The sequence below is a fragment of the Chlorocebus sabaeus genome, chromosome 5 (assembly GCF_047675955.1).
Source record: "Chlorocebus sabaeus isolate Y175 chromosome 5, mChlSab1.0.hap1, whole genome shotgun sequence".
Lineage (NCBI taxonomy): Eukaryota > Metazoa > Chordata > Mammalia > Primates > Cercopithecidae > Chlorocebus > Chlorocebus sabaeus.
This window is the reverse complement of record NC_132908.1, coordinates 1,095,162-1,310,067: the sequence shown is the minus strand read 5'-3', so window position 1 is coordinate 1,310,067 and position 214,906 is coordinate 1,095,162. Positions and strand designations below refer to the sequence as shown.

At 60.7% G+C, this 214,906-nt stretch overlaps 11 protein-coding genes and 2 long non-coding RNA genes across 28 annotated transcripts in view; 9 read left to right on the top strand and 4 right to left on the bottom strand.

The window, feature by feature from the left end:
• Positions 1-7,771: 7,771 nt before the first annotated feature.
• On the bottom strand, positions 7,772-23,521 carry UBE2I (ubiquitin conjugating enzyme E2 I). Of its 5 annotated transcripts, none has more exons than XM_073014994.1 (7): positions 23,392-23,521; positions 18,672-18,748; positions 18,398-18,481; positions 17,075-17,147; positions 12,619-12,728; positions 12,383-12,462; positions 7,772-8,381 (listed from the first exon to the last, which is right to left on the bottom strand). In XM_073014994.1, the coding sequence occupies exons 2-7, from the start codon at positions 18,735-18,737 to the stop codon at positions 8,318-8,320; spliced, it is 477 nt and encodes a 158-aa protein (XP_072871095.1). In that variant the 5' UTR covers positions 18,738-18,748; positions 23,392-23,521; the 3' UTR covers positions 7,772-8,317. The 5 variants fall into 5 exon arrangements, with proteins under 5 accessions (XP_072871095.1, XP_037845995.1, XP_072871097.1 ...); XM_037990067.2 differs by lacking the exon at positions 23,392-23,521 and adding an exon at positions 22,890-23,045; XM_073014996.1 differs by lacking the exon at positions 23,392-23,521 and adding an exon at positions 22,356-22,649.
• Positions 23,522-46,056: 22,535 nt separating this feature from the next.
• Positions 46,057-48,701, top strand: LOC119621151 (mastin-like). Its single transcript, XM_037989597.2, has 4 exons — positions 46,057-46,234; positions 46,386-46,660; positions 48,165-48,337; positions 48,432-48,701. The coding sequence occupies exons 1-4, from the start codon at positions 46,149-46,151 to the stop codon at positions 48,615-48,617; spliced, it is 720 nt and encodes a 239-aa protein (XP_037845525.1). The 5' UTR covers positions 46,057-46,148; the 3' UTR covers positions 48,618-48,701.
• A 10,415-nt stretch (positions 48,702-59,116) lies between these two features.
• Positions 59,117-61,380, top strand: LOC103225960 (mastin-like). The gene is made up of 5 exons (XM_037989603.2): positions 59,117-59,286; positions 59,461-59,641; positions 59,793-60,067; positions 60,599-60,759; positions 60,860-61,380. The coding sequence occupies exons 1-5, from the start codon at positions 59,226-59,228 to the stop codon at positions 61,028-61,030; spliced, it is 849 nt and encodes a 282-aa protein (XP_037845531.1). The 5' UTR covers positions 59,117-59,225; the 3' UTR covers positions 61,031-61,380.
• Positions 61,381-65,371: 3,991 nt separating this feature from the next.
• On the top strand, positions 65,372-68,894 carry LOC103225949 (mastin-like). The gene is made up of 5 exons (XM_007981179.3): positions 65,372-65,581; positions 65,781-65,961; positions 66,183-66,448; positions 68,367-68,530; positions 68,623-68,894. Exons 1-5 carry the CDS (start codon positions 65,434-65,436, stop codon positions 68,785-68,787), a joined length of 924 nt encoding a protein of 307 aa, XP_007979370.2. The 5' UTR covers positions 65,372-65,433; the 3' UTR covers positions 68,788-68,894.
• A 2,459-nt stretch (positions 68,895-71,353) lies between these two features.
• On the top strand, positions 71,354-75,459 carry LOC103225938 (putative serine protease 29). The gene is made up of 6 exons (XM_037989598.2): positions 71,354-71,383; positions 72,748-72,808; positions 72,973-73,153; positions 73,247-73,512; positions 74,934-75,097; positions 75,212-75,459. The coding sequence occupies exons 1-6, from the start codon at positions 71,354-71,356 to the stop codon at positions 75,365-75,367; spliced, it is 858 nt and encodes a 285-aa protein (XP_037845526.2). The 3' UTR covers positions 75,368-75,459.
• Positions 75,460-78,257: 2,798 nt separating this feature from the next.
• LOC140711726 (putative serine protease 29) lies at positions 78,258-88,183 on the top strand. Its single transcript, XM_073015695.1, has 7 exons — positions 78,258-78,412; positions 82,886-82,974; positions 85,867-85,977; positions 86,114-86,294; positions 86,388-86,653; positions 87,729-87,892; positions 88,019-88,183. The coding sequence occupies exons 1-7, from the start codon at positions 78,258-78,260 to the stop codon at positions 88,181-88,183; spliced, it is 1,131 nt and encodes a 376-aa protein (XP_072871796.1).
• Positions 88,184-89,111: 928 nt separating this feature from the next.
• On the bottom strand, positions 89,112-94,835 carry LOC103225920 (uncharacterized). The gene is made up of 2 exons (XR_494596.3): positions 94,733-94,835; positions 89,112-92,268 (listed from the first exon to the last, which is right to left on the bottom strand). It is a non-coding gene; the product is annotated as an uncharacterized lncRNA (long non-coding RNA).
• On the top strand, positions 92,278-96,377 carry LOC103225927 (putative serine protease 29). The gene is made up of 6 exons (XM_007981163.3): positions 92,278-93,720; positions 94,209-94,269; positions 94,434-94,614; positions 94,708-94,973; positions 95,746-95,909; positions 95,992-96,377. The coding sequence occupies exons 2-6, from the start codon at positions 94,209-94,211 to the stop codon at positions 96,154-96,156; spliced, it is 837 nt and encodes a 278-aa protein (XP_007979354.3). The 5' UTR covers positions 92,278-93,720; the 3' UTR covers positions 96,157-96,377.
• A 2,045-nt stretch (positions 96,378-98,422) lies between these two features.
• On the bottom strand, positions 98,423-101,172 carry LOC103225859 (tryptase delta). The gene is made up of 5 exons (XM_007981152.3): positions 100,997-101,172; positions 100,672-100,843; positions 100,297-100,562; positions 98,817-98,980; positions 98,423-98,746 (listed from the first exon to the last, which is right to left on the bottom strand). Exons 1-5 carry the CDS (start codon positions 101,076-101,078, stop codon positions 98,582-98,584), a joined length of 849 nt encoding a protein of 282 aa, XP_007979343.3. The 5' UTR covers positions 101,079-101,172; the 3' UTR covers positions 98,423-98,581.
• An 8,598-nt stretch (positions 101,173-109,770) lies between these two features.
• LOC103225829 (tryptase alpha/beta-1) lies at positions 109,771-117,261 on the top strand. 3 transcript variants are annotated; one of them, XM_007981114.3, is made up of 6 exons: positions 115,476-115,484; positions 115,670-115,730; positions 115,884-116,055; positions 116,165-116,430; positions 116,558-116,721; positions 116,805-117,261. In XM_007981114.3, the coding sequence occupies exons 2-6, from the start codon at positions 115,670-115,672 to the stop codon at positions 116,967-116,969; spliced, it is 828 nt and encodes a 275-aa protein (XP_007979305.2). In that variant the 5' UTR covers positions 115,476-115,484; the 3' UTR covers positions 116,970-117,261. The 3 variants fall into 3 exon arrangements, with proteins under 3 accessions (XP_072871093.1, XP_007979302.2, XP_007979305.2); XM_007981111.3 differs by having other exon boundaries at positions 109,775-115,730; XM_073014992.1 differs by having other exon boundaries at positions 109,771-116,055.
• A 3,105-nt stretch (positions 117,262-120,366) lies between these two features.
• TPSG1 (tryptase gamma 1) lies at positions 120,367-123,775 on the top strand. The gene is given in 6 exon segments (XM_073015694.1): positions 120,367-120,412; positions 121,547-122,108; positions 122,631-122,896; positions 123,207-123,352; positions 123,436-123,738; positions 123,740-123,775. Coding segments are annotated over 6 exon segments (1,359 nt in total).
• On the bottom strand, positions 123,764-191,156 carry CACNA1H (calcium voltage-gated channel subunit alpha1 H). 8 transcript variants are annotated; one of them, XM_073014985.1, is made up of 35 exons: positions 190,899-191,156; positions 190,334-190,649; positions 150,568-150,680; positions 150,159-150,292; positions 149,700-149,797; positions 146,977-147,136; positions 144,895-145,210; positions 144,659-144,751; positions 143,010-143,799; positions 140,990-141,432; positions 140,482-140,633; positions 139,428-139,613; positions 138,603-138,720; positions 138,290-138,445; positions 137,821-137,911; positions 137,461-137,669; positions 136,267-136,647; positions 135,523-135,623; positions 135,173-135,296; positions 135,016-135,084; positions 134,702-134,886; positions 134,374-134,500; positions 134,084-134,209; positions 133,884-133,973; positions 133,553-133,745; positions 133,170-133,187; positions 131,844-131,995; positions 130,591-130,700; positions 130,298-130,494; positions 130,097-130,167; positions 128,691-128,769; positions 127,627-127,748; positions 127,013-127,457; positions 126,391-126,551; positions 123,764-125,553 (listed from the first exon to the last, which is right to left on the bottom strand). In XM_073014985.1, the coding sequence occupies exons 2-35, from the start codon at positions 190,629-190,631 to the stop codon at positions 124,540-124,542; spliced, it is 7,122 nt and encodes a 2,373-aa protein (XP_072871086.1). In that variant the 5' UTR covers positions 190,632-190,649; positions 190,899-191,156; the 3' UTR covers positions 123,764-124,539. The 8 variants fall into 8 exon arrangements, with proteins under 8 accessions (XP_072871086.1, XP_072871090.1, XP_072871085.1 ...); XM_073014989.1 differs by having other exon boundaries at positions 130,298-130,431; positions 190,899-191,155; XM_073014984.1 differs by lacking the exon at positions 133,170-133,187 and having other exon boundaries at positions 133,526-133,745.
• Positions 191,157-211,070: 19,914 nt separating this feature from the next.
• Positions 211,071-214,906, top strand: part of LOC103225786 (uncharacterized) — an 8,499-nt gene continuing 4,663 nt past the window's right edge. For 2 of the 3 annotated variants that reach the window (XR_005237775.2, XR_005237777.2), the window contains exon 1: positions 211,071-213,502. This is a non-coding gene — a long non-coding RNA (uncharacterized lncRNA). Of the gene's footprint in view, positions 213,503-214,193 lie in introns of those variants that run through there. The other variant, XR_012092883.1, reaches the window with a different exon arrangement.

Genomic DNA, 214,906 nt, shown 5'->3' with positions numbered 1-214,906 from the left:
CTCGGGACCCCGCCTGGCCGCGCGCGCCCTCCCTGTGGCACGTGGGGTCTGGGAGGGGTTGGTCGGCAGGGTCTCCTCCGCGGACCCCAGGGAAGCCAGAGTCACCAAGACCGGCAGCGCCGCAGACCTTTCTGGAAGGGCCTGGCTTAGGGACCCCTTGAGGGCCCCGCCGCTCTCTTCTCGGAGCAGGGGTGCGTCCTGCAGGAATCCACTCGGGACGCCCCACGCGCACGCGGACGGCCTGTGGGGCGATCGTCCCTGAGGCTCTGGTGAGGGCCCAGTTGGCGCTTGTGGGGTCACAGCCGGCCGGAGCCCCTGGGGTCTGAACTGGATCCGGCCAGCCCCTCCCGGGCAGCTCCCCACTCTCCCTCCGCCGCGCTGACCTGGAACCCCAGCGGGCCCGCGGTCTCCTGCAGGGTTTGTTAAGGCATTGATGGGTCCCGTTCCCAACCCGCTGGTTCCCAAAGTCTGGGCGGGGGCGCGATCTGCGTTTTTTCCCTTCTTCTGAGACAGGGTCTCAAAAAAGCTCTCAAAGCTCTCAACCAGGATGGAGCGCAGGGGCACCATCTCGGCTCGCTGCAGCCTGGAACTCCAGCTCAAGCGATCCTCCCGCTTCAGCCTCCCCAGTAGCTGGCACCTCCCGCAGGCTATTTTTTGGGGGGGGGTTATTTTGTGGAGATGGGGGTCTCCCTATGTTGCCCAGGCTGGTCTCCATCTCCCGGGCTCAAGGGGTCCCCCTTCCCTCCCTCCTAAGTCGCTGAGATCACAGGCGCGGCCCCCGCGCCAGCCAGTGCCTGCAATTCCCAGCTCCAGTCTGCTGCCGCAGGTCTGAGGACCACACTTGGAGAAGTCTGTGCTAAGCACCGCCCTGGGGGGTCCTGAGGCTCTGGGACTTGCCAAGAGCGCAGCGCCCCGGCCCCACCTGCGCTTGGCCGAATATAGCTGGACCCTCATAGCCCTTTGGGGATGGGGGGTGCGGGGTGTCAGACTTTGGAGTTTTCACCCGAAAGGGCACCAGGGCAGCCCAAGGCAAGACGGGCTTCCAGAACACCGCTCCTCAAAGGGAGGGGGCCCGTCTGCCAACAACTGTTTTTTTTTTTTTTTTGAGATGGAGTCTCACTCTGTCGCCCAGGCTGGAGTGCAATGGCTGGATCTCAGCTCACTGCAAGCTCTGCCTCCCGGGTTCAAGTGATTCTCCTGCCTCAGCCTCCCGAGTAGCTGGGACAACAGGCGCCCATTACCTCGCCCGGCTAGTTTTTTGTATTTTTTAGTAGAGACGGGGTTTCACTGTGTTAGCCAGGATGGTCTCGATCTCCTGACCTCGTGATCCGCCCGTCTCGGCCTCCCAAAGTGCTGGCATTACAGGCTTGAGCCACCGCGCCCGGCCAACAACTGTTTTGACTTCTGGATCCCAACTCACTCCCATCCATGCCCGCCCCGCACCTGTCTGTGCAGCATAGGGGGCAGGACCATTGGGTGGGCTCTCCTTCCAGACGCTGGGCCCCAGGCTCTGCCCGATCCAGACCCAGCACAGCCAGGCTAGTGGGGGAGCTTGCCGGAAATGCAGGGACTGCCTGGGACAGAGACGTGGCGGGGGAAGCACGGTGGGGGGCCTGGGCCCCGAGTTCCCTTTGCAGCAGCCTCCCTCCTGAGGGGCTGGCGGGCCTGGAGCCAGGGTCTGGGAGCGATGCCCCTGCCTCTGCAGTCTTGCACCAGGTTCTGCCCACCTGTTGGAACAAACACGGGCTGGTTGCCATGGTAATCACACTGGCTTTGAGTGAAGGGACAGGCTCTGCAGCCACAGTAAACAGGAAGTTGGGAGGGGCAGCTGCTGCTCAGCCCCCACGAGGGCACCAGCCCTCAAACCAACGCTGCAGTCTGTCGGGGCGGAAGCACGCTTGGAGACCTCTCCCCACTCTTTTCTAGGTAGGGAGACTGAAGTCCAGAGATGGGAAAGGACTTTTCCAGGGCTACGGAGCGACAAGCTGAGTCCCAAACCAGCCCTGGGCCTCCATTTCCCCAGGATAGGATGGTCGCTAGGACCGTCGCCTCCACAAACGTTCGGTGCAGAGTCACAGAATGAACGAGCCGAGTGAAGACCCACTCAGTGACTGACGCTTTCATTCTCCAACTTGTTCTGAGACTGAAGACAGGCTGACCTGGATCAAAGTCCCAGCACCCTGCTCACCCCTGCCTGAAGGCGACCCTCCAGTGCCTGGGCCTCAGTTTCCCTCTTCTGTAAAGTGGGGACAACAGCAGCACCCACCTTGGGTGCAGCTGGGGACCTCGGTGAGCCAATCTCAACTCACAGCAGGTCAGCTTCAGTCCCAGCTGGTGGGGTGGGAACTGTGGCCACCTAGCCAGAACTCTGGCCCTCTAGTGACCCAATTTACCTTTCCATAGCTCGGGGCTGGAAGCCCATTCTTGTGTGAGTCCCCTCCCACTAAGAGAGAGGGCCACCCACCCTCCCCACAGCTGAGCCCCAGACCTCACTCCGAAGGGGCTACCCTGGCGTCTGCCCTCGGACCCGAGTGCAGACAGCTGCCGTGCTCTGGGGACAGTGAGGGGATGGCGCAGGTGCAGGAACACCTCCTGGCGATGTGTCAGGACACAAGACCCCCTGCCCAGATGGGATCAGAGCTTGAGGAGGCTGCTGGGGCACCAGGGCTGCTTGTGTAAAGCTGAGAAGAGCCATTTTTCAAGCCTGGCTCTTTTCGCATTCTCAGGACTTTGTGCTGGAAAGGGGGTTGGCAGCCAGGAAGAGTAGCTTTTCCTCCTTAGGGTGGGGGAAAACACCAGGCTCTGGATACGCAGGCACCAAAGCCGCTGAAGCACACAGGTGAGGCCTTGGCAGAGTCAGACACCCGCTCCTGTTCCACACTCAGGAGCACCGCGCAGGGCCCTGTGCTACCACCCTCTGGTGGCAGCCCTAGAAATTGCAGGCACAGCCTCCCAGAAGCCACTCCCAACTTCCCTCTGAGGAACCAAGCAAGGAAAGGCAGGGCCCTTGGAGAGCTCGTGGGGTCAGAACCCAGGGACTCTGGTCAGGGACCCTGCCTGTCCTGGAGGACCCTGAAGACACTGCCAGAACGTGTTCCTTGCCCACACTTGCCCTGGGGTAGAAGTGCCCCATCAAGAGAGGGGCTCTGGGTGGGAGGGCCTTGGCCCAGGTCTGGCCTTATGCCTAAGATGCTGGTCTCCAGAGCCCACACCAGCAGCTCCGGGAGTCCTGCTGCCAGGTGTGCACAGGTGGAGCCAGCTGGAGGTGACCGCCCGGTGCCACGTTGGAGTTTTCTCAGGCCTCCATGTTGCTACAGCATCTGTGAGGCATCCAGGGCGGGGTGGTGACAAAGAAGTGGGCCCAAGACACCATGCCTGGCCAGTGTGGGCAAGGAACATGTTCTGGCAGTGTCTTCAGGGTCCTCCAGCTCCGGGACAGGCAGGGTCCCTGGCCAGAGTCCCCGGACTCTGACCCCACGAGCTCTCCAAGGGCCCTGCCTTTCGTTGCTTGGTTCCTCAGGGGGAAGTTAGGGGCAGCTTCTGGGAGGCCGTGCCTGCAAGCTCCCAAACAAAGGCCACTCGTGTGCCAGAGCCCAGCAGGCAGGACAGCCCCTGCTGCAGTGAGCCTTGCATGGCAGGGAGGATGGCGCCCTATACCTTGGCCAGGCTTCCCACCAGCCTGAGGGTGGGGGTGTCAGAGGCCCTTTCCCAGCGAGGTGGGCATCCGTGCTCACTGTGGTGAGGGAACCAGCAGGGAGAGGCCAGGCCCTCAGTGTGCATCGTTCTACACAGAGCTGGGGGTGGGAGGCGACTCCTCCCAGCTCTGGGGGCTTCAGAGTCCCTCCTTTTCTTTCTTTCTTTCTTTCTTTTTTTTTTTGAGACAGAGTCTTGCCCTGTTGCCCAGGCTGGAGTGCAGTGGTGTGATTTCAGCTGTAACCTCTGCCTCCTGGGTTCAAGCGATTCTCCTGCCTCAGTCTCCCAAGTAGCTGGGATTACAGACGCCCGCCACCATGCCTGGCTAATTTTTGTATTTTTTTTTAACTGGTAATCAATTTATTAAAATAGTTGACTTAAGCATCTGCAATGGTGACTTCCACTTCAACTCCACTTCATTACTGATGGAAGTCATCTGTGGAACAATCTCAGAAGAACTGTGCAAGTCAATGAGTCACTTGTAGGTTTTCATCTGGAGTTTTTCTTGTAGTGATTCTCAAAGTCTTGATCGTCGGATTCAAACTGGTCCTTTCCCACTGAGATTCTTTTCCTTTGCGCCTCTGATCAAGTCAGCACACACCTTTTCCAGGGATTTACCCTGCGGCTCGCTAGAGCGATTTGAATTTGTTGAATTTTAGTGCATTGCCATCTCCGGCTCCATGGGAGTTCTTGCAGTAATCTTAAAAGCCATAGCTGCTACGCGGCTTCCTGACCAACTTGTTCCTCTGTGAGAGCGAACAGCGGTGAGTCAGGAGCAGGAGCGTGCGGATCAGCGATCCACAGCACCTACCACTGCGTCTTCCTCAAAGACCTAATTTTTGTATTTTTACTAGAGACAGGGTTTCACTATATTGGTCAGGCTGGTCTTGAACTCCTGACCTTGTGATCCATCCGCCTAGGCCTCCCAAAGTGCTAGGATTACAGGCATGAGCCACCGTGCCCGGCCTAATTTTTGTATTTTTAATGGAGATGGGCATTTGCCGTGTTGGCCAGGCTGGTCTTGAACTCCTGACCTCAGGTGATCTCCCACCTTGGCCTTCCAAAGTGCTGAGATTACAGGCGTGAGCCACCGTGCCCAGCCTCAGAGTCCCTCCTTAAAGGCACAGCCCAGGCTTGGGAGGCTGAGGCAGAATTGCTTGAACCTGGGAGGTGGAGGTTGCAGTGAACCGAGATTGCGCCACTGCACTCCAGCCTGGGTGACAGAGTGAGACTCCATCTCTAAATCAGTAAATAAATAAATAAGGCACAGTCCGCATCTAGGAGTGGGAACTTGCCTTATTCGGTGAAGGGCGTCCTGGAGGAAGGGCAGAGGCCCAGGGAAGGAAGAGCCCAGGCCACATGTGCCCGGTGGTTTTCTTGAGCCCATTCCTATTTTGTCCTAAGAGCTGGATAATCTCCTGGCAGGTGCAGGAGCCTTTGGGCCAGGCTGGGCCGGAGACAGGCAGGGTGGATGGGACCATTTGTCCCAGCCCCTTCCCACCCAATGGGTTGAAGCCAGGAGCCCCCACCCCAACTGGGCCCAATGGCTTCCTCAGACCAGGGGGTGCCTGGGGGCTCTCAGGCTGCCTCTCCTGAGCAGGTGCTTCAGGGCGCCCCCACACCCAGAATCAGGGTCAGCTGGGGATGGATCCCAAACCCAGCACTCCCAGGCCCCTCCCTGCTGGAGCTGGCTCAAACCAGTTCCAGCCAGTCTGAGTCAGTGCAAGGCCCTCCAACCTGGCAACTTGTTGTCATGGTAACCACAAGGGAGGCTTCCCATCAGTGGCACCCGGGGAGTGATGGCGGGGCCGGGCCTCAGGTCCAGGAAGGTGACGGACGGGACCTGGGGACCAGCAGCCTGGCCAGCAGCCTGTGTCCCCGGAGGCAGTGGCCAGCATGATGGCCAAGTTTCCTAGCCTCCTCCAGCCCAGCCAGACCCAAGTCCCAAGGGACCTGAGAGGCGGAGGGCACGTGCGGCCAGCCCGACCGCCAAAGTCAAGGGAGGGCTCCCCAAGTGCCAGCTCAGGCCTGGCTAGCCCATCCCACAGGGGCTGGGGTTCCTGCACCTGTGCACCGGACTCCTACCTGGTGGCTCTAGCCAGCCCTGGATCGGCCCTGTGAGGAGAGCTCTGGGCACCTGGGGTCCCTGCTCCCCAAGGAAGTCCCCTGCCAGGGGCAGCAAGAGCAGCCTCAAGTCCCAGGGAGGAGTCCCCTAGAGCAGGCCAGGGAGGTGCAGGCGAAGAGACCCTGAGCCTGGGGGTCACCTTGGCTAGAGGGGATATCACCCGGAGGGTAAGGGCCGGAGGCAGGACCGGAAGGAAACCCTGGGGTATAGGGCTGGACCTCCGGATGGGGGGGAGTGGCCCTGTGGCCCCAGTGGGCTCCCACCCCCACAGCCAGGGGAGCTGGGGACAGGGCAGAAAAAGACACACCCGGCAGGCCGCAGTCTGTGCAAATGCTTTAATTGGTGGATTCTTAGATACAGTGGTAAACCCATCGCCCACAATTCTTTCTTAATTCCGAGGCACCTCATGCCGGGAACACACTCTCCCTTCCGCTAAACAAAGGTGACCGCGTTTCAGAGCTCTCCCGTTACAAGGTTCACGTCCTTCGTTAGGCTGAGGACTGTGGTACCACAAAAAGAACATTTCATTAGCTGAAGTCACTACGATTGGCTAGAAACATCCGTTACTTTAGAATACGTTAACTACAAAATATACTGAATTTCCATATGTATTAACCATATACATGTGTAACTATTACTAAATGTAGTTCCGTCGTTACAAAATAAGACATTCTGGGAACGGGCTACAAATATTCAAACCAGCTGAATTCCCCAGGTAAGGCCCCCTGCATTATCAACAAACCACACACATCAGACCGAGAGCGCAGTGACTGCAGGGCACGGAACCCGGAGAGCGAACAAGGCACTGGCACCGCAGAGCTGCCGGTGGGGGCGGGGGGCACTGCCGGCTCAGGGGGGCCTTCGGAAGTCACCTCTAACTTCGATTCCCAGCCCACAGCAGCCACGCTCCCCTTCCCAGGGCCCTGGGCCGCCCTCCCTGCATTCTTGGCTCCTTTGGGGAGCACCCGCCCCGCCCCCTTGGAACCCTGCACTTGGGCCACCGGGACCCAGCTCCAGCTGCCGGGGCGCACCAGGGCAGCAGGGCCAGCTCCAGCCCCAGGGCTTGAAACGAGACTGAGGAGGGCCAAGCTCACTAGGATGCGGAGACTGGGTGGTGGGTCGGAGGCTGGAGGGCTGGGAGCGTCGGGCTGTGTCCCCCAGGGCTTCCCATCTCTGTCCACTGCACCTTCCTGCTGGGAGGTGACTGGCACCCAACTTCCCAGCCAGGCCACTTCTTACAGTGGTTCAGCCACGGCTCAGGCAGCCCCCAAGAGGCCTGGCCGGCCCAGCCTTTGCAGAGGGCTCAGCATCAGGGCGGCTTCTGAGTGGCACAGCCTCCCCAGGAGAGGCCACGCTCAGGTAACCTCAGGACGAAGAATTCCAGACACAGGCCGCCCAGGGCCCTCCACCTGGCGCTCCCTGGAGGGGCCATGGCTGTGGGCTCTCCTGGAGAAAGCACCCCGTGTTTGCCAGGGGTGGTAGCAGGGCTGCCTCCTGAGGACGTGAGACACAGACACCCGAGGTGGCACCCTGTGCACAGCACGGCTCCATCCCTGTGACCCAGCCACTGAGGGGCACCCCCGCCAGCAGGCTGCCTGGATAGGAGTCCTCACACAGCCTCCAGCCCTGGCCTGGACCTGGCCCTGTGGCCCTCTAGACAGCTGGCACCGGTGCACACTTGCCAGGGTCTCAACGCCAATCCCGACCTATGCAGATCTTAGCTGCCCAGCGCTCTACAGCCCGAAGATCCTGGGAGCACAGAAGCCTCAGCAGCACTTTGTACACAGCCCTGTTGACAAAGATCCAGGGCAAGACGGAGCCACACAGCCTGGGCACATCCAAAGCAGATGGGAGAGCCTGGTCCTGGCCCACGGTGGGGCTGCAGTCAGGTGGGGAGGGCGGGACACTCGGAGGCCGCCTCCTCACACTTTCAATAATGATGCAACCAAAACCTTTATATAAACAGTTTATTTACTCTAAACAGCAACACAGACAAAACGCCATATAAACACAAAGGAAGTGGCGCAGAACCGAGATGCTGACCTGGGGTCTGAGGCTCAAAAGCAGCACAGCCCAGGTTCTAGAGAGGAGCGGCAGGAGGGAGGGTGCGCTTCCATACAGCCAGCCGGGGCCACGTGCAGCTCTGCACGGTGAGAAGCATGCCTGCATCCCGGAGCGGGGACTCGCTGCTGCGGGACTCACCCAAGTATAAAAGTTTATAATTTTACAGCAGTTGAAATACTGACATCAATATTAAAATAAAAGCGAGTTTTACATAACAATCAAAAATACAAAAGACCGAAGGAAGAGACCCTGTATGGAAACGGGCAATTCAGCGAATTGAGACCGCGCACCCACGGCGGCAATGGAAGATGGCGCCCGCCCAACCCCCCCAGGTGACTCGCCATTGTACGGAGCAACTTTAGATTCGCAAAAATGTTGTAAACAAGTTCTTGCCAAACCAATCCCTTCCTTTTGACGATGCCACAAGGTCGCTGCTTATGAGGGCGCAAACTTCTTGGCTTGTGCTCGGACCCTTTTCTCGTACTCCACTCTGTTTTGGCTGAGGAGGTCAAAAGACAACACAGTGTTAGGGGGCTGAGCAGCCTGGCCCACACGCCGGCCCCGGAGCGGAGCGAGCTCGGCAGACCAGGCTGCAGGAGGGGACCTCCTGGGTGAGGGCAGTGTGGAGCCCGTGACAGTAACAGAAGCAAGAAGCCCGGAGAAGCAGGGAGGCCTGCGTGGTGGGGAGCCCAGGCTGGCTCTGACCTGGCTGAGACTGTCCTGTGGTCTGAGGGAGGCAGAAGGGCAGGGAGGAGAGGAACCCATGCTGGGTGGATGTGGTGTCAGAGGACAGAGGGGCCCCGCAGGGCTGCGAGGAGGGCTCAGGCCCCAGGGGACCCACGCCAGGGGGCCTGCAACATCGTCACCAGTGCCGAAAGTCTGGTCCTAACTAGCAATCAGCAGCTTCTCTTTTCTGTAAGTCTAGGGCCAGCGCTAATAAACTGAAAACACTGATTGCTTGCCACTGTTCTTCGCCAACTCCCCAAAACAGACAGAAACTTCTGGAGGGTTTTTCCATGAGGCTCTCAGCCCCAGGAGCAAAGATGTGGGAAGGCACGCCTGGTTCGGAAGGGGGTGGTGCCCCAGCTGGGCAGTGCAGGCGTTATCAGGGAACAGGTCCGGAGCTGGGCAGAGTGAGGTTCAGCCTGCAAACAGCTGCCCAGGCTGCACCTAGAAGCTGATGGGACACGGGGCAGTGTGACCTTGAGGATGGGGGAACACTGTGACATTCATGGAGGTGGTTCCTGAGGTAGCAGTCCTGGCAGTCTCGCCAGGATTGGACCTGATTTGAGACACTGAGCCAAGCCAGGCATGGCGCAGAGTGAAGGCCAACAGCCCAGGACGGCAGCAGTGCAGGTGCCACTCCCACCCAGGCCAAGGGCCTGGACTGCACCCCAGACCCCAGCGCCCTCCTTGGACCACCAGCCGGCCCCAGGGCAGAGCAGCTCAGCTGGGTGGGCGTGGAAGGAACCAGAGGCAGTGGCCACATGTCCCGGCTCTGCCTTTACCAAGCAGGGGCCCCGAGAAAAGGCACCTGCCAGGGCAAGAACACGGCCCAAGGCCTCCAAGAAACCCAGGAAAAAGGATTGAAACCTGCAAACATGCTTCATAAAGGGTGCTTTTCAAGTGGATGTTTGCAGGAGAAAGAACGTTTGTTTACGTGAACACAAGTGTACAGTGTAGCCCAGCAGGCACCAAGCCCAGGAGACACAGGGGAGAGTCACACAGGGCGGGGGACTGCGACCGTGCCTGGCCCATGCGGCAAGTGGGAGCCACAGCCCAGCTCCAGAGATGGCCGGCAAATGGGGTGCAGGCCAGACAGAGCTCACGCCCACACCATGCTCCGGATGGCAGACCAACTAAGGGCTAGGCAGGAAAACATTCGCTTTTTTTCTGAGACGGAGTCTCGCTCTGTCGCCCAGGCTGGAGTGCAGCGGCATGATCTCGGCTCACTGCAAGTTCAGCCTCCTGGGTTCATGTCATTCTCCTGCCTCAGCCTCCCGAGTAGCTGGGACTACAGCTACTGGGACCACCATACCCAGCTAATTTTTTGTATTTTCACTAGAGACGGGGTTTCACCATGTTAGCCAGGATGATCTCGATCTCCTGACCTCATGATCTGCCCAACTAAGTCTCCCAAAGTGCTGGGATTACAGGCGTGAGCCACCGTGCCCGGCCTGCTTTCTTTTTTTTGAGACGGGGTCTTGCTTTGTCACCCAGGCTGGAGTGCAGTGCTGCAATCTCAGCTCACTGCAGCATCAACCTCCTGGGCTTTGCGATCCTCTCACCTCAGCCTCCCAAACAGCTGGGACTACAGGCGTGCACCACCATGCCTGGCTTAACATTTTTTTTTTTTTTTTGAGAGGCGGTCTTGCCTTGCTGCCCAGGCTCATCTCCAACTCCCAGGCTCAGGCAACCCTCCTGCAGTGGCCTTGCAAAGCACTGGGATTACAGGCGTGAGCCACCACACCTGGCAAATTTTAAATTTTTTGTAGAGATGGGGTCTTGCTATGTTGCCCAATCTGGTCGTGAACTCCTGGGTTCAACCGATCAGCCCACCTTGGCTTCCCAAAGTGCCGGGATTACAGGCGTGAGCCACCACACTTGGCCTGGAAAACATTTTCCAGGCACGGTGGCTCACGCCTGTAATCCCGGCACTTTGGGAGGCGAGGAGGGTGGATCACCTGAGGTCAGGAGTTCAAGATCAGCCTGGACAACACGGTGAAACCCTGTCTTTACTAAAAATACAAAAATTAGCCAAGTGTGGTGGTGCGCACCTGTAATCCCAGCTACTTGGGAGGCTGAGGCAGGAGAATCACTTGAACCCAGGAGGCAGAGGTTGCAGTGAGCCGAGATCACACCACTGCACTCCAGCCTGGGTGACAGAGTGAGACTCTGTTTCAAAAAAAAAAAGAAAACATTTTCTACTTCAAGCGCCACGTGGACACTGGTGAGGGCTGTGGCTTCCTGCCCAGTGGAAGGCGTTTCATGGAACTCCTAGGGCACAGCAGGCCAACACACAAACCCAGGTCACGCCACATCCCACGAGCCAGTTCCAGCAATGGCTCGGCCGACTGAGCGTCTGTGAGGTGTGCAGGGGAGCCAGGCTGAGGCTGGGGTGGCTGCTGACACTTGCTCCCTGCCTGGGGCCTCTGTGCCACCCTCAGCCAGCAGGGAGGGCACCTTGCAGACACCTGGGCTGGGCCTGCATCCAGGGAGAAACATCTCTCTCCAAAACCAGGTGCTTTCTGTTTTTTGAGATGGCATCCTGCCCTGCTGCCAGGCTGGAGTGCAGTGGCTCCATCTCAGCTCACTGCAACCTCCGCCTCCTGGGTTCAAGCGATTCTCCTGCCTCAGTCTCCCGAGTAGCTGGGATTACAGGCACCCAGCACTACGCCCAATTAACTTTTTGTGTTTTTTAGTAGGGATGGGTTTTCACTATGTTGGTCAGGCTGGTCTCGAACTCCTGACCTTGTGATTCGCCCACCTTGGCCTCCCAAAGCGCTGGGATTACAGGCATGAGCTACTGTGCCCGGCCAAAACCAGGTGCTTTTCCTCACAACCTGTGCGGGCTGGGCTTAGGGCAACGGTGACCCCTCAGCCTCCCACTCCCGACCAGGAGATGCCCCCTTGAGGGAGCGGGCCTCCGATGCCCATGGTGGCAGGCACGTGTGGGGTGGCTGCAGGGTGAGCCTCCTGGGTCCCCGGCCACTGGGGCCCCCGAGACCCCCTCAGAGGTGTGGGGACCCACGATGAGATGGGGCTGGGTTTCTCAACGCTGCAGGTGCAGCAGTGGGGGTCGGAGCCCCCGACCCACCTTCTTATGGACCTGCCCAGAGCAGCTGCAGAGGAGGCCCCCAGGGCTGGGGACAGGACAGGCAGGTGCGTGGTATCTGCTCAGGGCAGGGTCCTCCCTGCTGTCCCCAGCACTGTTTGGTTGTCGTCTGCATCCTAACTCACACCAGGCCCTCCTCAGTGCAGACAGTGACCCCAAGACCACGGGAACCCTTATAGACACAGCAGTACCTCACAGGGACAGGGTGGGAGCCCAGGGCCTATGTGACAGCATCACATCACTGAGCCCTGCTGGGCTGGGCCCCCCAACAGGAGGAGCCAAGTATAGGGGGGTGGGGATCAGCAGCAGGGGCAGTGCAGGAGGCTGGGGTCCACAGGAGGCTGAGCTGGTGGACAGGCCCCTCAGCATGGCCTCCTCCGGCACCCACGGCCAGGTCCTTCCCCTCCTAGTAGGGGCCCAAGACAGTCCCCGTCACTTGGCCTGCTCCCCCCCCACAGACAGGGCTCCGGCACCGTCCACGCCCACGGCAGACCGTGTATGTCGGTGCCTGCTGCCCACAGGGTTTATGCCCCCCGACCTTCCCCTGGAGATGCAGACCCTGGCTGTCTCTAGGGTGAGCCTGTGTGCTCCACTCCCCTCCTGGCAGGCGGCCTTGGCTGGGATGGAGAGAAGCTGCCAGCAGCGGGGCGAGGGCTGCCACTAACCAGTAAATCGTGTAGGCCTCTGCTTGCGCTGGATCTTGGATATTTGGTTCATTTAGAAGTTCCTGTATTCCTAATAGGATCTGTGCCAGAAACAAAAACACAAGACAGGGGTGTGAGCAGTCTGAAAGGGAGACACGGTGAGACTCGGCCTCAGCCACTGAGAATGACTGCAGACCCGCGCGTCCGGAGGGGAGACTAAGGCAGCCCTGCCCGTATGCGTGGTGGAGGCCCCGTACCTGTTTGATTGTGATGGCTGGCCTCCAGTCCTTGTCCTCCTCTAAGATGGACAGGCACACTGTCCCCGAGGGGTACACATTCGGGTGAAATAACGGTGGTTCGAATTTACCTGGAGGACGAGGAGGAAAGGAAGCGCTTTTTGCAGGCAGGCACTGTCCCCCAGTCATGTCCTCCCCCCACCACCCCCTCCCAACACTGGGCCACTGGGTTGGTAGCCAGGTTATATCCACCCTTGCACGCAGGGGACAGAGCCTTGGGGACACGGCCGCAGGCCAGAGACGAAGCTGTGTCTCTCCCAGGACAGAACTCCCGGCACAGCCAGGCAGTCTGGGAACACAGGTCCCCGGGTGGCCACTTAACCTGTGGCCCCCACGTCCTTCTCAGCCGGGCCAGACTCAGGGGAGAGAGGAGGAGCTGCGGGAGATGTCCAGGGACACAGCCAAGGCCCTTCCAGAGTCGGCAGTTCCGACGCAGACCCTCTGCTTCCAGGACACAGGGGCTTTTAGGACCCTGTGTTATTTCTTTACAACAAAGCAAAGAAGTTCCCCACCATTAGCCCCATCGGGGCCATCGCCGTTGATATTCTAGGCTATTTCCCGGGCATTCTCCCTCAGTGCTATGGAGGACACACGGTGCGGCAAGTCCAGCGCAGCCTGAGGAATTCTCTCAAAGCCGACGCGCCACCAACACCTACAGCTTCCCGAACACTCGCTCCTACCGACCACTGCGTCTGCCCCGTAATCCCAACTCCAACGCCCACGGGCAGCTTCCTGGACTTCAGGCACCACAGACACGCACAGGGCACGCGTCCTGGAGAATGCAGTGAGGACACCACCGCAGACCGCCCCACGCTGCGACCATCCCACACGGCGGACCATCCCACGCTGCAGAAGCCCATCAGCAGCTGCGTGGCCATCCTGAGTGTGAACACTGGCGTGAGTGCATTGCTGTGCAATGTGGGGTCACGGCATCGGCCCTCAAGCCGTGCTGCTTCCAGGCTGCTCACGCGGGCTGTCGCTGGTGGATTCCAGCCACTGGGTGAGGTGCACAGTGGCCACTCTGTGGTGCTACACTGCATCTGCTGGTGACCACGGAGCGCCCCTTTCAGCCCGGACTGCTTCCTGGCGACTGCTTCGGAGTTCTTCAAGTGACACGTACAGGCCTCTTCTCCTGCTTGGGGGTTTAGTTTTTGCTTTTAAAATTTTTCGAGATGGAGTTTCATTCTGTTGCGTGGGCTGGAGTGACGGGATATGATCTCAGCTCACTGCAGCCTTCGCCTCCCAGGTTCAAGTCATTCTCCCGCCTCACCTTAGCCTCCAGGGTAGCTGAGATTACAGGCACCCACCATCAAACTTGGCTAATTTTTCTATTTTATTAGAGAAGGGGTTTCTCCATGTTGGTCAGGCTGGTCTCAAACTCCTGACCTTAAGCGATTCACTGGCCTCGGACTCCCAAAGTGCTGGGATTACAGGTGTAAGCCATTGTGCCCAGCCCTACTTTTTACTCTTCTAAGAGAATCTTTTGGCAAACACAAGTGCCTAATTTCAATTTAATCTGATTTCTCAATCTCGTTTCTTCTACCAATCACAACTTACCCACAGAAAGGCAGAGATGCCAGACGCCAGCACCGCCAGGCCCTCCCAAGGCGGAGGCTGCCTTCTCCTTCCTCATGGCCTCCAGCTTGGAGGTTGCCACGCTTCGCAGAAGGAAGAGAAAGGGGGTGCCCTCCTGTCTGGACTGCCTGCCAGGTGTCATGAGGCCTCTTCACTCTTCCCCATCTGTCATCCTAGGATGTCTGGGCTGCGGCAAGTGGGGGTGACACCGGCACCCATCTGTGCCTCTGGTGGACACACGCGTGTGTTTCTGTGAATCTTGGTTGACTCGAGTGAACAGCCAGGCCCTACAGCATGAGCTCGGCTTCCACCAGCGCGGCAGGCAGCGTCCAGGGGAAACGTTCAGAACATCTGCCCTCTCCAGCGGTGGTTCGGGCTCCCGCTGCCCTGTGCCGCGGCCGTCTGCTCCCCTGAGCGCTACGACAGATCCCACTGCGGAGGCTTCCACTCTTTGGCAAAGCCAGGCATCCCTGCCGCATTTGCTGGCTGGGTAGAGGCCTCACGGCTGTCTGCCTTCTTACAGATTCCCAGGAGCTCTTGGTAGATTCAGGGCGAGGGCTGAGATACGTACATACGCTACGGTGTGCCCACCTGCCTGGCGCCAACTGCACTCTTTAGTATAGAGATTCTTCATTTCCATTTACTCAACTCGTCGGTCTCCCCCTGGCCAGCACTTTAGTGCATCCCTGGTGAAGAGATCCCTGCCTGCCCAGGGCTCGCGCGATGCCCTCCTGGGTCTTCCTCTCCACGCTGTTCTGCTTGGGTACCACAGTCCTTCCGGAAGCTGTTTCTCTACGGTGGGAGGCAGGGCTCGTCTCTCCTGCTGGGACATCCCTTAGGACTGGTCCTGTCACAGCCCAAGCCACCACCAGCGTTGCCTCAACTCCTCGCTCCGTCCGCAGGCCTGCCTGCCTGTCTTCTCAGCAATCCCGCAGTTTCATCACCGCGTCCCGTGGCAGATCTGGCGGAGATGGCGGGGTGGGGGGGTGTGCCATGCACCACAGCCTCAGCCGGGGTCTTGCCACCCCTACTGAGAAGCCAAGGCCTCTGCATTTCTGCATTTCCAGAGTCCGCGGGGCAGTTTCCATCAAGATGTGCTTGACTCGGCCGGGATCACACGGAATCCACAGATGGGCCTGGAGAGAAGGGCCGCCTGTGCAGCATCGTGTCTTCCCCTCCACACGCAAAGCAGAGCTCAGTTACTGCTCAGGCCAGCCTCGGCTTCCCTTGGAATATTCTACAGTTTTCAGTAGAGAAGTCCTGAACCAATCTTTTGTTGTATTCCAACGTATTTCAAGCTGCTATAAATGGCATAGTTTTAAATCCTTGGTCATTGAAATGATGTAAGAGCAAGTTTGTGTATATCTCAATCTCTATTTTATTTTCATATTTATTTAGTTTTGTTTCCTTCACCATGTCCTAAGCTATTTTTCTTTTTTTGAGACAGGGTCTCGCGCTGCTGCCCAGGCTGGAGTGCAGTGGTGTGAACTCGGCTTACTGCAACTTAGCCTCCTGGGTTCAAGCACTTCTCCTGCCTCAGCCTCCCAAGTAGCTGGGATTACATGCGCCCACCACCACACCTGCTAATTTTTGTATTTTTTTTTAGTAGAGACGGGGTTTCTCCACGTTGACCAGGCTGGTCTTCATCTCAGGTGATCCTCCCACCTCGGCCTCCCAAAGTGCTGGGATTCCAGGCGTGAGCCACCGCGCCCAGCCTTGCTTGCACCTCAGCTTTAGTGAGCTATTGTCCTGCCCTTCCTCACCACCTCTTCCATTGTGACTTCTTTTTCTCATCTTGCTGCATTTGCTTGGAATTCCAATAAATGGTTGAACAGAATAAGTGAAAGCAACTATTCTGTCCCATTCTTGTATTTTTCTTAATTAAAATAAATCATCTTAATATCCACTCATGGTTTTAAAAAAAAAAAAAAAATCAAACAGCAAAGGACAATCCAAAACGAAGCAAGTCTCAGCCGGGTGGTGCTGTCAGCAGCCCTTGAGCTCCTCCGGTCGGTGCCACTGTGGAAAACACTTGTGTGTCTTGAGCGAGTCGCAGGGGAAGCTTTTACACACAGCTCTCGCCGCGCCGTGGCCAGGCACTCTCTAGATGCTGGGTGCGTGTTAACGCGTGGAACTCACCACAGACAGGGCCCGCCGATTTCCAGCTACGGGAGGGCAGGGACGCGGCGGCCCTCTCCCTCCTCTCCTGAGTTTTGCCGAACTGACTGAGATCATTAACTTAGCTGTAGGCTCGATTTTGAACCCAGCCTCAGCCCTTTCTTCCCATGCCTTCTCTGCTGTTCACCTACTCGATGCCTGCCCAGGCTGCAGACACAGCCACGGTTGGGAGAGCACGTGAGAGACCACAGGAAGAGCACTAAGAAGGTGGAGCAAGATAAATCCTCAGAGGGTGAGACTCTGAGTGATGGACCTTCTGCACATCCATCCCGGCCAGGGCCGGGGTCTTGTGGGCACCAAATCCTGTCTTCATCACCAACAACCACTGAGAGTCCAGGTACTCCTAGCCCAGGAGCTCCAGCCTGGATCTCACAGCCCCTCCCTCCACAGGACTCTGAAGCTTCACAGCCAATTAGCTGGGACGAGAGACTAAGTCTATTACGTGCACTGCCCACCCCCGGAGCTGGAAACAGACTCGAATCTGCAGCCTGAGCCGGGGATCAGGGATCAAAGCCGACCTCCAGGTCTGTGATCTTCCTCCCAACTCCACGTGGATTGCCTGGCCCGGGCGCCACGGCCACAGCCTGGGGCCTCTTTGGAGAGGACTCCGATCCCCACAGGAACAGGCTGACTTCCAGGACACTCTCAACAGTGAGCTACTCACATTTTGGTGGTGAAGACGGATAATCATCTTTGAAAAGCATCCGTAGTTTAAACAAGCCTCCTTCCCACGGAGTCTGTGGGGAAATAAACTGTGGTGAGATGGGCTGCTTGCCTGCCTCAGGCCAGCCCAGGAGGAAGGGGCTCGCTTCTAGGACACAACTCCCAGGACTGCCAAGACACCGGGGCCAGAGGCCCGACAGAGGCGGTCCCCAAACCAGCCTAAAGCCTGGACCGGCCCCACCAAGGGGACTGTCAGGACCTCTGCTGTGCCCAGAGAGTAAGTCGGAAAGGTCCTCCTAGAAAGGAGACGAGACGGGGTTCGGGGGCTGGGCCGGGGTGGCGGGTGCCGCACACTGGGGCGGCAGCACCAAGAGCGCAGCCTTCACCCCAGGGGTTCTGCAAGCCCCGCCCCAGATTCTGCCTGGATGAGGCGCCTTTGCCACCCCACAATCCGACACCACTCCCGTCTTCCTTGGGGCCGCACACCTGCGTCGCCATTACATGAAGAGCAAGGGACATTCTCAGCAGAGCCTCAGACAAGCAACAAACCCAAGTGACACCATGTCTCAGGCAAAGCTGAGACCTGCTGGGACTGCTCAGCCCGGGGGGACCGAAGCTGCTTTGAGTTTCAGAGTGAAACCCAGAGGGTGGCATGGGCCGGAGGGAACAAGGCCTCGGGCAGGACCAACACCTCAGGGCTCTCTCCTTCCTTCAGGGTTCACCAGCATGAACCTTATGTGCATGCCAGCCTGGAGTCCCCGGCCAAGTGCTTCACGGGAGCCGGGCAAAGACGACAGGCACATGGGCCGCCCTGCTCCCCACAGACACACAGGGGGTCCCAAGCAGGCATCCTAGGCTGCTGTCGCCAGTCCCTGTGCCCCAGGAGGTTCTCCAGGAGGCGGCTTTACACCGGGGTGGCTCTCCGGCAAACCCAGCTCCCGTGACCTGAGCCACACCTGGAAGGACACAGCAGAATCCCGGGTTCCAGGCTGCAAAGGCTGCCCGCCCTCAGGCCTGCTCCCAACACACGCCAGAGCCCCTCCCCTCCGCCACAGCTCAGCCCTGTGCCCAGCCTGCTTCCTTCTCAACCAGAAATGCCCTCGGCGGGGACACAGCTGTCACCCCAACCTTGCCAGCACCACCTTCTGAGCTCAAGTCTGCACGGGGCGGGGGCCAGGCCACAGCTGGGGATGACCTGTTGTCCGCAGCCCGTGACAAGGGCGGCCGTCACAGACGGCAAGGATCTGAGCAGTTTCCCCGTGGCGCTGCCACACGAATCTGTTGAGCCCCGACAGGCAGGAGGCTAGCAGCGCGCGCCTCTTACCCCTTTCTTTCCTGGAATGGCGCACTCCCAGTTCATGAGGTTCATCGTGCCATCGGGATTTTTTGTTGGGACAGCCACGAAACCCTGAGAGAAAACAACCACAAAAGCACATCAGTGCAGTGGCATCTCGTTTGACCAAAACCACCGAGAAACAGCCCGCGAGCCCCACCAGCGCGACCCAGGCACGCGGCCAGCTCCTCCCAGTGGGGAGGGCACCGTTTCAGCCCAGGGGGGCCGCCTGCAGCACTGCACACGGAAACGAAGCCCTCCTTACAAACGGGTGGTCTTTCCTCCATGCTTTCCTCTCCTGGGCGAGTCTGCTGAGGGCGATCCCCGACATGTTCAGAGTCCCTGGAACACAGGAGGCAGAGCACGGGGTCAGGACAGGCGAGCGGGCTCCTGCCGCCCCACCACGTGCACACAGCCCGCAGTGGGCAGTCTTGCTCCTACCAGGCGCCAGGCCAGCAGAGACTCTCCTCCTGCAAGCCATCGTCCAACCCTGGGGTCTACCAGGGGAGGCCCCATGAGTGGCTCCCAGATCACCGGGGGTGGGGGGGGCAGGTAGGACCCCTTCCCCATGGCCCCCCAGAGTCCTGGTCTGCGACACATGCCACGGCCTCTGCTCCACGGTGGAGACGGATGTTCAGAGGCCGGGCTGCTGTGGCTGGGCGGTAGCTGCCACCCTGTGGTGGCTGGCGTGGCAGGGTCCTCACTGAACCGTCAGGTGGGGACTAGGCAGGGCTGGGTCCCTGCCTTACTATCAGGCGCTCAGAACTGAGATTCAAGCCGGGCCAGGGGGACACCTAATATTGTTTTTTTTTTTTTTTTTGAGATGGAGCCTCACTCTGTACCTCAGGCTGGAGTGCAGTGGGACTATCTTGGCTCATTGCAACCTCCGTTTCTTGAGTTCAAGCAATTCTCCTGCCTCAGCCTCCCGGGTACCTGGGACTACAGGCGCCCGCCACCATGCCTGGCTAATTTTTGTATTTTTAGTAGAGATAGAGTTTCACCATGTTGAAGACAGATTGGAACAAGTACCACAGGGCAGAGGCTCAGCCTCGCTGAAAGAGGAGCCCCCCACAGGGCCACCCTTCCCGGACTCTGCAGCCGCTAGTATGTCCCTGTAGCTTCAGGGGACAGACAGGTCCTGTGGGGCAGGGCAGGAGCATGGGGTACAGGACCAGGTCCCTGGTCAGAGGCAGTGGCACACACGCCAGATTCCAGCTCCACACTTCTGCACGGGACCTCAGGGGCTTGGCACCTTCGCCTTCTGGTTCCCAGCGGGAGCCTGTCGGCCCGCACTGTCCCCGGGGACACCAGGCAGACAGGGCCAGCAGCCTCGACACCACCCTCACCTGTCACCCTACTGGTGGTCACCTTTACCATGAAAAACAGCACTCAGGGCACAAAACCTGCCAGAGAATTCAAACCCAAGTGTGTGCTGGTTTTCAAAGCCCATGGGAGCACTGAAGCTGCCTCCAAGTTTGGTATCTCAACGCCAAACAAGGGCCCCCTCGACAAAGCTGGGGGGCTGCGCCAGGCCTTCCAAACCGTGAGGAGCCGTCCCTACGAGGGCTCTGGTGACCTGGATGGCGCCCGCACCTGTGCAGGCCCACAAACCTCACACACCTCACAGCTGCAGGAAGGGGCCAGGTCAGCAGCTCCACCTGGGCGGAGCCGCCGCAGCCTCACCTGGCACTAGTTAGGGAGGCAAGGCCCAGTCCCCAGCAGACTCATTGAGGAAGGAGCTCCGAGAGGCCCACATTCAGGTTTTGGGCGGCACAATGACTTCCCGAGGCAGCAAAGCAGAAATCAGGGGTGGGACTGGGATCAAGGAACCCCAGGCGGGTTCAGTGTCGCCAGGGAACCAGGGTGCTGGAAGCCAGGCGGGGCTGCTAGAGCCGCCTGCCCTGCAGGTGGATTTGGCTCCTTTTTACCAAACATGGATCCTCAGGGCAGCCTGAGAAAAATCAGGCAAAGGAACCTGGGTCCTCCAGTCAGTAGGTGCTGGCATCACAGCGAGAGGGTGACAGGGGCCATCCGGGCACTGGCCTCCAGCTACATGACTAAGTCCAAGACAGGTAGCCCCAGACTGCGCCCCACTGGGATGTCCCTCCCCATGCCCTCCTCATGGGGATGCAGAGGAGCCCGCAGGCCGCCTGCCCTCTGGACAATTTGCCCGGCCCCATGCCCTTCTCTAAGTGGGGGTGGGGGGAAGCCAGGGGCCAGAAAGGGAGACAGTGGGGGACACAGCTGCGCTCAGCACTGGGCAGGCAGGCTTCGAGCCCAGGGTGGAGTGGAGCTCCCGCCAACCACGGTTTCAAGGCTCTCTCTGCACGTGTCTCCACCCTCCACTTCTACATGGAACAGCCCAGCTGTGGCTTGAGGACTCACAGCTCTCGCTTCCCCAGCCCCAGGGTGGGCTTCATGAGTGGCCACAGCCTGTGCCTGGTGCAGTGCAAAGCAGCCTGGTGAACGGCCATTTTGAGGAGCCACGACCTCCCAGGTGCCCGGGGTCAGAGCGGGGCCAGGAATCAAGCAGGTTGCTGAAACCCAGGCCAGTGCTCAGACACTGAAGGACCATGGGCAACACGGTCCTCACAGCCAGGCAAGGCCAGGCCACAGAGAGGCCAGCCAGGCCTAGGACCCTGCCACAGGCAGCCCTCCTGCTGAGGACCGGACAGAGCCGCCTAGAGGGCCCCGTCCCAGCACCTGGCTATTGTTGTCTCAGATGTGAGAAGTCGTGAGGGTGCTCCTGTGAGACCTCCTGCCAAGGTCTGGCTGATGCTGCTGTATTCTCTGCCCCAAAGCACTGAGCACCACGGGGTGGTCTCACAGGAAACTTCACCACAGGTCAAGGAGCCACAGGTGCACACCCACTCTGTCCTAGGCAGAAGCCAGGCCCCTCCCCCTGCTCCCCCTCCCACTGGCCTCCTGGAGAAAGTGGCCAATCTGTTACAATGTAATCACAACACAGACCAAGCATTCAAAATCCCGCTGAAAATCGGAATTTGCCCTTCCAAATTAACAGATAAGCACTAAGAGAATGGCCAGCAGTTACTAGACCCTTCAGAGCAGGGAACTTTTATGACGCAAAGACAAAAACAACCCTCATCTATCAGAGCCAAGCAGGGCCCAGACACTGCAGCAACCGGGACAGGGCCAAGCACTCCAAGAGCGGCCCGAAGGTCTGCCTTCTGTCCTGCTGGGCCCCCCGCCACCGGCTGAGCTTTAGCTTCTCGGATCACCACCTTACTCTGCTGGTTGACAGCACCGACTTCCGAGCAACTTCCTGGCTGAGGGTGAGCAAAGCACTCACCTCCCACAACTCCACCGCACTCATCTCTACAACGGGTGGTCGCCACGACGGCTGGCACAAGAAGCCTGTAAAGGTCCTCCTGCACCCAAACGCAAACTCTCCCAGGCTTGGGGAGGTATTCCCTTCTGCAAGACCCAAGCACCTGCAGTCAGGAGACGCTCATCTGGCCGCACCTGATCTGCCCCAGGCCCCCAGGATGTTTCTGAAGCAAGATCCCAAACCCTGACACACCACACAAGCGCACACCTGCAACCACCCAGTGGTCTAGGGAAGGGACCTCTGAAGGAGCAATCACGACAAACTTAGGATCCGTCCTGTCTTCCGCTGCACAGCTTCTCTACCCAAAAGCAATGTTTCTTGTTCTTCAAGAAACAGTGGGGGTAGGTCCTATAAGAGGAAACAAACCGAACTCCCCAAAGACAGGCCCTTTGCAAACAGAGAAACTAAGCGTAACTTCCAATTATATAAACGAAACCACTTCATTCTGCGATTCAAGCGTGACTACAGGCCACGATCACAAGCCCAGCTAATCACTCCCTTACCTTCCTCCCACGCACGTTAACTACCAGAGCCAACCACTATTCGACCGGTAAAAACCCATCCCCAAAACAATAAAACTCCCTCCAGCGAGGCTCTCACGTTCAGGGCCCCAGCAAGCGCCAGGGCAGCATCTTCAGAGGCGCAGGAAAACTTAGACTTGTTTTGGTTTTAAGGCACCGAAAACAAGCCCGCTCGCCGGCCCCCACCCCCGCGAGCCAGCGATGTTGCAATCAAGACTCTCCCCCGCGGCCCATCCCCTCCGTCCGCGGGGCGACAGTGACCCCGGAAGCCGCTCCCCGCGCAGGAGGAAGGCGCGGCCTCGCGGGGCCCCGGCTGCAGGTGGCTGCCCCGGCCCCGCGCCAGGAGCACCTCGGGGGCGAAGTGGGGGAGCCCCGGCCCCCAAGGCCTGCGGTGGCCGGGGCGCTCAGGCCGCAGTCCCGCGGCGCCAGCAGCGCGGACCGAGCCGGCGCCGAGCGTGGGGCCTCTCGGGCTCCCCGGGAAGCTCGGCCGCGGCGCGGGGCCCGGCTCGGCGGGGCGGGGCGCGGGGCAGCCGGGGGCCCGGGCCCGACAGGAGTAGAGGCCTCGGCCCGACCCCCGCCCCGCGGCCCCGGCCCGGCCCCCGCCCGCGCTCACCCCGGGCGGCCGCGGCCCCGGCGAGCGTCGCGGACAGGTGGAAGACCGAGCGGGGCGGCGGCGGCGGCGCTTCCCTTTGTCTCGGGACTTCCCTCCGGAGCCCGCTCCGCGCGCAGCCCGAGCAGCTCCGAGGACCCTGGCGCGGGCGGGGCGCGCGGGGCGGGGCCTGGTGCAGGGCTGCCCTCTGCACGCCTGCCTCGCGCGCCGCCACCGCCGCCCGGCCCCGAGCGCCGCCCGCGCCGCCGCGCGCCCCCCGCTGCCCGTGCCCCGCCGCCGCGCGCCCGCGCCCCGGGTCCGCCCCAGGAGCCCGGCCGGGGAGTGACTTTTCAGTCAGGCGGCGCCCTGGACACCTACGCCCTTAAAGGAGCCGCGTCCCCGATGTGAGGGAGCGTCTGTAAACTCCCCTTCGGGGTGCCCGCGTCCACCCGAGGACACGCCGGCGAGCAGCGGGGGATAAAGGAGGCCGAGATCTCCAAAAGCTCCACGGATGCCCGGCGGTTACCTCTCCAGGCACAGGTCCCCGAGGTTTCCTTGGGGTCAGAGCCTGGGGCCGGGGGGCAAAGACCACTGAGGCCTAAGGATCCCCTGAAGCGTCGCAGGACGGTGACGCTCCCGCGAGTTCAGCGCCCTGTGAAACCTCTTGCAATTGGCCATTTCCGGGGGGTGGGCGGAGAGACCTTCTCATCTGCCCAATGAGCTGACCCCGTACAAAAGGCCGAATGCGAGCATGACCGACGGGAGGAGAAGTGTGGATGCTCCCTAATCCGGGGGCGGGCCCTGGGCGGGGGCGGGGCGTGGGGGGGACTGCGAGCGGCGGGGGCGGGGCGAGCCCTTGGGGGAGGGGCGCTTCCGGGCACCCCCCCCCCGCCCACGCAACTCCCGGGACGGGTCGAGAGGGCCCCAGCCCCGCGAGCGCGCGGGACACTCCGTTCGCCAACGCGCGGTCGTGCTGGCCCCGGGGCTCTCCCGGTCCCCCCGCCCCCCATTTCGCCGACGGCGGGGCCGCCGCCAAGGTCACGGTGTCCGGGTGCTTGGGGACCGCAGGGAGTGACCGCATTCATTCATTCCCTCCCTCACTCATTCATTCATTCCCTCCCTCACTCATTCATTCATTCCCTCCCCCACTCATTCATTCATTCCCTCCCCCACTCACTCATTCCCTCTCTCTCTCACTCATTCCCTGCCTGACTCATTCATTCAATCCCTCCATCACTCAATCATTCCTTCCCTCCCTCAGTCATTCCCACCCTCACTCATTCCCACCCTCATTCATTCCCTCTCCCACTCATTCCCTCCCTTACTCCTTCATTCATTCCCTCCCCCACTCACTCATTCCCTCTCTCTCTCACTCATTCCTTGCCTGACTCATTCATTCAATCCTTCAATCACTCAATCATTCCTTCCCTCCCTCACTCATTCCCACCCTCATTCATTCCCGCCCTCATTCATTCCCTCTCGCACTCATTCCCTCCCTTACTCCGTCATTCATTCCTTCTCTCCCTCACTCATTCCCTCCTTCATTAATTCCCACCCTCCCTCATTCCCTCTATCACTCATTTATTCCTTCCCTCACTCATTTCCTCCCTCATTCATTCGTTCCTTCTCTTCCTTACTCATTCCCTCCCTCACTCATTCATTCCCTCCCTCCCTCATTCCCTCCATCACTCATTCATTCCCTCCCTCACTCATTCCCTCCCTCATTCCCTCCCTCACTCATTTCCTCCCTCATTCATTCGTTCCTTCTCTCCCTTACTCATTCCCTCCCTCACTCATTCATTCCCTCCCTCCCTCATTCCCTCCCTCACTCATTCATTCCCTCCCTCCCTCATTCCCTCCCTCCCTCATTCCCTCCCTCACTCATTTCCTCCCTCACTCATTTCCTCCCTTCTTTTTTTTTTTTTTTTTTTTTTTTTTTTTGAGACGGAGTCTCGCTCAGTCGCCCAGGCTGGAGTGCAGTGGCGCGATCTCAGCTCACTGCAAGCTCCGCCTCCCGGGTTCACGCCATTCTCCTGCCTCAGCCTCCCGGGTAGCCGGGACTACAGGCGCCCGCCACCACGCCCGGCTAATTTTTTTTGCATTTTTAGTAGAGACGGGGTTTCACCGTGTTAGCCAGCATGGTCTCGATCTCCTGACCTCGTGATCCGCCCGCCTCGGCCTCCCAAAGTGCTGGGATTACAGGCGTGAGCCACCGCGCCCGGCCATTTCCTCCCTTCTTCACTCATTCCCTCCCTCCCTCATTCCCTCCCTCACTCATTCATTCCCTCCCTCACTCATTCCCTCCCTCACTCATTCCCTCCCTCACTCATTTCCTCCCTCCTTCACTCATTCCTTCCCTCACTCGCGCATTCCTCCCTCCTTCACTCATTCCCTCCCTCACTCATTTCCTCCCTCACTCATTCCTTCCCTCATTCATTCATTCCTTCCCTCCCTCACTCATTCCCTCCCTCCCTCATTCATTCCCTCCCTCACTCACTCATTCCCTCCCTCCCTCATTCATTCCCTCCCTCACACACTCATTCCCTCCCTCACTTATTCATTCCTTCCCTCGCTCATTCATTCCCTCCCTCCCTCATTCCCTCTCTCCCTCATTCATTCCATTGCTCACTCATTTATTCATTCCTTCCCTCACTCATTCTCGCCCTCACTCATTCCTTCCCTCACTCATTCCTTCCCTCACTCATTCATTCCTTCCCTCTGTCACTCATTTCCTCCCTCATTCATTCATTCCTTCCCTCTCTCACTCATTCCCTCCCTCCCTCATTCCCTCCCTCCCTCATTCCCTCCCTCCCTCATTCCCTCCCTCACTCATTCCCTCCCTCCTTCACTCATTCACTCCCTCCCTCACTCATTCCCTCCCTCCTTCACTCATTCACTCCGTCCCTCACTCATTCCCTCCCTCCTTCACTCATTCACTCCCTCCCTCACTCATTCCCTCCCTCCTTCACTCATTCACTCCCTCCCTCACTCATTCCCTCCCTCCCTCATTCCCTCCCTCCCTCACTCATTCCGTCACTCATTCCCTCCCTCACTCATTCCTTCCCTCACTCATTCATTCCTTCCCTCACTCATTCCCTCCCTCCCTCATTCATTCCCTCCCTCCCTCATTCATTCCCTCCCTCACTCACTCATTTCCTCCCTCACTTATTCATTCCTTCCCTCGCTCATTCATTCCCTCCCTCCCTCATTCCCTCCCTCCCTCATTCATTCCATCACTCACTCATTTATTCATTCCTTCCTTCCCTCACTCATTCCCGCCCTCACTCATTCCTTCCCTCACTCACTCATTCCTTCCCTCACTCATTCATTCCTTCCCTCCGTCACTCATTTCTTCCCTCCGTCACTCATTTCCTCCCTCATTCATTCCTTCCTTCCCTCTCTCACTCATTCCCTCCCTCCCTCATTTCCTCCCTCCCTCATTCATTCCCTCCCTCACTCATTCCCTCCCTCACTCATTCCCTCCCTCCCTCATTCATTTCCTCCCTCACTTACTCATTCCCTCTCTCACTCATTCATTAATTCCCTCCCTCACTCACTCATTCCCTCCCTCCCTCACTTATTCCCCCCACCGCCTCCCACAGGGTCCCCAGCAGGCACTCCCCTGGCAGGGACCCGCAGCAGGAGGGGCGGCCACGCACCCTGGGTCCGCCTGCCCAGGAGGCGTAGCCGCAGGGGTGGGGGTCCAGGGCAGCAGGGGCAGCCTCCCCCAGACTCCAGGCCCTGGAAGCTGCACACAGCCCTGTCCCACCAAGACCAGCACGGGCCTGGCCTGGCTGTGCATCCCAGGCTCAGAGTCACCGTGGCCTGTCTAGACACCTGTTCTCCCGGCCCCCAGCCTTGAGGTCCTGGGAATCTGCTTTTTTTTTTTTTTTTTTGTGAGATGGAGTCTCACTGTGTTGCCCAGGCTCGAGTGCAGTGGCACCATCTTGGCTCACTGCAACCTCCACCTCCCGGGTTCAAGCGATCCTCCTTCCTCAGCCTCCCGAGTAGATGGGATTACAGGCGTGCAGCAGCACACCTGGCTTATTTTTGTATTTTTATTAGAGATGGGGTTTCACCATGTTGGTCAGGTTGGTCTCAAAACTCCTGACCTGAAGTGATCCTCCCGCCTCAGCCTCCCAAAGTGCTGGGATCGTAGGTATGAGCCACACCGCGCCTGGTTGAAATCTGCATTCTTTTTTTTTTTTTTTGAGACGGAGTCTCGCTCTGTCGTCCAGGCTGGAGTGCAGTGGCACGATCTCGGCTCACTGCAAGCTCCGCCTCCCGGGTTCACGCCATTCTCCTGCCTCAGCCTCCTGAGTAGCTGGGACTACAGGCGCCAGCCGCCACGCCTGGCTAATTTTTTGCATTTTTTAGTAGAGACGGGGTTTCACCATGTTAGCCAGGATGGTCTCGATCTCCTGACCTCGTGATCCGCCCGCCTCAGCCTCCCAAAGTGCTGGGATTACAGGCGTGAGCCACCGCGCCCGGCCGAAATCTGCATTCTTAACCAGCTCCCTGGGGAAGCCTGGCGGAGGAATATGGCCCTTTGGCTTCCTGGCATGGGCTAAGTTTCCAATGCCATCTTTCTGGCGAAGATGCCGGCACAGGGCTGTGTGGGGAGCTGTCAGCCAGTAAAGACCATGGTCGAAGGAAAGCAAGGAGAGCCATGGGCCTGGGCGGATCCCGCTCCAGTCTCAGGGACAGAGAGGGCAGGGCTGGCGAGGTGGGGGGTTTGTCATGAGTGGGGCTTGAGGAGACTGACTGGATGTGGTGTGTGGCTGGGGAGGGCCTGGGCCTGAACCTGTGGGCCATGGGAGCCATAGAAGGTTATGGAACAGGAGAAGCAAGACAAGGCCCTGGTTCCCTGTTTGTCTGTGGTGAGGGATTGAGGAGACATGGCTCAGGCGCTCAGAGAATTCTTGTCCTGGTGGGAAGTAGTGCCGGGAGGGGCTGGGGTTTGGGGAGGCTGTGGCAGGTGGGGGCGAGGGGGGCATGAAGCAGGCGGGGGGCGGGGGACATGGAGCAGGTGGGGGAGGGGGATATGGAGCAGGTGGGGGAGGGGGACATGGAGCAGGTGGGGGAGGGGGACATGGAGCAGGTGGGGGAGGGGGATATGGAGCAGGCGGGGGCAAGGGGCATGGAGCAGGCGGGGGCGGGGGACATGGAGCAGGCGGGGGAGGGGGACATGGAGCAGGCGGGGGCGGGGGACATGGAGCAGGTGGGGGAGGGGGACATGGAGCAGGTGGGGGAGGGGGATATGGAGCAGGTGGGGGAGGGGGACATGGAGCAGGTGGGGGAGGGGGACATGGAGCAGGTGGGGGAGGGGGATATGGAGCAGGTGGGGGCAAGGGGCATGGAGCAGGCGGGGCGGGGGACATGGAGCAGGTGGGGGAGGGGGACATGGAGCAGGCGGGGGCGGGGGACATGGAGCAGGTGGGGGAGGGGGACATGGAGCAGGTGGGGGAGGGGGACATGGAGCAGGTGGGGGAGGGGGATATGGAGCAGGCGGGGGCGGGGGACATGGAGCAGGTGGGGGAGGGGGACATGGAGCAGGTGGGGGAGGGGGACATGGAGCAGGTGGGGGAGGGGGACATGGAGCAGGTGGGGGAGGGGGATATGGAGCAGGTGGGGGAGGGGGACATGGAGCAGGTGGGGGAGGGGGATATGGAGCAGGTGGGGGAGGGGGACATGGAGCAGGTGGGGGAGGGGGACATGGAGCAGGCGGGGGAGGGGGGCATGAAGCAGGCGGGGGCGGGGGACATGGAGCAGGCGGGGGAGGGGGACATGGAGCAGGCGGGGGAGGGGGACATGGAGCAGGTGGGGGAGGGGGGCATGGAGCAGGTGGGGGAGGGGGGCATGGAGCAGGTGGGGGTGAGGGGGACATGGAGCAGGCGGGGGAGGGGGACATGGAGCAGGCAGGGGTGAGGGGGACATGGAGCAGGCGGGGGAGGGGGGCATGGAGCAGGTGGGGGAGGGGGACATGGAGCAGGCGGGGGAGGGGGACATGGAGCAGGTGGGGGAGGGGGGCATGGAGCAGGCGGGGGCGGGGGGCATGGAGCAGGTGGGGGAGGGGGACATGGAGCAGGCGGGGGAGGTGGACATGGAGCAGGTGGGGGAGGGGGGCATGGAGCAGGCGGGGGAGGGGGACATGGAGCAGGCAGGGGTGAGGGGGACATGGAGCAGGCGGGGGAGGGGGGCATGGAGCAGGTGGGGGAGGGGGACATGGAGCAGGCGGGGGAGGTGGACATGGAGCAGGTGGGGGAGGGGGGCATGGAGCAGGCGGGGGCGGGGGGCATGGAGCAGATGGGGAGGGAAGAGGCTCCCTCAGTTGTGCATCCTCAGCCCAGAAGTGTTCTTTGAGCAGCCTGCACTTGGCACACGTGTTTTCAAAGAGAGGGGACCTGTTGGGTCCAGCTTCCTAGGTACAAAAGAGAAACCGAGGCTTGGAGAGCGTGGGGGGTTTGAATCAGTAACTATATGATCCCGGGCAAGGCTTGTGGCTGACTGTGCCAGGCACGCGCCCACCTTTGCCGCGGTCCCCTTGGGAGGGGAGCGGGAAGTGTGATGAGGACCTCCAGTGTCCTGGGTGCCCCCTCTGGGGCCTGCTGGGGCCAGGCTCTGCACACAGGGGTTTGAGAGCAGAGGCCACTTCTCCCAAAGGAAGAGGGGCCTCTGCAGTAGAGTGAAGGTGGACCCTTACCCCGGAGCAAGCACAAAAACCAGCTCAGAAGTCAGCCTAGGACCAGGCGCGGTGGCTCACGCCTGTAATCTCAGGTCTTTGGGAGGCTAAGGTGGGCGGATCGCTAGAGCTCAGGAGTTTGAGACAAGCCTGGCCAACATGGTGAAACTCCGTCTGTACTAAAAATACAAAAATTAGCCGGGTGTGGTGGTGCACACCTGTAATTCCAGCTACTTGGGAGGTTGAAGGAGGAGAATCTCCTGAACATGGGAGGCAGAGGTTGCAATGAGCCGGGATGGTGCCACGGCACTCCAGCCTGGGTGACACAGCGAGACTCCCTTTAAAAAATTAAAAAAAAAAAAAAATCACACATCTGAGAAGGAGTTAATATCCAGGATAATAGGCCAGGTGGGGTGGCTTACGCCTGTAATGCCAGCACTTTGGGAGGCTAAGGCGGGCGGATCACTTGAGGTCAGGAGTTCCAGACCAGCCTGGACAACATGGTGAAACCCTGTCTTTACTAAAAAATACAAAAGTTAGCTGGGTATGGTGGTGTACACCACCCCAGCTCCTGGGGAGGCCAAGGCACGAGAATCGCTTGAACTCGGGAGGCGGAGGTTGCAGTGAACTGAGATCGAGCCACTGCACTCCAACCTGGGCGACAGAACGAGCTCCGTCTCAAAAAAAAAAAAAAAAAAAAAAAAAAAATCTGGGCTATAGAAAACCCCTATATCAATAAGAAAATGGCTCTGAAGGGCTGCGTGTGGAGGCTCACGCCTACAATCCCAGCACTTTGGGAGGCCTAGGTGGGCGGATCACCTGAGGTCAGGAGTTCAAGACCAGCCTGGCCAACATAGTAGAACCCCGTCTCTATTAAAAATATAAAAGTTGGCCGGGCGCGGTGGCTCAAGCCTGTAATCCCAGCACTTTGGGAGGCCGAGACGGGCGGATCACGAGGTCAGGAGATCGAGACCATCCTGGCTAACACAGTGAAACCCTGTCTCTACTAAAAAATACAAAAAACTAGCCGGGCGAGGTGGCGGGCGCCTGTAGTCCCAGCTACTCCGGAGGCTGAGGCAGGAGAATGGAGTAAATCCGGGAGGCGGAGCTTGCAGTGAGCCGAGATCTGGCCACTGCACTCCAGCCTGGGTGACAGAGCGAGACTGCCTCAAAAAAAAAAAAAAAAAAAAAAAAAAAAAAAAAAAATATATATATATATATATATAAAAAAGTTAGCTGAGCATGGTGGCAGGCATCTGTAATCCCAGCTACTCGGGAGGCTGAGGCAGGAGAATCACTTGAATCCAGGAGGTGGAGGTTGCGGTGAGCTGAGATCATGCCATTGCACTCCAGCCTGAGCGACAGAGCGAGACAGCGTCTCGAAAAAAACAAAACAAGGCCGGGCACAGTGGCTCACACTTGTAATCCCAGCACTTTGGGAGGCCGAGGCAGGCGGATCACGAGGTCAGGAGATCGAGACCATCCTGGCTAACATGGTGAAACTAAAAATACAAAAAATTAGCCAGGCGTGGTGGTGGGCGTCTGTGGTCCCAGCTACTCAGGAGGCTGAGGCAGAACGGTGTGAACCTGGGAGTTGGAGCTTGCAGGGACCTGAGATTGCACCACTGCACTCCAGCCTGGAAGACAGAGCGAGACTCGTCTCAAAAAAAAAAAAAAAAGGCAAAGGAAAAAATCACTCTGGTTCCTGCACCTCCAGCCAGCCCGGATGTACCCCACTTCCTCCTCCAACTGAGGACATGTCCTTGACTCTCTGGGGGTCTCCCCTGCAGCTCAACCAGCCAGGATGAGGGTTACAGAAGATACTGCTCAGAGACTGTGACCCGATCCTACCGTGTTCTGCAGGGCTCCTCCCGAGCTCCCTGAGGGAACCCCCTAACCACAGAGGCCTGGGCCCTCAGCCTCTGACTGGCCCCAGAGAGTCTAGGGGTGTCTTGGTGTCTTCTCGTCTCAAATTCCCCAGGCTGGGAGGCTGGGTGGGGAGAAGGTGCAAAGCCCGCTCCCTCCCTCCTGACCGTGCTGCTTCCTGGGTGGCGGTCACCACGCTCACAGGTCCTCATCCGCTAGAAGAGTGGTGCGGGGGGAGCAAAGTCTGGGCCGTTTCCGTTTCCCTGTGCCGTGACCTACAGCTTTGATTTTCTGCGCTCCCAAAGAGGTGGGCCTCAGTGAATGCCTGTCACTGCTAATCCCCAAATGGATCACCTCTGTCAGCGAAGACAGAGGCCGGGACCAGACTGGGGTGAGAGATGGGTCTGCAGTCCTGCTCCTGGCCGGCACAGTTGGAATGACTGGCGTGAGCGCTGCAGAGAATAAAGAGTGCGCCCGGTGCAGTTGCGGCAGCCCCGGGAAACCCGGGCAGGGAGAGTCCGGCCAGGAGCCAGGGCCATTTTGGCCCCCAACCCTCTGAACCAGACGGAAAAGCCCACAGACCGGGGTGCGTGGGCGTGACCTTCCCTCCTCCCACTTGGCCCTGCGTGCAGCATTCTTGTCCTGGTGCACGTGGGCGCGTCAGATACCCTCCTCTCTCTCCCCGACTGCAGCCTGTTCTGCCTCTGATAGATGCTGCTGAGACCAGGACCCCTTGGACGGGGCAGGAGTGGCCTGCCCGTGCTGTGTTCCCTCCACGTCGTCCCTCTGCCCCAGCCTCACTCCTGCACACCTGTGCTGCTTCCTGCCTCCAGGCCTCTCCCTGAGCAGTGCCCCACCCGCATGCCCCGCCCTCCCACCCCAGCCACCCCGTGGCTCTTTCCAGCATCCTCTAAATTGCAGCCCTTGGCTGGACACAGTGGCTCACGCCTGTAATCCCAGCACTTTGGGAAGCCAAGGTGGGTGGATCACTTGAGGTCAGGAGTTCAAGACCAGCCTGACCAACATAATGAAAACCCACCTTTACGAAAAATACAAAACTTAGCTGGGTGTGGTGGTGGGCATCTGTAATCCCAGCTACTCAGGAGGCTGAGGCAGGAGAATCGCTTGAACCCGCTGGGTGGAGGTTGCAGTGAGCTGAGATCACACCACTGCACTCCAGCCTACGTGACAGAGAGAGATTCCGTCTCAAAAATAAATAAATACTAGATTTAGAGACAGGGTCTCCCTGTGTTGCCCCAGCTGGTCTCAAATTCCTGGGCCCAAGGGACCCTCCTGCCTCGGTCTCCCAAAGTGCTGGAATTAGAGGTGTGAGCCACTATGCATGGCTAATTTAATATAATTTGACTTAATTTTAAGAGAGTCTCACTCTGCCTCCCAGGCTAGAGTGCAGTGGTGCAATCCTGGCTCACTGGAGCCTTGACCTCCCCAGTCTCGAGTGATCCTCCCACCTCAGCCTCATGAGTAGCTGGGACTACAGACGTGAACCATCACACCCCACTAATCTACACCCCGCCAATTTTTGTACCTTTTGTAGAGACTGGATTTTACCACGTTGCCCAGGCTGGTCTCAAACTCCTGGGCTCAAGCGATCGTCCCACTTCGGCTTCCCAAAGTGCCGGGATTGCAGCATGAGCCACTGCGCCTGGCCCACTCTATAATTCAACATTTTTATTATTGTTTTAGTTTTTTTTTTTGAGACGGAGTCTTGCTCTGTCTCCCAGGCTGGAGTGCAGTGGCGCGATCTCGGCTCACTGCAAGCTCCACCTCCCGAGTTCCTGCCATTCTCCTGCCTCAGCCTCCCAAGTAGCTGGGACTATAGGCACCTGCCACCATGCCCGGCTAATTGTTTGTATTTTTAGCAGAGACAGGGTTTCACCGTGTCAGCCAGGATGGTCTCGATCTCCTGACCTCTTGATCCACCCGCCTTGGCCTCCCAAAGTGCTGGGATTATAGGCGTGAGCCACTGTGCCCAGCCTAATTTTTGTATTTTCGTAAAGACGGGGTTTCACCATGTTGGCCAGGCTGGTCTCGAACTCCTAACCTCAGGTGATCCACCTACCTCGGCCTCCCAAAGTGCTGGGATTACAGACATGAGCCACCGCACCCGGCCCAACTTCATGTTTACTCTCTGTTCTTTTCAAGACAACAGAGGCTCCCCGAATGTGTTTATGCTGGGCCAGCACCGTGCTGGGGTAAAGGAGGATCCGTTCCTGCCACCACCTCCGTTCCGGGCTGACAGGCTGCTGGGGAGATGGTCGGCAAGGTGGGAGTTGCTGCAGAGCCAGAGCTACACTATTGTGAGGACGGTGGAAAAGGCCCCAGCACGCTCACAGGTCCGGGCAGGCTTCCCGGAGGAGGTGGCGTTGAGGTGGGCGTGAAGGTTCCAGGACGCAGCAGTGAAGGGTGCGGTCAGAGAGAGTGGGCCAGGGGGTGCTTTGGAATGGCCAGGCTGAGGGCTCAGGGGGTGGAGCTGCCTGAATCGAGCCCAGCAAGGAATTCAGACTCTCGCCTGCGGGCAGAGGGGCACCAGAGTAGGGTCTTCATAACACGAGTGATTCGCGTTCTGCTTGGGTCAGAGCTGTGGAGCAGCTGGGAGGGGCGGGACCCCTGGGGGAGCCTGTCAGCCGCACTCCTGTAGAAATGTGGGGTGTGGGGGCTCGGTGGTGTGGACAGGGCCGCGCAGAGAGGTGGAGGGAGGGGTACCTGGGACTCAGACGTGCGGGGAGCGGGAGGGCAGGGGGAGTCCAGGGTGACCTCCTGGCTTAGTGTTTGGGTGGCTGGGGGATGCCAGGTCTGCAGGTCTGGGTGGCTGGGGGTCGGGTGGGGAGCTCAGGTTGGGTCCTGTTGGGCTCCAGGAGCCTGGGACCCGGTGCAGTGTAGACTGTCCCCGCTGTGCAGGTGCGTGAAGCCCCATGGGGGAGGCAGCCAGGGAGGGGGCGGGCAGAGGCAAGAAGGCTGTGCGGGGACCCAAGCGACGGCAGCAGGGGTCAGCAGAGGGGCCTGCAGCGGGGTGGACGCTGGAGCAGGAGACCAGGGGAGGTTGGTCAACAGGGCTGAACAGACAGCCAGCGGGGCAGAGAGAACTGCGGGAGGTCCGGTGGGACCCAGCGCATCGTGTCCGCCCAGGCGGGGCACTGAGTCAGTCGGCCTCCCGGGCTGCCTGCCGCCCCCTGGTGGCCCTGCCGGGAAACGCTGGTGCCTCAGGGGACACAGCCATGGCCCTGGAGTGGGGGTGTCAGTGTAGGGCTACCCCGGGGAAGGGCTCAGCGCCGAGCCTGTCGGGACCCCTCCAGGGACGTCGGATGCCTGAGCCCAGACCCCGCCTGCCAAGTGGGCTGTGCTTGTGTTGGGGCACAAAGGACACACTTTGGCCAAGACAGTGGGGCACTGACTGGTGTCTGAGATGTCTGAGGCAGGGCAGACAGACCTGCAGTCACTCCTCTACAGAGTCACACACGGGGCATCTGGTCTCTCAGCCCTCACCCCACCCAGCAGGAGGGGCATGGGGAGGCGGGGCAGCAGGTTGGACCAGGTCTCCTGACATGGGGCTGCAGCCAGGCGGGGCTGGGCTCCTGGGATTCCCATGTGCGTGGACGGTCGGTTGGATGCTGCAGCCGCCATCTGAAGCCAGCTTGGGAAACTCCAGCTTCTTAGCAAGGAAGCCTGACACTTTTTTTTTTTTTTTTTTTTTTGAGACTGAGTTTCGGTCTTGTTGCCCAGGCTGGAGTGCAATGGCGCGATCTCGGCTCACTGCAATCTCTGCCTCCTGGGTTCAAGTGATTCTCCTGCCTCAGCCTCCCATGTAGCTGGGATTACAGGCGTGCAGAACCATGCCTGGCTCGTTTTTGTAGTTTTAGTAGAGATGGGGTTTTGCCATGTTGGCCAGAGCTGGTCTCCATCTCCTGACATCAGGTGATCTGCCCACCTCAGCCTCCCAAAGTGTTGGGATTACAGACGTGAGCCACCGTGCCCGACACTCCCCGCTCCGCCCCGGGCACTGTTAATTTTTTTTTTTTTTTTTAAACAAACTTCAGCTTCTTCGATGGGCTTTCAGGGCTACAGAAATCGCTCACATTTACACCCGCTTATGTACGTGTGTGTGCTGGAGCAGATGTACACAGATGCGCTCACTTGGTGCAGGCATTTCGGGGTGTATTAGCTACACAGCATTTCTTAACCTTTTGGAGGCTCGGGTAATGTGGCTCTGAAACGTGTTCCCTGGGTCGTGCCCTCTTGTGGATCCAGGAGAGCAGGGACATTTGCCTGTGCGTTCACTGCTGTATTCTTGGTGTCTGGAGCAGTGCCTGACCTGTGGTGGGTGCTTAGTGAGTTATCCGTGGAATGAATGAATGAATGAATGATGAACCAGCCAGAACCATGGTGGCCGTTGACTGGAAATGTCTGGATTCCGTTGGCTGAATCAAACAGACTTAGAGCTTGAGAGGGAAAAATTATTTCACTTGGTAAATAAAAGTCCTCTCTGCAGGACTAGACATGAAAGGAAAAATAAAGAAAAAAGTTCTACCTTTGCCCCCGCGGTTCTCAGGTTTCACCTACCGCGGTGAAATACGCTGCAGGTCACACTCGTAGGTTTGGCCACTGGCCATCCAGTAGTCCTCCCACCCGGGGACACAGGGGTGCGGTGGGGGGGGACCCAGTGAAGGAGGCAGGGAGCTGGGGCAGCCTGCTGTGCTGGGGGAGAAGAGGAGGGAGCCCTGGGGGACAGACAGAAGGACCATCGAAGGAGAAACCCTGCTGGCCTTGGGACCTGGAGGAAAAACCAAGGCCCATGCTCCTGGTGCCGGGATCAGGCAATTGGACGGAACCTCTCGGATTCCCCGGTGCTGTGAAATCCACTTGGGGCCATCACACCCTTCGTTGCCGTGTCCCCTGGCAGGACTTGAATGCAGGGTGAGCTGGGCACCTTTCCCAGGGTTTGCTCTGGGTCCTGGTCTCCCGTCAGTTCCCCTGGAGCAGAGCCCGTGGCAAGGATTCTTGTTCGGGGGTGTCTTCCTGTCCCTCAGCACCGAGCTTACCCGGTCTGTGGCCTCCTCCCACCCCATCTCCGGATACACTCCTGTTCAAATGGTACCTGGTCTTCTTCTGTGTGAGAAATTTCTCTGGGCAGTCTGCCCAGGAGGGGACACAAGTACCCCTAATGTCACTAAGTGTGGCTAAATTATCTTCCAAGGTGTTGGTACACTCTTGTCCCCTCCTCAGTAGTGGCTCCCCAAAGATATGTCCATGTCCGAGTTCCCGGAACCTTTGTGTCTCATGTGGCACATGATGTGATTCAGTTAAGGGTGCTGAGAGGAGATTATCCAGGTGGGCCCTGAATGGGATCTTATACGTCTTTTCAATAAGAGGGGCTCGCCGGGTGCGGGGGCTCATGCCTGTCATCTCAGCACTGGGAGGCCAAGACGGGCAGATCGTGTGAGGTCTGGAGTTTGGGACTAGCCTGGGTCACATGGTGAAACCCCGTCTCTGCTAAAACTACAAAAATCAGCCAAGCGTGGTGACCTGGAATCCCAGCTACTTGGGAGGCTGAGGGTCAAGAATTGCTAGAACCTGGGGGGCGGAGATCATGCCATTGCACTCCAGCCTGGGTGACACAGCGAAACTCCATCTGGAAAAAAAAAAAAAAAAAAGGGTTCCACAGAGGGGACGCAAACAGGAGGGGACAGCGTGGCCATGGAGGCAGCAGGGAGTGGCACAGCCATCATGCCAAGAAGACAGGATAGGACATAAACACATAAATAACTTCCATTGTTTTAAGCCACCATGTTTGTGGTAATGTGTTACAGCAGTGGCAGGAAATTAATACATCCACACAAGGGTTCCCCTTTCTCAGGCTAGACACGACGGCTCACACCTAGAATTCCAGCACTTTGAGAGGCCCAGGTGGGAGGATCATTTGCACCCAGGAGTTCGAGACCAGCTTGGGAAACAGTGAGATCCCATCTCTACAAAAAACTAAAAAGAGGCCAGGTCTCCGTCTCAAAAAACAAAACAAAACAAAACAAAACAAAACAAAAACTATTTTGAAATGGCCCTGCAAAGTCATCTTTTGTGGGGGGATATATGCATCTGTAAAGAAAAGGCTGGGCGCGGTGGCTCACGCCTGTAATCCCAACATTTTGGGAGGCCGAAGTGGGTGGATCACGAGGTCAGGAGATTGAGACCATCCTGGTTAACACGGTGAAACCCCGTCTCTACTAAAAATACAAAAAAATTAGCCGGGCGTGGTGGCGGGCGCCTGTAGTCCCAGCTACTCGGGAGGCTGAGGCAGGAGAATGGCGTGAACCCGGGAAGTGGAGCTTTCAGTGAGCAGAGATTGCGCCACTGCACACCAGCCTGGACGACAGAGCGAGACTCCGTCTCAGAAAAAAAAAAAAAAAAAAGAATTTTAGGCTAGGTGCGGTGGCTCACGCCTGTAGTCCCAGCACTTTGGGAGGCCGAGGCGGGCGGATCACGAGGTCAAGAGATTGAGACCATCCTCATCCTGGCCAACATGGTGAAACCCCATCTCTACTAAAAATACAAATACTAGCTGGGCGTGGTAGCGGGCACCTGTAACCCCAGCTACTCAGGAGACTGAGGTAGGAGAATCACTTGAACCTAGGAGGCGGAGGTTGCAGTGAGCCGAGACCATGCCACTGTACTGCAGCCTGGGCGACAGAGCAAGACTCCATCTTAAAAAAAATAAATAAATAAAACAAAACCCTTCTCTGCTACAGCACTTCAGCCCTTGGGATTGGCACACTGACCTGCCAGGCATCGGACTGTGGCTACCCACAGGTTACCCACGATTTCTGTCTGACCTGGCTACAAATAGGCCATTCCCAGGATCCCCTTCTTGGGTCCAACGATTTGCTAGAGTGGCTCACGGAACTCAAGGAAATGCTTTATTTACTATCACAGATTTATTACAAATGACATGTAAGCCAAGAAGTATTCGAGATAGGTCTCAATCAGTTTAGAAGCTTTTTTTGCCAAGGTTAAGGATTTGGCCGTGACACAGCCTCAGGATGTCTTGAGAACGTGTGAAGGTGGCTGGGCTGCAGCTGGGTTTTTTGTTTTTTGTTTTTTCTGGAGAGAGTCTTGCCCTGCCGCCACCTGGGGTGCAGCGAGGCCATCTCAGCTCACTGTGTTAAATACCGTGAACTCCGAGTTTCTCTTCAAAGCATCAGCATGTGAGCTGGTTCAGCTCTTTTATTCTTTGATTCTCCATTTTAAAGTTGAACTTCCTGGTTCTCTTCGCCCCTTTGCCTCTAGTTTCAGTAAACAACTTTCCCACCAGTTCTAATCAGTAACTCACATCTCTTCCCCTGGTCACCTGCTCCACCCTGACTCATCCTGAGTCACCTGTTCTGTAACCATCCTTCCCGCCAGACTACTCACTCTGCCACTGCAGCTCGTACCCCTGCTCTCTTTAAAATAGCAAGCTGGAATTAGCTTAGACTGTGCAGCCCAACCCCAGCCGATAGGGGAGCGACACAGCAGTAGGGGTTACCTGTGTCAGGGCTAAGAACCCCTTTACCTCCCTTGTTCAGGTGTGCTCTCACCATTGCTCCATCCATGACACGCACCCTTCTAGAGAAGTAAATTGTCTTGAGGCCGGGCGCGGTGGCTCAAGCCTATATTCCCAACATTTTGGGAGGCTGAGGCAGGCGGATCACCTGAGGTCGGGAGTTTGAGACCAGCCTGACCAACATGGAGAAACCCCGTTTCTACTAAAAATACAAAATTAGCTGGGCGTGGTGGCGGGCGCCTGTATTCCCAGCTACTCGGGAGGCTGAGGCAGGAGAATTGCTTGAACCTGGGAGGCAGAGGTTGTGGTGAGCCAAGATCAGGCCAAGATGGGCAGATTACTTGAGATCAGGAGTTTGAGACCAGCCTGGGCAACATGGCAAGACCCTATCTCTACTAAAAATACAAAAATTAGCCGGGCGTGATGGTGGGCACCTGTAATCCCAGCTACTTAGGAGGCTGAGGCATGAGAATTGCTTGAACCCGGGAGGCGGAGGTTGCAGTGAGCCAAGATCATGCCACTGCACTCCAGCCTGGGCAACAGAGTGAGATTCCCTCTAAAAAAAAAAAAAAAAGATCTCTGTTTTAATGTTAAGGCTACTCAGCAGTGCCTGAATCCCAAAGCGAGGCGGGTGTAATGAGGCGTTTCCAATCCCCCTTCCCAGCATGGCCTGAACTAGTGTTTTGAGCCGCTTCAGAATCCCCTTGGAGGAGAGGAGAGGTCCGTTTTGCTGGTTGAGGGCTTATAATTTTATTTTTGCTTTGCAGATGTCTTAGAGGATAAAAATGAGCGGGCAGATGAAGAGATACTCAGGGTGAGGTTTGGAAAGGTGCACCGAACCCACCTCATGGATGTGAGAAAGAAAAGTAGCTCAGAGCAGCCTGGGAAACGTGAGGTCTGTGACCTGGGTCAGGCCCAGAGAGGCCTGAGCAGGAGGCGTGTGAAGTCCCCGCACGGTGCCAGGAGGGAAACTGTTTCAGGGCATTTGCGTTTCTTTCCCTGTAGTTTCAGGCTAGCTGATAAATTACCTACAATGTTGCCACAAGACGCACAATGTAACCGTCACTCATTATCTTCATGTTCCTGGAATTTTTTTTTTTTTTTTTTTAAGAGATAGAGTGTAGCCCTGTCGGCCAGGCTGGAGTGTAGTGGTGCCATCATGGCTCAGGGCAGCCTCAACCTCCTGGGCTCAAGCTGTCAGAGGCGTGTGAACCAGAGCAACTCCATCTTGAATGGGGCTGGGTGAAATGAGGCTGGGACCTATGGGGCCGCGTTCCCAGACAGTTATGGCATTCTGAGTCACAGGGTGAGACAGGAGGTCGGCACAAGATACGGGTCATAAAGACCTTGCTGATAAGACAGGTTGCAGCAAAGAAGCCACCCAAATCCCACCAAAACCAAGATGGTGACGAGAGTGACCTCTGGTTGTCCTCACTGCCACACTCCCACCAGCGCCATGGCAATGTCAGGAAGCCACCATACACGGTCTAAAAAGGGGAGGTATGAATCATCCACCCCTCATTTCGCAGATCATCAAGAGATAACCACAAAAACAGAGAACCAGTGGTCCTCCGGGCTGCTTTGTCTGTGGAGTACCCATTGTTTTTTTTTTTTGGAGATGGAGTCTTGCACTGTCGCCCAGGCTGGAGTGCAGTGGAATGATCTCAGCTCACTGCAACCTCTGCCTCCCGGGTTCTCGGCATCTGCCTGCCTCAGCCTAGCTGAATAGCTGGGCTTACAGGCGCCCGCCACCACGCCCGGCTAATTTTTTGTATTTTTAGTAGAGCCAGGGTTTCACTGTGTTAGCCGGGCTGATCTCGAACTCCTGACCTCATGACCTGCCTGCCTCAGCCTCCCAAAGTGCCAGGATTACAGGCACGAGCCACCACGCCTGGCCAGAGTAACCATTCTTTACTCCTTTACTTTCCTAATAAACTTGTTTTCACTTTACTCCATGGACTTGCCCTGAATTCTTTCTTGTGAGAGATCCAAGAACCCTCTCTTTGGGTCTGGATTGGAACCCCTTTCCTGTAACAAAGCCATTCTCTCACCTCAGCCTCCCAAGTAGCTAAGACCATGGGTGCGTGCCACCGAGCTTAATTATATATATATATATATATTTTTTTTTTTTGGAGACAGAGTCTGGCTCTGTCGCCCAGGCTGGAGTGCAGTGGCCGGATCTCAGCTCACTGCAAGCTCTGCCTCCCGGGTTTACGCCATTCTCCTGCCTCAGCCTCTCGAGTAGCTGGGACTATAGGCACCCGCCACCTCGCCCGGCTAGTTTTTTGTATTTTTTTTAGTAGAGACGGGGTTTCACCGTGTTAGCCAGGATGGTCTCGATCTCCTGACCTCGTGATCTGCCCGTCTCGGCCTCCCAAAGTGCTGGGATTACAGGCTTGAGCCACCGCGCCCGGCCTAATTTATATTTTTAAGAGAGAGGGTCTCCAGCCTGACCAACATGGTGAAACCCTGTCTCTACTAAAAATACAAACAATGAGCCTGGCGTGGTGGCGGGCACCTGTAGTCCCAGCTACTCGGGAGACTGAGGCAGGAAATTTGATTGAACCTGGGAGACGGAGGTTGCAGGGAGCCGAGATCGCGCCATTGCACTGCAGCCTGGGCGACAGTGAGACTCTGTCTCAAAAAAAAAAAAAAAAAAAAAAAAAAAAAAAAAAAAAAGATGAGGTCTCACTGTGCAGCCCAGGCTGATCTCAAACTCCTGACCTCAAGCAATCCTCTTGCTTCAGCCTCCTGAAGTGCTGGGATTACAGGCATGAGCCACCACACCTGGCCCACCGTGCAGGCAGTGACTCACACCTGTAATCCCAGTACTTTGGAGGCCGAGGTGGGAGAATCTTGAGCTGAGGAGTTTGAGACCAGCCTGGGTGACACAGTGAAACCCTGTCTTTGCTAAAAATAAGAAACTTAGCTGGGTGTGGCTGGGCACAGTGGCCCATGCCTGTAATCCCAGCACTTTGGGAGGCTAAGGCAGGTGGATCACGAGGTCAGGAGATTGAGACCATCCTGGCTAACACGGTGAAACCCTGTCTCTACTAAAAATACAACAAATTAGCCGGGCGTGGTGGTAGGCGCCTGTAATCCCAGCTACTCGGGAGGCTGAGGCAGGAGAATGGCGTGAACCCAGGAGGCGGAGCTTGCAGTGAGCAGAGATTGCACCACTGCACTCCAGCCTGGGCGACAGAGTGAGACTCCGCCTCAAAAAAAAAAAAAGAAAAGAAAATTAGCTGGGCGTGGTGGTGCACGCCTGTAGTCCCAGCTACTCTGGAGGTTGAGGACAGGATGGCTTGCGCCTGGGAGGTAGAGATTGAATGAGCTGAGATCATGTCCCTGGGTGACAGAGCAATAGCCTGGGAAAAGGAAAGGAGAGGAGAAAGGAAAGTCAGGCTGGGCACAGTGGCTCACGCCTGTAATCTCGGCACTTTGGGAGGCCGAGGTGGGCGGATCACTTGAGGTCGGGAGTTTGAGACCAGCCTGGCCAACAGGGTGAAACCCCGGTTTCTACTAAAAATACAAAATTAGCCAGGTGTGGTGGTGTGTGCCTGTAATCCCAGCTACTCCAGAGGCTGAGGCAGGAGAATCACTTGAACCCAGGAGGCAGAGGCTGCAGTGAGCTGAGATCGCGCCACTGCACTCCGGCCTGGGCAACAGAGCGAGACTCCATCTCAAAAAAAGAGAAAAGCAGAGGGAACAGAGGCTTGTAGTTCTGCAGGCTGCACGGGCATGGCGTCAGTATCTGCTTGGCCTCTGGGGAGGCCTTGGGAACTTCCCATGGTGGCGGAAGGCCAACGGGGAGCCAGGGTATCCCACGGTGAGGGAGGAAGCAAGAGAGAAGGACTGGGAGGGACCGAGAGCCAGACCAGGGGGCTGAGCGGCGCCCACCCAGGTTTCCAGAGGAAGGAGATTTTTGGTGGGAAACAAACTTCACCGGGCGTGGCTGTTCATCACAGGAGCGTGTCCTGCTGGTCACTTACGATTGCTGGGCGTGTGACAGCGGCAGCCGGTCAGGCACGGGCAGGGCAGGAGAGGGCTCCCCTCCCACACACCAGGATGTCGGGCGACCTTCGGGCGATGGTCAGGTGGTTGTTAACTGCCTCGCTAAATAATACTTGTTGCAGCTGGCACCAGGGAACGGCAGGCTCCCAGCAGAGAGCAAACACCTGAAACGTGATCAGCAGCTTCCCAGTTCGATCGCCGGAGCTGGGCGAGCGGGCCGGAGCAGGCCCATTAAGAAGCAAAATGGCGGAATTTAACTGGTCTGTGGCCTTCAAGCGACCTGCGGCTGGTCATGAAGAGCGTCTCAAGTGAGCACAAGCACAGCTCCAGCCAACGCACCACACACGCTCCCGTCCTGAGCGCCAGCAGACCACGGCATACGCGGACAGCCCACCCATGGGAGGAATCAGAGAAGGGACGCAAGACTCCGGAAGCACGCCTGTCATCCCAGCACTGTGGGAGGCCAAGGCGGGTGGATCACAAGGTCAGGAGTTCAAGACCAGCCTGGCCAACATGGTGAAACGTCGTCTCTACTAAAAATATAAAAAATAGCCTGGTGTGGTGGCGCATGTCTGTAATCCCAGCTAGTTATGAGGCTGAGGCAGGAGAATCATTTGAACCCAGCAGGTGGAGCTTGCAGTGAGCTGAGATCGCGCCACTGCGTTCCAGCCTGGGTGACAGAGCGAGACTCCGTCTCAAAAAAACAAACAACCCCAAGTCAAAGGTCGAACTGCACACTAGTCTTTCGAGTTGCCTGCTTGAGCCTTTTCCAAGTGTACTTGCCTTCATTTTGTTCCTACTCTAAAGCTGCTCACTTTTCTTTCTTTATTATTATTATTATTTTGAGACAGATTCGCACTGTGTCACCCAAGCTGGAATGCAGTGATGCAATCTTGGCTCACTGCAACCTCCGCCTCCCAGTTTCAAGCAATTCTCCTGCCTCAGCCTCCCAAGTAGCTGGGATTACAGGCACGCACCACCACGCCCAGCTAATTTTTGTATTTTTAGTAGAGGCAGGATTTCACCACCTTGGCCAGGCTGGTCTCGAACTCCTGGCCTCAAGTGATCTTCCCACCTTGGCCTCTCACAGTGCTGGGATTACAGGCGTGAGCCACCACGCCCGGCCTCTAAAGCATTTTAATAAACTGTCACTCCTGCTCTAAAACTTGCCTCAGTCTCTCCTTCTGACGTCTGCCCCTCAGTCGAATTTTTATTCTGAGGAGGCAAGAACTGAGGTTGCAGCAGATCCGCGTGCATTTGCTGTCGCTCCCAGACCTGGAGGATGCTACCGTGGCCGTGGGACACAGAGAGCTGGAGCAGGCTGCTGGCTGTGCGGGTGGGGAGGGAAGAGAGCGGGGAGAGGGCTGTGGGCAGCGCTGCAGCCTCTCTCTGCGTTTCTAGGGCTGGTCTCTAACCGAGCTCAAACTCCCCATCCTAACACAGCCCTGCAGGCCGGGGGAGGGCACCAGAGACCTGACCCAGAGGAGGGAGACCAGGCCCAGGGGAGGGAGACCTGGCCCGGAAGAGGGAGACCAGGCCTGGAAGAGGGAGACCTGGCCCGGAAGAGGGAGACCTGACCCAGGGGAGGGAGACCAGGCCCGGGGGAGGGAAACCAAGCCCGGAGGAGGGAGACCTGGCCCAGGGGAGGGAGACCAGGCTCCTGCTCTGTCCAGGGTCCGGCACTGGGTTCTCTCCCTGTATCTCAGGCTACGTCGTCCCCACCGCGTCTTCCTCTGGGGGCTGCGGCTCCTCGGGTCGGCTATGATGCAACGTGGGTGGGGGACGGGGGCTGGGGGTCAGGTTGGGTAATGCCTGCGGCTCCCTCTGCCTCCTTCATCTCTGTCTGCAGCTCTGTGTCCAGCAGGGCCAAGAAGGGCATTGGGTAGGCTGAGAGCGGCCAGGTGGGGTCTCCACAGGGGAACCAGCACTGGGACAGTCACCTCCAGCAGCATCCTGATGTTCTGGGGACACTGGTGCTGGGGGTTCGGCGGGGAAGGGCTCCTGGGTCCTCATGACCCTCTCCCATGGGTGAGCTTTGGGGTCTTGGAAACAGATTACAGGGCTGTCAAGTCCTCATTCCTCGGAGCTGCTGACAAGGCCAGACTGGGTCCGGTTTTCTTGCTCCCACCCCAGCACCTCCGGGCAGCGGAAGGTCCAGAGAGAGGTCGGGGACCGGGGCTGTTCAGTGCGCCCTGGGCTTGTCCCCGTCTCCCCCTGGCTGGTGAATTGCACTGTCCTGGAGCTGGTTCTCGCAGCCCGAGGCCCTCGTGAGGTAGGAGCACTAAGGGTTATTTTGGGGAGGCGGATATTTTGGGCCAAAGAGGAGAACGGGCTCCAGGCACCAGGAAGTGAATCCTTCATTCCCAAGGACGGTGGGCGTCCCAGGTGTGGGTGAGGGAGGGGACCTGGCCAGAGAACAGGAACGGGCTATCCTTTAACACGCACACCCCTCCCTCCCTGGCTGGGGTGTCGCTGCTGCTTCTCTGTGAGGCGTTGACCATTTCTCAGACCTCCCCCCGCCACCGGGGGTGCCTCCCACCCCTGCAGCTGCGATGGCCACGGTTCACACACTGCATTTCTGTGCCCTGGACCCAGGCCCACCCAGTGGAACCCAGCACCTGGCCCCGCCTGCTCTCAGCATTGTGAATGTGCCCAGGAGGCGCTGCCCTGCCCACCCACTTCCTCTGTAGGAGAGATAAATGGGCTCCCAGAGATGCCAGGGAGGAGGCAGAGAGACTGGGGGCACGGGTATGCCGCCCACTCCGAACGCCCCTCTCTGTTCCCAGACCCCAGCTGGGGCTCAGATCTCCTCACCCCAAGCCTGGCTTTCTCCCCACAGATGCTGTGGCTGCTGCTCCTGACCCTCCCCTGCCTGGGGGGCTCCGTGCCCGGGAACCCAGGCGAGTCCACCCCATCCAATGCCCCCGCTGCCCAGGACCCCTCCCTGCCCTGGGCTTACAGCACCAGCCCTGCCGGGGGCATGGAGACTGTCTGATTGCCCGTCTTTCCTGGTGCCCCTGAACCCTGGGAAGTCCCTCATCCGGCCCCCTCACGCCCCTCCCTTGCCTCCCCAGAGCCCGGCGCGGGGCGTGAGCTGGTGGGCATCGTCGGGGGCTGCGACGTCTCGGCCAGGAGGTACCCCTGGCAGGTCAGCTTGAGGTTCTACAGCATGGAGAAGGGCCTGTGGGAGCACATCTGCGGGGGCTCCCTCATCCACCCAGAGTGGGTGCTGACCGCCGCCCACTGCCTCGAGCCGTGAGTGGAGCCTGCCGTCCCCTCGGTGGGTGGGAGTGGGGGTGGGGACGGGCAGGTGTCCTGTGTGCCGGGGGCCCCTCCCGGGATTCAGGGAAAGCCCCGGTCCTGAGCATCCAGCCTTGCTCTGAGAGGTGCCCGTTCCTCTCTCCAGGGAGGAGCTGGAGGCCTGTGCGTTCAGGGTGCAGGTCGGGCAGCTGAGGCTCTATGAGGACGACCAGCCGACGAAGGTGGTTGAGATCATCCGTCATCCCCGGTACAACAAGAGCCTGTCTGCCCGGGGCGGTGCGGACATCGCCCTGCTGAAGCTGGAGGCCCCAGTGCCGCTGTCTGAGCTCGTCCACCCCGTCTCTCTCCCACCTGCCTCCCTGGACGTGCCCTCGGGCAAGACCTGCTGGGTGACCGGCTGGGGTGACATTGGACATGGAGGTCAGGAACAGGGCCCCTTGGGAGGGATGTGGGGAGATGGCCTGGAATGTCGGTGCGGGCCTGGGCTCCAGATGCACCCGGACGGCTTCCTGCCGTTGCTGAGACGGGTGACCACAGGCCAGGTGGTTCAGAGCAGCAGGAATTGTTTATCTCACGGCTCTGGAGGTGAAACGTCCAAACTCCAGGCGTGGGCAGGGCTGGTTCCTTTCAGAGGGCCCGAGGGAGAGTCCATTCCATGCCTTCCCGGCTTCTGGGGCCTCTGCCCATCCCGGTGCCCCTGGGCTTGTGGCCGTGTTTCTCCAGGCTCCCCTTTCCCTTCTCCTGTATGGACACTGGGTGCTGTATTTAGGGTGTCTCTAATTTAACATGACCTCATCTTAATTCTATCTGCAAAGGTCTTTTTCCAAATAAGGTCAGTAGCAAGTTCTAAGGTTGTGACATGGGGGTGCTCCTGCCCACCTCCCAGCAGGCATTTTGTGAGCTAACTCCATCCTCAGCGTCACACTCAGTTGCCTGCTCTTCCTTTGCAGCAAATAAACCATGAGCTACAGGAAGCGGGAGACTCGCCCTGGGCCCCGCAGCGCGTCAGCCCCTGGAGCAGACTGCCTCATTCCCACCACAACACAGTCCAGGGGGAGTCCCGGTCCCATGCTTTTCCCAAACAGTTTCTTTTTAAAAATTTTTTTATTTAAAAACTTGTTTTTGAGGCAGGGTTATGCTGGGCTGCCCAGGCTGGAGTGCAATGGTGCAATCATAGCTCACTACAGCCTCGAACTCCCAGGCTCAAGTGATCCTCCCACCTCAGTCTCCCAAGTAGCTGGAACCACAGGCGTGAGCTACCACACCTGGCTGACTTTGTTTCTTTTTGTAGGGACGGGGTTTCATCTTGTTGCCTAGGCCGGTCTCGAACTCCTGGGCTCAAGTGATCCTCCCACCTCAGCCCTCCAAGTGTTGAATAGCTGGGACTACTGGTGTGCACCACCAGGCCTGGCTTATTTTATTTTATTTTATTTTATTTTTACTTTATTTTATTTGAGACAGAGTCTCTCTCTGTCGTCCAGGCTGGAGTGCAGTGGTATGATCTCGACTCACTGCAACCTCCGCCTTCTGGGTTCAAGTGATTCTCTTGCCTCAGCCCCCTGAGTAGCTGGGATTACAGGTGTCAGCCACCACCCTCGGCTAATTTTTGTAGTTTTAGTAGAGATGCGGTTTCACCATGTTGGCCAGGCTGGTCTTGAACTCCTGGGCTCAAGTGATCCTCCCATCTTGGCCTCCCAAAGTGCTAGGGTTATAGGCGTGGGCCAAAGCGACCAGCCCCTAGTCATTTCTAAGAGTGAGTCCTGTGGTTCCGGGCTCCTGTACCCAGGACCGCAGCCTTGGGGCTCACCCCCGGCCAGGGAAGGCCCAGCTCTGAGAGAATAGTATGCCTCAGCTCTGGACAAAACGAGAAGCTACAGCCTTGTCCCCGCCAGGCCCCTGAGCCTCACCACGCCTCTCCTTGCAGAACCACTGCCCTGGCCCCTCAGCTTGCGGGAGGTGAGGGTGAAGGTCAGGAGCAACGTCCTCTGTAACCAGATCTATTGCCGCCGCTTTCCTTCCAACCACACTGAGCCGTCTGAGCAGCTCATCAAGGACAACATGCTGTGTGCGGGGGACGGGAACCACGGCTCCTGCCTGGTGAGAACCCAGACCCACCTGTCTGTCCCCTCCTGGGGAGGACACGTGGGGAGGCACATGGGGAGCCCTTGCTGAGTGCCGTCTCTCCCCACAGGGCGACACCGGGGGCCCCCTGGTGTGCAGGTGGAACTGCACCTGGGTCCAGGTGGGGGTGGTGAGCTGGGGCACCTTCTGTGGTCACAGCGACGTCCCCAGCGTGTACGCCCGCGTGATGAGTTACATGTCCTGGATCCACCAGCACGTCCGTCCCTTCCCTGGGGCTGCAGGGGCGTTCACGTGACGGAGGAGACCCCGCCTTCCTTGTGGACACCCTCCGCCCCTCCCCAGTTCCAGCCTCACTATCCTGGCACCCAGTGGTCCTCCGCCTGGGACCCACATTTCTGCTGCCCTTTCCTGCCTCTCATCCACGTCCCGTCCTTCTCGAGGGAGAGGCCTGGGCGCCTCTGCAGGCTGGTGTCTCCAGGAAGGCGGGTGTGCGTGGGAAGCAGAGGCCCCGGCTCTCCTGCCTCCTACCCGGCCTGGCCCTTGACTCTGATTAAACTGTGCGTAAAGCAGCCTCCATGTGTCCCAGTGCATTTGTCCACGGGGGTGGGGAGGCTTTCCTTGGGGTCTCTAAGCTCAGGCCCTTCCTCGGGGCAGCATGGAGCTGGGTGTGGGCAGTGGGGGTTCCAGGGTGCTGTGGGGGCTCATCCTGGCTGGCACTTCCCTGCTCCTTCCCTCCCCTCTCCCCTCTCCCTCCTCGTTGGCAATAGTCTGCCCTGGGCCAGGCCTTAGGTTCCAGTTGGATGAGGTGCTGGTTTCCACAGCGGGAGGGAGGGAGCTGTGTCCACAGACTGCGCGGGCGCGGTGTCGCCGGCAGTGGGGACAGCTGTAGGGTGCACTGGAACAGCCTGGGAGTGAGGTCCCGGGTGTCCCTGGACCAGCTGAGGGGCTTAACCAGTGGGAGCTGCTTGGGCTGGACGGTGACGCTGAGGCTGGCTCCCCCGGGGGGCAGAGAAATGACAGGGTCACAGGGATGTGCCCAGGTTCCAGCGTCAAGCGCCTCACCTGCGTTCCTGCCTGCAAGAGGGTCAGGGCCACCTGGGGGGCGGGGCTGGGTTCTGCTCCCATCTCCCTGGAAATTGGCTCAGGGCTCCCACCCCTACAATCTGCAGTCCAGGCTGTGGGCTGCGGCATTTGCTCTGGGAGCCCTTTCAAGCTCCGGTCCTGGGATTCAGAGGCCACGGTGGTGCTCTCTCTGCCCCGGGGGGCCTGATGTACACGATCCTTGGGGGAGGGCCCACACCTGCACCTCCACAGGGTCGGAGTCAGAAAGGACAGATGCCCCCTTGCAGGGAGTGGGGGCCCAGGCCCACCAGAGACAGGCCCCTTCCCTTCAGAGTGGGTCAGCATGGGTCAGGGCTGCTGGCCGGGCTGGGCCAGGTGTCCACCTGTGGCCCACAGCCCCACCTGAGTGGCACCCTGCTCATTTCCCGTCCACTCTCAGCCAGCGTGTGCGCAGGCCTCAGGCTGAAACTATCCGACTGTGGGGTCTGCCAGGTGCTGAGTTGTCCTGGGAAGGGGCGATTCTTCTGAGGGGACCCTGAATCCCTCTGCCCTTCCCTGGGCTTGGGGCCCAGCTGTGCTGTCTGTGGATTGCCCACAGCACTGACCAAAGGCCCCCTCTGGTACCTCTTGCTGGAAAACCAGGTTCTGGGGTGGCTCTGGTGATAGGAAGCGGTGAGCCAACCTGCTGGGGTGTGGGGGAGAGGACTGGGGGGCCGCACCCTTTCTCTGCATTTCTGGGGCTGGTCTCTAACTGACCTCAAACTCCCCATCCTAATGCAGCCCTGCAGGCCCGGGGAGGGCGGGAGACCTGACCTGGAGGAGGGAGACCTGACCCGGAGGAGGGAGACCAGGCTCCTGCTCTGTCCGTTGGGCACGGGATTCTCTGCCCGTATCTCAGGCTGTGTCGGCCCCACCGCATCTTCCTCTGGGGGCTGTGTCGGCTCCTCGGATGGGCTGTGATGCAACGTGGGCGGGGTGGGGCTGCAGCTTGGGTTGGGTAAGGCCCGCGGTTCCCACTGTCTCCTTCATCTCTGTCTGCAGCTCTGTGTCCAGCAGGGCCGAGGAGGGCACTGGGTGAGTCCCTGGCCGCTCAGGGGGGTTCTCCACCGGGAGACTCAGCAGAGTCTGGGGGTCAAGGCCTCTGGAGATGTTGGTGCTGGGAGCCGTGAATATCTCCTCAGTCACCGTCTCTTGGATGAGCAAAGCAGTCACGCTGCCCCGTGTTCTCCACATCACAGAAAATCGCCCTACACGTTAGCGAGCGTTTCCATCTCAGTGTTTTTAGGGGTTTCTCACATCACGCAGGGCACCGTGAACAAAGCCTCCACAGAGCGAGACATTTCAGAACACCCACCGAGTCTGCAGTCCACTGCAGCTGTGCTGACGTGCCCTGGTCTGCACCCACGTGAGTGCTTCACTTCCACCCCTAGAGAGGACAAGACTCTCCCAGAGGCCGGGTTTCTCCACCTTTCATCAGGCATCACTTGACCCTTTCTGGTTCTTGGAGAGAAGACAAACGTCCCCTCCCAGCCAGGTGTCACTCCCTTTCATCCTAAGAACAACTGTGACCCCCAAGACGGGGAGGGAGACAGAGAAATGGGACCTGCATGTTCTGGGATTAGAGAATACAAGTCTTTAAAATAATCTTGGCCGGGCGCAGTGGCTCATGCCCGTCATCTCCGCACTTTGGGAGGCCAAGGTGGGCAGATCACCTGAGGTCAGGAGTTCAAGACCAGCCTGGCCAACATGGCAAAACCCCGTCTCTACTAAAAATACAAAAATTAGCCGGGTGTGGTGGCTGACTCCTGTAATCCCAGCTACTCGGGAGGCTGAGGCAGGAGAATCACTTGAATCCGGGAGGTGGAGGCTGCAGTGAGCCAGATCGTGCCACTGCCCTCCAGCCTGGGTGAGAGAGAAAGACTGTCTAAAAAAATCTGCCAGGTGTTTTAAAGACTGAGCTCAACAGACATTTGTTGATTGACTGAAAGACGGTACTAGCACCAGCTCCAGCAAGAGGAGACCCGCCATGCCCCCCACAGGCTTTATTTCAGGAGAGCCGTCAAGCTTCACACAGGACAACAGAGGCTCCCAGGGAGGAAACCATGTACTCAACATCACGGTGCCGAGTTGCTGATTTAGAACGAGGTCATTCTCCTGCCTCAGCCTCCCGAGTAGCTGGGACCACAGGTGCCCACCACCACGCCCGGCTAATTTTTTGTATTTTCAGTAGAGACGGGGTTTCACCATGTTAGCCAGGATGGTCTTGATCTGCTGACCTCGTGATCCGCCCACCTCGACCTCCCAAAGTTCTGGGATTACAGGTGTGAGCCACCGTGCCCAGCTGTTCAAATCTTTTAAATCTTTTTAAAAAGCGTGTCTGTTTTCTCATTCTGGAGTTTTGAGAATTCTTTACACCTCCTGGATACAAACATTGTATCTTTAATAAATATTTTCTCCCTGTCTGTAACTTTGTTTTCATTTTCTTAGGAGTATTTTTCGATAAAGGTTTTTCATTTTGATAAAATCTAGCTAATAAAACTATTTTTTTAAATGGGCCAGGCGCACTGGCTCACACCTGTCATCTCAGCACTTGGGAGGCTGAGGCAGGAGGATCCCTCGAGGCCAGGAGGTCAGCACCAGCCTGGGCAACATAGTGAGACCCCGTCTCTATTTTTAAAAATGAATTATGCCATCTTTCAGCTAGTAGTCTACTGTAATATCTTTTCCCATTGTTTTACTTTCAACTTTTTCTCTCTCCTGTAAACAGTATATGTCTGGATTTGTTTTTTACATCCATCATGAATATTTGTATTTTTTTTTTTTTTTAAGATGGAGTCCCACTCTGTCGCCCAGGCTGGAATGCAGTGGGGAGATCTCGGCTCACTGCAAACTCCACCTCCCAGGTTCAAGCGATTCTCCTGCCTCAACCTCCCGAGCAACTGGGACTACAGGCACCTGCCACCACGCCCGGCTAATTTTTTTATTTTTAGTAGAGACTGGGTTTCTCCATGTTGGTTAGGCTAGTCTCAAACGCCTGACCTCAGGTGATCCACCGGCCTCAGCCTTCCAAAGTGCTGGGATGATAGGTGTGAGCCACCGCGCCTGGCCATGCTTGTATTTTTTAATTTCCTCTTTTTTTAATTTTTTTTTTTTTTTTTTTGCTAACAGTGGTTAATATTTTAACTGGTAAGTTCACTCTTTCATATTTACTAGAATCATTGATTTACTCATACTGGTTCCTATTATCTTATTATTTTATAAATTCAGTTATTTTTTCTCCTTTTTTTCCCTTCTTATCTTTCTGAAACAGATAGCTATGTGTACCCTCAATCAGATAAGAAGTTTATCAGCCTCTCATATCCCCTGGTCTTTCTTCATCCCCTAAATCCAGCATGTTGATACCATCTGGACTGTTAATTCTGGGTTATTGTGGATGTATTTTCTCTTTTTCTTCAGTGTTATCTATTTTTAAAAGATAGCATTAAACTTTATCACACTATTTGATTTCCTTTGCTGAATGCATCTCTTGCAACATTTTCTGTAATTGTCTTTCCTTTTATTAAAGAATTGTATATAGACTGTTTTAAATGATATAAAAAGTTCAAGATGCACTGTGCCTGAAAATGCATTTATATTGCCCTCAGCCTTGGGTGGCAGTTTTCTTGGATAGCATGTTCTGGGTTCTAAGTTATTTATTTATTATTATTATTTTTTGAGATGGAGTCTTGCTCTGTTGCCAGGCTGGAGTGCAGTGGTGCAAACTCAGCTCACTGTAACCTCCACCTCTTGGGTTCAAGAGATTCTCCTGCCTCAGCCTCCCAAGTAACCGGAATTACAGGTGCCGCCTACCACGCTTGGCTAATTTTTGTATTTTTAGTAGAGATGGGGTTTCACCATATTGGCCAGGCTGGTCTTGAACTCCTGACCTCGTGATCCACCCGCCTCAGCCTCCCAAAGTGCTGGGATGACAGGTGTGCGCCACCGCGCCCACCAAAGTTCAGAGCTATTTTCTTGGGCACCTTAGAATGTTACTTTATTGTCAACTTGCCTCTACTCTTGCTGTTGGAAAATCTGACACAACCTGGTCTTTCATGTTTCTTCAGATGATTACAATGATTAATGATTTCTCACAACGCTAATAAATGCAGGATCCGGCCCTCACTGCACCCACTCTAGTCCAGACCCGCCTCTCTTTAGGACGCTGAACGCTTAGTGTGGACCCTGAGACCGGGGCTCAGGTGTGAGCAGTGCGTGTGGGAGGCGTACGTGTCAAAGGGCAGGGAATGCTGACAGGGAAGAGACAGCAGCGCGTCCGCCGTGTGCGCCGTGGGACACGTTTCCACCCTGGGCACTTGGAGCTTGGTGCTGCTGGGGGCTCACTGGAGCCCTGGGAGCCTCCGAAACACACCTGGGTGTTCTCTCTCCTGGGGATTGGGAGCAGAGGCCTGTGACATCCAGCCTCTGTTGGCCACGGCAACTCCCAGGAAATGCCGCCCTGCTGGGTGCGAGAACAGAGCTGGGAAAAGTGACACAGGTAAACCCTGAAATTGGGGCTCAGCCAGTGGGGGTTCTTGGCTTCACCCATGAAAGAATTTAAGAGTGAACCAACAGTGAAAGAAAGTAAGTTTCTCAGAGCAACCACAGGCTGCTGGCCATGTTTATACCTACTCTTAATTATACGCTAATCAAGGGTCAGGTTATTAGGAATTTTCTAGAAAAGGGGCAGGGCATTCCTGGAACTCTGTAAGGTAGCTTCCCGGTTGTTGCCGTGGCATTTGTAAACTGTCATGGCACTGATTAATGAGCGGTGAGGGCTAGAGGTGGTTTCCCCATCAGCTTCTGGTCTCTGCAGGTTTCCAGCGAGGTCCTGATCAAGTCCTGCTGGTCTCCTGCCTCAGAGGAAGGCAGGTGCTGGCCAGGTGGCATGGCACAGTTACACCAACTCTTAGACCCAGTGTGGTGGGGGACAGTTTGCTAGGATCTGCTTCAGGCACTGAATGCTTTTTTTTAAAAAGTTAATTTTAGGTCGGGTATGGTGGCTCGGGCCTGTAATCCCAGCACTTTGGGAGGCTGAAGCGGGCAGATCACAAGACCAGCCCGGCCAACATGGTGAAACCCTGTCTCTACTAAAAGTACAAAAACTAGCCAGGCGTGGTGGCAGGTGCCTGTAATCCCAGCTACTCAGGAGGCTGAGGCAGGAGAATCGCTTGAACCCAGGAAGCAGAGCTTGCAGTGAACTGAGATAGCGCCACTGTACTCCAGCCTGGGTGACAGAGCAACACTTTGTCTCAAAAGAAAAAAAAAAGAAAGAAAGAAAATAAAAGAAAAGCAGACAGACTTGTTTACAGAAGCAGCCAGAGTCAAGGACCTGGACACTGACCACCCTCCTCGGTCACTGTGGACGGGATATTTAAACATTCACAAGGAGCCACTTTGTGCCTCTCAGCTTGAAGAGAACTAAAAAGCATGGTGCTGGGGGAGACCCGGGGAGATCGGCACTCTCAGAGCTGAGGGCAGGATGGAAATGGCTCCAGCCTCCCCACAGGGCAAGCTGGCTGCAATCCAGGATGGGCCGAGCCATTTCCACCCTGTGTGAGCCGAGGAAAAACAGGCCCCAGAAGACTCTTTAAACGGTAGTGCTGTTTGCCGGGTGCGGTGCCTCACGCCTGTAATCCCAGCACTTCGGGAGTCTGAGGTGGGTGGATCACCTGAAATCAGGAGTTCAAGACCAGCCTGGCCAACATGGTGAAACCCCGTCTCTACTAAAAATACAAAAATTAGCCGGGCTTGGTGGCGCGTGCCTGTAATCCCAGCTACTCAGGACACTGAGGCAAGAGAATTGCTTGAACCTGGGAGGCAGAGGCTGCAGTGAGCCAAGATCATGCCATTGCACTCGAGCCTGGGCAACAGAGTGAGACTCTATCTCAAAAAAATAAATAAATAAATAAAGGTAGTACTGTTTATGTTTGTGGTGGCAAGAACCTGGAAATAAAAACTACAAACTCTTCAATTGAAATGAACGAATCCACTGTGTAACCGTATCGAGATCCACACCGCAAGGGGTAAAATGTGCGGACCAGCCATGCTGGTATCAGTGTAGACGACGGCAGACACGCCGACGCCGGGGAGAAACGGAACGCTGTGGTGACGGAATGGCCGTCTGGGTCCCCTTGGAGGTACAGAAGTAGCCCTCCCTCCCTGCACGTGGGTGGACCACACGGGGATGGCGACCCTTCCCCCGAGGGCCGTGGTCAGCCCTTTAGTGTCTGAGGCCCAGAAAGACGAGCAGCTGCCTGGGTGGGCAGGGGTTGGGGTAAGAACAGATCTGGGGTGTTCCTGGGACTGTCCATCTGACTCTGAATGAAGTCCCCTTGCGGGAACCTGCCTGCTGCGGGCTATTGTCAGGGTGAAACACGTAGCAGGGCACAGACGCTCCCCAGGCCTGAAGCGTTTATGGCTCTCCCTGGACGGAAGCTGTGACTCTGTGAGCAGCCGTAAGGGATGGAAGATGGAAGCAGGCCGGGCACGGTAACCCTAGCACTGTGGAACGCCGAGGCAGGCGGATCACCTGAGGTCGGGAGTTTGAGAACAGCCTGGCCAACATGGTGAAACCCCGTCTCTATTGAAAATACAGGACCGGGCGCGGTGGCTCAAGCCTGTAATCCCAGCACTTTGGGAGGCCGAGACGGGCAGATCACGAGGTCAGGAGATCGAGTCCATCCTGGCTAACACAGTGAAACCCCGTCTCTACTAAAAAATACAAAAAAATAGCCGGGCGAGGTGGCGGGCGCCTGTAGTCCCAGCTACTCGGGCGGCTGAGGCAGGAGAATGGCGTAAACCCGGGAGGCGGAGCTTGCAGTGAGCCGAGATCGCGCCACTGCACTCCAGCCTGGGCGACAGAGTGAGACTCCGTCACAATAAAAAAAAAAAAAAAAAAAAAAAATACAAAATTAGCCGGGCGTAGTGGTAGGCGCCTATAATCCCAGCTAGCTACTCGGGAGGCTGAGGCAGGAGAATCGCTTGAGCCTGGGAGGCAGAGGTTGCAGTGAACCAAGATTTCACCACTGCACTCCAGTCTGGCCAATAAAATGAGACCCTGTCTCAGAAAAAGAGAAAGAAAGAAAGAAAAAAAAAAGAGATGGAAGCGGGGATCGGGGCTACTGGCCGGCGTGTGGGAGGAAACTGGGAGACCCCCAGATAGGTGGCTTCTGTCTTCACCTTGATTGTTCTCTAAGTGACCCCAGCTCCATGCCCAAACCTAGGTCTGCAGACCAGTGGCAGGCACTGAAGGCCTGGCAGAGGGGAGGAGAATGGGTCCTGCTCAGTGCCGGAGAGACGCCCGTGCAGGCTCCCGCCCTCGGTTGGCCTGGGGGCATCCGCACCCTGCAGGGTGGTGCTTGGGCTGGGGCCCTGCAGTGAGAGATAGGGGTGGGGCGGCAGCACCTGCCGTTACTGTCCTCCGACCTCTTCCTGAAACTCTGTGGGCGGAAAGGAGTGCTGGCCACGGCTGAGGCAGCAAGAGTGAGGTTCCAGGAGGAACCCACCCTGGGCCGAGGGTCCAGGCACGAGGGCGTCACATCATCCTGAGGACCCTGGTGCTGGGGACCCGAGAGGTCCTGAAAGCTCCTCCCCGTGGTGAGCAAGGAGAGCCACGGCGCCTCGCATGAAATAAAAATGAAGTATACAAATTAGGGCGTGGTGGCAGGCGCCTGTCATCCCAGCAACTTGGGAGGCTGAGGCAGGAGAATCACTTCAACCCAGTGAGCCGAGATCGCGCCACTGCACTCCAGCCTGGGTGACAGAGCGAGACTCTGCCTCAAAAATAAAACAACGAATGTAGGAATGGGGGGTCACACTCCAGGCCATAACAAGGACCCCCTCCTCGCCGAACCCACAGGCCCTGTCCTCTTCCTAAGGGGATGGGAGACACCTGCTCCCTCCCTTCCTCCCACCCAGGTCGGGCTGTCTTCTCTCAAACACACACGCCTCTTCCAACACTTAGCAAAACGTTCTCAAACCCTCAGATCCCCTGGAAGCCGGGCCCAAGCCGTCTTTAAGCAGCACTGTGTGGGCTGCTGGGGTGACAGTGGCTTGTTAGGAAGGGAAGACGCAGAGAAACGTCCACTGTTGTCTGCTGATTCTTTCACAACAACGAAATCACAGTCTAGCAGTGACCTGCCGGCCGCACAGGGATCCACAGCCGTGTCCTGGCCTCAGAGGCTCTCGACCGGAGTCACGCGGGATGCAGGGTGGCCGGGAAAGGCATGGAGTTGGGGCACAGATGCTTGTCCTCACTTGGGGCCAGCGCTCCGTTCCTTCCAGGTTTATGGATTCCCACCTTGGGTGCCTCGCAGGGGAGGGGCCTCTCCAGCCCCAGGCAGTGCCCTTCCCACCTCCCCCCACGTGGGTGCCGTCCGTGACCCAGATCAACCAATCGGGAGGATCCAGCTGTACCAGGAGCCAGAGGGTCTGAGAAGCAGGGACAGGTGCTTCACTGGTTGGGCTGGAGGGTCTGTGGTATCTGAGTCATTGCTGCAGTGGGGGCAGCTGTGATGTGGACCCCACCCCGGGTCCTGAACAGGTGACCACACCAAATGACAGCTTGGTCCTCCTCTTCCCTCACCCTGGAGATTCACTGGAGGGGACGGTCATGTCCCTGGGACCCCCGTAGTGCCCTGACCCTTCCTTCTCTCCACCTGCTTGGAGGACTCTGCTGTGTCCATTGGAGCACAGTGGACCTGAGATCCCGGGCGACGTTCCTGGGCCTCTCACCCCAAGCAGGGCGTTACAGTGGACGGCGTGGTCCATTCTGGCTGTTCTGGGTAACAGTATGTTCCTGGAAAGGCCGGGTCCGCACCAGTCCCGTGGCCTCTGACAGCCTTCTCCTTTGGCCTGGGTTCTGGGCTTCCTGGAGCCTAATTCGGGTAACTACATGTCCTTTGGGGCCGTGCTGGAGCCTTTTTCTGGTGGTTTGGGGTGTCCAGACCCTTGGGGCACTTGGTACCCAGAGAAGCAGGACTCCTGAGGGCGGGGCCAGGGCTCAGGGCCCCGGCTGCAGGCCCTCCAGTGGCTCTCGGAGACGCTTCCCTCTGTCACAGGCTCCAGAACCACCCTGAACGGGCCTTATCTTCTCTCACCGTCAGCCTCTCCAAACTCTCCTTCACTGACAGGACAGGCCCGTGGAGGGCGGTACACGGCCCGTGTCCATCTGCACCTCCCGCCCCGCCCCTGCCCCGTGGAGGAACGTGGGGTCCGTGCTTCCTCTGGTCTATCAGGCCCCACAGCCGCAGTCAAGGGAGCAGATTTTTTTTTTTTTTTTTTGAGACGGAGTCTCGCTGTGTCGCCCAGGCTGGAGCGCAGTGGCACCATCTTGACTCACTGCAAGCTCCGCCTCCCAGGCTCCCGCCATTCTCCTGCCTCAGCCTCCTGAGTAGCTGAGACTACAGGTGCCCGCCACCACACCCGGCTAATTTTTTGTATTTTTAGTAGAGACAGGGTTTCACCGTGATAGCCAGGATAGTCTTGATCTCCTGACCTCGTGATCCGCCCGCCTCGGCCTTCCAAAGTGCTGGGATTACAGGCCTGAGCCACCGTGCCCGGCTGAGGGAGGAGATCTCTTTGGGCCCATCTTGAACCCATGAAGTGGGACTGCCCAGCCTCCGCCCACTTCCTGTGACGGAAGGATAAAGGGAGCCCTGAGCGAGACGGCCCCGGGAGGGGTGCGTGTGGAGGCCAGTGTGGCAGGGAGCTGCTCCTGTCAGAGCTGAATCCCTGAGCTCAACCTCCGTCCCCAGAAGCTGGTGTTTGGGGGTCCTCCTCCCCGCTGCAGGCCTCTTCACAGATGCTGTGGCTGCTGGTCCTGACCCTCCCCTGCCTGGGGGGCTCCATGCCCAGGAACCCAGGCGAGTCCACCCCACCCAATGCCCCCTCTCCTCAGGACCCCCTCCCTGCCCTGGACTTACAGCACCAGCCCTGCCGGGGGCATGGGACCGTCTGATTGCCGGTCTTTGCTGGTGCCCCTGAGCCCTGGGAAGTCCCTCGTCCGGCCCCCTCACGCCCCTCCCTTGCCTCCCCAGAGCCCGGCGCGGGGCGTGAGCTGGTGGGCATCGTCGGGGGCTGTGACGTCTCGGCCAGGAGGTACCCCTGGCAGGTCAGCTTGAGGTTCTACAGCATGGAGATGGGCCTGTGGGAGCACATCTGCGGGGGCTCCCTCATCCACCCAGAGTGGGTGCTGACCGCCGCCCACTGCCTCGAGCCGTGAGTGGAGCCTGCCGTCCCCTCGGTGGGTGGGAGTGGGGGTGGGGACGGGCAGGTGTCCTGTGTGCTGGGGGCCCCTCCCGGGATTCAGGGAAAGCCCCGGTCCTGAGCATCCAGCCTTGCTCTGAGAGGTGCCCGTTCTTCTCTCCAGGGAGGAGCTGGAGGCCTGTGCGTTCAGGGTGCAGGTCGGGCAGCTGAGGCTCTATGAGGATGACCAGCCGACGAAGGTGGTTGAGATTGTCCGTCATCCCCGGTACAACAAGAGCCTGTCTGTCTGGGGCGGTGCGGACATCGCCCTGCTGAAGCTGGAGGCCCCAGTGCCGCTGTCTGAGCTCGTCCACCCGGTCTCGCTCCCACCTGCCTCCCTGGACGTGCCCTCGGGGAAGACCTGCTGGGTGACCGGCTGGGGTGACATTACATACAACGGTGGGTAGCAGCGAGGCTCTCTGGGGAGGACGAGGGGCTGGGTGTTGCGGAAAATCCCTCGCTCTGTGGCTTCTGGGACCCCCTTTGCAAGCCCAGGTTTTGGATAGGACGGACCTTTCTGTGACACACATCAGGAACGGGGACTTGCTCTGGGGAGGTAGTTTTGGCCGCCGCTCCAGACCTAGTGTTTCCCAGCTCCACTCTGCCAATGGAAGCCGAGGCCGGGCTCCTCCACTGTGGACGGAGGGTTGGTCCAGGGTCCTGAGTCCTGCGGCTTTGCCCCTGCTTCCAAGAGGAGCCCTGTGTCCTGGTGCTGGGCTGGAGTCCAGACCCTCAGATGTCATGTGGTCAGATCCTGACTATAGTGGACTTGGGGAAACTGAGTCACTGGGTCAGGATTCATGGGTGGGGGCTCCCCTGTGCTCTCTGCTGAAGGTCGGGGAGGCCCCGCATGGGGTGGAGTGAGGTCTTTGTTTTAAGGAAGAAGCAGGGCCCCCCCCGTCCAGGTTCAGCTCCATGTTCTCCCCACAGAGCCACTGCCCCCACCCTACCAGCTGCAGGAGGTGGACGTCCCCATCATGGGGAACAGGGAATGTAAGCAGCAGTACCAGAACGAGTCCTCAGGCAGCGACGACAGGGTCATCCAAGACGACATGCTCTGTGCTGGGAGTGAGGGCCGGGACTCCTGCCAGGTGGGACCCCAGCCCCACCCTGCCTCCTCCTGCCCCTGCCCACCAGCCCCGTCGCTGTGGGTGCACGCACGGGCTTTGCTGAGCATCTCTCTCCCCACAGCGTGACTCTGGAGGCCCCTTGGTGTGCAGGTGGAACTGCACCTGGGTCCAGGTGGGGGTAGTGAGCTGGGGCAAATTCTGCGGCCTTCGTGACTACCCCGGCGTGTACGCCCGCGTGACGAGCTACGTGTCCTGGATCCGCCAGTACGTCCCTCCGTTCCCCAGACCCTAGCTGGGGTGCAGTGGGGTCTGCATGATCCAGGAGGCCCCGTCTTCCTTGTGGACACCCCTGCTGCTCCCCAGTCCCAGCCTCACCCTCCCGCGGGTCTCTGCCCCGAGACCCTTCTGCTCCTCTCAGCCTCTCAAGGCTCTGTGTTTTCCCGCCGGCAGGGGGCTCAGGGAGCAGGGGAGGGGCCCTCAGAGATGAGTTGGGAGTGGGAACAGAATCCCAGAAATCCTAGATGGCTTCTTGTGACTTGACTCCATTAAACAGTGTGGAAACCGCTCCGGGTCTGCAGTGTGTGTCTGGACTGTGGGAGCAGCTGGGGGTTACCGAGTGGGGTGGCCAGGCTTGGCTGCAGAGCCCGGGTCCTGGCACTGTCAGGCCAGGCAGGAGAAGAGGGATGGGCCCCAGGGCTGGGAGGGGATGGCTTCCTTTCTGCTGCACCCCCTCCCCCACCGCGCACAGGTCTGTCAGGGCCATTGACATTGGAGCGTCAGTCCCAGGCTGACGGACTTCTTCCCTCCGCTTTCCAGAGCCACCTCCTCCTAGAACCCCCGGGCCCTGACCCACCACCAGGGTCCTCCTGGTCCCACAACATGTGGCCCTGAGAGCAGCTGGCACGGTGCAGGGTCCTGGTGCCCATGGGGCCCTGTTCTTTCTCCTAGTGCTCCAGGCCCCTCCACCCCCAGAGAGCATTTCCGGCCGACTCTAGACTTTCTCCTCCTTTTCTGGCACAAACTCCTCTTTTTTGGATTTCAAATGTCCTAAGTCAAGATTCTCTGGTTTGTGTTCTGCCAATGTGACCCCAGAGCCCCAACCCCAGACACGCTTCCTAGAGGGCTCTGTGGGCCCGCGGGTTCCCATGACAACCACAGCTGCCCTGGGAAGCAGGAGTCCGCTGGGCACCTCTGGATTTTCTGGCTGTGACACATCCTGCTGGTCACCCTGGACACCTGGCCTGGGGCACAGGAAGGTGCCTCTGAACGCCCAGAGCCTGAGATTCTTGGGGGGTGCCGGTGGAAGTAGAGGGCCCTGGGGTGGCGGACAGCACAGTGGGGAGGGGTGGACAGCTCAGGGCCCCCATCTGTAATCTGCCCGGTTTCTACCAGACTGCAGGCCCCACACCGGCCCCGCGTCCCTCGGGAACTTCTGGGACAAATGACTTTAGTGGAAAGAGCCTGCTGTCTGTCCTGGATCGGCCATGGGGTCCTGTCCCTCTGTCTGGGGCTGCATCGGCCTCAGGCTGTGTGGGGTTGGTTGCGTCTCCTTGGCTCTGTGGTGATGCAGCATGGCGGCCGGTGCAGTTGATGGCGCTCTGATTAATCTCTGTTTGAACCCAGAGCTCAGAAGCGGGTGCTGGGGCTGCTGAGCCGGCAGAGCAAGGGTGTCCAGAAAGGCAGGCGAGGGGCCACGTCAGGGCCGGAGAGCCACTCCCTGCCCGCTCACCGTCTGTGCGCGGCCTGCGGGAGGTCAGCCCCACAGAGCTGGCGTTCCCTGCGGGCATCCTGGGCTGCCCTTCTGTGCAGGCCCCAGAATCTCAGGCAGAGCTCAGCTTGGGGGGACCTGCCCCGATACTTCAGTCCCTCCCATCAGTGCCCAGTGTCACTTTGGGAGCCACGTGGCAATTCAAAATCTGAAGGCTTGAGAGCTGATCTCCCTCCCGTGTCGTGGATAAATCTTGGAGACAGCTGGTGCTTCTGTCCAGAGTCAGCTCCCAGGGGCTCTCAGGCCATTTCCTCCCCAGCCCCACACGCCATCCCTGCCAGATGCAGCGGGAAGAGGTGGGTCGTGGAGGGGCACAGACAGCCCCCGGACCCCGGGCATGGGAGAAAGGGAGCCCCTTCCTCACTCCTGGAGGCCCCTCAGCTCAGACCCCTGCTCTGGTCTGAAGATTTGTGGTCCTGCAGATCCAGATGTTGAAGCCCTAACCCCTGGGGCGATGGGATCGGGAGGGGGTGCTTTGGAGGTAAACAGGGCGTTTGTGCCCTTAGAGAAGGAACCCCAGAGAGCTCACTCCTCCCTCCCAGCCTTGAGCACCCAGAGAGAAGGCACCGTTTATGAACCAGGAGGTGGGTCCTCCCCAGACCCCGGCCACGCCAGCTCTCTGACCGCGGACCTCCATCCTCCGGGGTCACTGGGAATGAATCCCTACTGTGAGTAAACCGCCAGGCTGTGGCCTGTTGCAGCCGCCGGCAGAGTCCCTCTGGGCACGGGTGACCCAGGCCTCCTCACAGGCCAGGCGAGGGGTCTCCAGGAGGTCTTTGCTGACACGAAGGCCTACGGCTGAGCCTGCGGCTGAGCCGGCTTCCCGAGGTGGGGGAGGGCACCAAGCAGGGGAAGGACCCGAAATTCTCCCGTCCACTCTGAGAGGGGAGCTGGGCACCACAGCCACAGGTCGAGAGAGCAGGGAGATCCAAAGAGGAGCCGGGCACCGCGGCCACAGGTGGAGAGAACAGGGAGATCTGTAGTGGCGGACGGAAGGTTCGTGGGGCCCGGGGGAGGGGTGACAGGGATAGGAAGCGACGGCCACCAGAAGGGTGTGGGCTTTTCAGGGCAATAAAAATGTCGTACAATTGGGAACGGCGACAGCCGCGTGCCTCCGAATGCGTGAAAATCGATGGAGTTGCACCCTGTAAATGGGTGAATTGTAGGTTTTTGTGAACTCAATCTCAATAACTGTTTAAAAAAAAAAAAAAAAGAAAACCCAGATAAACATAAAAAACTAAAAAGATGTCAGGAACAGTGTCTCACACCTGTCATCTCAGCACTCAGGGAGGCTGAGGCGGGCGGATCACCCGAAGTCGGGAGTTCAAGACCAGCCTGGCCAACATGGAAAAACCCCATCTCTACTAAAAATACAAAATTAGCTGGGTGCGGTGGCGGTCGCCTGTAGTCCCAGCTACTCAGGAGGCTGAGGCACCCGGGAGGCGGAGGTTGCAGTGAGCCGAGATCGCCACCACTGCACTCCAGCGTGGGCAACAAGAGCAAAACTCAGTCTCAAAAAAATAAAATAAGTCGTCTTCATTTCCCCAATTCTTTCACAACGGCAAAGCCGCAACATGAGCGCCTGAGGGGCCTCCTCGTCATACGGGCCCACACACGGCCCCAGCCTTCCAGGCACCCCGCCCTGCACGTCGGGCATCACCAGGGCCCTGTCCTCCCGAGGCAGGGTCTGCGACAGGACCACCCTGGGCGTGTGCGGTTATTGGAGTGCGGGGAGTCCCTCTGCGGGGTCTTGGCAGGGGTGGAGTCTCTCTCTTCAGGCGGTCACTGGTTTGGGTGGGGCCCAGCAGCAGCGGCACAGGGCTCACAGGTGGTGGCCAGGACACAGCGCCCACCGGTGTCCTCCACCCTGATCCCTCGCCTCCCAGGTTCTGTGCTGATTGGAGGCCTCTCCCAGGAACAGGGAACTCCTTCCAGTCATAGTGACAGTCTCTCTTTTTTTTTTTTTGAGACGGAACTTTGCTCTGTCACCAGATTGGAGTGCAGTGGTGTGATCTCAGCTCACTGCAACTTCCGTCCCCCAGGTTCAAGCGATTCTCCTGCCTCAGCCTCCCAAGCAGCTGGGATGACAGGCACGCACCACCACACCTGGCTAAATTTTGTATTTTTAGTAGAGACGAAGTTTCACTGTACTGGCCAGGCTGGTCTCAAACTCCTGTCCTCGGCTGATCCCCCGACCTCGGCCTCCCAAAGTGCTGGGATCACAGACGTGAGCCACTGCACCCAACCAACCGTCCCTTCTTGTTTCCTCTCTGGCTGGGGGAGGCCAAGGTGAAGCGTCCCCACCTCAGAGATCTCACCAGTCCTGGAGCTTCGGCTCTGGGGGCTGACTGCTGAGGAAGCCGGGGAGCCTTCTCCTCCAGGACCCATGGACTCCCGGTGCCTCGGAAAGAGGCAGGAAGAGGATGGGAGGCCCCGTCCCCTCCCAGTCCTGCCTGCAGACTCTCCCACCGAGGAGTCCTGTCTGCCCCTTGGCTGCCTCCGCTTCCCACTCAGTCCGCCCCGGAGCTCTCCCAGGTGGGTGGGAACTGGGGGCTCTGCGCCAGGCCCACTGGAGGAGGCAGCGGCCCATGCCCGGACCCCACCTCCCAGGGAGGGCGGTGACCGTGAACCCCTGGGCTGGAGCCCAGGCCAGGCCCTGGCTGTGCTGGGGCGGCTCCTGCGGGGAGAGGCCTTTCCTGAGCATTGGCGGCCTGGCCCAGCCCGAGCATCCCCATTCAGTGCCAAAGCCACCACCTCCACCGGGGGCCTTCCCCCGGGCCTGGTGCAGATCCCGGCTGACATGTTGATGGGCTGACTTCGGAGGAGGGAAGCCCCGCCCACAGGCGGCACAGGCCCCACCCACTATCTGTGCTGAGACGATAAAGGGGGCTCGGAGGCGCCCAGAGGCAGAGGGCAGAGAGACCACGATGGTGAGGCCCAGGTTCCTCTCGAGTCCACCCAGATCCAGGATCCAGCTTTGCTCACCCAGCCATGCCCTCCCCCTAACCCTGCAGATGCTGTGGCTGCTGTTCCTGACCCTGCCTGGCTTGGGGGGCTCCGTGCCTGTGTTCCCGGGTGAGTCCTTATCCAATGCTCCCACTGTCCTGGGAACCGCCCCGACCCCAGACCTGCGCTGGCTCTGGTGGGGCGGGTGCTGAGCACCCCCTGGAAGCCGCTGGCTCATCCTGGGCTCTGGGGAACTGTGTGTGGGAGGCCATGCTGGCCCCGGGCAGGGCACCTGGGCCTCTCACAGCCCCTCTCACCGTGTCCCCAGATCTCAGCCCAGGGACTGAGTGGGCGCACGTCGTAGGGGGCCACAGTGCCCCTCCCGGGAAGTGGCCGTGGCAGGTCAGCCTCAGGACCTTCAACAAGGAGCAGGACCAGTGGGGGCACAGCTGCGGGGGCTCCCTCATCCACCCCCAGTGGGTGCTGACCGCGGCCCACTGCGTGGCACTGTGAGTGGCTCACCCGAAGGCCTGTAGTGGGAGATGCGGGCGGGAGGAAGCTGAGGGGCCCCGCAGTGTGGCGTGGGGGTGTCCTGGGGCAGGAGGAGGCTCAGGTTCCCGGTGGTATTGAGCCTGTGGAACAGGAGGTCCCAGCTTTGAGCCCCTGAACGTTATTTCTGCTGCACTGGGGGCCGGGGACCCCGCCCTGAGAAGCAGCTGGTCTCTCCCAGGGCCGCATGGGAGCCACAGATATACAAGGTCCAAACTGGACAAGTGATGCTCTATCGCCATGACCAGCTGACGAAGGTGGCCCAGATCATCCTGCACCCCAAGTTCAACATGAGCCTGTTGGCCTGGGGAGGCGCAGACATCGCCCTGCTGAAGCTGGAGACCCCCGTGACGCTGTCCGAGCTCGTCCACCCGGTCTCGCTGGCCCCCGACTCACTAATGCTCCTCCCGGGGATGAAGTGCTGGGTGACTGGCTGGGGGACCCTCGGTAAGATCAGAGGAGGGGGCCGGGGAAGGACTGGGCAGAACTCAGGCAGGGTGCATGGGGACGGCAGGGGTGTGCCCAGGCCATAGGTGGGCTGCAGGACCTCTGACCATCTGCTCCCAGCCTCCCCACCAGGAGGCATCTTTAGCTCTTGTTTAAACTTTGGAGACAGACAGCTGGAGGAGCTGGACACCGTTTCTCGGTTTGCAATTGTCTTTTTTTTTTTTTTGAGGCGGAGTCTTGCTCTGTCCCCAAGACTGGAGTGCAGTGGCGCAGTCTCGGCTCACTGCAACCTCTGCCTCCCGGGTTCAAGCGATTCTCCTGCCTCAGCCTCCCAAGTAGCTGGGACCACAGGTGCGCACCACCACACCCGGCTAATTTTTTGTATTTTTAGTAGACACGGTGTTTTGCCATGTTGGCCAGGCTGGTCTCGAACTCCTGACCTCAGGTAATCCACCTGCCTTGGCCTCCCAACGTGCTGGGATGATAGACATGAGCCACTGTGCCTGGCCACGGTTTGCAGTTGTCAAAGCGAGTGACGCATCTGGATGGCAGGACTCCCAGGGGCTGGCCGAGGATTCGTACCCAGGGCCGTGGCCTTCAGCCCATGGCTCTCTGGCCTCGCTGCCCAGGCACGGTCTGTGTCTGTACTTTTCCAATGGAAGATCCTAGGTGGACAGTGGGCTCCTGTTTCACTTCCTGGCCCTGTGCTCTCGGGCTGCTCATCTCTAGATTCCGTACTTGTTCTGAGAACTCCCTTTGTCCACACACCCGGCGTTAAGGTGGGGAAACAGGCTGGGGAGGGGGAAGGGCATGTCCGGGATCACAGAGCCACGCTGTGCTTCTCAGAGAGGCTCCCCTCAGCCTTGGCGCCCGGGCCTGCTGTTGCCGACCTGGCCTGTGTCATTGGCTGCTCGTGGTTCCGACCCTGGTAACCGCAGGGGAATCGTGTGCTGGACTCGGTGGCCCCTCGGTCCTCCCTGAAGAGCCGGCGTTCTGAGCGTTTTCCTCTGGGACTTACGTAGGATGATGACAACTTCACGATGTGGTTTCTCTTCCCCAAAACCCTCTTTATGGCAGTTGTCAAAGACAGGCCACCGCACCTCGCTGCTCCCCAGAATCACAAGACCCCGCCACAGCCAGTGCCGGCTTAATCTCTCAACGCCATCTGGCAGCCAGGTGCACTGGTTCACACTCACAATCCCAGCGCTTTGGGAGGTCCAGACAGGAGGATAACTCGAGCTCAGGAGTTCCAGACCAGCCTGAGCAACATAGCAAGACCCTGTCTCAAAAAAAAAAAAAAAAAAAAAAAAAAAAAAAAAAAAAAATTAGCAGGGTGTAGTGGGAGCGCCTGTATTCCTAGTCAGTGGGGAGGCTGAGGTGGGAGGATCGCTTGAGCCCAGGTGGTCAAGGCTGCAGAAAGCTGTGATCACGCCACTGCACTCCAGCCTGGGCAAGAGCGAGACCCCGCCTCAAAAAAAAAAAAAAAAAAAAAAAAAAGGTCTGGGTTTGAGCCTCCCTTCCAGGAGGCCTTCCCGGCTGCAGGTGCCTCACCGGCTGTCTCCAGGTCCAGAATGTTGCAACTTTTCTTCTTGACTGGTAATAAAGTAGCGAGATCTTCCAAAAGCCAGAAGGCGCAGATCTCAGGGTGACTCACGGCTTCAGTGTGGCTGTTGCTTATTTTCTAGATGGCTTTTTCTCTTACTTGTTGGCGCTCTGGTCTTTAACTTTGGGAAAGTCATGTTCTATAGCACCGAAGCCCTGCGCTTCCCTCCCAGCTTCCGTTGGAGCTTCAGTGTGTTGTTTCTACTGAGCGGGAACATGAGCCCAAAAGAGGCTGCCAGGCCCAGGCTCCCTGGCACATGGATAGAGGGCCCGAGCCCCCCAGGACCAGCCATGCTCACCCAGTCCCTCCCCACAGCGCCGCTGCCCCCAGCCCCCCACCTGCAGGAGGCTGAGGTCCCCATCGTGAGGACCCGAGCTTGCGAGAGGATGTATCACAAAGGCCCCGTTGCCCACGGCCAGGGCACCGTCATCAAGGCTGACATGCTGTGTGCAGGGAGAAAGGGGCAGGGCTACTGCCAGGTGAGACCCCGGCCCCGCCCTCTGCCCTCAGCGTCGGCCGTGGGAGCTGCCTTGCTGTGGGGCCGTCCCCTGACTGTGTCCTCCCCATACAGGGCGATGCTGGGGGCCCCCTGGTCTGTTACTGGCTGGACACCTGGCTCCAGGTGGGCGTGCTGAGCTGGGGCGTGGCCTCCAGGCATGGGGACTACCCTGGTGTCTACACCCGGGTGATGACCTATTCCTCCTGGGTCCGCCAGCATGTCCCGCTGGAGCATTGAGGAGGCTTTGAGAGCTGGGGAGCCCACCTGGCCTCCCCGCTGGGCCTCCCCTCCGCTCCCTTTCCCGCCTCCAGGCCCTGTTCCTGTCCACCCCGCCTGGCCCTCGAAATACCCCGTCCTTCCCTGACCTGGGGGTGAGGACACAGCGGCAGGGGAGGCTCAGCAGCTGGTGTCCCGTGAATGTGGGGGAGGGGAGGACGCACCCAGGGACCTTGGCTCCTGCCTGGGTCTACCATGCTATTAAACTGTGTGAACAGCAGCCTCCGAGTCTCCGATTCTCTGATGCGTCCTGGGCCGTGGTGGGACTTCCTGGTACACATCCCCAGGTTCTGGAGGGCTCGTGGCCAACCTGGAGTGACCGCACCTTCGGGCCAGGCTGGGGGCCCACGGGAAGGGTGTGTGGTTCCTGCGCCATTCTGGGAGGGCTGTGCTTCCCAGAGGCGGTACCTGGGCTCCCTGAGCGGCTCAGCCTTCCCCACAGGTTCCCACAGCTCAGGGATGAGCTCCCTGTTCTCTCCCCAACACCCACCCCTGGCTGGGACAGCTGTTTGCTCCTTCCCCTCATTCCCCCAAATCTGTGACGTCAAACCCAGCCTCGCTGCACCCCAGTTCCGACATGGAGCCGCACTGCGGGGCCAGCAGCCTGAGCCTGCTGCCTCGGCCAGGCCTCCTCCTTGGACCTCCCGGAGTCTCGGGGTCAGCTGAGGACACAGACTCCCTGATCTGTGGGGTCTCTGCGGAGCTGGCTGCCCTGGAATTTGGGGGACCCCAGCTCTGCCCCTGAGCAGCTGCTCCCTCACCCCTCCTCTCCAGGCAGAGGAGCCGCTGTGGGTGTGGGTCCCCATGGTTGCCCTTAAGACCCCGAACAGGACACAGTGGCCCCGTCACAGCCACAGCCACAGCCACAGCCTGGGCACCACGAGGCCATGTGGTCCCAAAGCCCCTGCTGGTGAGCTGTGGCCACTCCCACTTATCTGGGACCAACACTGTCCATCCCCAACTCTGGGGGAGACGGGAGCACCCCACCACGTGGACTTCCTGGAGCCAAAGGGAGGCCCTGCCTCCGCCCTGCTGAGCCCCTCCTGCTTCCCGGGCCCCTCCGAAGCAGGGGATCCACACCCCTTCCCAGGATCTCCTCCACGATAGGGGCCTGAGGACAGCTTCCTCGGGGGTCTCTCTGCACCCCCTCCTAGCCCCACCAGGATTCCAGATTCTTCCCAGAGCCCAGGCTTCCTGGGACCCCGGGGGGCCTGCATGGGCCACAGGGCCCTTGACCCTGGGTGGACCTGAATGTCTCCAGACTGGGCATCAGATCGGGTTTCTGTTATCAGGGGTCTGCGGGGAAACGGCTGAGAAAGTTCAGTGAAGAAACGCCGGGAAAACACCGTGGCGCCTTCTCTCCAGCTCTGGGTGGTTCGCTGCCTCGTCAGCTCCCCCCGCCGGCCCCCAGGCTGGGGCAGGACGGCCTCGCCCTGAGATGGATGGGGCAGGGGGTGCCGAGAGTGGCTGCCTCCGCCCCCGGGCCTCAGCAAGAGGGTCCCCCTGGGTGCCTGACGCTCTCAGCCACCCTGCCGTGGCTGTGACCATCAGATGGGATCGTCTGTCCATCCGCCTGACAGGCAAGGGGCCGGGGGACATCTGACCTCCTCACCTCTGGCCGAGGAACTTCTGGCTTTTAGTGCCAACTGCCCACCCCAACTACACGCACCTCCAACTTGGGAAGCCCGAGGTGTGCTGCAGGGATGGGGGCCACACAGAGATTGGGGAGGGGCTTAAGACAGGAGAAAGGGATTTAGCAAGAAGTTGGGGAGCAGGTGGGGGTCCAGTCCACAGAGGGAGGGAGGGAAGAGTAGGGACCGTGGGGCCTCAAGGAGCCTGGGGGTCAGGCTCCCTACACTCTGGGCAGGATGTGAGCCCCCGAGGCCCCTTCATTAGCTCTGACTGGGGTCCCAGCACCCGCTGGAGGAGGGAGGGGCCTGGAGCCGCCAGGCCTTTCTCACGGTGCCTGTGACCTCTTGGTGGGGGGGTCCCAGAGGAGGAACAGCTTTCACCGAGTCTGGGGACAGATGGCCCGGGCTGCAGGATGTGGGGTACCCCGAGTCCTCCAACACTGGACAGCCGCATACCACTCTCCTCTCGGGTCCTCCCTCCCTCTTCCCTGTCTCTCTCCTCTCTATTCCTTCCCTCCCTGCCTTTCCGGTGGCCTCTGTGGTTGCTGGCCCTGGCTGTCCTCGAAGCCCCATACTCCTTGGGAGAACCACGGCTCTGGCGCCACCACACCTCCGAAGCTCTTGCTCGAGACCCATGGTGCAGCTGCGGCACGTCCAGGGCAGCATTTCTGCCCCTGGGCCCCTCCGGTCAGCACTGCAGGGGTCTCTCTCCTGTCTCTGGGGTATAGTGCTCTGCTGGTCCCAGCTCCTTGGGAGAGCTGAGTGGGAGGATTGCTTGAGCCCAGGAAGTGCAGGCTGCAGTGGGCTGGGTTCACGCCACTACACTCCAGCCTGGGCGACAGAGCCAGACCCTGACTCAATTGTGTCCCGAAGGCCTCTCCCCAACCACACCCACCATGGAGGTGTCTCCACATGCAGACCCCAGGGTGAGTCGGCTAGAGGACATCTGGCCAGAGTGGGCTTGGCCAGTTGCGTTGGGCACCGTCACAGTGGGCACCTTCCTTGGACAGTCTGCTGGGCCTGTGGCCCCTGTCCTGGGAGCGAGCCGCACCTCCACTCGGGGCCACCCCTCGCCTTCACGGGGTGCTGCAGCACATGAACTGCTGGCAACTGTCCTGGGGACCCCATGGTGGGAGGCAGAGCCTTGCCGCTACCTCGGGCTCCTTCCTGAGCTCGAGACCTGAGTTTTTTCCAAGGGCCTGGCCCTGTGAACCAGCCCCGTGATGCTGTGGCGTCCTCTTGGAGGAACAGGCAGACCAGAGGGCCCCAGCACTGCCCCAGCTGCACTCTGCCCTCACCCTCTCCTCCTACCCGGTCCTGCCAGCACAGGCTGCGGGGTGGGTGGAGACTTGGAGTGTGGGTGGGAGACAGAGAGGAGGAGAGGGTGAAGAGACGCCTCTTGGACCTGAGGCCACCACAGGGCCCCACCCTCCCGCTGCCCTCCTCCTGTGGCTTAGGATAAAGAGGCTCCGAGGGGCCAGGGAAGAGAGCTGCTGAGTCCCAGCATGGTAAGGGCGCCGTCTCCTCCCCGATGCCTGCAGGCGGTTCCTGGCCCCCAGGCCACACCCCACACCCTCTCCCCTGATCCCGGGTCTGAGCCCCCAGCCTGCACCCCACACCCTCCACCCCTGACCCCGAGTCTGAGCCCCCAGCCCACACCCCACACCCTCCACCCCTGACCCCGAATCTGAGTCCCCAGCCCACACCCGACACCCTACACCCTCCATCCCTGATCCCAGGTCTGAGCCCCCAGCCCACACCCCATGCCCTCTACCCTGATCCCAGGTCTGAGCCCCCAGCCCGTACCCCATACCCATTCCCCTGACCCCGGGTCTGAGTCCCCAGCCCACACCCCACGCCCTCCACCCCAATCCCGGGTCTGAGCCCCCAGCCTGCACCCCACGCCCTCCACCCCAATCCCGGGTCTGAGCCCCCAGCCTGCACCCCACGCCCTCCACCCCTGACCCCGAGTCTGAGCCCCCAGCCCACACCCCACGTCCACTCCCCTGATCCCGGGTCTGAGCCCCCAGCCCATACCCCACACCCTCCACCCCGATCCCAGGTCTGAGCCCCTAGCCCGTACCCCACACCCATTCCCCTGACCCTGGGTCTGAGTCCCCAGCCCACACCCCACGCCCTCCACCCCTGATCCCAGGTCTGACCCCCAGCCCCTGCACCCCACACCCTCCACCCCTGACCCCGGGTCTGAGTCCGCAGCCCCCAGCCCACACCCTCTCCCCTGACCCTGGGTCTGAGCCCCCAGCCCACACCCCACGCACTCACCCCGCAGATGCTGCTGGTGCTGTTCCTGGCCGTCTCCTCCCTGGGGAGCTGCAGCGCGGAGAGCCCAGGTGAGCCCCGACCCCACACAGCCCTCCCTTCCCAGGGGCTCTGCCACCCCTGTCCCCAGGATCCAGGGCACACATGCACAGACCGGCTTCTGCCCAAGGGCAGGTGTGGGGTGAGGCTTGGGTGGCAGAGGCTGGGTTCCCTGACCCCCTCCTGGTGCTCCCAGTGCCCGTTCCCGAGAATGACCTGGTGGGCATCGTGGGGGGCCACAACGCCCCCCAGGGGAAGTGGCCGTGGCAGGTCAGCCTGAGGATCTACAGCTACCACTGGGCCTCCTGGGTGCACATCTGCGGGGGCTCCCTCATCCACCCCCAGTGGGTGCTGACCGCCGCCCACTGCATTTACCGGTGAGTCCCGGGCCGGGGACCCCAGCGAGGGGAGGTGGGAGTGGGGCCGCCGCAGACCAGGCCCCCTGAGCAGCCCGGTCCGTCCTCCCCCAGGAGGGACACCGACCCGTCCACCTACCGGATCCACGCCGGGGACGTGTATCTGTACGGGGGCCGGGGTCTGCTGAACGTCAGCCGGATCATCGTCCACCCCAGCTACTCTGTCTTCTTCCTGGGGGCAGACATCGCCCTGCTGAAGCTGGCCACCAGTGTGAGGAAAACACACACTCTTGCACCGGTGGCCCTGCCGTCACAGTCTCTGGAGTTCACTGACAGTGACAACTGCTGGACCACAGGCTGGGGCTGTGTCAGCTTGTTCGGTGAGAACCAGAGGGACGCAGAACGGGCACACGTGGGGGTCCTGGGAGGCTCATGAAAGATTAGCTCTTGGTTTGCACATTCTGGGGTGTCTCTTGCTAGGGTTGGGGGGGCAGGGTTCAGGTGAGCTGCCCTAGGGATACAAGCTCATAAAACAGAGGGAGGAAAGAAAATGAGCCTTTGGGGTGGGTGGGAGGAGGCAGCGACCATGCTGTGCGTGTGTGTATAGAACACGTATTTTATGCATATTCTCATTGCAAGACATTTTCTTCATTTTGTGGAAAAGAAAATGGGTTCAAAGAGGGCACGAATTTAGCCATCTGTCCATCCCTCCACTGAAGGTTTCAGAGACCCTGAGGCTTTCTTCACTTCCTGCCTAGGGCCTCTGTTCTTTGAAAGGCAATACCTGGTGCTGTTCTAGAGCACATAGGTCCCATCTCCCTTCTCCAGAGTGCGCGCGTGGGTCCCGCCTCCCTTTGCTAGAGCGCGCGCGTGGGTCCCGCCTCCCTTTGCTAGAGCGCGCGCGTGGGTCCCGCCTCCCTTTGCTAGTGTGCGCGTGGGTCCCGCCTCCCTTTGCTAGAATATGTGTGTAGGGTCCCATCTCCCTCTTCTCCCGATTTAAGAGGTATTGGTGGATGGGGGTGGTAGGGTGGTCGGGGGTGGGAGTGGGCGCGGTGACTCACGTCTGTAATCTCAGCACTTTGGGAGGCCAAGGTAGGAGGATCACTTGAGCCTAGGAGTTCAAGACCAGCCTGGATAACACAGGGAGACCCCATCTCTACAAAGAATTAAGAAAACTATATATTGGCCGGGCGCAGTGTTTCACGCCTGTAATCCCAGCACTTTGGGAGGCCGAGGCAGGTGGATCACCTGAGGTCAGGAGTTTGAGACCAGCCTGAACAACATGGTGAAACCCTGACTCTACTAAAAGCACAAAAAGTAGCTAGGCATGGTCGTGGGCACCTGTAATCCCAGCTACTCAGGAGGCTGAGGCAGGAGAATCGCTTGAGCCTGGGAGGCAAAGATTGCCGTGAGCTGAGATTGCACCCCTGCACTCCAGCCTGGGTGACAGGGCGAGACTCCATCTTAAAAAAAAAAAAAAAAAAAATTAGCGGGGCATAGTGGTGCATGCCTGTGGTCCCAGCTACTTGGAAGGCTGAGGCTGGAGGATCGCTTGAGCGTTGCTGGAGCCTGGGAGGCGGAGGCTGCAAGGAGCTATGATTATGCCGCTGTACTCCATTCTGGCATTTCCATTCTGAGTTGTTGCAGCTTTAGAGGTTCTCCTCTTTGACTCCGCCTTAGACCGTGCAGGCTGAGCATCCGAGGTCCTGAGCTGAGGCTTGGGGCAGGGAGGGGTCCTGCCACGGTGCTGGCTGGGGGCCCCTCCTGAGCCGCTCCTGACACCCATGGTTGGTTTCCGCAGATATGCTGCCGCCTCCTTACCGCCTGCAGCAGGTGAAGGTCCCCACACTGAGCAACGCAGACTGTGAGCAGCAGATCCACGATGCTTTTCCTGATGCTGGAGACAGAAAGTTCATCCAGGACGACATGATCTGTGCCGGCCGCACGGGCCGCCGCACCTGGAAGGTGACACCTGGCGCCTCTCTCCTGCCATCTCTTTTCCTGTCTGCGGTTCTGAGGCTGGACCGGGATGCGCAGGGTCCTGGGTCTCTGGTCAAGCTGGGCCTTCCTTCTCCACAGGGTGACTCTGGCGGCCCCCTGGTCTGCAAGAAGAAAGGTACCTGGCTCCAGGCAGGAGTGGTGAGCTGGGGATTTTACAGTAATCGGCCCAGCATTGGCGTCTACACACGAGTCCAGACCTATGTGCCCTGGATCCTGCAGCAAATGCGCCTCTAAGCCCCAGGCCCCTCCCAGCTCCCTAAAATCCAGCTCATTCCTCGTCTTGGTCACTCCGCTCCCTGCTTCTTCCAGCACCCACCTTCTCTGCTCCTCCATCCCACGTGGTCCTCACTTCCCTCCGCCTTTTCAGACCTGCACCTTCCTCCCTCACACTGGGAGGAGGAGGCATGGAAGGTGCTTTGAATGGGAGTGAGGTTAGGGATGAAAGTCCTGGAGCCAGTTTGCAGTGTCGTCTCATTAAACGGTTAGCAAAGCAAACCAGAAAGTGGCCAGTGTGTTCCTGAGTGTGGGTGTGGCTAGCCGGGCGGGGACTGGAGCTTCCTGATGCGGGTGCATCTGCTCTGGACGGTTGCGCTGTAGAAATGGCTGCTCCAAGCCAGGCATTCATTGGTGGTGGGGGGAAATGATGGATGGGTGGCAAGAGCAGGGGAAATATTCTCAGTGATGACTCTTCTCTTGGGGCCCAGCTCCCAGCCCAGTCCTCCACTAAAAGTACAGGTCAGCCTCATCACCAAATTTCATCCATCTACCATCTATCTACCCACTAAATCCACCTACTCATCCAACCATGAATTCATCCATTCATCCATCCACCCACCCACCCACTAATCCATCCATCCATCCATCCATCCATCCATCCATCCATCCATCCACCCACCCACCCATCTACCTATTGATCTATCCATTCACCCATCCACCCACCCATCTACTAATCCATCCATCTGTCCATCCATCCACTCATTCATCCACGTATCTATTGATCTATCCATCCACCCATCCACCCATCCATACCCACCAATCCACTAATCCATCCATCTGTCCATCCATCCACTCATTCATCCATGTATCTATTGATCTATCCATCCGCCCATCCACCCACCATCCACTAATCCATCCATCCATCCATCCATCCATCCATCCACCCACCCACCCACCCACCCATCTACCTATTGATCTATCCATTCACCCAACCACCCACCCATCTACTAATCCATCCATCTGTCCATCCATCCACTCATTCATCCACGTATCTATTGATCTATCCATCCACCCATCCACCCATCCATACCCACCAATCCACTAATCCATCCATCTGTCCATCCATCTACTCATTCATCCATGTATCTATTGATCTATCCATCCACCCATCCATCCACCCATCCACTAATTAATCCATCCATCCATCCACCCACCCACCCATCTACCTATTGATCTATCCATTCACCCAACCACCTACCCATCTACTAATCCATCCATCTGTCCATCCATCCACTCATTCATCCATGTATCTATTGATCTATCCATCCACCCATCCACCCATCCATACCCACCAATCCATCCATCCATCCATCCATCCATCCATCCATCCATCCATCCGTCCACCTATCTATTGATCTATCCATCCAGCCATCCACCCACCCATCTACTAATCCATCCATCCATCCATCCATCCATCCATCCATCCATCCATCCATCCACTCATCCATCCACCTATCTATTTATCTATCCATCCACCCATCCACCCACTAATCTATCCACTTGTCCATCTGTCCATCTGTCCGTCCACCCACCCATCTAATGCACCCCTCCCTCCCTCTCTCCCCCCTCCCTTTTTCTAGGTCCATGCCATTATTGCAGGGATTTGGGGTGCCTGGTCTGGGGCAGATTCCCTTCCCTCAGATAAGCAGCAGATAAAGCAAAGTCCACCCCTACAACCTCCCCCCGTCCCCACCCAGGGTTGCTCATCCCAGACCCTGCTGTGGCCCCAGGGCTGCCTTGCTGCTTCCTGGGATGCCCCGCTGATCCCTTGGGTTCTTTTATTGGAGGGGGGGTGCTTCTGTAAGTTCCTTCTCAGTCCCCTCCCATTCGAGATCTTCTGAACCCCTGGGCAACTCCTCCACCGCTGAGAGAAATAACTGGGACCTGCAGCCCTGCCCAGCCCTGTCCAGTGCCCACCTGCAGCCCTGCCCAGGCCAGCCCAGTGCCCACGGCATCTCCAGGGTGCCACAGGGGAGGCTTCTGGGGAAACCCAAGCAAGGTTGACATCCGTAGTTGCCGGGCCACTGTTTGCCCAGGGGCATTGGAGCATTTAGCACTGAGACTTCCCATATGGCCGCCCTGTGCCCGCCTCGCAGAAGCTCTGGGACTGGCGCTGGGTCAGGGAGGCTGCTGGGCTGTGACAGGGCACCAGGCATCCTCAACCTGAGATGGGGAAGTCTTCATTCTCCTTTCTCTTGTACCCCCCCACCCCCAAGGTGAGGGCCAGGTGAGGCTGAGGAGGCCCCTGAGCACCCAAAGGGGCAGCCACACTCTCCTGCTGGAGAAAGGGGCTTCACGGAGAAGCCGGCCCGGGAGCGGGTCTGGGTCTGGTGCCTTCTGGCTTCACACTGTGAACAAAGCAGCAGGGATCTTGTCTCTCCTGGCAGGTTTCTCCCACCACACCCGGAGAGAACCACGCAGGGCAAGGGCTGGAAGCCTGGGCTCCCCGACAGAGAGGAGGGGGCCTCTGTATTCAGACAGTGGGGTGCGGGGGACAGATCAGGGACGGATCAGAACTGTGGTGAGGGCCCCGTGCCTAAGGCAGGATGCAGGCTGGACAACGGCACAGAACCCACTACCCACAGGTCCTTTTGCAACATTGCAGTGGGAGCCAGAACCAGGTGGGTGCTGTGGCAGTTGGCAGTGTGCCAACCGTCCAGAGGCCCAAAGACCTGGGCCAGGGCCAGGAGTGGGTCTGCAGGCTCTTCACCCACATCACCTGCCACACAATGGCTGTCCTCAGGCCTTCACTCACATCACCTGCTACACAATGGCTGTCCTCAGGCCTTAACTCACATCACCTGCTACACGATGGCCGTCCCCAGCACCCTCACCCGTCACCTGCTACATGAGGGCTGACCCCAGCACCCTCACCCACGTCACCTGCTACACGATGGCCGTCCCCGGCACCCTCACCCATGTCACCTGCTACACGATGGCCGTCCCCAGCACCCTCACCCACGTCACCTGCTACATGATGGCCATCCCCGGCACCCTCACCACGTCACCTGCTACACGATGGCCGTCCCCAGCACCCTCACCCACGTCACCTGCTACACGATGGCTGTTCCCGGGCCCTGCCACAGGGACAAAGGGGCCACCCTGATGAGGGACGGGAATCTCACTGATGTTGTCCCCCCTGCTCATAAAGGATGCAGGCCCACGGAGGTGTCCTGTGCCTGTCCCTGGGTCATCTCAACGCTGTGACCCACCCTCTGCTGGGTCTGACAGCCTCTGGACAGCCTCTGGGCAGAGCCACGCCCCACAGGGACAGGCCGAGGGTGTCTGCCACTGCATTCTTCCCACTGCTCTGCAGGGAAGGCCCGGGATCCGTCTGCTCCCCATGTCCACCACGTGTGCCCCGAGCCTCATCTCACGACGCTCTGGGCCACACCGCCATGTCCAGCTAATATTTAAATTTTTGGTAGAGACTGGGTCTCACTATGTTGCTCAGGCTGGTCTCATACTTCTCAGTTCAGGCAATCGTCGCACACTCGGCCTCCCAGCGATTGGAATCACAGGTGTGAGCCACTGTACCTGGCCAATTCTTTCAACTTTTTTATTTTTAAATTTTTGTGGGTACATAGCTGTGTATATATCTATCTTGCATGGTTTTATGTGAGACTTATACTAAATCTTCAAGGGACAAATAATCCCCATTTCAAACAAACTCTTCCAGAGACTAGAAAAAAGAGGCCAGTGTCCTGACTGATCAGATTTGATGAGTGTCGCCTGCGGGACAAGCCTGGACTAATAGAACACAGGAAAACTTCAGGCCAAATTCACTTATGAACACTGATTCAAACATCCCCCCAATTCATCAACAAGCTGACTCAGAAAGCGTACTCAGAATTACAGGAAAACCTAATCAGGTCTAAATCAGGTTGGTTTAACGCTTGGGAAATCTAACCGTCTAATTTGCCAGTTAACAGAGCAGAGATAAACCACCTTTGATAATCTAATCGATAAGCATCTGATTCTTTTGGTTGATAAATTCAACCACCAACTGCAATAAAACTCTTAGCAAATTTAGGGGGATCGCATCCAAGCCCACAGCAAACGTCCTACTTAACAGTGGACCGCAGGAAGCCCCTCCTGTGAGTGAGGGACAGGTAGGGACCACCACCCCTCCTTCTGCCCAGCTCAGTGCAGGCAGACCCAGGCAGCACATACGTGAAGAGAAACAGGCTGGACGCAGCGCCTCATGCCTGTCATCCCAGCTACTCGGCAGGCCGAGGCAGGCAGATCACCTGAGGTCAGGGGTTCGAGATCAGCCTGGCCAACATAGTAAAACCCTGCCTCTACTAAAAATATGAAAATTAGACAGGCTTGGTTGCACATGCCTGTAATCCCAGCTACTTGGGAGGCTGAGGCAGGAGAATTGCTTGAACCCGGTGGAGTGGAGGTTACCGTGAGCCAAGATCGTGCCACTGCATTCCAGCCTGGGTGTGAAGAGTGAGACTCTGTCTCAAAGAAACAAAAACAGAAAAACAAAATGAAACAAAAACCGAAGAGAAAGGAACAAGCAGTGTCAGGACTGGAAAGGAAGGGAAGGGGCTGCAGTGTCTGCCCGCAATGCGGTGGTCTTCATAGACCATCCAAGGTCACCTGCAGACAGTGTCAGGGGCACAAGCGCAGCGAGGCAGCGGACTCACGTCAGTGCAAGACCAACAGCTGGCGATACACAGGGCTTCCCGGCCGGGTGCTGTGGTCACGCCTGTAATCCCAGCACTTTGGGAGGCAGAGGCAGGAGCATGGATGGAGCCAAAGCATTCAAGACCAGCCTGGGCAACATAGTGAGTCTATCTCTATAAAAACATTTGTTCTGGCCGGGCGCAGTGGCTCAAGCCTGTAATCCCAGCACTTTGGGAGGCCGAGACGGGCGGATCACGAGGTCAGGAGATCGAGACCATCCTGGCTAACACGGTGAAACCCTGTCTCTACTAAAAAATACAAAAAACTAGCTGGGCGAGGTGGCGGGGCGCCTGTAGTCCCAGCTACTCGGGAGGCTGAGGCAGGAGCATGGCGGGAACCCGGGAGGCGGAGCTTGCAGTGAGCCGAGATCGTGCCACTGCACTCCAGCCTGGGCGACAGAGCGAGACTCCGTCTCAAAAAACAAAAACAAAAAAACAACAAAAAAACACATTTGTTTTAAGCCATGCAGAGCCTGGGCAACACAGCAAGACCCCATCTCTACAAAAAATACAAAAATGAGCCAGGCGTGGTGGCGTGCACCTGTAGTCCCAGTTACTCAGGAGGCTGAGGCAGGAGGATCATTTGAGCCTAGGAATTTCAGGCTGTAGTGAGCCAAGATCTTGCCATTGCACTCCAGCCTGGGCAACAGAGCAAAGCTCTGTGTCAAAAAAAAAACAAAAAAAAAACAAAAAAAAAAGGTTTTATCAATAATTGTATTGGCTCCAATGTCTGTTGAAGAAAATTGCTTTTGTTCATTTAAAGCCCTAAGCAAAACTTGTCATCAGAAACGAAATTTACCCACTAACTTCTGAAGATTCACCTACTGACCATCCTCGTGGACCTCCTACACGTGAGCCCCGTGACGGGAGTGTCCTCTACACACACACAAATCATCTTGCTGGCCGGGAAGACACCAAAAGCCTTGGTTTAGTTTTCCCTCCACACCAGCTGCGGTGGTGAAAGACAGACAGAGATTTTGTGGGATTTAAGTTGAAAGCACAATATGAAGTCTCCTGATTTCAGAAGAGAAAGCGCCACCGTATCCAAGACCATAAGGGGAAAAAATAACAAGGAAGACAACCCCGCCCACCAGAAACGGCGACGAATCTGTCATTGGCCCAGGGACAGAAAACGACTCCCAGGCTGGTCCCCACATTCCACCTGCCCCAACCCCAGAACCAGCTCCTCACTGGGCACCACTGTGGTTCCCGGGGGCTCGATTCCAGCCCATCCCTATTTCCAGTGATGTGTATTATTATTGTGAGACGGAGTCTTGCTCTGTCACCCAGGCTGGAGTGCAGTGGTGTGGTCATAGCTCCCTGCTCAACTTCCTGGGATCAAGTGATCCTCCTGCCTCAGCTTCCCCAGTAACTGGGACTAGAGGCGCATACCCCCACACCCTGCCAATTTTATTGATTTTTCTGTAGAGATGGAGTCTCACTTTGCTACCCAGGCTGGTCTTGAACTCCTGGGCTCAAGTGATTCTCCTGCCTCAGCCTCCCAAAGTGCTGGGATTACAGGCGTGAGCCACTGCGTCCAGCTGCCGACAGTAAGTGTTACTGACATCTTTCCACTCGGTCTTTTCTTTTTTTTTTTGGAGACGGAGTCTTGCTCTGCTGCCCAGGCTGGAGTGCAATGGACGATCTTAGCTCACTGCACCCTCCACCTCCCAGGTTCAAGCGATTCTCCTGCCTCAGCCTCCCAAGTAGCTGGGATTACAGGTGCACGCCACCGTGCTCAGGTAATTTTTTTATTTTTAGTAGAGACGGGGTTTCGCCATGTTGGGGCAGACTGGTCTCAAACTGCTGACCTCAAGTTATCTGCCTGCCTCAGCTTCCCAAATTGCTGAGATGACAGGCATGAGCCACAGTGAGCAGCCTGCACCCCACCTCTCGTCACCTGTATCACTGTCCTGGGGCTGCTGCACAAAGTGCTGCAGACTGAGGGGCAGAGTCTTATTCTCTCTCAATCCTGGAGTGTCAGCAGGGCTGCTTGCTCCAGAGGCGTGGAGGGAGGGGCCGCTCCGTGCCTGTCTCCCCGTGTCCGGCGTTGCTGGCTGTCCTTGGCTTGTGGCCACATCACTCCCATCCCTGCCTGTCTTCCCCGGCCTTCCTCCACCACCCTAGGTCTCAACCCCCTTCTCCTTTCTCTTACGAGGATGCCTGTCATTGGATTTAGGGCCCATCCTAATTCCAGGATGATCTCATCTTGACATCCTTAATTACATAATTAATTACATCTGCAAAAACCAATTTCCCTATAAAGTCACGTACACAGGTCCCGGGCCTCAGGCTTGAATGTGTGTTTTCGGCAAATGCAGTTCACCTTACCACGGCACCCGGCTCCCGCCCCCAGAGGTATTTCCCTCCTTCACCTGCGCGTCCTGTAGGAGCCTCTCTGTGCAGACACAGCACTGGGCAACTTCTAGAACCTTCTCCACACAACAATGCCCAACTTTCGTCGACCTCACACCTGATTCCAAGTATAAAGCACCGAATAAAAGATAAAAGGAAAGTGTCACCTGCATCTAGTGAGAATGCGACGTTCCGGCCTCTGCACAGGGCGAGCTTGGCTCACCCAGTCTGGACTCAGCGGGACCCCAAGGGCTCCTGGGCCTCTCCCAGGCGAGCTTGGCTCACCCAGCCCGAACTCAGCGGGGCCCCGAGGGCTCCTGGGCCTCTCCCAGGTGAGCTTGGCTCACCCAGCCCGGACTCAGCGGGGCCCCGAGGGCTCCTGGGCCTCTCCCGCCTATCCCCCGCAGCCCAGGATCCCTGTCTGCAGGCTCCAGGTCTTCCTGGAGGCCCTGGCCATGCTTGCCCCGCGGCCCTCAGACTGGCTGCGCTTTGCAGATCTTGGCTGGTTCGGGGCTGGTGCCGTCCCCGCCTTACCTGGGCCTCCTGGACCCTGCCTCCCGGTAGCTGGGTGGGGGCCCAGGAGGGTCCTGCACTGTGATGCAGCTGCCACATTATCCTGGTGTCCTGGGAGGGAGAGGAATCACCAAGAAAGCTCCCGGGCTAAGCAGCCATCCTCTGTTCTCCTCGGCCCGCTGGGTCTAAACACGGAACCCAGGTGATCCAGACCTTAGCTTCCCTCCCATCAGCCTCTCCTGGCCTCACCTGGCCAGGCTTCCCAGGCCTCCCGTCCTCAGCTGCTCTCCTGTCTTCTTGAGTCTTCAGGTGGAGCTGCCTGTTCCATGGGCCTCGGTAGCACCTTGAAGTGGGCGTGGGTCAAGCGCTCTGGGAGTGAGGGGTGCGACTGCTACCAAGACTCAGAAGCAGAGGTCCTGGGCCATGACCGGTGAACGCGGCCAGGAGTGAGGGGCACAGGCGGCTGAGAGCCCATCCCAGGCAGCCTGGGGCTTCTCTCCTTCCCATGCGGGGAGGTCCAGGGCTGGGCATGCAGGCCGAAGTCTGGCTGCAGAGGATTTCACAGCTGCAGGCCCAGCCTCGGGGACCCACTCCCTCAGCATCCGGGGAATCCTGAGGCATCACCAGGAAGCTGCTGGTAGCACGGAGAGGGCTGGGTTTTCTCCAGCTGGAGGACACACACACACACTCATTCATACTCACATGCACGCACACACTCATACACACAGACACACACACACTCATTCATACTCACATGCACGCACACACTCATACACACAGACACACACACTCATACTCACATGCACGCATACACTCATACACACAGACACACACTCATACACGCAGACACACACACACATTCATACTCACATGCACGCACACACTCATACACACAGGCACACACACGGGCTTACATGCACACATGGTGGCAACCACACAGTCATACACACTCACATGCACACATACATGCATGCACACACGTACACGCACACACCCACATACACACAGACACACATGCACACACTGATACACACACACATTCACACACACTCACACGCATGCACACACCCACACATGCTCACATGACTTGTACATGCATGCACACACATGCACACATACACACAGGCACACACACATGCACACACTTATACACATGCACACACACTCATACACGCAAAGCACACATACATGCAGGCACACATGCAAGCACACACACTCAAACTCACATGCATGCATACTTACATACTTACATGCACATATGTATGCACACACATACACACACGCACACATGCACTCACATGCATGCACACACACGCACACACTCTCATACATGCAGGCACACACACTAACACACGTGCATGCACTCACATTTTCGCACACACGCACACATACTCGCATGCACACATGCACACACACTCATAGGTATGCACACACACATACATGCATGCACACACACGCAAGACACATGCATGCATACACACAAACGCATGCACACACAATGCACTCACACATGCACACACTCACGCACACATGCTTACACACATGCACACACACATACACTCACACATGGACGCACATGCACACACACTCATACATCATGCACACATATGCTCACACATGCTCACACAAGCATACACACACACGCATGCTCACTCACAAGCTCACACACATGCACACACATACACATGCACACACACACATGCACACACATACATGAACACACTCAGGCATGCATCTACCCCACGCCCACACATGTATGCACACACGCATGCACCGGCATGCACACACACCCACATCCACATGTGCACACACACAGGCACACACCCCCACCCATTGACAGTGCTCCCTTGTGTTCCCACACCCCCACGATCACCCCCGTTACAATCTCATGGCAAAGCAAGACTCCTGGAGGAGAAGCTGTAGGGTTGGGCCTTGGCCTCTGCTGCCCCTGTCGGCCCCAGAACGTGTCTGCCACCTGGGCTGAAACAGGCATTTGCTGTCGGGGCCCCGAGGCACAGCAGTGGGAGGCTGGGGCCTAGGGGGCTGGGCCCTGGCCTGAGAATGCAACTTCCCACCCTCTGAGAATCCCAGTAGGTGATGGCCCCTCTCCCAGAGCAGGGTGTGCCCCTCCTGCAATCTGAGGTTTGTATCGGATTAAAATAGGTTCCTGGAGCCCATCCAGAAGCTTTGCCTGTGTGGACTCTGCAAACTCCCTACAAGGGCTGGAACCTGAGCCTGGGGCGGCCACCATGGAGCAGGCGGGTCCCCTGGCCCTAGGTCCAAGCGCCTCTGATGGGCCCTCTGGCTGATGCTTTTGCACCCGTGGAGGTGGGTACAAGTGCCCATCCTGTCCTGGGTGGCAGGAGAGGCTGAGGGAGAGCCAGTTACCAGGCAGTTTCTCCTCTGAGGCCCAGGTGCTTCCTTGGCCTCTGGAGCACTGGCCATGAGAATGGGCAGCATGGCAACAACCCGGGCACTGTGGGCATTTGGGGCCAGGGATCCTCTGCAGTGGGGCCGTCCTGTGCACTGTGGACATTTAGCCCCCCAAGCCCGGCCTCTTCCCACTAAATATGGGTGGTATCCCCATACCCCTGACAGCCATAATGTGCCCAGTGGGAGCCACTGGTGTAGACAGGGAACTCGGGTGCGGGGCCCTTGTTGGCCCAGCAGAGGGGATGCGAGGGGCTGAGGGTGGCCCCTGTCCTCATGGTCAGCCTGGTCACAGCCTGGGCTTGGAGCTACTGCTCCTACCCCGGAGGGGAGGAAGGTGTGACCGAGCCCCACCTACTTCCTTTGCAAGGAAGATAAAGCAGCTCCGGGTGGGTCCAGGAGGGCAGCTGTGGCCACAGACCACGGTGAGGACACTGACCACCGGCAGCCATCTGTGGCCTCCAGACCCGGGTCCCGCCCGGCTGTTCCCACCCAGCCCTCTCCTCCCTGCGCAGATGCTGTGGCTGCTGTTCCTGGTCCTCCCCTGCCTGGGGGGCTCCATGCCCGAGACCCCGGGTGAGTCCAGGCCCCACCCCACACTGGACCTCAGTGACTGGGCTAGGACACAGAGCTGACCCACTCGTCGAGCAGGGCCTGGGAGCTCCTGGCATTGCAGGAGGGTGGCTACCTGACCTCCTTCGGTTGTTCCCAGAGCCCGTCCCTGAGAATGACCTGGTGGGCATCGTGGGGGGCCACAACGCCCCCCAGGGGAAGTGGCCGTGGCAGGTCAGCCTGAGGATCTACAGCTACCACTGGGCCTCCTGGGTGCACATCTGCGGGGGCTCCCTCATCCACCCCCAGTGGGTGCTGACCGCCGCCCACTGCATTTTCCGGTGAGTCCCGGGCCGGGGACCCCAGCGAGGGGAGGTGGGAGTGGGGCCGCCGCAGACCAGGCCCCCTGAGCAGCCCGGTCCGTCCTCCCCCAGGAGGGACACCGACCCGTCCACCTACCGGATCCACGCCGGGGACGTGTATCTGTACGGGGGCCGGGGTCTGCTGAACGTCAGCCGGATCATCGTCCACCCCAGCTACGTCGCTGCCCACCTCGGATTCGACCTGGCCTTGCTGCGGCTGGCCACCCGCGTGGGCGCAGCAAGCAACGTTCAGCCGGTCACCCTGCCGCCCGAGGCCCTGAACTTCACCCCGGAGGACGAGTGCTGGCTGACCGGCTGGGGCAGGACGTCCTACTACGGTGAGAAGGGCTGGGGGGCGAGGGTCCTGGAGGAGCGTGGGGAAGTTCCCCAGTTTTCCCCTCCATGCCCATTCCTGGAGGCTGGTCCCTCGGGGGCTGGTTCACAAGCTCGGAAATAAATGGGACGGGGAAGGAAAGCAGCGTCCTGCAGCTCCCAGCTGTCCCCCCGGTGCGGCCTCTCAGCCCCCCGTGGCCGCCCTGATGCTCTGATATTCATTTTAGATTAAAGACGGTAAAGGGCGTTTGACAGCTCTCCGGGTCTGCCAGCGGCGGGGATGGAATCGGTTCAAGTCCCCGGGTCCGCAGCCTGCTGCCCTCACACTCTGCTGTGTGCGGGTTTTTGGGGTGGGGGTGGGAGGAAGAATCTGGTTGTTTTTTGATGGGGGAAGTCACGCTTCTTCCTGTGTTCTGGGACCTTTGGGCTGCAGGCCCCCGGGTGCCCCCCGTGTGTGTGTCCTGGGGCTATGACAAGACACACACCCTGGGTACTTCACACCACGGAGATGTGTTCTCCCGAGGTCCAGGTGTGGGCAGGGCCCTGCTCCCGCTCCGATTCTAGGGGAGGGCCCCTCCTGGCCTCTCCCAGCCTCTGGTGGCCCTGGTGTCCCGGGGCTCATGACCACATGGCTCCCATCTCCGCCTGGGTCTCCATGTCACCTTCTCCTCTGGGCTGGGGCCGCTCCTGTTCTGCCTCTATTAGGGCACCTGTCTTGGAATTAGGGCCGTTCCTAACCCAGCATGGCCTCATCCCACCTTAATCAATCTGCCAAGAATCTATTTGTAAATAAGACCCCATCCTGAAGCTTTGGAGGGACGGGTCTGTCTGTGGAATCTGAGCCCGTCTATCACGGCATGGGCTGAGGTCACACTCCTACCCAGGACAGATGGGGAAACTGAGGCTCAGGCTGGCTCCAGGTCGGAGTGACAAGAGCAGGACCAGAGCCCCAGGCCCAGGCGTCACAGGCAGTTTGGGACCCCTCCCCGTGGCCGCCTTGGCTGTGGCGGGTGTGAACGAATCCAACGTGTCGGGGACACAGCCCCCTGCTGCTTCCTGACTCCCCTCCTCCACCCCCAGCGCCACTACACCCACCCTACCGCCTGCAGCAGGTGCACATCCCACTGGAAGACCATGAGGCCTGTGAGGAGGGCTACAGGGAGTATCTGCACGCCAGTGCCGACAGGACGGTCATCCCGGAAGACATGCTGTGTGCCGGCAGCCTGGGCCGTGGCCCCTGCATGGTAAGATGTGTGGGTTCTGCCTTGCCCCAGGGGGCTCCTCCTGGTCTGGGCCTCTCGAGGCTGGACAAGGAGTCCCGTTGTGCCAAGGCCCCTGGCGAGACGTGTGACTGTCCCCTCTCCCTGCAGGGGGACTCCGGAGGGCCCCTGGTCTGCAGGAAGGGAGGCTCCTGGGTCCAGGTGGGCGTGGTCAGCTGGGGGATAGGCTGCTCCACGATCCAGCTGCCGGCCGTCTTCACAAGCGTCCAGAGCCATGTCGCCTGGATCCGCCGGGAAATCAGGAAGTGTGGGTGAGCCCCGGGTGGGCCCGAGGATCCTTGGAGGAGGCGGCAGCTTTGTCCCGACTTTCCCTGGTGGGGCTTTCTGATCCCCTCCACCCACACCTCCCGCCCACTTCCCCGTGCTTCAGCCCTGCTCCCATCCCCCTCTTCCTCCCCTCTCCTTCCCCGCCAGTCCCGAGAGGAGGGCGGAGGCCCCTGTGGAGCCGGGGTGCCATGCGGCTGTGATCATCTCATTAAACAACTGTCTGAGTCAATGGGCTGGCGGTCAGAGTGGTCTTTGGGGCTGCAGAGTGGGTGGTCCAGCTCTCCCGTTTGGAATCCCTCAGTGCTGGGGGAACGGAGCAGGCCTGGCTTGGGCAGGTGGAGTTCAGGTGAGTGAGAGGCTCAGAGCCTCTCCTCCAACCTTGGGGCCATCACTCCCTATTGTGGTTTTTTGTTGTTGTTTTATGGAGTCTCGCTCTGTCGCCCAGGCTGGAGTGCGGTGGCGCAATCTCCACTCACTGCAAGCTCCGCCTCCCGGGTTCACGCCATTCTCCTGCCTCAGCCTCCCGTGTGGCTGGGACTACAGACGCCCGCCACCGCGCCCGGCTAATTTTTGTATTTTTAGTAGAGACGGGGTTTCACCGTGTTAGTCAGGATGGTCTCGATCTCCTGACCTCGTGATCCGCCCATCTCGGCCTCCCAAAGTGCTGGGATTACAGGCGTGAGCCACCGCGCCCGGCCCATTTTTGTATTTTTAGTAGAGACGGGGTTTCACCATGTTGGCCAGGCTGGTCTCCAACACCTGACCTCAGGTGATTCACCCACCTCGGCCTCCCAAAGTGCTGGGATTACAGGCCACTGCACCTCACCCCTATTGCGTTTTACATGCCGTGTACCCCGTCACAAAGCAAGGGTGTTGGCAGGTTCACCCACAATTCAGAGTCATTTTCAAGATCTCATTCATTCATGCCATTCATTTATTCATTCGTTCTACCGATGTCACTAGGTGGCATGTCCTGGGCTATAGGGGAATAACCTTGTCCTACCTCGATCTCAGGTGGACAAAAGGTGGGTGGTGGGTGTGTGACGGGGATTTGAAATGCAGCAGAAGGTCGTGTCATAGACAGAAGAGTCCACAGGAGAACAAGAGGCCGCTCCCCTGGGTGTCAGGTTTAGCCGGGAAGGGAAGCCTGAGTGGTCCCCGGAGGCATCAGGTGCGGCTTGGTTGCAAGGATGAGCCTACAGGCTGGACAGAGGGCGGTACCAGTTGGAAAAACCGCTTGCACCTGCGGGAGAAGCCTGGACACTCTTGCATCTCACTGCATCGTTAGAGCAGTGATAGCAAACGTGCACTGTGCACATAAAGGGAACAATAAAGTTATTTTCACTGTGAGGAAAGAAATTTAACCATTTCAGACTCTGCTACTGGGTGGGGTTCATCCTTCTAAATCACCAGCCCCCAGCTCTGTCCCCGGGGAATTTGGGTAGGACGGGGCTGAGCAAGGCTGGCCTGCACACACTTGGAGAAGTCCTCCCCCAGCTCTGGACCCACACCTCTCCCCTCAACTCACCCCAAGAGAAGCACAACTGGGAAAGGCTGGGGTGGCGTGTCTCGTCCAGATAATTGGAATAGATGGTGAAGTATGTGAATAAGTCATAATGAGTGACTAGTTGGAGGAGAGAGGGAGGGATGGGAAGATCGGAGAATGGATGGATGGGTGGGTGGATCGAGGGATAGAAGAATAGATGGATGGAGGCCGGGTGCGGTGGCTCATGCCTGGAATCTCAGCACTTTGGGAGGCCAAGGTGGGCAGATCACTTGAGGTTAGGAGTTCGAGATCAGTCTGGCCAACATGGTGAAACCTCGACTCTACTAAAATTACAAAAATTTGCCGGGCATGGTGGCACACACCTGTGGTCCCAGCTACTTGGGAGGCTGAGGGATGAGGATCGCTTGAACCCGGGAGGTGGAGGTTGCAGTGAGCCAAGATCGCACCACTGCACTCCAGCCTGGGACACAGAGTGAGACTCTGTCTCCAAAAAAAAAAAAAAAAAAAGATGGATGAGTGGGTGAGTGAATGAATGTGTGGATGGGTGAATGGATGAGTGAGTGGGTGGATTGGTGAGTGAGTGGATGGATGGGTGGGTAGATGGGTGGATGGGTGATTGTGTGTGTGGTTGAGAGGATGGATGAACAGATGGGTGAGTTGGTGAATGGATGGATGAGTGGACGGCTGGATGGGTAAGTGGATGGATGGGCGCATGGTTGAGTGGATGGATGGGTGGATGGGTGAGTGGGTGTGTGGTTAGGAAGGTGGGTGAATGGATGGGTGAGTTGGCGGATAGATGGTAAGTGGATGGCTGGATGGGTGAGTGGGTGGATTGATGGGCGGATGGGTAAGTGGATGGATCTCAATGGCTCAGTGATCTCAGTTTGGGTATCATTTTGGACTCAGACACACCTGACTGAGCATTATGCACTGTGCGTAATTAACTGGGACAAGCATACATCTTCTGTACATGCAAGAACATTCATATTATTATTATTTTGAGACAGAGTCTCGCTTTGTTGCCCGGGCTGGAGTGCAGTGGTGCGATCTGGGCTTACTGCAACTTCTGTCTCCTGGGTTCAAGCAATTCTTCTGCCTCTGTCTCCCGAGTAGCTGGGATGACCGGTGTGTGCCACCACACTTGTTTAATTTTTTTTTTTGCACTTTTGTTAGAGATGGGATTTTGCTCTGTTGGCCAGGCTGGTCTTGAACTCCTGGCCTTGTGATCTGCCCACCTGGACCTCCCAAAGTGCTGGGACTACAGGCGTGAGCCACCGCACCCGGCCCCTCCCATTATTGTTTATAACAGCAAATTGTTGGAAACTGCCTAAATGTCCATGGAGAACGGGTGAAATAAGTTTCCCTAAATTCATACAGCCGGGTACGACATGCCATTAAGCACGACGTTTCTCCTGAAGGTCCTTAGCAGGGAGGGAAGTGTTCACAGCACCGTCACCGCACAGCTGTCTCTCGTGAACACACGTGTGTACGCCGGGGAAGTGACAGCGGACGGCGAGAGCGGGGACTGCAAGGTTTAGAATTATGCAGAACTTCTACTTCAAAAACGTATTTTGGCCTGGGTCTTTTACCTTAAAAACTATTTCACATTGGAAGAAGATAATGTTTTCTGGTTTTTCAAGTCATATCAATGCGGGTTTTAAGCTCATCACAAACTAAATGGCTCCATTAAAACGCCTTTGGGAAACGGTCTCCCAACCCAGGAAGTGCAGCTCAGCGGCCTCGTCACAAAGGGGTGCCCAGTGTGAGCAGAGGGCACCCGGTGTACAGGGCGTTGCAGGTCTGTGAGAGCTGACTCCACACCAGGGAAGCCAGACTGATGGACACCAGGGTTCCATTTGTACACAAAGGCTGAGTGACCGTGGGACATGGAAGAATCGTGGTCATGAGCCCTTCATCTCCCAGGTCCCAGTGACCTCGGGCGCTGCACACTCTGTTCTGAGGCCCCTGGGCCCCTGAGCTGGGACCCTCTGCCTGGTGTTTTCTTCAGCCCAACCCTTTTGCAACACTGGCCTGAAGCAACCACATCCTTTGCCTAATGATGTCCCTGGGCTCGGGCGCCCTGGCCGCAGGCCTGAACTTGACCCTATCATTGGCCAGGGCCTCTGACCCCAGTCTTAACGGTTGCACGGCCCCCAGTCCTTCCTCTGATCCTATCACCAAACGCTCTCATGGTGGTCTGGTCCCGACCCTATCAGGACAAACAGGTATCGTGTTCCCAGGTGCCATTGCCCAACAGCCGCAGCCAGGACCGTCTGTGAGGGATGGGCCCGCACCTCCGTGGTCAGCACAGAAAGTAGGACACAGGGTGTTTCAAGAGCTGGCCCTCGTCCCGCCCCTGTGTCCCTCGCTGTGCCGTGGCGGCCTTCCCAGGAGTGAGCTCCAAGCCGAGGTGGGGGCATGAGGACGTCAGCCTTGCCGTCTCCATTCTCCTTCTCACCCGAGGGCCGCTGCCTGCTCGCCCTGGCGGAAGAGGCTGGGACATCTTGCCCTCCCTCCAGGTCTCTCCTGGGCTGTTTCTCCAGGTGCCTCCTGGCTCTTCCCAGGCCTGGGAAGCAAAGCGTTCTCTGATTGGCCATGGGGCTCGGCCCTGCCTGGGCTGTCCCAAAGCCTCCCGGGTTCAGACTCCCAGTCCTAAATCCCAGCAGCTCCTGGCCACTCCACCCACCGACACTCCGCCACGCCCAGAGTGGGCTGCCCCAGAGCCAAGCGCCCTGGCTATCCCATGCCCCGCTCCGGGCCCTCTGGCTCCCTCTGTCCACTCCAATGCCATCTGCCCAGGCCCCCTGGACAGGCAGGGCTGAGGACAGACAGGACAGCCTGGCTTGGGATCCCTGAAGCAGAGCTCAGGGCCTGCCCCCCACTCCCTGGCCGGAGGCGGCTCCAGGCCTGGGTGTGCTGTCTCCCCAGCCACCTTCCTAGTGGTTCCCAAGGCACAGCCAGCCCCGAGGACTCAGTCACTGTCACCACTGGCATCACCAGCCACCCAGAGGCCACTCAGAGCTGGGAGCTCAGTGGGCAGGGGCCTGAGCTGGGGTTAGAGGTGCTTTCCTGAGTCACCAAGGAGAGGCTGTTCCTGGTGGATGAGGAAGGGGACGGAGGGTGGGGCTGGCGGCGAGCTGGGGGCTCCAGCCAGGAGAAGGAGACTCTGCTACCTCTGGCTGAGCTGCTCGGCCTACCCAGAGTTGGGGCGAATTCCATTATGGAGCCCTGGGTGGAGTCTGGGGAGGGGCCCCTCGAGCCCCCGGCAGTGATGTCCACACTGCACCTGCCAGGACGTCCCAATGGGCCAGTGTCACAGGTGTCTCTGTGAGGAAGAGAACTGTCTGCCCTGGCCACCAGCGGAGAAGAGCTAGGCCCAGGGTTGGGCCGCTGCGTGGACCTGGGATGACAGAGCCTGGGGTTGGCCATGGGGCCCCGGGTGCTGGGTTCCATGGCCAGCACTTGGCTCCTCTGGGCCCCGTTTCCACCTGTGCAGTGATGATTTGGCCTCAGGTCATGGGCCCAGGCCTTGGTGAAGCCCCACTGCTTTCGGTCTCTGTGCACTGATCTGCCTGTGGGCAGTGGTTCTGGAAGCTGGGAGCCCACCGTGCAGCCCCGGGGCAGGAACTCTGCCCACGTTGTCAACATTGTCACCACCTGCCCTGGGCATTGAGGAATCTTGGCCGCCTGACTCTGAGCATCGCCGGGGGCGGCTTAAGGTGGGGACGCCATTTGACCTGCCTCGCCCGCATTCCGGGAACCTGCTGGTGCTTCTGCAGTCGCAGCTGAGACACCCTTCTCTCCCCTAACCCTGCTGGCTCTACTCTGGCTGGCGATGCCGTGGGAACAGCGACCCAGTGGCTGAACGAGAGGCCACTCCCCCACTGCCCCTCCTCTGAGGACAGGACTGACCAGGCAGCTGCCCACTTCCTGCGGTTGAGGATAAAGGGGCTCCGAGGGGCTGGGGGAGAGAGCTGCCGAGTGCCTGCCGGGGAGAGAGCTGCTGAGTGCCCGCACGGTAAGGGCACCATCCCCTCCCTGATGCCTGCAGGCGGCTCCTGGCCCCCATCCCTGACGCCGGGTCTGAGCCCCCAGCCCCTGCACCCCACACCCTCCACCCCTGACCCCGGGTCTGAGTCCCCAGCCCTCAGCCCACACCCTCTCCCCTGACCCTGGGTCTGAGCCCCCAGCCCACACCCCACGTCCTCTCCCCTGATCCCGGGTCTGAGCCCCCAGCCCCTGCACCCCACACCCTCCACCCCTGACCCTGGGTCTGAGCCCCCAGTCCCTGCACCCCACACCCTCCACCCCTGACGCCGGGTCTGAGCCCCCAGTCCCTGCACCCCACACCCTCCACCCCTGACGCCGGGTCTGAGCCCCCAGCCCCTGCACCCCACACCCTCCACCCCTGACCCCAGGTCTGAGTCCGCAGCCCCCAGCCCACACCCTCCACCCCTGACCCTGGGTCTGAGCCCCCAGCCCACACCCCACGCACTCTCCCCGCAGATGCTGCTGCTGCTGTTCCTGGCCGTCTCCTCCCTGGGGAGCTGCAGCGCGGGGAGCCCAGGTGAGCCCCGACCCCACACAGCCCTCCCTTCCCAGGGGCTCTGCCACCCCTGTCCCCAGGATCCAGGGCACACGTGCACAGACCGGCTTCTGCCCGAGGGCAGGTGTGGGGTGAGGCTTGGGTGGCAGAGGCTGGGTTCCCTGACCCCCTCCTGGTGCTCCCAGTGCCCGTTCCCGAGAATGACCTGGTGGGCATCGTGGGGGGCCACAACGCCCCCCAGGGGAAGTGGCCGTGGCAGGTCAGCCTGAGGATCTACAGCTACCACTGGGCCTCCTGGGTGCACATCTGCGGGGGCTCCCTCATCCACCCCCAGTGGGTGCTGACTGCCGCCCACTGCATTTTCCAGTGAGTCCCGGGCCGGGAACCCCAGCGAGGGGAGGTGGGAGTGGGGCCGCCGCAGACCAGGCCCCCTGAGCAGCCCGGTCTGTCCTCCGGCAGGAAGGACACCGACCCGTCCACCTACCGGATCCACGCCGGGGACGTGTATCTGTACGGGGGCCGGGGTCTGCTGAACGTCAGCCGGATCATCGTCCACCCCAACTACGTCACCGCGGGGCTGGGTGCAGACGTGGCCCTGCTTCAGCTGGCGAACCCCGTAATCTGTGCCGCTGACATCAGGACGGTCAAGCTCTCCCCGGTCTCGCTGGAGCTCACCCCGAGGGACAAGTGCTGGGTGACCGGCTGGGGCGCGATCAAGATGTTCGGTGCGTGTTGTGTGGGGGCTGGGGAAGGACTCAGGCTGTGGGCCCAAAACGCCTCATTCCAGGGCTCTGGGGGGGCGGGGCCGGGGGCGGGGGGATGAGTTCCAGAAAGGGAAGAGACGGAGCTGCTCATGGCTGTGCTAGCACCTCCGGCTGCTTTACCTACAGCTCTGTGCTGCCCGGGCCCAGAGACTCGGGGGTCCCGTGACTGCCGATGGCCAGACCAAGCCCCAGACTCAATATTCAGAGGGGAAAATACTTCCCATTTTTTTCTACTTAAGAAAGGCTTTTACTCTTTTTTTTTGGGGGGGGGTCTTGGTGGCTCATGCCTGTAATCCCAGCACTTTGGGAGGCAGAGGCAGGAGGATTGCTTGAGCCCAGGAGTTTGAGGCCAGCCTGGCCAACATAGCAAGACCCCATCTCTAAAAAGGAAAAAAAAAAAAAAGAAGAAGAAGAACCCATCACAAATGAAAACACCTCAAAACCAAAAGGCATTTTTTGGAGGGGGAAAAAAAAACAAAACAGAAAAACTCATCCCTCCACTTTTCTCTGGTCCGTCCAACTGTGAGCCCTGGGAGTTTGGAGGGAGACATGAGCCCTCACACCTCCTGGGGTCCCACACACCATGCTCAGGCTGGGAGCCTGAGACCCAGGGACGAGGGGCCTTTCGCAGCAGGGGAGCCACCTTCCCTCCCACCCAGGGGAGGCACTGGGGCTGCTGGGTGGATGGCAGGGGCGTCTCCGCTGTGCCAGCCCAGGTCACCTCTCCCCCTAGAGTCGCTGCCGCCGCCCTACCGCCTGCAGCAGGTGAGTGTGCAGGTGCTGGAGAACACCGTCTGTGACCAGCGGTACCGCAATGCCTCCGGGCATACTGGCGACCAGCAGCTCATCCTGGATGACATGCTGTGTGCCGGCAGCGAGGGCCGTGACTCCTGCTATGTGAGTGCCCCAGGCCTGCCCTGCCTACCTACCCTGCTCCCGTCGCAGAGATCAGTGGTGACCCCTTTCCTCCCTTCCTCAGGGCGACTCCGGCGGCCCTCTGGTCTGCAGGGTGCGAAGGTCCTGGCGCCTGGTGGGGGTAGTCAGCTGGGGCTACGGCTGTGCCCTGCGGGACTTTCCCGGCGTCTACGCCCGTGTCCAGACCTACGTGCCCTGGATCCTGCAGCAAGTCGGTGAATTGCCCTGAGCAGGCCGGGCTGGGCTCCCATCTGGGTCCGCTGAGGAGGGACCGGGACCTTCTTTCTCCCAGCGATCTCCGCTTCGGCCGCTGCTGCAGGCCACCAGCTTGAGCCCGGCTTCTCTGGCTCCTCAGCACCCAGGACTCCCTGATGCCGGGGTGGGGAAGGTGCCGGGGAAGGGAGGGCAGGGCCTCCCTGCGTCTCTGTCTGATTAAAGAGCTGAGAAAGGGCAGAGTGTGCGGCGTCTCTGTGGGGCGGATTTGCGTTCCGAGCTGTAGCAGGACGGTTTGCTCAGCCACCTCCTGCTGGAGGCCTCCACATTTCAGCTATGGTAACAGAGATGCTGAGAACATTCATGGTCCGGGCCCTGCGCGGACGTGCGTCTCCGGGCCCTGCGTGGACATGCGTCTCCCATCCTCTGGGGGAGATACTCATGGGTGCTGCTTCAATGCCAGCTTCCAGATGAGGAAACCGAGGCAAGAAACTCACCGGAGGTGGAGGCGCGGTGGGTGGGGGCTTGGGGGATCCAGGCCCGCGCACTGCACGCCCCTCCTGTGCTGGGGCCTCTGTGTCCCTGGGCCCTGGCCTCCCAGGGCAGTGGTTAGGTTTAGGCTCCTGCCCCGACTCCGTCTTGTACCAGGCGTCGGGTCCCAGAGCTCAGACACTGCCATGCAGGGCAAGACGGGAGTGGACGGCGGCAAAAGGCCGAGCCTCCACAGGGTGTGGCTTCCTGGGCCGCTTCCTCTAAGGGCCACGCCAGTGTGGGCAGGGAGAGCAGTGCTCTGAGGGACAGGTGATGCCCAGAGCGGCCCTGTCACTCCTCCCGCCCTGTTCATTCTGCACCTGGACCAGGCAGACTCAGCGCCCAGACCCCAGGCTGCAGGTCAATGTCTGGTTCCGCAATCAGCTCCCCAAACCGGGGGCTTCCTGCTCTGCCCCTGTGTTTCCAGGACCTCCGCAGGGCAGAGAAGAGGTGGAAGGCCAAAAGGGAGGGTCTGGTGCGGGGGGGCGCTCCCAGCTCCTCGGCAGAAGTTTCTGCAGGTGAGCGGCTGGGGGACTGGCCTTCACCCTCCCACCTGCCCTCACCTGCCCTGCCTGTCACTCCTGGGGGTGAGGGTGGGGTGGACCCCCACAGGGCAAGGGCTTCAGGGCAAACCCAGGCTCTGAGCCTCCGTGCAGAAACCACATCTGGGTTTACATTTTCTCCCACGTCCCTGGTCTTTCCGGAGTGGGGCAGAGCAGAGCAGGTAGGGGCACCCCGGCCGGGGGAGTCACCGCGCTCCAAGGCAGTGGGGAAAGGCTCCCGGGGTGTGAACGGGTAGGGCACTGCCCTTTCTTTCCCGGGGATGTGGCTGCCTCCTACGCTCCCCACACTTCCCTTCCTGGGAGAAAGCGGGGAGCCCCAGGCCAGGTTGCCGGTTGCTCTAAACCCAAGGTGAGACCTGCCGGACACAGCCCGGGGCCTCAGGGGACGTGGCCACTGCCCGCGTCCCAGGGCGCCCTCAGCTGGGGTCCGGGGTCCAGGGTCCAGCTGTACCCACCACTTCCCGGGGGCTCCTAGGCCTCCCACACTGCCCTGGCTCCTGGGCTTTCTAAGACAGGCAGGGGGCAGTGATAAGTGCCATTCCCAAGTCCTCCGAGCCACGTCCCTGCCCAGCCGGACCCCACTGGACCCTGCTCTGCCCTCGCAGCGTTCAGAGTCCCTCCCTTGCAGCCCCTGATCTGTGCAACTCACAGGACACCAAGACCCAGACGGGAAGCCGAGGACTTACACCCTCAGTGTGGCCGCGGCAGGCTTCCGTGTTCGAGGGAGAAATCGCCTCCCTCTGCCGCAAGGAGACTGAAATTAATTGCTCCTCCTCCAAACCGGGAGCCACCAGCGCCCCGACTCACCGACCAGGGCTGCTGAGGAGGCCCCGCTCCACAGTGCCTTGGGAACCAGGACCCTGCAGCTCCCGAAGCTGCCCCAGGCCACGCCTGGACCCTTCCTCCCACGTGACACCCACGGCCAGAAACTCAGTGACGGCCACACCTGCTTTTCATCATGCACTTTAATGGGAGGCAGCACTCGGGAGGATTGGCGTCCACCACCTGCTACCTGGGCGGGGGAGGGCTGGAGGGGCAGGGGGGCCTGGGGTGGGCTCAGGATGGGGGAGGGGCTCAGGATGGGGGAGGGGCTTAGGGGAGGAGGGGGCTCAGGATGGGGGAGGGGCTTAGGGGAGGGGAGGGGGCTCAGGATGCGGGCGGGGCTTAGGGGAGGGGAGGGGGCTCAGGATGGGGGAGGGGCTTAGGGGAGGGGAGGGGGCTCAGGATGCGGGCGGGGGCTCAGGATGGGGGAAGGTGTTGGGGGGCAGTCACCACCTGGGTCGGAAGCAGTGGTGTTTTGGGCAGGAGGGGCTGGCCCTCCGCTGACCCGGGTGACACAGGCCTGGCTCAGGGCTTCTCGGGGACGTAGCGGTGGATCCAGTCCAAGTAGTAGGTGACACGGGTGTAGATTCCAGGCCGGTTGGGCAGGGCACAGCCCTCGCCCCAGCTGACCACGCCCGCCTGCAGCCAGGTGCCATTCACCTTGCAGACCAGGGGCCCTCCGGAGTCGCCCTGTGAAGGGCAGGGGTCAGCGCTCGCCGGCCAGGCTCCGGGGATCGGGGTGAGGGACACGAGGACCCACCTGGCAGGAGTCGTGCTTTTCGCTCCCTGCACACAGCATGTCGTCGCGGACGATTCGAAAGCTGTCTCCCGTGTGGAGGCCGGTGTGATACTCCGCATCGCAAAGGTGGTTTTCCACTATGGGGACTTCCACCTCCTTCAGTGGGTACGGCGGCGGCAGGCGCACTGTGGGCAGAGCGGGAGGTGGAGCCGGGCCTGGGGCCGGATGACTGCTGCGGCGTGGACTTGGCGGCCGAGTCATGGGCCGGGGGAGACAGCGCCAAGTGGCCAGCACTGTTCTGTGCCTGCGGCCCCCAGGAAGGGCGGTGAGTGCGGGCCGGGCCCCTCCCCTGAGGCTGGTCCTGGGTCCCAGCCTCATTCAAGCCCCATCTGGGGAAGGGAGGGGAGGGCCCTGGAGGTTGCCAGGCTGGGCTCCATGGCACAGGAGTGCAGGGCCTGGGCCCCTGTCTCCCCCTGGGCTCAGCTGACTTTGGTCTGGGCTGGGCCCACGGTCCACGGTCAGACCCACAGTGGAGGGGAACACAGGGCCCTGGGCTCAGCTTCTCCTCTGTGTGGGGTGGAAGAGCAGTGCAGGGGCCTTTGAAAACAGTATGCTGAGAATAGATAGGGCTCAAGGACAGTAGCTCCAACTGAACTTTTAATGAACTCCCGTAGGCGCCAAGAAGGCGGGTAGATAACTAAGAATATAGAAACAAGGTACTGAGTAGAAGGTTACATGTGGGAAAAGAAAGTTTGTTTTGCATTACATTCTTTCTGCTGACGTGAAATTTATGGAGTATAAATAAAGTGAGGCGAAGGCTCTGAGTGCGGCCGCCATGTTCTCTGTGTGTCTTTGTCTTTGTGTGTGTTCTTTCATTCTCCACCACCCCCGGTGCGGCCCCCAACAGAGCAGGACTGTGGCTCCCCCCCATCTGAGTGACCCCGAGGTCACAGCCCAGGGCCGCTGCTCAGGCCCCAAAGCTTTGCTCTGAATTGTGGATAAAAAGGGGACAAGACCTACTAGAAGTGAAAATGTGCCTCATGGAGGCTCAGAGTGAGCTTTGTCCAGCCCCCCACATCACCTGCCACGACCTCAAGTCCCAGGCCCCTGAGCTGACCGTGGCACAGGGAGGGAGGGCAGGCCGGTCTCATCCCAGCACCCGTCTCTCTCCTTCCAGCAAGACCCCCTTGTGATTTCCCTCTCCACGTAGCAAGTCCGCGACGTACGAACTTTCGATGCACCCTTTCAGGCTAGGGGAAACCGAGGCACGGAGGTGCTAAGGGACTTGCCCAAGCCCTGGGATTGGGGGGCGCCCAGGCCTGTTGGACTCACCGTCTCTGCTCAGGGCACCGGCTGCCTCTCGCCACTGCCCCCTCCATTCATCCTGGCCTTCAGAATCCCCCTCCCTGAGCCGCCCTGAGGGACCCCATCACCCCAGGGGCTGGCCCGTGACTGTGACCTGGTGCCCACCTGGCCCAGCCTCCCGCTGTCCTGGACCCACCATCATTGTCCACGTCGCCCCAGCCGGTGACCCAGCACGGTGTCCCCGGGGGGAAAGTCTCCGAGGCAGGGGGCAGGGTGACCGTGTGGACGTGGCTGGAGACATTCACGGGCTCCTCCAGCTCCAGCAGGGCAATGTCCGCCCCGGTCTGGACAGTGTAGAACTGCGGGTGCATGATGATCCTGCTGACCGGCAGCAGCTGGTCCTGGTAGTAGAGGTGCTGCTCCCGCAGCTGCACCCTGAGGTCGGCCAGATCCTTGACGTCCCTGGCCAGCGGAGGCTCCTATTCAGGGCCCTGGGCAGCCTCCAGGAGCACCCGGGAGCCAGGGCACACATCCGGCCCTCGCCCACCCCACCAGGCCCCGGGAGACTCACGGTCCCACGCAGTGTGCTGCGGTCAGCACCCACTGGGGGTGGATGAGGGAGCCCCCACAGAAGTGCATCCAGTACTGGCCGTGGAGTCTCAGGCTCACCTGCCAGGGCCACTTGCTCCTGGGGGCCTCCTGCCCCCCGACGATGCCCGCTCGCTGCAGGGCCTGGCCTGGGGCTGGGGCAGGAGCCAGTTCAGGACCAGGAAGCAGCCCCACGCCTGGGCCCAGCCCTTCCCTGTGTGGGGGCCAGCCCAGCCTCCCCAGAACCCACCCAGGCCCTGGCCTGTGGAATGTGGTGAGGGGCAGGGTGGACCCCGGCTGGGACTCACCAGGGGCCGCGTGGGCCGGGCTCACCAGGACGGGCAGCGCCAGCAGCAGCAGGCTCAGCATCTGGGGAGCAAGGAGGGGCATCGTGGGCCTGGCCGGGGCTCACGGGGCAGGGCTGGGGGCTGCAGATTATGGGGTGAAGAATGGAGCTGGGACGGGGGGCCTGGGTCTTGGTGCTCTGCGTGTGAGGCTGGGCCACTCTGCTCCAGGTGGCGCTGATGTCAGGGTCTCTGAGAGTGGGGACTTACCCTGGCCGCTCGCTGTTCCTTCTACCCAGCAGGCTTTCCCCTCCCCATTTATCCTTCCAGATCAGGACGGCGTGGAGGAGGGGCGCTGCGCCCTCCCATCCAGATACGGAGGAAGTGGGTGACTCAGACCCCGGTCCCCCATGTAACACGTGCCCCCGCCACCCTGATGCCCTCTGTGTGTGGGGCTGCCAGGCAGGCCCTGCCGAGGGCTGAGCACTGGAGGCTCACAGCTCCGCCTGTCAGCTGGTGGATCCCAGCACCGGAACGCACCACCTTCCCGCTGGTGGGATCAGCTGCCCTGTCCCGGTGCCAGGAGGCCTTCAGGCACAGCTGCACCCAGGCGGCCTGGCTGCCCCATGCTACAAGACCAGTTGCCCTGTAACCTGTTTCCCCAAGAGGGACACGGGATGGGGAACTCATGACCACGGGCCACCCTCCGAGAGACAGGAAGGTGCCCACAAGGTGGGGACATGACAGGTGTCACCTCTCCTACGGACTCCGAATCCACGGGGGTGGGGCCAGCCCTCCCCGACTCACTTGGTGGGGGGCTCACAAGAGATCCCCTTGTCAGATGAGAAAACAGCCTTGAGAGGGGACAGCACGGAGTGTCCTCAGCCAGGAAGGGGCCCTGCTCCCTGTAAGAATTAAAGAAAGAGGAGAGAAACACGAAGGGTGGCCTCACAGTCAACAGGGACAGGTTTATTTTAAGCAAACCGGAGAGGGACGGCTGGCTGAGTCAGGTCAGAGCCACACGCTCTCAGAGACTAAGAGTTTTTTTTGTTTTGTTTTGTTTTGTTTTGTTTTTTTTGAGACGGAGTCTTGCTCTGTCGCCCAGGCTGGAGTGCAGTGGCCGGATCTCGGCTCACTGCAAGCTCTGCCTCCCGGGTTCACGCCATTCTCCTGCCTCAGTCTCCCGAGTAGCTGGGACTACAGGCGCCTGCCACCTCGCCCAGCTAGTTTTTTTGTATTTTTTAGTAGAGACGGGGTTTCACCGTGTTAGCCAGGATGGTCTCGATCGCCTGACCTCGTGATCCGCCCATCTCGGCCTCCCAAAGTGCTGGGATTACAGGCTTGAGCCCCCGCGCCCGGCCTGAGACTAAGCATTTCAAGGATTGAGGGCAGGAGAGCTTATCAGAGACTTGCAGTGCTTCTGTGACTCTTCGCTGCGCTTCTCTGGGAGGGATAGTTGTGTGTCTGTTCCCATACATCTTCCTGCAGCTGCAGGGATACGGCGTACCCCGTCTGCCTTGAGCTTCCCTGTGTTGGTGCACCTGAAGGGAAAGGAAGGTGTTAGTAAGGCCCACTGTTTTACTGGGGCCCGTTGTATGAGGGCGAAGTTTGGCAGTTACCCAAAAGACTTTCCCTCCACCTCCCTCTGTGCTCAGCCTGCCTTATCTGCTTTTTGGCTGCTTGTAGTTAGAAGAGAAGTGATGTCCTTGAAATGCAGGAGGCTGGAAAGGGAGCTGGAACTGAAAGTGGCAGTGTTTGTCCGAGATGAGGGTGCTCCTGTTCCATCACTCCCACTCCCCGTATGAGACTCAAGTCCTCCTACGAGTCCTCAATGTCCACATCTGGGGCTGTCTGTGCAGGTCCCCTGGTCTGCAGGTGCCTCGTTATCGTGGAATCTGAGTTTCATCCGCAGAGGGAGGAGCAGACGAGAGTGCGGGTGTGACCTCAGGAGACCCAGCCCAGCTCCCCACGGACTCACCCCAGCCCCAACCCAGCTCCCCATGGTCTCACCCCCAGTCCCAGCTCCCTGTGCTCTCCGTCCATCCAGCACTGACACTGTCCCTGCAGGTCCGTCCACCCCACCTCCCGACTCCCCTGGACCTGCTGGTCACTGAGGCCTCCAGCCCACCTCCTCCCCTTCTGAGCCCCAGAACCCCCTGCCTGTCCCCCGACTGCCAACACAAGGGGTCGACCCCCAACAGCCACTCCAGGGCTCCCCCTGCCCCCACCCTGCCTGGGACCAGCCTGGTTTGGGGCTGACTCTGCACACCGAGGCCATATCCACCTGAACTCCTTCCAGGCAGCATCCCCAGGGAACAGGCAGGGGTGGCCCAGACCGCTCCTGCTCACGACCCTGCTCCTCATCCATTCTCTGGACAGACTCCCCACAGGCCTACACCTGCCCCGTCTTGGTTCCATGAACGAGGACCACAAGATGGGAACCTCAGGAGCCCAGGAAGTGAGGGGATGGGGTGATGGGGGACACCAGGAAAGAGGGTGAGGCAGGAACACGGGAGACACCAGGGTTGACAGTGAAGAAGAGACTCAGGGGACACAAGGGACGCCAGGGCTGGGAGAACCCAGGGACACACGGGACTGTGGCTGGGAGAACCCAGGGACACACGGGACGCCAGGGCTGGGGGAACCCGGGGACACACGGGACTGTGGCTGGGGGAACCCAGGGACACACGGGACGCCAGGACTGGGAGAACCCGGGGACACACGGGGCTGTGGCTGGGAGAACCCAGGGACACACGGGACACCAGGGCTGGGGGAACCCAGGGACACATGGGACACCAGGGCTGGGGGAACCCAGGGACACACGGGACGCCAGGGCTGGGGGAACCTGGGACACACGAGACACCAGGGCTGGGGTGTGCAGAGGGCTCTGGCACCCCCGCGTCAGGGGCTCTGGTCCCTCCTCCTAGGAACACTCCGATAGGGTCAGGCCTGGGATGCGGACCAGTCAGCACCGTGGGGATGTGAGTGCTTTGATTGGCTAACACTGGGCCCATCAGGGCAAGTCCTGGGCACTCTGCCCCATCCCCGGCCCCTCACCTGGGGTGCTGCAGAGCTGGGTCCCAGGGGAGGTGGATGGACCTGTGGGGCCTGCCCCGGAGCCTCTCGGGAAGCACCACATCCTACCTCTGCCGTCCAGCAGCAAAAAGTTGAACTCTAGTCATGCCCAACCAGCAACACATAGAAACGATGCCAGAACCCACAATTCAGGAAAACAGTGGAAAGGATCCTCTGTGCTCAAGAAGGTTCCATCCAGTTCAGAATGAAAATGCAAAATAAACCCGGCGATCATTTGGTGACTCCAGTTTACGGGGGTTTCTGAGACGCGGGAGCCGGCATCGCAGGGCGCTGGTGTCCTGGGGGTTTGGAGGGGATGCTGTGGCCGGGGTGTCCGTTGAGGGCCCTAAGACGGTGCCCTTCGACCTCGCGGAGATTCTGCCTCGGAATGTGGAGTGAGCAAGCGAGGGCCAGCGGGGCTTCCTGGCCTCTGTGGAGGTTCCTAGCTGGGGCCTCGGGAAGCAGGGGGAAGGACCCTGTGCCAGACCGCCGTGCTGTCCAGCCCTGGTCAGCGGGCACAGAGCTGTGTTCTGGGTCCTGTCCTGCCAGCGTGTGGTGGAGCCCGGGTACTGGGGTCACTTCTTCATGGCACTGCAGGTCCCTCTCCTAGAGCAGGACCCCAAATGAGAAGGATCAGGAGACCTCGGAGGCGCCCTGGTGATGTCCAGAGAGCCTCTACCAGGCAGAGCCAGCCCCTGGTGGGGCACCGGGTGGAGAGAGGGGCTGGCCGCCCCTGGTGGGTGCACTGCCCTGAACGAAAGGCCGGACCAGAGGGTGGGCCTCTGGGACATCGTGTGCGTACAGGTTTCTGGTCACCGTCTCCTGGTGGGTGGTCAGGCAACTCTCCCCCCATGCCTCAGTTTCCCCACATCAAAGAGGAGATCCCTGACCTAGAGGGTCTCAGCTGGACCCTCCAGCCTGGCCTGTGATTTGGATCTGGGGAAGGGGGGCAGGAAAGTACCGGGCACTGCCTAGGGCCCCTAATCAGCTGGGTCATCAGGCTAGGGTGGCCAGGACGGTTAGGAAGGGCCAGTCCAGGCTGGGCCAGGAGACGGTCCCCATCTGATCTGCCGAGCGAGCACGGGACCTGCGGCCGGATGTGGAGACAGGGACGTCTCAAAGGGTGGCTGTCACGGGAGCCTGAGCGGTCTCCACAGGGCTGCTGGGCCTGGAAGCATTTCTGTGTCTTTTCTTTCTTTAAAACACACTTATTATTTTAGAACAGGTTTAGATTTATGGAAAAGTTTCGAAGATAGTATAAAAGTGCCATCCGCGTGCCCCGGGCCCACTTCCCATTCGTCCTCAGGAAAAGGCTCATTGGCCATAATGAACGAGCCAGCACGATTCGTTATGGTAACTAAAGCCCAGAGCTTACTTGGATTTCCTTACTCCCCTAACCTCCCGTTCCTGTCCCAGGGCCTCGCCCCGGATCCTCCTGTCTCCTCCGGCTCCTCTTGGCTGCGACAATTCTCTGGCTTCCCTTGCTTTCGATGACCTTGACCGTTGTGAGGAGGGTTGGTCAGCGATTTTGTGGAGTGCCCATCAGTGGGGATTTGTCTGACGTTTCTCTCATGCTTAGCCTGAGGTGGTTGTGGGTTTTGGGAGGAAGAGCACAGAGGTGAAGTGCCTTCCTGCCCCTGTCGTGGGGCCGCGTGGAGTCGCGTGGGGTCGGGAGTCGTCAACCTGATTCACCGCCGGCTCAGGCATAGCTGGTTCCTCACCGTGCGGCGCCTCCATGTCGGCCTCAGTGCTGCCGTGTTTGGAAGGAAGTCCCCTGAACAGCCAGGTGGGGGTTGGGGGCTCTGCTGTGCTCCCCCTCCGTGAGAGAGGAGGCCTGTGACATTATTTTGAACTCTGCATGGAAATTTGTCTCCTCCCCCCATTTTATTTATTTATTTATTTATTTATTTTTGAGACAGAGTCTTGCTCTGTTGCCCAGGCTGGAGTGCAGTGGAGCGATCTCAGCTCACTGCAAGCTGCGCCTCCCGGGTTCACGCCATTCTCCTGCCTCAGCCTCCCGTGTAGCTGAAACTACAGGTGCCCGCCACCACGCCCGGCTAGTTTTTTGTATTTTTAGTAGAGATGGGGTTTCACCATGTTAGCCAGGATGGTCTCAATCTCCTGACCTCGTGATCCGCCCACGTTGGCCTCCCAAAGTGCTGGGATTACAGGCTTGAGCCACTGCGCCTGGCCTCTTCCCCCCACTGTTTACTTGTTCAACTATTTATTTATATCAGCATTGACTCATGGATATTTATTTTTTATTTATCTATCTTATTTTATTTATTTTTTGAGACAGAGTCTCACACTGTTGCCCAGGTTGGAGTGCGGTGGCGTGATCTCAGCTCACTGCAACATCCACCTTCTGGATTCAAGTGATTCTCCTGCCTCAGCCCCCCAGGTAGCTGGGAATAGAGGCATGAGCCAACATGCCCAGCTAATTTTTGTATTTTTTGCAGAGATGGGGATTCACCACGTTGGCCAGGATAGTCTTGAACTCCTGACCTCAGGTGATCCACCCACCTTGGCCTCCCAAAGTGCTGGGATTACTGGCATGAGTCACTGTGCCCAGCCATAATTCAGTAATAATTTATTTTTATTTTTCTTAGAGACAGGGTCTCGCTCTGTCGCCCAGGCTGGAGCGCGGTGGCACGATCTCGGCTCACTGCAGCTTCAACCTCTTGGGTGAGAGGATTGCTTGATTCCAGGAGGTCAAGGCTGCAGTGAGCCCTTGACTCACAGCCAAGGCTGGAGTGAGTAAGACTCAGTCAAAAAAAGAAAAGAAAGAGAGAGAGAGAGAGAGAGAGAGAGAGAGAAAGAGAGAGAGAGAAAGGAAGGAAGGAAGGAAGGAAAGAAAGAAAGAAAACAGAAAAGAAAAAAAGAAGGAAGGAGAGAAAGAGAGAAAGAGAAAGGAAGGAAGGAAAGAAGGAAGGAGGGAGTGAAGGAGGGAGGGAAAGAAGGAAGAAAAGAAGGAAAGAGAGAGAGAGAAAGAAGAAGGAAGGAGGGAGGGAGGTAGAGAGGGAGAGAGGGAGGGAAGGAAGGAAGCAAGAGGCATTTTCCCGTAGCTCCACCGTACAGCCAGCAAGCCCTGAGGTAGCTATGGGCATCCTACTGACATGTAATTCTCAATTGCCAAATCCAAGTCCATCAAGTCTCCCAATAATGTCCTTGGATCGAAAGGGTCCCGCCTGGGATTAGGAGGCACGCTGGGCTCTGGAACGGGTCCTCGGTCTTTCCTCAGCTCCTCCGGCCCTGAGACCCTTGAAGATTTCCGGCCATCATTCTGTGGAGCATTCCTCAAGCCCGGCTGGTATTTTTTCACGGTCAGATTGAGGGGATACCCATTTGGCAGGAACATCACGGACCCGGCTCTGAGGTCTGCCTCCTGTCGAGGGCATGTACGGTCGACTCCTCCAGTTGCTGGGACATCCCCTCTCATCTCCTGAGTGAGGGGCGTCTGCCCGGCTTCTCCCCGGGAGGCTGCTCCTTCCCCTTAGTGATGACTGCGTGTTTCGTGGGGAGACTCCTTGAGACCCTGTAACCAGCCGAGTTCTCATCAGACTCTCTATGTATTCATTTGCTTATTTATAACTGTGTGGATTCATGGTCTCCTGTTTTATTCAATTATTTTACTTTCTTTTTTTCTAATCATTTTATAATATGCAAACTCGCCCTGATGCGGACACTGGGAGCTCCTGCGAGCTGGCTTCTGCGTCGTCTGATACGTCTCCGTCTCTGAACTTTTCCTCCCACAAGATTTTTACAGGCTCCTCTCGCATCCACCTCTGTGCCAGGCACGCCTCCAGGAAGCCCAGCTCCTGTCGGTGGCAAATCGTATTTAGAGACCACGATCTAGGTGAAGGGGTTGCCCATTGCTCTTGGGTGCCACTGCTCGCAGCCCTTCTCAGGGGACAGAGCCAGGTAATACATGTATGTGTGCACACGTACACTCACACACATGCACACGCATGCACACACTTAATCCAGGCACACTCACACATACACACACGCACACTCACGCATATGTAATGCGTGCACACACTTGATCTATGCACACACACATGCAAACACATGCACACTCACACACACATGCAAACACATGCACACTCACACACGCATGCACACACTTGATCCATGCACACTTACACATGCATGCATACGCACACACACGTGTGCACACACATGCACACACACGCACATACTAGATCCATGTACACTCACACATGCACTCACATGCACGCACATGTGTACACACACACTCACATATACATGCACATATGCACACACGAATGCTCACACGCAAACAAGGACACACACATTCACACTCACACATGTACATACACTTGTGCGTGCACGCACATATGCCCACACATGCATGTACTTGGTCCGTGCACACTCACATGTGCACTCACGCACACACGTGTGCACACTCACATGCACATATACACACACAGAAATGTTCACATGCACACACACATGCACACATTCACACTCACACATGCACACACATACACACGTATGCACACCCTCACACATGCACACTCACTGACACACACACACTCCCACGTACACATCTACACGGTCATCTCTATAATGAAAACCATGAGCTCTCGAAGTGCCTCAGCTGTGGTTCCACCCCACAGGGCTTACTCTGCATTTCTCTTCTCCCATCAGGCTGCCTTCTCCAGCAGTGGGGAGCTGGTTTCACCCCCAATTCATTGATCTCATCAATGCCCCGTGTGCCCCCCACTCTGGGCCAGTGTGGCTGTGGCGCCCCAGGTCCACCCTGGGACCCGCCCCACGCGAGGCTTTAGGACCGACTCTATCGAATCCATCGGAGGGAAAGGGAAGCGGGGGGGCGGAGATGTGAGCAGAACTTGACTGTTCAGAAAACTTCTGGCCATTTCCGTGGGTGTGTGGGGGGCACTCCCTGAGGTCTCACTCTGGTTCCCCAACGAAAGCCACCTGGTGAGCCAGGGTGGGCACGGAGCGTGGGGGTGCTGGAGCCCAGAAACCGGACCCCCTACCTGCTAGTCCTCGCCTTCTCTGCCCTCAGGGTGACCCGGGAGGGCCTCCGGCCTGCCAGGTGCATGGTTCCTGAGGGCAGGTTGGTGTCCAGCTTCCCGGACTGGCCAGGGGTCTACACCCTCCTCTCTGCCTGTGTGAGCCGGCCCCAGCATTGGGGGCTCAGGCGGCTCCCCAGGCTCCCCTTCCAGGGGGCTTCTTCCTCCTCCTCCAACTCGTCCACCTCTTGGCTGTCTCCTGCGTCTGGTGGCTAAGCGATCTCTGGGCCAGCCTCAGTGGCTCTGCCTCCTGCGACCTCTGACCCTTGGCCCCTGACCTGCATGAGCCCCTGCAGCTCCCTCCTCCCAGGGGAGTGGAGGACAATGGCCACAGGCTAAGCCTGGAGGGAGACCCCGCTCCAGGCCTGCAGAGCCTGGGCTCGCACCCCAGTGCAGTCTCTTCCCCCCGTGGGGAAACTGAGGCAGAGAGGGTGCAGTTACCTGCTACGGTCACACGCAGGGCCTATTCCAGCGCTGGAAGTTCCCCTCGCTCACTGCACCTGCCCGGCCCCCTCCCTGCCCTCGCACCGCCCTCCCACAAACGCCCCGGCTTCCTCCCAGCGCCTGCCTCGGCCGCGCCCGGGCTCCGCTTTGCATGGTCAGGGGCGCCCTCTGGTGGAGACTCGGGGAAGTGCAGCGCTCCGGAGGGAGAAGTCTCCATCGCTGCATAGAAAATCCAGGTTTCACACACCCTGGAATAATGGACTTAGCGGGGCTGCGAGGTACAAAACCAATACGCAAAAGTATTATTTTATTTCTAAATGCCAGCCATGAATATTGGAAGATTAACGCGAACATCAATACCCTTTACTACACAATAAAAAAATCAAACACCAGGAATACAGTTAATAGAAGGCATGCAAGATCTCTGCACCAAAAAGGACAAACCTTGCTGGAAGGAAATTTCAAAGCCCTCCGTAGATGGAGCGACAGGAACACGGGCCATTTGCATCACCCTAGAGTGTTTCCTCACCTCTCGGTCACCTGCCTGAAGGGGCGGGGAGCAGACACCCTAGGGTGATACATCTTGCTTTGGGCCATGGTTACACAGGTGTGGAATCATCACAATTTATTGAACTGGACATTTCAGGTCTGTGAATTCTGTTTATTTAATTTTCTCTCAATAGAAAAAATATCTATACATTCAGTTCCCACTGGGACATACAAAGGGATTGGAAGTCATCAAGCCCACCCTCACAACCACATCGGAAATGCTGGGCAAAATGAAACGCAGCTGAACAGCCATCTGAGAACTGGGCTCACAGGGCAAAGCACTGCCCCCAAACCGGACAGACGGGTGGCCACTCGGGAGGCTGAGGTGGGAGGATCGCTTGAGCCTGGAAGGTTGAAGCTTCAGTGAGCTAGAATTGCACCGCTGCACTCCAGCCTGGGCAACAGAGCAAGATCCCATCTCAAAATAAATAAATAAATAAAAACCTCTGCTCTAAAGAAACATTGTTAAGAGGATGAAAAGACAAACCACAGACTGGGAGAATATCTTTGCAAAACTCATATCTGATCAAAGGATGATTATCCAGAACATACCAAGAACTCTTTTTTTTTTTTTTGAGACGGAGTCTCGCTCTGTCGCCCAGGCTGGAGTGCAATGGCGCAATCTCAGCTCACTGCAAGCTCCGCCTCCCGGGTTCACGCCATTCTCCTGCCTCAGCCTCCCGAGTAGCTGGGACTACAGGCGCCCGCCACTGCGCCCGGCTAATTTTTTCTATTTTTAGTAGAGACGGGGTTTCACCATGGTCTCGATCTCCTGACCTTGTGATCCGCCCGCCTCGGCCTCCCAAAGTGCTGGGATTACAGGCTCGTGAGCCACCGCGCCCGGCCACCAAGAACTCTTAAAGTCAACATTAAAGAGAACAAGCAACCTGGCCGGGCGCGTAGTCACACCGGTCATCCCAGCACGGTTGGAGGCTGAGGCGGGCGGATCACGAGGTCGAGGTCAGGAGATCGAGACCAGCCTGGCCAACATGGTGAAACCCTGTCTCTACCAAAAACATAAAAATTAGCTGGGCATGGTGGCGCATGCCTGTAATCCCAGCTACTCGGGAGGCTGAGGCAGGAGGATCACTTGAACCAGGGAGTTGGAGGTTGTGGTGAGCCAAGATCGTGCCACTGCACTCCAGCCTGGTGACAGAGCAAGACTCCGTCTCTAAATAAATAAATAAATAAATAAATAAAAGCAATGAGCTATCGAGCCTTGAAAAGACATAGAGGGGTCTTAACTGTGAAAAAAGTGAAAAAAGCCAGTTGGAAAAAGTTAACAGTGTATCATCTATGGTGGATAAATCAAAACTTCAGAGACAATGAAAATATCCATAGTTTCCAGAGATTGTGGAGGGGGAGAGGCAATGGAGCACGAGATTTTGAGGGGAGTGGATGTATTCTGCGTAATACAGTAACAGTGGACACATGACTTGTGCAATTGCCATGCACGACCCTCAGAACACAATGTACAACAGAGAGAGTAAACCCTCATGTAAACTGTGGACGTTAGTTAGTAATAATGTATCAATATTGCTCATCAGCTGTAGCAATGCACCACACTAATACAAAATGTTCATCACAGGAAACTCTGTGTGTGTGTCGGGGGGCGTGGGGGTTATACTATCTGTACTATCTGCCTAGTTGCCTGTAAACTTAAGACAGCTTTAAAAAATAAAGTGTATGGGCCGGGTGCGGTGGCTCACGCCTGTAATCCCAGCACTTTGGGAGGCCGAGGCAGGTGGATCATGAGGTCAGGAGATCGAGACCATCCTGGCTAACACGGTCAAACCCCGTCTCTACCAAAAATACAAAAAATTAGCCGGGTGAGGTGGCGGGCGCCTGTAGTCCCAGCTACTCGGGAGGCTGAGGCAGGAGACTGGCATGAACCTGGGAGGCAGAGCTTGCAGTGAGCCAAGATGGCGCCATTGCACTCCAGCCTGGGCGACAGAGCGAGACTCTGTCTTAATAATAATAATAATAATAATAATAATAATAATAAAAAAATAAAAAATAAAGTATATGAATTCCAAAACACCATACAACTTCATGTGCAATTTCACCTTGGGACAACCTGATTTTAGTCTCCCCTGAAACCTTCTGTTACTGTAGCACACATCACACCTGTGTGTATTCCATAAACCACACAATACCTGCACTTGCTTTACTGTTGTTGCTTCAAACTGTCAATTCTCTTTCCAATATTTTTTTAGAGAGAAAACTGTCTTACACAGTCACAGCTGTTTCCATTTCCAGAGCTTGTCTTCCCTTAGTTTAAGTCTAGATTTTCATCTCTTATCTTCTTTGTGCAGAATTTCCTTTCACTTTTTTTTTTTTTTTTTTTTTTGAGATGGAGTCTCGCTCTGTCCCCCAGGCTGGAGTGCAGTGGCGCGATCTCATGCCCGGCTAATTTTTTGTATTTTCAGTAGAGATGGGGTTTGACCGTGTTAGCCAGGATGGTCTCGATCTCCTGACCTTGTGATCCGCCCACCTCAGCCTCCCAAAGTGCTAGGATTACAGGTGTGAGCCACCATGCCTGGCCATGACTGATTTTCTTATTGGAGGGTCAATCTTTTTCATGCCTACTTTTTTTTTTTTTTTTTTTTTCTTTTTTAAGACAGAGTCTCGCTTTGTTGCCAGACTAGAGTGCAGTGGCACAATCTCGGTTCACTGCAGCCTCTGACTCCCTGGTTCAAGCGATTCTCCTGCCTCAGTCTCCCGAGTAGCTGGGATTACATGCATGTGCCACCATGCCTGGCTAATTTTTATGTTTTTAGTAGAGACGGGGTTTCACCATGTGGGCCAGGATAGTCTCGATCTCCTGACCTCATGATCTGCCCTCCCAAAGTGGTGGGATTACAGGCGTGAGCCACTGCACACGGCCACCTGCTTGTTTTTGAGTAGCCCCCACGTCTCGTGAATACTCTGGAGTGTTCTGTTCCATGCTGGATTGTGTTATATTCCTTGACATCATTTTGGATGTGTTCTCACAGGCAGTTAAGTTACTTGCAATCATTTGGATCCGTCTGCGGTTTGCTTTTCAGCTTTGTGAGGGTGGGTCCAGAGAAGCCTTTGGTTTCAGGAAAATTTTCTCCCCTAGTACCCTTCGATACCCTTCTGAGGACTCTCCAATGACTGCCTCTGACAAGGTTTCTACACTTCGCTGGTGGGGACACGCAGTATTGCCCGCTCTGCAGGCACTCCCGGACTCCTCTGCCCACCTTCTTTGGTGGCTCTTGTTTCTGACGTGACTTCTGCGTCTCTGCATCTCCGGCACTGGGCCAAGGACGCCAGGGGACCCCCCTGCGGATGCCTCCGGGCATCTGTACAGTTCTCTCCTCTCCAGTTTTCTGTCTCATGAGTCCTTGCTGCCTGGGCCTCTCCACATGCCAAGGTCCATCTCTCCAGCCCACAAGCTCCTGGGACAGAGCTTCCCGTTGCTGCACTGAGTCCCGACATGGTCACTGTCATCTAACTCGGCTCCCCACCCTTCTCTCGGGGACATTGCCCCGTGTGGCCTCTTTCCCAATGTCTGTCAATGGCCTGGGACCCAGCCCTGCAGCACCCCAGGTGAGGGGCCGGGATCGGGGCAGGATGCCCAGGACTCGCCCTGATGGGCCCAGTGTTAGCCAAAGCCCTCGCATCCCCATGGTGCTGATTGGTCCGCATCCCAGGCCTGACCCAATCCGAGCGTTCCTAGGAGGAGGGACCAGAGGCCCTGACGCGGGGGTGCCAGAGCCCTCTGCACACCCCAGCCCTGGCGTCCCGCGTGTCCCCGGGTTCCCCCAGCCCTGGCGTCCCGTGTGTCCCTGGGTTCCCCCAGCCCTAGGGTCCCCTGAGTCTCTTCTTCACTGTCAACCCTGGTGTCTCCCGTGTCCCTGCCCCAACCTTATCCCTGGTGTCCCCCATCACCCCATCCCCTCACTTCCTGGGCTCCTGAGGGTCCCATCTTGCGGGCCTCGTTCATGGAACCAGGACGGGGCAGGTGGAAGCCTCTGGGGAGTCTGTCCAGAGAATGGATGAGGAGCAGGGTCGTGAGCAGGAGCGGTCTGGGCCACCCCTGCCTGTCCCCTGGGGATGCTGCCTGGAAGGAGTTCAGGTGGATATGGCCTCGGTGTGCAGCGTCAGCCCCAAACCAGGCTGGTCCCAGGCAGGGTGGGGGCAGGGGGAGCCCTGGAGTGGCCCTGTGTTGGCAGTTGGGGGACAGGTAGGGGGTCCTGGGGCTCAGAAGGGGAGGAGGTGGGCTGGAGGCCTCAGTGACCAGCAGGCCCAGGGGAGTTGGGAGGTGGGGTGGACGGACCTGTAGGGACAGTGTCAGTGCTGGATGGACGGAGAGCACAGGGAGCGGAGACCGGGGGTGAGACCATGGGGAGCTGGGTCTGGGCTGGAGGTGAGTCCGTGAGGAGCTGGGCTGGGTCTCCTGGGGTGAGTCCGTGGGGAGCTGGGTCTGGGCTGGAGGTGAGTACACAAAGAGCTGGGGCTGGGGCTGGGGTGAGTTCGTGGGGAGCTGGGCTGGGGCTGGGGTGAGTCCGTGGGGAGCCAGGCTGGGTCTCCTGGGGGTGAGTCCGTGAGGAGCTGGGCTGGGTCTCCTGGGGTCGCACCCCACTCCCGTCTGCTCCTCCCTCTGCGGATGAAGCGCAGATCCCATGATAATGAGGCACCTGCAGACCAGGGAACCTGCACGGACAGCCCCAGAGGTGGACATTGAGGACTTGTAGGAGGACTTGGGTCTCATACCGAGGGTGGAGAGCAGGGCCCCTTCCTGGCTGAAGACACTCCGTGCTGTCCCCTCTCAAGGCTGCTTCCTCATCTGACAAGATCTCTTGTGAGCCCCCCACCAAGTGAGTCGAGGAGGGCTGGCCCCACCCCTGTGGATTCGGAGTCCGTAGGAGAGGTGACACCTGTCATGTCCCCACCCCGTGGGCACCTTCCCATGTTTTGGAGGGTGGCCCATGGTCATGAGTTCCCCATCCCGTGTCCCTCTTGGGGAAACAGGTTTCGGGGCAACTGGTCTTGTAGCATGGGGCAGCCAGGCCGCCTGGGTGCAGCTGTGCCTGAAGGCCTCCTGGCACCGGGACAGGGCAGCTGATCCCACCAGCGGGAAGGTGGTGCGTTCCGGTGCTGGGATCCACCAGCTGACAGGCGGAGCTTCGAGCCTCCAGTGCTCAGCCCTCGGCAGGGCCTGCCTGGCAGCCCCACACACAGAGGGCATCAGGGTGGCGGGGGCACGTGTTACATGGGGGACCTGGGTCTGAGTCACCCACTTCCTCCGTATCTGGATGGGAGGGCGCAGCGCCCCTCCTCCACGCCATCCTGATCTGGAAGGATAAATGGGGAGGGGAAAGCCTGCTGGGTAGAAGGAACAGCGAGCGGCCAGGGTAAGTCCCCACTCTCAGAGACCCTGACATCAGCGCCACCTGGAGCAGAGTGGCCCAGCCTCACACTCAGAGCACCAAGACCCAGGCCCCCCGTCCCAGCTCCATTCTTCACCCCATAATCTGCAGCCCCCAGCCCTGCCCCGTGAGCCCCGGCCAGGCCCACGATGCCCCTCCTTGCTCCCCAGATGCTGAGCCTGCTGCTGCTGGCGCTGCCCGTCCTGGTGAGCCCGGCCCACGCGGCCCCTGGTGAGTCCCAGCCGGGGTCCACCCTGCCCCTCACCACATTCCACAGGCCAGGGCCTGGGTGGGTTCTGGGGAGGCTGGGCTGGCCCCCACACAGGGAAGGGCTGGGCCCAGGCGTGGGGCTGCTTCCTGGTCCTGAACTGGCTCCTGCCCCAGCCCCAGGCCAGGCCCTGCAGCGAGCGGGCATCGTCGGGGGGAAGGAGGCCCCCAGGAGCAAGTGGCCCTGGCAGGTGAGCCTGAGACTCCACGGCCAGTACTGGATGCACTTCTGTGGGGGCTCCCTCATCCACCCCCAGTGGGTGCTGACCGCAGCACACTGCGTGGGACCGTGAGTCTCCCGGGGCCTGGTGGGGTGGGCGAGGGCCGGATGTGTGCCCTGGCTCCCGGGTGCTCCTGGAGGCTGCCCAGGGCCCTGAATGGGAACCTCCGCTGGCCAGGGACGTCAAGGATCTGGCCGACCTCAGGGTGCAGCTGCGAGAGCAGCGCCTCTACTACCAGGACCAGCTGCTGCCGGTCAGCAGGATCATCATGCACCCGCAGTTCTACACTGTCCAGACCGGGGCGGACATTGCCCTGCTGGAGCTGGAGGAGCCTGTGAACGTCTCCAGCCATGTCCACATGGTCACCCTGCCCCCTGCCTCGGAGACTTTCCCCCCGGGGACACCGTGCTGGGTCACCGGCTGGGGTGACGTGGACAATGATGGTGGGGCTGGGGACAGTGGGAAGTGGGTGCTGGGTCTTAGCCACAGCCCAGCCCCTGGGCTCCCTCTGGCTCCGGGTGGTGGTTGCCGGGCCCCCTCCTGAGTCTGCATCCTCTTCCCCACCCGCAGTGCCCCTCCCACCGCCATTTCCCCTGAAGCAGGTGAGGGTCCCCATAATGGAAAACCACATTTGTGATGCGAAATACCACTCTGGCCTCTACACGGGAGACGACGTTCGCATCATCCGCGACGACATGCTGTGTGCCGGGAACAGCCGGAGGGACTCCTGCCAGGTGGGCCCTGCGTGCTCCCCGCCCCACACCACAGCCCCCATGCCCGGGCCTGGCCGGTGAGCACTGACCCCTGCCCTTCGCAGGGCGACTCCGGAGGGCCCCTGGTCTGCAAGGTGAATGGCACCTGGCTGCAGGCTGGTGTGGTCAGCTGGGACGAGGGCTGTGCCCAGCCCAACCGGCCCGGAATCTACACCCGCGTCACCTACTACTTGGACTGGATCCACCGCTACGTCCCCGAGAAGCCTTGAGCCAGGCCTGTGTCACCCGGGTCAGCGGAGGGCCAGCCCCTCCTGTCCAAAACACCACTGCTTCCGACCTAGGTGGCTACTGTCCCCCACACCTTCCCTGCCCCGTCCCAAGTGCCCCGTCCTGTCCTGAGCCCCCTGCTCTGTCCCGAGCCCCTTCCCCTGTCCTGAGCCCCCTCCCCTGTCCTGAACCTGACCCCTGCACGGGGCCCTCCGGCCCTGCCCTGCCCAGCTAGCTGGTGGTGGGTGCTAATCCTTCTGAGCGCTGGACCTCATTAAAGTGCATGAAAATCAATGGTGTGGGTTGCTGTTTCTGGTTGTGGATGTCACTGGGGGAGGCGGCGTCCACGTGTGCTGGGGACAGCTGCCAGGGCTGCGAGTTCCCAGCACCCAAGGCACAGCCATTCACTGTGGGATGGGGTCTCCTGGGCAGCCCTGGTCCCTGGGGATGACTTCTCCCCACACAATGCATCCAGCATTCAGGTCACACAGAGCCACTCCGGCAATTTAAAGATGATTGTAAAGGACAGCCAGGTCCTCATAACTGGGTCAAGAGAGAGCATGGTCACCGGGAGCCCTGGGGCTGCCCATCACGAGCCCCTACCCCGCGCTTCTCACAAGGTCTTCTCCCTGCCCCTCCGTCCAACGCTTTCGCTTTGCCCAGTTGTTTGCTTTGAGACAGGATCTTACTCTGTCATCCAGGCTGAAGTGCAGTGGTGTGATCAGGACTCACTGCAGCCTTGAACTCCTGGGCTCAAGCGATCCTCCCATCTTGGCCTCCTGTGCAGCTGGGATTACAGACGCCCGCCACCATGCCCGGCTAATTTTTGTTATTTTCAGGAGAGATGGGGTTTCACCATGTTGGCCAGGCTGGTCTTGAACTCCGGATCTCAAAGTGATCCGCCTGCCTCGGCCTCCCAAAGTGCCAGGATGACAGGCGTGAGCCACCGCACCTGGCCTGAGTTTCAGATTTTCAAATGCATTTTGAGGTCTTTCTCTACATCAGTACGTGAGCCCTTTGCGTCTGGCGAGTGTTGCATTTTATCCCAGGCTCTTGTTTGCGTTTTATATTTGAACATGATTATACTCATAAATGAAATGTGGGGCTGGGCTATTCTGGTTGAAAAAAACTCTCTAAAAAAAATTCACTCTTTCCTTCCAACTGTCAGATGCAGAGATGTGCATTCCGTCGGCCGGATCTCTGCAAATGACCTCTGTCCTCGAAAGGGGTGGACTCGACTCCCATTGCCCTGTTCAGTCCCACGTGACCTCTGTCTCTCCAGCCCCTGGAGGGCGCGGGCAGAGGGGCACCAGGAGCCCATCCCTCGGCTCCTGTCCCGCAGGCCCAGCGTCTTGTTTATGAAGATCCATCTGGAACTCCGGCCCTCCTTCCTCCCTTTGGCCCATCCCACCTTCCAGGGATCACAGGGACAGCACGGGGTGACTCCCAGTGAGCACTGAGCCCCTAGAAGCACTTCCACACGCCAGCGACGGTTTTGTGGGGTGGGAGTCGGAGGCATGAGACCCCGAAGGGAAGCAACACGGCCCCTCAGGACGGGGTTTCCAGTGTAAGGGAAGGTGGACAGCAGGGGTCGGCCACTAGGTGGAGGGGGCAGGGCAGGCTCCAGTCCCAGAGCTTCCCAAATTAGATCCAAGATTCTCGGGAAGCTCACCGAAGCTCAGCCCGGTGACACTGGCGGAAGTGAGCGTCAGCTTCAGCAGGAAGGGTCTCTCAGGACGTGGCAGGCAGGTCGCTGGCCAGGGCTGCAGCCACCTGCGTTTTGACTGGGACGGGGAGACCTGCTCCAAGGTCACCCACGTGGCTGCTGGCAGGAGGCCCTGGTTCCCTGTCCCCTGGGGTATGAGGGGGAGGGTGGGGGGGGGGACAGGGTTCCTACTGAGGGGACAGCACCCAGGTGGCCAGGTTACTGCAGACAGAAGCAACCCCAGGTCTCCCAGGGTCCTGGGCTACAGGACCCCACCATGCTGGGGGCCACTGCCAGGGCCAGGCCCCCTCCCTGTTCCTCAGTTTGCTCTCCTGACAGTGGGGGAAGGCACCACGTCACAGGAATGTGGGGCTCACGGGATGGTGTGTGGAGCTTCCTTCTCCCCAGCAGGCCTGGAATCTGGGTGGTGTGGAACACCCTGCTGGGAGCGGTGTGCTGGGCCACAGGCAGAGAGACGGGGTCCCCAGGGCTGCAGGTGAATTGACTTGGGACAGGTGAGGGCCCTGAAGTCCCCGCCTGTGGGGACCTGGGGACAGCCCTCGAGGTCAGGACTAGAGGACCTGGTTCCATGAAGACCCTGCCCCTCAGGCTCCCTCCCCACTGGATGACATTGCCCTGGGTAGGGGTGCCCTGGGCCAGGGACTGGTGGCTCAGACCCTGCTCCCTTGTGTGGGGTGGGACTGTCCTGCCTCCCTCAAGGCAACCCCTCCAGGTGTGCCCCTGCCGTCAGGTGTGCAGCCGCCGTGAGGGAGGAGGGTGCCCAGTCGTGGGTGCACTGCTGGCCCCGCATGCGAAGGGAGAGGATGGTGTCCTTATTCGTCACCAGGAAAAACACTGAACCTACAGTTCGGAGCCTTGGCTGCCCCGTGCTGGCGTGCAGGAGGCCAGATGCTGGTGCGTGGTCAGGCAACTCCACCCCCGTGCCTCAGTTTCCCCACATCAAAGAGGGGATCCCTGACCTCGAGGGTCTCAGGCGGACCCTCCAGCCTGGCCTGTGATTTGGATCTGGGAGGGGGGGCAGAAAAGTCCTGGGCACTGCCCAGGGCCCCTAATCAGCTGGGTCATCAGGCTGGGGCGGCCAGGACGGTTAGGAAGGGCCAGTCCAGGCTGGGCCGCGAAACGGCGCCCATCTGATCTGCCGAGCGAGCACGGGACCTGCTGCCGGATGTGGGGACAGGACTTCTCAAAGGCTGGTTGTCACGAGGGCCTGAGCTGTCTCCATGGGGCTGCTGGGCCTTGATTGGGACCCTCCTGAGGAACCCCGAGGACTGGGCTCCCAGAGGATGAAGGAGAGGGGGCCAGTGTGCCCTGAGGGAACCGGGGAGGGCTTCTTGGAGGGGGCAGCACTGATAGGAACTTACCTCTCCCTCAGCCCTGGCCCCGCAGCAGACATAGGGTGAGAAGTGGTGCTTGCTTTCTGTCCTTCACCACTGTGCCCTTGGGCCTTGCCGGCCACTTAGTGCCAGGGCTGTGGCATCCACATGCGGATAAATGGAGGTGACGACCCTTCTTAGATGTGCAGAAAGAACAGGTGGGGCCATCTGTGGAGCTCCCGCCTCCTCCGTCCTCCCGCCCTGCCTGACAGCAGGTGTGTGGCCACCCCTACTCCCCACGCCCAGCAGGTCCAAGGGTCAGGCGGGCCCTCCTTCTTCTCCCTACAGTGGGCAGACACCATGGCCCTCGGGGCCCGTGGCCTCCTGCTGCTCCTGGCTGTGCCCGGTGGGTGTCCTGGTCTGGGTATGAGGATGGGGGGGCATCTGCTTCCTGCCTGGACCCCTGGTGGGGGTGAAGCTGGGGGCTGGCCTGAGGGAGGGAGGAACACGCTGAGCCCCCACTCTGTGGGGCCCCATGTCTCCTCTGAGAAGACTGCACCCCTGGCTGGAGGCCCGGCTGTCCGTGCCTGGGGACAGAGGCAGGAGGGAGGTGTGGGTGGGAGTTGGTGGTGTCGGGAGTCCCAGGACCCAGAATACTGGTGATTTCTCTCCTGAGCAGGACCTGGAGGGTAGGGAGGAGGCCCAGGCCTGAGGCCAAACTCCCGGCCTCCAGCTGCCGTTTATGGCCTGCGGCTGGTTCCACCCAGCCCTGGGCCAGCGAGACAGCGGCTGACCCAGCCTCTCCAGGCCGGGCCCCTCCGCTCAGGGCCAGGGCCCACCCCAGTGTCACCCTGAGGCCTGGCAGGTGTCTGGCAGGGGCCTCTGGAGCCTGCACACCCCTCCCCTCGGCAGCCCCCCTCCATCCTGGGCCCTCCGTCTCTTTCCTGCAGGTGTGTCCCTCAGGGCTTTGCAGCCAGGTACATCTCCAACAGGTGTGCGGTGTGGGGGTGGGTGCAGGCAAGGCCTGGCAGGGGGGCCTTGGAGACGACCCTCTCCTTCCCTGGGAGTCCCACTGGGGAGGCCATAGTTTGTGAGGTGGTTTCCGCTCACATCTCTCGGTTGAGGGAGGCTGGCCGGGGTCTGCTGCCGGGGCTGTCTCCCCCACCACTGCGGTCAGTTTGTGCCTTGGGAGATGCTTTGAGGCCGTGAAAACCACCTGGCCCTCCTTGAACTTCCTCCCCGCAGGGTCCCCACTGTGGCCCAGGACCCAGCTGGGGGCTCTGCTGTGCAGGAGAGCCCATGCCCCACGCCCAGACCCACTCCCTATCTATAAATCGCTACGTCTGTCTACAGCCCAGCTTCCCTTCCATTCAGCCGAGTGGCCACACTCCATTGCCAGCAAAATTATCCAGCTCAGGCGGCCCCAGGTGCGGCCGGTGGGCCTCAAGCCGACTTCCTCTTAATTTCTTTCTAATTTACTGAGGTGAAGTTCACAGAAGATAAAGTTACATTATCAAGCGTCCAATTCAGAGACCCTGAGCACCTTGGACAGTGTCGTGTACCCCCCAGTTCTATCCAGCTCCGAACATCTCCACCTCCCCTGAAGGAAAACTGCCCACCAGGCAGCCACTCCTGGCATCCCGGGCCTTCTCAGGGGCTCCACCGTTCTCTGAGCCCCTTTCTAGCTGCCCGGGAGCCCTGGTTAGTTTGTGGAGCACGGCACTTACAAACCGCAGCCTGTGCACCAGGCACGCTCACGGCTGCTGGCTGTCATTTCTGCTGCACCCGCGATGCTTGTGGGGAAGGCCGGCACACAGGGGAGCTGAAGAGGAAAGTCCCCAAGAAGGCAGGTGTGGTCAGGGAAGGCTTCCTGGAGGAAGCACAGTGGGCTTCTTGGGATCCCCACCCGCCACCCCTTCCTCCGACTTAGGGTGTGGCCAGCCGCAGCATTCGGGTGCAGGAGGCCGGATCGTGGGGGGCCATGCTGCCCGGGCTGGCGCATGGCCATGGCAGGCCAGCCTCCGCCTGCGGAGGGTGCACGTGTGTGGCGGGTCCCTGCTCAGCCCCCAGTGGGTGCTCACAGCTGCCCACTGCTTCTCCGGGTGAGTGTCTGGCTGGGCAGGGGCAGTCTGAACGTCCAGGCCTGAGTGGGGCCTATGCCAGCGCACAGGCCTCCACTGAGTCTTGACTCACTCTGAGGCTTGGGAACTCTGAGCCTGTTCCCTTCCAGTGGAAAGGGAGGAGCCGGCTGCCCACTCTCTGTGAGGTTCTGCCGTCTCTGCTCACCTCTAGGGACCGACAGTGCCCTCCCGCGCCCCCGCCGCTGTCTCTTCATGTGAAACTGAGCTTGCAGTCTGTCTCCTGACCAGCCCCTGCTGCTCTCGGGTGTGCTGCTGGCTTTTCCGGGCACTGGCAGGAACCCCAAGGTGCTGCCGTGGTCCTTGGACCCTGGAGGGCGAGGCCACTGCCCAGGATTTGTGTGTCCCGAGCCCAGGAAGGAAGAGCTGGGCTTCAGATGCCCGCAGGGGTGGGGTCTGGGCAGGGCCAATGCTGACCTCCGGCCTCTGCAGCCGGCCCCTCTCAGGACACTGATGCCCGCAACACCCACCCACCTTCCCTCCCAGGTCCCTGAACTCTTCCGATTACCAGGTGCACCTGGGGGAGCTGGAGATCACTCTGTCTCCCCACTTCTCCACCGTGAGGCAGATCATCCTGCACTCCAGCCCCTCAGGACCGCCGGGGTCCAGCGGGGACATCGCCCTGGTGCAACTCAGTGTCCCCGTGACCCTCTCCAGCCGGATCCTGCCCGTCTGCCTCCCGGAGGCCTCAGATGACTTCTGCCCTGGGAGCCGGTGCTGGGTGACTGGCTGGGGCCACACGCGGGAGGGAGGTGAGGAGCCTGCGTGGGGATGCTGGGATGGAGGGAGGCAAGGGCAGCTGGAAGAGAGCTGGCTTGAGGGACGCTGATGCCACCACTTGCTCCTGGTGGTCTCCACACCCGGCCAAGGCCGCCCCCATCGGCTGTCCCTTTTCAAAGCCTATCGTGAGGGTTCAGAGCAGCTGCCAAACATCAGATCACAACCCACGTGCCATGACGAGGGTCACAGTTGTATTGGACTTGTGTCTGGCAAGGTCTCCCATCCCCCCAGGGCAAGGCCTGGTGCTCCAACCTTCCCTGAAGCCTGTCTCCCCCACCCCAGAGCCTCTGCCACCCCCGTACAGCCTTCAGGAGGTGGAAGTCTCCGTGGTGGACACAGAGACCTGCCGCCGGGACTACCCTGGCCCTGGGGGCAGCATCCTTCAGCCTGACATGTTGTGCACCCAGGGCCCCGGGGATGCCTGCCAGGTGAGCCCGCCAGGCCGTGACAGAGGATGGGGGTGGGTGCAGCCCAGGGAGGGGCTCCCCATGCTCGCCTTCTCTGTCCTCAGGATGACTCCGGGGGGCCCCTGGTCTGCCAGGTGAACGGTACCTGGGTGCAGGCTGGCATCGTGAGCTGGGGTGAGGGCTGCGGCCGCCCCAACAGGCCAGGAGTCTACACCCGTGTCCCTGCCTACGTGAGCTGGATCCGCCGCCACACCACAGCCTCAGGGGGCCCAGGGTCTGGGTACCCCAGGCTCCCCCTCCTGGCTGGCTTCTTCCTCCCCAGCCTCTTCCTTCTGCTAGTCTCCTGTGTTCTGCTGGCCAAGTGCCTGCTGTGCCCGTCTGGGGATGGCGCTCCCTTCCCCGCCCCTGACTGCCGGCAGGAATCCAAGCGCATTTCTTAAATAAGTTACTATTTATTCCGCTCCGCCCCCTCCCTCTCCCTTGAGAAGCTGAGTCTTCCGCATCAGATTATTGCAACATTTAACCTGAATTTAAAAGCACACAAAACAAACGTGTCAACGGGAATCTCACGGCCAAAGCCCCCAGATGGAGGGGAGGCCCGATTTGCGTTGGCGCCGGGCGCGTTACTCGACGGAGTCGGCTCCTTAGTGATGTGATGTCACCATCTCCCAGAGTCACAGGACGCTTCCGGGAAGGCCCGAGCGGAACGGAAAGGGTGGTGGCTGGAAGGGGAGGGTGGTGAGGGCGTGACAGGCGGACAAGAACTCAGACTGTGAGTGAAGGTGGCCTTGGGCTGCGGTGGCCGCACCTGCTGCCGGCAAGGGCCCAGGCCCCCAGTGAGTGTCCTGTAACAATGCGTGGCCTGAGAGGACGCAGCCGGGTACCTTCCCCTCTCTGGCGGGTGCCTGGTCTTCGTCCCACAAACACAGCTTCTCTCACGACGGGACGCTGACCCAGCCGCCCGCACAGCCTCGGCTGGCAGCAAAACTCCAAGAAGCCCGAACCAGAACGGACGGGGGCTCGCGGGGCCCAGCAGCCACTCCTGCTTCACTGGGCAGAGAACCAGGGCCTGGACTGTCATCCTCCCCGGGCCTCTCTGCTCACGATGGGACCCAAGTCAGGGTCCACGCACGGCTCCGCCTGGGCCACCACCCCAGCGGGGCCCCCAGACCCCAGTGCCAAAGCGCTGTGCGGCACCAAGCCCCGAGCTACACGGGGTCATCTGTACCATCCCCTGGGGCAGGGGTGGCTGAGGGGGACCCTGGTTTCTCCAGAGGACACTGGGGGACTGTGAGGTACAGCCCCCGCCTCTTCTCTGGGGGGTCACTGAGAGGCATGAGAGGCTCTGTTTCTGGGGGTTCCAGGGGCACTATGGCCCCTGAAGAGGAAGCTCTGGGTTCGGGGGTCACGCTGTGGCTACCATCCAAGAAAGGGTCTCCACTGGGGCCCCCGAGGTCCAGTGGCTCGAAGGCAAAGCTGGGGACGGTCAGGTGCTCGGCCCGGCAGGAGGCCTGGCCCCAGCGCTCCCCCTTGGCTGCAGGGTCCCCTCCGGTGCCTGAGCCCTCTGTGGGCTCCAGGGAGTCCCTGTGAGGGGTGGCCTCACAGGACGGGGTTCTGCGCCTCAGGGTGGTGCTGCCGCCCTCCGCTGCAGGGGGCCGCGCGGAGCCCTCATCCTCCGCAGGGGGTTCCACCGAGATGCAGGGGGGGCTCATCTTCTTCTTTCTGCGCGCACCCAGAGCGGGCTCGGCCTCGGGGCCCCAGGCCTTGGCCTCCCCAGGCTCCCCGCTGCCCAGCTCCGCTGAGGGCCGCCACTGCTCGTCCGCCCGGCCCGGCTTGTCCAGGAAGCCCTGAGCGTCCACGCTGTAGAGCCTGCGCAGGTCCCGCTCGCTGCCGGCCACTGGAGAGGCTTCGGGGCCCTGGGGCTCAGCCGTGGGCTGCCAGGGGCAGGCAGAGCTGGTGATGTGGCTGACCTCCTCGTCGGCTGGGTCCGAGGCCTCGGCCTCCTCTCCGCCTGGAGCTGCCGTCCGGCTGGAGACGCAGCGCTGTCCAGAGGTGTGCTTCCGGGTGCGGATGCTGGCAGGCCGTGGGGAGCGTGGGGGAGACTGCAGGGAGCCCCCCTGGGACACCGGCCTCACCAGGGTTTTCTCGCCAGTCTCCACAGGGTCCAGGGTGTCCCTAGGGCCGTCAATCTGCCCTTCCAAGGAATCAGCGCGCACGGCCTCCTGTAGGATGTGGAGGCAAAGTGAGGAGCACGAACCTGGGAGAGCCCTATCGGTGGCCAGGGCCCGGGGACCCCTCACCATCCAGGTCCTAGAGAGGCCAACGTGGGCAGGTCCCCTGGGTGGCTCCTGACCCTCGAGATGGGGCTGGAAGCCACTGGTGTGGACAGCCCAGTCTCACTCCTGACCTATAAGGCTCCTGGGGAAAGCCTGTACCCGCTACTCTGCAGGCAAAGATGCCACGGCCCCCAGGGGCACAGAGCTGAGGCTGAGGCCACCTCCCCACCCCGGGACACCAGCAGCCCAGCTGGGCACCCCCAGGATGGGGCTCTCCTAACTGCTCCATGCGGTACGGGGGTCTCGCACTGGGGGGTCTCGCACTGGGCAGCAAGAGGCAGGGAGAGGCAGGAAGAGGAGCTGAGGCTGCAAGTGGGTGAGGCTAGGACATCTGAGCACAAGCCAGGACCGGAGAAGCTGCTGTCTGCCCACCATGGGACATATGCCCACATGGGGCCTGGGAAATTGCTGTCTGCCTGTCGGGGGGGGCCTGAGAAACTGCTGTCTGCCCACCCTGGGGCCTGAGGCTGTGGGTCCAAGAAGATTCGGGTCCCCGTAGCCAGCAGCTCTGTAGCCACAGACAGGCTCACAGGCCTGAAGACCCACCTAGGCCCAATGCTCCGAGATCCACCAAGCAGCAGGCAGAAAACTTTAGAGCCCCAAGGACCCAGTGCCACCCTCCCTGGGCCTTGTCCTCATCTGCTGGTCCTTCAGATGAGAGAGGGCATCCCTGTAAGCCCCCGACCCCCGCCAGCCTCCACTGCAGGCAACAGCTTCTCCTACCTGTCTGCAGAGCAGCCGGCTGAGGCTGGGGGAGCGGGCTGTGCCCCGAGGGGACAGGGTGTGGAGGGTCTCGCTGCTCCTGGCTGGGGATGACACAGCCAATGGGATCTGGAGGGAGGCACAGGACTCCTCGGGCGGCGAGTGTGCAGAGGCCACAGAGCCTGGGGCAGGGGAGAATCTAAGCTGGCAGCTCTGCCCCTGCTTTCCTGTCCAGCTTCCACCCACCCCGTCCTCCCCCAACCTGCCCCCATCCTCCTTCCCGCCCAGCTTCCACCCACCCCGTCCTCCCCCAACCTGCCCCCATCCTCCTTCCCGCCCAGCTTCCACCCACCCCGTCCTCCCCCAACCTGCCACCATCCTCCTTCCTGGCCAGCCCCAGCCCAACCCGTCCTCCCTCTCACCCGCCCACCCAGTCCTCCCCTCATCTGCCCACACCTGGCCTCCCCGACCTGGCCTCCATCCTCCCTCCTGCCTGCCCCCATCCTCCTTCCTGCCCACCCTCCCTCCTGCCCCACCCTGGCCTGCCCCATCCTCCTCCCTATCCGGCCATCCTCCCTCTCACTGCCCTGTCCTGCTTCCCACCCAGCCCGCGTCTTCCCGCTGGCCCCACCGGCTGCCGTACCCAGGGGGGTGCTGGCCCCATAGGTCTCCATCTCCACCTCCTGCAGCGGGCGGGGGTGGGGCGCCGAGGCAGGCACCACAGGCCGGAACATGTAGCTGTCGTTGGGCAGCGAGAGCATCCTGGACACGGACACCTTGCGTGCGACAAGGAGGTTTGGGGTGTCTCTGGTGCCCGGACTCTCCTGGGGCGAGGGAGGCCTGTCTGCATCCACCTGGCGTGCACCCCCAGGGCCCTGCGCTAGCTCCAGCTCGATCTCGGCGTCCAACTCTGCATCCTCGCGTGCCTCCTTGTTGCTCTCCTCCAGGTGCTTCATGAGCACGGCCACCACCACGTTCACCAGCACGAACTGGGCCACCAGCACAAAGGTCACGAAGTAGACGGGCGACAGCGCTGGCAGGTAGCTCAGGCAGTGCTTGTCCTCACGGGTGCACTCGCGCAGCGTGTCCTGCGGCGGGGGACAGCTGCAGGCTGGGGTCCACACCCACCTGTGGGCACTGCCCTGGGAGTGCCATCCCCTTCCCCCTGCCCGGCAAGGATGGACCCAGCGCAGTCCTGGGAAAACCTGAAACACCGCTGGGGCTGCCAGGTGCCAGAGTCACGGCCATGGCAGGTACCTTCATGATCCCGTTCCAGTTGTCCCCCGTGGACACTCGGAACAGTGTGAGGAAGGCCATGCCGAAGTTGCTGAAGGTGGCGTGCCTGCTCAGGCCCTCACAGGGGTTGTCTTCACTGCACTCTGAAGGGAGGGACACCCCGCCCGGTCAGCTGCGCCTGCTCTGGGTGGAGGCGGGACACACACCCAGCCTCCACATGCCCCCTGGGGAGCCCAGAGGCAGGGTCAGCCCAGAGGATGTGGATGAGGAGGCCCCGGTGGTTCGACCTGCCCAGCAGAGGCTGACCCTGGGTGTGACCTCCGGCCTCTGCTGCCGCACCTTGGCTGGGACTCATCAGGCCTGACGGCTGCGACCCCAAACCACGGAAGAAACATCATTGTCTGTGTCTGGGACTGTGCATGGTGGGGGGCAAGTGGGGGACTGTGCGTGGTGGGGGGCAAGCTTGCCCGGTGGACAGATGCTGGACTGTGACAATGTCACACCCGTCAGAACGGGGCTCGGGGGAGGGACCTGGCAGGGACTGGGCTGTCTGAAGTGGGACCCGGTACGGGCAGGGCTGGGCCATCTAAGGGGAGTCCCCCCTGCCCCGCCCAGCCTGGCCTAAGGAGGGTCCCCGCCTGTCCCGCCCAGCCTGGGCCGAGGCTGAGGCCTGGGTGGAGGCCTCAGGAGGCTACAGCCACCAGGTGAGGGGACACACCCAGCATTCGTCTCCAGGGACCACATGGCATTAGGGATGGCGGCGTGTGTTTCCAGATGTTTGTGTGTGCACGTCTTCACGTGTACTCGCTTCCCCTCGTGTGTGGCAGGCATCCGTGTCTGTGTTCCTGTGTGCACGTCCGCATACGTGTCACAAGCCTGGCTGCAGGCCTCTACGTCAACACAGGAGCCTCGGCCTCGTGCAGAAAAGGCTCGGACGCAGGCCCGGGTGAGGACGCCCAGTGGCTGTGTGGCCCCCGTCAGGCCCCGCACTGTTCGCAGGCATGTGACTGCGTTGTGAGTGGACGGGCACGGGGTGCCTGTCAGGACCCCGTGTGTGCCAGGAGGAGGGCGCAGGGGCCACTCACCCAGCCTCCCGAACAGCTCCACTCCCAGTGCAGCATAGATAAAAAACAGGAGCATGAAAAGAAGGCCCAGGTTGCCCACCTACATGAGAGAGAAGCAGAGCCGGGTCAGGCAGGCGGGCAGGGAGGCCCCAGCCCATGCTGCAGGGCATTCGGCGCCTCAGCCATCAGGCCCCACCTGCCCACCCTCTTCCAGGCGCTCCCAGCCCAAGCCAAGTGGAAGCAAGTTCCCAGAGCTGGGCGGGGAGCCCCGCTCCTCAGCCCCACGCCCCTTTTGGGGCTCCATGGCCTCACCAGGTAGACAGATACAACCTACCCCTCCGTGCTCGCCCACACTGGCTTCTCTCTTCCTCTGCCCTCCCCCTGAGCATCAGCCTCTGGCCCGGAGCCCACTCCACACTCTCTGCCCAGCAGGTTCCCCCAGGGCTCTGGCCCACCCTGTTCAGGGGCTACCTCAGAGATTCCATGGTGGGACCCAGACAAACGCGCAGCTGACTGAGGGGTCCTGGCAGGTGGCCTGGGCCTCACCCCTCCCCTGCCACAGCTCTCCTGGGAACCACCCCACCAGCCCAAGCATCTGCACACACTGCCCCGCCGGGCGGCGCACCCTCCAAGGCTGGCCAGGCCTGCCCTACTCCACGTCCCTCCTCTGCACAGCTGAGCACCTGGTGAAGCGGCACCGGGCCCTCGGGAGTGTTACTCGGACGAAGCTAGGCACGCCGCTGAGGACAGGGTGAGTGGGGATGGCTGAGGTGGGAGGCAGAAGACAGGCAGGGGGCAACTGACAGATGGCGCAGGGACGGGAAATGACTGAGAAGAGGAGGTGCCGGGTGCATGGGCAGCCGTGGGCGTGGAGGGTGGCTGGGAACGTGGCTGGGCTGGTGGATGGATGGACACGAGGGTTGGACGGGTAGACTAGAGGCTACAGATAGGACACTGCATTGGGTCTCTTGGCCGTGGAGGCCAGAAAAGATCTGGGCAGGGGCCAGGGGCACAGGAAGCAGGGAGGCTGGGCCCATATGGGGTCTGAGGGGCACCCAGGCCTGCGGCTGACACCTGCATCCTGGGTGTGGTCCTGGGCGCGCACACACCCACCCTGGCCACCTGCTGCACTCTGCCTGGATCCCTCCAGCTCTCCACAGCCCCTGCCTCTGGAAGTGCACTGGGCAGGTGGCCCCAGTTATGAGTCTTGCCCAGAGGACTGAGGCCAGAGGGCAGCAGCTGGATCCACCTCTGCCAGCCCAGCCAAGCCATGCACTGCACACAGCAGGGACACGGCTTCAGTTGTCGCACAACCGAGGGACCACAGAGACAAATGAGGGAGAGCGGCGGTGGCGAGGCCCTCCCTGCAACCTCGTCTTTCAGGGGCGTGTGGGGCCTGTGCTGAGGATGATGCGGGCTCCACCTACCTGGGGCAGGGCTTGCACGACGGTGTCCAGCAGGGCGCGCATGCCCGTGGCCATTTTCAGCAGCTTCAGCACTAGGGCCGGGAGCTGAGCGTCAGCAGGGCTGGGCTAGGGACCCTGGTCGCACCTACCCTCACTCCCACCTAAGGCCGAGCCCCCACCCTCCACCCGCAGAGGGCACCTGGCGGGCGTGCGGGCACCTACCCCGGGCGATGCGGAGCACACGCATGATGCGGATGATGGTGGGGTTGATGGGCAGCGCAGCGCTCATCTCTATCTCCTCCAGTGTGATGCCCATGAGTGACAGCAGCACGATGGCCAGGTCCAGCTGGTTCCACCTGGGAGGCCACAGGCTCGGAGCACACGCCCGGGGTCCCCGCCTCGGCTCAGCAGCATCACTTCTGCCAACCCCCGTGGAAAAGCCTGTGGCCGCACCTGCCCCAGTCCCTAGAGCCCTGAGGGGCCCCCAGAACCCGAGACGGCCCTGCCCCACACACCTGTCCTTGAAGAACCGACGGAACCCAAATGCCACCAGCTTCAGTGCAGCCTCGAAGACAAACACGATGGTGAACACGTAGTTGCAGTACTTGAGGGCCTCGTCCAGCGACTGGGGGTGGAGGGTCGGGCTGGCTGAGGTGGGGCTGGGGCCACCCCTCTTCCCCTGGCTCCCACTCTGCACGCCTGTGAGTGACCCCGGGGGCCGGCCCTGGAGGCTCCCAGATCAGCTCAGCAGCTCCTTCCTGGGCACTGGGAGCCTCTTCGGCCCTCCTCCAGCCCAGCATACAGGCAGTGCTCCGAAGCGTCTGACCAGGTGAATGAGTGAAAGCTACTCTCCCAGCATCCACAGGCCCAGCTGAACGCCACGGTCTCTGGTCCGGGAAGCCACCGTGAGCTGCCCGCCCACTTCACACGTGCAGCCATCTGTGCGCCCCGGCGGCAGTGTCCTGGCCTCCCAACTGTCCCCTACCGACCTGAGCACCTCGGGGGCATGGGGCTCACAGGGCCCAACTCTGAGCACCTATGGTATGCAGCCTGCGCTGGGCTGGGAGGCACTGCCCAGATGGACCCTGGAGCCCCCCCACCCTCTGAGGACGAACCTCTGGGGAGGGAAGACCCTGCCCCTCCCAGCCCATGCTCCTGGTTTCTGGCCACGGCCATCCTCAGCTCCACACAAAATGCTTTCCACAGAGCTGAGTCCGCTCAGCCTCAAAGGCTTACTGCTACCCAGAGACTACCTCCTTCCTCTGGAAGGCTGGGAGGACCATGTCCTTCCACTGAGGAGAGGACAGGATACAGGGGGACCTGAGTAAAAAGAAACTCCGCCTCACGCCCTCAGGCCTGCCTGTCTCCTGCCAGCCTCCTCACGGTGGGACATGCACGGCCTGCCAGCCCCTCCTCACGGTGGGACGCGCACGGCCAGGCTGGGGAGGGGCCTCCAGGGCAGGGGGAAGGGAGTTTCAATCAATGTTAAAAGACAGACTTGTTTTCACACAAAATCTCCACATCCCCCATGCAAACCCCAGTAAGGGCTCAGTGGAGCGCCAGTTCTGGGTTGTACGTGCTGTTAGCTGCCCCACTGGGGGTGCCCCAGCCCCAGGGCCCCCTCACCGCCCTGATGTGGGGGAAGAAAGGGCCCCCTTGCCACCCTGATGTGGGGGAAGGAAGGGCCCCCTCGCCGCCCTGATGTGGGGGAAGGAAGGGCCCCCTCGCCACCCTGGTCTGCGGGAAGGAAGGGCCCTCTCGCACCCACCTTCGGTTGGTTATAGTGCTCCATGGACATAGTGATGACGTTGACGCAGATAATGAAGGTGATGAAGAGGTCGAGATAGTGGCTGGTGCACAGCGAGTGAATGGAGCGGCGGGTGGGCGAGTAGTCAGCATAGTAGGGCCGGCGCTGGGCCTCTGCAGGGAGGGCGGCCGTGAGCGCCAGGCGGGAGGGCTGCCCCAGGCTCCTGCAGACCCCATTCTCTTCCCAGGTGGCCAAGTGTAGGGGAGAAGTGGGGGCCCAGGCTCAGATGTGAAGATGGGGCTGGCCCTGCCTCCTGGCAGGGCTCACGTCAGACTGGAAGAGGGGGACTCACTCAGGGAAGGGACCCTGTTCTAGGTGAGATGCAGCTCCTTGGGAAGCTGGCCAGGCCAGGAGGCCTGGGCTGGAGCAGGTCTTGGGGGCAGGCCGCTGACTAACCTCCTCCTCAGCAACGTGGCCGCATCCTGGGCAGGCCCCAAGAGTGGGTCCAAAGCTGAGACGGCTTCCCCACATCCCACCTGGCTGCCTGGCACACCCCGCCCTCCTGGAGCTCCCAGACTGGCACACCACATGGCTGGGCCCCTCTCTGAGACCCAGGCCCACAAGGCCTCACTGGAGCAGAGATGAGAGTGTGACATGCCCTCTGGCCACCAGCCCAAGTCCCTCCCCTCCCCATCATCCAAGGGGCCATGGGCTGTGGTCTAGGGTCTGCCAGACTCCAGACCATCTGAAGTCGGTGCCCACCATCTGCGTGTGTCTCCCAGGCAGGTGTGCACTGAACGCTTGGCCTCCAGGGCCCCTCCACGCACAAGGAGGAGCTCCCGCAGATGAAGGCGTGAGCTGCCACCACCCCCCAGCACCCGCCTCGGCCACAGAACCACACATGGGTGGGGACCACCGGCCCAGGGCCTGGAGAGCAGGATACACCCCCCGCCCGACCCTCATGCTCTGCGGGCCAGCATGCAGTCACTGAGGCACTCAGTGCAGCCTGGGCAGCCAGAGGGGGCCAGCAGACAGTTGGGCTGGACCAGCAAGGACACAGGACAGCCACAGGCCTGCAGGGGTGTGGGTGGCCCCTCGTTGCTCTGGGTGTCCTGGTGCTCGGTAGAGAGGCAGGCAGACTGTGAGTCGGGCACAGCCACACGCATGCATGCACACAGCAGCCCAGGTACCAGCGGGCGAGTGCAGCCCGTCCCCGCGCCACACACCCAGCACCTCCAGCTGCCTGTGCCCGCCCTGCGGAGGACCCCAGCAGGCCTGGGATGCCCGCCCTTCCCCGAGCAGCGGCCGCAGGAGCGGGGCCTGAGGCATGCAGGGCAGGGCCGGTACCTGGGCTGGGGAAAGTGCCTGGAAAGACAAGGAGATGGTCTGAGGGCTAAGGGCGTGGGGGCACTCGGGCCTGGAGCCCTCCCTGCTCTCCCTCAGGCCGCGTGTTTCGGGGGCTGTGCTGGTTCCTTGTGGAGTAAGGACTCGGTGGGGAACCTGCCCCTTGGGCACTGGGGATGGGGTGGGGGGTGCCTCCTCTCCTGCTGTGGCGGGCTCCCCAGCGGCCCTCTCCGGCCAGCCCCTCCAAGGCCCGGCCCCCATGCAGGCCCAGGCAAGGCGGGTGGCGTGCAGAGCCATTCGGGGAGGCTGGGGCTGGAGCGGGCAGGGCTGGAGGGCCCGGTGGGCACACAGGTACCGACCCGCCACCGCCACCGGGAGCGCCTTACTCCTGCGCCTCCTCTCCAGGCGCCGTAGCCGCTTCTCCTCACGCCGCCGCGCCTCCTCCGCCTCCTGGTGCTGCCGGCACTTGTGGAAGTTCTCGACCACGACACCCACGAACATGTTGAGCACGAAGAAGCTGACGATGAGCAGGAAGGAGATGAAGTACAGCAGCATCCAGGGGTTGTGGTTCTGCACGGGCTGCGGCACAGAGCTGGTGGGTCCCCGCCCAACTGCCCCACCAGGTGCCCTGCCCAGGACGGCCCCACGAGTTCCCAGAAGCCAAGACAGCCACTCGGGGGAGACCCTGAGGTGACCCGGCCACCCGCCTCTGCACACCTGCTGGTCCACACCGACAGCGTCCAGCCCGTCGTACATGATGTTCACCCAGCCGTCCTTGGACGACAGCACGAACAGCGACATCAGGGCCTGAGGGCCAGAGCCAGGGTCCCTGAGGAGGGCTGGAGCTGGGGTCGCCGGCCCTCTCGCTCCAGGGGGTCCTGGAGACCCCCCCCCGCCTCCTGCCGCCGCCTGCCCACCTGGCCCAGGTTGTCGAAGTTGTACTTGCGCCTCACCCAGCGGTAGTGGGCGGCCCGGCACTGCGCCTTGGTGGAGATGTTCCTGGTGTCGCCGCCCTCGCAGTAGTAGAACTTTCCTTTGAAGAGCTGACGGGTGCGGCGGTCACCACGGAGGGCCCGGCCTGTGCCCCACCCCACACAGGGCCTCCTGGGGCGCGAGTGAGGCCTGAGCTGTCCCTCCCCGTCCCACAGCAGCACTGCTGGGAGCCACACTGGGAAGACAGACCCTGGGGCACGTGGGGGCCACACACCTGCACACCCAAGATGCCAAAAATGATGAAGAAGGCGCAGCAGATGAGGACGATGTTTCCGATGGGCCTGAGTGACGAGATCAGCGTCTCCACCACCAGCTTGAGGCCTGGGGCCCGGCTGATGACCCTGGAAGAGAGTGAAGGATAAACTGCAGTCATCCATGTCAGCAGCTGCCAGGCGCTGGCACAGCTTGGCAAAGGCCCCAAGGTGGGGCTGACTGGGCAGCCTGTGAACAGCCCAGGACTGCGAGAGCAGTGATGGATACTGGCGCCAGGGGACTGTGCTTCCAGGTTGCCCCAGGAGTCCAGGGGTGCCCCTGGTCCCCACCTTAGAGGCCGCAAGGTCCGCAGCAGACGCAGCACGCGCAGAACGCCCAGGATCTTGGCGCCACCAGCTGAGGCCATGGCCACGACAATGTCGACCAGGGACACCAGCACCAGCAGCCCGTCCAGCAGGTTCCAGCTGCTCTGGAGGTAGGCGTGCTCGCCCGAGAGCAGCCCCAGGGCCACCACCTGGGGAGGGCCAATGGCACTGACCTCAGGCTCAGGCCTGGGGGATCTGGGAAGCTGGCACGAAACTGGTGGGGATGAGGGCAGAATGGGGGCCTGGGATCGAGGGGCAGTCCCCGGGCCCTGCGGTACCTTCACCATCATCTCCGCCACGAAGATGGCCGTGAAGATGTAATTGGAGACGCTGAGGAAGACCCGCTCCTGCCGGGAGAGGACGGTGGGGGCTGTGTCCACTCCGTCCCTCCCTGGGGGTCGTGGTGGCCTGGGATGATGGGGTTGGCCGACTCACGGTGCTGCCGGGGTCAATGTCAGGCCTCTCCAGGGCGATGGTGACACAGTTGAGGAAGATGAAGACGAGGACCACGTGATCAAACATCTTGTGCGTGATGATCTTCTGGCAGGAGACGCGGAACCTGGGTGGGCGGGAGCGGGTGAGGGGTGGGGCACAGACGGCAGAGTGGATGGGGGTCACGGGACAGCCCTGGCCAGGTCTCCACTTCAGCCCCGGTCCCTGTGGTCTGAGAAGGGGTACCCACCCAGAAATATCCTCCAAGTGCCAGCCCCACCCAGTGGGGACCTGGGGGCGGGGGTCCCGTGGGCTGGAACGAGCCATGTAGCCTCCTGACCCGGCCTCCTCACCGGTTCTGTGGGGAGAAGAGGTAGAGGGCCCAGGCCTCCCGGCTCCGGCACCACTGGGGCTTGTAGGGCTCCAGAACTTTGTGTAGGCGGAAGCAGCAGCTCTGGGGGATGAGAAGTCGCGTTCTCAGAGCCCTGTGCCTGCTTGCCTGGCCCCCCACCAGGGCCCTCTGCGCTCAGCTCGGCCACTCCTCCCAGCCCTCCTCCCGGCACCTTCTCAGCCTTGTCCATCCTCACTCCTCACCCACTGGCCTTTGGGCTCTGGCTTTCTGGCGTCCGGGGCCCATACCACAGAACCGCCTCCTTCTCTACCCTGGTGATGGCAGAGTGACCCATGCTGGGAGTCCACGGGGCCAGGTAAGTGGGTGCTCTTGGGCCCCTGGCTCTGGCTCTGGGGAGTGGTCCTTGACCCACGGGAGCCTGAGAGTCTAGTGGATGCCTGGCCCTGCCTCGGCAGCAGCTCGCAGTCAGTGGCTGACCCACGGTGCAGGGCGCAGCCCCCGTATGCAGGCTGTACATGGACCATTTAGGACACGGCCCCCAGACGGCAGTGGGGGGACTCTGGGATCCGCTGTGGCTGAATCCCTGAATGCTGCTGGATTCCTCCGTGGCCTGGCCTGCTTCTCTCCCCTTCTGAACCTCCCCAGTTAACACCATGCTCTGAATCCCATCTCAAATCCCACTTCAGGGAACCTGCTCCAGACAGAGGGAGGCGAGACGGCTGTGGGCCCAGGGCCACGCACTCACATCCTCCAAGTCGTCGTCAAGCTCGGCCGCATCCTCCCGGTGGCTGTCGACGCGTAGGAAGAACTCGCTGGGCAGGGCCACCATCTGCCCGTTGCAGTCGCGACACTTGGTAGCTGGGAGGGGGGCCGGCCGGAGGGGCCGTGGGTCCAGGGACTCGGCCCGCCGCAGTGGGGTGGCACGGGGCCCGGGTGTGGCCCTGCCGTCCTCGGCTTCATCGTCAGTACTGCCCTTGCCCTCGCCGGACAGCAAGGACTCACGCTCCCCGCACTGGCTGCGGCGCTTGAGGCTGGGGGCACGGCCCAGGCTGCTCCAGCTGGAACGCCGGCTGCTCCAGGCGCCATTGGGGCCCCAGGGGGCGCAGGGAGAACTTCGGAGGCTGGCCTGGGGGGTGGCAGGAGTCAGTGGCCAGACGGCACCACTATTAACACCAACTGCTGGCATTTATGGAGCACCTACTGTGTGCAAACCATATGTGGATCATTTAATGCATAGACAGCCCTGCCAGGGAAGCACGGTGGAGGCTGTGATTTTAGAGGCCCACCCAGCCAACCATAGGCACAGTTCATGAGAGTCACGGTGCCCGCCTCGCGGGGGTGAGGCCCTGGGCTCTGCTGGGTCAGGGGCCAGAACCAGTGCAGGACCAGAAAAAGTGCGGGTGGCCCCAGCGTCCCCAGGAGCTGGGCCTGTGGCTCAGCCTCACATCTGCCCTGCTTCCTCCCCTGCTAGGGCGTCTGCCTCACTCCCGTGATCCGTGACTGTTGCGGGTGGTACTGCCTGGAGTTTGTTTCAAAACTGCTCCCCTCCAGGTCCCTGGACCCAGAGAGATGCCCTGGCTGTGAAGGGAACTGGGCTGCTTCTCGTGGCAGCGGAACCCCCGGCTTGGCCTGCCGTCTGTTTCCCGGGCACGCATCTGCCCCCAGCTGCCTTGGGTCTTCCCGTGCTGTGCGCTGTGCACTCTGCTAGACTGTTGGGTGCACAGAGCTTCCACATCCGCCCCTTCACACTGGCCTCGAGGAACAGCAGCCCCGGCTTCCATTTACAGAAACCAGAACACTCTTTCTCAGTCTCTGCACAGGGTTGGGACTTTATGGGCATGTAGGGAGGGACCCTCACTTGTGTTTGGGGAAGGCCATAAGGAGCCAGGTGGGGAAAACCTGAAAGGGCCTAAGGGCTGGGGCAGGAGATGGTCCCTACCGGAGGCTTCTGGTCTCCCGGGGGCGGGTCTCCGGAGCTGCTGCTGCCACGTCGAGAGTCTGGGAGGCTGGGGGCTGCGTCCAGGTATGGTGAGCTCTTGGGAGTAGGCATGGGTGTGGCCGCCGTGCACATGATGAGGGGAGGGGACAGGCTGCCTCGTCCCTCCAGGTGCCCGTTGGGGGTCACGGCCAGGGAGCACATCTTCAGCTCTGCACAACAGAGAGAGAAACAGGCCCCTAAAGCTGCCAGGCTCCCAGGATCAGGAATCCTCCCACCTAGGACTTGCCCTTGGGGGCCCTGCCCAGCCAGCCCGGCGTACTCCACCCACCAGAACCCGGACCACCCACTGACCACACGCACCTGTAGTCTGGAGCTCTCTGAGCTTGTGGAAGTCCTCCTCGAAGTGGACCGATGTCTTGTCCTCGTCCGTGTCGGATCTGTTGGCGTCACCCTGTACCCCGCAAAGCACAAGGCAGGGATGAGGGCCCTGTGAGTGGGGACCCCTCATGCCAGAAGGAAGGCTGGGCCGGCCTGGGAGGTGGGGTGTAGACAGAAGAACCCAGAGGATGATCTCACTGCCAAGGTGGGGGCAGGTAGGTGAGGAATCTGCCTCTCCAGACCAATCCCTGCCCACCCCACTGGGCTCCTGGCCTCCCCGTTCCTTCTGGAAGGCCCCCCTCCTCGTGGAAGCCAGCTTCCCTTCTCTATCCCTCACCTCCTGGCAGGGCCCCCACACCCCTCCCCTCGACCTAAAGCCCTTTTTGCTTCTCATCGCCCTCCTCCTGGCAGCAGCCCCTTCTCCTGGAAGCCCCTCTCCCTGCCTCCTCACCTCCGCCTGAAAGCCCTCCACAAGGATGGCCACCAGCAGGTTGAAGAGCACGTAGTTGCCAAAGGTCATGAGGGCCACGAAGTAGAGGGCGGCCCAGGAGGAGGTGGAGGCCATGCCGTTGTACAGGACCACGTTCCAGTCCTCCTGGGTCAGGATCTGGGGGACAGCAGGGGGACCGGGGTGGTCAGCCCAGCCCCAAAACGCCAGCAAGTCCTTGGGATGGAGGCAGCTCTGGGCACGCAGGACGGCACATCCACCTCTCTGGGGACCAGACTCGGCAGCCAGCACTGCTGCGGGCACCCCTGGGCACTACCTGGAACACGGTGACGATGGCCCACAGCAAGGAGTCAAAGTTCTTTCTGTCGGGCACGGTGTCTCCGGTGTCTGTCTTCAGGCTGAACTTGCAACCGAAAAGGTGCATGCCCAGGATGCTGGGGGCGGGGACAGGGGCGTGTTGAGGGTGGAAGCAGGGGTGTGCTGAGGGGAAGAAGGTGGGGGAGGGGAGAAGAGTGGGAGGAGGGAGGGGCAGGGCTGGCTCTGGCCCTCTGGGCTCTCCTGGCCCCCCACCCTCCCTGGGCGCCCGAGCTCTCTGGCTTAGAAGGGACTTCCTACCCCCACAACTCAGTAATGTCCATTCTACAGGTGAGAGGACCAAGATCAGAGGCGGGACAGACGTCCGGAGACCACTCTGGCTTCGGGCGGCAACTGGGACCTGGGACACCTGCCTCATTCAGCCCCTCTGGACCGTGAGAACCCCGCCTGCTTGGCTTCTTACCCTCCAGCTGACCCTGACCCTGAGCTCCAGGCTCGACTGGCACCCAGCGGGCGCTCAGAACAGCCCAGTTGGAGCCTGGTGCCCGCCCCCACCCCCAGCACTCTACCCTTATTTGAGTAAGTCCCCAGCTTGTCCACCTGGCAACCCATATCTGAACCCCGCCATCTGACTCTTCCCGTGTCTGGTTCGTGGCACACAGTAGGTGCCCCATCAGTGCTTCTCGAATGAAGGCAGCAGAGGCTGCAGGAGTGTCTGCAGATGCCCTGGGGCTGGTGGTGGGGGGGCTCCTTCTCTTTGGGGGTGCCCTGGGCCTGTGCTCCCGGCTGCCCCGGGGTGAGACGCTGGGCGGGCTGGGGGGCCCACCTGAAGATGAAAATGAAGAGCATGAGCAGCGTGCAGAAGGTGGCCACGTTGTCCATGGTCTTCACCAGTACCACAAGCTGGCGCCGCAGTGCTGGCAGGAAGCGCACCAGCTTCAGCACACGCAGCAGCCGGAAGGTGCGCAGCACAGACAGACCGCCGTCCGCCTGCCCCACGATCTCCCAGACGCTGTGGATGGGTGGGGGCGATGGTCAGCAGGGCCATGGTCCCCGACCCCAGCCCTCCTCCAGCAGGATTAGCAGCCAAGGAGCCACAGTGGCCCGTGTGCTGCATCCCACAGACGGGAGCAAGTCTGGCTGCAGCGAGGGGCATGAGCAGCTGCGGACACACCTCAAAAGCCTCTTGACCTGCTGACAGCCCCAGCGGCTGTCTGGCCCCCAGCACCCCCAGGAAAGCAGAAGCCTGGCTCTGGCCAGGTCGAGGAAGCTCCTTCGCCGAGGACGCTCTCCTGTCCCGAGACTTCCAAAGCCAGACCTGGCTTGTCCGTTCTGCTCACCCGCTCCCTGCCCCGGGGTGTGAGACCCCTCACCCGTCTCTACTCTCAAAGGATGAGCTTCCTTCCAGGGGAAGACGGGCGGCGTTTCCCCTCAAATTTTCCCAATCCTTTCTGGTTTAATTTTGTTGCAGCAAATGCTTCCCCCAGCGGCAAACATGTTTCAGCCTTTTAAGCTGGTCTTTCTCGCCGGGTCTGACCCTAAACAGCTCAGCCCTGAGGCCACTGCACACCTGCATTGTTCCTGCAGGGAACAGCTCTGCTAGTTTCCAGAAACATCCTTCTGAGATGTAGCTAACCTAACAGGTGTGTACCCAGTAGTGCCTGCAGGGAAGCATAGGGTCTGGGGAGGGGACTCTGCCCAGGACAGTCCCCTGGGGCACTGGGGACACCAAGCACCTGCTTCCCACAGCTTGTCATAAGGAGCTGTGTCGCTGTCAGCACTTCCTCCTGTGCTCAGGGTTTTGCTCTACAGGTGGGTTCTTTGCCAGACAGTGGAGCTTCCCGGGCCCCTGTGGCATGGGGAGCTGGGGGGGGACCCACCTAATGACCACGATGATGCCATCGAAGATGTTGTACGGGTTCCGGATGTAACCCAAAGGGCCACAGGCCAGCAGTTTCAGCAACATCTCCAAGGCGAACATGCTGGTGAACACAATGTTGCTGATCTCCAGGGCGTGAGTCAGTTCCTCGGGCTGCAGGCAGAGGTGGGGACAATCAGGTGACCCCATCCATGGCTCCCAACCCTCCTCAGCATTTATCTAGGAGCAGGTTTGGCTGCATCAAGACCCAAGGGATCAGGAGGGCTGCAGCAGCATCTCAGGAGCCTAATCAGTTGCTATCTAGAGGGGAGGCCAGGACCCCAAGGAGGTTCCCTCCAGCAGAGGCTCAGCATACCTAGTCTCCTATCCTCACCATCCCCGGCTTTCTGGGGCCCTGCCTGACTGTCCTACCATCAGGTCAGGCACTGGGGCTGCTGGAAGCCTCTTGAGACTCCCCAGGCCCTGCAAGCATGACAGGGAGCCAGCCCCGTGCCCAGGCCGGCCCGCACCTGCTCATGGTACTCCACGCCCATGCTCAGCGTGTTGACGAGGATGGCCATCATGATGCCGCGGCTGAAGTACTTGCTGTCCACGATGCGGCGCAGCTTGCCGCTGAAGGTAGCCCAGAGGTGGCCCAGTTTGCCTGGCTCGCCCGGGGATGCCCTCTGCTGTGCCCGCCGCGGGGGGCTGCCTGGGCCTGGTGTGTCCGTCGCAGGGGGTGGTTGCATGGGATCCCGGCGGTCACCGTGCCGGACGTCCTGCGTGAATTCGTAGATGCCATGGCCATCTGAGTCTCCACTCTCTGAGCCACTGAGCTCCCCCTCCGGGTCCTCCAGGGCACGGGTGCAGTATGGGCAGCTCTTCAGCTCACAGGTCAGCGTGCCTGCTGGGGGGCTGGGCAGGGGGCAGGGCACGCTGAGGCCTGACAGATGGCCAGGGGCCTGGCCCAGTCCTGTGGGAGAGGGCACAGACAAAGGCAGGCCCACTCAGTGGTGCTGCCACAAGGGCCCGGGAACCCACACACACAGGAGCGGTAGGGTGAACGTGTCCCCCACAAAAAGATCCATCCAGAGTCCAACCTCCAGAACCTGCAAATGGACTTCACAGAAAGTAGGATCTTTGCAGGTGTCATGAGTTAAAATGAAGAATGAGGAATGAGGCTATCCTGGAGTAGGGAGGGCCCTGAGCCACGACTGTTCCAAGAAGAAAACAAACAGCCACGTGAAGACAGACAGAGACCGCAGGGACGTGTCGACAAGCCGGGGATTGGCAAAACCAGAACGTCGGAGAGATGAGGAGAGTCCTCCCCCAGAGCCTCCAGAGAAAGAACCCCTGCAACGCCCGGATTTTGGACCACCAGCCTCCACTGCTGAGAGTGAGTTTCCACTGTTCCAAGCCCGCTAGTTCGTGGTGACGGCAGCCACAGACATCAGAAAAGCCATACATTCGGGCCCACACTGGGCACATTCACACACACACCTGGGCACACAGGCCCAACCCCCACAGCCGAATTCCTGCTCACCTACTGGGACAGAGACACACTTAGGTGCAGAGACGTTTGCCTGCCTTAGGCTGTGCCATCTGCAGAAATATAATACCAGCCACTTCCCAGCAGCCGCAGTACACAGGCGAAGTTAGCTACGGGATTCTGTTTGACTCCATGCAAGCAAACCACGATCACTCCAACACGAAACTGACATAAAAATGACCAGCAAGCTGTCCTGTGATGTTTTCATGCTGTCTTTGGAACCCGTGTGCCTCTCATGATGCACAGTGGCTGGACTCCCACAATTCAAGGGCTAGAAGCACATGCCCCTGACACTGTTGCCTGCATGCCCTGGGTACCAGTGTATGAGGGCACACCCCATCCTGGCACCCTCAGCTGCACCCATCGTGGCCACGGGGAACACACCCCTGCCCGTGTCTCTACATCTGTGTACAGAACCAGGAAGGACCCCCAGGCCTGTGTGGAACTCTACTATCTGGGGGTCCTGGAGTCTCCCATTCACCTGGTCAACGGAGGCCCAGGCCCCGGGTAGGAGAACCCTGCACCAGCCTCTCTCTTCCTGACTGGCTGACTCTGTGACGGTACCTCCCCCACACTCCCCCGCTCGGTGTCCCCACCTAGAAGGGGGGCCAGCCTCAATGACCACGAAGGGTGCTGCAAGTCCTCCAGGGAAGTGTCCAGTCTGTGGACACAAGCGTATGGTCCCTCTCGGAGCCGGGCAGGGGCAACGGATGCTGGCCCAGGAGGGTCTGACAGGCCTTGTCAGGTTCAGAATCCCACCTCCGTGGCCACCACACCTGCTGTGAGATGTGGGCCACGGGGGGCTTGCTTTGGCACTGACGGGGGCAGGACCTCCCTCTTTTCCCTTCTTATGGGTTCCAGAGGCACGGCTGGTCTGTTCCACAAATCAAAGATGGGTTCATAAGAGTGCTCAGAGTGGGTGCAGGAACGACACACTGGAGACCCTGCCCGCCCTGCCTAGGTCCCACCGCCTCCTCCATGGGGTGGGGCTGGGTCCTCACCATGCTCCCCGACCACATGCTGGATCTTCTCGTAGGGATCGGGGCTATTCAAGCTCAAGGGGCTGTGCCCCCCAGTGCCTGGTGGCCCACTGGCCCACTTCCCCTTGGGTCCGGGGCTGGTGCTGCCTCTGCCGCTGCCCATCCCTGAGGGCAGGATGGTGGGGTAGTTCATGGTGCCCAGCCCTGTGGCCAGTTTGAGGCTGGCGGCAGCGGTGGCGGCGGCACGTGCCACCTGGGCCCTCTCCTGCGGTCCCTCTATGTGGCAGTCGGCATGGTAGATGCTGTGCACAGACTCTGCGTCGGGTGCTCTGCTGCCTGGGGAGGGTGGTGAGGGGGGCGCACCGGCCCGCACCAGCCTGGTGTCGCAGGCGCCTGGCTCAGGGCCGGGCCTGCGGGGGCTGCTGTGGCTGAAATGGTAGTGGTGGTGGTGGTGGTGGTGGTGGTGGTAGACCAGGTGGTGCACCGAGGCTGTGTGCCTGCCCGCCCGGTGCTGGCGGTGCCCGGGACCCTGGCCTTGCACAGCGCTAGGGTCCACCTTCTTGCGCCAGCGGCTCTGCCAGCGGGCATAGAGGCGCAAGCCGCGCCGCTTGACCTTGCGGAATATGTGGCCCACATACTTCAGCAGCTCTTCGTAGCAGCTGCCAGGCTCGGAGAAGCTGGCCAGTGTGCTGTCGTTGGATAGGTGGCGCGCCCGCTGCTCCCGCATCAGCTGGCTCTCCCGCTGCTTTGTCTCTGAGAACTGCGTGGCAATCACCACCAGGCACAGGTTGATCATGAAGAAGGAACCCACCTGTGACAGGGGCGGGCAGGTAGGTGGCAGTGAGTGAGTGAGTCTCTGATTCACCACTGAGCCCTACTGCGCGCTGCCTATCCGAGGGAGGGCCACGCCATAAGCACAGTGGGCGGGGTGCCCTGCTATGGGCAGGTTACTGCGGTGTTCACTGCTGAGTCCCCACATCTGCAGCAGGCGGCACACAGTAGCTGCTTTATGCCTATTTGGACAAAAGACCTGGAATCCTCTTTCCTGTCTCTCCATGTGGCTCAGCTCCTCCTTCGCCTGCAGGTCTGCCCTTGAGGTGACCCTCTCAACGGTGGCCACTCTTCCCTCCCCAGCACCCCAGGTGTGTTTCCTCCTTAGCACCAGCCAGTGTGCAGCAAATCTCTGCTCGTTCTCCTCGCTTGCTCTCTGAGAACAAGCTGGGGATGTCTGTCTGCTTCTGTTACCTGCTGGGTCCTTGCAGGGTGGTTCTAAGTACACCCAGGACCCCACAGATGTCTGCAGCCTGATTAACCCAACTCTGCTGGGACCCCACGGGGCCTGTGAGAGGACCAGGTGAGGAGCACACCTGGGGCCACACGCGCTGTGGAAAGCTGCGCTGGGGGGCTGTGTACTCTCCAGAGGTGTTCCTGGCTTTTCAGCCCTGAGCCAGCACCCACAGGCCTGGACCCTGTCTAGGTGATGGCATGGCCTCTTGAGGTCCCCAACCCCATCTCCCCACCCCTGCAAGCTCTGCCTCCCTCCCCTATGTGCTCCCTTCAGCTGGAGGCCAGACAGAAGCCCCTGTGACCATCCAGGTACCCCACCCCACCCCACCTCCAGCCAGCTAACACCAGGGCCCATCATGGCGAACGCTGCCGCCCACACTCACGATGATGAGCAAGATGAAATAGATGAAATTGTAGAACGAGTGGGCGTCCATGACGTAGTACATGATGTCCACCCAGCCTTCCAGCGTGATCACCTGGGGGGGCGGTGGCTGGACTTGGGCCCGCATGACCCCTCCTCCTCCTCCCCGTGCCCCCTGGGGTCTCGGCTGGGCAGTGAGTCCTGCACCCGCTCCCCTGCCGTGCCCCAGGGTCCCCGTCCCACCTTCTTGCCGCCCACCTGGAAGATGGCGATCCAGGCGTAGCCAATGTTGTCGAAGTTGATGGCACCGTTGTGGGGGTTGGAGTCGCCCGAGCGGCAAACGTTGTAGTACTGGTTCCAGTTGATGCAGGCATTGCGTGTGGCGCCCACCCCCTCGGCCTGTGGCTGCACGTAGGCCTCCCAGCCCAGCGTGCAGGGCACGCGCAGCTCACGGCGGCTGGGGATGTGCGAGCACTTCTGCATGCCATTGTCTCGGCGCGAGGAGCAGATGAACGGGTTCTCCTCGCCCTCCTCCGTCTGGTAGTACGGCCGCAGGAAGGTCAGATTGTTGTTCCTGGGGATGGGCACAGCCAGGGCCAAGAGGTACAATCAGCGTCAGGGACGGTCAGGGTCGGGGGCACGATCAGGGTCAGGACCAGGGGACACACTTAGGGTCAGGGGGCGTGATAGGACCGGGGTCACGACCCAGAACCAGAGTCAAGGACACACTGGTGCTGCAGAAACCACAGCCTCCTCAGCCCAAATCCATAGAAAGACAAAGACACAAAGGAACAGCGATAGACAGAGAAACTGACAAAGAAGAGCACAGAGAAACAGGGAGGACCCAGGAGCCAGAAACCCAGGCTCAGACCTCAGCTCCTCCTGGAAGGGGATGAGGGGGGAGGGGCAAGGGACTAGCGGAGGGAACCCTGGGGTGAGGGAGGGGAGGCAGCCCTGGGGTGAGGGCTGAGGGGAGACCCCGGGGTGAGGGAGGGGAGGCAGCCCTGGGGTGAGGGCTGAGGGGAGACCCCGGGGTGAGGGCCGAGGGGAGACCCCGGGGAGAGGGCCGAGGGGAGACCCCGGGGTGAGGGCCGAGGGGAGACCCCGGGGAGAGGGCTGAGGGGAGACCCCGGGTGAGGGCCGACGGGAGACCCTGGGGTGAGGGCTGAGGGCCGAGGAGCGACTTCGAGGTGAAGGCTGAGAGGAGACCCCAGGGAGAAGGTTGAGGGGAGACCCCAGGGAGAGGGCTGAGGAGAGACCCCAGGTGAGGGCTGAGGGGAGACCCCGGGGAGAGGGCTGAGGGGAGACCCTGGGGTGAGGGCTGAGGGGAGACCTTGAGGTAAGGGCTGAGGGGCCCCCGGGGGTGAGGGCTGAGATCCCAGGTGAGGGCTGAGGGGAGACCCCAGGGTGAAGGCTGAGGGGAGACCTTGAGGGAGGGCTGAGAGGAGACCTTGAGGAGAGGGTCGAGGGGAGACCTTGAGGGAGGGCTGAGGGGAGACCTTGAGGGAGGGCTGAGGGGAGACCCCAAGGTGAGGTCTAAGGGGAGACCTTGAGATGAGGGCTGAGGGGAGACCTTGAGGGAGGGCTGAGGGGAGACCTTGAGAGTGGGCTGAGGGGAGACCCCGGGGTGAGGGCTGAGGGGAGACCTTGATGGGAGAACTGAGAGGAGACCCTGGGGAGAGGACTGAGGGGAGACCGTGAGGGGAGACCTTGAGGGGAGGGCTGAAGGGAGACCTTCAGGGGAGGGCTGAGGGGACCCCGGGGTAAGGGGTGAGGAGACCCTGCAGTGAGGAAAGGGGACGGAGTGTGGGGACTAACGTGTCCTGGGGGCTGAGAAAAAGCGGCACTGGGGGCGGGGCCTATGGTGTGGTTGGGCGGGGCCAGCGACTGCACGTGGGCGGAGCCATGTGAGGCGGGGACTTGACTGCAAGGTGGGCGGAGCCATGTGAGGCGGGGACTTGATTGCATGGTGGGCGGAGCCAATGTGAGGTGGTGACTGCATGGTGGGAGGAGTCATGACAGGGGTGGGGGGGTGCAGGTGACTGCATGGTGGGTGAAGACTATATGGTGGGCAGAACCATATAGTGCATGGGGGGGGGCGGGAGGGACGGATGACTGCATGGTGGGCGGAGCCATGATGGGGGCGGGGGGGAGGGGGTGCAGGAGGAACAGGTGACTGCATGGTGGGCGGAGTCATGACGAAGGCGGGGGTGGAGGGCGGGTGACTGCATGATGGGCAGAGCCACGTGGGGCGGTAACTGTGTTGGGTGGAGCCACATGGTGTGTTATATGCATGGCGGGCGGGGCCTCACAGGGGTCACAGGGGTGGGGCCTGGGCACCTGACAAAGGCACTGTCCAGGAAGCAGCGGTTCCGCAGGAGGCCAGCCCAGAGCTGGACACCAACGATGCCGAAAATGAAGAAGACGAAGAAGCAGAGCAGAAGGACGTTCCCGAGCATGGGCAGCGTGTCCAGCAGCAGAGTGACCAGGATTCGCATGCCTGTGGGCAGCAGGACCAGGATTGGCACTCCTAAGCCCTGCAGGAGTGTCCTCGGGGCTACAGCCTCTCCTGGCTCCGCTGAGCCCCATCCACTGTTCACAGCGGGTGTCCACGCCCACCACACACTGACTCAGGCCACCCCCTGGTGACTTTCCTGCACCCCTAGGGTGATCAGGGCTCCCCTCCTACCACCGCCAGCCTCCGGGGACACTGACACCCTGGGGTCTGACACACATCCAGAGGTGTGCCAGGTCTCCACCTCCAACCATCCCAGGATGGCAGGTCTGCTGCTTTTGGAGGGCTGCGGTGTGGAGGGGTGGGAGCGGAGGCAGGGGACTGCCCGCAGCAGGTCTGACCATGTGGCATCTCAGGGGCTCAAGATGACCAGGTGGAGCCCAGTGGCCCTCCAGGCTTGTCCAGCGGCACCCTAAAGTTGCCATCGAGGCAGCAGCGGCCTCGGGAGCCCCAGAACCTCAGGTGGTGGGCTGCCTCAGGGGGTCTCTGCAGCAGGTCTGGCATCCTGAAACCTTTCTGATGCCCAGTGAGAACCCTGCCAGAGCAGAGCCCCACCTCAGAGAGGCTGCTGGAGGCGGTGGGGAGGACAGGCAGTGGTTTTTCAAGAGGTAGCACTGAAGCCATTGGTCCGGGGTGCTATGAGCTATGTGAACTCCAGATTAATCCAGTAAGGGGGTCAGCCAAGCCCCATGCGCCCCTTGCTCCATCCTGGGCCTGCTCCCCCAAGACGTCTTTTTCCCCAAATTTAAGCAAAGGCCAGACTGAGGCAGCAGGTAGAGCCCTGGGCCAGGAGCCCGGGGACGCTAAGGTCTCACCCAGCACCCAGGGGTATCAATGGCAAAACAGGCCCCTCAGGTCACAGGGTGAGTCAGAGCCAGGAGGGGCACTGAAGTGTCAAAAGAGCCGACAGGAGCAGACAATCGGTGAGCACTGCCCTGGCCAGCCCGCACTGCCTCAAAGATCACAGATGATCCAAGGGTCAGAGTGGACTCCAGGCCAACAGAATGGGATGCAGCCCTGAACGTGCCCTCATTATCAGGAATGTTATTACGCAGTCTGGAAGAGTTCCCTAATTCCCTCGAGACAGGAGCAGGTCCCCAGGAGGCCAGGCTGCTGGCGACAATTAGGGCCACTGTGGGAATTTAACCTGAAAAGTAAACATCCGTGGAATTCCAGGGGGCTGTGTATGCTGGGTTACTTCATGCTCCAACAGGTGGGGCCAGGCCGGTGTGCAGACTGAGCATACAGTGGGTGCCGGGCAAAGGGCCAAGAGCCACACGTGCGTCCACTCACCGCAGGCTCAGCCACCCTTGGGGTCATGGGTACCCCTGTACGCCACTATTCCAGGAGAAACTGAGGTTCAGGCTCTGTTAATCAGTGTCACACAGTATTCAAGCCCTATCTGAGCTGCACAGTTGAGCCAAGGCAGGCAGGAGGAAGGCAGGCTCGGGGAAGAGCGGCTCGGGGACAAGTGGCACCTGCCTTTTGGGAAGCTAGAGGCTCCAGGGGAAGGAGAGCCTAGCTCCGGGGATCTGTGACTTTGGGGGGGGTGCTGCAGGTCAAGCCCTGAGTGCCAAGGCCACCAGGACCCTGGTTAGGTAGCCAGAAAGGTTGTGTTACACCGACATGTGCACACATGGGGCCACTCCTACACAGAGCGTGCACTCGGGCCTCTTACGGCCTCGTGGGGGCTGCACCCACCCCCAGGAGCCAGAGCAGCTGAATGTAGCCCTGAGGGCTTTAAAGAACGATCCCACCCCATCCCCTGACGCGGGTGGGTGGCCCGGGTTTGACCGGATCTTTCCCAAACAAGCAGGCATGTGACTTCCCGGGAAGCTCTTCCTCTGCCTCCCCTCATCCCCAGCGCACAGCAGACACACAGCAGCTCCTCTCCACCAGGCTCCCTCCTCACACCTGCTGGCCAAGTCCTGAAGGGTTTCCAGCCTTCCTTCTAGAAAATCAGCTGCTCAGCAGGGGACACGGAGGCCCAGCCCTGGCCAGCCAGCTTCCCCTCTTCCTTTGGGTGGGGCTCCTGGCAGGAGGGTGAGGGCCAGAAGCAGTGGCGGATAGGGAGGGTGAGCTGTCCAAAGGACAGGTGTCAGGCTCTCCCCTCGCCTGTGTGGGAGTGAAGGGGGTGCTGCACAGAGCCCCCAGGTGAGCTGAGCTGCACTCACAAGGGTGTCTCCACCAGCCATGAGCCACACTAGGATGCGCCAGACAGCAAATCCACCATGGATCTGCTTGGCCCCCAGCCTTGCCCCAGATGCCACGCAGAGGAGGAACCCGAGGTTGTCACTCGGCCATGTGGGAGCCAGGGACCCTGTGAATGCTGATTGCCCACCACACCCCAGCTTGATTCTCCCCAGACCTGCAGGGTCCATAGATAGTGGCAGGGGCCCCCCCAGTGCTGGGGTCTGGGCTGGGGTCTGAGTGCCTGGGAACCTTCACCTCCTAGTCCTGTGCTCCTGTGAGCCCTTCTGAGCGCTCTGCAGGGCTGGCAGACACGCAAGCCTGTCGGTCTCAAGCCCAGGTGGGGCTGGTCACTTACTCGGCACGCGATTGATGGCACGGAGGGGCCGCAGCACCCGCACGGTCCTGATAGCCGAGAGGCTCACGTTGTGTCCATCCAACGAGTACTCCATCATGCTGGGGGTGGGGCCGAGAGGGAGCAGCTCAGCGAGGGGCCCAGGCGGCCAGGGGTGGGGCTGGGGTGCAGAGCAAGGCGGGCAGGCACAGAGTCGGCCAGCCTGGCACCCGGAGCGCCTTGAATAGGCCAGAATAGGCCCCAAGGTAGCAGGAGCACGACCCTTGGTCACACCAGGAGGCCACCTCCCTCACCTGTGCCCAGGAAGGAGGATCTCCGGAGTCCCAGACAGGGTCCTTGGTTCTACCTGGATCCCTCCAGAACACACCTCCCATCTTTCTTTACAGGTGGGACACAGGGATCCCTGTGGGGTGGGGCGGGGCCCCTTCGCCAGCGCTGTGGTCTCTCCGAGGCGGGACCTACCCCGCCACGACGATGAAGAAATCCAGCCTGTTCCATGTGTCACCCAGGTAACACTTCTGCCCGAACAGCCCCAAGGCCACCATCTTGATGACCATCTCCACCGCGAAAAAGGCGAAAATGAAGGCGTCAAAGGCCTGCGGGAGGAGCAATCAGGAGAGCCCATGGAACCGCTCGGCTCAGCTCAGCCCACTCCCCTCAAGCCTCAGCCCCGCCCCAGCCTGAGCCCCGCCCCCACCCGACGCCCCGCCCCGAACCTCACCCCGCTCCTAGCCCCGCCACACCGAGCCCCGCCCCCACGCTCCGCCCCACCTTGAACCTCACCCCACCCCCAACCCTGCCCCACCCCGAGCCACACCCCCGCCCCACCCCGAACCACGCCCCCTCCCCACCCCCGAGCCACGCCCCTCACCTCCAAGATGTTGCAGCGCTCAGACCCGCACTCAACGTCCTCACAGGGCCGGAACATGCCCAGGGTCACGCAGTTGAGCATGATCACCAGCATGCTCACGTGCTCGAACCACGTGTCGCCGCGGGTTAAGGAGCACGCCGGCGCAGCCCGGGACCCGCCCCACGGGGCCCTCCAAGTGTCCACCCGGTCACCCGATGCCCCGCCATGGGTGTGCGCGCGTGGGGGCGTCCAGGATGGGGACCTGCAGGGCCCACGGACAGTCCTCAAAGCAGCCACCAGGTGGCGCCGGGAGCCTGCGCCTGGCCGGGCTCTGCGCCGTGGGGGTCGCCGTCCCAGGCCCGGCCCCCAGGCCCCCGGCGTTGGCTCATTAAGAAAGCGGGAAGCAGGAGCCCTCGGGGGGCTGGCCGCGTCAGGAGTGAGGCCCCAATGAGGACCACTCAGACTCCCAGAGCCTAGCTGCCCACGTGGGGCCCAGGCGGCCTAGGGCTCCCTCGCTGGGGGGCTGCGTGCCGGGCACCCTGTGCAACTGGGAGGGCCCCAGGGGATGTCCGGGTACCGCCATGTGACCCACCGGGACAGGGCTCCCCGTCCCACCCTCCAGGCCTGGGCGGCCGCACACTTGGGGCAGGCTTTCCTGGCCCTCCATCCCAGGGCTGCAGGGCCCCACTCTGACCAGGGAACCAGAGGAAGGAGGAAGGGGCAATCCGGTGGATGACTGTGGACCCGGAGGGACCTTCCTTAAGGCACACAGAAGTCGGCATTTGGAAAACGCCAACTTGTCAACAAACAGCCTCGGGAAGTCCCCCAGCTCTGCCAGCCCCTGCCAGCCCCAACACGTGGGAACTGAGGAGGGGATGGAACTGGGCATCCACTCACAGCTAGTTCGGGGGTGGCCTGGTGGCCATCACCACCCTTGGCTCTGGACTTGGGCCTGTGCTTGACTCTCAGTGGCCGCCCTTCCTGGCACCCACCTCGCGCAGACCACAGGCCTCAGCGCCCAGGGCTCCCCCTCACCCCTGGCAGACTTGCTTGGGACCCGGATGATGGTAGCAGCAGCGCCCCCTGCCCAACACGGGCCATGCTCACTACAGCGGAGATCCCGGGTGCTGCGTGCAGCACTGAGGTCAGGGTCTGAGTGTCTGAAACTCTCAGGGATGACAGGAAGGGCAGCTGCCACAGTAGGAGGGGAAGAGGCTCGGTGACGAGGACCTTCCCTGCCTTCGCCTGTCAGTCCAGCCAGAAGCCCCTCCCTCAGGGACCCCAGCAGCCCATCCCGGAACCCTCCCTCCCACAAAGCCAGGGCCCCAGCCTCCTGGCAGGTCAGCATTTGATGCCAGTGCCACGGCTACCAGGCCACCAATGTAATTACGCATTCCCACCAAGAGGGCAGTAATTACACTTAATGGGTTCAGCAGTAACAGACCCTCTGCTGTAACACGGCTGCAAGAAGCCGAAATCAGCCTCCCGCCAAGGCAGCTGGCATGCTGGCACGGCCACGCTGTTGTCCCGTAGGTGGGCGAGGCCACAGCACGCACTGCCGCCTACCGGAGACGCACCCAGTGCAAGCCCAGCGGCCAGTGTGTGAGCGCGCTCACAGCAAGCCTCGGAACACGGTCCTTGCTGGACGAGGTGGGGGTGGGCGTGTTGTGTGACTTGCTCAAGGTGGTGGGGGCAGGAGCCGAGGCCCCGCTGTGGAAGCCGTGCCAGGCCCCTTGGCCTCTCCCGGCCTCCTGACCCAATGGCAGTGCAAGGGAATGACGGTGGATGGCGGCTCTGCCCCCCGCCTCGGGCACCTTTGTCCCCTAACTGCTGCAGATAGCACCTTTCTGCGGGGCTGGCTGGGGACTGCCTTTGTGCGTCTCTGAGGGCCGTCATTTCCCGGGGGGAGGGGTTTTCGTGGGTCAATGGAACAGGCTGGTGGGGAGGAGCTCGAAGGCACCCAGTCAGGACAGGACACAGCAGAAGCAGGTGGGAATGGTGCTCCCTGACCTGAGCCCCCACTGCACTCCACTCCAGCCTGGCTGAGCCATGGGTCTTGTAGATGGCACTGCCTCTCCCTGGGCACAGGGCATCCCAGGCCTCAGTTTACCCATCCACCCAATGGGGGCAGTCAGACTGTCCCATGGGTGCCTGAGGCTACCTCTCTGTCCCCTCTCTCCACACTCTCCTTTAAATTGGGCCCCCAACCAGCACACACACATTCCACTATGAAAGCAGGCAGTTTCCAGCCACCCCTGGACACCAGGACTCAGGGCCGAGACCCGCCTCCAGATGTCTCCAGCCGTTGCCCGATTTCTCCCAGGCCTGCTCTGAAATCACCCTGGAGATTCCCCAGACACGTCCAGGCTGAAGCGGGGGGTGCCCTAAGCTAGGGAGCTACCTGGACACAAGGCCCTTCACACCCTCCCTGCACCCGGGCTGGCCCCCAGCCACTTGCCTGACCCTGGCAGTTCCTGCCACCCCAGCCAGCTCAGGACTTAGAGCTAAAGGTACGGCATGGCCTCCCCAGCACTGAGGGGAATGCCGACTTCTGGACCCGGCCCAGACCCTGAGGCGGAGAGGCCAATGGGGACAGAAGGGAAGGGGCCAGCACCTCTGACCAGCCATCTCTAGGCCTGTCCGGCCGGCAGAGTAGAGTGGATGGTGTCAGAGCCCAGGACCAGTCAGTGCCAGTCACCACGAGAGCTGCCCCCATGGCACAGAGGGCCTGGCAGGGGTGGGTGGGATCCAATGCTTAGTCACTCCTCAAAGACGGCCAGCTACGGGTCCCCAAGCCAGGGTCCTACCTGGACACCTTTGCCCCTTCTACCATGCCACTGAGATCCACCCCAAGCCTCTGTGACTGGCTGTGCAGGAAGCCATAAGGGGGCCTGGGTGCCCCTCCCCAACCTCTCAGACCATCTGGTTTAGTGGGGGATGGGGCACTGTCTTTTCCAAGCAGGGGTGAGCCCCTCTCATCCAGTGAGCCCCTCTCATCCAGGCGCATGCCCCCCCAAAATCACACACACAGCTGAAGGCCTTAGAGGGACAAAGCTGGGCCTGCAGGCACCCCAACTGCAGATGGCCTCCTGAGCTATGCCTGGCGACAATGGCAACCCCAAATCTCCTGGACCCATGGTGCTGCACAGGTGCTGGCTCGCAGAGACCCCGAGCGCGCCTGAGGCCACACAGCCAGGCCGGCCTCCCGGGCTCACAGAGACCCCGAGCGCGCCTGAGGCCACACAGCCAGGCCGGCCTCCCGGGCTCGCAGAGACCCCGAGTGTGCCTGAGGCCACACAGCCAGGCCAGCCTCTCGGTTCGCAGGTCTTGGGTCTGCAGGGCCCCTATCCAGCGTAGATCCTCTGCCTCCCCTTCCCCCAGCACTCACCCTGAAATTAGCCCCACAATCCCAGAGAGCTCCTCCAATGCCAAGGACCCCACCCCTGTGCCTGTGGCGCAGCTCTGGGGGGAACGGTGGTGTAGCAGGGTCCGGGGGACCCCAAGGAGGCCTCTCACAACAGAGGAGGTGACAGGCAGGCATGTTGGGCACCTCCCAACCGGGTCACACCCCAGCCACCAGCCCTCCCTGCCCTGGAGAGGAACTGCCAGATGTACCAGGTCCCAGTGCCCCCTGGAACTTTGCCTAGAGAGGGGAGCAGCCAGTCCACGTCCCACGTCCCACGTCCCGCATAGGCCAGCAGGGGCTCGGGCAGCTCCGGGCTGAGCAGGCTGGCCCTCATGTGTCACGCCGTCCCGGCCACACTTCTGTGGCCAGCTGAGGACACGCAGTATCTGCCGGCTGCCTCGCACGGAGCCCGGTGACTTCCAGAGCCTTAATTACACAGATGGATTTTTTGGGTTTTAATTAAAAATTCTTTTAGGTTTCAAATCAACTTCTACAAATTAGAATCAATTTCCACTGCGGGTGGAAGGAAGGCGGGCCAGCGTGGCCGGGAGCAGCCCTGGGACAGGGCCTGGTGGCTGCAGGGCGACCGAACAGTCAGGGAACCCAGCCAGGGAAAGGCCAGGCAGCCAAGGGCAGCAGCGCAGTGAGACGGTCTCAGCTACGGGGTCTCCCTCAGGCAGGGAGCAGACCCTGAGGCCCGGCCAGTGGCAACGCACCCACCAACCCTTGCTCCTTCACCTCCCTGGGCCAAGCCCCAGGACCTCAGTGACTCTCCTCTTTTCTGACAGACCAAGGTTGGGGGGGACCACAGGAGCCTTCTCCAGCCCCTGGAGTCTGGCCTGGGTGACATGTTCCCCAGGCGGCCCCTGCTGGGCTGGGCTCACTTGCCCCACAATGCAGGCCAGAGGCTCATAAAGGAGAAACCCCCCCAGAGAGAGGCTTGAACAGGGGTACACGGCTGAAGACCCCCTCCGCGGTGGGGTCCTGATGAAAGACCCCTCAAGCACAGAACCCATCCTGTCCCTCAGTCCCACACTCTAAAATCAGTGCTCTCGGGCTGGGCGCAGTGGTTCACACCTGTCATTCCAGCACTTTGGGAGGCTGAGGCAGGAGGATCACTTGAACTCAGGAGTCTAAGACCAGCCTGGACAATGTAGTGAGACCTCACCGCTACAAAAATAGTTAACAAAAAAATAAGCTGAGTGTGGTGTCAGCTACTCAGGAGGCTGAGGTGGAAGGATTGCCTGACCCCAGGAAGTGGAAGCTGCGGTGAGCCACAATCACGCCACTGCACTCTAGGCTGGGTGACGGAGCAAGACTCCATGTTAAAAAAAAAAAAAAAAAAAAAAAAAGGATACTCTTCAGGGCACCTGCCAGGTCCAGCAGACCCTGGCCACCTCCCCTTCCTCAGGTCTCCAGGCCTGTGCACTTCTGAGGGGCTGGGCAGGTGTGAAGCCCCCTTCCTACTCCTGCAGCCCTGCCTGGGGCCAGGCCTCCCCAGCTGGCACCCACGAAGAAAACCAGTCCTGCCCAGGATGCTTCAGGGACACCAGCTCCTCCGTCTCTGGGAGAAGAACTGCTTTTTCTCACCCCCGCAGGCTTCCTGTTGCAGACCGCTGCTTACCTCAGGACCCTGGAACAAAGATGGCCCCCAGCCTCCTTTCTGTGGTGCTAAGTGCTCCCCTTCCCACACGGGCACCACCTGTGGCCACGGCAGCCCACACCAAGGTCCACAGGAGCCCCCTCAGCTCTCAGGACCCAGGGGATCCTCCGAGGGGCCCAGCTCCAGCACACCCCCAATGCCAGCCTCTGGCGGGTCAGGAGGCACGGACGCAGGGCAGGCAGTGGTGTGGCGGCTGCTGTCCATGGTGCTGAAGCGGCCGCCTCGCCTGGGCCTGTCCTGGGTGTACCCGAGCCGGGAGGGCTGGGGTTAGGTGTGGGGGCCAGGAAGTGGCCTCCTGGCCGGAAACGCACAGCTTCACTGGAGCTGCTCCACTGATCCCCGCTTTCTCCTCCGCGGGGAGTCGAGGAGGAAAGACTCCCAAACTCTTCTTCCCAGCTTGAAAGCGCACAGCTCTGAAGGTGCCGTTTTCTCCTGGCCCCTGGGCGTGGGCGTGGGCAGCCCCAGAAGTACTTCCTGTTGTGTGGGGGGCAGCAAGGCCCGCATTCCCCGCTGCTGGGTGAGGGGGAGTGTCTGGGAGTGGGGGGAACCCTGGCAGCTGCTATCTCTGCACTGAAGATGCTGGAGACCTGGGATTCTTGGGGGCCAGGAACCAGTCTCAGGGTCACTCAGCAAAGGTCGGGGTTGCCAGACCCCCAAACAGTGCCAGCTGAGCCCTGAGGTGCCATGGGACCCCTCTCCCCAGAGCCAGCAGTCTCCAAGGTCCTGGGTAGGGACAAGGGGTCCTCAGAAGCCCACGTGCTCTGGGACCAGCATGGCTCAAAGAGTGGTCCTGGACCACCCCAACCCAAAACATCAGCTAACATCAGCTCCCAGGCTCACCCAGACCTGCTGGCTCAGGTATCCTGGGGCCAGGGCCTCCCTGCCCCTGCCCCGTGACTAATCCTCAGGCCAGGGCCGTGGCACAAGAGCCTGACCCCAATTCTACCTCCACCTGCACCTCCCCCTTTCTAAGCCTCAGCGTCCCCATCTGTACAAACGGGCTATTTCATCTTTCTGGCACTGACAGGTTTTATGCAGATCCTCCTGCAAAACAAGATCCTCCTGCAAAACAAGACCCTCCATCTGCCCTCCGGACACAGCTCGGCCTGGCTCCTGCTGGCTCTGGAGGACACGTTTTCACCACACCAAGGCCTCCACGTTAGCCGGAGCAAGGTCAGGACAGACATTTCTACAGAGGGATGGAGGCGGGGCTGTGTGCCCCTCCTCAAGAGATGGTTAAGGCATCAAAGCCATGGGCCAGCCTCAGCTCCTCAGACCACAGGGGAGTGCCACCCCTGTGAAGGGACGGATGTCTCCAGGTGCAGCTGCTGCCTGGTCCCTCCTCTATGGTCAGAGTGGCCCCCAAGCAAGGCTGTGGCTTCGAGGGATCCCAGTGGGGCTCCCTGCTGGGCTGCATCCTGACATCAGTGCGGGGGCCGCAGGGCTCTGCAGCTGTGAGGATCGGGAGGCTGAGCCGCTCCCTCCCCGCACGCTGTCCCCAGAGCAATCTGCTCAGCCAGCTGAGCCCCATTAGGCCAAATCCGCAACAGCTGGGCACCAGCGGCCCGCGCCAGGGGCAGGGGTGTGGGCGGGGAAGGCACCCAGAGCAGGAAGGGGAAGCCCACGGTGAGGTGGGCCACAGCCCCCCACTCAAGACCCCACGCCCCGCAGGGCACAGACTGCAGCTGGGGTCACAGGCAGCCAGGACTCCCAGCCGCATGCTCCCCTCTCTGCACCCATCCCTGGCTGGGCAAACCCTTCCTGCCCTGGGCAGAGGATGCCAAGGCTGAGGCCGCTCCCTCCTGCCCGCTCTGCCCACGGCCCCACGCCGTGCTGGCTGCCTCCTCCCCTCCTGGCCCTCATTCTCAGGAGCGCTCAACCTCACTTTTCCAATTTGTTTAAGGAGAAGCCCTTTGTCTACTCAGGGGGGAAGCCCATGCCCGCAAGAGCCATCAGCCCGCAGCGTGGAGGGGACGGTCGTGTGCTCTGAGGGACTCTGTCCCCTTTGCTGCAGGGGAAGCAACAGCTTTGGTCCCACATCGAGAGACCCAGGAGGGGCTGGGCCAGCCGCAGACCCTGGGAGTCAGTGAGTGGCACAGGAGATCCCCGGGAACCGGCCGCCTGGTCAGAACAAAACGACGCATTTCCCACCTTCGCAGAACTTCGACCCTCCGGCCCTGTATCTGTGTCCACCCCCACTCAGAACCGCGGCAGCTCCAAAGGACCCTCGAGGCCACGGGGGTGGAACCGACCGCCCTGAAGTCTGCCGGCCACAGTGGTGGTCACGGCCCTGAGAGCCAGGGCGCACTGCTTGTATCGACAAGAGCTGGAAGAGCAGAATATCTCCACTGACACGGCACATTCACCCGGTCAGGAAGCGTTACGTGGCCACCCGAAAGGTGGCAGTGGTGCCGTGGGCATCGGTACCGAGCCAGGTCCAAGGTACACAGGGTGGGAGGAGTGAGTCACGGAGGGCACGTGACCCCATTCACGACAGAAGCCACAGTGCAGGCCACCTCGAGGAGCGTGTGTGCGCGCACGTGTGCGCAGACGCACACAGAAGTTCTCAGGGAATCGCTAGAGGATCAGAACACCATGGGGAGGGACAAGACGGGGCACTCAGGACACGGGCAGACTCCACAGTGACCCTTGGACATTCGCCCCCCGCCACGGCATCGTCTGGCTTTCTGCACGGCGAATCCAGGCCCTGCGTGTGCAATTACAAAAACGAAATGTCCGGGAGTCCCGGCCTGTGCAGTCACAGCAGGGTGGGCCCCGGCCTTCCGGGATCCCTGGGCCCAGCTTCTGAACAGCCCTGCTGGGACTCCCCAAGGGAGCCGCGCATTTTTATTCAAAACACCGTGAAGAAGACCCCATTGAGCAGCCCCGGGAGGACCAGTGTGGTACACCCTGGCCCCCCACACATCCCACCTCCAGCCCCTACACACGCCGACTGGCTACTCACCTGCTGTGGACCCCCGTGCCCCACTAGATTTTTTTTTTTTTTTTTTTTTTTTTTACACGGAGTCTGTCTTTGTTCCCCAGGTTGGAGTGCAGGGGCACAATCTTGGCTCACTGCAAGCTCTGCCTCCCGGGTTCCCGCCATTCTCCTGCCTCAGCCTCCCGAGTGGCTGGGACTACAGGCGCCGCCACCACGCCCGGATAACTTTTTGTATTTTTAGTAGAGACGGGGTTTCGCCGTGTGAGCCAGGATGGTCTCCATCTCCTGACCTCATGATCCGCCCGTCTCGGCCTCCCAAAGTGCTGGGATTACAGGCGTGAGCCACCGCGCCCGGCCCCATAGGCTTTCTGAGCATCTCCGGGGTTCCCCAGAAGGGCAGACTTAGGGGAGGCCTCTGCAGATGGCTGGGTCCACATGGGAGTCTGGCTGCTGCTGGCAGGACCCACAGACAGCATCCAGGAGTCCAGCTCCCACCCAGGGCATGTCTAATCCTGTTCCAGATAACCGGTGGGTGAGGCCATGAAGGCCAATCCTGCCTACACCAGGGACAAGGGAAACAGGCACTCACGACAGACGGGTCCACGCGTGTCCGCGGCAGCACTGACCCTGACAGCCTGTGATGGAAACAGCCTGGGGTCCAACAGACCCATGAATGGACGGAACGCAGTCTGGCCACAGGGCGGAATATTACCCAACCATAAAAAAGAAGGAAGCTCGACATGCCACAACGCGGGTGAAGCCGGGGACGTGATGCCAGGAGGAGCTGGGCACAGAAGGACCACATGTCACAAGGAAAGTCCTGCACAGGCAAACCCAGAGACAAAGCAAGGTAGAGACCGCCAGGGCTGGGCAGCGAGGGCTGACGGGGACGCGGTTTCCCTCTGGGGCGAGGGAAACATTCCGGAACTAGGCAGAGGTGATGGTTCAACAATGCGAAAGTCGCTGACCGTGCGCTTTAAAATGTTAATTCCTTAAAATCAGCTGATCGTCAAATAAATAAGTAAATAAAATGGCCAACCCCATGAAATAAAACGGCCAACCCCATGGAACGAAACGGCCAACCCCGTGGTACGCAAACCTCACTTCAGGCATCACCACAGCCTGCGTTTCCAGCTTTCCCTCTAAATGGCAGCCTCGCTGGAGCCCTGTGCCTGTCTGCAGTCGCCACTCTGAGCGCCCTTTGGACCGGGAATTGAGACCCGGCACCTGGGAAGGCAGGGTGTGGTAGGGGGTGTCTCCTCCTCCTGCCATGTGGCTTCCACTCTCGCTGGGCAGAAGGCCCCCACATGCCCTGGGCCCACCCGGCCACGTGACGACTCCTGGTGCCCTCCAGCGCCTTGAGACCTGCCTTCCACCAGGGGGTCCGGATGCCCAGGAGAGGGCAAGGGCGCTCGGAGACTCACGTGGCATCTGTGCCTCCTCCCAGGCTCACAGAGGATGAGGCTGAGGGCCGGGAGACGAGCAGTCCCTGGCAGCAGGTGAGGAGCCCTCCCCATGCATGTCCGTCGAAGGCAGGACAGCTGCTGTGCGCAGGTGCCCAGGCCAAGCCGCCTGGAGTCCTCTGGGGCTGGTGGCCCCATTCACCGGAGCCTCGGTCCCACACTTGCCGGCCTCCACAGTTCAGCCTCTGCTTCAGGCAGTAAGGCCCAAAGCTGTCAAGGACTCAGTGCGCCGGAGCCTTGGCCAGGGTCTGCTCCCTGATCTCAGGGCTCGCGGAGGAGCCCTGTCCATGCGACAGGCTGGGCCTGACCATTCCTGAAGCGCCGGAAGCCTCCGTGGGCAGGAGTGACGCCCTGGAGTCTGGCCTACATCCTGTGGAGTGGGCTGGTGTCCCATCTGCCCTACCAGCTCCACCTAGGCCTGAGGGGCCAGGCACAGTCCAGCTGGCCTTGACTCTTCTGGTCCCTGGCGTCCGATGAAACACTGGAGCAGCCGCGGCCGCCCAGGCAGACACCCCTTCCCCAGGCGGCATGGACACGGCTCCAGAGTACCTGTGGTTAATTAACTGATCCAGGAGGGAATTAATTAATTCAGTCTCCCTCTGCAGTGAGGACATTCTAGAGCCGGATGTTGGCAGACTTTGGAGTCTCCCAGCAGGTGGGATGGGACAGACCCCACTGGGGGAGCAACATACCAGGTCACGTGCACACCCGTGTACATGCATGTGCTCTCGCACGCTCCCCCCAGGGTCGCCCCACAGCCTCACAGGGGAGACGACAGAAAATACATGAAACCTGCAGGACGGGACGGTGCCCAGGGAGCTCCAGAGCCTGCCCTGAGCACAGCGCCTCTGCCGGACCCATGACCCCAACGCCACGACAGACAAGTGTCCTGTTCTCCAGCGGGGCCTGTTAGGGGGAGGGGATTGGCTGGGAAGAGGGAGGGCAAGGCAGCCACGCGATCCAGGATCAGGGATGCCAGTGATGCGCTGATTGAAGGAGGTTCTCTTCCTTCCCTGGAGGCCGTTGCCATGGAGACAACGGAGGAGGAAACCCGGTCAGGGCTGGGGGGAGGGGCTGGGCGGGATCCCCAGTTCCACGCTGAGGGCGGCCCCCACGCCCATCTCCTTCCTCGGGAGAAGCCACTGCAGGGTTTTAACTCGGGTGGGGTCCTGAGGACCCCTCTGTGCTGGGGAAAAGAGGGGGACGCAGTGCCATCAGACCCAACAGAACCTGTCAGGGGTCCTGGGGAGGCCGGCTCCCGAGGGCAGCCCCAGGATTCCCATAGCCGCACGGGGCTGGAGGGTACCGGGTTCCCAGGCTCCAGGCCTGACACAGAACTTCCCGGAAACAGCCACCCGGGGCCCCACCATGTCCCACCCCAATCCCTGCTGCTGGGGGAGTCACGGTGGGTGTCCTGGAGGGTGGGGGGTGGGGGTGGTGGGTGTCACAGTAGGTGGGGGCGGGGGTGGTGTGTGGGGCCCAGGCCTCCTTCACAGGCACCGGTACCAGCCCTGGAGACTGACCTGTCCAGAGATGGGACAGTTGCCCTCCTGAGAACCTGCAGTGCCCATGGACCCCGTGGCCGACTCCCACCCCGGAAGCTCTCAGGCTGGGGCCAGGACTCAGGACTCAGCTCCACGGAGATCACCTGCCCCCCATCCCTGGCAGGGAACGGAGGATCTGGGCAACGTCAAGAGGGGGGTTGAGGTGGGGGTCCCTGCTACACTGACCAACTGTCTCATCAGGGGGCTGCAAGTTCTCCTGGCCTCGTCCTGGTCCTCACCCCTAGCCTCTCCCAGCCGCCCCCAGTCTGCTCTGAGTCTCAAAGTGCAGCCTACCCTGAGCTTCCACCCCAGCCAGGCCCCCGATGTGGGAGTCCCTCTCCCCCGTGGCCTGGCCAGGGGAATGTGGCCGGAGCCAGCCGCCTGTACTTGCGTGACTCACACGGGCGGTGGGGGTGGGGAGCCCGGGCAGCAGTCAAACATGGAGTGTTTGTCTCCAGCCGGCGCCGCGGGTCACAGGAGGGCACAGGGGCTGGGCTGCCCGTGGGAGCGCGCCACCCCCAGCGCAGGGGTGCGGGGAGCCCATGCCCACCACAGGCTACCACCTGGGGGACTGAAGTCACCGCTCCATGAGTGGACGGCTCACTCCCGGCTGCCGGAACATTCCGTCTCAACAGAGCTCCTCCCTGCACAGTGGCCTCAGGAGACTCGGGCCCCACAGGGAGCAGCCCTGGCCTCCGCCTCTATGTCCACGGGGCTGCACCCAGGCGGGGTGAGGTCCGCCTCCCCCACCCCACAGAGCCTCCCACCCACCACCCACCGGAGGAGCCGAAATGATCCCATAGCCTGAGCTGTCTTAGGCACGGACCCCGCCCCGCCACGGCCCAGGGAACCACCAGGCTCACCTGGGCGGCCACTCACCCTGGGGAGCGTCGCGCCTATCGGTGTCGGGGACAGGGAGGGCGGGAAGCACACAGCAGCCAGGACCAGGCGGCAGAGTGGGCCTGTGCGCAGGCGTGTGCGAGGGGCGTGTGAGAGGGGCGTGTGCGGGGGGCGCATGCAGTGTGAGGACAGCGTGGGGACCTGAGGCATGTGTCCGGGTGTGCGTGTGCAACGTGTAGCTGCCTGTGTGCATGGACCGGGCTCACCCCACACACGAGTGGAGAACACACACACAGCCCTCTTCAGGCCTGACACAAGGGCGGGTCCCCCACCTCCAGGGACGAAAGGAGAGGTCGGTTCGCAGCACATGCGGACAGCTCCCTCTAACTTCGTACGATTTAAAAAGTCATGCTAATTAGGAAGAGACCTAAGAGAGAAATATAATGTATCTATCTATCTCTAACAAAGAGCTTGATTCACGAACTTTTCAAGGCATAATTAAGTGCAAAAGTGCCTGATCCCAGCCCTCATCTGGGCGCCTGTGGGAAGCACGGCTGTGCGGGCCGAGAAACCTGAGGCCCTGCCAGCCACTTGGTGGCAGCGTGTAGCAATGCCAGCAAGCACCTTGGGTGCACGACCGTCCAGGATGTTCTGCCTGAAAGTGGAGCAGACCCCAAGACACTCCTGGCTGACACAGGCATCAAAGTGCTGTCTCAGCTCCCACCACTGCCAAGGGCTCAGCAGCTGCCCCAAGTCAGGGCCACCTGGTCAGGCAGGCTTTGTCCTGGCAGCGGGAGGTGGAGGGGCCGGCCGTGCCGGGTGAGAGCTCCTCCTCTCTGGCCTTACCCCTGCCCATCCTGGTCCCCATATGAGGGTGCTGCATGCCCCCAAGCTTGGAAAGAAAAGGCGTGGGCAGCAAAAACCCAACCAGGAGGGGACCCTGGGGAAGACGACCGCCCGCCCCTGGGACCGGCCCGTGGGGCCTGCTCCGGGCTGGATTTCTCCAGGCCAGAAATAACTGCCTGAGTGCCACTGCACAGCTGCCGAGGCCCGAATTAGAGACCACCCCAGGGGACCAGGCGCTCCCTCCATGGGAACGTGGCCTGGAGCTCCAGCCTTGAGTCTGGCCGGGAAGCTGGCGGAAGCAGTCCCGCCAAGGCTCTTTCCCGCGGGAAGACGGGATGAGTCCCTGCCAAAGCGGCCCAGTGGGTCTGTCCTCAGCACACTGGCGGCCAGGTCAGGTGCTGGCCCGGGGAGTCCAGGGCAGGGGTGGCCGTGGACCAGGGCTGACCTCACTCTGGTCCTCTTCCCCTAAGGGGCCTCCCTGTGGGAGCCACAGGCTCCCATTCGGCGGCATCCCGGCCCCCGCTGCGCACCGTGAGCTCTCTCCCCAGCCTGCATCTCATCTCTGCCTGCCCCACCCGCCCTACCCAGGCCCCTCCCGCCCTACCCAGGCCCCTCCCTACCTGCGTCCTACTCCACGCGGTGGCCGAGGGGACCCCTGCCCCAGGAAAGCCAAGGCCAGCCAGGCCACTCCCCAGCGCTACGGAGAGCAGACCCTCCCTGGCTCCCCCAAGCCCTGGCTGTGACTGCGGGTCCTGCTCAGGACCCAGAGACTGCGACTGTACCTCAGAGGGAGTATGGGGACGCCGGGGATGCCAGGACACAGGCCCACCCTCTACGCCGCAGGGCACTTCCAGTCTCACCACTGGGGATCTCCCTTAAGACCTCGGGCCTCCCCAGACCTGGGGTTCAGACACCTGGGGAACCCCCTCCTTACCCAGCCTGCCCCTGCTCTGCCCCCCAGTTATGGGACCCTCCTCCCCAGCTCACGGTGGCCCGAGTCCCTCTCGCCTCTACATGCTCTGTGAGTGACGTAGTGGTCTCAATCTGTGTGAAAACCCAGCTCAGGCCTGCAACATCCAGTGTTTTGCAACACAGACACACACCACACACCTGCGTACACACAGGAACCGGCTCGTCCGGTATGCAGGGAGGGGGACCCACCCGGGGCACACGCAGAAGCCGGCTCGCCCGGCATACAGGGATGGGGACCCACGCCTGTGCACACGCAGGAGCCAGCACGCCTGGTATGCAGGGACGGGGACCCACCCGGGGCACACGCAGGAGCCGGCTCGCCCGGCATACAGGGATGGGGACCCACGCCTGTGCACACGCAGGAGCCGGCTCACCTGGTATGCAGGGACGGGGACCCACCCGGGGCACATGCAGGAGCTGGCTCGCCCGGCATACAGGGATGGGAACCCACGCCTGTGCACACGCAGGAGCCGGCTCGCCTGGTATGCAGGGACGGGGACCCACCCGGGGCACACGCAGAAGCCGGCTCGCCCGGCATACAGGGATGGGGACCCACGCCTGTGCACACGCAGGAGCCGGCTCGCCCGGTATGCAGGGACGGGGATCCACCCAGGGCACCCAATGGGCTGGCCGTCCATCCACATGACACCCCTCAGCCCTGTCCCTGCAGAGCCCGGTCTCCTCAGTATCACCTGGCAACCAGATACATATTAAAAAAAGAAAAATGGGCTGGGCACAGCGGCTCATGTCTGTTATTCCAGCACTTTGGGAGGCTGAGGCAGGTGGATCACAAGCTCAGGAGTTCAAGACCAGACTGGTCAAGATGGTGAAACCCCATCTCTACTAAAAATACAAAAAAAATTAGCTGGGCGTGGTGGTAGGTGCCTGTAATCCCATCTACTCAGGATGCTGAAGCAGGAGAATTGATTGAACCCAGGAGGCAGAGGTTGCAGCGAGCCAAGATCACACCAGCAACAACAACAAAACAACACACACACACAAATGCATACACAAATAAATAAATGAGAATGGAGCAGCCACTCAGCAGCAGCTCGGTCTGCTCTCCCACCTCCCTCACCTCACAGGGGGAGTCCCCAAGCCCCGATGCCACGTCAGCCAGGTCTTCCGTCCACCACTGCTTGGTGACTGAGGTCAGGGATCCCCAGCTCACCCTGCCCAGGAGCCCCTGAGGCCAAACCCCACCAACAGGGCCACTACACACCCCTTCCACCGGGAGGCGCGTTAGATAAAAACACAGCTCTCGCTCCTGGGCAGGCGGCGGCCAGGCCCAGCCAGGGGTGACGCTGGCGTGGTTCTGCTTCCCAGGCAGGCGTGAGGAACAGCGTGCGGGGAGGGCGGAGCCCCACACCACCACAGCCTGTTGTCCACGGGTCACCCATTCACCACCCAACAGGGTCTCTGAGACTTGACAGGGGTCACAGAGCCTCAGTTTATCCCCTGGGGAAAATGGAGGGGCTTAGAGGGCCATGGGGGCTGCCCTGCTGCGGAGATGCCACCGTCTGGTCCTCCCTCTGCCCTGACAGCCACACCTGCCTGCCACGGGCACTCTGCCATTTCTCTTCACCCTAACCCCGATTTCTGGAGCTCGGTGGAGACAGGGCAGGGGCATCCCGGCCCAACCTGTGCAGGAGCTCCTGGCTGGGGGTGAGCCAGGTCCGGCCAGGGGGCAGGGAGGGACCCGAGGGACAGTGTGGCCCCTCTGGGGTTGGACACCGGTCTGCTGGATGGCGGTGGCTGAAGCAACGGACACTTACTCTCCCACAGCCTGAAGGCTGGAGTCTGAGACCATGATGTAGGCAGGGCCAGCTCCTCCTGTGGCTGCTGTCCTTGGCCTGTAGATGCTGCTGTCACCCCTCTGCATCTGTGTCCCCCTGTGGCCTCACCTAATCCTAACCCCCTTCCAAATGGCCCTTCTCTCCAAATAGTCACATTTTAAGGCACTCGGCGGGGCGGGTTAGGACTCTGAGATATGAATACGGGGGCACCAGAAGGAGCCTGTAGTTGAGGCGGCCGGGGAGGCCATGGGGGAGGGTCCAGAAAGAGGGGGCGTGGGAGGGACTATGGGGGGGGGTCCAAGGGTAGGAGAGCCTGGTGGGGGGGGTCCCAGGCAGAGCAGGGAAGGACCATGAGGGGCCCCATGGAGAGGTGGCGGGAGAGTCCATGGGGGGGGTTTCTGGGGTGGGAGAGGGACCATGGGGTCCCCAGGGAGAGGGGGCGGGAGAGACCACAGTGGGGGCCCAGGGAGAAAGGGCAGTGCCCGCAGCCTGGGCACCTGCTGGGGATGGAGAGTTTGTGTCCCCCCTGAGTTCAGACGCTGAGACCCGACGGGGCCTCTGGGAGGTGATTGGGATGAGGTGAGGTCAGGAGCGGGGGAGCCCTCAGGAATGGGGTTAATGCTCTTATAACAAGGACCTCGAGAGACCCCTCCCCCTCCCACCATGTGAGGACACGGCAGAAGCACGCGTTTGCACCCAGAAGCGGCCCCCATGGAGCCCGATCCTCCCAGCCCTACCCCGGGACGCCCACCACGTCCTCAGAATTTTTGTCACAGCCCAAGCAGACTAAGACGCCCCTCCCAAACCTGCCCTGGGGGGTCCCTTTCCTTCCACCCCAATACCCCATTTCCCGCTTGGAGCTTGTTCCACTCTCTGCCCGAGTCAGAATTCGGCCCTCAAATCTATGACACACATGTGACCATGAGCCGCTAGGTGTGCCAGCCTGGGGGACTCTGGGGTGACGGAAGGGTGGGTCTCGGTCAGACGCTGTCCCCACACCGTACCATGAGGAGGGCCCTCGGCCCTGAACTTCGGCCTGGGTCTCCAAGGGTGCCGGCGGCCGCAGTGTGTAAATGTCAGGGCCGGGGCTGAGGCCCGGGCACCAGGGAACCTGGCCCTGGAGGGGATCGGCCACGGGGGTGGGGGGTGGCCTGGGGGACGGCAGCGCCTGGTGGAGTCAAACTCCATCCAGCCTGTGTCACTTAGAATTCCAAGTGCCAGAGAGTCGGAGACGTCCTTCGTACACGTCAGTGGAATGACCAACAGGGTTGCCCAGGACAGACGCCTGGAGTGGCAGCCTCTGAAGTCACAGTGGCCTTTGGGGTCCAGTGTAGGGTTCAGAGAAAGGTGTGGAGGGCCTGAAGGAAGCTCCTGTGGGGAGGGAGTGAGGCCACCCAGGCCTCCCCCAGCGCTTCCTCCCAGCCTGGGGGACTCTGCCTGTCCCCAGGCAGCCCCCACCGAAGCCAAACCCACGCCACCCCGTCCGTGGGACATGCTCACAGCAGCTGCAGCAGACGAACACTCAGCCTCCAGAAGGCCACACCATCCTTGGGGCCCCTCCCCGTCCCCTGGGGTGAAGAGACTCGTGGGAAGGGCTGAAGGGAGGCGGGCGTAACTGTAGGACAGAGGCAGCTCCCCAGCGGGCAGCCCCGCTCCCCTCCCAGCACCACGATTTTCTTGGCAGATAAACTGAGCTTCAGGGTGCATCCCCTACTGCGCCACAGAGACTCTGTGTCCAGCCGGCCCCCGGACCCCCATCAGTCCACTGCTCACTGCGAGTGGCTGGTCCCGGGGCCTGTGCAGACTCAAACCCGGCACCCCTTGGCTGGAGGGTCACCTGAGACCCAGACTCCCTCTCGGGGTCCCCACAGCAGCCCAGGCCCGTCACCTGTAAGCATGGTGGGAACTACTGGCCCCAGGTCTTCCCAGCCCAACCACAGGCCACTGCCACGTCCACCCTGCAGAAACAGCCGGCAGCAGGGGTCCATGCAGAGGCCCTGGGGCCGCCGAGAGCAGGAGCGGCCGACCCCACTCTACGGCAACAGCCCTCCCAGACCCACGCCTGGCTGTCTGCACAGCTGGGCCCGAGGGTGGGCAGGGAAGCTCTGCGACATTGCTGCTGTGCTCGCCCCTGCCCCCCATGGGGGTGAGGCGCCCCGTTGGGCACTAATTAGAGCTCCGAGCTCAGAACTGACAGGGCGGCTCCGGCACAAACATCTCTAACCACACAGCATCTCTAACCACACAGCATTTGTGTCTAATGGGTTGGGCTGAAATTCCCTGGGTCTAGAACCCAGCTGAGCCAATATGCAAGCCAATTTGCAGAGCTGGAAAGAGCAGAGCCTGCTAGACACGCATGTCCCATGACTGGGCGATGGGAGCGGGAGGCACCTCCCTGAACGGAGCTGGGCCCCAAGGCCAGGTCCAGACGGAGGAACCGGGGTCAGACTCCAGGCTGTTGCAGAACCTGCACTGGGGGTCCGGGAGGGAGGAATGGTAGCCCAGGGTCTACCCGAGATGGGCAGGGGCCACTGGCACACGCCCCTCAACGCATCATCCCAAGCCCAGCCCAACTCACCCGCAGCCTGCAACGCCCACGGCCCGCAACCTCCCCAGCCTGGGAACACTCCTACACAGCCCTCAAAACCCACTCCCAGGATCTTCCTCTAGGAAGGACACCTGGGCTGCTACTCCTCCCTAAGGCATTTTCGGAACAACTACTGTGTGTCAGAGACCGCTTCAGGTTCTCGGACATGAGAGTAAACACATGGGGACAGCTGTCCGGACTGGGCGCAGCAATGGCGAAGGACAAGCTCGGGGCACACCGGACAGACGGACCTAGATAGAGTGGTGCTCGGGAGCTGGAGGCTACAGGGTGGAGCGGGAAGGGGTGCATCTGGCCCAGGCCAGGGCCCAACAGGGAGCAAGGACACAGCAGTGGGAAGTCCTGAGGGCCCCAGACCATGTCTCCTGTCAACCCCCTCAAAGCCCAGCCCCACAACCAGCCTGCATAATGCAAAACTACCAAAGGGACTTGCGGGAAGGTGAGTGGTCCTCCCGGGGCTCCCCAGAACCCAGCAGAGAATCCCACATACAGGAAGGCTTCCCTTGGTGGCCACACCTACACACAGAGCAAGGCCTCACACCACATGGAGGCTGTGGACATTAACCTGCGAGCGGCATTTACTTGAACGCACAGTAGGACCTCACGTCGCATGTGGCCGTGGGCGTCGACCTGCGCGCACAGCGGGGCCTCACGTCGCGTGGGGCTGTGGGCGTCGACCTGCGCGCACAGTAGGGCTTCACGTCGCGTGGGGCTGTGGGCATTGACCTGCACATAGAATAGGCCTCTTAATCCAGGGAGCTGCCACCTATCTGGCCTCACAGTCCCTGCAGCTCTGAGACCTACCACGGAGCCATGGCCAGACCCGGCTGGTGGGGTGGACGTGGGGGGTGGGGGTGAGGGTGGGGGTGGGGTAAGGGCCTCCCACTGGCCCCCCGCCTGCCCACCGCCAGCGGGCTGCAGATCTGGGCCCTGGGTAGCCCCGAGGCCAGGGCTGCGCCAACTCGGCCATCCTGGCTCTCACCCGTGTCCGAATCCATCCACCGGCAACTCGATCGATTAAGTCAGATCGGAATTCTTGGAAGCCGGCAGGAAAAGGAAGGCTCTGTGAACTGTCTGAGTCATTTTTTTTTAAACTAACAATGGGCGCCTCTCCTCTCCCAGCTGGGGGCTGGACACACGCTGTTCTGCTGTGTTCTGGAAGGTGCCTCTGCCCCTGCTGGGGGAGGGGCCCAGACAGCCCTGAGTGTGGCAGGGGCTTCCCCTGGAGAGCCACGGTGACCCCACCCCTCCCTCCCTCCCCATGGCCACACCCCAGCTTCCACCCTGCAGAGTCCGGGCTGGGCCAGGTGAGCTGCGCTGCCCGCAGCTGTTGAAAACCTCATGCCAGCACCCCGAGATGGAGCCCCCATCCTGGCAGCAATGGGCTAAATTCACGCTTGGCTGCTGTGAAATGGTAGTTACCTCCACGTCCTGGGCTCTGGAGTCTAGCCCCCACCAAGGGTGGGATCCAGGAGGAGCGAGAGAAAGGCACCTGGCCCGTGGCCGTGGGGTGGCCTTGAACCCAGGAGCCCCACAGGAGACTTCAGCCAGGTGCCATGAGGAGGAGGAGCAAACTGAGGACGCCAAGAGCTCTGCCCTTCCTCGGGGACTCTCTGCTTCAGTGCCCTCATCTGAGAGGCCCATGGGTCTGTGGTGGGTCTCAGGGCTGCAGGGACTGTGAGTCCAGCCAGGTGACGGCTCCCCGTATCAGGAGGCCTACTGTACGCACAGGTCAACTTCCACAGGCCTGCGTGACGCGAGGTCCTACTGTGCACGCAGGTCAATACCCACAGCCCTATGTGACGTGATGCCCCACTGTGTGCACAGGTCAACGCCCACAGTCTTTCAGAAGGAGTGGGGGAATTCTCGTGGGGTGAACCTGCTGGTTTAGACCAGTGGTTCTCAGTGCGGCGGCTGGGGAGCCCCACCCTCCTTCCCTCGCCCCTCCTATGGGCGTCCCCAGACACTTCCACCAGGCCAGGCAGCAGAGGGTCTTGCAAAACTGCAAAACACACCCCACTTCTCACTTAATTTTTAATGTTTTGAGAAATATAGCCCTTTCGGTGAAAGAACATGTTATGTTAACACACAAAGGACTTATTATTGTGGTTAAGTGAGTTAGTAAATAATTTTTAAAATTTTCTCAAGTTAAATACTAACAAGGTAAACAGTGAGAGAGAGAAGCCAATGGCAGAGGCTCTGGGCTTCGTCCGTCCACACCGGTGGGATGGGTCTCGAGGCCGGAGGCACAGCTGCTGTTCTGGAGGTTGTGGGGGAGCACACTTTGTCCCACACTCCACAAGGACGTCCTCCCACCCCGGGGCTCTGCCACCTTTGTGCCTGCTGGGCCTCCCAGTGCCACCTGCTCAAACCCCTGCAAAGCTCCGCACCCCATTCCTCCCTGCCTGGTCACCAGCACCCCGTCATCTGCGGCCCCCCTTCCAGCCTCGGCCTCTTGGGCACCTCCACCTTGCACCCGTCAGCCGCTTAAACACGCTAGGACCTCCAGCTTGCCTCACACCTCAACACCCCGATATCCACAAGGACACTTTGGATCCCCAGGTCCATGGCCACACGGAGGGCTCCCCACGCCACGCCCAGGACAGCTCTGCGGTCCTGGGACTCCAGCCCCGCACCACCCCTCCCTCCCAGACACTACCCACCTGCAGGTCCCTGGTGTCCCTGGGGCTGGCTGCCGAGGACTGACAAGGCTTAGGGCCAGCGACTGCGGGAGTCCCCACGGGGCGGTACCAGCCCTGATCACAGCCCCTGCCCCGCCTCGAAGAAGCAAAGCTGTTGAGTCCTCCCAGCCCACAGCCCTGGACCTGGACAGGAGCCCCAAGGGGCACACAGGCAGCAGCCGCCCACTTCGCCCGTGGGTGCCCCGGAGAGAAGGGTGCCCCAGCCCACCCCATGCACCTCCCTGCCCCGCACCCATGCGGGCGGCTCTGCCCCTGTGGCTGCAGGAAGCCAGTTATGGGGAAGCAGTTGCTTTAATAATAAATCGTTTAATTAGAGAAGCCAGGAGCTCCTGCTCGGATCCAGCGGTGTGGAGTGCAGACTACCCGCTGCTCCCACGCCCTGGGGTTCCCTCCTGAGCGGGTGATGTGCGTGACAACACACAGGTACATACGTGTCCTGCTGGGGACCCCACGGCCACCCCAGACGGAGGCGGGCCAGGCTCAGGGCAGGGTCAGGGCAGCCCCGCCGCCACCATCTGAAAGGGAAGGACGCCTGGGGGCAGCCTAGGGACAGTCTAGGGACAGGGTGATGGGGGCTCAGACTGCGCCTAGAACATTGGGGACAGCACAGCTTTGCTCCCTGAGCATCCTTTCTACTCAACAGGGAAGGCTGAGGTGCCGCACTGTGGGGGGTGCCCCACCCCCAACTCCCTGCCGAACTCCAGGGGCGCTGCCAGGCGGGAAGGGCAGACTCGCCCTGGGCCAGCCGGATCGAGGCACACAGCCACTCTCGCCCTGACACCCACCGTGTGCGCCCACGCCCTGCGGCCCGGGGCCCTGCCCACTCCAGCATCTTCCCAGTGACGTCCTGGCACCTGCAGGCTGGCTTCAGACTTCAGTGAAGGCTGGTGGAGACCCCAGAACCTTGAGCCGACCTGCTCTGACTCCACAGCGCCCGGCAGGGGGGCCCACGTGGGCACCATGCCGCACCTGGACCCCAGCACCCGTCCTCGCGCCCGCCCGGCCTGAGAAGACGCCCACACCCACGGACACTGCTCCCCGCCTTGGGCTCTGCCCTGACCCTCTCGTCCGTGAGCGAGAAGAGCCCAGAACAGACACCTCAGACCCAGTGGGCGCTCAGAGACGGAGCGAATTGGGGGTAGTGTCTGCCCAGCCTGGGAGGGTGGCGAAGCTGTGGACGGTGGAAGGCTGCCCAGAGCTCCAGGGACTCCAGCAGGGAGGGAGGGTGGTGGTCACCGTGGGCCGAGGGACAGCCCAGGAGGCGAGAGGGATGAGCCGGCCCCCAGCCAGCCTTGGCAAACTGGAAATGAGGGAACCCCACAGCTCCAGGCAACAAAAGCCGCCTGAGGCTCCTATGGTTTTCTGCGGCAGCCAACGAGTTTACCGCCTGCAAAATAAAACCTACCCCGACGCCCATCTCCACTCAAACTTTGTTTCCAGAAGCTTCACGTCAGCCTCCTCCAGGCTCCAGGCTCTGTGGACTCTGTGGTCAGGGCCTGAAGCCAAAAAGTGGGCTGTGGGTGGGGGCCAGGCACGGTGGCTCATGCCTGTAATCCCAGCACTTTGGGAGGCCGAGACGGGCGGATCACAAGGTCAGGAGATTGAGACCATCCTGGCTAACACGGTGAAACCCCGTCTCTACAAAAAAATACAAAACATTAGCCGGGCATGGTGGCGGGCGCCTGTAGTCCCAGCAACTCAGGAGGCTGAGGCAGGAGAATGGCGTGAACCCGGGAGGCGGAGCTTGCAGTGAGCCGAGATCGCACCACTGCACTCCAGCCTGGGCGACGGAGCGAGACTCCCCCTCAAAAGAAAAAAAAAAGTGGGCTGCAGAGACACGCTCCAGGACCCCAGTAACTTTCTAAGGAAAGCCTGTCCCCAGGGCCACCGGCCCATCTGGGCCTTGTCCTCTTACCCCCCTGGGCTGCTGACAGTCCCAAAGCTCCACGACCCCCACTAGACGCCCAGACCGCACGGGAGGGCCCCACAGAGCAGGCTGCCTGAGAGACTCCCCACAAGAAGGTGGTCCTGGGCAGCGCGGGGGTGAGCAGACAGCGTAGGGTATGGGCTTCCAGGGCTCCCCAGAGAGCACCCTAGGGGTGCGGGTGGGAATGTGCTAGGGGAGGGGAGGGGCTCAGCAGGGAAAAAGGCCTGGCCGTGGACTGAGACAGGGAGCCAAGGGTGTGCAGGGAGGAGGAGGGAGGGGCTGTGGGTGCAGCAGGTGGGGGGAGAACTAGAGGGATGGTCTGCCCTGTCCTGATACCCAACTGCACCTGTCCCCCTGGGGAGCAGAAGGCCCCCACACCAGGCACCCCAACCCTCCACACGAGAGCCGCTGAGCCAAGGAGATGACGTGGGTGGGCTCCTTGAACCCTGAGCCACGGGACCAGGGCCAGCACCCAAAACAAAAAGACAGGCTGCATGGCCACAGGAAAGAGGGCGCAGCAGGGAGCTGCCCCACCACCACCTCGTCTCCTGGCCCCTTCCTGCCGCACACGGGGGCCCCGGCACAGCCCAGCACCCCTCACCCCGAAACCCCCGTCCAGATGGTGGGGCACGAGGAGGGCCCCGCAAACCCGGGCAGCATGACAATCAGGAAGGCGACCAGGCCCCACACGTCACTCATGCAGGGGAGAGAGACGTATTCCCTGATTGAAGTTGGAAAACCTGAAAAGCCCAAGGCTGACGGCCACTGGGCTTGTGCGGGGCTGCAGGCCAGTGTGGGGGGCATGTTTTTCGCTGTTCATGACCCGTCCCCTCCCATCCACCCCCTCCCCTCCCCTTCCCTGCCTCCGTGTCTCTCCGAGTTTCTTTTACGGTAAACCAGGCCAACAGCTGCGTCTGCCCAGTGCTGCCCCCGGATTCCTCGGGCCCTGTCCCACTGGCTCCGCCCCAAGGAGCCCTGCCTCCTGACTGCCAAGGCCAAGGTGCGACCTCAGCTCCCATCCCAGAGAAAGGCCCGAAGGCGTGGGAAGGGGCCTGCCCCTCACAAAGAAGGCTCTGCGGTGGGAGCAGGGCGGGCTGGGTCTGGGTAGCCCTGCAGTGGAGACACACCCGGACGGGCTGGGGTCAGGGTGCAGAGGTCAGGCCCCTCCTCTGGCACCCCCGCGGGCAGACCCCGCATCCCCCAGCGGCTGGGAGCTCGCTGTAAGCCGGGAGGCCGCCCTGGAGAGGCGAGGGGGGGAGGGGGGTTCAGCCCACACTGTCTCTTCCCACCAGGACTTGAGCCCTGCACATAAACAGTCTAAATTAGGAATTAAAACATCCTTGATCCTGACCCGTGGGCAGGCCATATTTCAAATGCTCAGAAAAACACCCAGCCGCCCAGCTCCAAGCCTCTGCGCCTCCCAACGTGACTGCAGTGCTGGGTGGCCACACACGCCCATGTCCAGCCTCACGGGGAGACGGCCCCGGGCTCTGGATGGGCCCCGCCCACCCTGGGGCCAGGGACCAGGCCTGGGAGGCAGACGGACAAACGCCCCTGGGAACCAGCACTGGCCGGCCTGAAGCCCCCCAGCCACAGTGGTGTCAGCTGCCCCCACCGGCCTGTGGCCGACCCTGAGGAGTGGGCTGGGGCCTCCCTGATCTCCGAGGGAAGCACCAGGACCCCGGGAGCCGGCTGATGGGCGGAGGCGAAAACACGGCCCACACAGCTCTGAAGTGTCTCTCGGCGGAAGAGGCCGGCGCATGGGGCCGCTGCCCACGGGGAACGCGAGACGCGCGCCGTGCCCGCGAAGTGCTGCTGCTGCTGCTGTGGCTTGGGGAAAGTCGCAGGGGCCACGGGCACGTGGCGAGGACCAAGGCGAATGCCCGTGCCACCCTCTCGGGGCCCACCCCACCAGCCCAGTCCACAACGCCCCTGTTGGAGGGTGGGAGGGCAGGTCGGCGGCTCTGGCCAGCCCAAGCAGCATCTGATGCCAGCCCTTCACCAAGCGCTGTCTGGGGCAGGAAGACTCGGCCACCGGCCACGGTGCCGCCCACAGTGAACACAGTGGCAAAGGAGGCCCGTCCATGTCCACGTTCGGGGCTAAGACCCCCAGCAAGCCTCGCCCCCACTGCCACCCCACTGCAGGAAGCCCGGCCGCCGCCAGGCACGCTCTGGGATGCACACCCAGCGTTCTGTTATCTGGAATGGTCCAGAACCTTCCCTCCCTCCATCTCCTGCTGCCGAGGCTGCGAGCTTACAGAGCACCCGAGCCCACGCACTCGGAACCCTGGCAGACAAACCCCCTGGCGTCACCCGAGACTCCACTGTGCGCAGACTCACCCCAGACGGGCAGGGGCGTGCCCAGCCCACCTCCTAGAGGCTCATGGGCCAGGGTATTTCAGAGCGGGTCACCCCCTGCGGCCCCTAAAGTGGGAAGCAGGCTGAGGAGGAGGGAGTGCCCGAGGCAGACAGATTCACCCCTCCTCGGGCCTCAGGCTCCAGGGGAGGACTGAAGGGCAAGGCCGGGGTGGGAGGCGCCACGACTCGCCTAGGACAGGCACCCAGAGTGGGGCACGGTGCCCTGGGACTCTGGAAGGGTCTGGAGGGCAATGAGTGGGGGCCCAGCAGGCTCCTAACGCAGGGCCAACTCAGCCGGCACGATGCATGAGGGGCTCGGGGGCACTGAGGACCACCAGACACACTGGGCCGTCACCCTCCCTACCACAACCCCACCTGCCACCGCCTCCAGGGAGCCCTCCCCACCTGCAGGGTGCATTTCCCCAGCTCTGGGGTGATCTGGGCACCCGGCAGGGCAGCTGGAGGGTCCCCCAGAGCGGCCCACGCAGGAGCCACAATCACAAGTCCAGGAGCCTCCCCACGTCATTGGCCTCATCCTGGAACCACGCCCCAGGGTGGGTGGTCGGACTGCGCGGACTCCACCGGCTTCAGACCTTCCTGCTTCGGGGACTGCAGGCCTCAGATGTCCAGGCCCTGGGAGGGAGGAGATGGGGGTAGCTGGATGGCCGGCGTCCAAACAGACGGGACATGTGGGCTCATCGGGGTGAGCTGGGCGGAGACTGTCACCGGTGGGGTCCCACATGAACCGCCCCAACTGGAGGGGTCGGGGGCACCAGAGGCCGCCCTGGTCTCCCAACACCATGCCCCAGGGGAATTGTGGTTCGTCTCTCGGGGTACAGGCACCCCCCCGAAAACATCTCTGGCCCAGACACAGCGGCTCCTTACAAAATGTCCCCCAATTCGAAGGCCTAGGGCAGACAGAGATGCGGACGCCAGGCCTTGGGTACAAGCGGCTGCCTCCAGGCAGCCCCGGAAAACAGGCCTGGCTCCCGAGGCCCCACGTGCTCCACACACTGGGGAGGCGAGTGCTTACGGGCACCTGTGGCCATGGGCAGCCCGGGCCCCGTGGACGGACGGCCAGGCCACGCCCCAGCCTTGCAGGTGCACTTTCTAAGCACACGCCAGCGCCGCGACTCCAGGTGTCCCATTTCCCGTGTCTCGGTGTGTCCCTGGAGGAGGGCTGCGCTCCTTTCAGGGAGCAAAGGAGGGGTCTCAGGGTCTCTAGCCGGGAGGCGGCTTGCATGGGCCAAACCGCTTTATGTAACACAGGCCTGGCCGGTCAACCAGGAGCAGCTGGGGATTAGTGACAGGCGTTGCCACGGCAACCCCATTAGTGGCACTGCCACGGTGAGGAGCGCGGCTCCAGCCTTCCTAGGCTCGGCAAAGGTAACAGGAAACCCCAGAGATTCATTAGCAACAGGTTCCCATGGCAACTGCACCAAGCTCATTAATAATTTTTTTTTTTTTTTATTCCAAGTGTGGGTGTTGAAATTCTCCAGAGGACGGATGGAGGGATGGATGCCGCGCAAACACACGCGCCAGATTCTCCCACCTGAGGCCCGGGCACCCCCCCACCCACTCCGTGCCGGTATCGCCCCCGCAGCCCCGTGCGTCAGGACTCCAAGGCTCCTGACATCCGCGGGGCAGCGGGCAAGGCCCACCCACCGGGACAGGCTGTTGACAGGAAGCCCAAACCCCACAGGCCCCCCGCAAAGACCCCGCTTCATCCCCACCGGGCAGGTCAGGGGCTGCCATTTCTCGATAGGTCAGCAAGGAAAGGAAGGGCCGTGCCCACTGCCCACAGCCTGAACTCGGGCTGGGTGTCACGGCTGCAGAACAACCGCTCGGGGACTCCAAAGCTGGGGGTGAGAGGTGGGTCAACAGGAGGGCACCACTTTGGAAAATAGTCTGGCCATTCCTCCGAGGACTCTACACTGTTCCCACCTGACCCAGCAATTCTGCTCCCAGATTTACGTCCAAGAGACGTGAAGCCAGGGTCTCCCCAGAACCTGGAGCAGGGACGTCCCGGCAGCGCCGTGAACAGTAGCAAAGAGCAAAACGGCCCAGACATCCACCAGTGGTGAAGAGATAAATACTGCAGCCCATCTACGTAAGGGCACGTCTAACTGCGGAAGGGTCAGGGCTCTGCTGCTGTGGCGAGGATGGATGACCAGCCTGCACGAAGCTCATGAGAAGCTGGCACAGGAGCCCACACCACGCGGGATTCCATATACAGGGAACGTCCAGAACAGGCCAACCTTGGAGACGGAAAAGGCCAGCAGGAGACGCCGAGACAGCTCACTGCAGGGTTTCCCCTCGGGCGAGGAAAGCCTTCTGGAACCCATCACTGCTGGGGCTGTGCCACCCTGAGGATACCGGGTTAGGAAGAATGACCGAATTGGACCCTTTACCGGCCAGTTAGGGGGTGGATAAATTACTTCTCAATACCACCGGGAAAAGACCAACAACAGGAACGACTGGGTGCTGGGCCAGCCGGAGGGCCCTCTAGCCTCGGCCGCCTCCTCGGCAGGGCTGAGAGGAAGGCAGGGGTCGGGATTCGGGGCACTGTTACTTGGCCCTGGAGCCATGGAGCTGAGCAGGGTCTGAGCCACAGGGAGCTCCTGTCTTCCACTCCCCACGCAGAGGAACGGAGCAGCCAGCGAAGACCCCACTCCGGACGCAAAGGACTCCCTCGTGGACACTCTGCCTGCCCCCGGGGGCAAGAGGCACCCTCACTCCAACACCCACCGTCCTCTCAGGCCTGCCTGCCCCTTCCCTAGGCCTCACCATCCTCGGAGTTTGAGTAAGAAAACACAAACGAGAAATCTCAGCATCAGCTCTCAGAGTCACCCAGTTCCAACTCACAAACGGGAACGCGTCCCCTACGGCGCCAGCAGCACGAGGAGAACCGAGAAGGGGCCTCAGCCCAGAAAGAGGCACCACAATGACAAGACACACGGGCCGGCGTGCCCGCCACTCTTGCCGCACACGGCCAGGGCAGGCCCCAGACACCACTCAAGTAGGGGCCACAGGACCTACCCCTCTCTCCAGGGGAGCAAGGGAACCAGCTCCCAGCCCCAGATCTCCTGGAGAGAAAGGAAACCCCGGGCGGGTGGGTGAGGCACCCACACTGTGAGCTGGGGCGGGGGTGGGAGGCAGCCCCTCTACAGCCTCAGGAGGGGTGTCCCCCGCGTGCAGTCACCTGGCAACAGTCTCGGGGGGACAGGCGGGGAAAAGGGAGGGCGCCTCAGCTCTGGGCGGGCTTGTGCTGCCTGAACCCCCTTGTCTGGATGCACCGGAGCCCAGGTGGGGGTAGCCCGGGCGCTTCTCTCTCTACCCGGCTGTGAGTGCGCTGGAAGGGGCTCGGCCCACGTGGCCGAGCGGCTCCCTGAGACCATCAGCCTCATCCTCCTCATGTGAGTGACCCAGATTTCCACGGAAGGTTAGAAAACAAAAGCTCTGTGCCGTCACGAGTGTGTGGCCCGGGAGGACCGGCAGGCCCGGCTTTCAAACACACCAACTGTGGTCCGGGTCTGCTGCCTCTGAGCCTTTGCCCCCAGGCCCACTGGAGCCATTCCTGTGACGCTACATCTGGCTTCTAGAATGTTCCTCCAATGGGGCCTGTGCCTCATGCGCTCCCTGCTCCTCCCCCGATCTCCCCACCAACTGCGCCACAGTCGTCCGCCGGTGCCTGCTGCATCCTCACCCACTTCCGGGCCCCAGACACACCAGCACCTTCTCTGCTCCTCCTGCCCCACCAGCCTCCTCCTTGCCCAGTCAGGTCAGTGCCACTGTTCCCGCCCCCGCACGGGTGTCCTTCACGCCCCAGAACCCCATGGAGCCAAACCGCCCTGAGGTCAGCCCATGCCGGACCAACGGGCCCCGCCTGCTGCACCCAAGGAAAAAAACACATCTGCCAAGCCAGGGACCAGCAAAAGGGGTGACTCGACCCACCCCCCAAAACCCAAACGGGGGCACGGGCTCACCCACACCTCCTCCAGACCCCAGGGCTGTGAACAGCCGCCCTCCACGCCGAACAGCATATCCTGAGCCCGGTCAGTGAGGGCAGCGCCACCAGACCCCAGCTCCACCGACAGGACCCCAGGAGCCCCTCTGTGGGGCTTGAGGACCGAGCTCTCACAGAAGGGAGATCCAAAGGCTCTCTGACGGACAGGCCTCACTCCCAGGTTTTAACTGTGCCCCGTTCTGTACAGCCATGAGCCTGGTGTAGCCGCACTCGGCACTGCCAGGGGTCCAAATCACCCATGCTCAGCGGACCCATGCTGCAGGCCACTGCCCACCCGATGGCCACTTAGCAGCCATCTCCGTTATCAGGCTGAAAAAGCAGAGTATGAGGCTCGGCGTGGCGGCTCACACCTGTAATCCCAGCACCCGGGGAAACTGAAGACTAAGAGTCGTTTGAACATGCGAGATCGAGGCTGCAGTAAGGTGTGACCGCACCACCACGCTCAGCCGGGGTGACGGAGTGAGACCTTGTCTCAAAAACGTAAAGAAGAAACAATACGTACGGGACATGGCTCATTGGATCTGAAGCTTCAGGCATCCCTGGGGGCCTTGGACTGCACCCCTGCAGTTGAGGACGCTGCTGTCCGTCTCCAACACTGCAGGGATGTCCTTCCCCGTGAGAAATTCTCACTCACCTGAAACCCACATGTAACTGAATGGGCATCCTGGATTTTCAGTCAGGGACTCAGGCCCAGGGCCCTTGCTTGTGTAGCTTCCACGGGAGGCAGATGTGCCCCCATGCCTGTGCCGGCCTCCACACCCAGCCAGCAGCCACGCAGCCTCACACCCCAGTGGCATGTCAGGCCGCGCCCATTGGCTGCTCCTCGGCTGGGGCAGGGGCAGCTGAGCCAGACACAGCCTCTCCCCTCCTCACTAAGCAAGAAGCTGAGTCACTGAGTCGCAGGCAGGAGGGTCCTCAGACCTGGCCCTTGAGGTGGCCGCCACACAGCCCAACTTCTCATTGTAATGACCAGACTTCTCAGGGAGAGGAGGTGGCGTCCCCGGGCCTCTCACCCCAGCACCTGCAGGAGGCCACCCAAGCATGAGGTCAGCACTGGCACGAGAGCCCGTGGCCCAGTGGGCTTGGGCGAGCGTCATCCCAGCTACCAGCCAAGGCAGTAACCTGAGCCATCCTCAGAGACAGCGGCCAGCTTCCCCCAGCAGCCCGGGACAAGTTCCCGTCCATTTTGATGAGGCGCTAATGCAGGCTGACTCATCAGACCACAGCCAGGGCGGGCGGCTGCCTGCAAAGGCCGGGGCAGGGACTGTGTGTGTGGCTCTGAGAGATACCCTTGCCCCTCCACACCTTCCCGGCAGGCCGTGGCCACTCTCTGGGCATCTGGACGCGGGTTCCCCTCTGTGGCAGGCTGGGCTGTGTGTGGCTGGGGCTTCAGAAGGGGCTGGGCACAGGCCGGCTGCTCCCTGGACACTCCCAGGCCAAACCAGCACCCCCTTCCGAGAGCACGAGGCGCGTGCGGAGACTCGCAGCTCCACACCATGCCCCGCTCCACCTGAACCCCACTCAACATCCCTGATGCTCACCTGGCCCTACAGGGCCAAGGCCACCCCCGCCGCCCTGCGGACGGGCACCAGGGCGCAGTCTCGAGCCTCGAGGTCCATGGCAGAGCTAGTGGAGGTGGCTGTGGCCTCTCCAGACACAGGGTCAGCCCCCCAGGGCAGACTGGCCCACACCTACCCCTTTCTGCAGGCTGCCTCACCTGCCCAGAACAGAGAGGCTGGGTGACAAGTGAGGAACACACAGCAAACACAGGGTCAGAGGAGCCCAAGGTCCAGGGAGGCAGGAGCACCGGCCACTATGCCCCCACAGTCTTTGTGGCTGGAGCCAAAGATAGCTCTGCGTGGCCACAGGGACAGGCACCCATGGAGTGGCCGTGAAAAGAGATGCTCCAGGGGCCAATAGGCCACTGACCACTGCTCGCCCACCTGGCCACAGCTGTTTCCAGCCACCTGGGACCATCCCACCCCTGCTCATACCCCCTCGGCCTTCATGCCACAGCCCAGGCGGACAGTCCCCGAGCTTGGACGTGGCCCTCCCGGCGTCAGTGGGCCCGGGTCTCATCCATCTTGTTCCCCGCTCACCAGAGCCGAGCGCGGCCCCCCAGACCCCTTCACAGGGTCCCAAGACACTCGGCTCCTCCTAGACGGACCTCCCTACTGCAGGTGTCCACAGGAGCCGGCCGTGCGGGGCAGCTTCTAACCAGGGCACAGACACACAAGCTCAATACCAGCCCCCGCGCCGAGGCTCCGAATGACCCACTTCACGGCCGAGCACCCTCTCTCTGGGGGCTGCTCCGCATCGCAGGAACCTGACACGGTGGGCGACCAATTGCGATTCATCCTGAAAGAGGCTGACTCCTGTTACTGTGTCAAGCACGTCCTGCTCACGGGCCATTCTTCTCCCTCCGGGGGGGGCCACAGGCGAGGCAGGGAAGGGGCCAAGGATGTGCTGGGGGCCTCCCTGGACACCTGCACCCCTGCTCGCAGCTCTGAGGACAGATGGGGGCATCCCGGCTGCGGGCAGCTGTAACAGAGTGCCACAAGTAGGGGCCTCAGACAGCAACGGCCTCTTGGGGCTCTGGAGGCCGGAGGCCTGGGGCGAGGGGTCATGGGGCCAACAGGATCCCGTGTCCCACGCCATGCTGGGGACTGAGTGGGGATAGGAGTCCCTGCCACACACCCAGAGGCCATGAGGGCAGCAGGCCCATTTCACAGATGAGAAAACCAACGGCCAGGAGGTGACAGGACCGCGACAGGGTCCAGAGCAGGGGCCTCAATGCCCACCTCTGCAAGCCCACTGAGGACTTCACGGGACACAGCCTGGCGCACCGCGATGGCTCTGCTGACTTGTAGAAAGATCTGCCCCGAGCCACCATTAATGCATCCGACCAGGCCCACCCCACAGGCCCACCCCACAGGCAGGCTGCGGCGAGGGGACCCGGGAGGCCCAGGGGCTGCTCAGAGATGGGGACAAGGCTGGTGTGGGGCCTGGCCAGGGGTCTGTCCCCCATCAGCCACCACACTGGCCACTCACTGACTGGACGGGGCCGACAGCCTCTCTCCCAGGACCGCATCTGGCCCCTTCTTCCACCCGGCCTGCTGGGAGCCTCGCTCCATCAGTGACCGAGATGGCAGACCACGGTGGTGTGACAGGGAAACTGAGGCACAAGTGGAGACACTGCCCAGGCTAGCAGGGGTTGCTAACCCCCCTCCTGTGGACAGGGAGACCCCAGAATCCCAAAAGGCTCCACCCAACTGAGGCTGAGTCTTTAACATCCAGGGCTACTAAAGACCACTTTCTCCAAAAGGACTCAGGATGTCCCCACCTCAGTCCTCAGGCCAGTGAGGAGCCTAGCGACGGCCACCAGGTGCAGACAGCTGGGCAGGGGACAAGGGACGAGAACACAGGGCAGCCCGGGGGTCAAGAGCAGCACGGGCTCCCAGAGCGAAGCTCCAAGCCCGCCCCCTGGTCCGGACCCCAGCTGGAGCCTGCCCTCAGGGGCAGGCAGAACCCAGGTGGGACAGATGGGACAGACAGTGACCAGGAGTCCCCCACCCTGGCTGGGCACACCCCTGCAAACGCCCAGGGTCCTGGATGTGGTCTGTGCCCACCCCACCCGGGGCACTTTCTCTGCTATCCAAGACCATTCTGTACCCAGATCTCTGGCCTTGCCCCTACCTCTGACACTGGCTCAGTGACAGCATTCATTAACGCCAACATCCTGGGTCACCTAACGGTCCATCCACAAGGGAACAGCTTCGCTCCCATCAGTCCCCAATGGCAGAAGCACCCACAGCACCAGCAGCCCAGGGTCAGACGAGTCCAGCGGGGCCAGTGAGGCTGAGGTCTCGCCCAAGGCCTTTTCTGCGGGAGCCAGGTCCGCAGACATCAAAGCAGGGCTGGGGGTGCACCTGCGTCAGGTCTACACCCGTTGCGGGTCAGAGGAGCCTCTTCACCCTGAGGCAGCGTGGGGGCCTCCGGGCGCTCTCCCTGCCAGCCCTGCTCTCAACTGGGGCAAAGAGCCCAGGGTGGCACCGAGGCTGGGTGGGGGCCGCACTGGGCTAACGCCTTGGTCCTCACCAGCCACGCACCCGAGGATGGGGTGCTCTGGCCTCCCGGGTCGATGCTGCACTGGGCCTCCGAACGCAGGCGGCGGCCACACCCACCCAAGGCTCTCTCTGTCCACAGCTCCGCTCCCTGCAAGCACCCAGGCGGCAGCCAGAGGACAAAGGGAGCCTCACTTAGCACATTCATCAACCCTCGGGCTCATCAAACCCTGGGGCGCTCACGCCCCGCCAACGGCCGCTTGTCCCGTCAGCCCGGGCCCACCTCCGCCCCACAAGGAGTGTGTGTGCAGGCCAGGGACACCAGCGGCCACGTGGCGGCACACCCCCTGCACCACGGCAAGCTGCTACTCGGTCCCCATCTGTCATCCTCGGCGGGCACAGCGCTCTGGGGACGGTGCCCGGACCTGCTGCCAGCTCTCCTGAGCCGGGCAGGGGCTGAGAGCCAGCAGAGCTCCTTCCCCGAGCCCCGCCCCCACCATCTCCGACCGAGGCGGGGCTGCACACCACCACGCAGGGCGCGACCAGCTGATTTCACCCCTTGTTTCTGCCCAGGGTGAGCGGCCGGTCTTTAATCTCCAGCCTGGAAATTCAACCTGGGCCTGCGCGACTCAGACTTGTTCCAAGTTACGCCAACATGAACCACTGAGGAGAGGGAAGACTCCTCTTCCGTGCCAGGGAGGGGAATGCCCACTCGCGAGGGCGGGCAGGGACGGTCCCCGCCCTTCCCACAGCGGGCTCGGCACAGGCGGCTGGACGGACGGCCTGTCCGACATCTGCATAAACAAAGGTAACGCGTTCCTCGTCTGACCTTGACTGTGTGACCGCGGCTTGGACTCAGCCAGCAGAGCTGCTGTGGATCCATCCCCGGAGTGTTTGACAGGCCGGCCCCTCCCCCGCATTCCTCTGGTCCTGACCCTGGAACGGGATGTCTCTTCTGCAGCTCCGGGAGCCCGGCCTGGTGGGGCCGCATCGCCCTCGGCTCTCAGCCCTCGGGGGAGGTGAGGGGAGCACACAGAACCACCCCGAGCGCTCCAGGGCCAGGGAGGGCGCCCGCCGCCGGCCCCAGTCAGAATGAAGTTCGGGTGCTCGAAGCGTGATGCCCACAAACCCGAGAGCCTCCTTTAGGGGCTGGCAGCAGCCACGCCCTCTAGGCCTGAGGGTGTGGGACACCAGCGCTCCCCACTCCCAGCCTCCGTCCCCGTGCGGCCCTCACCTGCCCTTCCAGCCTTGTCTCTCGCCTCGACTTCCCGCTAAGCCTGGCCCCAGGCCTGCCCTCCCTAAGGAGCAGCTGCGAAGCCAGCTAGAGGCAGAGCTGAGCCCCGGGCCCCCAGGCCAGCCCACCTGCTGGTCCCCACCGTCACTCTGCCTCCTCACAGCCCACAAGCTCCCGGGGGCAGGCTCAGGGCCCAGGTCGTCACGCTGGTATGCCACCGCCACGCGCCCAGATCTCCTCCCCACGGCCCGCCGTGCTCCTTGCCCCGCCTCCCATCTGCTATACAGACACCCCCCACCTCAGGGCCTGCACCGTCCCCCTGCCTGGATACTCTTCCCTCGGTGTGCCTCATCCAGGTCTCAGTCCTCCCACACAGGCTCCTGTGTCCCCTGGTCTGGCCCACCCCACCATCTGAGGGGCCCCTGCCTGCCTTGCTCACAGGGCTCAGGCCCGCCTCGCTCTACCCCAGGATACAGACACCCGTGCACTCTGTGGGGGCCTGACCACGAGACATTTCCCGAGGCGATCAGAGGCTGTCCCCACTCTGCACCACTCCCCAAGTCCCCCCTCCAGGGGCTGAGGGCCGCGCTCAGGGACTCCCTCCACCCTGAAGTGCCCCAGGTGGGCGAACAGGGGCCCTGAGGTCAGTCAACACCAAGGGCGATCCCAGTGATGAAGAGTCTGGGAGCCAGAAGAACAGTGAAAGCCGAGACCCCTGCCCGGTCCCGGGGGTGCTGGCTGAGTGGGAGCCTTAGGCACTGGGGGTGTGGCACGGCAGGAGTGGTTCAGGAACCAGAGCTCCCAGCAAACTTGTTCCTAGGAGCCCCAAGGTCACATCCCCACCAGCCCAAGCTGCAGAAGCAGGTCTGGGAGGCCCACGGTCCCTGCCAGGGCCCGGCCTGCTCTGGGCTCCATCTCCTCCCTCCTCCCCAGTGGGGCCTGAGTCCTGAGTCCAGCGGGGTAGCCCCGACCCGGAGGGTGAGCTCAGCCTGCTGGCGTCACGCCCACTTCCTGGCAGGAACAAGATGACGTCCCAAGGGGCGCGTGGCCCCGACGCTTCCACGAAGGGGAGGGAATGACCCCAACAGGCGCTCGGCAGACCCCTACCCTGCTGCCATCCCCAGGGGCCTCCTCCCACCACCCCGGGAAGGATGAGCTGCCCCCATGGCTCCCCCAGCCCTCGGTGGGTGGGAAGGCCCCTCCCCTGAGCCCGGCAATGCTCCCTTCTCAGCCCCATCTGTGTCTCTGCTTCCTCACAGGATCAACCGTGGGGGTGGGGAGGCAGCCTCTCCCACCCTACACTGGCCCAGGAGGCAGGGACACATCCAGCTGCGTCGTGGGCAGGCCGTAGGGCTCGGTGGGAACCCACACCTACCCCAGGAACACCGCGATGCCAGTCGGTGGCTTCAGAGACTAACAGACCCATTCCTGCAGCTCTCCTTCCTGTCAGAACTCGGACAAGGGCGCCAGGGCCAAGGGACGGGCAGCCCAGGGTCCCTGGGAGACACTGCGTCCTAGCACGGCCAAGAGAATCCAGGCCATGGGTCGGGTGCAACCACCGAGTTCACGCCCTGGTCCACCCAGGCAGAAGGGGGACGTCTGGCCTGTGACAGGCCCTCTGCCGAGCCCCGCCCTCCTGAGAGACCCCCAGCTCGGAGCTCAGTCTCGGGGTCACGGGATGGTTCTGGGGCCTCCTGGGCCTGTGACTTCCGACCACTGAGGCAGCCCCTCTGAGACTAGTTCAGATATCCAGACGCTGCTCAGACACAGTGTTCAAGAGGGTACCACGATGCAATGTCAGTAGAGGACGACCAGCCCCGTCCTGCCCACGCAGGACCTGCGGGGCACGTGGAGCCTGGGGAGGTGGGTGCGGGTGGGACTGGCCCTTTCCAGACGGGTGCCCTCTCGCACTCCCGGGGACGCCCGTGGAGCAGCGTGACAGCCCAAGCGCCGGGTGTTCAGAGATGCCGTGAAGGGCTGTCTCAGGCTCCTGCAGCTCGTCCCCACCCGGGCAGGGCTGTGCCAAGCACGTGGCCCTCAGAGCCAAGATGGGCTCACCCAGCTCTGCCCTTCCACATCCTGATGACCTTGATATATCCTTCCCCATCTCAGAGCTCCGTGACACGGGTGTTTGGAGCCTGGGCCCTAGGAGACACCTCCCAGAGGGTCCTGCCACCCCCAAGCCCCCAAGCACCCCTTGGTCACCTTCTGGTCCCTACACACCCATAGCCTGCCTCCCTCGCACTCGCAGGAACTGAGGCAGGGTCCCCCCTCCTGGCCTCCAAGCATTCCCGGGGGCCCCACCCCGCCCCGCCCGCCCGTGTGCCGGGACGGTGGCAGCTGTGTCGCAGGCGAACGCAGAGTCAGGAACCCTGGGAGCCCGGGCAGCACACAGCCCAGCCGGGCGACAACACACAGATCCCACCCACCTTCCTCTATAAATAAACCTGTGGAGGAGAAACAGCACTCGCCCCAAAAGTTCTAAGACAATTATATTTTTAAGAAACCAATCAATAAAGATAAGGGCCGTCCTCAGAGGCTCCTTTGCCTGGGATGGAGTCACCCTGGAGACAGAGCCGGCTCGCACGTGTTCCCTGGTGCTGGGTGTCTACCTGGGGGTTCCGGAAAGGTTCAGGGATAAATGCGGGCCCTCCCCCAGGTTCCTGTGCTGACTGAACCCCGGCTCAGGCTGGGCCCGGCGGACAGCAGCTGGGACTCTGCCAACCCCCAGGGAGCATGGAGTCGTCTTCCTGAGTGTGGGCTCCCTGAGCAAATCCGATTATCCCTCCCTCTCAAGTTCACCCTCTTCAGGACGCATGTGGGGCCCTGCAGAGGGGAGGCTGAGGCCCAGGAAGCACCCTCTTGCCACAGGACACGCCCCGGCCACACCAGCCGCCCACCGCCCCTCCATCTCCCGCAAAGCTGCCCCCTCCCAACTCCCAGGAATCTGAAGAGCTCTGGAAAGCCTCAGCCGCGGCCCACACGGGCTTCCCCGGCTCAGCCAATCCCCCACCTGTCCAGGCCTGCCAGCTTATTTTAGGTTCTCTCTGAGGCCAAGACACACACCCTCGCTCCAGGCCAGGCATCTGCTGGCGGTCACACCCACTGCCACGGAGCAGAGGCCTCCACAAGCCCACTCCACCTGACCAATGGGCATTTCCACGGGGCCAAGAACGAACCGAGCCTGGGGTCTCAGCTCCGCTTCCCACGTCTCCTGGAGTGGAGGGCACTGGGGACACCCCACATCACTGGGTTTGGGGCTGGGAGGTGCTGGCAGTGAGGAGGGTGGGGGTCCTACCATGCTGCAGGCAGACCCAGTGCTCCAAGCCAGGGATGCCATTGAAGGACAGGAGGCCGACTGCCCGTCGTCTCCCAGTCCGGGGAGCCCTGGGAACACCAGGGATGGGGTACACTCTACTCTTCCCAGACTGAAAGCACCACCAGCCCCCGAGACCAGGACAGCGCCCAAGTCCTTCTCGGGCTACCAGAGCATCCTCCTGTCAGGTTATGAAGCCCACGAGGACAGCACCTCAGGATGCCCGGGGACAGGGCCTGGGTCACGTGATGCTGCTGGCCCCCAGCCCTCACCTCCCCCTGGAGGGCTCATCCCACCTGTGTGAGGCCACCCAGTCAACACGTTCCCTGCACACAGCAACGCAAACAACCTCCTTGGAAGCCCTGAGGGACACAGCCAGCCCAGAACACCAGGGCCAGGCTCTAAAACTCTCTCGGCCGAGAGGGCACAGGACAGCCAGACCCGGGGCTGTGAGGATAGAGTCCAGGCCCTGCTTGGGGACAGGCAGCCAGGCCCGGGGCTGTGAGCAGAGTCCAGGCCCTGCTTGGTTCTTTCCCCTCTCTGGTCTGCACACATTTGGAAACAAGGAACGCAGGCCTTGGCTTGGCGCCAGCCTCCCGTCCCAACCCATGCAGTGCCTTCCAGCCCCTTCCCCACAGCCTGCCGGCACCACCGGACTGACTCCACACCTGGACACCTTCCACCAGAACAAAGGGGCATGGCCACCTCCCGCCTTGGTTCTAGAGAGGAGACAAACCTACAACTGCCCTTCAAGGCCAGGCCTGAAGCTCGGCTCCCAGGGACACCCACCTACCTGAAGACACCACCCTCGGGCGACAGAGGCCAAGGCCACCAGGGCAGCGGGTGTGGGGCTCCGAGGCAGCCCTCTGGCCGGGGCCGGCTGCCCCAGGACCACGGCGGCCTCCTCTTTCTCTACAAGCAGAGATGAGTCTGACTCACTCCATGTTTAGATTTGGGAAAGCAGAATCACGGTCTTTATGACTTTTCTCGTACTGATTCCTCTTTTATGTTTAATATTTATACAGTTAAACACACAAAGTAGGGAAGTGTACACAGGCCGCTCCTTTTGCCAGCCCGTCTCCCCACCTCGGACAGGGGACGTCTGCGGGCACAGTGTTAACTCTGCCCTAGGCCACCCACCACCCATCCCCAGGCCCGGAGCAGCAGCCACAGCCTGGCCACCCCAACTGCCACCTCAGAGGGCCGGTGGGGAGACCCAGTCCTGACACAGGCACCGGTTAAGGCCCTTTTCAGGGTGTGCGGAGACTGGCCGGTAAGGTCACCTGCTGGAGGGCCCCCTGGACCTCCGTGCGCATCCCAGAAATGCCACTGGCCCTGAGCCAACTCTGTTCTGGAACCTTCACGGTAAGTCTGTGCCTCTCTCGCCAAGAGTAGAAGGGGCTGCCCCTTCCTCTCCAGCCAGGGAAGGGGCTGGGGAGAAGGGACTCCCCCTGGGCAGTGCCAGTTGCCTCCCTGCCCCCCACCCTTAAGCTGCGCATGACTTAAATCAGCCCCGCCACCGAGTTCAGCCAGAAAAAGCGAGTTCACAACCAACGTCACCGCCTCCCTCCATGGAAAAGGCCCTGGCAGCGCTCACAGGCCCCACGGGTCTCCCCACGCACTCGGAACCACCCGGTGCCAGCTGAAAACTTTGCGCCCCTGACTCCAGCTCCTCTGGCCTCCCCTCCCCCGCGAGGAGCCTGCCTCGGGCAGGACGTTCAGACAGCCAAGGGGAAATTCCCGTCCTGGCCAACACTCTTGGGGGCGCGAAGAGTTACTCCCTTCCCGACTCCTCTCCCCACCAAGCCCGCGGTGGCCTCGCCGCTTCCCTTCCACCTTCTCCGTCCCAAGCCGGCTCTGGGGAAGGGAGTCCGGAGGCGCCCCGTGGCCCCCCAAGCCCGCCACTCTCGGAAGGAAGAACGCCGACCTCGCGGCCCTGCCCTGCACCCCCGCGCACCCGGCCCACGCCAGGTCCCACCAACATGGGCGCGCGGGGGGCGCACGCCAAGGAAGTCCAGCGCCCCGGACCCCCGCCCTCCCCACGCCCCCCGCCCCCCGCCCCCCGCCGGCCGGGAAGGATATGGGTTGCAGACCAGCCGGAGACACCAGCTGCGCGGCCGCGTGGTCTGCCCGAGGCAGAAGAAGACCGTGGCCGCCAGGGCCGGGTACGGGACGCGCTGCTCCTCGTCGGCGCCCAGCTCCGCGCCGCGCTCGGCCGCTGGGCTCTCGGGGGGCGACACGCCGGGCTCGGAACCCTGCTCCGCCTCGCGTCCCGGCACCCCGGGGCTCTCCGGGGACGCCCCCACAGCCGCCGCAGGACCAGGGGGCGGCGCGCCCAGGGGCACCCGGACCTCATCGGCGGCCCGTGCGCCCTCGGTCATGGTGGCGGCCGGCAGCACCTGCGGAGGACAGGGGGTGACCCGGGGCCGGTGGCGACGCCCCCGCCCTGCCTCCCGCGGCGCGGAGCTCCGGGAACAGCCGCTGCCGCCGGGATGTCTTTGTCTTTTCTTATTAGAGACAAACGCGTCCCCCGCCCCCGCCCGCCCCCTCCCTCCCTCCGGCGGCCCCACCCCCACCCCGAGGGGCTCCCCGGCCGGCTCCGCGCAAGTTGACTAGGGTCCCAGGCGCACGTCCTCGCCGCGTCTCACCTCGCTCCGCTGGCCGGCGGCGTCCCCGCGGGCATCGCCCGGGCGGCGCGGTCACCGCGGACCCCGCTCGGCGCCCGGCCCCGGCCCCGAGCGCCTCCGCCCCCGGCCCGCACCCCCAGCCCGCCCGGCTCCCGGCTCCCGGCTGCGGCTTGACTCCGGCTCCGGCTTGCCCGGCGGAGGCGACGGCGGCGGCCCCGGCGCGGCGTGGAGGCCGCTGGGCGACGGGTGAGGCCGGGGCTGGGGGCGCGGAGCGCGGGGCGCGGGCCGGGGGCCGGTGAGGCAGCGAGCGAGCCTCGAGCCCGTCCGCGCGCGGCGCAGGAAACTTCGGGCTGAGCGGCGGGGGGCGGGGCGGGGCGGGGAGGGGGTGGGGCCGGCGCGGAGGGGGCGGGGCCGGCGGGGGCCGGGGCTGGGCCGGGGGCGGGGCGGGCGGGGGTGCAGAGGAGGATCCGCCCCCGGCCCGAGATGCGCGCGCCCGAGCGACCCCTCCCCGTCGCCGCCCGGCGCCCCACCCCGCCCCTGGGTCGGGGAAGCTGGACCCCGCCCGCGCCCCCTCCACGCCCCCGCACTGGGCTCCTCGTTCCTCGTGCTCCCCCGCCAATGCCGGGCGTGGGGTGCACCAGGGGGCGCTCGCGGGAGGCTCCAGCGGGGTGGGAGGGGAGCACCTAAGTCCTTCCCCGCCCCCAACTGCGGGGGCGGCCAAGCGGCGGATGCCGCGCCCCTCCCCCCCCATGCCGCACCCCTCCCCCTCCGCGCCGCCGCGCGCGCCGCCGCCGCCCCCACCCCCACTGCGACGCGGGCCCGGGTCGGCCGAGGGGCGGGGACCGGGCGGGCGTGGAAGGGGAGAGGCTTCGTGCCCCTCCCCCGCCGCGTGTGTGTCCCGGGTGTGCCCGCACGCGCGCGTGTGTGATGGGGCGCGGGGGCGGGCGGGGGTGTGCTTTGCGGCTTGGAGTCCGTGGGTGGGATTCTGGGTGCTCCTGCATGCGCATCTCTTCCCGACACGCACGGGCAGTTTCCGCGAACTTGTCCCGGTCTCCAGCCCCCTCCCGTGTGGGGATCTGGGGGACCCTGGGGACGGTGGCCTGGTGCTGCTGCACCCCTCAACCCCGCTGCCTCACCGAGACTCACCGAGGGGCCCCCGAGGAGAAGTGCGGGTCCCCTCTCCCTGCCCGCAGCTGCTCCTTCAGCCAGGCCAGCGGAGGGGCCTTCCCCTGGACCCTCAGAGCAAGTGATTTGGTCGTGAAGGGGTGGCCCTTTCAGACCTTGGGGGTGGCCAGGCCCATGTCCCAGGGAGGGCTCACCTCACCTCGAGGTGCCAGCAGGTGGGGGCAGGTGCCCAGGCTCCCGACTCCTCCCAGGGCACCCCTCCAGGCTGGAAGGGTGGTTTTGCTTCTGGGACTGCTGCTTTGTGCACCAGGGGGCTTGAGCTCCCAGGTCTGCACCTCAGCACTCCCGCCAATAAGGGGCTCCTGGTAGTGGAAGAGACCTGTTCTCCTTCCAAAGAGGCCCTGCTGCAGGGCCCACCCTGAGACCCCAGATCCGGAGAGGCTGTGGGGCGGCTGTGGCTTCCCACCTGCGGGTGAGCAGCGGAGAAGCAGGACCTCCCCTGGGTGAGCCACACCGTGCAGGAAGGAGAACAGGCCCTGCCCAGCTGGGGCCCAGAAGGACACAGCACCTGGGGTGGGCTGAGGAACTGGAAGGCAAGAGTGTGAGGCCCCGGCTGGGGTACAGGTCCTCCTCAGCAGCACCTCCTCCTGTATACGCGAACTTTTCAAGAAAAAGAAAACATTTAGTCTATTTTCATGCGACTACTCAGCGATGGAAGGCCACAGCTGGTGAATTAGGCCTTCAAAGAGCAGTTAAGGTCCCAGCCACAGAGGAGCAGGACGTAGGAGAGCCCAGTGCTTTGCACATATTCGTGGAGGGAGGCTGGAGCAGGTGGGGAGACACAAACGCTGAATTGGAACCTCTGATCTTTTTCTCAACACCTCGCTCATTAAAAATTAGGGCGGGCCGGGCACTGTGGCTCACGCCTGTAATCCCAGCACTTTGGGAGGCCGAGGTGTTTGGATCACTTGAGGTCCAGAGTTCGAGACCAGCCTGGCCAACATGGTAAAATCCTGTCTCTACTAAAATACAAAAATTAACCAGGCGTGGTGACATATGCCTGTAGTCCCAGCTACTCTGGAGGCTGAGGCAGGAGAATCACTTGAATCTGAGGGGCAGAGATTGCAGTGAGCCGAGATCTCACCACTGCACTCCAGCCTGGGTGACAGAGTAGGACTCTATCTCAAAAAAATAATAAATAAGTAGCCGGGCGCGGTGGCTCTCCCCTGTAATCCCAGCATTCTGGGAGGCCGAGACGGGCGGATCACGAGGTCAGGAGATCGAGACCATCCTGGCTAACACGGTGAAACCCCGTCTCTACTAAAAAATACAAAAAACTAGCGGGCGAGGTGGCAGGCGCCTGTAGTCCCAGCTACTCGGGAGGCTGAGGCAGGAGAATGGCGTGAACCCGGGAGGCGGAGCTTGCAGTGAGCTGAGATCCGGCCACTGCACTCCAGCCTGGGCGACAGAGTGAGACCTTGTTTCAAAATAATAATAATAATAAGAAGAAGAAGAAGAAGAAGAAGAAGAAGTAGTAAATAAATTAATTGAAGCCAAGGCAAAGCTACAGACTGAAGCTCCAGATTCTAGCTGGGGGCTGTGGTTGATTTGCTGGACAAATGGTAGTTGAGGGTGGACAGTGTGCAGGGGTCCGGTTGGAGAGTGGAGATGCCTTGACTGTGACCAGACAGACCCAGTTCTCGTGCCCTGCAGCTTCCGTCCTATGGAGAGGAGGAAATGGTTTCCAAGCTAAGTGCCAGGGAGCACCCAGATAGGCAAGGGCAGGGCCTCCGTGAGGATAGGCAGCCGGAAGAGGAGCAGGAACTGTTTCCAGCAGCAACGGCAGCCTGTGCAAAGGCCCTGTGGCAGGCTGGAGGGAGCCGGGGAGCGGGAAGACCCAGAGGGCGACTGGGAAGCATCTTGGAATTCTAAACACGGCAGCTGTTGCTCTCCCAGCCACTTTCTGTCCTCTTGGCCACTCTTTGTTCTCCAGATATCGGCAGAAGGGAAAAGGACCACGGACTTCTAAAACATATTTTTTTATTTGAGACGGTCTCACTCTGTAGCCCAGGCTGGAGTGCAGTGGAATGATCTCGGTTCACTGCAACCTTCGCCTCCTGGTCTTGGTTCAAGCGATTCTCCTGCCTCAGCCTCCCGAGTAGCCAGGATTACAGGCATGTCATTACCACGTGCAGCTAATTTTCGTATTTTTAGTAGAGATGGGGTTTTGCCATGTTGGCTAGGCTGGTCTTGAACTCCTGACCTTGTGATCCGCCCGCCTCAGACTGCAAAAGTGCGGGGATTACAGACGTGAGCCACCGCGCCCGGCCAGCAGACGTGATTTTTTAAAGAAAGCATCTGTAATCTGAGGAAGCGTGCGGTCGCCAGGCATCCCACGGACGATTTGCAGACCAGTTGGAGCCGCTCCAGCACCTGGATGGGCATTTTCCAGCTCAAGGTCTGGGAGGGAGGCCTCCTCCCACCGCCTTCCGCTCACTCCAGCCCATCGGATGGCATGCCCACCTTGTCCTTGGGGGCTCTGTGTCCCTTGGGCTGCTGCACACTGACTTGTGCGGTCCACATCCGGCGGAACAGGCGCCCGCATGCCTGGAACGTAGACACTCCCTGCACTGAACATCCGTCAGCCAGAAGATGAGGCAGCTGAGGCCGCGTTCACACAGCTGGAGCGGGGTCCACCTCAACATAATGTGAGGGCCTCCACCGAAAAAGGACATAAAAGGCAGGCAGTCCGGTGAGACGAGATGGGAAACCATCCTGAGAGCAGTAATGCCGTGCCGTGCGCCCTTCGCTGAGCGTCAGAGAGAAGCCCAGGACAGTTGGAAACTGGCATTGAGATTGTTTAATTCAACTACAGAATGTTCAGATGTGTTGTTTCTAATCCTCCAGGTCTCTGGAAAATTTGGTTCTGCTTTTCGCTGTTTCCTTTTTTCTTTCCATCATGAGGTGGAACCCAAGAAGGTGAGGTGGGCTCCTTGGGGTCTCCCCCAGATCTCAGCGTCGCCCACACTGCCCAGGGGAAGGAGGACATCGGCAGTGGGGCCTGGCATGGCACTGATGGGACAGGCACGCCCCGACTGGTCCTTGGCTCCCTGCAGCAGTGGGGGCCATGGCTGGTCTGCTAGAAACTGGACCAAGGGCTGGTGGACAGCGTCCTGTCCTGGCAAAGCCTGGAGAGCCAGCCGTGGCGGTCCCTGCCTGGTGTCCAGTGAGACCCGTTCTCCCAGCCAACTGTGGGTTCTGCTGCTACCTGTGGCCTGTGAGTTGGGGACCCAGGCTACCGCCACCAAGGAGGCTGCCCACGCAGCCAGGAAACTAGGCCCCGGGGAGATGCAGACAAGAGGGGCGTCCCTGCCTAGACTGGCCCCTGCAGGGATCAACCTCCAGAGCAGGCAACACGGCCTCTCACTGACACAGGCCTGGGCCCTGCCTAGCCGGAATGCTGCTTCCCTGGGAGCAACCTTGGTGGCGCCCCATTGAGCTGCAGACTCTAGGGCAGAACAGAGCCCGATAGGCCGCCCTGAAGCATAGCGGGCTCTCACCTTCGTCCTGCCATGGAGTCAGAGACAGGAGACCCTGCAGTGGGGAGCAGGTGAGCGTCCTTTGCTCCTGCCCAGCATCCAGTAGGTGCTAATCAATGCCCGCTGACTGGGTGGCTGAAGGGACTGCACTAGCATCCCAGGGAATTTTGGGATCCACTACCCTGGAGACCGGGCTGGGTGGGAGACATGACCCCACACTGTGGGATGGGGAGCCTGGTGGCTGCTGGCTGGCGGGCGCCCCAAGCCCTTTCCTGAGCTCAGGACAGTGTTGACTCAGGAGTAATGATTTTAAGAGTTTCCGTATTAAATGGCGAAAGCCTGTGACGGTGCTGCATGCGGAAACATCCGGTTTTATTGCCTCTGGGTAGACAGCGCTGTCTAGACGCTGCCGACCCTTCTCACCTTCACAGTTGTCTGTGTGGAAGACGGGAGGGCCACGGGCACCACGCCGCTGTCCCCAAGACCAGCCCCCAGGCACTCTGAGGAAGAGGCCGTGGCCTGCGAGGTGGCCCTTCCCTGCCCTGGACAGGCTGTGGAGGGGCTGCAGGCGGAGGCCGGGCTGGGGCATGCTTGAAGGGTCACTGGGCTGTGAGGGGCACGCACGCCGCCTGGGGACTCGGGGAGGGAGGCTCTGGGCCTTTCTCTGGCTCTGCAGACACACAACCTGGGTTGAAATTCCAGCTCCACCACTTCCTGGCTGCGTGGCCTTGGACACGCGTCTTACCCTCTCCGAGCCTTGAATTTCCTCCTCTGGAAAATCAATGCTTCATCACATAAAAAGCGGTCATGAACAGGCGGTCCTCCAATGATTAAATATGGAATTACCATGCAACCCGGCAATTTCTCTTCCGGGTGTACCCAAGGGGAATGAAAATGTGTGACCACACAGGACTGTGGACTCAGGCGTCCACAGCAGCATCGTTCACAAAAGCCAAGGGTGTAGACATCCCAAGTATCCCACAGATAAGCGGATAAACAAAATGTGGCCTCTCTATACGGTGGAATATTATTCAGTCATGAAAAGGAACGACACGGCCAGGCACAGTGGCTTACGCCTGTAATCCCAGCACTTTGGGAGGCTGAGGTGGGTGGATCAGGAGGTTGGGAATTTGAGACCGGCCTGATCGACATGGAGAAACCCTGTCTCTACTAAAATTACAAAAATTAGTCAGGCATGGTGGCACATGCCTGTCATCCCAGCTACTCAGGAGGCTGAGGCAGGAGAATCACTTGAACCCAGGAAGCGGAGCTTGCAGTGAGCCGAGGCTGTGATATTGCACTCCAGCCTGGGTGACGGAGCAAAATTCTGTCTCAAAAAAAAAAAAAAAAAAAAAGGAATGACATTTTGACATACGTGGATGAACCCTGAAGACATCGTACCAGGTGAAATAAGACAGACACAAAATGACACACATCATAGGATCCCACTGATATGTGCTTTTCAGCACAGGTAAATCCATAGAACCAAGAGGAGTGGCTGCCAAGGGCTGGGGGAGGTGGGGAGGGGAGACTGCTAACAGGTAGGCAGTTCGTTTGGTTTGGATGTGTGGCCCTCCAAATCTCATGTTGAGACGTGACTTCCAGGGTTGGAAGTGGGCCTGGCGGGAAGTGTTTGCATCGGAGTGGATTTCTCAGGATTGGCTTGCTGCTGTCCAGTGGTGATGACTGCCTTGTTGCTCTGGTAGTTCACATGGGTGCTGACACCCCTCCTCTCCCTGACACCCTCTCCCTGCATGTGACTCTCGGGTTCTTCCCCTATGCCATGATTGGAAGCTTCCTGAGGCCTGCCTCCCCAGAAGCAGATGCCTGCGCTCTACTTCCTATGCAGGCTGTAGGACCGTGAGCCAGACCAACCTCTTTTCTTTAGAAATCACCCAGTCCCAAGCATTCCTTTACAGCAACACAAACCAGACTAACACAGAAAGGGGTTTATTTTAGGGTGATGACAGTTGACTGTGGGCTGGGCACAGTGGCTCGAACCTGCAATCCAAGCTCTTATGGGGCCCGGGCAGGAAGATCATTTGAACCCAGGAATTTGAGACCAGCCTGGGCAACATACTGAGACCCAACCCCGTCTCTACAAAAAGAAAAAAAAAAAAAGAAAATTAGCCAGGTGTGGTGGTGGTGCCTGTGGTCTCAGCTACTAGGGAGGCTGAGGTGGGAGGATTGCTTGACACTGAGGGGTCGAGGCTGCAGTGAGCAGAGATTGTGCTGCCGCACTCCAGCCTGGGCGACAGAGCGAGACCTGCAGAGACGGTTGCACCGCTGGGTGCACTGAAAACTGCAGCACGGTGTCCATAAGTGGGTGAGCCGTCCGTGTGTGAGCCCCGTCTCAGACTGTGCAAACAGTCATGAAGGATAGGAGCCTGCACTGGATGAAGGCTCACAAAGAGGGAGGCCCCCCGTGGGGGCGGAGCCAGAGGGCATGGCCTCGTGGGAGCAGACAGACCCAGGATGGAGCTGGGCTGGGGGAGCAGAGTCCTCAGGATCTCAGATGGATCTCAGATGGAGCTGGGCTGCAGAGTCCTCAGGATCTCAGATGGAGCTGGGCTGGGGGAGCAGAGTCCTCAGGATCTCAGAGGCCCTAGCAGTGGGGCTGCCTCTGGCCTGGGCCAAGGTGTTGAGGCTGGGGTAGACACATCTGGTTCAGTCTCCTGGCCCCAAATGTGTCAGGGAATCCTCTTCTGAGGGCATGGGGAGCAGGGAGCTGAGTCTGGGGTGTGCGGGGGTGGGCACAGGGCATGTGCTTGGCAGCACCCAACTCTGCCTGAGCTGCTGAGTTTCCCGGATCATTGTGGAGTGGGAATGATGAGGGTTGACCTGGGAAGGAAAGTGACAGAATGGGGTGAGCCCAGGCCGGGTGCTTCCAACAGAGTTCACGGGGCCGTGGAAGTGGCAAAGCAGACATTGGTACCCGTTTTCCCTGCCTGGCTCCCTCACCAGCGCCCAGCTCTGCACGGCCCCTCTGCTTGCAGGAAGCGTTGAGCTGGTGCAGAGCTGCAGGGTCCCTTCCAGGCCTCAGTGGGGTCCTCTCTTAGGGAGTCCTCAAGGGATCAATGCAGCAGGTCCCCCAGATCCCAGGTCCAGCCACCGGACCACCCTCAACACCCCCCACCTCGCCCTCCCCCCAGCCAAGGCCCAGCCCCGGGAGCTCCGAGGAGATTCAGACAAGAGGAGCCCCTGGATTGTGGATCTGCAGGCAGCCCCAGGTCCTTCACCCCTCCCACCCTCAGGTGCCAGGTGCCCCAGTTCTCGGCCCAGCAGGCGAAGCTCTTACAACCACAGATGACCACGTACAGGCCTCGAGAGTGTTTTTGGGGGAATTTCACCCAGGAGCCACTCGGAGAAGGTGCCAGCCCGCCCAGGGACATCTGAGGAACCCGCTGAGCCAGACCCAGGGTGGGGGCCTGTGCAGAGGGGCCAGGGGTTGGGCACCGGGGAGGCGGCCCCCACTCCACAGCCTGCGTCACCTGGGAGAACTGGACAGGAGCCGGCTACGAGCCCCAGGCGGCCAGTGGAGAGGCCGACGCTGCACACGGTGGCTGCAGAGAGAGGCTGGGCCCCAGCTGTGCAGCCAGGCACTCCAACTCCAGCTCCTTTTGTACTCACCCGGGAGGATTTTTTTATCTTTACGGTTAACTGAGTTAAGTCATCAACTGCCAATATTTGAACAGCCCCTCCCGAGGGAGGTCCCCTCCTGGCTGTGACAAAGGTCGGCATCCACAGAGGCCGCGTAGCTGCCCCAGGGATGGCCGTGGGGGTGCCGGACGCCTGTGCCCCAGGGCTGCCCGAGGAGACCTCACGGGCTCTGGGGGCCGTGGCCGACAGCTCCGACAGCATTTATATAATTTATTGCAAATCATTTGTGCATCATTTAACGCTCTGCTGATTCCGCTCAATACCGACTTCCTGGGCTTGCCGGCTGGGCCACGTCGCAGGCAGCCGACCACGTTCAGGGAGGGATGGCTGCGCCTGACAATAGGGCTCTGCCTTGAGACCAGGTACCCAGCCCACGAGAGCCGTGGCCGTTCCTGCCCGGCTACCTGCCCAAGCCCGTGCACCCCCACACGGCCGGCACCCCGGATCAGCACCTCCCTTCCCTGGGAGGCGGCACGGGACAGCAGGAAGCTGGCAGGACAGACACCTTCTCTCTGCTCCTACTCCCCACATCCCGGACACACAGGGACAACAAGGCTTCCTGGGCCAGAGCTGGCCATGCAGCACCTCAGGCGTGAGGGTGATGACCAGTCACTCTGGGAGCCTTGAAAAGAAGGCCTGTTCCTTCCATTCCGGCCCAGAAGTGGGGGCCGTGGTACTGGCCATGGGGCCGAGACTCTGCAGCCCCAGCCTTGGGAGCCTCGGGGTTCCCAGCCCTTAAGGGTCTCTGGGGGCCTTGGAGAACAGTGGGGTGCCAGTGGCGGGCTTGGAGGGGACTCAGCAGGGTCTCATGGCAGTCTGGGGCGGGACAGGGCACAACAGGCCGGCTGGGGCCATTGTCACAGGTCTTTTGTCTCCCATCCCCGGCACCACCTGGAAGCCATTGTGTCCTGGAGGCTGGCGCAGGGTGGGGTGTGTGGACCAAGGGCAGGTGCAAGCCAGACCAGCCGAGTGGCTTCACTCAGAGTGGGCTCCAGGGCACAGGGGTCTCTTTTGGGTACAGGAGGGCCCTCCTATACCCTGGGCCAGGCTGGGGCGTGGGCCACACTCTGATGGCCTTGGCCCCCATCACCCATGTGGGATGAGGTCCAGGCCATCCTGGGTAGGGACGTCTGAGTCCAAGCGACCCTGGTGGTTCCTCTCATCCGGGACCCGGAGGCTGCCTGCAAGCCTCCAAAACCAGCCTTGCTCTACCCCAGGGAAATGGGGGGCCTCCTGTCTCCCCGCCTGGCTGCGATGTGTGCAAGGCTGTCCTCTGTCTCTGGACGTGGCGCTCCAAGGTGCATCTTGGGAGTGTAGGTCAGCGCTTCCTCTTTGGGGCTGAGGACTAGTCCACCCTGCAGACACACTGCACGGAGTCTGTTCGTTCTAATGCATTCTCTGAAACAGTGCCATGTGGTGAGACAGAATAAGCCGCACAGGTGTAAAGCGTGCAGTTCGATGAGCTCTGGTGCACGTGCACAGTCGCAAAGGCCTTGTTCCAGCTAGGATGACGAGCGCGTTCACCCCTCCATACCGCGAGGCCGCATCAAGCACCCTGATGGTTTTCCCTCATTTCCTCTGGGCTTCAGACAGCAAGGGGAGGACAGAGGCTATTGTTCTTCCCATCTTGCACTAGTAAATCAGCTTCTTTTTTTATTTCTTATTATTTTTTGTTTTTGTTTTTGTTTTTTTTCTTTGAGATGAAGTCTCACTTTGTTGCCCAGGCTGGAGTGCAGTGGCACGATCTTGGCTCACTGCAACCTCTGCCTTCCAGGTTCAAGTAATTCTCCTACCTCAGCCTCCCCAGCAGCTGGGATTACAAGCATGCACCACCACGCCCAGATAACTTTTTTCTTTTCTTTTTTCTTTCTTTTTTTTTTTGTATTTTTAGTAGAGATAAGGTTTTACCATGTCAGTCAGGCTGATCTCAAACTCCTAACCTCAGGTGATCCACCCCGCCTCAGCCTCCCAAAGTGCTGGGATTATAGGTGTGAGCTGCTGTATCCGGCCCTCAATCAGTTTCTAATTGTTGTCAGAGGTGAAGGTAAAAGAAAACAGCATCTTTTTACCGATATAAGTGTTCCAGCTGCAGCAGTGGCAGTGAGGCGGGTGAGCACCTGTCGTGGAGCTGGCAGGACCCCTCGCTCAGCGAGCCGGCCGCCGCCTGGGGTGCACGGACCCCTCATGTATCTGGTCTTTATCTTTGTGGGCTGCAGAGCTGCCTGCGGGACACACAGGATGGTCCTTGCTAAATCAATCACACCCAGACCACCGTGGAGCCACCAGCCTGTGGCCCCTGGAGGGCTGGGGGGGTGTTCCATTCTTGCTTGGAGGGTAGGACTCCTGCCACGCTGTGCCGGCATTGGGAAGTCTCCCCTCACTCCGAAGTTCCACCATTAGCCTGCCATTCCTTAGGTTAAGTATTAAGTGTGGCCATCCTGGGCTTTTCTTTTCTTTCTTTTATTTTTCTTTTTTTTTTTTTTTTTTTTTTGAGATGGAGTCTCACTCTGTCGCCCAGGCTGGAGTGCAGTGGCGCGATCTCAGTTCACTGCAAGCTCCGCCTCCCGGGTTCACACCATTCTCCTGCCTCAGCCTGCTGAGTAGCTGGGACTACAGGAGCCCGCCACCACGCCGGATAATGTTTTGTATTTTTTTAGGTGGAGACGGGGTTTCACCGTGTTCGCCAGGATGGTCTCAATCTCTTGACCTCGTGATCCACACGCCTCGGCCTCCCCAAGTGCTGGGATTACAGGCGCGAGCCACTGTGCCCGGTCTTTTGTTTTCTATTTTTAAAGTCAGGGTCTCGTTCTGTCACCCAGGCTGGAGTGCGGTGGTGTGATCACGGTTCACTGTAGCCTCGACCTTCTGGGCTCAAGTGATCCTCCCACCTTAGCCTCCTGAGTAGCTGGGACCACAGGTGCCCGCCACACCCGATAATTTTCTTCATTTTTGTAGAGACAGGTCTCGCTACGTTGCCCAGGCTTAGGTTCTTCTTTTCAAAGGCCACATCCTTCCAGGAGGCTGCCCCCAGCCATGCCCAGCCCCAGGGAAGCACGGCCTTAGCTCAGAGGGACGGGCTGGTGGAACCAGGAGGATCAGGCCTGCAGGAGATGCTTTCAGAGTGTGAGGATGCGGGGGCAGCAGGGATGGGCGGGCTCTGCGAAGGGTCCGGCAGCAGTGGCCACGCTGAGCACAGGGCCCACTTGAAGGAAGACCTTGAAGCGGAGCTTCCTCTGGGATGAGCCCCCCCACTACCGGGGTCTCAGGAGGGTACGGGGGCACCTGCACACCTGGGCCTGTGCTGGAGGTTCAACCCCCTAGCCCACCATTTGGGTCCTGAGCCCTGATCCCAGGCACAGGCTGGGCTCTTGGGGAACAGGCAACGCCTGCTGGACAGGCCTTGCGAATGATGGGCGGGGGTGGTCCCCTGGCCAGTCTCGAGGTCAGTGTGGAGGCCCTGGGGACGATGACAGGATGGCCTCTCCAGGAGCTCCCCCGCCGCCCTGCCTCCTGCGACCTTCCTCCAGCTCCCGCCCCTCCCCGGTCAGAGAGCAGCTGCAGGCAACGCAGGTTTCTGCCTGGGAGATGCTGAAGCTTTAATTTTCCTGGATTTACAGCCTCTTCTGTGGCTTTATTACTGAGATAAGGACAGCAGAAAGGGCCCCTCTCCGTCGGGCTGCTGGGGGGCATGGAGCGGCTCAGCAAATCAACAGCGGCACCTCTTGTTCCTGGGCAGGCGTACCGGGTGACACCTGGGAGGGTCCCTGAGCATTTGCAGGCTTGGGCCAGTGGGGCGGGGTCTGCTGGCCCCTGATCGGCCCTACAGGCCTCAGGAGGGCCCAGGGCGGTGGAGAAACTGGCCGCCTCTGCCTCCTGGTCCAGCCCCTGTGCATAGGTCCAAGGGTCCTGGCTGTCCTCACCCCCACCGGCCATTGGAGCCTGCCTTATCCCCCGGGTGGGCTGAGGCTGGATTGTAAAGAGGATTCTGGAGTCACCCAGCCTGGGGATGCCAGAAGGAGGATGCACCTTCCTGGGAGGTCCAGCATCCCACGTGAGCCCAGGACGTGCTGGCCGGGACCTGAGTGCCAGGCTTGGGGAGAAGTTAGAAGCAGCCCCTGCTCTCAGACCCAGTCAGATGTCAGTAACCAGAGACAGGTGCCAGACCAGGTGAGTCTGGGATGGGGAGACCCCGGCCCGAACATCGAGGGATGCCCAAGGTCGGGGGCAGCTGTCAAGGTGGGGGCTGGGGGTCAGCAGTGTTTGGTGAAGGCGGGAGTGGGCGTGGGCGGTGTGCGGGTGGGAGGCCTGAGTGCTGCCAGGAGAAGGAGGCGCCGGGCTGTCTGAGGGCAGCCGTCCCTGGGGGTCTCGGCCTTGCACTCTGATGTGCACGGGAGCCTTGAGCAATGGATTTGGGTCCAAGTGGTCAGGTCATGAGGGACAGCAGGCAGCCCTGGAGTGGGAGAGTGGCCGGAGGGAAATAGGGTTTCAGAGACATCTGTGAGGTTCAAGTGGTGTAATGCACACGCGGGTGGAGCCTCACAGGCTGAGAACCAAGAACAGGACAGAAAAAGCAGTTCAGAGCCTGGCCCCAGATTTCCCGAATATGCTGGAAAGTCAGCACTTACGGATCCAAAAGGCTCAACCACCCCAAACCGGGATCAATACGGAGAAAACCACTCCCAAGCTCAACTCAGTCAAACATCTGAAATCTAAAAATAAAGAGAAAATCTTGAAAGCAGAGAGAATGAAAAGCTGCCTTATGGACACTGAAGGAGGAGGCTTCTCCTCAATCAGTGCTGGGGAAACTGGAAGAACCCAGAATGAGCTGCCACCCCTGCCTCACGCCACACACATGCTCTTCAACTGCCCACCAGAGGAAAACCAGCAAAGCTTCTGTAGGAAATTAGAGGGGAATATCCATGTAATCTTGGTGTAGACAAGTATTTCTTAAAGAAAACACAGGCCAGACGCAGTGGCTCACGCCTGTATTCCCAGCACTCTGGGAGGCCGAGGCGGGTGGATCACCTGAGGTCAGGAGTTTCAGACCATCCTGGCCAACATGGTGAAACCCCATCTCTACTAAAAATTCAAAAATTAGCCGGGCCTGGTGGCCGACGCCTGTAATCCCAGCTACTCGTGAGGCTGAGTCATGAAAATTGCTTGAACCTGGGAGGTGGAGGTTTTGGTGAACTGAGATCATGCCACTGCACTCCAGCCTGGGTGATAGAACGAGACTCTCTCAAACAAACAAACAAAAAAAGGGACTCTCTCAAAGCAACAACAACAAACAAACAAACCAACCCACAAAATCAAACCAGGTGCGGTGGCTCAGGCCTGTAATCCCAGCACATTGGGAGGCCAAGGCGAGAGGATTCATTTAATGGCAGGAGTTCAAGATCAGCCTGGCCGACATGGCAAAACCCCGTCTCTACTAGAAATACAAAAATTAGCCAGGTGTGGTGGCACGCGCCTGTAATCCCAGCTACTCGGGAGGCTGAGGCAGGAGAATCGCTTGAACCCAGGAGGTGGAGCTTGCAGTGAGCCGAGATCATGCCGCTGCACTCCAGCCTGGGCGACAGAGCGAGACTCCTCTCAAAAAAAAAAAAAAAAAAAGCAAAATGCAAGCCACAGATTGGGAGTTAATACTCACAGCACAGATCCATGGCAAAGGGCTTGTACTCGGAATGTATCAAAAACGGCTGAAATTTAAAAAAAAACAAAAACAAAAAACGTATTTGAGACTAGGTCTCGCTCTGTTGCCCAGGCTGGAGTGCGGTGGTGCAACCTTTGCTCCCAGCAGCCTCCACCTCCTGGACTCAAGTGATCCTCCCACCCCAGCCTCCTGAGTAGCTGGAACTACAGGTGCCACCGTGCCTGGCTAATTTTTAATTTTTTTTTGTAGAGATGGGGCCTATGTATGTGGCTCAGACTGCTCTCCGACTCCTGGGCTCAAGTGATCCTCTTGCTTCTGCCTCCCATAGCGCTGGGTTAACAGGTGTGAGCCACTGCACCTGGCCCTTTAAAATTAATATTAAAAAGACAACAACACACTTTGAAAATGGTCAGAAGACTGAAATAGACATGCCACCCAAGATTTTACAGATGGTAAATGAGCACAGGAGGGAAACTGCACGTCAGAGGTCATGAGGGGAGAACACAGAGAAACCACCGCTCAGCGCCCCTTCCCGCCTGTCTGAGGGGCTCAGAGGTGGGATGGTGGCACCACGTGTTGGTAAGGACGTGGGAAGCGGAGCTCTCGGCACGGCTGCTGGGAATGTGAAATGGTGCGACCACTTTGGAAAGCAGTTCGGCAGTTCCTTAAAGTGATGTTTTGTTTTGTTTGTTTGTTTTTTGAGACGGAGTCTTGCTCTGTTGCCCAGGCTGGAGTACAGTGGCGCGATCTCAGCTCACTGCAAGCTCCGCCTCCCAGGTTCAAGTGATTCTCCTGCCTCAGCCTCCCGAGTAGCTGGGACTACAGGTGCCCGCCACCACATCTGGCTAATTTTTGTATTTTTAGTAGAGATGGGTTTTCACCATGTTGGTCAGGTTATTCTCGAGCTCCTCACCTCGTGATCCACCTGCCTCGGCCTCCCAAAGTGCTGGGATTCCTTAAAGTGTTAAATATGCACCCACTGGCCAGACGCGGTGGCTCACGCCTGTCATCCCAGCCCTTTGGGAGGCCGAGGTGAGTGGATCACCTGAGGTCAGGAGTTCGAGACCAGCCTGGCCAACACACGGTGAAACCCCGTATCTGGGCCAGGCGCGGTGGCTCAAGCCAGTAATCCCAGCACTTTGGGAGTCCAAGGCGGGCGGATCACGAGGTCAGGAGATCAAGACCATCTTGGCTAACACAGTGAAACCCCGTCTCTGCTAAAAATACAAAAAACTAGCCGGGCGCGGTGGCGGGCGCCTGTAGTCCCAGCTTCTCGGGAGGCTGAGGCAGGAGAATGGCATGAACCTGGGAGGCGGAGCTTGCAGTGAGCCAAGATCGCGCCACTGCACTCCAGCCTGGGCGATGAGCAAGACTCCATCTCAAAAAAAAAAAAAAAAACCAAAAACAGAAACCTCGTATCTGTTAAAAATACAAAAATAAACCAGGTGTGGTGACGCGTGCCTGTAATCCCAGAGGCTGAGGCAGGTAAATTGCTTGAACCCAGGAGGCGGAGCTTGCAGTGAGCCGAGATCGCGCCATTGCACTCCAGTCTGGGCAACAGAGCGAGACTCTGTCTAAAAAAAAAAAAAAAGGTGTACGGGGTGCACGATCCCGTCTCTCTGCCTCTACGTGTTGACCCTGGAGAAATGGAAGTATGTGTCACACGGTGTTCCCTACGTCAGTGCTCATGGCAGCTTGACTTACAGTAGCCCTGAGCTGGAAACGGCCCACGTGTTCACCGACAAGAGAACAGCTAAACACCGCGGACGTTCAGAGCACGAGACATGACTCAGCCGTACCAGGGACGAGTGAGCTGCGGACGCGGAAGCGTGGTGAATGTCAAGGCCATCGTGCTGGGTGGGAGAAGCCTGAGGAAAACAGCACATGTGGCTGATCCCGCTTACACGTCATCCTGGGGCCTCGGATTCACCCACAGTGATGGAGAGCGGGGTGGGGGGTGCCTCCTGGGGGTGGGGCAGGAGCGAGGGACGCCAGTTTTTGGTGCAATGGATGTTTTCTCTCTTGGTGGGAGTGGCGGTTTCACAGGCACGTACATGCATCACACTATTTTATTTTACTTTATTTTATTTTGAGAAGGAGTTTTGCTTTTATCGCCCAGGCTGGAGTGCAATGGCACCATCTTGGCTCACTGCAACCTCCACCTCCCAGGTTCAAGCAATTCTCCTGCCTCAGCCTCCCGAGTAGCTGGGATTGCAGGCGACTGCCACCACGCCCGGCTAATATTTTGTATTTTTAGTAGAGAAGGGGTTTCACCATGTTGATTAGGCTTGCCTTGAACTCTTGACCTCGGGTGATCCACCCACCTCGGCCTCCCAAAGTGCTGGGATTATAGGCGTGAGCCACCACACCCAGTCCATACATCACGCTTTCAATGTGCACAGTTTATTGGCTGGTGCAGTGGCTCACGCTTGTAATCCCAGCCCTGCGGGAGGCCGAGGTGGGAGGATCACTTGAGCTCGGGAGTTTGAGATCAGCCTGGACAACACAATCAGACCCTGTCTCTATAACAAATTAAACAATTAGCCAGGCCTCGTGGCGCCTGTAGTCCCAGCAACTCGGGAGGCCGAGGTGGGAGGATCGCATGAGCCTGAGACGTCAAGGCTACAGTGAGCCATGATCCCTGCCCTCCAGCCTGGGCAACAGAGCCAGACCCTGCTTCTGAAAACAAACCTAAAAGCAGCAGTGGGTCTCAGCGAGCACCAGGGGGGCCTCCCGGAGCACCCCGTGTTGGGGCCCCAGGGCTGCTCACAGTAAGAATCACACCCCGGGTGGTCCCAGCCACCAGGAAGGTGCTGGCTCATGACTCTGGAGGCCGGAAGCCCAAGCTCAAGGTGTTGGCAGGGCCCTGGTCATTCCAAGGACTGCGGGGACGACCCTTCCCACCTCCCCCAGCTTCTGGCGCTGCTAACCACCCTTGGCCTTCCCCGGCGGTTGGCCATGTGGCTCCAGTCTCTTCCTCTGCCCGGCCACAGCCTTCCCTGCAGCTGTGTTTCCCTCTTTTCTCTCGAGACGGAGTCTGACTCTGTCGCTCAGGCTGGAGAGCAGTGACATGATCTCGGCTCATTGCAACCTCTACCTCCCGGGTTAATCGATTCTCCTGCCTCAGCCTCCCAAGTTGCTGGGATTACAGGTGCCCGTCATCACTCCTGCCTAATTTTTGTATTTTTAGTAGAGACGGGGTTTCACCTTATTGGTCAGGCTGGTCCCGAACTCCTGACCACAGGTGGTCCACCCACCTCAGCCTTCCAAAGTGCTGGGTTATAGGTGTGAGCCACTGTGCCTGGCCACCAATTTCATTTTTAAGAAAGAATAATAGGCCGGGCGCGGTGGCTCAAGCCTGTAATCCCAGCACTTTGGGAGGCCGAGACGGGCGGATCACGAAGTCAGGAGATTGAGACCATCCTGGCTAACACAGTGAAACCCCGTCTCTACTAAAAAATGCAAAAAACTAGTCGGGCGAGGTGACGGGCGCCTGTAGTCCCAGCTACTCGGGAGGCTGAGGCAGGAGAATGGCGTAAACCCGGGAGGCGGAGCTTGCAGTGAGCCGAGATCCAGCCACTGCACTCCAGCCTGGGCGACAGAGCGAGACTCCGTCTCAAAAAAAAAAAAAAAAAAAAGAAAAGAAAGAATAATAAGGGGAGATTTCAAGGCTGACCGCCAAGCCAAAGTCATGAAAACACCAGGGGAAGACGAGAGGAGGAGGCAGAACTAACGTTGGGCAGGCGTCCCCACACCCCCAGCAGAAGGGTCCGGTGCAGGGACGTGGGAGAGCCAGGCCAGCAGGTGTCTGCACAGGCGACTCAGCCACGTGTGGGGCCGACACGTACCAGCTCATAAGAGCCAGTGGTTAAATACCTAAGAAATGAGTGAGCTGCTTGTTAAACGCAGCCACAACTAAAAATTAAATCATGTACATTTACAATTAGTGTTGAAGCTGAAAGAAGCTTCCATTTCAGGAATATCATTTGTACCAGGGTGAGAAAGAGTTGAACAGTGGATCACAGATCAGGTTTACGGATAACACACTTATCAGGGCAAGAATCGGCAGGTGGGGAGCAGCCTTGCTCTGTGGAGTCTCAGGCTGGCTGCAACATAAGAGACGGGCCGAAGCCAGCCCAGGCGCCCGTCAGAATCCATCAGCCATGTGGGATTTACGGCAGAGCCCCATCCCATATTTTATTACTGTTTGTAAATCATGTGCCACACGTGACTTACCTCAGTAAAACTTATAATAAGCTGCTGCATGTCTGCAAATGCACACATTTATGCACCCGTCGGGGGCTCACTCACGGGAAGGGTGAGAAGGGCAGCTGGCGAAAGGCAGGTGAAGTCGGGGCTTCCCCTCCTGTGAATTTAAACACCCCTGAAGCCCTACCATGGGGGCCTAGACCTCGGAGGGGGTGCACGGTTAGTGCTGTTGTTTTCTGTACTTTTCAGTATATTTAAAAGCCCTTAGAGGTCGGGTGCAGGGGCTCGCACCTGTCACCCCAGCACTGTGGGAGGTGGAGGCGGGAGGATTGCTCGAAGCCAGGAGTTCGAGACCAGCCTGGCCAACAAAGCAAGATTCCATCTCAATAACAATAATAATAATATTAGCCAGGCATGGTGCCTGCACCTGTGGGCCCAGCTCCTTGGGTGGTTGAGGTGGGAGGACTAATTGAACCCAGGAGGTGGAGGCTGCAGTGAGCTGTGATTGGGCCACTGCACTCCAGCCTGGATGACACAGTGAGACCCTGGCTCAAAAAAAAAAAAGAAAAGAAAAAAGAAAAAAAGAAAGAAAAGAAAAAAACAATTTTGAACAGAAGTAGGTCTTGGCTCTCAGGGTCCCCCCTCTGTGGCCAAGCCTCACCCCAGGGAAGGTTTCATCCACTTCCGGCCCTGACTAGGAAAACAGGAACCCTGCGAATAATTCAGGTGATCCCAGGCCCCGCGGGGGGCAGGACAGACCGTGGTGTGAGCTGCGGAGAATGGTTCTCTCGTGCTTCCAGCCAGTGGAGTCCTTGGGAGCTGGAGGGGACCTAGGGCTGGGAGCCATGGCTCACCTGCCCTGCCCAGCTGTCTGTGTGTGGGGCAGCCGTGCTGGGCAGGGGTCTCACAGGTAAAGGACAGGGGGGCGGAGCTGCGATGGGTCTACACCAGGAGCCCCCACCTCCAGGCATCCCCCACCCCAATCCCCCAGGCTGGCCTGACGTCGTGCGGGGAGGCAGAGCCAGCTTGGCCCGAACGGCTGCGGTGGAGAATCGATCGACTGTAATTGGGACTTGGAAGAGGTTTAATATTTAACTGGATTAAATATTTAAACAGAAGGAGCTGATGGAGCACGGCAGCCAGGGAGACGACGGGGACGGGCCCTGAAATTGGGAGGAGGGATGCTAGTGTGGGGCACCCAGGCCCTGCCTACCAGGCATACGGCAGGTGCCCCCCGGCCTCCCTTCAGAGGGGAGGGCTTGAGGGGAGGACTTCATTCTCCGTCTCTATGCTCAGGTGGCAGCGGGGCTGGCTCACCTGAAGTTCTTGGCTCAGAGTCCACGGATGGACTGGGAGGGTGTGGTCCCTGAATTTGGAGCTGAGACGGCGGGAGAGGCTGGGGCTTCCTTCTGCGGAGGGTCCAGACCTTAGTCAGCTCATCAGAGACACCATCCCTCACCGTGCTCTCCCAAGGAGAAGATGAGCCACCAGCCCCTTCTCATCCTCCCTCCCACACCTGGGAACGGTGCATCTCTGGACCCCGGCAGGAGCCGGAGGGGGCGCTCCTAGAATTTCTAGATGGCAGCCACCGCCCCACCCACCTTCCCCAAAGGTGTTCCTGAGTAGACTCCTAGAGAGACGCAGAGTGGGGTGGGGTCGGGTGGGGCAGGTGCCTGGTCTCCCTGCCCTCCGTGATCTGTGAAGACCCCGCCCAGCCGGGCTTCCACAAATACACCGAGGGGAGGCAGCTCCCGTCCTGGGCCCAGGATGCCGCATGCTCTCAACCAAGCCCTCCCAGCGTGGCCTGGCTGGCTCTGTCGTGGCGGGTTCCGTGGGTGTCAGGAAGCCCTCGGGGGCCCTGCAGTCCTGGTGTCCCACGTCCCTACCCCAGCTGCCTGGCAGGAGGCCCTCGTGACCATGGGGCCCCTGTGGTGTTTGCTCTGGGCCTCCCTGGGGAGTGGCTTCCGGCACAGAGCCCCCAGGGCTGGGGTGAGCCGGCTCTGCAGAGTGTCAGCCTGGAGGAAGTAAGAGGTGAGCAGGCCTCGAAATGTCTTGCAGGCCTCAGGAACTGCAGAAACAGAACCCACACGCAGGCCAGGCCCGTGGCTGCCTTCCAGGTGGACCCAACGCTTCCTGAGGCCTCCTGTGTCTGGGGACCCTGGGCTGGCCCTCAGGGTGTGACCAGGGCTGGAGGAGAAACAGGGCAGGGAAGACGAAACCTCGAGACAGAGGGAGCCTGAGCCTCGTGGACGCTCCGGCAAGCCCACCGCCACGTAGACCAAGCACACCTGGCCATGGCCTCTCTGGGGCTCAGAGCAGATCTGGGTCTGAAGCGTGATGGCCTGCCTGGCTGCATGACCTGGGCAGGTGTCCTTAGCACCTGAGCCTTGGTCTGCTCACCTGTGACATTGGTAATTGTTCCTGTGCAGAGGGTGGCCATGGCTGTGAAACAGAGGAGCTGTGTGCCTGGCTGGGACCTGGGTGCCTGGCGTGTCCACGGCTGCCTCGGTTACCTCCTGCCGGAGGACAGACAGGGAAGCTGGGCAAAGCCCAGGGAGCAGCGAGGCCCAGCGGTTGGGGGTCTTCCTGTTCCCACTCCCAGGGAACACCCAGCAGGTAAGGTGCATTTGGACATCCCGGTTTTGTTTCAGCAGGCCTGCAGGGCTAGGGGAAGCCACAAGCCTCCCAGGGGACCACGCCTCTGATTTGGTGTCCGGGCAGCATAGCGGCCATCCAGGGCTGCAGGGACAGCAGAGGTGGGGGCTTGTGGCCTGGGAGACGCAGGATGGGGTCTCCTCTCTGCTGGACTGGACTGGCCCTCCCTCCCTTCACCTGGGGGTGGACGCAGGTCTGGGGAGGTGGACGCAGAGGGGACCCGGCAGTGCGAAGCCTCGGACTTTCTTGTGTTTTGTAAGCAAGAGTAGAACGGCCAGCTCCCCCAGCGCCCAGAGGCCAGCCCGAGTCCCTGTCCAGGCCTCCGAGGCCTCCACCCTGGTCCGTCTCCTGGCAGCACCGCTGGCCCAGCCTGTCTGGGCCTGCTCTGAGCCAAGCCTGAGGGGTGGCTGTTGCCCTTGGGTTCAGGAGCTCACCTGGACCCACCAGGCGGGGTTCCCTGGGGGCCTTCCTGGGCAGATGTTGGTCCCACTGGGAGGGCAGAGCCAGTCAGTGGTGGACACAGCATCCGTCCCAGCCTTGGGCCAGCAGGAGGGGTCCCAGAATGTCCTAAAAGGCGTTAACCTTGTCTGGCCTATGCACACAGGGCAGCGGGTGCTGTGGTCCTGCAGGCATGGCTGAGCACATGGGCCCTCAGACCCTATGGGGACCCCACGCAGATCCCAGGCAGACCACAGGCAGCCCCGACATGGCATCCCACGTGCCCCCAAGTGCCCCATCCTAGCCCCCATGCAAACCAAGTGGCCCCCACACGGCCCAATTGTGTGGGAGCCCCAACGCACCCCACCAAATCCCCACCGAGTCCCCTCAGCGACTCCTGGCCCCAGCCTGGCCTCCGCTCCTCGCTGGCTGAGTCAACGCCAGTTCCTGGCAGCAGACGCTCCCCCAGGACGGGTTCCTAATGAATTGTTTGATCTCGCACCCCTGTTTGATCAGAGGAGGGAGCTGCTCTGGAATTAAGCAGGTGGCCCCAGACCCAGCGGTTCTGCCCCAAGAGGGGCAGGAGGGGACACGATGTGGTCCCAGTGCTGGGGGTTTGTCCCAGTGGGGAGGGAAGCCTGGCGGTGGCATAGCAGAAGCAGGCAGGCCGTGGGCTGTGCTCACTGTGGGCTGTGCCTTCTCTTGCAAAGCAGTTCTGAGCTGCCACCTGCGCAGGGTTGGGCGGTGGACCCCCCAGAGCGTGAGCACATCCTGCGGCCGGAGCCTGTGGAGGAGACATTCCTGGGAAAAGGATCTTCGCAGACGCGGCCCTAGTCAAGGACCTCCAAGTGGGATCGTCCGCGTGGGCCTTCGCTCCAACACTGGCATCCTCAGAAGTCAGAGCAGAGGTCAGAGCCCAGGACGCCGGGAGCCCTCCGGAGCTGGAAGAGGCAGGAAGGGACCTTCCCTGCGGCCGCCGGAGGGCATGCAGCCCTGCCCACACCCGACGCTGGACTTCTGGCCTCCAGCACTGGGAGAGAGGACGCTTCTGTGGTTCGACACCCCCCGGGGGCGGCACAGGAGCCACAGGAACCCGACACGTCGCCCGAGCTTCCAGTCCATAGGCTGAGCACGGAGCTGTCCTGACCAGCATCCACAGCCCTGCTCCTGGGCCCCAGCAAGGGCCAAGGGAGGCCCTGACACCTGTCCAGGTGCACACAGGGGGGTCCGAGCACTCGGACCCTCACCTGGGACGTGTGCTGGCTCTTGTGCAGGACGCCCTCCCTAGGCCTGGAAGGAGGGTGAGGACCCAGCACGCGGAGACGCCTGGATTTCTGCACTGGAAGGTGGGTGCTGCTCCTGCCCGTGGGGAAGCATGCCAGGGACTGGCGCATGGGCAGGAGAGACCAGGGACGGGCTCAGGGGGAGTGGGTGGGAGTCTGGGGATCTCTGTGCCGCAGCCTGGTCTGGGGGCTGCAGGCCGGGCAGGCTGCCCCATGGGTGCCTCACCACCAAAAAGGCTCCTCTGCAGCCCCCAGCTCAGGCAGACCCAGGCCTGGGGAAGACCTGAGGGGCACATTCGTCCAGGCTGCCCAGGCCTCAGAGCTTCCTTGGAGCTGGGCTCTGGGCACATGCCAGGGACCCGGGCCCAGGTTCCCACGAGGCGCTGGGCAGGCAACCTGGATGGAGGTCTCGGTTTTGGGATCGATACTGAAGTCTCTGGAGCCAGGGGCAGCCCCATGCCAGGAAGGGGGTATTACTGGGTGCAGTGGGTGAGGGGCGGGCACGAGGGCAGCTCACCGCCCACCCCCACCCCCACTGCACCCCCACCCACCGGCCTACCCAGGGGAGCCTCGCCAGCTTGGGGGATGATTTAGGTGCAGACAGTAAGAGAGGGGCCAGGCACTTTGGGGAGGAGCTGACCTGCACCGGTCTCCCTCTGCCCTCCCCATCTGCTGTCTTCCGCACGGCAGGCCCGGTGTGGGGCTGGGGCACACATCCACAGGTGGGCCCGGGAAAGCCTCCTGGGTGCTGGTGGCCTGGGGTGAGGGGCAGCATTATTGGGGTGATGGATACATTGGGGGTCAAAGGTCATTGCAGTGTGACCTGGGACTGGGGTCACCCATCACTCAGACCTCAGAGGAGAGGGATGAAGGGGCCTGAGGCAGTCCTTGCCCCAGGGACCTTCTGGCCCCTCAGCCATAGCCTTCCCTGGCCCTCGCCAGATGGACCCCAGACCATGCCCTTGGTCTTTCTCCCCCAGCCTCCTGGGCAGCCTCTGGGGGTCTCTGAGGACCCCAGCCTGTCCCCAGCTCTCACGAAGTGAAGGCCTCCACATGGGACTCTCCCTTGGGAGAGTGCACAGGCCAGGAGGGACGGCTGTGGCCACCGCAGGCCCTGAGGCACCTCGGGCTGGCTGGGGGCCTGGAGGACAGGGGCAGGGGTCCCTGAGCGCCCTCCATCCATTTGGTTCCTGTAAATGAACTGTGCCTCTGAGCCCCAGGAAACACGGTCCCGTGCCACAGGAAGAGGGCAAAGCTGTCCCCTGAGGCCGAGGCGAGCTCGTGGGGAGCGGGGGTCGGGGCCGGACCTTTCCCAGGGGTGCAGGCAGAGCTGGGCAGGGCGTGCAGCCTGGAGGAAGGCGGGGGCAGGATGAGACAGGGACCCCAGGCGCATGGGAGTGAAGCTGCCAGTCTGCAGCATGTAACGTGCACTCATGAGTGCTGGGCCCTGGACTGGCTGCTGGGATC

Coding starts and splice junctions, on each gene's coding strand:
- UBE2I (XM_073014994.1), bottom strand. CDS start 18,737: ATGTCGGGGATCGCCCTCAGCAGACTCGCCCAGGAGAGGAAAGCATGG. Junction 12,729..17,074: donor TCCGTCTTCACCACCAAAAT/GTGAGTAGCTCA, acceptor CTCGTCCTCCAG/GTAAATTCGAACCACCGTTA. Junction 12,463..12,618: donor CAGCCATCACAATCAAACAG/GTACGGGGCCTC, acceptor TTTCTGGCACAG/ATCCTATTAGGAATACAGGA.
- LOC119621151 (XM_037989597.2), top strand. CDS start 46,149: ATGGAGAAGGGCCTGTGGGAGCACATCTGCGGGGGCTCCCTCATCCAC. Junction 46,661..48,164: donor GGGTGACATTGGACATGGAG/GTCAGGAACAGG, acceptor CTCTCCTTGCAG/AACCACTGCCCTGGCCCCTC. Junction 48,338..48,431: donor GGAACCACGGCTCCTGCCTG/GTGAGAACCCAG, acceptor CTCTCCCCACAG/GGCGACACCGGGGGCCCCCT.
- LOC103225960 (XM_037989603.2), top strand. CDS start 59,226: ATGCTGTGGCTGCTGGTCCTGACCCTCCCCTGCCTGGGGGGCTCCATG. Junction 59,287..59,460: donor CTCCATGCCCAGGAACCCAG/GCGAGTCCACCC, acceptor TTGCCTCCCCAG/AGCCCGGCGCGGGGCGTGAG. Junction 60,760..60,859: donor AGGGCCGGGACTCCTGCCAG/GTGGGACCCCAG, acceptor CTCTCCCCACAG/CGTGACTCTGGAGGCCCCTT.
- LOC103225949 (XM_007981179.3), top strand. CDS start 65,434: ATGGTGAGGCCCAGGTTCCTCTCGAGTCCACCCAGATCCAGGATCCAG. Junction 65,582..65,780: donor CTCCGTGCCTGTGTTCCCGG/GTGAGTCCTTAT, acceptor CCGTGTCCCCAG/ATCTCAGCCCAGGGACTGAG. Junction 66,449..68,366: donor GACTGGCTGGGGGACCCTCG/GTAAGATCAGAG, acceptor CCCTCCCCACAG/CGCCGCTGCCCCCAGCCCCC.
- LOC103225938 (XM_037989598.2), top strand. CDS start 71,354: ATGGAGGTGTCTCCACATGCAGACCCCAGG. Junction 73,154..73,246: donor GCCGCCCACTGCATTTACCG/GTGAGTCCCGGG, acceptor GTCCTCCCCCAG/GAGGGACACCGACCCGTCCA. Junction 75,098..75,211: donor CGGGCCGCCGCACCTGGAAG/GTGACACCTGGC, acceptor CCTTCTCCACAG/GGTGACTCTGGCGGCCCCCT.
- LOC140711726 (XM_073015695.1), top strand. CDS start 78,258: ATGAGGGCTGACCCCAGCACCCTCACCCACGTCACCTGCTACACGATG. Junction 78,413..82,885: donor ATCCCCGGCACCCTCACCAC/GTCACCTGCTAC, acceptor CCCTGTCTGCAG/GCTCCAGGTCTTCCTGGAGG. Junction 86,295..86,387: donor GCCGCCCACTGCATTTTCCG/GTGAGTCCCGGG, acceptor GTCCTCCCCCAG/GAGGGACACCGACCCGTCCA.
- LOC103225927 (XM_007981163.3), top strand. CDS start 94,209: ATGCTGCTGCTGCTGTTCCTGGCCGTCTCCTCCCTGGGGAGCTGCAGC. Junction 94,615..94,707: donor GCCGCCCACTGCATTTTCCA/GTGAGTCCCGGG, acceptor GTCCTCCGGCAG/GAAGGACACCGACCCGTCCA. Junction 94,974..95,745: donor GGGCGCGATCAAGATGTTCG/GTGCGTGTTGTG, acceptor CTCTCCCCCTAG/AGTCGCTGCCGCCGCCCTAC.
- LOC103225859 (XM_007981152.3), bottom strand. CDS start 101,078: ATGCCCCTCCTTGCTCCCCAGATGCTGAGCCTGCTGCTGCTGGCGCTG. Junction 98,981..100,296: donor GGGCGACGTGGACAATGATG/GTGGGTCCAGGA, acceptor CTCTGCCCACAG/TGCGCCTGCCGCCGCCGTAC. Junction 98,747..98,816: donor AAAAGCACGACTCCTGCCAG/GTGGGTCCTCGT, acceptor TGCCCTTCACAG/GGCGACTCCGGAGGGCCCCT.
- LOC103225829 (XM_073014992.1), top strand. CDS start 115,649: ATGCCCCTCCTTGCTCCCCAGATGCTGAGCCTGCTGCTGCTGGCGCTG. Junction 116,431..116,557: donor GGGTGACGTGGACAATGATG/GTGGGGCTGGGG, acceptor CCCCACCCGCAG/TGCCCCTCCCACCGCCATTT. Junction 116,722..116,804: donor GCCGGAGGGACTCCTGCCAG/GTGGGCCCTGCG, acceptor TGCCCTTCGCAG/GGCGACTCCGGAGGGCCCCT.
- CACNA1H (XM_073014984.1), bottom strand. CDS start 190,631: ATGACCGAGGGCGCACGGGCCGCCGATGAGGTCCGGGTGCCCCTGGGC. Junction 138,446..138,602: donor CCATCGTCACCGTGTTCCAG/GTAGTGCCCAGG, acceptor GCTGTCCCCCAG/ATCCTGACCCAGGAGGACTG. Junction 130,701..131,843: donor AGCACTATAACCAACCGAAG/GTGGGTGCGAGA, acceptor CTCCACCCCCAG/TCGCTGGACGAGGCCCTCAA.